The sequence below is a fragment of the Oreochromis niloticus genome, linkage group LG17 (genome assembly GCF_001858045.2).
Source record: "Oreochromis niloticus isolate F11D_XX linkage group LG17, O_niloticus_UMD_NMBU, whole genome shotgun sequence".
NCBI classification, from domain to species: Eukaryota; Metazoa; Chordata; class Actinopteri; order Cichliformes; family Cichlidae; genus Oreochromis; species Oreochromis niloticus.
The window spans coordinates 27,222,191-27,510,548 of NC_031981.2; the positions used below are offsets into that span (position 1 = coordinate 27,222,191).

Below are 288,358 nucleotides of genomic sequence, written 5' to 3' on the forward strand. Positions count from 1 at the left end.
CTGTAAATTATAGCCTAATATAGTAATTTATTTTTTAGGAAAAGGGAGTGGTTGGATATTGAGGACCAAACACTTTTTTCCTCTCCGCAGTTTTCTTATTGCTGCATTTTAATTGTCCCAGTTCTTGTATAGAAATAGAGGGACTGTGTAGCCTATACTGACTTATTCTATTCATTTTGTGTTATTTGTTTAAAAAAATATTTTGAAGGCATTACATTTTGTTTTGTTTAATAAAGTGCCGTTTATTTGAATTTGAGTGATTTATTAGTAACGCTAGAGCCAAAGTAAAGGGACATTTCTTGAATTTAGAAATAGCTGCACAGTAGTTAAAATATATTTCAATTCAAAACATTTAAAATGTATTATAAAGCGCTAAATTCACCTAAACGTTCTGATTTTTTAAAGAGAGAAAGAGAAAGAAACAAGCAAACAAAAACCAATTTACGCGTATTAAAGTATTTAAGTGAATACATAAATTTTCCAACTTGAGGGAAAAGCTTTTATAACTCGGTGGAACTGTGAAGGCTTTATATTTAGTTAAATTCAGACTGTGGCCCTGCACAGGCGAGCCGAGGTTACCTTTCAAAGTGAAAGCAGCCTAACAGATGCCATTTTCTTTTTTTAATGCGAGGCTCCAGCCTCACCTGCGCGCTGTATATGTTCAGTCCTGGAGTGTAAACGCCGGCGGTAAATAAATGCACGTGTGGCAGCAGCTCACCAACGCGGTCTGAACTCACTGAAGGCCTTGACAGCAAAACAAATCAGTCATTACAAAGTGAGCAGGCTTCCGTCTGACTGCTGTTTGGGAATGATGATAGGAGCTTTTTGGATGCAGTTGTTTTTGGATTTGTCTTCAGAGTTCATTTTGCTGCTGGAGCAGACCCCCGCGTGGGGTGGGGGTGGTGGGGGGTCCTTGTTGATGCACGAGGATGAAGGCCTGATGGATACGATCTGTGACAGAGGGATGTACTGCAGCCAGCTTTGCTTTATTTTTAAATGTTTGTTTGGTTCCTGGAGGCTCGAGATTTACCGCAGCACTGGCTGATTGAAATATTGCTGCTGTGTCACGTGTTTATTCCAGTAATTCCCCAATGACGTGGGGACACCCCCCCACCACCACCTCCCTTATAAAAGCAACAAAAAAACAAGGTTGCTATTAAAACTTTACAGCGGCCTTTCAAATTTCATTCTTATGCGCGTAGGCAGTTTTACACGGAGACACGCATGCTCAGTGTCAATTAGATATGGTCTCTGTGGTTGTTTTAAAAAACTGACTTTAAAAAAAAACTATATATATACATATATATAAAGTTAGAAGAAAATAATCAGGAAAAATATCCGTTATATATAACATCATGGCGGGAACCCCTTAATTACCCCTTAAACAATTATTATATTATTATTATTTATTATTATTATAATCTTATTAGCGAGTACATATACGCCACACAATGATAATAACAACAATAATAATAATAATAACAATAATTCTTTTAATGGCGCCTTCTAACCTCTGCAATCATCCAGCTGCAGGACTTGAAAGCTGAAAACAAAACAGAGTAGTGTGTGTGTGTGTGTGTGTGTGTTAAATAGCTGGTAGTTGAAGCTTAAACGTGACTGTTAGTTTTCGGCCCGTGTGGATTGGTTTTTAATGAGTCAGTAAAAGTTAAAAAAAAAAAAAAAGAAAAGAAAGAAAGAAAGAAAACAATCCAGCACACAAACGCTCCCCAGGGCCAGCAGTCAGATGAGTCAAGCTCATTAAAGCTAACATAAACAATGTGCCGTTTCTCCTCTGCTACAAACCACGCAGGTGAGGTTAAGACTGCGGTTCAAATGCAATCTGCACTACATACAAATCAAATAAATAAATGTGGAAATAACCACCAGTTGCACGCAGAGCGCAGGCTAATACGAGAAACGCGTTATTCCCTCCAAACAAACGTCTTTGTGATTGATCAGCACTCAAGAGTCAGGAAGGAAAAGCCAATCGTTTTTCATTGCAAGTACAAGACAGGAGGAGGTGATGGAGGTCAGTGGAGAGGATGTCAACAATGCACTTTAGGGAAGGACGGTGAGCAGCCTGCGTTAAAGCCCGTCCCTGCTTTATCTAAAGCAGCTTCACATGCAGTGCACATCGCAGGCTGGCCGTGGCAGCTTCACGGCCTGCAGTGTATCAAACAATAACAAACAGTCAAACTAAAGGGAGTCCCGGAAGAGAAGGGGAGCTTTTAGGCGCGCACTGAAGTGCTCACAGAAGCCCCGGTTAAGGAATTATTGTTTAATGCCGCATTCGGGATACTTTAATGTTCACATTAGTATGACTGTAGCCTCGAGGGATCACACGTGCGTAGGTGTAGTTTACGGCCCCGGCAGTCTGCAGATGTTCTACACGGGGAATTCATCCCAGTGTCTGATTAGCGTTGAAGGCCAGATCTTTGCACAAGTGCCGTAGTCACGAGTGACAAAGCAACCCGATAGCCCACAGCATGCGCCCTAAAGGTTTGGCAGGTATCAGAGCGCTTATGGGGAAACATATGAAGCTCCTGGAAACGTGGGTGCCCCACACATTTGAAGGGGGCTTTTTAAAAAAATAATAAGGAGGCTCTATTTTCTACTGACTGCTTAAAAAGCTTTCTGTTTCACACAGAAAAAACAACATAGAATAAAAGTCTCTACAGAGTTTAACGCATTTTCACGGGTGTTATGCATTTTGTTCTAGTTTAAACTTTTATTATTTCTGAAGGTTGAGCCTGAAATTAAATAGGAACAGTTTCCACACTGACACTCGCTGCGCGTTTTGCGTCCAAACTACCAACCAGATTCTCCCATCATTACAGACCTTTTGTATCCACAGCTTAATTTTTTTGTTATTGTTTTTATTTTTTTAATACTTCAAATTTGCATTTTATATGCATATAAGTTCTGGCAACTGCGGCCATCTCACAGTTAAACTGTAAGCCCGTACCCCCCTGACACACTCCTCACCTCTGCTGTTTGAGGTGTGTGTGTGTGTGTGTGTTCGCGGGAGCAGAGCTAAATCCCAGCAGTGATTGAAATCGCGTCTGTATTTAACCCTGCACGAATCTGGCCTCCTGCGTTTTTTTCCTCGATGTATTATTTTTCTTAAAAGAAAAAGAAAGAAAGGCGTCCATGGCGTCCTAATGACTTCAGTCCTTCGCCCAGCTTACGTATCAAACCAATTAAAGAAGTGAGGATTCACCGTTTAGCCTATAGCGGGCTGAAATCGAGGCTTCAGTGTAAACTGTTTATTTTGCGTCTTGTTTTGTGCCTGCTGTCTGCGTGGATTTTTGGTGAAGGCTCTAGTCACGTAGTTTGCCAGTTTCGCACTATGAATTTTCAGATTTTTTAAATTCCAGCATTTGTTTAATTTTTTATGTGTATTTACACTGTTTTCATGTTTTTTTAATCGTAATATTTTAAGGCATCTGCACTATAGACCAGCAGTAATAATAAAGAATGGGATCTCTTTTATGTCCTTGATATCTCAGTAACACGACAAGCAGGTGACCTCCCCTGTCCCGGGATAGTGCTCAGATTCGTGTTAATTTAATTGAACTTGATCTTCGGTGAGGCCCTGTGATGGGCTGGCGACCTGTCCGTACCTCTCATATGTCAGCTGGGATAGGCTCACTCCATAAGAGGTTTAAAAAATGGATGGACGGATAATATTCAGGGGCGAGATCAGTATTTTCTCTTCCTAATAACAAATGATAGAGGGCACTGGTCGGATCCTTTTCTCCGTCTTCCACTCTGTGGCCGTCTGTCCAAATGTGCTCAGTAAAGTTGGAGCTTTGAAAGAAAAGAGCAGCTTCTCCCTCCTGCAGCTTTCACTCGAGGGATTATCTCCCCCTACAATATCTCTCGTGCGTTTGATTTGACAGAAAATTATTATATTCGCGTTTTTCAGGAATTCTGAAAATCGTGACTTTAGAGCCGTTTAATCTCCTTAAAAACGTTTATTTAGCTGCACAAGTCTGCTCCCCTCCTCCTTCCGAGACTCCTTCTCGGTTCAAATCTCAGTCATCTTTTCTTTGTTTGTGCGCCAACAGCAGACCCGATCACAAAACGTGCCTAAGTGTTATTAAAGGGGAATACTCGGTGCACCTGTGTGAGGCCGCGGGCTCAGTGTGTTGTGTGCTCTCAGCGCGCTTTCGGGGGCCCAAACAACCTCAGAGCAACATCTGTTTCCAATCTGGCGTCCGCACAGACTCAGCGCTGTCCAGGACGATCACAGAGACTTTTAAATGTCCTGTAGGTGCCGTCCAGAAAAACACACAGGCGATCCCACCTCCACAGACCGCTCAGGGAGACCTTCAGGGTCCGCGCAAGTTGAATGTCAAAACCTGACAGCAGCAGTGTGCTCTGAGGAGGGACCGACATTTACCCGAGTGCTGCATTTAAATCGGAGATACTTCATTTAGCATTCCACGTGGAAATAAGATGCTGCACTTAAAAAAACAACCAAAAAAACTCAAACAAAACAAAAAACTTATTTCACAACTTTAATGACTTTCGGGAAATTGAGAAAAGGCGCATTACATTAGAGTGATTCCAGTTAGGTCCGGTTTAAAAAATATTTGTAATAATACTTTAATAAAATATCCTATACTACATCTGAGAGAGGCCATCCTGGTGCACGTGCACTTTCATTTGTGATAAAGTAGATTTTGGCTACACGCACATACTGTATTTTTTGAAGATATAAATGCAGAGTTACTGTTCGACTGTTTTTAAAAAGAGATAAATTTCCACAAATACTGTAAACACACTAGATTGCGTCTGCATTCATATTTATTAATAGTGTGATACAGGAGGGCAGGATGTAAGATAGTAAGGCCCATCATTAAACACAACAAATAATATCATGTAATCTATAGAGAGCGTCAGGTCTCCTATACAGTCAATAACAGCAGAGGATGGATGACTAGGCTGTTAGACACATGACAGCACTGCAGCACTTCCAGTCGCACCATTTTAATCAAATATACTCTTTTTCTTAAACAAGTATGATTGACGTGCCCTCGTGAAAACGACCCTTTTGGATTCAATACCTCGATTTAAACAATAAAGACGAGCAAAGAGAAAGCAGTGTGGCTGTTAAGGAAGAAGAAGTCATCCAACTTCTGCAAAGTGGGAACAGTTACGAGTGTCCAACACACCCAGCAACCGTCACCGTCAGGGTCACACCAAGTCAGGGCCAACAGTTTAAATGCGGGCATTCATTTTAGGCCACAAGGCCGCTCACGATCCAGATCTAGATGTTTCCAGGTAGATGAGTGCAGGAGAAAAACGCATTTCCCTCAGAATAAAGGAGCGCAGTGTTCTGGTAAATTCTAAAGAAAAACTTGGAATTAGGAGCAAACAGAGAGGAAAGAAACAACACGAGAAGAGCCAGACCTCTGCACAGACTGGGGATCCCATGCGCGTGCACATGCACACTCCGCGCACGCAACCTGCGGTTCAAACCTGGATTTGCAGCTTTTATTTCCCACATTTCCTTAGAATTAAAAAAATAAAAAAAAATAAGGCCTTGTATAGAATTTATTGTGTTTCATGAGAAAACAAACAGACACGATGTTAAAGACTTTTTTATTGTACCAAATGGATCACCTGCTCATATTAATAAAAGATAAAAATCTCCATTCATTTCTATTCATTTATAACTTTTTCCATGTCACACTTCAGGGGAAAAGATTTCAGCGTTGACAGTCCCAAAACAATGAAAAAAACAAACAAACAATAAAAACCCCTCAGTAATAAAAATATCAAATAATCAGTGTTAAAATGTAAAAGGCATTTAATCAATCAAAACAGACACCAGATACAACATCACCCGTGATTCACTCGAACACCCGCAACAAGACAATCAATTCATTTGGAAGAGTCATACAAGTAAAAAGGAAACGTGGGTCTTCCACTGTGGATCTCAGTGGCAGAACACAGGAGTGCTGAAACATGCCCGTCCTATAAGGACTGACTCATTTGGCCTCAGGCATTTGGATTTTTCTCCATGAGCTCGATGTCTGCATCCACCATCTCCTTCACCAGATCCTGCAAGAGGACAGGATCACATTTATATATTTGGAAAGGTTGATATCTCTAAAGGTAAAGACAAAAACATAAAATACATCTCTACATGAAGTAAGGCTCGTTTACACCCGCGGTTTAAACTCGGCCTACGTGAAGACCTCCCTTCCACACACAGTTATATTGCAGCTGGATAAACATAATAAATACATCGAGTTTATCAGTATTAGGACCTGACAATGATCCATAACCTGCTTCGTGTCGTTGGGTCATATTGTACTGATAAGAGCGCAGAGCTTTGGAGTGTCTGCAGCGACAGATAGGAGATAAGATTGTTTTTTGTTTATCAGAAGATTCAGAATTTATATTTTTATAGTTCAGCCAAACTTCCCGAGCCGGTAAAGTTGAGAAAATATGAAACGTTGAACCGCTGTTTTCTTTTTTTTTTTTCTTTCTCCAAAATAAATAAGGTTTAACCGAAAAACACAGTTGTGTTTTCTCAACACTGGCTGCATTATTAATATATTATTTAGCCTTAGAAACTATTTAATCAAAGCGTGGAAGCACTTCAAAAAATTCAGTTTTCTAAAATATGTATAATATTTATTTGAAGTACATTTCATTATATTTCAATATATATATATATTTTTAGAAGTGCTTTTCTCATTATATAATTACAAAAAATATATATTGAGAAATATTTGCTTAATTTACAGTAGTCTTTGCTTAATAATCTTTTATTAAAAGGCTGATTTCTAAACAACATACAAAATGTTATAAAGCAAGTAATTATATATATAGCACTATTCACAGAAAGGAATAAACAAAGAGCTTTGGTACCAAAGAGCTTTATAATAATCTGATGCAGTATAAAATCAAAAGTAGATAAAATATACAACAGTATAAAATTCTAATCTAAAAGCTAAAAGACATAAAACTCGTGTGCTGGTTGGTTTTCTGTTGCTTTGTGTGGATCTGATGCAGTGAACCTTTGTGCATTTTCTACGTTAAACATTTTAACGGTTCGCTGAAAGAAGGCTGGTTTCTAGAAATCGTTACAGGCTTTCAAAGCCATTCTTTCATTTGTCATTGAAATGTTTTGAGTTGGTGTTTTTTTCAGTCACCTTTGATTTCATCACGTCATTCCATTGTCTGTACATGCGTGGAAAACTACTCCCATTACATTTATATGTGTGCTAATGCTATCCAGCAGGACCAACCGGCTGTGTTCTCAAACCAACCTACCTCAAAAGTCACCTTTGGCTTCCAACCCAACTTCTGATAGGCTTTGGTGCTGTCACCTTGTAGGTAGTCCTAGTAAAAAGACAGAGAGGAGCCAGAGAAAAGGAGAAAGAAGGGAAAGGAGAGAGGGGGAGAAAGAAAAACAAATGATCTGTCATGACTGATCTGACGCCTGTGAGGAGGAGACTCCTGCAGCCCAGCTGATGTGTCACTCCGATATGAAGACGTACTGGATCAAACTCAATATCCAAACTTGATGTCTTCAACAGGATGTAAGGGATGGAGGGTGATGATAACTTTCTCTCTCTCCCACATACATGCACACATTATCTCCCCTCTTGGGGGAAAAAGGAGGTCACAGAGTCTCCCCGGCCATCAATCCCCCCCTCTCGGCTCCCCACCTCCGATCTGTCCAGACAGCCCCCGTTGGTGCCAGAGCATGATGAATTGTGGGACTCTGGTGGCGTAACCCCTAGCTCAGGACCCCCCACTCACCCTCTCCCCCTCAACCCCTTACTCATTCTCCCCCCCGCTGGGTTTTGCACCGGGTTCAAGATCCAATGAGACCCTGCTTCAGACCACCAAAGCGAGTCCAAATAAAAAAAGAAAAAAAGAGAGAGAAGCCTCTTCTTTGTGTGTCTTTTTTAAGCTTCAGTCCTTTCTCTGACTTCTATTCCCTCTATTCTATTTCCCATATTTACAAAGATTCTCACTCATAGACAACTGCGTCGAACACACAGACGAAGAAAGGCTGATTCTGTGATTTTAATACTTTTATACTGGACGGCTCGTGCTAAACACAGTTATTGCTGCAGTGGTGGTTTCTCAAGAAGTGCTCAAAGTGCAGTGCTGGGTTTCCCCTGTGCTTCTCTCTCTTCTTTTCTCTCTGCGCTACACGGGCCTTCTAATGCTACAAGGCCAAAAGTCCGAGGACAACGAAAGAAAATAGCCTCTGAAACTCACTGTGGCAGCAGTCTGTACCATCAGTGGTGCAATCTGTCATTGCTTCAATGGATTACATGCATGCATAGTGTGGCTGCTAAAGGGTGTTATTATTTGTTTTTAACTAACCTGGCATCTGTGTTTTCAGGCTAATCGTGTTTCTGCTGATCTTCGCTGTTAGCTGCGGCACACATATGCACATACATTGATAAGTAATAAACATGCCATGTGCACAGAGAGGTATACAGAAAATGATGCATGCGCATACTGGATGGAATTCAGTGGACAAGATCCTGCATGTGTGAACATCACATGTAGTGACGTAACCTGAAAGAGAGGAAGAGCTAAAGAGCTGGTCTCTGGAATTTGAAAGAGGATACGTATACAGTAAGTGTTAGTGTAAGGATACTGCAATCCATGAAGAAAAACAAGTTTTACTTAAAAAAAAAAACAGCACAAGACAAATAACCAAGGGAACTGTAAACCCAATCGCGGTTTTAAAATACTCGCTAAACTTTCAGTTCAAAAGGGAATTTCATGGTCGATCCGCTCTTAGTGTTGCCAGCTTAAACAACCTGAAGTGTCACCGTGTCAACCAGAACTACCATTTTAAGACTTAACTGACTTTGCTGCTGCGTGCAGATGCCGCTCTTCTAGTTTCAGTCTTTCCACAAGATTTTGGAACGTGCAGGGGATTTGCTTTCATTCAGCCACATGAGCATCAGTGAGGTCCAACACTCAGGCTGAACGACGAGGCCCGACTCACAGCCGGTGTACCCGCTTCTCGCGCAAACGTTGGAAGTGGGGTGCAGTCGGTAAAGTTCCTCCACATCCAAACCGTTTCTTTTACGGACCTGGCTTTGTCCTTTAAACACAGTAGGCTCTTTTTCAAACTGTTGTTGCAAAGTTGAAATGAATATCGCTTTATAGCACACACTGTTAGCCGGAAGTGGGATGCCAAACCCCACCTATGAACAGCAGCCCAGGGTAAAGTGCACCGAGCAGAGCAGTGTTACCATCTGACACTAAACCTCTTGAAAACGTCTTTTCTGGGTGATCTTATTACAGAGGAACGCACACGGCAGCGCTGGCATAGTTCAGCCTTTTAGAGAGCAGGGACCCACATCTCAGAGAGGCTCCACAGCGCTTAATCACACTCTTCTGATTACACACAAAGGCAAGAACACTGAACACACACGGAGGGAACAAGTACAGGCTGATTCAGGTTTCTGACAGCGTTCAGTTTGATATTATTCGGCCCGAGTTGAAAACTTGGTTCAATTCTGGGTGAGCGGTCTTTTTATTTTTAACTCTGCATGGTCTATATACAGCCGAGCAGATGAAAGCTTCAGCCCATTTTCTCCTCCGTCTGTAACAGCAGGACAAACAGTTCTTTCTCATGTGAGCAGCTCTGTACATTACTCACAAACGTTTTTGGCACTCAAAGCCATAACTGGAAACATTTTCAGACTAATTACCTGCAGCAATGAGACATAATTTATCATGAGGCTGAATGTAATTATTATAGGGCGACTTACTCCACAATTATATTAAATAATCCACTTGCTTCATAATTATATTGATTAGGGTTTGTAATGGAGAACATTTCATAGCTGGCATAAAAGAAACATCGACTGGTCTAGTCACGAACTGGTTTAGAGAAAAGCGGTAAGCTGACATTAACAAGTAGCAACTACAACTCCTTTATAATTTCTATACATCAGAGACAGTCACGTGGTTTATACCTTCGTTAGTGATGGTTTGCTAAACAGCAGGATAGTTAAGTCTAATCTGATGTGAGTGTATCAGAGACAGATGCTCGAAAAGGGAAAGTAAACAAATGCAGGAAGTTTGACCTGCAGGGAAAAAAATCCTGAAGTTGCCTTTTGTTTAGATTCTGTCTGCATGCATACGTAGTTCAAATGAAGTGAAATAAATATGAAGCTGCAACACCTGCTGCCAATGGCAAGACCCTTATCTGAACTCAATGGACTGAACCTGGAGCGCAGACTCCATCTTTAAAGAGTCACTGCGTCTGCGTTCTGTTAAACGAGACCAACACAAGTGACAAATTCATCCATGCACCTGCAGTTTAGAGGCGAGCTCCCAAAGCCTGCGACTGCCTTACAGGTACAGGTTTGACCAGCAGCTTTGACCAGCAAATTTACCCGAAAGTCCAAAACAGATGGTGTTTTCTTAACGTAATGTCACATCTGGAGGAGATGGAGAGGTCTTTGTACTTTAACCTGAGCTTCTTCTTATCTGGTAAATCACAGCACTCTTAGAAACACTGTAGAAACAGTAATGCAGGCTAGCAACAACACAAAGTTAACTGTGAGGGAAACTGAGGAGGGTGATGGAAATGCAGAGCAGCGAGACTCCAAACTTCCAGCTGCAGCGTTTTGCATAAGGAGCTTAATACAAGCTCCTTTACTGCCATTCAGTGTGACTGATAGATGGCCTGACAGTGCTGTTAATGGTCAGGAGAGGCAATTTTATAAGTGAACCTTGACCACACATGGCACACTTTTTACTTCTTTGACTTTGTTTTCCTTTCAAAGGGTAACACGCATGACGGACATCTCCCTCATACCCTATTTACAGTCCACGGTGGTGGTGCTTAATAGGTATTACGCATCAAAAGATCACATCGTTTTGTGGTTTTATATGACTGGAAGCTAAAGTAACCGTAAGGTTGTGAGTTTAAATAATTTATCTAAATATTAAAGAAGAAATTCTTGCAGAATCTGTGCCAAAACAGACAACATAAATCCTTACTTGCTGCTAATGGAAAGGACCTATTAAAGCATATTACAAGTTTATGTGATGTCAAAAATGGTTGGATTCCAGTTGATGTGTTAACCAGCTACACATCTAAAAAGATGAATGTATCTTTAGAGCAAGTATTCGTACTCTTGTTTTATCTCCGCCTGTATATTTTCTGTAGAATAGTAACGTCACTAAGACAGTGAAAGCTCTAAAGCACTGAGCAGATTGGGATTTAAATGATGGGTGTGCACTATCCACGATAATACAGGTGAAATTATTCTTTTTTTGGCAATATTAAAGTGTTATATTGCAATATCACTGCTACTGCAGTGACAGCCACGATGACCACAGCCTCCAATGAGGATTTAATAAAGTAAAACTACTGTAACAACCTCGGAGAACGGTTCCTGCTAAAGGTGGAGGCACTTTTTTGACCACTTGAGGCAAAAACACATCATCGAGTACAGCCAGGCTACGAGGAAGGAGAGACTATTCAGTTTAGAGACTGCTCAGTATTTTGTTTTTTCAGAAATATCATTTTGTGAATTTTCTTGAAATATCATGATATATTTTTAAGGCTATACAGCCCACCACATAATATACATGTAAATCCAACAACACATGAAGCTGGGAGGAAGAAGGCAGAGCCATTCCTTGTATTTAAATCAGCATTTTTGTCACCACCACTGTTAGGCCTGAAATCTCCATCGGAGTTTGGCAGGAAAACATCTGCTGAAATCAGACTCTTGTCTGCTAAGTCTGCCTTCTTAGCACGTAACCACACGGTTCAGCATCCAGGAAGTTAATCCAGCGTCTGGTCTTTGTCAACCAGGATTTCTACAGGTGACAGACAACCTCACCCTCAGAGCTCATACTGCAGAGTACCAGTCAGTGAAATAAAAGCTGAGTCCAAACTGCTAACAAGAGCGTTCTGCGGCCAAGTGAATTCACCCAAACAGAGCATGTAGCGAATAATTCAACATGAACTACTAACAGATGGGGGCACAATATAATCTTCATATGGATCCGATTTGGAACCAAACCCAACAGCTTGGTACGTCCTGTTTAACTCAGCGTTCTGTCCATGTCTGCAAATATGTAGCAGTCATAATAACAAAATTAAGCAGCACAAATCTAACAAAAAAAAAAATTTAGCAGTGACAAAATGTGGCTCTCACAAGTTGAATGACAATATGATCTACACCCGATCATCAACCGAGACTAAGTTAAAGCCTATGAAGGGGCACTGAGGTCTCTGAGGTGAGTAGCATCAAAGAATTAGGAAAGAAGTTCATTTTGTCAGACAGAATAAAAAGAGGGTGTTCGCATTTATTATTTATAATGCGCTGCACAAATAAGGCAGCATCATTTCGGTCAATTCTGATCGTAAACTCATGGCTGTAAAGTTATTTCTACAAGTTTCTGAATTAAAAACCTTAACTTAGCATTAAAAAACACATCTTTGTTTCTGAGACGATTTTCTGTCCTGTTTATGCGATGAATACTGCCACAAGTAATTGGTATGTGGAACACACCAGCCAGAAACTTTCCTCAGGAACAAATGGAGTCATTGTAGTGGCTGAACCGATCCCAGATTGATCCAAAATTTGAAAGAGAAAAAGAACAGACTCAAATTGCAGATTGAAATAAAACCACAACATCCCCAGTTTTATCTAATATTAGCTCCAAAGCAATAGTTATGAGACTGGGATGTAAAAGGATTTTCATCACATGCCTGCCTAGGATTCAATGCCCAGCTGTATTGTAATATGCTTTGGTAATGCATATAAGTTGGTCCCTAGGTGGTCCTTTCCTTTCCTTTCCTTTCCTTTCCTTTCCTTTCCTGATCAGCTCAGTTTATTTGATCAGCTGTACTGGTAATGACTGGAAATAAATGGAATTTCACTGGACAATCTAAAAGCCACAACATCTTCCTACAGTTTTCTGTTCATTAAAAAAGTACTTTTGGACTAGAAAGAAACATCAGATAAAACAAAAGCAGTATGACTATTGAAAAGACTCAAAATATAACTGTAACCTATACAGTCAAACAATCTAATAATCACTCGTAGTACAAAAAGCCTGACATGCCCTCAAGTATGCGGCCTGACCTTCCCTTGCTCATTCTGCTCTTTTGCCCTTTTTCTTACACTATCCAGTCTAATAAAGATGAGAAGCCGTAAAATTAATCCTTAGAAATGTAAAAGTGAGAGACAAATAGGGTGTGATCATGGTCCATAAAGCACACAGCCAGTAAGAGGCCCTCAGAGCAGGCATTTAACGCAAAGGAATCTGGTATCACTACAAGGCCTTTCAATAAATCACACAGCACACGGGCTGACCCCCACATAAGGGCACATACACACTAACAGGCAGCGATGTGTGAACACACACACACACACACACACACACACACACACACACACACCAAGTACAATTGTCAGGATAGATTAAAAAAATGCTAAATGTCCCTAAGCTGCATTTATTTTTCTTCCGACTGCAAACCTACCCAGATCAAACATTTTCAAGAAACTGATTCTCTTTCCTCTCTCTCGCTCTGAGGATTGCATGCTGGGAGACTATGATGTGGTTTTGGAAGTCCAGTAGTGTCTCTGGTATTTGTACAGTAGTGGACATGAGGCTGCAAATACTTCAAAGGAAATCAGATAAAGGGCCGAGAACGCTGTGAGAGTCTGGAGCCCACGGTCTCCATGTCCCCAGCAGACCCAGATGTTCCAACCAGACCCAGATGTTCTGATCTTTGACCTCGGTGGGATTTTGATGGAAGAAGTCATCCCTGATCCAGGGCTTTTAAACCCGGGATGAATTACTGCGCGGACAATGACAGGGACATGAAGGCGGGACAATGAGGAAGGAGCAGACTGATACCTAGCCTGCCTGCAGAAACATGAAAGTTAATGCATACACAATGTGCACAGGTGTGTGAGTCGCTGTCTGTGTTTGTGTGTGTGTGTGTCTGTGCAGGTGGGGACATACTTGTAGCAAAAACAGTGAGTTTCATCGTTTCAGTGCAGCTTGGACCTACAGTCACAAATCTGTCACTGGTCAATTTCTAACGCACCTCCGCCAGCATCGCCTCAACTTATCACTTCCTTTAAAGCACAAAAGACCCTCAGTTTCAAGTAAAGGGAAGGGAAGGAGGAGGGAGGGATGAAATCGGAGACCGATGCAGTAATTTGTACAACAGCAGTTGTCTCTGTTTTAATGGCTCAGGTGTGAGAGCAAGCTGTCCACAAATCACATGGCTGAGAGTTTGATCCATGGCCCTTCCACATGCCAAGGCATCTCTGAACATCTTACTGAATTCTAAGATGTTACTGATGATTGGCCTGCTCTATTGTCACTGGGTTGTGTTTGTGCATTAACAGGTGAATGTTAAAAAGGTGCTCTTTAAGTGCTTTACATTCACCATTTCTTTTTCTAATTAAATTCACAGTACATCATAATCTTGTAATAACTTAAAACTTAATTCTAGTGATACAAAAATTTGACTCTGACATGAAGTATCTGTCGCGCAGTAGATTGTGCTTCTCAGCCTGGGGCTGAGGCTCAGGATCGCTAAGGTGGGGTTCAAGTGATTAATAAGACAAGTTAAACACACACAGATCTTACATTAGCAGATATAACTGTGACTGAAATGAAAAGAGAATGTAATAAAGTGACGGAAATTCAGGCCAACAGGTTCGATTATACAGAATATTTTAAGTTATTACTTTATTGCTTTAAATAAACTAAAAATAGTATTACGAGGAATTTACTATTATATGGTAGGGGGTTAAACATTTTGAACAACTTAAAATCTAAAAATTTTCCTCATATATTTTCCTTTCAGTTACTTTTGAAGAAAAAATATTGTCTGCACGACTGCACCCGCTTATTTTAGCTCTTTTTGACACAATATGTTGTTTACACTGGAACAAAATATGGAAACCAGAGTCATAAAAAACGTAGGTTACCTCTGTCTGCACTACTCCTTCAAACTGACATACTTTCTATTTAGTGTAATTTATCTGGCATCTTATGAAATCCTGGAATCTTGAGCAGAAGAAACGAAGACCTGTGGGTTTCATTTGTGCCACTCTGTGGCAACACAAATCAGTGATTTCATATTTATTGTTTCCTCAAGTCAATAAAGCATCACTGCAGTAAATTTCAATGAACTCCAAGCTGCTGCGTCTTTAGGAATCCAAGACAGTTATTAGCCGCTCCCAGCCAGATGTCAAAGGCCAGGTCCAGCGTGTCTCATTGTATGTATGCGCTTGTGTCTACGGGGGAGAGAGAGCGAGCTGTGTGAGTTACAGCTCAGGTTTCCTTCCCTCACTCCCCATGCAGCTTGGCCTGCACACAATGTGTTAAGTGACCTCTAAGGGGTGGCCCTGTCACCTTGATGAGTATGTACAATACTACACTGCACATGTGAACACACACACACACACACACACGTATAGTGGGAAATACACAGGTATACACAGTAATGACAAATTTAGTGCAGAAAGCCAAACACAAAAACTCTTAAAAAACTAAATGAGTAGAAAAACAGGAGTGTGTGAATCTCCTCAGGAAAACAGTGAAAGTCATGTTAATATTTAAAAGCTAAAATATCACAAACTCTCACTTCATGTCATCTTCTCGCCTCTCTCTCTCTCTCTCTCTCTCTCTACTGGCTCTACTGTGTTGATTGCTCTCCATCAGTGCTCATTAAAATTCCTGGGGTAGCCGTGTGATAAATATTTATGCGGCTGAGGACACACTCCACACACACTCCAAACACACTGGAGTGGCTGGATCTGACTGCTGATAGTGTTAAGTGCCTGGAGGCTCTGGTAGAGAGTGGAGACCCACTGCCTGCCGCGTGGTTGTATACATGAGGCGTTTACTGTCAAGATAATGGGAGGAGGGTTAAGATTTATGAGCATTAATGGAGTTTAAGTTCTGTTTCTATGTGTGTGTTCGTGTCCGAGGATAATCTTTTAATGTGTGAAGTTTATGGAAATGAAGAGGAAAACATCGCACATTAGCACATCTGGATATGAACGCATTTGCAGACACACACACACACACACACATACAAACAGAATGTAACCACAGTGGAGCTGGACTCCTCACTACTGTTCCACAGAGCTGCTGCCGACCCCCCTCTTCCTCCTGTATTCTATTATTCCTGTGGACGGGAAACAGATCATAATTCCAGGAGTCAGCAGAAAGCAGCAGAGGGAGAGAGGGAGAGAGTGAGAGGTGGAGGGAGGGAAAAGACTATGGGAGGCGAGGGTGAGGGGGTGGGGGTGGCTCAGGTGACTGCTCACTTCCACTGAGGTCAAACTGAAACTGTGCAGTTAAGTAATTTCCAGTGAAAAGTAAGTAAGTGTTTAGTCTGTTTGGGCATTTGTATAATAAAGTTTGGGTGAAGCAGCGGCTTCCAGTGAAATCAGCTGGTGTGTGTCAGTGTGAGTGTGTGTGTGGTGAGTGTTTAACATTTCTATAAGCGTCTGGCTGTTTCATATTTCAGAAGACATCAAAGGCAAACTTAATTTCCCTTCTTTAAACAACATTCTTTACAATCATACTTAAAAAAGGAGAGAGAGAGAGCGAGATTGAGTGAGAGAGGGTGAGAGACTGAGGGGAGAGGAAAATCTCATCCTCTCTTATCTTAATTGTTGTGTAATCTCAGTTAAGCATCGAGGGGTTTGTCTAGGCTTTGACACCCAGCCTCAGTGTTTTGGTACAGATGATGACTGTTAAGTAGTTTCTATATTCTCCATGCTGAAGGAAAGTCTGGGTCCAATTTATATGATTAATATGGCAACAATTGAAATGGATTAAAGTAACAGCTACACTGCTAACATTAGATGCAGCTTTGATGTGTATAGAGGACATTGGTAACAGGCAGATTAACATTAAGACCTCAAGCCTACACATTAAAATTGAAGACTATATATAAAAGATGGACACAAGCACTGTGACGTTACTACAGCTGGGTACCTTTCATACATTAAAACACACTGGTATCAGTACAGGTACCTGTATTTGGTACCAGAAGTGAATGACAGCTGTTTTTCTGGACTTTGCTCAAAACGAAATAATAAATTAACATTTTTCTCTTGAGTCTATACTTCTCCACTGAAACATTTTATTTCTTTGAAACACTACACACAACACAAAACCAAATCTCTCTGTTTTGACCAGATTTTTTCTCTGATTAGATGTGGTTTGCATGGCCAGCTTTGCATTTTGCACACCAACAATTATGTGTAACTTTTGGCACACACCAACATTTACACGGGTGACAAGAACAGGTGGGAACAGCTAAACTCAGATATGAACTGATATCAAAAGTGGCACCCAGTGATTTGGTGCAAATCTGTACTCAGTATTACCAAAGTAAGTTCAGTTGGCACCCTTACAAATGCTGAATTTGGTACCCCACCCCTACATGTCCCCCACTGGTTTTTGAAGGTTCAACGTAATGATTACTGATGTTTTGGAGGCTGAAATGAAAATATTTGGAGTTTTAAATAATGAGCAAGCTATCTCCATAAACCGTATGGCACTAATGAGACATGCTACAGTAAGAAAACGGCTAAAGGCCCTTTCACTCAGGAAGCAGAATGGACTGAGCCAACTGCTATGTGTTGCAAATGACAACATGCTTTTTTCTTCCTGCGCACTTGTAACACAATGAGCCGATTTCTGATGGTGTGCGGGAGGAGGAAACTGGTGGAGCAGCCTACAGCAGAGACGTGGACATTGCTTTTTATAATTTTTTATTGCACAACAGGACAAGAGCGTGATGGTTAATTGCAATCTGCACCCAGGATAGAAACAATTATGCTACTAATACATCTTTGGCTCTTTGGAAGCCCCTGCACAGACAGAATACTAGTACAAAGCTAGCCAAGAACGCAGGCTGATGATAAAGCTGAGTATATGCAGACCCCAGCCCAGCAGCCAGAGCCTGAGTTTCAGCAGGTAACAACGTGATGAACAGTCAGGCTTGCAGCATTTTAGCCTCCAGTTCTACTACATGTACATGTTTCTACAGCAGAATCACTGTGGCAATCCAATTCAAATCTCTGTGGGCTGGTTGTCATCTTTGCTTTTTGTAGACGGCTTTGTTTTCATACATAACACTAAAAGAAAGCTCTTATGTGTGTGCTCATTAGGGATTTCTGTTCATGTGGTGAACTGTAGCCAGTGTTTTATATAGTTAACTGGTAAATATGTGACAATACACGGTTATTTTATGGAGTAATGAGAAATAATGTAACAAATTAGATTGTCTGGCATCTAATTAAGTAACTTACTGTATAACTTTTAAGAAGCATAACGTGTAATGTGTAACACTACTTTTTTTGAGAAACAACCCCAATTATTGATATTCTAAAACATAATAAGACTACATGCAATATAAAATTAGTATTGGAATAATATATAGAGAAAGATTTGTGTTTGGCTTACTGGATTTTGCCTGCATTCCCGGACTGTGCAGGCATTGTCTTCTAGCTGCACAATCAGCATTCTTATCTATGATTATAACATCACAGCCTCAACTGATTAAATGTGGGAGTCTTGGGCACGGTGGTTTACTTGTTTTCTTGCACAACTTCACATAAGTGTTGCTGTTGTCTTTTTTTCCCCCCAAAACACACACCAAATTATAACCTTGGTCTTATTTTGGAAGGCTTTTGCAATTGCTTAACACTGTGCATAGCAAAATAATTGCTGAGAGCATAGCAGCGTCATTTCTACTAATTTCTACAAAAACCCACAAGTCAGACATTCAGGCAGATTTTCAACCAACCAAGAGTTTAGGCGGATTATGTAACCCAACATATTTTGAGGTAAAGCCGAAAGTCAGTACACCTGAAATGATGGCGTAATCCCTCATTGTACGGGAGGACTTACTGGTAGGTCACAGTTGAACCAAGAAGTCAGCCAGTTTTTGTGTGATCGTTTCACTGTTCAATGCTGGGAACAAGTGATGTTGGCAAACATGTGGGTTTGAAACCTGTCTGACAGTCTAACTTGTATTTCTTGCCCTGTTTGACTTTGTTCTAGATCTTAGCTTTTAGCGTGAGTACAATTTTGTTATTACTGATGTCCAGATCTGTTATTATATGCCCAGTGGTAACAAAATTAAATTATGGTTTGACGAGCCAAAACCAAAAAAGTCTAACTTCTCTCCTGCCTTGGCCTCTATCACACAAACAATCTACTTTTAGTTCGGCCTCACAGCATACAAACACACACATCAAGCGTGTATAGGTTACATGTCTGCCCTCGTTTTGGGAGCTGTTTTAGTACGGGTGGCATAGACGTCAGCTATATGGGATGAAGATCAACAGGTGAGTTTTGGCTGAAGGATGTGGTACACACACACTTTAGCATACACATGCACACAGAGTGAGATGATCCCTTGATGTGATCTAATTCAGGCCCTGGCTGAGCTTTCAGTGGCGTTGGGGTTAAGCGAGGCAGTCGCACACAAAAACTTCTGTCTGCAGTTTTCAACTCCCAGCACACTATTTATTAGTCTCTTGCCCTTTCCTTCTCCCCTTCTCCGTTTTTCACCTCAGCCGCTCTCTGAACCTGCTAACATACAACCTTGTCTCTCCTCCGTGACTCTCACCAGCCATTGCTCATTTTCTGGATGTAGTCAGGTTTGCTCTGGTTCAAGAGGAATGCTGGGCTTTTCTTTGTATCATACATGTGTGCAAGTGGACAATTTCAATCAAAGAATGTAATAAAATGTGATCAAAGACAGTAACATATTATGTACTTTTCATTTTTGATCACAAACTGCCATTTCACTGCTTTAGGTAGATCAGTGGTCCTAAGAAAATCCTGAGAGACTAATAAACAATAGTTTTTCTTTCGGACTCTTCTAGTATTCTTTTTGTTTTTATGTGAACATTAAACACATGGAGGAAGAAACATTTCCACATTGGAATATTGGTTATTGAACAATTTTTTAAAAATGTAGGATAAGCACCACGATAAGGAATCTACAAGGGTTTAAAACTTCAACAAGTGGCTACAACTCACAACTCAGATTCTGCAAAATGCAGCAGCTAAATGTTTTACTGGGGTGAAGTAGAGAACACTGGCAAGACAGCTGAAGTATTTATACCTGCTTCTAGAAAAAAATTATTTTAATTTAATTTCATAAGTTTAGTATAGATAATATGTTACAGCCATGTAAGATATTATCTATTATCTGTCTTATCTGTCTTATAAAGTACGCAATTACTAATTCCATAGGATTAAGTGGGCAACTCAAATGTTAAATCAAACATAATCAAATCAAATACAGGTTATAAATGTATAACATTTATCATATCATATAAATATATGATATGATAAATACATTAATCAGAATTACTTGATTAACTGATGAGCAGTAAGTGTGAACACTTTGATTTAAGCAGATGTTTTGGCAGGTTGCTGGTCTGGAGTATCCAAGTATGTCTTAGTGCAATGCCAAGGAAAGACATCAATCATTTTAGCGAAACAATTGTTGCTGCAAAGGTGTTATAAGGCCATTTTAAAAACAATTTAAAGTCTATTATTCTACAGTGAGAAAATGATTCACAAGCAGAAAATGTTAAATACACCTGTCAGTCTTCCCAGGAATAAATGTCCCACTAAATTCAGCCCAAAGTCAGCACGTGGAACGCTCAGATAAAGTGCAAATAATCCAAGCTGTACATCTCAGACTTTACAGGACTCAGTAGGAATGTTAAATGCTAGAGTTCATAACAGTACAATTAGAAAAAGACTGACCATTATGAGCTGTTAGGAAGGGTTTCCAAGAGAAAGCCTCTTCTCTCATGGCAGCACAGCTTAGGTCTACAAAGTTGCATCTGAACAAACCACAACATTTCCACCTTCACTCCCTTTGAGATGAATTTTAAAGACTTTTTTTCATTTCTTAAATAAGCACATATACAGTAAAAAACTGAATAACATTTGACAAAAGTATCTCTCTAGATACTCCACATACTGCTTCATTAGCACATTTTCCAGTGACATTTTCTCAGTACAAACTTGTTCTAATGACAACAGTTTACTGATATTTTTGAGGCCACTGGTGCGCACTTCTGAATTTATTATTATTCAAGAGAAATGAAGTCAAAACAACAGGAGCAGACAGAGGCAGAAAGAGGGCAAGCAGGAGGAAAAGGGTGGCTTGAATGGACATGCTCATCTGCTTTGGGTCAATGGATTTCAATCCCGGCTCACTTCCCTTATATCTATCCTGCCTCTATAACACGAAGGATAGGAAAAGGCCAGTGGCGGTGTTGGATGACATGTCGTGGACAGGGGAACAGTCTTCTATAGGCTACATCTCATCCAGAATGGCGTTTCCTCTCTAAGCAGCATTCCTCATCTTATCAGCTCCAATAATCTGCCGTTCTCATCGTGCCCAAACAGGGAGAGCCAAACCTGAAAGAGTGCACAGGAGAGAGAAAGAGAGAGAGCAAAAAGCAGCTACTTTGCTTGCTCTCTCGTCCTCTGACTCTCTCTTTCTGTGTCTGTTAGCTGGTGATAGAGTGATAAGGTGGGGAAGAAAACAGTGAGCTGTCTGCCACTTAGAGGAAGTGGTCGCTCAGTCCTGAAGACTGAGCATGCTCCAAAAAACTATGGATTCAGAAAGAGGGGAGGAAGTGCAAGCTTCCTCAAAGTAACTAAAATCATTTACAGTCTGAAATCTTCACTCTAATCGAAAAACAAGAGAAAGTGATGTTTACCCTTTAAAATTTACTCAAAAACATAAACAACACAGGCTGTCGGCTATAAATTGCTACGCAGTCATATGCAAAGTGTTAAGGCTAATGTGTGAGCCACTGGGACACAAACTTCAATACAAGAGCAGTAAACACTGTAAGCAAGTAACCACCTCTTGTTATCAGTTTTAATTTAACTGTCATATAAATAAATACATTCATATAAATGTGCCGCTGTACACACTTTGAGTAATTTCTAATTGAATTCGTGGTATCTACCTGCAGTACCTTCAGCAGGTGGTCTCGGCTCACACTTTGAGAATCACTGGTGTAATGCAATCCAGAAACGGAGACCGTTCACTCTCAAGGTAAAAATTGCACCTTTTAATACAAGTTGGTTTTAGCAGTAAGGAAAAATCTTTACTTTGAAAACACTGGCTGCTTCTCTGTTGCATCATACCTTTTTAATTTTCAGCACCGCTCAGTTGGTGTCTTCCTTTAAACTATGGATAACCTCACCAATCTGCTAGCAACCGGTGAGGTTTTCGGTACAGCACCCTCTTTGCAACTGATTTCACCTGAACCAGCAGCCTCCCACAACCTCTCGCCAATGGGCTGGGGAAAACACACTTTTCCCTAGTGACCAGACCGGGGGCTTGCTAACCGTTCACTAGGCCTGTGTGACTGAGGCCTAAGCAAGTATCAAATCTGAAGCAGACACAACTACTTGTTTGGAGCTAGAGCTGGGCGATATGACCCAAAATTCATATCTCGATATTTTTTAGCTGGATGGCGATATACGATATATATCTCGATATATATTTTTTAAGCCATAAGGTAAGAACAAAAAGAGAGTTCTTAGTCAAAGCTGTGTCCCAGATGTCACACAGGCACTTTTATTAACATACAGCATAGATGTACATGAAGACATTACTCAAAAATAAATTATGAGCATTTATTAAATAATAATGCTCCATAAATAAAAGAAAACAATGATGTTTTTGTGCATAATAAAGAGCTCACAATTGTGCAGTCAAAATGTAAACTAAAAGACGCTGAGCATAATAACATAGAAAGATTTCGCAGCTGCTCTGTTCCCGAGTTCTACTGCCTGACTGACAGCCTGGAGTTTGAAATCCGCTTCGTAACCATGTCTCTTAACAGGTGCCATTTATGGTCCTTATACACACACAATACGGTAATATTACGTTGAAGCACAGTACGTATTACTCCGCGAGGCTCCGGACTACGGTAGCCGTAATGCTCCGACAATCCATCAAGCAGTGCAGCCCCGTAGCTTACCAGAGTCGAACTAAAACATTTATTGACAGATTGCTGAGCGCCATGTACCACATAAAATTGGTTCGCGGTCAGTAAGCACAACCAGAATTCATACATAAGGCGCACTGTCGACTTTTGAGAAAATGAAAGGATTTTAGGCCATGCATGTCGTTAGCGCGGTTAGCTCGTTAGCGCGATTAGCTCGCTAACACGTTGACGCCGTCCAGCCCCACGCACGGGGCGATCCGCGGTAAGTCGTTAACGGAGATTTGCTGTGTCCATCTTGTCGTTGCCTGCAGGTGAAGCGATGGGGGAGGAGGGGGAGTTGTGTTCAGTGAAGGAGAGAGGCGAAGCCCAGTATCGTTGCACAGAGACTAAAGTGGACGAAAGAGAGGCAAACCTGCGGCTCCAGTATAATTATAACGTAACATATACTATATCGATATAAACGATATTGCCACATCTTATATCTCGTATGAAAATATATCGATATTTTTTAAAAAACTCGATATATCGCCCAGCCCTATTTGGAGCTACAACAGTAAAGCCTATATTGCAACTTTTTGCAGTAAATTTTGCTGTATTGATACTGTGCAGCTACTTTAACTTCAGTCAGTTCTCCTAAGGTTCAAGCTGTGAGGAAGGATTGAGAATAAAATATCAGATGAGCCAGCTCTGAGAATGACTGAATGAAAAAGAGAAAGACATTGAGCGTGAGTGAGAGAACGAGTAAGGGAGGAAATAAAGAGAAAAGGTAACAGTAATGCAATAGAACAGCCTTAGGGTTACAGGAATGTGTGGTGCTGGAGTTCAGGAGAGTTTGAAAAAAGTGTGTGTATGAGAAAGAGAGACTTGTGAGTGTGTGAATACTGGGTCGCCTGAAGAGAGCGGCCCCAGAATTAATTACCCAATCAAGATAACCAGCCAGGGAAAGACATTAGGGAGGTCACACTACAATTAACCTCTTAGTCTAAACTCTCTCTCACTCACACACACACACACGCACACACACACAATAAAGAAGTCATAGGTTCACTGCAAACACAGTGAATAAAAGTTTAATATCACTTTTCAGGGGTGACTTTCGCTGACTGCAGGGCCCAATATGCTCTTATTTTGAAGCATTTCCTGCACTCTGTTATTTTTGGGAGATATAGCGACTCTACCTGTCCTGTTCAAGAATCCCTGGCAAAGCCATGTTGTTTACAGTGGGATATTGAGTGAGTCGGGGGCTTGAGTGGAGTGGAGTCGGATGTGGTTCACACATTCCACCAGAGACTCAGATTACACTGCAGGAAACACCGGCCCTGCAAGACACACACTGCCTGACTCTGTGATTTATAAACATACTGCTCTATGGGACATACACACTCTCAGAGACACATTAAAAATCTCAGCGGCTTCGCTCTGAGCCAATGCTGCACCTACATCTCTCATTCACTTTCTTCCTTTCCTTCCTTCCTGCTTCTCCCGTAATTCCCAGACTCTTAGCTGGGCTCCAGTTTTCACCTCCTGTCGCGGTTAATAGTAAAGACAACTCATGGGTGTTAGCGCCGGTTTGACATCATTGCATATTCATGAGCTGGTGGGTGAACATTCAGTCTGGCATTCATTAGTAAACACAACTTCAATCACTATAAAGTGGCCCTTTGTGAAAGGTTTATGAAAGAAACACACATGAAATAGGTCTCTGGGGAGACTCTCCTCATCACAAAACCAAAAGAAAGGACAAACAGAGACACTGAAGACGGGCCACCAGTCAACCACAGATTGAAATGTAATATGTTCAGTATTAATATTATATTATTAATAGTGCCCAAAATTGGAGCAATAACGTAAGTGTCAAAGATTCAAATATTCCAGGTGAAGCAGATGCTTTACACAAAATGTCACTTTTAGGAACAACCAACAAAATATAACACCATTTTGTCAGATGCTGCTTGTGCATATGAGCCTTACGCACAAGGTGTCCTTTGGTGTCAGAAAATTACTCACACCAGCAGCTTTGGCAAAGAATCACTGACTGTCTCCCAAAGGATGGTAATGGTTTGGATCTACAATTCAGTCAGAAGACTGAGTTTTATTTTTTCTTGCTCTTATTATGTCCACATTACCAGCCTAATGCTCGAAAGTGAATTTATAAAACCATTTAGGAAAATGTAACACAGGTCAACGGTTACCCTGGGGTGCCTAGATCTTTCACGCCTCTCCCGAAAAAGGTCAGCGCATCTTACAATCCAGTATCCACGTTCCCTGAAGCTGCTCAGCGGAGAACGCTGGGTAATCAAGCCCAGCTGTGACAAGGGGGCAAAGACAAGGGCTGACAAAACTCACTCTTCCCTCTGTAACTCTTTCAACAATACCCTCTTACTCTCTTCCCCCCTCCCCTCAGCCTTTTCTCCTCATCTGCCAGGTTTCTCTTGTCAGGCCTTTGGATGAGTAATGCTGGCTAATAGCTCAGGAATCCCAGCCCACGATCCTCCTTGGTGCTTCCTCGCTATCTCTGGGGAACACTGTGGCCAACAAATTGCTGTAAGGTGCTGAGGATACACCTCTTCATCAAGCCACAGGCATTATGACACAAATGACAGACCAAATATGGATGATAAGGAACGTTAGACTAACAGAATGTGTAGGTGTCTGTAGCCTGAGGCAGAACTGGGGAGACGAGAACAAGTCTTCTAATCTTAATAACAATCTGGTTCTCTGTGTGCAACAACTTTATCAATGCTTCTTTATACTTGTACACCTTCACATCCAATGAGACTCCATACTGTTGCCATGTCTCTCTCTTTCTCTCTGGGAGCAGTACCGGGTCAGTCTGTGGGTTGGACTGCTGAGGGGCCCAGGGTGGTTCCGCTCTGACGGTAGGAGGAAACTCCTTCAGGAAATACCAAACTGCCAGACATACACACTCACACACACAATCTCCCTTTCTTTTTCAAGTACTAGCAGACTAAAGCGCTGCACAAACTGCCCCAGTTAAAAGTCCATTACTGCCTTATTTCACTTTCAGCTCCGTCACACTGAGACAAGCAGACGATCTGAAAATACAGTTCTGTTTGGTGCAGTCGAATATCCACAGGTATGTCGGGTTGCATGTTAACCTGCAGTGTTACACAACCCAGAAGCTGGCAGACGGCCAGGGGTTTTATGGCATCAATTACAGGTAACTTTAACGAGTCGGCTCAATTAAACAATAAATCACAGCAGAGCCAAGTTTCTGCCCCTGAGAGCCCTACCTCTCCACACACACCATTAAAAGTTGACTGAGGTGTTTCCTTCCAGAAGAACGAGGAATTAGATTCACTAACATGCAAGAAAACAGGCATCTTTACCTCACAAAAATAAGTATGAGCTCTAGTTTACCAAAACAGAGAGACAGAGTCATCTTATTTAAAGACTTGATTCATCCCAAATATATATTTATATTTTTCAACATAAATAAATAAAACCTTCCTAGCTGCAGTTTGACTTTCTCACAGCTACCATCAATGACAGAAAACAGAATTTCACAGAGAGCTTCCCCAGCTCTACAAAAAAACAGTCCAGAACATTTTTGCAGAGCTGGGGAAGACGGAAACAAAAGAGATTTGCCTCTGAAAATTAATCACTGCGGTCTGCCCTGACACCATTCAAATCGTTATAGGTTAGTGGTGACGCAACTGTCCCGCGCTGTTTTGCATGCTTTTGACCGCTGACATCACTGATGCTTTGCTTCACTCCAGAACACTTGTTCTCTATAGATAAACTGTCCCTCATTTTCATATTTTCTTGAAATCTTATTGTGCTAAAACAATAAAGGTCCCGATAGAAAGCGAGCTATTTATAGAGACAATATGCTACTGAAACCTTGGAAGATAAAGAACAGAGTGTATTATCTGCCACATTGGTCTCTCACTGATGTGACTGCACAGACTCAGATTTGATGATAAAACCTGTGTGACTGCAATAGAGTCAGTCAGTCACAGAAGCATGTGTCATAAGGTTGGTGAAAAATCCCCAACAAGTTCAATAATACCATTTTAAATGATGTCTTCCATGGTACTTAAAGGGGAACTCTGATTTTACCCATGAATGTTAGTGTCCGTGCCTTCCGGAGTGGCACTCAGCCTCTGAAAACAATAGTGGGAAATGTAGGATATAATGTATTTGGAGCTTGACCCACAGAGTGTGAAATGTCAGAGTATCTGGAAGTCTCTGAAATTTGGCCTCTTTGGAACGATAATTACACAGAAGTGAAACACAAACTCATGTCTGTGCCTGAATACAACGTCAATAAAAGCAGTCCTAAACAGCACACCTCTTCCAAGGCTGTCTGACTCTAATTGTATATTTCTACTGTATATTCCACTAAAAGTGACAGAGCATCGTACATTCACTGAACTAATGCTAAGGTTATTTCAGGCATCCGATCCATCTTCGTAAAAAAAAGAGCCTATCTCAGCTAAGGTGACAGCCTGGATAGAGTGCCAGTTTAGCAGCAAACGCATGTAACATATTTCAAAGCTAGTTAGGCTTGAGGGAAGCTGCTGATTCACCAGGAGGAAAATGTCATTTGACACTAAAAATCACTTCAAACAAGCTATTTGATGCAACTGAATTCTAAAAATTGTGATTCCAAATGAATCTAATGGCGGACCTCCTTATTTTATTTTTTTTTAACTATTTTAAACACTAGTCTTTGCCTTAGCTTAGTCATTTAGTTAACTCAGCTGACATTGTCAAGTTTAAAGAGTCATTTTTTGTGTCCGAAAGTGCAAAGTTTACATGAATGTCTTAGTTATCTTTGTCTGAAGTGTGTGTGCGCCTACTTTTGTGTGTTTTCAAGCTGGAACACTGTGGCTGACCACAGGAAGTTCTAATCAGCAGTACGGCGTGGCTACTACCTTCTCTTTTCCCTGGTGACCTCCTCCTCCCCACCTCCCTCCCTCCACAATAGAGATACCAGGATCACATTACCGACTCTGAGGGTTAAGGGTCAATCCCATTTTTCAGCTCTCTCTGTCCCCCTTTTCCCCTTACAGATTCTTTCCCAGAGGTTACAGGCTTCTGTCACCTAAATTCACATCAGTTCACGCGTGGCAAAGGAGTGGTATCCATCGGAAGCCCTCCATCTCATCTCCCACACATACACCCACACCTCCCCCTTGTCCTCGCCCACATAGCCATTTTAGTGTCCCCTTGACAGACAGTCCTCTCATCTCAGGGAGCACTCACACAAAGGATTGGACATGGTTAAAAACATGTTAAAAACACCGCTGGCCTCTTTGTGTCATTGAGTTGGTGTGTCTCTGTTAAAGTCTGCATTTTCATGCTGTGGAGGATTGGGTTACCGGGAGGTAACACTGAACCTGGGCTGACCTTGTGCATTGAAAGCCAACCTCTTTGCTATAAAAAAAGTATTAAAAGAAATCAGTGGACATGCACGTCCAGAAGTAAAAATCTTGCTTTGAACATACAGCATGAGTTTGTACTCCTTTGCAAAACCTAAATTATTCCGAAGTGAATTCCAAGCTCACCAGTGGAGTTTCTGCACTGTAGATTTACTATATTAAAAATGCACGTTCCACAGCAGTAGGCATCTCATGCTACCAGAAGTGACGAGGACACTGCAAAGAGCAAAACTAAAGAGAAACCAGTCAGGAATTATAAGGACAGAGCAATAAGAATAGCGGTCTGTGACCACTACTTGCAAAACCAGTCCATTCTTGGCGAATGTTCTGTTGTTGCCTCTCCAGAGAACTTTTTGCCATTTTCATTTGCACCAAAGCAGGTTTAAACTTCCGAATTGGACAGATTGACATCCCTGAAGTTTAACTGACCATGAGTATTTATCAAGTGTTCCTTTATTATAACAGTTTTTGAACAGTAGAGTTTTGGTATAAAATATCTAAGGTGTGCCAACATAAAAGTTTAACTATCAAGTGAACGACCACATCAAACAAGAATTTTTATGAGGATCATTTGGTCTTAAAACTTGAAATCCTGTGTTCCAATAGCTGAAGATCACAGATCATCAAATGAAAATACTAAAATGTTAATATAAGAAGTAAAATGCTGTCTTCTACCACGTAACTATTCAGTACATGTGGGCGATCACAAGAAAACAAAGAAAGTCAACCAAGCCACTTGGTACGATATACCAATGGCAGACAGCAGCCCTTAAATCATAGCTTGTATAGTAAAGCAAACCACAGTCAAAGCTAACATGTGTATATTGGTAAACAGTGCATAAATGCACTCTCTCCAAGCATAAACCAGCTTTTGATGATGTTGCGGTCTCTGAACTACATACTACAGTTTAATTATGGTTTGTCTGTCAGTCAAACATGGGAACAAACGCAAAGAGTCACTGAAACTGACAAGTCATCATTTTCTCATAAACCTCTACATAAGCACATACACTTTAGCATTTTTTAAATTTCTGCACATCAGTAATATTTTAACACTCATATATATATATATATATATATATATATATTATAGAACTAATTTATGGACAATTAATTAATTCATGTGTTTTTTTACAAATTCAAATTGTGTCAAGAAAAAGAGACATTCTCCTGGGTTGAGCGGAGGGAGAAGGAAACAGAGAATGGCTTTATAAAGTTGGTTAAGTGATCCGAGAGGAAGTTAAGATCTGATTGCCAGTCATCAGATAAGCACATCTATGGAAATATGAGTATAGAGATGACGAACATACTGCAGTAGAGAAAAGCTGTTCAGTTGCCCTTCTATTCATTTAATCACCTGTGGGTCAGTGGCTGATTGGATAAAAGAACTTTTCCTTTTTCAGCTTGATACACTGTCACATCAAATAAGAACAAATGACAACTGTTACATAATGAATGAACTGACGCAATGAATTTTGACAAAGTTGTGGACAATCTACTGTCATACAAACAAGATCCTTTGGTGACGATAGCTTTCTGGTTTAGCTGTGTAATCTAAGTAGTGATGAACAACAACTTAAGCGAGCTACAAAGAACAAGAGGAAGGTGCAATTAGCAAACCCACGTGGTGATTATTTAGATGTTACAAAGCTTTTTAAAACTCCTTGCATTCAAAGTTCGACTGTAAAGAATGGTATGCATATGGAGCAGAAAGTCTTGGCTTGGGGATCAATTATACATTTTCAGATTTCTCAGGTTACTCTATGGATGCTGAGACATTAGCTATTGGCCCAGAAGCTTCGCCGTAAGACAATAGCTGATGAGTTGGGGGAAAACAGCAACGTTACTACTGAAGTTATTAATTTCCGTGTTCTAACAAATTAGTAACTTGGCACAGAATAACTCAGCATTAAAAAACTAGGGGCATTTTTCAACATTTCTGAGCCTCAGTTCATTAAAACTCATATTTGAATGTTTAAATATCTATGAAAACTGACTGACAACTTGACAACTGACCACTGACAATTTTCAGCTCCAAGTGAAAATCTACAACCACTTCTGGAACCTTGTCTTATATCATTCTCAATCGTTTTCCATCCAGACCTGGCTGTCAGTGATCTTTCCAGACAGTAAATGGCTTTACTGTGAACCATCTTGGAAAAGAACACCCAATTCCTCCCTAATATACGGAAACCTTTTAAAATAATGCTAATATTTCATGCTTCCATTGTGTGAAAGTACGGTGGGCGTCTGCCAAACATCCAAAAGCAGCACTGATAGCCCGTTTCGTGTGTCAAGTGCCATAAATTCAGCCAGCAGAGCTCGACAAAGCTTGTTCAACGGATAAATCACGCTGCTCATAAAAGCCATTTGCTTCTTTTTGTCTGTCTGGTGTTCAAACATTCACCTCAATCCATCAATGAGGCAAACTGCTGTCAGAACACTAAGGCCTCTCTTTACTTCGCATTTCCCCTTATCATTGGCTTCTACTAAGAGGAATCTCAGGAATCTTAGAGTTTGTTTGCCAAGAGCCAATATGACAAGGTGAAACACAGACACATGTGGCTTTTAAAACACAGACTCATTTCTGGTATATAAATCACACAAATTGATCACAGATGCTGGTGGTAACTACTGGTGGTGAGAAACAAGTGTGGAATAAAACAACATAATTGACAATGATGTGTGAATCTGAGCACGGGAACAATGTTTGCATGATAATAAAGTCATAAACTGGCTCTCAGCCAAACGCCACATCTTAGCAGTACAGTATAAGAACTCCACCCAGTGAAACGGCCCAAGCTTGCTGCCTCAGCACTTTTCCATCCAAATGGCTGCGGTTCAGTTAGAGGTCTCGCTGCCTTGGTCCCAAGATGAAGCACCTCAGAGAGCCAGCAGTCCTAACCGGCCCCCTGGCTTCCACCGCCAGCCCCTGACTGACACCGCTACACTGCCAGAGACGTAAAGCAGGATAATAATAGCTGCTCATTCCTCTCTGTCCCCGCCGACCAGACAGGGTCAAATTGTCCAAAACTATATTTTATTGAATGATAAGTGACAAATGCAGGGGAATACCTCACCTTATAGCCTCAGTGAAATCAGATCTATGAATCCAGTCCAACATATTTAGTAGGTCATAATTTTGGCAGGTCACTGACTCTGACTGATGGGTTTTGTGACAGTGTTGTAGCAAAAGTAGAGAGGTCCTTTGAAAGGAATACTGTATTATGATGTACTTAGTAACCTGCGAGATTCTTTTCAGAATTTAAAACCGACTGCATAAAGCATTGGCAAACAGCTAGAAGTGAAAAAGTAGTGAAAAACAAGTGCTGCATATAGAACTCAAGGAATCTTAAAAGTTTTTAACTATTCTTCTATATTAAAAAACTGTGTGCAAACCACCAGAAGGTATAGTCTGTTAACCTATATGTCATTAAAAATGTGCAAGAAAATACACAACACAATGAAATGTTAAATTTCAGTGTATTAACAGGTGTGACAGTACAAACACTCTCACTGGGACGAAGACTTTAAGAGTTAAATTTAGTTGGTCCTTCAAATGTAGCAGTTTAACATTACGTATTGTTAAATTTGACAACTGGTTCCAATCAATTAGGGCAACACTACAGAAAGTAGTGCAAATCTGGTTTGGATAAGCAGTAAAACAGCTGGTTAAATCAGAAGTGTGAATAAAAAGACCAGTAAACAGATATGAACGCAGGTCCTTATTACATTGTGGATTGCTGGAGATGGATTCCAACAAGTTTTCCCTTTATTATTCCATGGAGAAATGCGCTTTGAATGAGAACCAACAGTTCCAGTCAGGGGCTATTTAATGTATAACTCATGTAATCGACTTTTAGAAATTCTTCATTGTAGATAAATTGCTCTACAATGAAGAATTCAGTGCTGCAGTGTCATATAGCGCTCTAATTAAAATAGTTATTAAAATGCTGTAATGGATCAATTTGTAAAGAGAATTCCAACCTAATACTGGGAAACTGAAATGGCGACCATATTTCAGGCTTCATTAAATAGCAGATATTACACCACAGAACAGGCCAACTGTTAAACTCTTCTCTGGGGCATAGGGACAGTGTATGAGTTACTGCCTGCCAGGAGCCATTATGTTAACAGCACATATGTTTGTGGGGCTATACCTGTTTTTCTCATTGTTACGATGAAGAATTTCCTCCATAGTGGGTTTTGACTGTGTGCTTTCTGCAATCTTACCATCTCTCCTTACTGCATCTTTGCATGGATTGTCTAGCACTAACACTATTGTGCACTGATCAGATCAGAAAGTAAAAACAGTACTTGATGTGGAGATAAAGTGGGAACAAAGAGAAGAGTGTCAGTAACATTTGTATGTCATTCTCTTCAAATCAGAAAAAGTGTAGTACTAATTTTGTGTGCTGGAGACAGAACAACACTAGCCCTGGGAGTGGATTTATGAGGTCTGGAATGCCTGCATGGAGTAAAATGAAACCCCAAACCAGTTCTGCTTCTTCAACAAGGCCTAACAACCAAGTCCCTGTGTCTACAGCTACAAAATATACCATATTCCCTCTAAAGGTCAGTATGCGTCAACCAAAGGTTAAACAGTCTTGACATCCCTCTCCGCCTTTAAAACCTGCTATTTCTGCCATCTTTCATCTGTACAAATGAGTGCAACACCATGAAAGGCTTTGAGAAAAGGTTGATAGCATGCCCTGTTATCCAAATTTGACTTTTCATCCACTCAAAGTGTTTCCATTTGCAGCTATAAAATATCTTTGGACTTAATTGGTAACAAATCATACAAAGCAGTTTGTTAGGCTAGTTCTCCATTATTTAATATACATTGTGGACTCTTTTTGTCTTATATGAGACAAATGAAAATGCCTTGAACAAAGTGGTATCTTGAAAAGTGGAATAAAAAGGTTTTTAAATAATATATAAATAATATATAAGTATATAATATATAATATATAAATATTTAAATAATATATAATATAACGCTGGACGCTGGACAGACCCGGTGCACCTAAACGTGTAGTGAGGGTGTGCTGGGAACGTCTAGCAGAGGCCCCAGTCCGCGGGATCTTCAACGCACACCTCCGGCAGAGCTTCAACAGCATTCCGAGGGAGACTGGGGACATTGAGTCCGAATGGACCGTGTTCAGCGTCTCCATCGCCGAAGCTGCTGCAGTGAGCTGCGGCCGCAAGGTGGTTGGTGCCTGCCGTGGTGGTAACCCCCGAACCAAATGGTGGACACCAGAGGTGAAGGGAGCCACCAGGCTGAAGAAGGAGTCCTATCGGGCTTGGTTAGCCTGTGGGACTCCGGAGGCAGCCGACAGGTATCGACAGGCCAAGCGGAATGCGGCTCGGGCAGTGGCTGAAGCAAAAACTCGGGTGTGGGAGGAGTTCGGAGAGGCCATGGAAAAAGACTTTCGGACTGCCTCGAAGAGATTCTGGCAAACCGTCAGGCATCTCGGGAAGGGAAAGCGGTGCTCTACCTGCACTGTGTATAGTGCTGGCGGAGCGCTGCTGACGTCGACTGAGAAAATTGTCAGGCGGTGGAAGGAATACTTTGAGGACCTCCTTAATCCCACTGACACGTCTTCCGAGGAGGAAGCAGAGTCTGGGGATGAGGGGAATGACCCGCCAATTTCCGGGGGCGCGGTCACTGAGGCAGTTAAACAACTCCTTGGTGGCAGAGCCCCTGGTGTTGATGAGGTCCGCCCCGAGTTCCTGAAGGCTCTGGACGTTGTAGGGCTGTCCTGGTTGACACGCCTCTACAATGTTGCGTGGAGATCAGGGGCAGTACCCCTGGACTGGCAGACCGGGGTGGTGGTCCCCATCTTTAAGAAGGGAGACCGGAGGGTGTGTTCCAACTACAGGGGGATCACACTCCTCAGCCTCCCTGGGAAAGTCTATGCCAGGGTGCTGGAAAGGAGAGTTCGTCCGCTAGTCGAACCTCGGATGCAGGAGGAACAATGCGGTTTTCGTCCTGGTCGCGGAACACTGGACCAGCTCTTTATCCTCTCGAGGATACTTGAGGGTGCATGGGAGTTTGCCCAACCAGTCTACATGTGTTTTGTGGATCTGGAGAAGGCATTCGACCGTGTCCCTCGGGGTGTCCTGTGGGAGGTGTTGCGGGAGTATGGGGTGTCTGGCCCATTGCTACGGGCCATTCGATCCCTATACAACCGTTGCAAGAGTTTGGTTCGCATTGCCGGCAATAAGTCGGACTCGTTCCCGATTGGTGATGGGCTCCGCCAGGGCTGCCCTTTGTCACCGGTTCTGTTCATAATTTTTATGGACAGGATTTCTAGGCGCAGCCAAGTGGCGGAGGGCTTTCGCTTCGGTGGCCTCAGAATCTCATCTCTGCTTTTTGCGGATGATGTGGTTCTGTTGGCTTCATCAGGTGAGGGCCTCCAGCTCACACTGGAACGGTTCGTAACAGCCGAGTGTGAAGCAGCGGGAATGAGGATCAGCACCTCCAAATCTGAGGCCATGGTTCTCAGCCGGAAAAGGGTGGAGTGCCCACTCCGGGTCGGGGATGAGTTCCTGCCCCAAGTGGAGGAGTTCAAGTATCTCGGGATCTTGTTCGCGAGTGATGGGAGAAGGGAGCCGGAGATCGACAGACTGATTGGTGCTGCGGCTGCAGTGATGCGGACGCTGCACCGGTCCGTCGTGGTGAAGAGGGAGCTGAGTGTAAAAGCGAAGCTCTCAATTTACCGGTCGATCTAGGTCCCTACCCTCACCTATGGCCACGAGCTGTGGGTAGTGACCGAAAGAACGAGATCGCGGATACAAGCGGCAGAAATGAGCTTCCTCCGAAGGGTGGCTGGCCTCTCCCTTAGAGATAGGGTGAGAAGTTCGGCCATCCGGGAGGGGCTCAGAGTAGAGCCGCTGCTCCTCCACATCGAAAGGAGCCAGTTGAGGTGGTTCGGGCATCTGACAAGGATGCCTCCTGGGCGCCTCCTGGGTGAGGTGTTCCGGGCATGTCCCACCGGGAGGAGGCCCCGGGGCAGACCCAGGACACGCTGGAGAGATTATATCTCTCGGCTGGCCTGGGAACGCCTTGGTGTTCCCCCGGATAAGCTGGAGGAGGTGGCTGGGGAGAGGGAGGTCTGGGCTTCTCTGCTTAGGCTGCTGCCCCCGCGACCCGGCCTCGGATAAAGTGGATGAAGATGGATGGATGGATGGATGGATGGATGGATGGATATAATATAATATTAAGAAATATAACTTAAAGATGGCTCAATCTTTTTAAGCAGTCCTCAAGTTACAAAAATATTCACTAAATTTCCAGTTGACAACATTTTGACATATATTACCTTTCTGCTCAAACTATATGATGCTTACACTGAGTACAGCCATGATGTTTTTATGGCAGCACTATAAAAGATTGGAATGTTTTGATTATATTGGCACTTGTCAATATATCCATATTTCACTATGGTTTGACATGAAAATAAAATATACTACTCAAAAAAACAAAAACAAAACACTTTGAAAACACATCAAATCTCAATGAGAAAAACAAATCATGCTGCATATGTATACTAAAATGGACTGTGTATGTGTTAGGAATGAAAGGGTGCCACATTGTTTGATGGAAATAAAAATGATCAACCTACAGAGGGCTGAATTTTAAAGACAGCCCAAAAAGTGAAAAAAAATTATGAAGCAGGTTAGTGTATTTTGCCGAAATTTCATTGGTGCAACTCTAAATGGTATTAAATAGTTTGTATGGCCCCCATGTGTGCTTGTATGCATGCCTGACAATGTCAGGGCATACTTCGAATGACTGCTTCTAACCCAAACCCTCAGGGATCTCCTCCCAGAGCTGGACCAGGGCATCACTGAGCTCCTGGACAGTCTGAATGTACTGAAACATAACGTCACAGAGGTGTTCTATTGGAGTGAGGTAGAGCAAGCATGGGGGGCAGTCATTGGTATCGACTCCTCCATACTATTGCCACATAAGGCCGGGCACCAGGAGGAACCAGGATCCACTGCATGAGTTTAGGGTCTGAAAATGCATCCAAGGATTTCATCCCGATACCTAATGGCAGTCATGCCATTACTTAGCCTGCAGAGGTCTGTTCATCCCTCCGTGGAAATGCCTCCCCGGACCATTATGGACCTGCCACCAAACTGGACGTGCTAAGTGATGTTCTCCACGTCTTCTTCAGACCCTTTCACATCTGTCACATGTGCTTAGTATGAAACTGCTCTTATCTGTGAAAAGCACAGGGTGCCATAGTGGACTTGCCATTTCTGGTATTCTGGTAATGGCAAATGCCACTTGGGCTCCACTGTGCTTGGGACCCACTCTTCTAACCTTCATGCCACTCTCATGAAGTCTGCTTCTGATTGTTTGGTCAGAGACATTCACAACAGTGGCCTCTCGGGGGTCATTTTGTAGCTTTGGCATTGCTCATCCTGTTTCTTCTTGCACAAAGGCAAATATGCTGCTGTTGTTGAGAGTATGCAAGGAGACACAGAAAAACTTCTGGTAATGGCACATATTGATGTGCCATCCTGGAGGAGGTGGACTATTGGTGCAACCTCTGTAGGGTCCAGGCATTGCCTGGTGCTACCAGTAGTGCCTGGGACCCTAGAGAAATGTTAAACTAGTGAAAAACCAGTCAGAAAAGATCATGGGGGGAAAAAAGTCAGCAGCCTCCACATGTAAAACCATTCCTGTTTTGTGGGTTGTCTCACCGTTGCCCCTCGAGTGCATCTCTTGTTCATTTCATTAACACCAAAGTAGTTGAAACTAATTAACAACAGATTTGATTTCTGGAAAAAAAAAAAACACTAAACAAGATTATAATAATATTGCCCTGCAAGGCCATGACTGGTTGCACGTTAGTCATCTAACTCATCAAACTGAATGTTTACTGAAAGTATTTATGGCACAATAGTGCCAGAATATGTTGCATCATCATTTTCAGTAAAAAGGTTGTGGGACACATGCTTGATGTATTTAAAGATATTACTGCATTGCCCAGTTTTCTCCTAAGAAGTGAGTTTAAGTTTGCTGGTAATATTAGTAAGTGAGTGCCAAAGTAAAAGTTCACTATCTGATTTAGGTTGCTCACAATCCTATTTTAGGCATCTGTATTTCTGTCTGGGTGTGTAATACAGACACGGGTACTTTCCATCTTCCAGTCTTGGTTGGTAAAGCTGGTAAATGTTATGCATGGCGTTTGCAACTTCATATGTGACTTTTATCACAGAGGACAGAATGCTTTAAATTAAATTAACTAATAGCATGATGGTGTGACTTTGTATACACTATGGTTTAGGGCCTAGCATTCACACTGCTTTGATGTAAAACCTGTGCTGGTTTGTCCCTATTCACACAGCTGACTAAGAAAGGTTCAGGTCAGGTCTGTGAGAGAAGTCAAAAGACTCTCTGTGAGACTCATGAGATCACTAATGAAAGTAACGAAGGCAGGTTGCAACACTTCATTACAAAGACGTGAGGAATGCATTCAAGATCAACGATAATATCCAACTGTATCGAAGTATCCAAGAGTGGAAATGTCCTTTGAGCTCAATAAAGCTTCACAATACCAAACATTATTTAGAAACTACATAAGGCAGGTGTGTCTCACACTAATTACCTCAACAGGTGGGTTGACTCCCTTGCCAACAGTTATAAAAGGTAACCACAACACCCAGCATCATTATTACTGCGGATAACTAGATCCATTGTCTAGGTTTCTCATCCAGTGACGACAGGATCGATGACGTATGAGAACATGCAACCAAGCGTGGTTCTCGTGAATTCGTTACGCACGTTTCAAAGCTGGAATGCCATCTGAAGTAAGAAGGAAGTTCAGACTTTTGCCCAGGCACTTGCGGACAAGCACTTGACAGATACTGAGGTGTGGTATGTGAAGAGGGCTATTTTTAGGGGTTGATGTGGGAGTTTTCGATTCATACCTGCAGATGGGAGAAGAGGAAAACAGGCAGAACAACTACTCTGTCAAAATCTCATAGGCGAATGCAACACACATTCTTTTATTTCATGCAAGCATTACAGAACTCTTTTGTTTCTGCATTTGGTGCAGGCTATCTTACTGGATGTTGAATGCTTTTCCCTAGCACTCCCTGCAACCATTACTTGCTACCAATAAGCAATGAACAACTGCACCACTACCCAGCTAACATGTGATCTGATGCAGCAGAAGGAAGCGTCACAGGATCAAAGTTGAGATAAGAGCAGGATTTATTTGATCAGTGTCTTTCCTCTCTTTGCATGGACACACAGATAAACTGCAGTAACAAACTGTGGATTTTACTTTGTTTATACATAAGCAACACAAGCTTGACACTATCACAAAATTCTTGCTGTAGCAGCGATATGGAGCACTCCTGCTTTTCACACTTGTCTGTAGTGCGCAAGAATAAACTTGCAAATTTAAAACAAAAGGACAATCGGTCATGTATTGACAGTACATGACTGCACTGCAGGGAATGCTGCTACGTGACTGCAACAAAGCCTAATTTACATCTGTTCTTCTTGATACATGGGAACCTCAGTTGGTGATTCCTTTCCATCAATCAAAGCACACAACGGTGATAAATAGTCATGCCACTGAATTGCTCTCCTGTCAGCAAAATGATCATGCAACGTTTTGGTGTTTTCATTAGAGGATTAATGACTGGTGGAAAATTAAACAACAATAAGTCTTAGCTATTAATTAAACCTAAATGACAGATCTACATTTGTTGATTCCAGCTTCTTGTTTCGAGATGTGCTGGATTTCTCTGTGACATTATAAAATCTTGTTTTTTGGTGCACAACCATATTACAGACATCCATTGCCTTTGACATCATACAGATTCAAGAGTATAAAAAAACTGTGCAAAACTGAATGTCTACTATAGTGTAAAGCCTGAGGATTTGGCTGACAGGGATTACCTGTCCATACTTTGAACTCATTTAAACTCATTGGCCATCTACAATACAAATAAAAGCTACCACTCAACCAGAGGTGCCCTAGGCAAGCAACTCCTCAACTGCCAAGAAACTGATAGCTCATAGATGGAAATCATCCTAATCTATCAATAAACAAAGAGGACTTCAAGATTTTATCAATACAGATTGCAAGGAACAGTGAGGAGCTACTATGCACCATGCTAAAACATTTCATGCTGAGAGCATGCTACACACAAAAAAAACAAAATAACACGCAACACAATGGAGTCCTGCAAAATAAACAATTCACTTCTGTCGAACAGCTGGATTAACGAATTCATAATTATATTTTTTTGCATTTTACATGCCATTTTATAGTCATTAACAGCCACATAACGAAAAGTAAAGAAATACTTCAAAAAGGGGAAAAATAAAAGCCGGTTAGAGATTAATTTTAGAAGACAAGCTTCCACCTCACAGCAAGAAGCTCCTGGGTTCAAATCCACCATTGGCCTTTCTGTGTGAAGTTTGCATTCAGCCTCACAAGGTGCTGAGCTGAGGTCTCACTGGAGTGGCTGTGGGACGAAACAGACTGTCCCTAGTTTGCCTCCTCTAAAATCACAGTCTGTAGAGAAAACTGGGGATTAGAATGGAATGGACTGGATCTGTGTAGCACCCATATACTCAAAGATAGCCTTTGTCTATATATTTAAGCGTTTATCTACCTTACATCCGTGGCCAATTTAGCCAATGAACCCATCATGCATGCCTTAGGGTTGCAGGAGGAAATTGGAATACCCGATGGAAACCCATGAGCTCACAATAGGAACACGTAAAATCCACACATAAAGGCCCCAGCCAACCCAAAGACTCAAACCTTTCCTTACACCAAGACATTTCAATCTAATCTAGATACATCAATCTAACAAAAACTGAGAAGATCTACAAATAGGATCAGATAAACCACCTTAATCCAGGTGTGCAGTGTTAGCTGAGATACATATATATATATATAAAATATACACACAATGATAGATGTTCATATTAAATGTGGCCTAACTTTTAAGCAATGTGAACAGTGCATGGACTCGTAGAAGGTAATTCATCTGAGCCAAGATCACAGGTATCAGACTGTAAATGCTCCATTTCAGACATTTTTTGTACTCTTGGACATGTATGACATCCAGGAGAGTGCATATCCTTAATCTGGTCACCTCAGCCATAAAGCTTTGGCTATGAGCACAAAAGCCCCATTCACCTTCTATTCATAACTTTGGTAGCAGCCAGTCGGAAAAAGTTGGCTTAAAGGGAGAGAAGCTAAAATAGCTTATTTCTGACTGGGAATGAACCGAGGGGCTGAACCAAGGCCCAGTAAAAAGATAAATGGGGATTACTTTGAATTACTTAAAAATATAAGCTGGAAATTAGAATAATCATCGGGTCTGGTGATTGGGTTCAATCATTGGGATTACTATGATTTAGAAAGAGATCTAAGTGTGTACTTACAATGTATAAAATTGATAGTGGAAGAATTACAGTGGCCATCCCATCATGCACACACTGACGGGTTACAGAAATATAAGAACAGACTGAGAGACAACTTCCCATTTATCATCACTTCTCCTTCTCTGCATGAGAGGTAGAAGAAAAACCACCAAGCTGTCAATCAACTCACAGCAGTTTAAACCCTCCAGCAGCACATGAACTTGGAAGTATGACAGCCAGGGTGCATTAGTATGAACATGCACAAGCATCTACATGCATGCGGTTGAACGCCAAGTCAGTGACATGCACACTTGTCTCTGCACAGACAAATACAGCCGTCTTGGCCCAAAACTTTGTTAAGAGAGACAAATTGTGATCTGCAATAAATACTTCATGCTGAAGTTTAAATGAGGCAAGGAGGCAAACTGAATTAAAAAAATTCCCCACATTTACTGTCAACTGTATGATGCATGTTGTTAGGTAATATGCGCTCAAAAGCAAACTACCGTACTGTATACATTGTGCTTTGGAGGTTTAAGCGGAAAAACTAAACTTCTCTAATGTGAAACTCAAGGGACTAACATCAAACTTAGTTTTCCAGATGCTGTATCATGAATGTCAATCAAGTTCAACTTCCTGGGGCCACTGAACAACCTACAGTGGTGACCTGTGCATAAGACATTATTTGAAATAACAGAGTTCATGAACCTCTTAAAACTTTTAATCACAACTGCTCCATGGTGACATTATGCACAGGACAAAAGTATTCCCATCAGCAGCTGGAGCAGCAGATGACACAGCTCATAGAGGAAATTTACAAATTAAAATAGCAAAGTTGAGGATTTTTGAAAGCATTTGAAGTGCTGAAACCCAAAACTAAAGAACATGGAGCTGGAAACCAGAACAATGGAAGAGTTTTAGGATGAACTGTGACATTGTAACATCTTTCAGCATGTTGAAACCTTAGTAAACACACGCACACATGTTGTGCAGTAAACCTTAACATACAGTAAAGACGTATGTTAAAAAGTAATAGTGTAATGATATTGGGAGAGGTTTTAGTGTAAGGTGGGGATTGGGGAAGGCTTAATTCAAGGTATGTGAAAGTATGTGATTATATTTTTGGAGGGTATGTAAAATGAGATACAAATATGTGGCCTTTTTTTAAAAAAAAATCCATCTTTTTAAATCTATTAAATTACAGCAATAGATCTTAACTGCTTCTACTATTACTTTTGGTTTTGCATGACAGTAAAGTGGAAGGTTTTTTTTCCAGAATGATGTGACTTTTTATTGTCACTTGCATGCCAGGCATATTCTGTACTCAACTTCCCATGTCAGAAAAATACAATGTCAAGGCTTCCACTCACGGCACTCATTTATAGACCAGTTTTTCCTCTACCTGTGCTCTTGTGTGCCCTTTATGTGAGTGTGTGCGGCTCTTTAACAAATCACATAGAACAAATACACATTTACAGTTAACATCATAAGTCTTGAAAAACAATCGGGTACAAAAGAAACTCAGAAAGCAAGACAGAAGAACCCATGTGATCACACCTTGATATATGTATTTCGCCTGGCAACCAAAACTAATCAGAACCATTAGAGAGTAGTGCACAGACAAACCTCTGTAAAGCTAAGGCAAAGGCGGCTCACCTGAGCCAAACTTCAGGAGCGTTGACAGAAGCCCACATGGTGCCAAGAGTGACTGACAGCCCTGCAAAGCCGTGACAGTTGGAGCGATGTGAAACTTACTTGTAGCTGTCTTCAAAACAGCCCTGACAGCTTGCACTGCATGTCTTTCGATTTCACGTGTTAACTATTGGTGTAAAATGCTGGTAGCTTTATTTTGTCCTCATTTTAACCAGCACGCATCACATCAGGTAAACTGCTTCTACAATCGGAGACAAACGGGCTGTCAAGCCGGTAGCCCTGCAGGGTTCACACATGTGCACAAAAGACACATTCACACTCACGCACTGCACCACATGTGAAGCACACCTGCTGGGGCTCCTGTCCCAGGGGATTGAAGCTCATGTCAGACACACACTCTGACAGAATTAATGATGAATTACACAGATATTAGCACACAGCCTGAGGTAACACTCCTTCCGTGCGCCACACACACAACTCATTTTGCATTTGGGCCCCACACGGACACACATTCAAACTTTTGTACTGCTAAACAGCAAACATGACACTAAAAGAGTCTGAGTCAGCTGAAGTCTTAGGATATACACACACACACTTGATGACAGGTATTTCCACTTGAGGTGAGGCACAATGCTGAGCTATGAGCCCAGTGTCAGTCACTTCCTGTCTGCAGGGGTCAGAGGTTAAACATCCTTCAGTCTCTTTAAGCCGTATAGAAGGGACAAAGGGAAAAAGCAGAGAAATTGCCCGCTCTTACTGAACCGTCCTCCCCTTGTTATCTATGCAAGCTTAACCTACAGTTCCCTCTGAGCTGCTCGGCAAGGTACACAAATAAATAATTATTTCCACCCTTAATGTGATCAATGACAGCTGTGGAGTTTATTTAAATTGCACATTCATGATTAATCTTTAGATATGTGTCATATGTATACGCAGGAATACAGACACAGGGAGCCAGAACACCTTTAATTCTTTGTTGTTGCTCTGTGTTTATAACACCACACGTCAGGAGCAGTGCTTCCTTTGCTAGTGCTAATAACATGGAGCACCACAGCAATATACCATGGAAGCAGCAACGGGTCAGCAGTTTGGAGTTATTCCACACTTGCTACATGAACAGTCTTTCTTTGAATGTTTACGATAATTTTCCATTTAACTGCAAATTGTGGTCAAGTGAGGTGACTCGGCTGAAAAGCAGCAACAATAATGCTTTCACTGCTGGCTTCTCTTTTTCTTGTTTTCAAACACTTGTTAGGAAGCTGTCAGTTTGATAAATTTTATAGTGCTGGGTAGCGTAAGGACATACGGTCATGCGAAAAAGAAGGTTTTCACAGAAAGGATGCAGCACAGCACACCCTTGCTGCTTCCACAGGTATTAAGAGGGTAACTAGCAGCCAGGTGCTGAAAATCAAATACACTGACTGATCATCAGCAAGTGAAAGCACTTCTATAAAAGTTGAAGTTTTGGAAGTTTGCTGTCTGGAGCATTCACATGTGTGTTAACACAATGCCACAATATTCCCAGGAGTGGATGCCCCAGAAAATTTACCCCAAGGTCAGACTGTGCAATGCTCAGAGAAATTAGCCGGTTATCACTAATGGACCTGTAGGCTGATTTGATCATATTTTAGAGTAGTTGTCCATGTGGATACAGGGTTAGGACCTTGAGCGAATAAGCTGACACGAACAGAGAATAGAGGCCCAGGTGTGTAACCAGTGCTGCCGTACCTTCAGCTGTCAGTCACCAGGGGCTCCTTACTAATCCTCTGCCATCACTCAACTGCATCTCAACTCTAATCTCACCAGGTCAAAGCCCAGGAGAGAGGAGCTCCTGCTTTAAACTGAGAGGATGATGGCTAATCTCAGCCACAACACCCCAGGGTAACCATAGAATGTCCACAGGGAGTAACTGCAATAACCCTTGACCAGGGTGATGAGAGAAAGACCTCCCAAATTCAGCAGACACCTTTCCAGAGATGGAGGAGTAATACACTGGCTAACATTATGAGTTTGATTTTTTGAACTATTATCTCAGCAAGCACAATCTCACGAAAGAGGCACCAATATCTCTCCTGTGCTATCAAACTAGCCTCTCATTCAGCAGAATTGCCTCACTAACCCTTGGACCCAAACTAACAAGTTGTTAGTATTAAAAATTTCCAGGTTGGACGCACTTAGCATAAACTGGCAGGATATGGCCTTCAGTACTCTTAAAGAGATCGTCTGGCTTGTTTCCAGCTGTTTAAAAAAGCATACAATAAGATGCCTGAGGCTGTCAAATGACTGCATCCACTGTAGCTGATAAGTGTATAGTCCCAGACACAATTACCGGCAATCACATACACAAAGAAAAATCATGAAACATCCTTATATAGAACAATAAATATGTGCCGTGATGCGTTATAAATTATATGCAACTATATAGATTGCACCACTATAGTAAATGTGTATTATAGACTTTATATAGACCATTATAGCAAGCATCTCCAGGCTCCCAGACCACAGAGGGAGGGGCAAACAGACCAAAGGTGTTGTATTTGTTACGCCTCATGAAGCCAGAAAACCTTTATGACATTTTAGTCTGTATGTGATGTACGACTTAAGAGACAAATAAAAAAAGGGAATGCAAATGTGTATAGACACAAATGGTAGGAGAAACTTGACTTACCACTTCAGTGGGACGGAAGTATTTTGGGTCCACCTTCACATGTACCACCCCTGTCTCCTGGCAACGGCCAACCTCCTTCTCATCCTTTCCCTCCCACCTGGAAAGAAAGAAATCTTAGCAGGAACTAAGAGTTTCCCACACCTGCTCCAAGATTCAAGCGCCGTGATTACTTCTTGTGTAGTTTGTTTCCTTATAGTCTCATCCAGACAAAACATGTCACCTGCCTTTTTTCCCCCTCAAACCCACACATCCTTCACCACATGTCAGTATCTCACAGGACATAAGAGGGGAGGTGAATGACAGGTTAAACACGGGAGGAATCTTTCCAAGTCCAGAGACATAGGGTTGGGGGTGTCTTATATTGAGGCCTCTCAGCCAAATCTGTGATTTTGACTGCAAAAAGAATACTGACATGTTGACTTACACAATGGTCTTTCCCACATGTCTAAAGGCCCTCTCCACAAACTCCCTCACACTGTGCACCTCCCCTGTTGCTATGATGAAATCCTCGGGCTCCTCCTGTTGCAGCATCAGCCACATAGCCTGAAAGAGACAGACACAGAGACAAAGACAGAGAGGTCAAACTACTGAGAGATCATAAAGACAGTTCGGTGATCTACACTGGACCGTGCCAAACTCAGCCCTGACAGACAGGAAGTGAACCTGCGACCTCTGAGCGAGGCATTCGCCCATACCTCTGCCCTGACGTCACTACAAGGGCTCAGGGGACACATACTGTGGGAAAGGAGGACAGAGCACTCCCACAGGCCCACTGTGTTGCTGGCACACAAAAATGCACACGTGGCCATGAATACACGTGCATTCAGGCCAACAGCTTTGCGCAACTGACATACTCTAACAACTCAAAGATATTTTAAGACACACATAAAGTGAAAGTAAAGAAGCTGATGAAATTCCACAAATACAAATGAATTTTCCAAAATCTTAAATCCTGACTCGTGTTTACTATTTCTAATTACACTGTGCAGGCAACGTTATTATTAGCTTAGATACCCCAGCGTAACCCATTACTTTAGGTCCCTTAACGGACACGGTGCTATATTAAACAGCTAGCGAAGGCGTGGTTCCATAATATTTATGGTGAACTGGAGCCAGCAGGTCAGAGCTGCTGACCCCTGGCACATCCAGCATGATTAGAAGAAACTCGCCAGGGACACAAAGACAGACCAACAGACGCTCATGTCTCCACTCTTTAAAATCACAGAAGACAGAACGAGAATGACAGAGAAGGCCTAGTCTTAAGTTTTTAATGTTAAATGCAATTTCTATATAAACAAGTCTAAAATCAGTGTGTAATTGAGACTCTATTGTTTCAGATTGTGCTAACTCATTTCAGTTTTTTTATTTATTTGCTTCAGATTCTGAACTATTTGAAGAAGAAAAAAATACTGTGAAATTAAACCCAGCTGTTATATTAAGTTGCTACAAACAGTCATGAATGTCAGCGTATTCTCTGACTCTTCATTATTTCCCCTTCAATATCTCAACAACTAGGCTTGTAAATATAAAATATATCAGCAGATTAAAATCTCTGACATCTCATCATTTTTTCTCAATGTTATGGGTAAAAGGTCAAATTTAACACTTAGAACTTCCTGTCAGTGGGTCGGCAGTTTGTTGGAAACTTTTTGGTTTTGCAGTAAAACTTGCACAGAAAGATACAAACATTTCTGTGCATTAAAGTTTAAAAGATTGCAAACAGTGCAAAAACAAAGGTTAAACTGCTCGATACGATGCTTTGATGAAACAACAAATGAAACGTGCCTTGAGACATTTGGGTGATCACTAAAACCCCTTACATCTCGTGAAGGTACCTTTTAGTACATCTGTGAAAAGGTTCAAGCTTCAGTGTTCAGTACCCGATTGATTCCAACATGCACTGATATAGCCCCAAAAGTACCCCGAAAACCAGTTCGGGGTACTTTTTACACACAACAGTTTAAAAACTGACAGTCAAAAGAAAGTCAGTTGTGATACGGAATAGTAATCTTTGCATCAGATTTTCATATCAAGTAATGTCACCAGTAGTGAAAAAAAAACAGTCACGTTTCTCTTACTATAAATGCTGCGTAATGCTGTAAGCTTGCATGCTGAACTACTGTATGCACACATTTCTGTGCACTGTTGTGGCATTGTTTAAGCACATGCCTTCTCGCAAACACACCAGCAGTGATGGAATGAACTTCCTCAGGGAGGCGAGGGCCATTCTACCTCAGGATCGTTCAGGGTCACCTGAGCGCTCAACAGTGATGACTCCCCTGAGCCTGACCTCCGACCTCTCACCCTCTGGCCTCTGATGAACAAACCAGACTCTCACACGGCTACACAAGCCAAAAATTGCAACTCGGCATGCAACTGACAGCAAAACAAAGCAACCAGGGCGTCATCAGAATATGTTATTCAATCTGCTACCACATTTTGGGTCTGTGAAGTTTACAGGAAAATTAAATTCTCTTACAAACGGCTGCTTCTGACAAATCATAAGTAACAAACAAGCAGAAGAGATAACAGGATATTTCATTAGCAGTCCGACAGTTTAAGCCCTTTATGTTAACCATCCTGGGCCAAGTGAGAACTGCTATGTTTTTCCAGGGCTTTGACCACGATTATGAATTATTTGAAAGCAGAAAGCCCCGTGGGTCAAATGGTGTAAAACACTTTAATCTTTTATTACTACAGCAACACCTGCAGATGCAGAGGACCCCAATGTTTTAACAGGAGTCCATAAAGATCAAAACTGTAGTTTTCTAAACTTTCCCCGTCTTTACAGGCGCATTTATATTCAATAATCAAACAATAAAAAGTTTCCATTCCATATTTTTTATCTTTTTGAGTTAAAACTAAACTGTTCCATGGATAATGGCATAAATATTGATCATGGATATAAAGTGAGCTATGACATTTTTGTGCAATATTCCTGCAGTCTTATTTTAGCTCCAGCTCCAAAGTGCTCGACGGCATGTTCATAAACATGAAGCACACGAGTCTCGAGTGAAGACGAGTGAAGTGTTTGCTTTTATCCATTATATCAGTGTATATTGAAGCTGTTTAGACAGCAAAGGCAAACTTAGATGTCAATTTCATTCAGATCTTTCTTTTCTTGTTGTTTTTGCTACGTTAAACAGTTTATACAAAATAATTGAGTGTTACCACAAAAGGAGCCCGCATATTACACTACAATATTTTAAATTGATATCAACAATAGAGACATGACATCAATCCTGAGAATTTAATCAGAGGTGAGTTCCCAGTCTGCCATTTCCAAAATATGTCAGCGCTTTCCTTTTCGACGTGAGCAGGAATAAGTATCACTGGAAACAGTGGAATATCAAACACTGACATCTACACTGTAATACTGTTTTGATCATCTGACTGGCTGATTATTTGAACTTGTAATGAAGCAGGCTCATTCCCTTTTCCTGCAAACCACACTGATGGATGTGTAGCCTGCAGTAAACTGGATGGCTGTGATGATGGGAATTGGAAACGTAGGTCTGCTTCTCTTGCAGCCAGAGAAAATGTTTACGGCAGGAGCTGAGTGATATGGCCTCTGCTGATTTTTTTTAACAAGGATATGTAATAAATATTCTGATGTGTATTTTTCTATGTATTGTAGTGGGAATAAAGAAGAATGAAACGGAAGATTGGTTTATTCATCTCAGCCCGTTCAGCGATAACTTCTCCGCGGATACGCCAACATTTCCATCTCGTTCTCGGCCTCTTTACAACACCCCGCTTTCCTTCTTTTACCTTTTACCCTCTTTTTCCCCTTCTCCCGCTCCTCCTCCCTCAGGATCGCTCTGCTTCATTAGCTATCTGATAAACAGCTCAGAGGTTTAGCCCTTCACACTGAACCCGCACCTTCCTGTTCACATGGCCACAGGATGACCCCCATCACACACTCCACACTTGACTGCAGCTCAGAAACAGCCACCGACCCCAGCGAGCACCGCGGACCCCTTCACCTGAAACATATTCTGACACACACGAGGGGAAACCGAGCTGACCAACGTTTCAATGTTTTTTTCTATTGTCTGTGAAGTTATACATTTCTGTTGGAAGTGATATGAAATGTGGATTTCAGTACAGTTCTTGTTGTTATTGTTACTCAATTTGACATCTGTAATTATAAAAAAAAAAAGATCTGATCAGATCTGCTTTTCAAGTTATTAAAATACTTTACAAAATTTTCAAACAAACTGGATAATATAGAGTTCTGGAGAGTAACTTTGCTTATATATTAAGCAATGTAATTAGTGGACTAAATGTAATGAGATAATTACTCATTTTAAAAAAACTCAACACAAATTATTTCATTTTTTATCTGTTGTTGTTGTATTTTATTTGTTTTCTTTATCTTGTAAAACAGAGTTCTGTCTACATATAATTCGGGAATCAGTAAATCTATTAAATTTTATTTATAATTTTATTTTACTTTTTTCTTTTTCTTTTTATTAAAGACTTAAAACCAAACCAGTACTCAGTGTTCAAGATGATTGATAGACTGAAGAGACGTTTTTCTAACATAGTCCCAACAGTAAAAGATGTACCAAAAATTATACATGCAATGATTTAAAATTGAATTCAAAGTTTAATATTACATGTTATAATAAAATGCCATCCTTCTGTAGCTGACAGGGAAACACTGAAACATAAAGCCTGCTTCAAAACACTTTGATTTGGAAATGACCATGAATGCCAAAATAAAATCGGATGAAAAATGTTACACCAATAAAAAAGGTTAACAAGCAAAATATAAATGTATGGAGTTAGTCTATGATATATTTAAAACAAATCACAAAATATCTGTGTGCAGATTCAGGCAACTTCAGACAAAAATAACTGATTCAGTAATAACCGACTCAGCAGTGACCTCAGCAGGGCAGCGTCCCCTTAATACGGTAGAAGTTTCATGGCTTCAGCATTCAACTGCCGTGGCTGCGACTTTCTTTCTTTTTTTTCTTCTTACAGTGTGTTATATTTAATCTTTTCCATATGCTCCTGTGAGATAGAACACAGATAGAACACAACCAAAGGGACTGAGCTGCGGGAAAATCCCTGGTTTAAACCAAAGGCAGCCTGCTGACTCAGAGTACTGAGCACAGGTCACAAAGTGCAATCTCACCACTATGACACCAACTCTCTGCTACTGCTGACTGTCTTTCAATAATATATATGTAGTAATTTGCAATACTGTCAAAGTCTCTGTCGATAAAATATTCTCCGATAGAGAATATCATCTCCAAAGCTGGCAGAGAATAAAAGGTAAAACCTTTTGTTTTGTTTTGCTAAACAAGTGTTAAATCAGTCCTCAGGCAGAAAACAGATCTTATACTTGATTCCTTGTTTTCCAAAAGTGCCTAAAAAGCATCTTACAACAAACAGAGCACCCAAACAGCAACTTAAGTGATGACTTATCTGGACCTCCCTCCTCTGCTGACCCCTCCCTCCTCCCTTCTCCCACTCTGCGTCTCGCCTCTCTCCCAGGCTGTTATAGCCACTCCATCTTCCCTCTCTAGCTGCTTGACTCTAGCTGACATGTGTAATGGCTCACAGTGAACACTTAATAGAGCTGCGATTATGCCTGCACAAAGCCATCGGCCCCAGTCGCAGCCAGCTAATGTCCAGAACATGCACACACTTTCCTCCTCATTCACACATGCAAATGTAAAGCAAAGCCACTTTTCACATGAAAAGCACAAATACATTCATGCGGGCATTTATTCAAATTATTCCAGAAACACATACAGAGCTTTATAAACGGACTGGTCACGCCAGTTTCAGTTAGAATATAACATGTTGCTCACTCTGCTGTGCTGCAGAGTGTTTTGAGAAGCTGCAACTTCATGTCTTCTCAGCTATAGAGCTCGACCAGAGCTGGCTTTTCCAGCTCATTTGGAGCTTAAGAGGTTCTCAGCCCTGTTCCACAACATGCTTGCACAGCTGCCAGACAAGAATGTTACAGCCTGAAAAGTTAAAAGAAACGCTTTCTTTTCTGGCGTGGACCAAAGTGAAGCCTTGAATTCGAGCAGACACAGCTCCAGTCTGCCGGGCCCACCGCTCACCACTGATAATGAGATTAATGACCTGCACTTACTACTATGTTATGATACTATGATACGTCACATTTGAGCTCAAACATGGCCACGTACGTCATAAGTGTGTGTTATCGGCTGGTCTTTTCGGACCCACATCCATCAAGGGCCAGTACTTCCCGGATACAGTGGCAATCATCTACAGCCATCTTGTACTGAGATTAGGCAAATAGTATTGAAATGACGACTTCAGAATGACCTAGGGGCCACTGCTGATACCAGACTGAGGGCAGTTAACCTCTTACTACTGTGGATGTTTATATATGATTATATTTAACATCAAATTCATCATATTTTTCAAAACAATTAAAAAAATAATCTTATTTTGTGTTAAGAACCGTCTTTACTTCACAACAATTCAGAGTATGACAAATACCAGGGGTTACTTTCTTTAGATTTTCTACACAGTTCTTCATCAGTAAAATTTAAGTCTTCAAGACTTATCAAACAAGTCCACTGGTGCTTGTCCTTGCTATGTTCATGGTTTTCATATACTTTTTCATAAAGCTGTCATGAAAAGATGCTGCAAATGATAAGAACTTTCTCCCAGTTTCTGCCTTCCATCATCACTAAACCAGAAATTTTCATAGCCCATGCAGTTTTTCTGCCAGCATTTCAGAAAGTGAATAGAAAAACAGAGATGTTTGTTTGCCACTCGTCAGCCCCCACCCCCACTGAGGTGCGAATGCTGCGATGTTGGCTCGTTCACTTCTGCCTAAAATCCAGAATAGTCTAGAGTGGTTCAGATGTCAATAGTAAAATGTTTTGATTTCACTCTGATTTTTTTCCATTCTTCTCTGACCCCAGAAGGGATTTAACATCATTTTTCTAAGACATTATACATGTCAGAAAATAACTAGAGGAAAGTCTGTGAACAATAGTTTATTGAACTGTTTTTCCATCAGTTTGTGTTCAGAATTGTCTGGTGGCTTTCGGAATCGCAGCACAATGATGCACAGCCTACACTTACGTAAACGGATACACAGACAATTCACTGTTATTGGTGAACTTCATTCTTTTGTTCCACCGACAACAATTGCAAATAGTCTTGTGCTCCAAGACCTCAGTCACATAGGCTTAGAGACCAGTTGGCAACTACCTGGCAACCACTGGTTGCAAGGGAAAAATTTGTATTGCCCATCTGGCTAGTGAGTGGTTGGTTGCTGGAGGTACGGTGAAAACTGTGAAACAGGCATGCAGGATTAGAAACTAGTCAGTGACCCCACGGTAATCCCAGGTCTCCAAGACAAATGTGTATTCCCCAACTAGTTTGCATCATTTGCATTTAAAGTGAAAGTTGCAACTTCTGAAACATTCATTTTAGTGGTAAGGCACAACTTTTATTTTAAAGGTGAACTAATACTTTTTTTTTGAGATTCACTGCTGTTTGGTGGTTAGTTACAAAGTCTTTGCCCACAAATCGGTATCTTTAATGCAAACTACAAGTGATAAAAGCAATCATTGGGAGGTTTTTTGGGCAGCAATCTTTCTAAGACCAACTTCACCCAACTACAGCTAGAAGCCTCGAGCAACCAGCTGCCAATTGGTTGGGAAATACACATTTTTCTAGAATCCAGACATGTCAGGAGGTCTCTAGGCTCGGGTGACTGAGGCCTAATTTAATCCAAACTGATCTTACATGTAAGATTTCAATCAGACCCCTCAGTGGACACCCCCCAGTATTCAATTTCCTTTTATATAGTTATTCAACATTATGATGATTCAAATATATTTCGTAATGCTCAAGAACATACAAATATACATATAAGGTATTTGTAACTAAACCACAACCACTAACTCATTTGACAAGTGTGTATATGTTTGTCTATTAAATAAAACATTCTTGTGAATGTGTTTTACAGCATTCATTCCAGCATGGTGTAGATGATTCCAACTGCGGCTTCCTCTGAAAGATACACCCAAGATCACCCTTTTATTCTTTGTGCATCACTGCTGTAAAACACATTACCTTACATGTTTACACCCTCCCCAACGGCCCCGACAAAGTGTTTAGAGCTGTCAATATGCAAGTGACTCATAAACCAAGAGCCCTCCTTGCCTCTCTAAACGGCGTATCACATAACAATTCCTGACGGCACAGCAATGACACACAGTCCATGCCTGTACAAACATTTTAAAAGCCAAATAAGCAATGCAAGGAAGAGAAGCAGATACAACTCTGCAGGATTATGTGTCACCTTTAGGAATTTTGATTAGAGTCGGGTTTTGGCTGAAACACGTCTGCAGCATTAACTACAGGTAGCATTTGTGGAAATGCTGTGGAAAGCAGGTCAGACTCACTGACTTATACTTTGATCAGATAAATTTCATGATCAATATTGGGAAGTGTTTTTTTTATTTATTTGTTTAATACCTTTACTAAAAACTTGTACTCATAAACCAAGGTCCACCTGATAAATTCAAATAACACCTAGCTCTGCTTTAGAAAAGGGACAGAGTGGTTTGTGAAAATTAAAACCGTTTTTTAAATTAACAACTTAACAACTGAATATTGAAAATGAATCAATTATATACATAACTGAAACTAGATAAAGCATCGAGCTCTCTCAGCTTAGCCTGCAACTGTCGATGGACGACCATTGTTGGGTCTCCCAGAGAGGTCTAAATAGGTTCAGGTTCAACTCATGACTTTCACTGGGTCACTTGAAGGACTTGACAGAGTCGTCCCCAGTAAATTTCACTGTTGTCTTGGCCTTGTGTTTTGGGCCCTTGTCTGTGTCAATGTCTGAGGTTCTGAGGACTATGCAGCAAGTTTTTATTAAAACATCTCTGTACCTGACTATTCTCTCTTTCCCGGTCACAGAAAAAGAAATCCAAAGCATGATGCTGCCAATGCCACATTTCTTCAGGAAGGGCTTCTGTCAGGGCACTAAGCCCAGACCAGTGGGAAATAAATCTTTCATTTTTGAAAGATAGCAGACTAAGAATCCTGGGTATTCTCCATTTGCACTTGTTTCATATCATGTAATGTTCAACATAAGTAGCCCATGTGTAGCTTAATGATTTTTCTATACGTGGCAGAATTTGGTTCGAGTCAGCTCTAAATATGAAATGAAGAACTTGAGTGTAGTGTATATAAATAACGAAACCTTAACAGTAGCTAACAAACTATATATAAAATTTATGTCCTTTTGATGACTGTGAAAGTCAGGATTATTTCATGCAATTATGTTGAATGAAACAGTGTTTCCTTTGCCACCACTTAGTTACAACACTACTCACAACAGAATTACTTTGCACACTGGCAACTGGTAATCATCCTTAACAACATAACACAAAAAACTCACAAGGCTCTGAAGCTGGGCATGAAGAGACATTCAGTCTGCGACTCTGTGACTAAGTCCTGCCGTCCGCTGTAGAACAAGTACAGATAAACCAGCTGGTAAAAATAACATTTAAATGAATGTCTTTTTAGCAAATTGGACGTGCTCTTTCTAGACAGCCATGGACCAGATATCAAACTGGAATGCAGACTAAATGCACTGAAATGGAGACTGGTGGGCTAACATTCCACACGTTCCTGAGCAGAGTTCCATCGCAGTTTCATCTAACTTGTTTTCATTTCCAACATATTTTATGTGACTTAACTTAGATATGTTTCACTTTTCTCTCTCATTCTGTCTTTATCTGAAAATCCCCAAATGTCTTCTCGTGAGTCAGTAAAGGGCAGGGGAGGATTTGACAGAACCGTGAACCAGTCCAGACCATACTTGGCTGAACCAAACGAATTTAGGTTAGACCCGGACAGGCCGAATGAGGTAAACGCAGGGACAGACCAGGCATTAGCAGCCTCAACATAACTGCTTTCCAACCGTTTTGTGCCTAAATGCAAGTAAGAACTTCAATCATTCAATTTAGGGCTACATTTTCACACATACACTGATACACACACAGACATGCTAGTACACACAACTTTCCCAGGCTCCACCTCAGGGAGTACACATCGTCCAAATGGCTGCTATGGAGCTGTGATTTTTAGCAGAGCAGCTTCTTTTATTTTTTTAAAAATGGTTCTATTTTTTTTTTTAAATCCAAGATTACTATTTTTAGAGATGGCTGAAATTATTAACCCTCCTACCCCCTTTACACACACTCTCATTCTTCATTCTCCTCCCCTTTCCCCCCTCCTTCCCACTCGTCTCTCCTGTTGTATTTTGACCAAAAAAGTCAGAGACTTTAGTGTTTTTCCCTGTCAGACACAGGCTGTCTGGATGTTAAGTTGAAGACAGAAGAGGCTATATTTACAGTCTGACCTCACTCTGAACGCAAGCACACAGACACCCACACACACACACACGTGCACACAGACACGCACACACAAAAACACACAGAGTTTTAACATGGTCAGGGATGACGCAGGGACAACCGCACCTCTGCGTTGTCAGTTTAATTCTGACCATGTTGCTGGTGGACGGGCCTCGCATCAGTGGTCAGCCTCAGTGGATACTCTTTCACAGACAACAGCCTGTTAACCCAGAGGCCACAAAATTTCAGTTGATCAAAAAAAGTTTAAACATTTTATTTTATTGATTTCTGGGTGTTTCTTCTGGAAGGTCCACAAGTTCTCGAGCCTACGTCTGAGATTAACAGAACTCGTAGGGAATACGTTTACTCTATGTCCCCCCCGCATTCAAAAGCTGTTGTAACTTAAATTTGTGAAAAGATGAGTGGCATTGCCCAAATATCCTTCACTTGATGGAAAATGAAGAAAAAAGTGAGGAAATACAAACCTACTCACTGTGCCACATGTCCATACGCTACAATTAAAGACATAAAAACTCAAAATTCCATTCATGGTTGAAGGATGTTATTCTTGGAAAATGATACAAGATGTAATTTTCCAGATTCCTGTCATCACACTGAGGCTGCTGGGGGTCGCATCATTGTGTTGTACAGACAATAATGCTCCTTTTGCTTTTCACTTGACTTTTTAACCCTTTTTTGACCACTATAATAAGTTAATCACATTAACTTAAACATGTGCATTTACTCTTATTCTGTGAGCTTATGACTGTAACTAAATCTTTACGAAGTAAAGAAAGCTGAACATCTGAAGTCTCTCAAAACTTTTTAGTGCACTCAATTGTTACTGAGGACTCTAAATGTTTTTTTAGCCTATAAATAGTAGATTTAATCCACCGGCACCAATAAAGACTTGTATTCATTCACATGTGGCATTAACGCTTTCTCCTTATGGTGACATATGACTTTATTTAGATAAAAAACTGAATCACTGATGATGCCAACAGTGACAATGGACATTTGTGTGTGTGTGTGTGTGTGTGTGTGTGTGTGTGTGTGTGTGTGTGAGTGTGAGTGTGAGTGTGTGAGAGAGAGAGAGAGAGAGAGAGAGAGATCTACTCTTCTGTGTGAAAGGACGTTGTATGTTGCAAATATATCAAAAGATTATTTTATTGTAATCAAACAGCGAGGCTGCCTTCTAGGAAAATGAAATTCCTTCAGCCATCTCATATTGATAAACCAATCCATCAATCAAACCGGCACCCATTCCTTTGATATTATCAGTGGGTTTGTATATCTAAAGATAGACACAAGCATGGGGAAGTCCACACACACACCCACACACACACTTGAACTTGGCTATGACCTCTGGCTGTATGAGCAGTTAAACAGTCTTTCCATGTTTTCACCACAGGAATGGACAGGGGTCTCATAAAGAGTGTCATTCACTATTAAGTCTCAAATTCACACACATATACTTAGCAAACTAAATTATCCATGCATGCACACACACACACACACACACACACACACACACACACACACAGGTTGGGCAAAGCACCATGTAATGCAGACAGAGCTGCTGATTCTCGGAGTTTAGCGATAGCATAATTTTTACACCGTGAGAACCCGAGAAACACATTTCTCAAAGGAGCTCTCTCATTCGATGTGGGTGTGTTACCATTTTTGGGGAGAAAAAGGGGGATAGCAACACAGACACGCATATCCACACAGACATGAGTTAAGTAATGATAAATATAGTAGCTGAATGCTAATCTGTTATAGCTGGGTTATGAATAGGCAGCGTGCAGAGGCTACAGAGGATGTGAACCGTGTTTAAAATAGTTAAAAGGTTTAAAATAGTTGCTTCAGATTTTCTGCTCTTTATTTAACTTACTTTAACCCAGAATTGCACACAGTAAAAAAGATGCATGTGAATGTGGATCCTGTAAGAGAAGGCATCAGCAGCTAGAGGCGGAGTGATGTTAGGCCAGAAAAGTTCTCTCTTTATTGAGCACCCTCTGACGAGGCAGGAAGAAAAACAAACATAAGCATGGGTAGGATGACCGCTGCCTCACAGGGTAACAAACAAACTTATTCTTTATATTTATTTCTATATCTCTCACCATACACCGCAATATCCAGGCAGAATGTCACAGCAGATTCTTGGGGGCGAGGGTAAAATCTACTGTGACAGAATAAAGTGGACGCATGGTGGCTTACGATGATGCTGCAAAGTTAACAAGTTCTTGTTTTTCAGGATTTAAATGTCAAATATTCCCATTCAGTTTCTGAAAAGTGAGGCTTTGTCTCTTTTATATATTTGAAGAAAACAGAATTTCTAAACATCACATGACTACTCTTTCAGTATCTGTTAAGAAAAACAGGAAAAAGAAATGAGAGCATGATAATAACAAAAAACGTTTAGTTCCATCCATAAATTCTAAGAACTGCATTGTTTTTAGTTTTTGAGACCTATTTTGAAAAGGGGGGTAAGGGCCTGAGAGTATGTGAAGTGGAGATAAACGTGACACAGGAAGCAAATTTTGTGTATTTCGTGTTATCAGGAATTGTGGGATGTCACTGGCTGCAACAGTCTGATCGTAGGCGGTAGATGCAATTTATGGTAGTTGGAATATTTTTAGTCTTTCCATGAAATCTGAAAAGAGATAATTCCATGGGAATTTGGACTCAGACGGATCAGTTAAAAATGAGAGACGTTTGTCAACCTAAATGACAAGAAGGAAGGAGTGAGGCAGAAATTTAATGAAAGCTATTAAAAAGCATGAGGAGATATCCTTTAACCTTCCTGCAATGTTTAAGGCAGAAATCAGAAGACGAGAGGTTAGTAAGTGGGCGGTGAGGAAACTGTACGGGTGTTTGTGAATTGAATTGCCAGACTTCCTCGACTGTTTCAATTTGAACTCGTGACCCCCGACCTTGGGGGGCTGAAAACAGAAGCTGCACTGCAAGAAAGAGACTGTTTACAGTGTAAACAGGCCTGAACACAGATTGTGCTCCTACATGCTGCCCTGCTTTTAATCTGTCACTTGGAACAATGGTCACTTTCCCCTTCAAAGCTGTTATGTGTGTGAAGGCATGTGTCAATGCTGGACCACGTCTCTGTGCCTAAAATGCATTTCAAGCTACAGTGATCTCATCGGAGATACTATCAGCCTGTTTATCGTTTCTACACTCCTCTGTGGCCACTACACTTGTACAAATTGGACAATGAAGAGCAGGTGTGTGGATGAGATACCAAACTCTGTGTGTTTGAGACAAAGGTATGCAAATCCCTACTGCAGGTGGAAGAGTAACTCCCCTGCTGAAAAGCAGGCAACAGACAGAAATACAGAGTGAACAATTTAACGGCGTTTTGTCACATGTTTAAAAATGTTGTTAAGGGCAGGGGCCACACGTCATGTTGGATTAATTAGGCATCAAGTTTTTTTTAAAGGCAGTTCTTTTAGAGAAACATTTTTCATAATGTTACGTGAACACCATTAAATAGTTTTCCTTTTTTTCTCAACAGTAGAAAGTAGTGACACACACCACCCATACATTATTGTGTTTCATGCCTTCTTTCTGCACTGCAGCAACCTGTGCAGTCATATTGAATCATCCACCTAATTATCTGTGCAGTGGGTTATTGAGTGTGTATTGACAGCCACTGATATTTTCCATCAGCAGTATTGATTATAATGATTGCTGTAAAAATAACAATTTGTAAAAGTAACAAACATTTTGGATGGAAGCAATGCAGGACCCATGTGCATTTGTCAGGGGCTTTTAGTCTTGTCATTTTGGAATTTTTGTGCAGTTCTGCCATACCCAACAAAAAATTCACTAGTCACATTTGTGTAGAAACTATGGGTTGACCGTGGTTATGTCCTGGTGACCAATGCAATCACAAGGACGTTTTTGGTGCACCACCCTTTGTGCGACCAGCTTCACTCAGGAACCTGCAGTGAGCTCCTGTTAACTGAAGGGGAATACACATTTTTGCCAAGTGACAGGAGATTGCAGGGGGTTGCTGACCGGTCTCTAGGCCCATGTCAGTGAGGCCTAATCCCTGAATTATGCTCCAGCGGGAAATCTATGTTGTAACCAGAAACCTTCCCTAACCCTACTCCCTAACCTTCCACGTCAGTCAGACTCATTGTGGGCTGAATCTTTAGTTACATTTCTCATGTTATGCAATGAGTCTGATTGGCATGGAAGGTTACGGAGAAGGGTTAACAAGGGCTCTGGTTACATGGTGAGTTACAACATAGATTTCCCATTGAAGCATAATTCAGGCATAAGACATGTAGAAAGTTTAAAAGTTAGATTTAACCATGACCACACACTTTATGTAAAACTAAGCAAGTAGTTTTTAGAGCTTCCAAATAATGACACCATAGTTATCCTGCAAAATAGAGAATGTGCCAAATGAAAGAATAATAATTAAAGAATATCACTGAAGCTAATCTGTGATTTTGGAAAAATAAAAATCTGTGTTCTGTCAAATGAGTAGTTTGTCTTATCTGCATGAACTGAGACAACACTGATAAGGGAGTGGGTGACAGAGAAATTCAGCTAAAGATCTTTGGGGGGGGGGGGGTCTTCGGGGACAGCTGGGAAACTGCACATTCATCATTTTTGCAAAACACAAAATGGGCACAACATAATATTTTAAAAACAGATAAAATCCCCTTCCATCCTCCACGCTCTTTATCTCTCTTTTAAGTGCCTGTTGATTCATTAATGTTATCTGACCGCCACAGCAGGGGTGAAGGGAGGGAGGGAGGCCCGAAACGCACACACAAAAACACATTCACTATTTCCTGAAGCACAGTGGCACACACCGCAGTTTCCTGTGGGAATTTTTCAAATCGGCTATCTACTTTCACCTGCTGCTACTGACAGACTCATCGTCCGGCTAACGTCATCAGAACATGAGTATTTTACACAGAAATATGTAACACAATAAAACTGACACACAGTTAAACTTGATCAGTTACATTCTGATACCACCTGTGAATTGGTCTCTCAGACACTTGCTAAGAGAGTAATCACAACTGCTTTGCACAACAGCTTGGTGCTGCGCTCTCTAGCTTGTATGGGTTTTCATCGTGAACTCACATGCTGTGTTACTGCTGCCTATCTTGATGCTTAACATGCTGACAAAAGAGACTGTTCCCAAAAAATTGGCATGCTCTGTACAGTGTAAATAAAACAACAATGCAGTGATCAACAAATCTCATAGATGCATAGTTTATTCAACTGTTTGCTGAGACATTTTAATATTTACTGAAAACTATTAGAAGATTTAGAATTTTTGATTATTCTAACTTCAAAAACAAGACAATAAAAGGCTGTAAAGTAAGTGGAACATAAAGGATAGCTGGAGGGACAATAACAGGATTGGAGATAAAAAGATGATCCTAAAGAGTTTTTGTCAGAAGTAAAGACAGGCAGAGGCTCCACAATGTGCAAAAAACTGCATCTATAAATTGTGGAACAATTTCAGAATAATGTTCCTCAAAGTTAAATTTTAAAACTTTAATTATCTCATCATCAACAGTACATAATACCATCAAAGGATTCAGGGAATCTGGAGAAATCTCTGTGTGCAGGGGATAAGGCGGAAAGTCAGTATTGCCCGTGATCATCAGGCCTTCAGGCGACACTAAATTAAAAACAGACTTGATTCTGTCTTTGAAATCACTCCATCAGAAACTTCCAGAAATCATTAGCTGTGAACACAGTTCTTTATGCTTTCCACAAATGCAGGTTAAAGATCTATTGTGCAAAGAAGAAGCATACCAGCAAATCTATAAAAGAAAATAGTCAAAGTATCAAAGTGCAAACCACAACAGGATTGAAATTCTGTGGCAGGACGTTAAGAGAGCTGTGCATAAATGAATGCCGGTGAACCTCAAATATCTGGAGCAATGCTGTAAAGCAGAGTGGGCAAAAATTCCTCCATGACGATGTGAGAGACAAATAAAATGTTCATGTCGAAAATGATTCATTTAGATTAGTGCAGCTAAACATATTTCTATAAGCTACTGAATCATGTACTTAGTTTTTCACAGTACTGCACAGAGTCCTGTGAAAACTCTCTTTTTTCACATGACTGTAATCCTTGCTTGTAAACTGAATTTCATCATAATTTTGTTGAAGCAATCACACACATATGGCCACCAGACACTGCACTATTCCCACAACCACAAAGCACAGTAAACATAACTCCAGTGCTTCCTACAGTATCCCCCAAACACACACACGCACACACACACACACACACACACACACACGCACACGCACAAGCACAAGCACCAGTTATCAGCAGGGAGAGCAGATCAGATGAGAGCGGCGTCCCTGTTGATACTAAGGTGATAACATCAGAACATTAACACAAACCCAAAGCCAAACGACACTGAAAAGGACACGCGATTAACAGTCAGTGTCATCAAAACAAACCGCACGGTCACTCCACAGTTACACACATACGAACCATAGACTGACATACACACACAAGCTTTGAACCTACTAGAGGTGTGTGCTTTTGAAATGTTCCTCTAATGTGTCCAGTGAGTAAGATAAGACAAGAGTAGTGTAAACAGTAGTGTGTGTGTTTGTATTATATGCAGTGCCTCCACATGTTGAGCATAGGAAACAGATGCCTCACCCCTGGCTATGGGAGAGGGAGAACGAGAGAATGAAAAGAAGAGAGAGAGGGAGAGCAAGAGAGGCTGTGTTTGTATTGGAGCTTGTCAGCAGGGACTGCACAGTCTTGTGGTTGTTGGTCCACATTGTTCCACAGTCAGACACCCAGAGGGGTACACGGATAATAAAGCAGCGGCTAAGTTTGGTCAGATTCAGTGGGTCATGCTGACCTTTGCAAATTCCTTACATATGGCAATGTGTGTGTGAAAGGTTCTCAAGAGAGCTCCTTATACCCTTGCATTTCTTTGCTATGAAATTAAAGTTTAAAATGTACAGTACAATTACAGCTGACAAAGAGGGCAAACTACTGTAAAATATTAACTGCCCTATGCTCTAATACAGATTTATAGCATAAAAAGTGGCATTTTACCTAAGGTTGAAACCAGTGTTGAATAACTGTGTTGCATGCAACTGCAAAACATAAATCTTTAATTTTATATGCAGGAAAAAATTCTACTGTTAAAGCCAAAACCAAAATTCCTGCCTTAAATATAGGAAACCCATAATCCCAATGAAAATCTAATCAAATCAAAATGAAATATTTTAAGCATTTTTTTTAAATTTCAATAATCATGGCTGACATCTAATGAAAGAAAGAACTCCAATATAAAACTGTTTAAAATACTGTATATCTGGGGTGGCTGTGGCTCAGGAGGTAGAGCAGGTCACCTACTAGTCAGAAGGTTAGTGGTTAGATCTCAGTTTGCTCAAGCCTGCGTGCCAAATATCGTTGAGCAAGATTAACAGCAAGTTGTTCTTATGTATGAATGAGTGTGAATATTAGATAGAAAGCACTTACGTAGAAAAAGGACACAAATGCAAATGTATGAATGGGTGTTAATAGGTGAATGAGGCAAGTTGTATAAACCGCTTTGAATACTCAGAGTAGAAAAGTGCTATGCAAGAACCAGCCCATTTACCATTTATCTCTCATCCTAGTTCAGTACACACTACTGATTTGACTGATGTTAAGATCGTCAACTTGCTGTACTCCACAAGGAGGATAACCTATTGGTGGTCATTGCATAATAGTAAAAAGCTACGTGGAAGGTGTGGCACAAAAAGTTGCACAAGCAAAAGGGATGACTGCAGCCTTGAGAGGACTGTCAAAAAAGTTTATTAAAGAACCATCAAGAACCACCAGGTACACACTTTTCCTGTAATAGGAGCTACAATATCACACCGAAGCCACTCCTGAACGAGAGAAAACATCAGCCGCATCTCATTTAGGCTAAAGAGAACAAGAACTGGACTGTTGCTCAGTGAACCTTCTCAGATAAAAGTAAATTTTGCATTTTAATTGGAAATCAACGTTTCTGTTGATTCTGTTGACCTCAGCCAAACTAAATGGGTCCATCCCAGTGCCGTTGCCTGAGGGTGGACTCATTCTGCTCTTACACTCCTGCTCCAACCCTTCCTGTGGAGCTGCAGTGGGAGTCACTACAGGAAGACTTCATCTCAGCGGACAGCCCACTTCCTCCACAAAGAAAGAGGAATTAAGCTGAGGGCTGGAAGTAAAGGAATTACACTACTGACTGGAAAGTATTTAAATGATTTTTTTAAAAGAAAGAAAATGTGTGTAACAAGCTTAAAATGAGAATAGATTTGTAAAAGAGAAAGCAACAACTCAATCCCCACATACTGATGATGGATGCTAAAAAAAGAGAGTGGAAGTGGACATGGACAGCTGGAGATGTCACGAGTAAGCAGTCATTCCTGTTATGCTTCTTTGAAGCCTGCTTGAAGTTCCCCGCTTGGGGCACATACATACCTGATGCATTGTAATGCAAATTCTCCCCAGACCAGTCTGCGCAGTCAAAAAATTAACGACAACAAAAACCCCCAAAAACAAAAAAAAGAGGCAGGCACACAGATTTGCACAAACCCGTATGCTCTATGTTTAATGATGAAATTTATATCACTTGGACTCATTCCTAGTGTACTTATCGACCCAGAAAGTATAATCAAGTCTTAATTTTATAAACTCAGACAGATTGCCAACATGTTGCAATCAATCTGCGCTGATAAGCATAACTCGTTGGCAATGCATCTCGGCGATGGGAATCAACGTTTTTCCACTGTTCTGGTTATATTCCTATATAAAAATAAATGTTGTCGAGTGCCTACATTATTTTGCAGTCCTGCAGCAACCTGAATGTGGAGTGATTTCTGAATTTCTTTGTCAGTCTATGAGGTTGTGGTTTAAGCAGTTAAATCTGTAAGTTGCTCTCTTTATATTTAAATAGGAAAAAAATGTCAGGTTCCATGAAAATGATAGCTCCACCCTATTCAATTGCAAACTGATAGCAGACAGTCTGTCTTATTGCCGTTTTATTGCTGTTTTATTGCTGATTTGACCAATGTTGCTTTGAAGACAGCGAATGACTGTAAAACTTGGTCCTCCTCTTCAAAGCAACAATATCAAAGGCACAAAGATCACAAGTTTATTGCTTAGGTTTTCAATAATTTTGGTCGTGTTGTCATGGTCGTGTTGTCATGGTCCCCAGCCACTGGTTTCCCTAGTGTGATTGTGGCATAAAGCCATTCAAACTTTTGGCATTGACCAAAATGCACTTTTCATGCAAAGCAAAGCAGTAACAGGCCAAAAAAAACTCAACCAAAGCTTTTTGGATTTACAGATTCCATGCTCAAACCGAGATTGAACCACTTTTCTAACAAATTGCATATTTTATGTATTTGTGTATTTAAGACACACTTGTAAGCTTTGCAACTAACGCTGTTGCTTGATCTTATTATGTTCTGCTTTACATTGCTTCTGCTGTCTTTATTTGTTCACACCCTTTTTAAAGATTCCTACTGAGAGACCGTAACTACTGGAAGATTCCAATTTCACCCGAGGTGAAAGTTTACTACTTGGTGAAACCCTACAACTGGAAAGTTCCTACTGCATTGTTACAACACTAGTAGTGTGTCTATATGAAATGCATTGCATGCTTTTGCTGAAATGTGGTTTTAAAAAAAAACAAAAAAACAAAGTATGACCATGCCCTGAGGATAAGGGCATTTTATTGCTATTTAACAGAGAGTACCTTGGAGTTTTCCAATTTTTAAAGTCTTCCAAAGAGGACCTAAAAGAAAAAACTACTTAAATACTGGGCCTGTTCCTACTCAAATATTTCATATTTATGTAGATTTTGTGAAAATAAGAATTGGTGTTAAATTGCTATATGTTTTACATCCCTCTCATCACATAGAACACCAACACGCCCTGGTCCTTCAAAGGGTTTTACAATTTATTTCCACAACTGACTTACATGGAAAATACTAGAGCTGATATTTTAATGAGTGAGCAGAATTTAGGAGCCGGAGGACAGTCGGGACTGTTCTAAGGGAAACTCCTGATGAGGGCAGTGGTTTAGGTTAGGGAACAGGATCAAAGTATTAAAAGGTTTGATTTTAAATTCAGTGTAACACACTCAAAAGAAAGGTGAGCTGCTGGGCGGTAAACGTGGGTGGTCATGTCTTCAGTGCACGAGGGCATGTGTATACAAGCAAATTTTATCCAGAAACCTCATTGTTTCCTCGTCACGGTCAAGCAGAAATTCTGTCAGATTCTTTGTAATGCAGCATAAATCAGTGGAACCACTTAATACTTCATCTGCAAAGCTGCTGGCCTTGGCATTCACAGGCATGGATTTCCACATTTTTAGTTGTATGAGCATGCATAAACATTCCAAGTAATGAAAATGTGCACCTGCACACACACGCAGCTTATAAACATGGACATACATTAAAAATTACAGTAGACCAAACTACAACATCAATCCAACTGTGTAGCAGGACAGGGTTAAACAATTCCTCTCTACAACAAGTCTCTGAACAATGGAGCCAGTGTGATCAGAAGTATGTATAATGTAGAGAAAAAAAAAATCAGTCATTCTCATTCACTTTCTCTCCCCTAACGGAAAACGCAATCCTTGTGTCTCGACACTGCACATTATTGTACCAAAACCTCAAAACGTTAAAAAACAAAACAAAACCGACATCCACACACAAATTGAAATCCACCTTTTTGTGCACACAAATACAATCAAAATTCACAAGAAACAAAAGCAGTTTCTGTATGATAGTGATAGTTGGCAGGGAGCACAATGTAGACCAAACGGCAGGAGTGTTTTGAATTTCCCCCAGGCACACTCGCTCAGACTTAGTGGGAAATATTTTCCTTCCTATCACACACACAATTGCTTGAGGGTGTTTCCCTGAATCTAAATATTCAAAGAATCCCTTGTTTTGATTAGATAACAGTTTAGACTCAGAGGAAAGCGGCAGCTTAAGTGAGGCACTAATGCAACAACAACAATAATAATTCTTAGAAACCGACAAATGAATCGCTCATCTGTATGTGTTGTATTGAGTCTATTATACACAGAGACATGTGAGAAAGCCAATGTTACAATCATTATTCTCTTCCCTTCAGTAAATCATCCTAAACTTTTCCATTATAACCTTTGATTGGCACTTGCAGCCTGCATTACCCTCACAATCAGGATCTCGCTGTCATGTAAAGTAAACTCTCAAAACCTCAAATAATCTGTGGAAGCACATCAAAGATGTTGGGATGCCTCCGTGTTAAAACTGTGAACATTTCTGCTAATCCTTGTATAACAAAATGATGTCTGGTATATTTATAATAACTCAAGGTCTGCGTGCCATTTAAAGCATAATGTGCACACTACAATAATTAGTGTGTCATTGTTTCCGACTGACAATATGATCAATTCACTGCTGAAAACAATATCCCCCAGTTAATCTTTAAAGAGAGTATTTGTTTTACTCAGTCTAACATAGAAAAGTATACATAGCACTTTTAAGATGTTAATACCACTTTAAATGATATTTAAGGCCCCAGTCACACAGGCCTAGAGACCAGTTGGCAACTGCTTGGCAAATGGTTGCAGGAAGTTGCTGGCTGCCTCTGCTGCACTAAAAAAAAAAAAACAAAACAAAACAAAACAAAAAAAACAAAACAAAAAACTCCTAGCAGATTGCTTATAGGTTACCCGTGTCTGTAAACACTCACCAACTGCATATCTGTAAAGAGTGTTCACCTTCAAAGTAAAAGTACCCTGTGAAACTCTTAAATGTTCCAGCTAATCACTGTACAGAAACTAAGACACTAAAATATGCACAATAGTTGCTAATTTGGTAAATATAATAGAGTTGAGTTTATAAGTAGATGCACTTCTGTAGTAGCCAAAAACATTTAAATACAAGCACACTACAGTATTGTCAGCAAAAGCTAATACTACACTGGCCCCTGTTACAGTATTTTATTGCTAAATGTGAACTGCAGTTTAAATATACTTCATTTGCAATTAAGAAGTTTAATCTTATATTTGAAAAAAACATCAATACATTTAATGCCGTAAAAAATGACAATGCATAAGTTAACAGTGCAAATGTACTCAGACAAAATATGATTCTATTACAGGCTATATAGGCAATCTTAAGCAAGCTTAAAAGGGAGAGAAATGGAAGGAGAACAGGAAAGCAAAGATGCAGATCTGTATGGGGTTAACCTTGAGTGGACCTTGTGGGTGGGTGGTACAGAACCAGACCAGCTTCTTCACATACTTCAGTCAAAATCTCGTTAAAAGCCAATTAGACAAAATAATAATCCACGCCAAATTAAACAGAAACTCAAAATCTGCAGCTCTGCCTTCTACCAAAATAAAAATGAAAGGGGATCTTTTTGAACAAAGGAAATATGATCTCAACTACATTTTTTCCCCCCCGTCAGCGTGTATGTCTGAACGGAGAAACTGTTTCCCAGGCTCGTGGACCACCGGAGTGAGTGAATTGAGCTCAGGGGTAGTAAAAGCCTCTAGACACTGTAAAAGAGACAAGCTGAGAGCCCAGAACTAGACCAGGTCTTCCTTCAGTGGGACAGTTTATATGACGAACACACTGGCCATGTGTGAAATTTAAGGGAGACTAATTGCTGGGATTCCAACAGCCCCAATAAAAAAGGCAAGTGGTCATAAAGCACATGGTAGTGATTAGACCTGCTGATAAGCATCTACTGTAAGTTGCTCTCTTTCTCTTACTTGAGCGCACACTCACAGAGCCGTTTGGAAAAAATTATGCAAAACTAGCATCTACAGATAGCAATCTAATAAACATTTACTATGAAAAGAACTGAGAAAGACCTGTGGGCATGACATCATACAGGTGTGGTTACAACTAAAAGCTAGATCCTTGGGAGTTTGGTCGTTGGGCTAAACAATTGTGAATGCAACCACAGAAAGACCCTATGGGTGAAACTATTGTATGGCTTGATTGACAATGTCAGCAACAAATTACTGAAAAACAATTTAATAATTCTCTGTTGTTGACTTTACAGTTGATTTGTGGGCTTGTCCTTGACAGCAGATCCTCATGACAGCTTAGACAGCTCCAAAATGATTGGTATTGGCATTTAAAAAAAAAATAAATAAAATCACATGTTACAACAACGTCCTTAATGCCTGGAGCTGATACTGGTGCTGCAGTGGAATCTATCACCATATGCAGTATTCCACAGTTTTCACTCGGACAGACTGGGACAGTTTTCTGGGTGTCCCCCCGCCCCCTGTTTTTTACTGATGGGTAAAAACAAACAATACATATAATGTCCCTGTAAGCCAGGAGTAAGATAATGACATGGTGCATTGCATCAGTTATTTCTTTCAACCTCAAAATTTAGCAAAGTAAAAGCAGAAGTATTAACATCTTATCTTTTGCTATTATCCTAGCTCTAAAAGTAAAACAAGACAAACAGGTTCACTGTTTCCATAACCACAGTTTAAACTTGGCACACAGCAAAGCCTGAGCAATACCTTACATACCGAAAAAACCTCCAAATACTTATCCTTTAATTAATGGATGATCATATGTGCTTGACAGTCTTTGTGTACTTTAAAAGACAAATCCGTGTTACAATATACTGCTAGTTTAATTTTTGACTGCTGAGCAATTCATATTCTTACCGTTTTTCCTATTACTCTGTTCTTCTGTTGCACTCGCTCCTTTTTTATTCATTCATCCCTTTATTTGTCAGAACTGACACAAAGTTTAATCGACTTCTAACACTGCTTCAGTCTTTTAGCTACATCCAGAATTTAAATGTTATTTAAGTGAGGAAAATGATTAGATTGTTTAAGTGTCCTGTAAACAGTAAATAGTGTGCACACTGCACCTTTTAACGCTAGTGGCACTGTGGCACACATTCACATTCCTGTGGAAGAGAGAGGCCATGCGAGGTAGTAGGTGCACATTCTGAGACAAAAGGACAACCGGCTCTATCACTTACGTTACTGGAAAGGGGAGGGTGCTACTGATGTGCTTAAGACAGGTAAAGGAATTTTATATTTTACCAAGCAAATGTGAAATAGGTGCAGGAATTTAGTGAAACATCAGAAAACACACATGGAAATACAGCATGTATATTTGCACTGTTTTAATGAGCTTGAAAGTCAAAGTTTGTAGAAATTTGGCTCAAAAATGAAAGGACTCTGTTTTTAATAGTTTTTCTTCATTTATATTTAAAGTAACTGCTGCCTAGTAATACTAATACTTCTAGCTTAACTGGACATTTTGCAGTTTTCTGATCACAACTATTCCACAAACACATAAAATATAAGTGAAATGTTTTATTTTTTTATGCACCTTTAATCTACAAAAAATTATTCAATGGTCTACAATAACTTAATGTAGTTTCAATTCAAGTCTTTTTAATAGCCTGAAATTATTACATTTTAGATGACTTATTTTATAACCAAATTAAAGGGGGTTCTTTTTTAAAGGCCATGACTGTCTAACCAAATTGTGGTCATAAAACAACATCCATGGACAGGAGCTTAAGCAGGTTTGCCTGCTGTGTGGGTACTGCTCATCTCTAAATTTGCACAATTCTCTGCTGCCGCTTTATTGGAAATGTAAAAATATACACTCCTGTCCACAATCCCTGCCCTCAAATCCACATGCAGATTCTCAAACAACCTCAAGGGATAAAACCTCTCCACTGTGACACACAAAAAAAGTTACACAAGAAGAAACACTACAACCTGCCTGTTCATTAAAGAAGAGACTGACACTAACAGCTAAATCAGTACCACGTGGCACACAGGGAGCCTCCCTGCCCTCTGCTCTTTCAATATAATGGGATGAACATCAGAAAGGATGGGTTGACGAGACACACATGTCCAACACTACATTACCACATGTCAGTTCACAGCAACTTCTTTGGGTCACTGGTCTATAAGATTTCAGGCTAAGATTATGTCTGATACCCTAAAATCAGGAAACGTAAAATATGTAAGATTCTTCCACCAAAAGCAGGGCAACCTAGAAGAAGAACTATTATATGAAATTAATAATCTGATTCTTTTTTTATGTAGAAATTTATAGACTATCATGATGCTTGTAAATTTTTTATTCTTATCTGTGGCCAGTTCCAGGTCAGTTTGGTCAATGGTCTCTTGGTATCCCTTGTCCTGAGATTTGAGATATTCTGTGTTCTGCGCTTTTCCCAGCAATCCTCCTTTCTCCAGGTGGCTGAGTGGGATCTGAAGGCAGAGTGCATGCTGGGAAATACTCCCAAAGAATGCAGTCACAGTCATCCTCAAACTCACATTCATGCAACTGGTTCAGTATGTTTTACATTCATTCATTCAATCAACAGGGTTGAGCTGTGAGTGGGCACCCTGTCTGAACAAAACATCTTTGTAAAACTGCATTATAGCAAAAACAAAGGCGATATTTGAAGACTTGAAAGGGTTAGATAAGCACATACACAAAATTTGTAAAGACTGCTCAAATAAAGGAAATTCAAAAGCGTTGGTAACCTCCCAAGGAGTGCCCAACTAACAAATATGAACTAAAGCCTCCTTGTGCATTAACTAATATTCATGTTTGTGAGTTCCTCTGTCTGAAGAACATAAACCAACAACGTTGTGCACGGCAGGACTGCTCATAGGCCACAAGACTCTCCGAACACTGTTTTATGGATGGATAAGAGTACTTTTTAGTGTAAAAGAGAAGCATTATTTAGATTAGATTTGATTTAGTATTGTCCTTTCGCAAAGTCCATTTGTGTCTTGAAGTGACTGTCAGAAAAATCTGACCACAGTAAAGAAGTTGCAGTTACAGACATTAATGACACAAAACAAGAAAGTGCTGCAGTAACATCATCAAATTTAAATACAACTATGCGCGATTGACACGCATATCATACCAGATCGTATCATATGTCAGCTGGATTGGTCCAACAGAGCTATACTAAAAGTTATAAAAGACTTCTGGGCAGGAAATATTTGCAAAGGCTGTCCTGATCAAAGCAACGTGTATTCACCTTGACAGGGGTGGATGAGGATGTTTGTGCTTTCATTATGTTTCGAGACAGGGCAAAACTGCATTCCAGCATAAGAACCGTATCCAATCTGTGAAACACAGTAGTTGTAGTATCATGGCTTATTCAAAGTTTTCCAATGCCAAAGAGATGGTGGGTCTTAGAGCAGGAAAACAGAAAGAACCCAAGTTGCACACATTGCCACAGAACGGATTAAAATCCTCCCGAGGCCGGTGTGGAGAACCGCTTGACATTTGCTGAATATGTTCAGTTTTTTGTTCATGCTCAACAAGGACATCCCAACAGATACTAAACGGTCATATTCATGAAAAATAAAGGAGAAATACTAAATACCACTGTATCTTAAATTATTTGCTGCTAAGACCAGCAAGATCTACAGGTGCTGTAGTTTAGTCTACGTGGCCAGAGTTTTAAGCACACATCTATGCTGTGTAGGCACTTGAGCCATTTCTCCTTGGAATGTCTTTGTGTGTTTTCCAGAGGGAAACCGTATCCCTGGTGTCCCTGCCTCCGTTAGGCCATGACAGAACTCCAGAGAGGGAGGCCAGCCCAGCTTGTGCATACCTTCGGCCTGCCTCTTATTGGAAAACCAGGGTAGCATAAGGAGGAAATGCCTGGCATATTCCCAGAATAAAAGAAGCGATCTGGACATTGGGGGCAAAGAGGAAAATATATGAACTTAAAATTAAAGACATTTTTGTCATACTCAATCTCCAAAGTCAAAAATCAGAATCAGATGAGGTTATTCAGGCAGCAGAACGATGAGGCTCTTGGTGATAGAGCAGCAACCACACAAAGCTAAGCATTTCAGAAATATACATGAGTGTGTGTGTGTGAGTGTGTGTGTGTATAAGCTTGAAGTGTGTTGTGACTCATGAGTTGTGTAGACATTAAGTGGCTGACATTAGATCCAGTCTTTGCTGGCTGGTCCACTCGCGTGCCTCCTAATATGTGTGTGTTTGTGCACGTGTACAGAAGTGTGCACCTGTGTCAAATAAATCCGCCATGAGCTTGCTCCCATTGCTGTGCTACATTTCCAATAACAGTTACAGAGAAGGCTGGAGGCGAGGGGTGGAGAGATGGCTACTGTACATTGTTGTAATAGAGTACAGCTGTGCGTGCATGTGTGTGCAAGTGCGTGAGTGTGCATGCATGTGTGTTAAGCTCGTCAGAGAGGTTGTGCAGACTAACATGTTTCTATGGGAGGAAGACAGGTTTTAGGCTCCTTGTAAATGTAAGAAATTGGTTTCTGATTGCATCTGGCTGCAGTTGCAGCTCTATTTTTGATGGAAAACTAAAACAACTAAAGACCTCTTACTGTCCTTCGGTCTTTATTGGCTACAAACTGTTAGAGAAATTGTGATTATTCTAGCACAAGCGGACATAACACCTTCATTTATGTGCTTGAAAAAGGCCACCTGTTGCTCCTCTAGGCTTTTTAGTTTCTCCACCTACTCCAATTTGTGATCCATGGGTAAAAAAGAAAAGCGCGCATAAAATAATGAGCAAAAATTGTGAATTCTTTTACAAAACGTCTAAATCAAATAGAATTTTTAACCTTTACATTTGCCTCGATAAACAAACAGATAAGAAAGACATGGTGCTCAAAGAAAGTTACAAAACGTACAAGAGAATTCTGGAAAGATGGCAGGTGCTTAAGAGCCAATCAACAGCTAAATTGGGGAACATAATAGCCAACCACACTCTTGCAATCGCTTCGCTGCTATGAGGAAAGATGCTGACCTTCACATGCAATCCAATCACATCCAATCCATCACAAAGGACAAAGAACCTTTCACATCTACACCCAATTTATACTCATAAACTAACTTAACATGCATGTCTTTGGACAGTGGGAGGAAGCCAGAGTACCTGCAGAAAACCCATATAAACATGATGAGAACATACAAACTCCACACAGAAAGGCTCCGCCAGCTGATGGATTCAAACCCAGGACTTTCTTGCTGTGATGTAACAGTCCTAACCACCGCACCACCATGCTACACACCGCAAATAAAAACTATACCTGCTTTTACAATAAAAAATTAATACTGTCTAAAAACCAAACTAAAATAAAATAAAAAATAAAATAAAATATTTTTCTCAATTTATACTGAGCACTCTTTAAAGGAATTTGTAGACACTGGGTTCTGTGTTTTATGATTTTTTTTAGTTTGAATGTATCTGAAATTAAAAAACAAAACAAAACATAGTTGCAGGTGCTTGCAGGGGAATGGGTGGGTACTTACAAAGCTGTATTTGAATTCTTTGACACATATACAAAACAAAAAAAACAAAAAAAAAAAACAATGAGACCTGCTGCTGCCATTTTTACATCACTTTAAATGATACGCACCCTTTCCTTCCCAGTTCTAAAATGCAGTACAGAAGCAAGACATAACAATATACCCCTACCCTAAAAGTTTACATATAGTTAAGGTTAAGGAAAGCTCCTAGATAAGGCCCATTAAGTTCCCTTAATGAAATAATGGAAACATACGGCAACTGTAACTAACTGTTAATTAACTTTCTTATCAGACATTATATAGATTATTATAAGATTAAAATATCTAAAAAGGAAGCATTTAAAGAAATAAGTTGACTTTCATATGAAATATGAGAAAAGAAAATGCATGAATAAAAAGAAAGAAACAATGAGAAGCTAATGAAAGATAACAGGGAGAGTATGAGACAGAGAGGAGAAACTCTTCACCATCACATCCTAGCAACAGGCTGTGTGAGGGCCCGGGATGCCTCTCTGTGTTTTAACTCTGAGGTTCTTCTACTCTCTTGGGAAATAAAAACATTCTTGTTTTCCCTCCAAATGAGCGCTCTGGGGGCAGCCAGATGTGCAGGACAGGAGGGGGAGGAGGAGGGGGAGGAGGAGGATTGTCTCTTCTCAGACTAAACTGAAAAGCTGGGAGGGGAGCTCGAACACCAGCTCATCTCCTCCAGGAGAAGCTGCCGACAACCTCGCCTTTCACCTCTGACTCCTCACCCCTGACCTGTGGGGATGCAGGGAGGGGGGACTGTGAAAAACATACAAAATGTAAACAACCAATCGCCACATACTGACTGATTTTCTGGATTAATTTATTTAGAGCGTGCTGGGAAAAAACAACAGAGTGACTGATGCAGATAGAGCTTAATTTAGTTAAATGTGATTTACACATACTGTATGAATACATGTGTCATGTGTGGGCTTCTTAGGGTGGCCACCCTTTCTTCTTCTTTTGGCTTTGTTCATTCCCCGAGGTAATTGAGAGAATTGCGTCAGACATCTATTCCAGCACACTGAATGTTAAGGAGGAGAATGTATCAATTCTTCGGGGACCTTCCAAGAGACCACCGGCTAACACAGAGAAGCTGTCAGGGAACAGGAGTAGGAGGAGGACATGGGTTCGAGCCCTGAACCATGGGTGGAGAGACAAAGATGTAGGCAGATAAGGTGGTGAGAGAGTAGGATGGAAAGGAAGAAAGGAGGGAGGAGAAGATGTGAGGTGTTAAGAAATGCTGGAGATACAAGGGTACAAGGGGAGTTGAGAGAAGGCTATGAGGTAAAGAGAGCAGGGAGGGGCAAAAAGGAGGAAAGGACGAATGGAAGAGGCCCTAAGGGAACAAACTGAGTACACAATGTACTGATGTAGTGGAATGCTACTCTGATTTCTTTGTCTCCAACTGTAACTAAGTGCACTCTGGCTTTTTCAGGCTATGAACCACCATTTAACAATTTCAAGCATCTAGCACATTCTAAAACAAGGAGACTCGTGAGGACATTACAGGACAGGAGATAACATACCTTTCAAGTCTTGGTTCCCATGTGTGTTCACATGACTAGTAGAAATTCTGAAGTATGATCAAAGCCAGCCAGCAGTTGCTAATGTAATGCACTTCTGGGAACTGTTCAAAATCCAAATGTACTTTGTAACAATCATGCATGCTGAACCCCTGCTGATATGGCTTACATGACTTTTACTATTTAAGAGCTCTGGACTGTAAAAAGTGTGAATTAAAATGTTCTGGAAACAGAGACACAATAGAAAAAATGCCAATTTAAAATACAATATTTAAAACGCACAAACAAGAAAAACTGCTGCTATTTTTGGCTGAAACCGAATGGATCAACTTGAAGAGGGTTAATGGGATTTTGGGGGTGAATGCGTTACTTTTAGATTGTTCCACTGGAGTCCTGTTCTGAACATTTAAACTGCTTTCCAGATTTGGCTTGCTGTTATTTCATCCACTGCCAAATGAAAAATAACACAAAGGATCACCATTTTGACAGTGGAGGAGATCCATCACACATCAAGAGTCAAAAGTACAAGAAGACATTAAGGAAGGTTCAACTTTTTAATCAGGTAATGCTTTTAATTTCTAAAGGTCCATTCATGAAAATTTTGGAACAGATCTTGTATATTTAGTTAGTGTGATATTGAGTGTTGGCTTAGAAAGGAGCTGATTTTGAAATGTGGAGCAGATCCGACCGGTGGACACTGCCTCCTCAGTTGAGAATCATCAATACTAGGTGGACATTACAGTGCATGCAATAAAACTTAAAAGGTAAGGTAAGGTAAGTTTCATTTATTATATAAGAGAGGAGCTAAAGGTTTTCATAGTTTCAAGGTTTTCAACTATGAACAGGTTAATGCACTTAAGCACTATATGGATGAGCAAATGAGCAAAGATAGGCTGAGAAAAGCCTGTATTTTCCTAAAGTTTGATTTTCTGCAAGAAATATGATAAAGAATACATGTGGGTCAAAATTAATGCAAAAGGTCTCAAGTCACATCTCTCTGTACAATTTAGACTATAATAGGCCACTTTGATCATCTACTAGCTGCAGTTTTTTCAATAAAGCATTCAACTGACTATTGTAAGTGTAGTAAAACAGATGACATAAAAACAAAGTGTAGCCACAGCACCTCATACTCAATTCACCCAATGGCCTGTCTGTGCTATCTCAAGGTGCAGGTCGATAAAAAATGAAAGCAGCTCAGAAGGCAACCGTCCAAAGATTATTTTGTTTATAACCTCTCACACTAACAGAGTAAGATTGTTCAGAGTTAGATAGCTGGCATTGCATTCTTCTCAAGAGGAAGTGGCTCTTTTCTCTGCACTCCCAGACCTGGTATGCAAGGAAATCAATGCACTGCCCTCATAAAAGCCCTCACTTCCTGTCTATACAGGAAACAGTCACTCACTTGCTTGCTCCTGATATCCTGCAGGTTTCAGTCTGTCTGTGAAATTGTTCTGCCAATCAAAACATGTTTATCAATGAAAAGAATGTAGGTCTTATCAGTACGTCATTTGTTGTCTGAGAGCGAGTGCTGAAATTGAATCGTGTTTTGCGATGAATGTTGTGCAAGGCAATAAAACCAATGATACATAAACTGTCCAGTTACACACATGTCAGTCCATAAGGGCTGGGCTGGTTGCAAAACATGGCTGCACTGAGTGTGCACAAAGTTCAAATCAAATATCTTTTTCCTTTTCTACAGTTTCTGTTTGGCTCTGTAGCTCGCCTTTCCTCCTTTCATACTGTGGTCTTCAGTAGACCTAAACCTTCTTTTTCTATTGCTGCAAAAAAAAAAAAAAACTTCATCTGTCCATTTTTCCCAGCAAGACTCCAGCGAGACAGAGTCTCATGTTACCAGGAGCAGAAAAGATATTAGCTGACGTAAAAAGAAATGGAGCGTTACCAATAAAGTCTACTTCTGCCTTCTGCAAACAATCAGCACCTGGGGCTCGAGTTTGAAGGTCTGCATTAAACCAAGAAATTACACAGTTAAGACAGAGAGACAGAATCCTCTGTTGCAACTCTTGCGGGAATCGTTTTATACCGCCCAACTTCATTAATCTCTGAAAATTTTCTATGTTATATCCAGCCCACCGGCTCCCACGCCACAGGTGCTAATCCAACGATGGTTACAAACCAGGATGGCTGTCAGTTCGGCTTCCTTCTCAGGTGAAATATGCCCCCCTCTCACCAAATCAATTATCCCCTCCTCCTTCTCAGCTGCTGAGCTTTATTTATAGGCTGAACCTGGAGCCTGGGATTATGGCAACATTTGACCCCCCCCACTCCACCTTCGACCCTCCAAGATGACCTTGTATGCCATTAAACTGCCTCTCTCCTCCTATTACCCAATCTGATGGCTCACTTAAGAGGGGGGATCCTGGGTAATATGAGAACAAGATGGCAGATCTACCTGCTATAATAGCAGCTGGGGTATTGGCCACCAATTAGTAAAGAGAGAGGGGGTCGGAGAACATCAACAGCTCTTGGGTGCCAACGCAGGTATCATTTTCCATCACTGAAGTTTGCCACCCAGTGGAACCTCATGCAACACGTTTTATGAAAAAGATCACTTAAATGCCTTAAAACAATATGTAGCCTAAGGTAAAGTCAGATTAAGTGTTATCCATTAAAACAAATAGATATCTACTTTCCCATCAATCAAAACATTAAGAACATTTCCAAATGAAAAAAATGATGTTCAGCTAATAAAATTACATTTTGGGTTTAGCGCTCCATAGGGCCCCATTCTTTTCATCAGAAAGTCCAAAGAATCAGAACTCTAGAGTGCTAACTCTTTAAAGACATGACAGAAACACATTGAAGAAGAGCAGAAACCCCCAGGAATAGGGAGACAGCCTCAGCCACAGCCAACACCCCACCTGGCCTTGGCATGTTTATTATTACCATTATCCAGTGGTAATGGGGAGAAGTTGAAACAAACACTGGTGCACCTGTTAATTCCACCCCTGGGGAAGCGGGCCCACAATCGCTCCAGCTATTTCCTGTGGCCTTAGGGAGGTTGCGGGATGGGCAAGCAGAACCAGATGATGGCCTGTTTGGAGGTTGTGTCACGGGGTTTCAGTGGCCATTGGGGCGATAGAGTTGGGGAGGGGGGTAAAGGTCAGGGTGAGGGTGCAGCACCACACCCAGTAGGACAAGAGAAGGCTGGGAAGGGGGAGTGGAGGGGAGGACCTGAACCCTTCATGTGAATCTGTTCCAGACCCACAGTTAAATTGACAGTATATTGAATCCAGACACGAGGAGCTGTGAGAGAATGTATCTTTTACTGTATATGTATTAAATTATGGCCCTCACAGCCTCATTAATTTTCTGTGATTATAGCTGTCATTCTGGTCTCGGGAGTGATCAGAGCAAGCTGGTGCCAGGTGGTGCTGAAAGTTTGACGACAGAATTATGCAGTATGGAATTAAAAAGATTCAAACTGTTTGCCCTCTGATCCAATTTTGCCCATTTTTCTCATTAGCACGATTTTAAACATTTGGAAATGCAGCTGTCATCATCACGTTTCAACACCAGAAACAGTCATTCAAAAGCTGTTGGGAAATAGCAAACAAATCGTGCCATGACTGAGAGGGTATTATTTTATTATGCAACGGGATGATTAATCCTGTTTCACTAGGAAGCCAGCAAAAGTTCACACAACTCTTACGTTTGAGCTTGAAATGTCCAAAGTTTAGAATTCGTTATGCCAAGACCATCCATCATCAGATTCAAATGAAGCATTTTTCCTCAATTTATTTACTTTTTCGGCACAAATTACAATGCAAATTAGCAAGGTAAACCGTTTTTTGTATTGGCATTGATCAATTTTCTACAATAAAGACGAAGAATTTGTAATCCTGCAGGATTTGAAGGTTTACTGGCAATGCAACTCTGAATTATCATAACTTGTACTTTGCATTTACTAAAACTGAGAATTCATCCCAGCACTTTCTACTGAGTGTAGCAACTCTCTACGTGTTGCTTGTGACTTCTGCTTAGCAACGCCAACATTTTCCCAGGGCTTTGAAAATAAAGGCCAATTCATGGTTTCCACATCCATGAACAGCTGTGGACTTGCACACGCTTCTATGGATACTCTACGCATGTGGACACATTCCACACGTGTGCGGCTCATTTGCTTAACAACAAGGCTGAAAAACAAACAATGCAAGCAACCTCTTTTAGGGAATATTCCAAACTTGCAGGATACAAGAAATACATACATGCATACAATTAGTGTCCAGTTTACTATTCAAGCCAGCATGCAGGAGGTATGATTAATGCGCAGACAGGCCGAGCACTCTGAGATCGGGCTGCATTCTTGAGACCAAAGCCACAGAGATAACACTAAAAACAAAAAGTCATTCATAAACTATAAACTCAAAGTAAATGCTAAATTAATATTAACGTCCTATTATGATTCATCTTTTTTATCTTATTAGTTTATGTACACCAAAGTGTAATGAATGGATTTTATTCTATATCATTTACTACAAGTTTTAATTTGCATACATAACATTTTATATAGCATGTTGGCATTTCAGAGACAGTCACAAGGTGCCTCGTGCACACAGCGGTGATACTGGCCCCCACTCCAAACTCTTCCCAAACTAAAGTCATATTATAATGAACTAGTTACCCTTGAAGGTATATTTTAAATGTGCAGGATCAACGTTGTGAAGAGGTATACTTTTCTAAATCCTGAAAGTATTTTCTTTTCCTAAAAGTATTTTTTAGTGCCTAAATCTAACCCAAGAGCCAGTGAAAGCAAAAGTTTACACTGAGTGACAGTAAAAATAAACAGTGAGAGAAATCGGACAAACTGCAGTCTCCACACCATTTCTTCTCCACCTGCTCATTTTATGTGCATTAAAAATGTCGATTTGAGCATCACTGTACCACAGCCACTTAATGTTCAGAAATACAGTGCATAGTATTTGCTATAAGCATGTATGTGCAACTTTCAGATAACAATTTAATAAGGTTTACGGTGGGTGCATGCAAAAGCTCAGAAAATGATAATCTATTCATTGTTTGTGTTATGAACAATAAATAACATTAACTTAAGTTTAGGTTACCGTGTATTTACAATGGCTATTAGAAAATGTTAAAGCTGCTCAGCTGTGATGCGAGTTGAGCATTTGCATCACCATCTTAGCTGCATAAAAATCTAAATGTGATGAAGGGTGGGTCAGACTGTGAAACAACTTGCTCGCTGGCAAAAAACTTGTCAAGTCCTTAGCCAATGAACATGCAGTAAATACTCATCTTGGTTTCAAAAAGGAGTAAGATTTACAAAACAGATTCACGTTTTTACTCTGCATGACCCGAAATGAGTAGGAAACTAATTTTCAGGTAAATTCAGAAATACATTCCCAATAATTTCTATGGGATCAGAAATCTGTTTGCAACCACAACTATCACCATCTGGTGGCCTTCAGATACAAGGCAGGTTTAAGGAACTTCCGCATTAGCTTCCTTTTTTCCAACTAGGAAAATACATCCATCTTTTTTACTGAGTACGACTATATTACAGTTTTTCAAGCATCTTATTCTTCACAATGTTATGTTCAAAACAAAAAGCACTGATGTCATAATGTGAATAACAGCTGACAGATATATTTAACAGTGTTTAGTCTCTCAACAGACTCTTGTTAACTTGGACAAATGATACAGTTTATGTGACACAGACATACGTGGGGTCCTGCAATGAGGGAAACCACTGATTGTTCTTGACTTGATGAACACTCAATCAATTAAATTAGGAGGAAAGTCACTATAAACTAAAATTACTGAGGATTAATTTCCAATATGTTGGCCTTAACTTTGGGCACCACTTACTTCAGGGCCCTCAGGCTTGGAACAGAAGTAAAACCTTTGGCCTACACTGATATCCACTCTCCTTCAGCCCACCCGCCTGCTCCCCTTTGGTGTGAAAACATGATTCCTTCACTCTCATCATCCTCCACCCCCTTCTCCTCCTTCTTTTCTCTCAGTCTCCATGCTGTTCTGAGCTGAAGGGAATTAGAAAGCATAACAGCCAAGAGGTCCACTATCATGGAACACCCAGGTCGCTCTCCTCTTCCCTCCCCTTTCCTCTGTTCCACGTCCTTGGAGCTTCCTGCTCACACAGCAGGCCCTTTCTTTTCCCAGGACCATGTTTCAGGAGGAGCCAGTTCACCAGTGCACTACACCGGTGTAGCTGGGACATAAGTGAAGGGTTCTGAGCTGATGGGGACGCAGCTATTGGTCAAATTGAGCATGGCAGCACTAAATCCATGACTGTGAATAGGAAATGTCAATAAACAAAGTTTTTCAAAAAAACAAACAAAAAAAAAAACCAGGTAGAAGGCAAAAATGGAGTGCGAGAAGAAGGATTTATTTTATTTATGAGTTTAGGATTCAGAAGTCACTTTTACAGCAATTCCTGGCGTGTTTCTCTTTCAGAATTTGGACTTAAGTACAGTTTAAAGTCTCAATTTTAGCCTTTAGGCTGCTGCCTTGTTTCTTTTGAAGCCAAGATGTGCAACTTTTACTCTGAAAGCAAATCATCTCCTTTTCTTGTTTGTGTCACACTTTTCACAGCTACTTACTTAGTTACCTTTATTCGACCGCAGTAATATGCTAGTGATAAAGAAATCACAAGGAGGTTGTGCCAACCAGTTGGAGAATACACATTTCCCACTCATGACCAGTGGTTGCCACTGGGGCTCGATTCACTAAATCCTACATGGCCGACATAATCGTCATACATCCAAAATGTCAGACAAGTTAACATTATGTGGTTAGTGATCTCAGAAAAACATTTTTACTAATAACAAATGTTAGCTGGTGTTTGAGAGCATAGTGTGCATTGACCTAAATAAGGTTGATGAGACACAAATGAGACTATCCTGCACACTTATGTTGCACTATTCCATAAAATGTATTTCATGTATGTTAGACAACTGAGAGAACGAAATATTTACTGTATACCTGCACATCAGTATAACAATAACAAAGTTGCGCTAGCAGGCATGCTAGCATTAGCTAATATTAGTGTTAAGAAAGACAGCTCTGTATCAGAGATTAAAACTTACAGCCAGATGATCCTTCCACAAATTGAATTCCTGATTTTTCTCACAGTGAATAAGTTTTTCCTTGACCACACAAGCTCTTTAGATAAACCTCCTTTTCTCTGGCTAATGTTAGTTTACACTAGCTTTACTAAGCTAATCAGCAAATTGCTTGATATAAAACTTAGCTCATTAGCTAACCTTGGCTTACTTGTTTGGTAGCCTTAGCCCTAGCAAAATGCTAGGTTATCTAAGGAAACAATAGTGTTTGACATGTTGTCTTTAAGTTATCTTTGTGTTAGAGCCTCTGCTGTGCTGGAACAAACCAAAATAGAAAACTGACTCAAAGTAAATAATAAGTAAGTAAACATGAACATAACAGGCAAAATATAAATAAATAAAAACCTACGCATCACTGAGGACTACTTGAGCATGCTGAAGGAGGAGGACCTTGAAGAAGTCCCTCAGAACTCAGTGGATGAGTGTGCAAGGAATCTCATTAAGTTGTTTATCAGCTCATCGGTGTGGGAGAAGGGGCCACTGTGAGCCACTGGGCCCTGTGACAGAGCTGCTGTCATGGGCTCTCTGTCTGTCAGTGAGTGTGGGGCCCCAACACTGACAGAAAGGTTGGAGAGGAGGGTGCACTGACAGACGGGATAGAGAGAAAGCAGCAGGCGAAACAGTCCATATGGATATGCAGACAATAAAAAGGACAGGCTGAAGAAGAGAGATCAGAGAATAAGCCAGAGACAAATTGGGAAAAGAGAGAATGGCATGTTGTTTTATTTAAGGAGGAGGGCAGCAGATGATTTAGAGGAGCTGTTAGCATCCCTCGAAACTTGATCTGCCCAGACGAGCACAAATCAGTGCTCAGTGGGCCGCTGCCATCACCGCAATGAATTACACCTCCGCTGTCAGATCCATAAAGTGTACTGAAGCTGATATTCTGAAATTAGTTAAAGTTCATTCCATGCAATTTCCCTTTCTGGATCTTCAACCTTATTCATTTTAACTTGTTAGCAAGTGGCTTTAAGATGACTAGGATTTCTTTTTTCTCCCACCTGTTGAAGAAACTCTTCTCCCGACCTGATCTCTTTTAACATGTTGCATCAGATTCCATGACCCTTCAGCTCCTGCTGAGTGTGTTTTGTGTGTGGGAATGTAGAAAGGTTAGTCAGTGGACAGTCCTGAGAAACATTATTCTTAAAAGGTGGATACCAGCTCCACGACCCTGGCACAAACTTCACTGCTATGCTGATTACCAGCACTGATTTATGACTTCAACCCCGAGCCAGAAGTCTTGCTGGTAACATCACTCACACACACCGACAGACACACGCACACCTGTCCCTCTCCGGCTGTGAAAAAATTACTTTTACAAATGGTCTCATTCCCCCACAGCCACTCTTAGATGTGTGTGGAACTCCTCTTTCCATCTGGCTCTTTCACAGGGAGTTGCCAAGCAGTACTTCATATGCAAAGTTAATGAAACCGGTCTAACCATTTGATATGGGAGACTGACTATGGGAATTTACAGTATGCTGGCAGCTGATCAGTTAGTGGGAGGATAAGGTATATTAGCTGGAAGATAAATGACTTCTTTTTTTAAGCCTGACACAAGCTTTTGAAGCACATTGTAAAGACATGGTGCAGTTGCAAGTTGTTACGTTTTGAATGTCGGGTTTTTGTTAAACATCAAGGAATGAATTCTGTGTCAACTAAACCTGGAATGAATGAACTTAACATCAACCTCTCCATTGCTTTTTAGTTTTGCCTTACCAGTTAAACAATACATTTCACAAAGCATAACTTTTACTTTGAAGGCAAATGGGAAATGTTTCCATTTCTTGCTTTGTGTTAGACTCTTTACAGTTTCAATAGTGCTTAGGCAGTAGCTGTCAGTGCTTTCAAACAATCTGTGGGTGACCTCAAAAATTTGTTAGCACCCGAACCAATCTCAATGCGGCACATCACTGTACTTTTTTGCAACCAATTGTACCTACAAATGATGCTACAGGGAACCTAGTGTGTTAAATTGCAAGTTTCATTTTGTAAACAGTTAGCAGTGACAACATGTTGTTTTTTCCCCCTGTAATTTTCCTCTTGTTTTCTTATATTTTTTGATGATGGGTTGATCCCCTTTATTGATATGATCACTATTTTGGACATACAACTGTATAAAGTATAAACCTATTTGAAATACTGACTAATGTGAATTATCTTTTATAATGTGGACTCACGCTTAGCCACCCTCCTCCGTGAAACAAGGAGTCAACCAAACAGACCACTGTCCCTTTAAAAATGTGAGTGTGACCTTTTAACCTTGGAGTTTGATGGGGTGGGGTGTCACAGCAACCCCAACGCTCCTGCTGGAGCCAGGATTTCACACTGAGGATAAAGTCAGCACATGCAACACCAAATGGTAGCCACGATGGCCTCTCAGGCTATCGACACGTCTTCACCTCAGACAGGAGGACAGCCAGAAAAGACAGGCGGGGAGTAGGAGAGGTTATGTGTAACACAATGTCCACCATCATCAAATGCTTTTACAGCAAGTAACAGAGATGACAAATGGTGGTTTCTGCTACACGTGCATGCTAGCACGGATCTGGATCTGTGGATTCACATGGGAGCAACAAACACATCGGACACACTTCATGAGTGTGTCATACGCGAGACCAAAAACCGCAAAGATCCGGTTACGCAGTAAAATTCACAGTACAACACACTGTCTATATAGTTAGTCTTCATAGTCTTCAACAAATAACACGAGAATGAAAATGTGCCACATGACAGATGTCACAGACAGGGCGTAATCACTATAACTGCATTTTTGCCTGTTATATTCATCATTGTAGATTAAGCAGATATTAACTAATTAAATCTCGCTTGTCTGTGATTGAGACCAATGACAGGCTTACTTGGTATCTTTCACATGTATAAAGTCATTGGCAGAAGCAATCCCAGGATAAGAATGTAAAAAGACAGAATCACACTATCTACTTTCACTGAATGGTGGAGCAGTCTGTGTTTCTATTGGTCAACCTCAAAAAAACCATCACAGGAGACAAAAAAAAGAAAAAAAGTGACGTCTTCCAGATGCAGCATCAATTATCACATTCTAGGAGTAAAACAACTTCATTTGTTTGTTAAGCCAATTAACACTGACCTATAAATCATTAAAGCATAAAAAAGGCAGCTAACTCAAGGGAGGACTTGTCTACATGTGAAAGACAATGAATACATTTTATGCATTTTGCATTTTGGAAGCCTGTTACAAAAGCATATCATTTCTTTCTATTTCTTCAGTTGAATGTATTTACATTGTGATTTCCAAACAGACATTATCCCACAACTTGCCATATGTCAGCATAATGTGCAGTGACCCATAAAAGGTTTGAGGAAACGGGACCAAGCAAAGCAGCAGGCCTAAAAGAAATCACAGGGGATGAACAGTATCTGAAAGTCATGTCCTTAAGAAAGAAGAAAAAATTCCAGCAAAGACCTGAAACAAGTCCTCAGAAATGCATTTGGGCCTTCAGTCGATCCACCTACTGTTGACTGATGATTCATCTGAAAGGGTGTCAGTGGGTGTTAAGGAGGCATTCTTAACTCTTTTAAGCCTAAACCGTGATGTAACTGCAAGGTTTATTTTTATTTTTGTAAATGGAGTGTTTACTGAACCTGACAAATTTGTAAAAAACCTAAATATTAATTTGCATACACATGAGTTTTAATTTAACTGATCCCACATTTTTCTTCAGTTTAATGCCTAAACATATATTGCGCAATTTCTTTAGGTTTTTCAGGGACAAAACAATCACAGCGATGACGCAGAAGTCTCAAAAACTCATTAATCAAGTATGATACACTAGGTGTTAAGGGGTTAAAGAAGGCAATGGGGGAAAAAGCTGAGGTATGCCAAATAGCAAAAGAACTGGGCTGAAATTCAACGGCAGCAGGTCTTTGTGGAGTGATGAATCCAAATTCAAGTGTGGGATCATCCTGACAGAGAACAGATCAAAAAGCAGCCAGCATCCAAAGAAGAGGCTTGAATATCCTTCAAGAACCTGGAGAACTACTCCTGAAGACTGCTTAAAGAAATTCCAAGAAAGCTTTCCTAAGAGAGATCAGGCTGCGTTGAAGAATAAAGCTGGTCATATGAATCATCGACTTTCAAGCTCTTTAATATTTCACATTTCCCTAGCAAAATATAAAATAAGGTGTGGCTCAAGGCTTTTTTTCACAGTATGTTACATTAATTTAATAATGATTTGTCAACATTAGGTAGGCTATTATTATTATTGTTAGTATTATAGAATTTCTTTCCACTTTCCTGAGGAGTGGCCTGAATACAAAAAACAAGTAGCTAAGTGTCTGCTGGGTATGTGAAGTCCTAAAAAAGGACCATCAGGGCTGTTTGTGCGCTCTCAGGTAATTGTTGAATGTGTGTGTCGACATGTTCTGCTGCAGGCAGCTTGTCATCAGCAAAGTGGAGTGTAGCAGAGTAGACAGAGAGGTGCTAATACTTGGACAGACAGACACAAGACTCCTAGTAAAAGATAGGGTGCAAACCCGTCACAATTCACTGCTCTGCTTTCAGCACTCTAGGATTCTGCTGGAGGCTTCTAACACGCCACTCATCACTGCTCTACACTGCAACAGGCACAAACGCAGTGACGAGTATTTTTATTGTGCACGAGGTCAGTGACAAAGGCTGCGTGTGCCTCCCTCTTTTCCTCACACACGCATACACACCTGTCTTCACCTAAACAGCCTGTGTATCAGCAAAAGACAATTGCATTTCAGTGCGAAGAAGTCCTTTCGAGACTGTATTTAAATAGAAGATACTCATATTTCACAAAGAAAAAAGAAGCAACACGTTGGATAGTGTGTAGGGAGGAGTTCAGAAGGTCAGCTCTCAACACCCACACCACACTTAAATAATGGAAAGTCACATCTTACCTGATGATGGACGGGAGACGTAGGGAGGACGGACAGCAGGAGAAAAAGAAAAAGAAAAAGTGACCATCAGCATTCACGAATCAATCTCCTACATTTCATACAAAACTATACAAAATGAATAAAATGTGTAATGTAGGAGAACAGAATTTAACTGTGAGTGCTTGGTGGATTCATTAGAAATCAGCTTATTTCATCAATAGGTCAACAGTAAAGGAAACACAAATGAAGCTAATGCAGTCTTATACTGCGACGCGACTCTAAAACCATCACTTATAAAAATGAGGGCGATAATAACACTCTGTAGTACAGTACAGTTACACAGCACTGCTACGGCTGAATCAACAAAGTTTTAATACAGTTCCAACAAAAACTGAAAACTGTCGTAAACATACTGTAGGATTCACTACTGGGCTTTTATACTTCACTGGACGCATTTTACTTAGATGTTTCTAATAAATAGAAAAATTGAGTGAAATGTGTGTCTCACCCTCCTGGTGAGACCTGAAGGTACTGCAGTTGAGCAGAAAGACTAATTTTGAATAAATTTTTAAACAAAAAATCTGTTTGAGGTGAAGAGGTGATTGTCCGAAAAGCGGTCTATGGATAATCAACAGTACACTGCAATAAAACCACAAACAGGAACTACATAATCTTAGTTTTGCGTGTTGATCAGAGCTTTTTCAGATTTAGTAACACCTGGTGTACTGTAGGTACCTTATTTAAAGCTCTTTGGAGTTGCCCAGTGTTGGCTTTTAAAATATGAAGAAAAAAAAAGGGTAACTCAAGATTTTACTTTTGTTTGATAAATTTTCATTTACTTTAAACATAAAAGTCTTCACATGTACTGAAACCCTTACAGTAGAAAGACTATTATAACCATGCACCATGCTGCAAAACATTTGATATTTTGCTCTGACTGTCTGTACTGTAAAATGAGCTGAGCAGAGGAATGCTAACAGACAGCGGGATTATGAATGATGTCACTGTTCGTCACATGGTAAAGTGAGCAATTCAAAAAGTGAAAGGCTAAATGGCAGCACACGTTTCAGTCAGCGTGATGTCAGTGACAAAAACAGCTTGCACACAGACAGAATCACATAGCTTCACCGCAAGCATCCACACTGCCGCTCATACACACATCAATAATCTCTGTCAACTCTGTCTCAAGCAGGCTAGTTCCACCTCATTGGCTGTGATTTATTGTCTACCATTGCTTTCCCATGATTCTCAGCGTGGCTGACTCCAGTTAGGCATTTTGGGAGATGACTCTGGCAGTGCTTCTCACCAGAGCCGCGACCTCTCCTTCCATCCCTCACTGCCCGCCACCCTTTAACCTTTCCACTCTGGCCTTGGTGGTTTCAGGATGGGCTGGCAGGACCCGGGTGAGGAGGCCACGGTGATGAGTTATGGTCCTAGCCGGGACGTGGTCAACATGCCAAGATTTCTCATGCAGACTGAGAAGCATGGCAATTACAATTATAGCCAATAATTGAAGTCTAATGAAGATGGATGGGGTCAGCGGAGAATGCGGCGAGGTCACATCATTGAGCAAATTCGCAACATTTATTTCAGAGCATAGCATGCTAATAGCTGAGAGAGAGCAGGTGAATGGGACTAAATAGAGGAAGCCCATCCTGCATCTGTGAAACACACCAGCAGTCAGCAAGTGCCATCAAAGAATATGTGGAGCAAAAACACAGAGTTTACACATTTTTCACAGATGGCAAGGGAAAAGAGAAGCTAATTAGGATCATTAGGCTGCAATTAATGATTCATTTTCTAGTGCAATATATGTGATTTGGACTCTTTAGTCCATCTTTATTTCCTTCCAACTCACCCATCTTGATTACCTCTGTATGCCTGTGTGAAGTCTACTCCAGTGCCGTGATAAGGTACATGGAGTAGATTAGGGCAGTATAAACGATGGCTATGGGTTTGAAAACTGAAGCCAACTCGGAAATGCTTTAGGCCTGCATTGTTTAGAATGGCCAGCAGGGGGGTGACTCCTCTGGTAATAAATAAATAAAGAGAACCCAAGTCTGTGGGGAAATGTTCTGCTCACATAATTTATGATATCAATAAACACTTTCTTGGTGGCTTCATGGGCTCGGTTGTTAGTTTCAAGTCTTACTGAATCTAACAAAGTTCAAATGGAATTTATGGTCACAGTTAGAGTTAAAAAGGACGATCAAACAGCACATGCTTTAGGGTGGCCCAACTTTGTGATTTCTGCACCATATGTGTGTGCAGTGTCCCTGTGCTTCACAGGCAGATCGTTACCTCACCCGTGATATCCTTTTTTGAAACACCAAGATGGCAAGAGCAAACACTCAGTACTTCACAAAATAACAGTTCTGTCTTGGTTTGATTCCCAACTGGCTCTTTGCTGGGGAGCCCCTACCCTCCGTCCCTTTAAGTTACTTTGAGTTTCAGTGGTTGTGGAAGATCTTTGGACTGATGATGGTTTGAAAATCCTTAACAATGGATGTCAAAGTGTCATTCAGACATAGATCTCACCAAACTGGCAGTACTTTTTAAAACGTACTGTTGTATAACTTATAAAAAAAATTCAATCAAGTACTGAAACTCATGCAACTGAGAAATTTTAATTTCCAACATGTGGCAATGGAGCCAATCAAGAAGGGCGAGTTGGAAGGAAATAAAGATGGACTAAAGAGTCCAAAAAGAATCAAATATATTGCACTTGAAAAAGAATCATTAATTGCAGCCTAATGATCCTAATTAGCTTCTCTTTTCCCTTGCCAAAACATGAAAAAATAACCCCACAAAAATGTATTTCTCTCTTTTGTGTTTTTAGCGAATGGCTTTAGATGGAGCATTTTACCTCAATTATTACAGATGAAAACTTTTCCTTTAAAGAATTTTTTTCCTCAAAGTTTAATATTGAGAACATATACATAGTCGTTTATTTTAAAATACATGAATGGCAGCAATTGGTGTAGCAAACTCAACCGCCAACAAGATCTCTGTTCAAACCAGCTTAGTTGGGGTCATTCTACGTGGATTATGTATTTTCTCCTGGTGCTTCTACAGTTTAAACCGACCATAAGTATAAGAATCGTCACTGTCTGTGTCCTATCAAGATAGAACTGTGCCTCTAATCTAATGTCATTATGACTGTCTAAATAACAAGTCAATCTAAAGATAAGCAGGTGTAGACAAGTGTCTACGGCATAACCAGGCATAATCAGGCTCAGGGAGGGGCAGCCATCTGCTGCGATTTCTTGGAGGTAAAGGGAAGGTGAAAGACAAAGACACGCTGTGGAATTAAATGCAGAGTAGTGCATAAACATCCATCCATCCTCTTCCACTTATCCTTAATGAGGCTGGAGTTTATCCAAGCTACCACAGTGCGAAAAGTAGGATACACCTTGGACAGGACGCCAGTCTGTCAATGGCTAACATTCACACTGGTATTTTGCTGCTTTGTCAGAGTCACAGCTCTGCCAACTGCAAACAGCCACGTTAAGTTTGTTTAGCCACATGACAGGGGCATTGCACTACCTAATCACCACTGACTATAAACCAAGCCAAAACCCCTTTCACAACTGAGGAAAGTAGGAAAATAGACGAGAACAAGATGGATAACATGTTCATATACTCTAGCCTGCTCATGGTGAGCAACATGAAACACAATATTCCAGAAATGTATCCATAATCTCTATTTAATCAGACATAATCTCTTTATATCTCAGAGTAATGCCTAGTAATATGAACAATGGACAAGTCTTGAAGTCTCTCCCCTGTGAGTAAATATACAACAACCTGGTTCTCATACTTGACCCATCTGAACAGACTAACAGTCAAACATAGGACCATCTGTGGATCTTTGGATGCCTTATTGGCTTCCTGTGAGTGTGTGTGTTAGCCGCAGTAATCTTTAGCCATGCCCTGCCCAGAGGAAGGAGTGGAGTGGGCGGGTTGGGAATAAAACAGCGTCAAGAGGATCTGGTTCAGTCTAAAACCACTGGTGGTCTCACAGAAAGTTCATTACAGACGACCGTGTACACACAGAGCTAACTTAGAACTACCGTTTAATCCGTTTTTACTTAAATTCAAGATAAAAACCCCAAAGTTTGGATAAACAAAATGTACAGACTTGTGCACACAGTCCGAACTGAACCTGAACCCAGCTCAGTGTCTGTTTAAACTAAACGTTCCAAGCTAATGCGAACAAATATCTACTGAGCTGCCCAGAGGTTTCCTCATATCCTGCCCTAGCCCACACACACACATACATACACAATATTCCCCACCCCAAGAAGGGGCCCCATGGCTACTGTAACGCTGTGTAAAACCATTCCTGTAGCCGTTGTGAGAGCCAGTCAAATCCCTCCATTAACAATGCCTTTTGTTTCTGTGTCCAGGGTGTATTTTTAAAAATGGCGTCGAGGCTCGTTTGTCCCAAAAAAAAAAAAAAAATCAGTATTTTTGTGGCACCATAAGCCCCCAGCTTTCCCTCCCCACTAAAAACTCTGGGCGTACCTCAGCGTGACTTTGCCAAAGCTTGTACGACTGCTTGGTAAAACGTTCCAAAATGCAGTCTGAGTAACTCGCCAGCGCGTTTTTGTTTAATGCTGCCAGCATGTTTCTCCGACAGTGACCCACTGTGTTAAACACGCCGCAGCCTGCCAGGGGTCACTTTCCATTTGGCTTCAGCGCCCTGAGCCTTAAACTGAGAAAGACGTGGAGGGAGTGAAAGAGAGAGGAGATGCAGGCAGACGAAGCGGCCGTACAGGCATCTGCTGCCGTTTAAGCGGGAAACACCCTTCCTCTTTGACAAACACACGAACGCCCCCGCCTCACACTTTTCCCCTAATCAATAATTCATCAGTGACCTCATATGAATATATACAAACTCTGAAAATTTAATAAGCCCAACTTTGTCAAGCTCTGCCAAACAGATGTCATGCATCAACAGTTTGTACACAACGTTTTCAAATCCTATTATAAATGCTGCGCCGTTAATTCAAAGAAGATACGACAATGGAGCAGTCCAGGTTGTCAGTAGCCAGACACTAACTGCTATGACTGTTTACAAAAGCTAATTCTCATGTCAAACCCAGCTTGTTCTCACAGCTCCCGTCTGCTTTATTGCCTCTGTCTTCCACTGGCAGTGCTAGTTGTTTTGAGCACAGCAGGACATCAATAACAACTTGTTCACTGAGGCCCGATTTCAGTTGCTTCAGCTTTGGACTGACGTCTGTGAATGAAAACAGAGGGGACAGAGACTCTGCTCTGTGGTCTGAGAATGTCAGGACATGCGATGAGGACGTCAGAAGAAAACAGCGGACTGGAAACTGCTCATTTTGGGCTCCGTAGAGAGTGAGACAATACCAGCTTAGACTGAAGGAGAGGGAGAGAGTGAGAGGCTGACAGGGGTAAAGAATGATAAATAGCTTTCCATACACGGCGCGTACATTTTCCGAAGGCTATAAACAGACATGGCAGTGAATCGGACTTGCTTTCAAATATCTGAGTTGAATGTGTGCTAAGCCCTAAAGCCGGACACAGCAGTAAATATGTCAGGTAATTACAGCACAACACATCTCAGTTTTAAGAATTATTAGGCAACATGGCAAAAAGACCCACTTTATGTAGCAGATAAATGGAACTGAACGCACCTGTAATGCCAGTAATAGCTGGGAAATTAAAAATAAGACAAACCAAGTTAAAGCAGAAACATTACCTTCAAACTGATGATGGTAACACTGGGACCTAATGCAGGTAGTGAACACTAGTTTTCAGTTCAGTTCTTACTTCATATAACCAAGAGTTTACACATTAGATTATGTTTTTGTACTTGTAGTGCATCTGAGCTATCTCTGAAACTACACAGCAATTCAATCATGCTGGCAAGTGATGGCAGACAATAAACATACTGATGGCCGTCAGTGCTACCCCTCAGCATCCTTGTAGATACATACTTCCGTTGCCTCCACAAGATTTTCAGGAAACTTGACTGTGACCTCTGACCTTTGACCTTGAGGTTGAAACAGAGTTTTAGTAGATGCCCCAGTGGTGTGTCCCCCCTTTCTTCAGTTGTCCTGTTCACATGGGTGTCCAAGTTCCACTCCTACTCTTGAATTAAATATAGCCCATCTGTGCTTTCTTTCTTTCTTGTGCACCTCTGGACTTAAGCTGGTTTGTAAACTAAAGTCCAGCCTATCTAAAAATAGCAAAAACACCGGACGTGGTCCAGACCTGCACGGGGAGAAAACCTTGAAAGGGAAATTTATTATTTATTATACAGTTTTGTTTGTCTTTTGATTGCAGACTGTAATTATCATTTACGGTCATAATTAGTTTTTGTATTTTGCTGTTAATAAATTCTTGTGACAGCCTTGCTAACAGTCTTGTCTTCTTCATGTCTCTTGATTATGAATACATTTTAATTGATGTCTTCTCCCCAAGAACTTAAAATCTCATTAGCTACATCATGATTGTGTGTGTACTTGCAATAGACAGAAAATCCCATACATCTCCACAACTCCACCTTTGTTTCTAACCTACTCAGGGTAAATGAAGTCAGACCCCCCAACGGCAGCACGAACCCGCCCTGTTTTACTTCTGCTGCCAATGGGAGATACAAGGAGCAAAAACTCCAGAGCTTAAAGATGAGAGTGTGTGTTTAAGTGTGTGTGTCTGGGTTATGAATAATGTATAAGTGGCAGGTCTGATTGATGTGGGGTATAAGGTTTCCAGCCAGCCAACGGAGGGGCTGTGTGTCCGTGCCCAAACCCCAACGCACTGTGCAGCCGACTTCAAAAGGTGTGGTCTGGACTCGCTCATATACAAACACAAACTCTCTCTCATTCAGTCACTCACAGACACACACTTTCGCTTTTAAACACACACATGCACAGATGAACCATGAATATGCACGCTCTCTTTTCACACACATTTACACACTTGCACATGCAAACACACTCACTCTCTCACACACACTCACACACACACACACACACACACACACAGAGTCTGGACTTCCTGTCCTCTCAAACTGGAACACACAGGGTGTTGTGTGCTAGATGGCTGGTTTGGGATGGGTGGAGGGAGGCCTTGCTTTCCACACCTGTGTTTGCAGCAGTAATTAGGGGCACATGCTATTTTGGGGCGGCAGGAGTCCATGCACTCACACACACACACACACACACACGCCGTGAAGAACACAGAGAGCGCTCTCAGTGGCGGAGGCATACAGTAAACGTAGGCTGGTGTTTGCTGTACAGCGGCTCGTGTTTTCACTGGTTGGAGAGTGTGAATGCCAGTGGAAAGCTCTAAATGGCCTGTAAATACAAACAGTCATATTTCCAGTTCCAGGCCATTAATATACTCATCATGGTCTGCCCACGCAAGCCTTTATGACATGACGGACAGCAGGCAGGGAGGATTTCAAGGATATTAGCTCAGCTAAGATGTTAATAAAAGTCTGTCGCATCTCACATAATAATGGATAAGGCTGGTATTATTGTACCTTCTGTTATTATGAAATGCAGTAGTGTAAATAGTCACAGCTGGGCATTACTCGTGGCTCCATGCTACAGAAGCCCATGTCACCCAATTTGTATTTATTAAATGATCAACTGTGTCGTTAAAAGTGAAAAGGTCTCCTGTGACTTTGCACCAGCAGAGAAGAAGGAGAGCTTTGCAGCTCTTCAAAGCTTTCTGGCTATTTTTGATAATTCCTTTGGTTTGACTATTTTGGTGAGGTCTCAGTTCTCTAAATGACTTGTGCCAGGCTCCTCAGCAGATAATCACACACCTTTCTTAGCATCTATTCTTCTCAGAACTTCTAAATCCGTATGCTGTGTATTTTTGAATGCTCCGGGCCACGTGGCCTGCACATGAGAAACCAAGCTCCCCACCTCACAGTATGTCACACCAGCCTGAAGCTTAAAATCTCGAGGAATAAAACAAGCATGACAGGCCGTGACAGTCACCAATCTGTGAAGTCTATACTTTGAGGTTGCGCTGGTTTAGAGGGCAACGAGGCAAGCTATTGCGCTGTGAAAAACGAACGTATTTGTGAAGACGGGGAGTAAACACAGGCGGGGAGAAACGTGCTTATTCATTCTCTTTCCTCCTCGCTCCCTCGCAATCTTGTAAACACACGCGCATGGTAATTACAGCTCATTAGAGCACTCGGGGCCTTTCATGTAGCTGCTGAACATGGCCACCGTCTCTCCCCTCTGGCCCACAGACATAAACAAACACTTGAGCTGGCCATTCCCCTGGAGCCATGGAGCCTCCGCTCCAGTGTGAAGCGCTAGGGATTCCCCTTTGCTGTGACGCATGTCTCTACCGCTTGCTCCGTACGCCACCCACACCATTTTATTTTTCCTCAACTGCTGCTCTTTTCTTTCTTCTTTGCTCTGTTTTTAAAAATGAGAGATAAGCAAAAAGAGGCGAGAGAGAGAGCTGAAATCACAGAAATAAAGAGGAAGGCAGAAGACAGAGCACAGCATGTCTGCCTGCTGTGGGTCTGTGACGGTATAATGAGAGGACTGCAGCGTTTAGTGGGCGGCTCTTTTTATAGTGACTGTCAAGACAAATGTGCAATCATTCAATCTGATTGAGTGCACGCGCACGCACGTACATGTGAGCCTGTCTGACAAGGAGCTGCCTAAGAAACTGAAATACAGCCGTTGAGGAAGCGGATTCCTCGACTGTATTTTAGAGGCTGGCTCTGAACACAACGCTCGCACTCCAATCAACAAATCGGACCTAGGGATGAGGGCAATTAATCGACTAGCTGTTTAAATGTGGCTGTGCTAGTTGGCACCAGAAATACTAGTCTGTATTATTCTTATTTCATTAATGCACAATAGCAGTTTAATTTACCAGTCAGGCTACCCCCGGAACAGCTTGAAGAGGTGGCCTGAGTGAGAGAAGTTGAGGCTTTCTGCTCAGATTCTTGGCAAGATAAGTGATAGATGGATGTTACTGGTTGAAAGATACTTTGATGGCACTGGCTGCTAACCTGCTAACTTAGGATGACATCCTCAGTTTTAGGGAGAAACCAGCTGATGGGAGGGAAAGTTTAAAGATATGAATAACAGGAACAGAAGAAGTAAAAAAGTAATCAGACAGGTGTCACCGTAAAATCACATTTTTTAAAAATGGTGCGGAGCAAAGGTTCAATGAGAGGTGAAGCCAGTTCAAGCCGAGGTCAAATAAGGTGCAAAACCAGTAACTCTAGGGCAAGTTTAGAATGAAAACAAACCACCACTATCACTGGAGGTCACAGACAGGGCCTCCCCTCAGGTCACACTGACACACACACACACACACACACACACACACTCCTATTACTAGGCTTTCTTAATTAAAAAAAGAGATCGTTGGCACCCCCTTAGAAAGTCCCACCTTCTAAAAGCAAATACACAGCTCTCCATCGTGGCTGTTTTAATAAGGATAAAGTTCAATATGAGCAGCGTCGAGTGAAAGCCTCATTGTGGTACACAGAGAGAGGCTCTGAATGCCATGTCAGTTCTCTCCTCATCCATCAGACCAACACCTCTGCACAGCATTTCTTCACCAATTATGTGCTGGTCTGGAACCCTGTTGTACTCGGACACACGTTTCTTTATACAACGTATGTGGTCATTTACACATAGCATGCATGTGTTTGCATATGTGTAGGGCAATATTAACATAATTACAGTATATTTTTTAGTGGCACGGCCCTGGTAGTCAAATTCCCACCATGGTGGGAATTTGACTATATGTATATATGTATGAAATATGTATGAAATGTTCCATGCATGGAACATTTCATATACATGCTTGTGCATTCCTGCATGATTTTAAGTGTGAAATATCTGTGTGTGGGTCTGCATGGCGTACGGGGACGTACGCTGGTTTAATATCACAGGCTCGTGTGAACGCTGATCTACTTTAAGTCTAATAAAAAACAGACAACATCAGGAAGCCATCTGGCATTGTGTGAGGAGGGAAGACAAGCTTTCAGTGCTGTGACCCAACAAATGTTTCCATTTCATTCTAGCCACCAGGCCTGTTTGAAGTGGAATGATTGGGATGCTGTCTCTGCCACGCTCGATACACTACAGCCAACTCTCAGCGGGCTTGCATCTAAATTCCCCTCCAGCCTCAGTACCTGTGTTGAAAGCTCAGACAGACATACACACCCACAGTAAAAGTTTGGTTAAGAGGTCCTATCTAGCATTTTCTTATTTTCCTTCATACATATATACACATGTATACTGTTATACCAGATATGAGCCCTGTGATGCAAAACTCCGGCTTTAGACACTCTGTTTCACAGAGTTTTTTCTATTCTGAGTGCCATTGATGAGTGGGAATATCCCTAATACGGTCATTTCAGGCTGTTAATATCAGGCGTCCGATGAGGGGAATCTGAAAAAAAAAAATTAATCAGGAAACAACTAGCTTTGCCAGATATAAAGTTCCACATACAAAACTCTGGAGCTCCACTCTTAGCACTTTTGTTTAAACCATACAAAAAAAGGAAAAGCTTTAGCTTTCATGGGTAGGTGTGTATCTTTACAGTAATGTGGCAACTGAAGAGCATTTTCTAACACTGGAGAATTTGAACTAATGGTCTCCCAGCATTGGCTTTAATATCTAAAGTAATATGTACTGATATCCTGGAAAAAAAAATAAGAATATTAAACTGAAATTTAAGACAGAGTACATACAAACTGTTGAACTTTGACAGTTTTCACTATTTTAAATCCATGTGCAAAGAAACACAGCATCACACAGAAAGCTGAGAATCAGTCACACAAAAAAACACCACGGAAAGAGTGGGACACAGAGTGGGAGAGCTGTGAGATAAAGAGAAGCGCCGAGACTGTGACTGAGCTCTTGCAATATTTGGCCCGGTTTCGAAAAATCCGGAGCGAGAATCTTCCCACGAGCTGCTCGACTGAGGGCGACGCGCACAGAGTGCGAGCGCGGGAGTGTGAAGGGGAGAGAGGAGAGGTCACACACATTCCAGCCCCAAAGAGTTGGCCAGACTCCTCAGACAATTAAAACAAGATGACCCTCCCACCCCCACTCCCAGCCCTCTAAACATCCCTCTACTCCATCAGGCCTGTCTGCTGGACGAGCGACAGCTTCAATTCACTCCCCACGCTACACTGATACTCCCTAAAATGTCACTACAGAGACTTAGCCTTTTCTGTATGACAACATTTAAACGCACACAGACACACACAGGCCTGGGAGGGATTATTGCATTAAAGTGCCTCTCACACTTGTCCGTCCCAATCAGGGAGTGTCTCAGTTTCACAGGCCAGCTGTGGACTCCCTAACTACTGCTTCTCTCTCTCTCCCTCTCTCTGTGAAGTGGATTTAAAAAAAGGGTTTAAAGTGAATCTAACCAAAGTTTACTGATTAGTAAACAAGAAAAAAGTCAGTTCAAAGTACTAAGTAAATAGAAACGGTCCTGAAACATGATTCCTTGTTTAAACAAGTACTTTTTTTTCATACCACTTCTGCTTTGTGAACAGCTCCTTTAAATGAAAAATTGCTAAAAATGTAATCTTTCGTGTGGAAAATATTTGACAGATATTATGTTTTCTATTAAAGACATAATTTTTCCATAAGACAGCTGGGACATCAACAGACTGCATGCAACTGATTTTGATGACGGTGTTAAAGAGCGTCACATACAGTGAAATTAAACACACACACAACAAAAATAGGATAGTAACTCCCTTGCAACTAGAAAGAGTCATTGGTTGCATTTGGTGACTCATTGGAAGTAGATGCAGCTGAACGTGTAAACCCCCGTCAACCTCCGAGTGACCATTTCTGACTGCAAGGCACCTGCACTGGTCACCTGGTGGGAGGGAACTTGTCTCCAGACAATCGTTGTCTGACTCGGACTGACTGCCATCAATCTCAAACAGATTGGTGAACGTTTGCAAATAACTTTCACTCAGTGGAAGCCAGTCTGCACCACGGAGTGCAACTTGCCTGCAACGAGTCTCTTTGCAATTGGGGACTCAACTCAACTGGTTGCCAACTGGTTGCATTTTGGTATATTCCTCTAAAAAAACAGCATATTGAGCCCTTATGTCGCTTAGCAGTTAAATTACCATTCTGCAGCGACTACGTTACTATTTGTGGAGGAATTTCTGAATTTTTTGTTTCAAAATCAGATTCTGGCTAGACTGAATATCCGCAGCATGACTTTCTGTTTGATCTGAATATCTGTGTATTAAGCTGGCAATAGATTTGCAAATTCTGCATATTTATCACATACAATCGCCGTATACTCACAAACAGGAAGCATGCAATTGCTAACTTGACCCCAGAAATGTGACCTCAACAGACTGCATGCCTCTGATTGGCCAGGGAGTGATGTCACTGGAATAGTCACGAGCACAATGCCTTCACTTAAAACAAACCCTCCATTTTTGAAACACGGCAACAAGGGAAATAGTTACACACAAACCAACACCACGGTCCAACAACGAGGTGCAGACATACTCCATTGTTGTGTTTGTGTCACATACAAACGACGTCATGGAACTTGCTATAATGACTCCACCCACACTGTGCTGGTACTGAGTTGTAATGGGAAACGACCAAATTTGAGCAGAGTCAGCCAAGCTGAGTAGCTGCTAGTAGAAAAGAGTCATTAGGCTTCAGCCTTCTCTCACACACACACTCTTTCTCGTCATCACCAGCTGACTCCCTCCCTCCTGTGCTGGTCTGTTAAATCCCCAGCGGGGTGCCCTGCCTGACCACTGACAACCCCCCCTCTAGAGACGTCAGTCCATCCATTATTTCCTGCCCCCTCTCCTCCTGTCCTGCTCCCTGCTTTCAAGGTGGGAGGTATATTTGTCTTTTGCATGTGTTTAGGTGTCACCTCACCCACAAATTTGTCTTCAACCAAACCTGCTGAAATCCTGCACTGACCCTAAGAGCAAACAGGTGAGGACACACTGAAAGAAGCACACTCTGTGGCCTTTGTTTTCCATTTTTAATTAAGAGAAGTCCTGATCTACTTTAATTAGTACATTAAGTTGTGTAGCATGTTAGCATCAATAATCAGTGGTTGCGCCAAAGTCCATCTATTGAAAACTAAAAAGCTGACTGCAATTTTTAAGTGCAGAATATGGAAAACATAAATACTGAATGCTGTCGTTGAATGTTTACGCAAACTCTATGCCGTTTATCGCTTCTTTTATCAGGTATTTCCTGATTCACATGATAATTTGTGCGAATTTCCACTGGTATGCACTTGGGTTCTCATACAATGGCACTGTGTTAAGACAGCAATAAACACTGATCCATATCAGCAGTTTGGCTTATTTTGCAATCACAGAAAAATCTGCTTAGATTTTTCAAAGTACAGCATCAAATATTTCAGTCACTTGGTGTATGTGTGTCTCTGCTTTCTGCAGGACTCCAGGGTGCAAACTATCCCACAGGCTCCGTATGAAAGCTGAGGATTCTGGTTACACAAGGCCGCAAAGAGAAAGGAGAGAAAAACAGAGCGGGAAAGGAAGGAGGAGAGCATCTGCTTTCATCCTCAGCCCAGCAGGGGTGAGCTTAGGCCTGTCAGTCTGAGAGAGATGGCCAGCTGCTGCGGCCTGCGCACACAGACACAGGCACAGAACTTTTCTGAAGTACCGCTAGAGCTCAGCAGTAGCAGTACAGCCATTTCTCTTTTCTTCTTATTACAAAGACTTATTCCTAAGGTCCAGGCTACAAAAACACAAGTGCATGTTCCATGCTGGTAAGCAAAGATTCGATTTTGTCCAAAAGGTTTCCTGAAACATTTCTTCTCTATTTTAAAAATGACCTACAGCAAGACAATCTTCATACCAGAGTCTTCCCGCCACCCAGCTGGGCAGGCAGTGGTTTCTTCTAAAAGGCAAACTCAAGCAACAACTGGCTGTTTTTGAATCCTTCAGTCAGGGAAAAAAAGTGTTGGCAGTTCTACTGTAAATGTATCATTTAGCTTTGATTTAAAAATGATTTGCTCTAACAATCAATACTGCAAAAAACAACCCTCAGTAAATCTAACATTACAACTTCCAAAAGCTGTTCTTACAAAACTGGTGATGGTAGATGGTTTTGATACTGTATTCCTGAAGACTCTACATTTCCAGACTTTTATTGACTGAAACGGCCTTGAAACAGGAAAATAAAGTCGTTACTTGTGTCAGAGTTAATTATTTTCATTGCCTACTCCCACAGCAGGGGATAATGAGTGCTTTTCGCCTTATTTTTAAGAGATGGTAAGCCCAAAAAGATCAGAAACGCTGACTAATAAGCAAGAAAAACAAAGCTAATTTAGTTCGAGAGACAGGGTCTGAGGAGTTTAATGATATTTAAGGACCCAAACACAGAGCAACTGCACATCAAAAACAGCACATCTAACCACACACTCCGTTTAGCAGCTGTCCTGGAGCTTTTCATTCTATCAGTCTTTACTAAATCAAGTTTGCACCGTCTTGTAATTGTTCATATTTCCAGTTACTTTTCCAGCTCAAGTGTTTCCAATTTATGTTGGTCCAAAAGTTACAGTTAAAACTGATGTGACTGAAGAGATTTCACTATGCAAGTCTAGGCGCTACTTTATTTTCCAGATACATTTCCTTTTCAGCAAATCCATTTTCTCAGATCAGTCAGTCGGTTCATCTCGTTTCTGCATGTCAGAAGATGGAGTTTGTGGGTTTTGATGCAAACGACACAACAAAACTTTGCAAAACTACTCACTTTAACAACATTTGAATTGATTAGAGTCAAATTTTCTGTTCTATGGTTCATTGAGGAACAATGATATTATCCCATCACCCTCTCCTTACTGTCTGAACAGGACAGTATGGCCTCTTTAGCTGTTAAACATGGAAAGCAGCAGGTTTGCCTTTTGAAGTTAAAAAGGCTGCTACATTTTCTTTATGTATAAAACATGTGATTTTAAGGTTTGGCCTCATTTACCAAAGATTTTCATAGCTTTGTTTCTTTTTATTTTAATGACACAAAGCACTTTACTTCCAGGTACATGTAATATAACTTCTAAAAGTGCAGTCATCATTTATTACTCTTTACCTACATAAATCTAACAGTCAAACTGATTACCTGCTTTATATTCACTTCCAAGGTCTGACTTTTTTACAATGAGCAGAGCAGGCCAAAAAGAAGTGAACAGTACAGGAGAATGGGCAAGAAAAGGAAGTCATTCTCTGAAAACCCTGAAAATCTCCCTAAAAACAAGGACACTTACTGGGGTTTCGTGGCAGTGGTCCCAGCTGAAATACATATCACATGTAGAAACACATACAACCTTCACGCACTTAAAGCGACCCTAACAAGGTCTCCTCACTTCTATCACGGATCTGTTATCTGTTCTTCTATTGTTAGAGCAGCAGGGGGAGTAGATTTTACCCAATCTTTCCTCAATTAATCATCCCGCTGAATTATCTGTGCTGTGAACATATTCAACATTTCGCCTCTCTAAGACTCCCACTGCCCCTCGCTCTCCCTGTCCCTCTGGTGCAATGCCACAGTAAACATGTTCAGTGATTTAGGATCTGGACAGATGGGGCAAGAGTGCCTCCCTGGACATCTATCTCAAGAATCTCACCCAATTCATTATTTCTATCAAAGCTCAACTCCTACACTGTTTCACTCAGTGATTATGCAGAGCCAGCTCTCGTCTTCCTACCTGGCTATGGCCAAGTAAGTTTAGGTATGATGGTCAAAAAAAAATAGAAAAAACATTTGCAACTTATGGTAATTATATTGGCAGACATGAGATTTGTGTCGCAGTAAACTTTCAAAACATACATGTTAAAACTGCACATCATCAGTAAGAAAACAAAGATATTATAACCCAATAATTTGTATTCCGAACTGCTTTTTTTTGCAGCTTTCTTTTTGTCAAATTAGTACGCAAGCACTGAAAGGTGTGAACGTGCTATGGAACTGCTCTTTTTATTATTGTTCTCACAAATAAACTGCTTTTTCAGCTCTAAACAGGCTTAAAATGTTGTGAAACCATGCACACGTCAAAAGCGGTTTTCCACACGGATAGTGGAAAATGGCTCCATATGACCCCTACATATATCATACATCTATGTTATCTGGTACACACATAGAGCTCCAAGGAGATTTTTGGATGCTAAGTTTCTCTCAGTCTAAGAGGAATTTCAACATTTGAAACCTGAAGTAATTATTTTCTCTGTGACTTTATCAGTGGCTCAGCCTTGTAGAAGACTTTTGCCCCTACTCTCCTTTACAACTTCATTGAGGTTGCATGAGCAAATGCCTGCTAAAGGTCTATTAGGGTTCAAAGACTGAGGTCTAGACTTCTAGATTTTTTTGCAACACTTTGATCCTTTTTCAACCATTCATGGTTCCTATTATGCTTAGGATCATTGTCATGTTAAATAACCTAATTTTGACCTAGCTTTAGCTGTTGGACTAATGAACTCACATTTGACTAGCATACTGTGGGATACACACGAGCAAAACAAACCAAAATCACAAGCCTTCTACCACCGTGCTTGACAGCTGGTTTTCACCAAACATGGCAGTATGTATAACGACCAAACATCTCCATTTTGATCTTGTCTAACATTGTTTCAAAAGTCTTGTGGTTTGGTCAGATGCAACTTTGAAAACCTAAACCATGTGGTTATGTTCTTTTAAAGAGAAGAAGCTTTCTCCTGGCGACTTTTCCAAACATGCCATATAGGTTCAGTCTTTTTCCAATTTTTCTGTCATGAACTTTAACATGAAAGTCTTAAATGAAGTCTGTAGTGTGAGACATGTGGCAATTGGGTTTTTGCAGTTTCTCTAAGCACTGCAACATCTGACCTTGGGATGAATTTGCTGAGACTTCTTAATTCCTGTGGAAGCAGTAAGTGGTGTTTCACAGGTCTGCATATAGTACAGTCCTGTGGAAACTTTCTTTTTCACATGGCCACATTTGTCAAAACTCATTTGGATGTTCTCTCATGCCCCATAGTAGGCAGAGCAAGTGATAAGTAACTTCTTTGTGCAGCATGGCTCAGTGGCAGCACAGGAGCAAGTGCGTGCACAGCGCTGTTGTTCTTTTTTTCATACAAAATTGCTAGACCTGTTACTAGAGGATTTCTTTTAGGCGAACTGAACTAAAAAAGTTGGTGTCATTTCAGGTAACTTTAGTGTGCATATATAAAACTACAACTCTGACAAGATGAGTATTTAAACTGCAATGGAAAAAAAACATTTACCCTCAAGAGCCTCCCTGGATAGAAAGTCTGGAGTTAGGCCCATTATTCCCCCCCCCCCCAAAAAAAAGATTTTAAAGGCTCTTTGGGGGCAACCTGGGGCTCACATATCCTCACCAGTCCTTTATAAGGGATAAAGTGCTGTATTTGTTTCAGTCATCATGCTGTGTGAATGTACTTGTAGGTGAAATAAGCCCCATGGGTTAGTGTGTGTATGTATGCATTCATGCATGAAGAGGTGGCTGGAGGATTGGTGAGGTTTCACTGCTTTTCCCCAGAGAGGGGGCAAACTCTTGTTTACTGAGCTACTACTAAAGCTACGGTTCACATTTCACCTGCAATGAACACAAGAGAGCGTGCACATACACAATCACATATACATCAGTGTGTGCACAGCTGCTGTGTGGGACAGTAGCTTCAGTCACAGCATCTTTCTCACTTTATTGCTCAGCACTTGTATAGGCATGAGTAGGTGGGTGTTCTCAACAAGTAGGCGTAGAGGTTTCAGGAAGCTGCTGTTGTAGTCAGACGGTCTTGGTGGTGAAATCTAATGCTCCTTCTCCTCTCCCCTATTAGCTCCCATTGTGGGTCTTTATTACTCCAGCTATGTTGTGAGTGTTGTGTGTGTTTTGAGCAGGCAAAGACGTTTATCAGCTCTCTGAATAACCGCTGTGCTCTGCGGGCGTTCATTTATGCACGGCTCTCGGGGTTTTTAAGGTTTCACTGAACATTGCACAGTCTGACGTTGGGTTGAATTTGCTGGCACATCCGCTCGCAGGAATGCTCCAAACCAGCAAACTGTCAAAACATCTGCTTTTACAGAAGTGTTCGAACTTGCTGATCATCAGTTATTCAAGTTCATTTGATTAGAAGCACCCGATTGCTGCTTATCCTCTTAATTCCTGTGGACGTAGGAAAGGAGTACTCAGTACTTTCACGGGACTGCATGTAGACATGTGAAAACATTCTTTGCCAAATCATCATAGGTGAACACCACCAGAAATAAACATCTTGTCCTGTCACTGTATGCCGTTCTGATGCATAAGATAACAATTAGACTTTTGGGTATGTGTGCAGAAATGAATTACTGAGTCCTACTACTTAAACATCAATTCTTTATGCTCTTAAAAAGTGAAGTGTTGTGGATACAGAAAAATGTCGTGTGCACCGTTTCATATTTCCACATGACTGATGGCAAATCACAACTGAGAGACTTCACTCGCAGACTGCTGGGATACTTGTGGTTCTTAGGATATTTAAAATTAGAATGGGAGACAGAGCCTTCGGGCCCCTTTTCCACTGAACAATGTCTCTACATTAAGTTTAGACCTAAATCTTTCCTTTTTGATAAAGCTTAAGGTCAGGTTTCCCCTAATAGGCCTAGGCTGCCGTGGGCTTTGATGAGTTATTCTTCACTCTTCACTTTTCACTCTTTCTGTATTTAATCATTAGTTATCATTCATCCCTGGGTCTCTTCCACAGCATGTCTTTTCTCCCGTCTTCCTCCCTTCACCTCCAACAAGTTGCAGTAGATGGCCGCCCCTCCCTGAGCCTGGTTCTGCTGGAGGTTTCTTCCTTGTTCATAGGGGGTCGTCTGACTGTTGGGGTGTTCTTTGTTTTCTCTGCATTATTGTAGGGTCTTTCACTCACTATAAAGTGCCTTAAGGTGACTGTTTTTGTGATTTGGTGCCATATAAATTAAATTTGATTGAATAATTTATCATGGTCATGCTGTATTAGTCAGAAGTTTGAAGAAGAGTGGTTGCTGAATATGTTACTGTTATTTCTTTATCCAGTACCCATGCATTTAAATGCAAAGCTGTTTTTTTCCACTTTCTTCCATGCTCAGTTCCAGACATCCACGTTTACATCAAGCCTACAGTCTTGACAAAACAACAGATGATGACGAGGTACTGAGTCACTCTGGATAACTAAAAGTTCAAAATGTTGATGTAAATGTCTGTCTTACTGTACGAACACCCCTAGCCTGCCCTCACTGTCACCTCCCAGGCCAAAAACATGTGATGGATGGCCTGCTGCTCTCATCAATCATCTTTGATTGGCCCTGATCTGCTTTGTGATTGGTTAATTAGCCTCATCTGTAACCATTACTGCACGGACAGGCAGCTGCAGCAGAAAAAAAAACGGATAAGAAAAATAAACGAGGTGAAAAATGACACCCTCAAGGCTGTCCTGTCACCCTGCTGCCTTCACACAATGCCAGGAATCAGAGGGCTACTGCCATACAGGTGCAACCACACAGATTTAGGACAGCGATGAAATGCCTTCCAACGACGGGAGTTTCACAAGTAATTATATTTTGAAAATAAATACTCAAAGAAGACAAGAGCGGGAAAGAGGGGTGTGCCATCGGGTCAACCACATCTCATCTGGCAACAGTTTGTAGGCCGAGACATACAGCAGGGAGAAGAGGAAAGCCAGCTCAAGGCAGGAGAAAAATAGGAGCTGCTTATTAGATGTCAGAGGGAAATATCTAGTAACTGGGTGGTAGCTGCTCACCAAGAGGGAGCAAGAGTTTGGTGGAGTTGTGACGCGGTTCTTTGACCGTACAAAGAATAAAAGGTTAAGAGGTAGGAAGGACATAAAGAATAAAACACAAGAGGGAGGGAAACGGACAAAAAGACAGCGAGAAACTAAAGCAGGATGGAGCCCGAGGGGGAGAAAAGGCCAAAACCACTAGGCTGCTCCGGCTCCCTCCCCATCAGCCTGCTTCTCCACACAGGAAATGGCTCTCTGCAGCCAGAAGGGGAGGGTGATAGAGGGGGTGAGGAGGTGGTAGGGGCTCCAAACAGCTGTACCCACCATGAGCCTACTCAGGATGGCGGCATAGGGTGAGAGGAGAGGGGGAGAGTAGGGAGGAGGGCAGTCCTGGCGAAAGGTGGCTGACTATTACATCTTTATCTTCTCAGATAGCACAGTGACTGATTGCTGTGGGTTTGCTTTTCACTCGGGAAGGCTCAGAGTCAGAAATTTGTTCTGCATCGCCAAATCGCAGAAAACCGCAATCAAAAAAAAAAGAGAAAAAAAAAGGCCAGCCAAATGTTTCAAACACAGTCACAAAAGTGAAAAAGTCCAAAGCTTAACCTCTTTCATGAAAATGAGATCAAGAGGATTTAAATTATTTTATCTGCCGATTTTATGCTGAAGCTTCTTAATACTATAATGATAATAAAGGCCTCCATTGAGGGTAGCTGGGAAGTTCTAGGCCTGTCTGTCTGTCTGCCTGCCTGCCTGGGATGGACACCCGATACCAGGCTGAGACGATGCCCAGCCAGCTGCACGCTTTCAGACGTCGTTAGAGCAGACACACAGCACACCCCTCCTGCCACCCGCAATCCATCCACAGCCAATTACAAGCAATTTCCCTGTCCTGGGTGGGGTGAAGAGAGGGAAAGAGAGTCCAGGAGGAAAAGCAGTTGTCAGCCTAAAGCAGACACACATGGTTCTGTTTACAGGTTGCCAGTTGTTTGGCTTTGCCATGGTAACATAGTGCTGATGCTGACTGGATGGATATTTCAAAGTAAAACCGAGGGAGGCAGACGGAGGGGGGGGGGCGGCGTGGTGACAGTCGCAGCCTTTGATGGTCTTCTGGGTGGGGTGAACTCTCAGCAGAAGGGACGGGTTACTTATGCATAATGCACAAACGTCCCACAAACACGCGTCTGTTTCACCTCTTCTTTCAAATCTCATCCCCCTCACGCCCTCCCTTCTTCGCCTCCACCTCAGTTCCCCTCAGCACCTCCAGCTTCTGTTTGGCTTCCCGAAATCCGCCTTTCCGAAACAGGAGAAGCAGAACGAGGAGGTGCCTGATTCACCAGAGCTGGAATGTCGGCAGTTCCCACAGGAAACCTGGAGCTTCTCATGGCAGGGTGCCCTGGACAGGCAAGCGCACGCACACATAAACACGGCTGCACGTATTGGCATTAAGCACAGAAATGGTCAGTCAGACTAACATAACAAGATCAAGAAATGCGCTCAGTGAGACCCAACAACCAGCATTTTTCTAGCGCAAGAATAAAAGCTAGCCTTGTTTCATATATACATATACATATTATATTATATTATATTACATTATATTACATTATATTATATTACATTATATTATATTATATTATATAGATCATGTAATAACATCGTATTGTTATCTGGTACTGTACAAATCAGAGTTTGGCATGCTACGCGGCTGTTAATAATAAAGTATTAATGGGATCAGTCACACGTGAAAACACTTCACACCTCAGCTGCAATCAAGGAATAAAAAACCTGCACTGGACTCTCGAAATTCACTCTAAATTGCCACAGAGTGGAAAACAAACTCATTCATCGGATCTTCAAACCCCATAGTTAACACTCCTAATTTATTAAAGGTCTCAAGCCAGTCAGTCACAGATACTGTTGTCTCACATGAGAGCTGGAACATACATGCGGGATCAGGTGACTCTGAACCCTCTCTTAGTAATGCTGCAATGGTCTGAGGCTTGCTGGGGACTTCCCATGATGCACTCAGTGTTTCTTCTTCAGGCACCTCTTGTTTGTTTGTTTTATACACCACTTTTAATTTAATCATTAGTTATTATTAATCTCTGACGGAGCTGCCCCTCCTCCAGTCTGGTTCTTCTTGTTAAAAAGGGAGTTTTTCCTTCCCACTGTCTCCAAGTGCTCGCTCAAAGGGGTCGTTTGATAGTTGGGTTTTTCTCTATCATTGTAGGGTCTTTACCTTAGAATATAAAATGCCTTGAAGTGACTGTTGTTGTGATTTGGCACTATATAAATAAAACTGAATTTAAATTTAAGTGAATTATAATTTAAGTACACCATCCTTTATTTCATCCCCTGTGAACCATGTGCATGACATCAGAATACAATCACAGTCTCTTTTTGAAAAACTAACATTATATGCTTCCATTTTATCATCGCAAACCAAGTCAGACTTCCTGTGACAGGAGCCAAAAATGACCCTGTGCTTACGTTGGACATGACTGATGAGCAGTCTTCCTGTAACCATGCAGTGACTGATGCTTCGCTGACGCCACCGAGGGCTCCCTGCCCCGCCTTAACAGCACGAACCACCACACTCTGCTCTGACGCCTTGACTCCCTCACTGCGCTCTCCTGTTAAACTGAAGTTCCCCGCTGTAACCTCCTTACCTCCACACCCATCTCAAAGAGCACCCCCCACTACCACCACCACCATCACCTCCTAATAATAACACAGCCTGCTGCAAGAGGTCTGCTGTCAGACATGGCAACCCGTCGAGTCTTTCATCTCAACATACACACACATACACACACATTCACACACGTTCTTCAACCTTAACCTATCACACACTTTCACACACGCAGGAATGTGTGCTTCCTCACACACACATGTACTGGAGTGAAGCAAAAAACCCCACAAAAAAACCCCAAATACACACAATTTCAGAGCTCCGTCTCCTTCTCAACGTGGCGACCCCACTGTTCGTTTCACCTCCCCACCCCTCCTTCTCTGCTTGCTGCTGGCACCGTTACATTAACACAAACACAGTATTTCTGTCATCGTCCCCAGGACGCAGCGTTCCCTTAATATCTCTCTTTCTTCTGCAGGCGTTCAGGGAATGGCAAACGAGGGCCTGAAGGGATCTGGGACATGGGTGAGTTGTGGGAAACCAGAGTGCATTCTGTGGCCTCTCAGCATGCGGCACTCTCCCTCTCCTCCCGCTGCCCTTCTCTTTCTCTATCTCTGTTTCGCTTTTGGCAGACAATCATAGGAGGCTTCATGCAGATCGCATATTGGGGCCTCGATTGAGCTGGGAAAACATGCCCCGCTAATACTATGTGCACATCTGAACCCGGTTCAACTCAGAGGCAGAGATAGTGTGTGTGTGATGGTGCGTGTATGTTTGTGTGTGTGTGTGTGTGTGTGTGTGTGTGTGTGTGTGTGTGTGTGTGTGTGTGTGTGTGTATATATTCCTCTGAGCTTGTGTGTGGTAATGGCGGTGTTTGTTTTACCTCCACGTAGTCATTGGCATGGCCCCAGTCCCTTTTGGAGTCCAGGTTGCCCAGGCTGAAGCATTCCAGTTGGCCAAGGTGAATCTTTGCCACAGAACGGCTGATCTTACGCGTCACAAAGTTTGCACCTAAAACACACACGTTAATAATGCTTTGTTAGCATCTTTTGAATTCAATTATGCTCTGCGAAGGATATAAATATAACAGAGGTTCAGTTTGGCCCAGTGCACACAAAACTGGAAGAAATAGAAATAGAAAAAAACTGGAGCAGATAAGTGAAGTCAGGGCCTCCTTATTGAAAATAGAATTTAGAGATCCTAGGCAAACTTCTTCAAAACAGTCGACCCCACACACACAAAAGCACACGCGGCAACAGCCTTCCAAACCTCCGCTTCTCTTCCAAACCCCTTATAGCCAAAACAAGAAAAAAAAAAGAGAAAGTTAAAAAGTAACCCAGAGTCAAATCAGGTCTTTACCAACTCACATGACAGCCATTAGAGCCTTTAGAATCCTCCTTTGATTTTCCTTGCTAATTCACTTTTGGTGACAAATCTGGGCTGGAATCCAAGACAAATCGCACACACACACGCAACAGGGAAGTTCCACAGAAATTGACAACCAAACAGGACCACCCTGGCTCTGCTGCTTGCAGTGTCCAGTAAAGGAACACCACACTGACAGCTGATCCATATGCCAGATCACCTGGCGATGCTCCTCATCTGAGCTGACACACATGGCGATATGATCTGTGGCAAAACAAATGAGCTTCTAATGACTGTTTCTGTGCGGCGCGAACGGTTAGAAGCACTTTTGGGTGTTCTGGCGGGACACCGTGGGCCGGTGTCAGGTTCTCTGCTCACGCTGTGGGGAAAAAGATGCTGCAGGGAGCCAGCCCTCCAACCCAAATACAGTATTATATCAATAGAAATCAACACTAAATATTAGGGTGTCATGTCTAATAATACCACCATCTTAGTTGAAGCAGCACATTAGTCCTTAAGGAGTTTCACTCTGGCTAGTCTTTCCTATCTAATGTTTAAAATGGAAGATATGTAGAATCTGTGAAAACAATTTCAAAGAAAAGCTTCAAACTTGCATCAAAGTGTTGGTTATTTTTAGCTCATTCAACATTTCTGCTGTACATAAATCTCCCACAACCCTGGTGGACCTCTCGGAGCCCTCTTAAAAGCCCCTCCATGCTGTTTTTGAACTCATCATGCTTAAGATGAATGTTGCCTTTTAGGTCAGCGCCCGTCCCTGGCTGTAATAGAACAGCTCTGTCTCGACACTGTATCACTGTTCCCCTGACATGGAGCAGAGCCTCCATTTAGACACAGGAAAATCCCATGAACCCAATCATGCGAACGCACAAAATTTGTAGTAATTATTTCATAGGAAAGCGACAGCCCTGGGCGGCCTGAGCAGAAACAGACCTGGGAAGGTTAGACACGCTTATTTAAGAAAATACAGCGTACTTGTGTGCTGGTAGCAGGTCACATGGCCCCCTGTGTCAGTGCTGCTTAGCCGCCATGTTGAGCTGGAGTTTAATAAAGTGCAAATGAGGATTTGTACATTCACTCGGCTTCCTCTGGATCACACTACAAAACAGAGATCAAGTCTAAAAGCCACCTATTGTTCTCAAGTCTATGAATCAAAATTATTGACACGCAGATTTTGAAATGGCGTGTGTTGATTTTGAAATAGCATGTGTCCACAGAGCATGCATAAACTGTCAGTGGAAACCCCCGTCGATGTCAGGCCTGTCCCGTCTTTGCATGATCATCTCTCCTGGCCTCAGGGGCTATTCTCAAAGCTGGCAGGTCATCTGTTCTGGCAGATACCGCCGCTCCCGCTAACTCTGTAATCATATTCACCAACAATTATTCATCTGCCACTGACATATTCATGATTGTCAGCTTTGCTCTCATCTGTATCAGCCAGACAGGTTCTTATCCCATCACTGCCACGTGGATGTATTAACCACAAAGCCTATACACAATGTTGCTGTATGAGCTGTTTTACACAACCTATACTTCTGGACTTTGTTCGATGTTTGAGGCTGGTGCTGCTGCTCTGATTTGGAACAGTTTCTCTCCCCTAATGTAAAAAAATGCTTTGGAAAACTGTTTAATTTTTGTAATATTTTAGCTTTACTCAATGATAAAGCAACAGGGCTCTTACCCGTCATCTAGCCATCACAATTTGGCCCTTGTAAAACTCACTCTAATCCTTATGCTCGCCCCTTTTGCCTCCACGTTCACCTATTCCTTCATGGCAACTAACAGATCAAATGCCTTGATTAAAGACAAGAAGGTTAATACAGAGGAAGACTGATCACAAGCTAATGATAAAACCACAAAGAACAACAAGTGTAGCAAGTCCACCATATAAAAAACACACTGGTTCAGCTTTTGCTTTCAGCTGGACTAGACATGTCATCAGCCTTTAGCTCCAGTCATCTGTCAGAAGCTGCTAATGCTAACATGGTGCCACAAGCTAAAAGGGGCCCTTCAAAACCAAACATGCCTTCTAAGAGAAACTTGGCAAACTTCAAACGAGCTCTGGATCTGAACCAGAGGCAACAAGGCTGTAAAGGAAACTATCTAATAAGGCAATGAAGACATGGGTATGTAAAGAATAGCAGAGAATAGCCTGCAAAAAACAAAAACAAAAATAAATAAATAACAATGCAGGTGTCATGATTGGTCAAGGTGCTGAAAGATGATATGATAGATTTTCACAGATATAGACAGGACACAGTTTTCAAAAGATTGCAAGATATTTTCTACATCGAGAATTTTCATTAGCTGAAGCCCTTTATATAGTGTATGTTAGGACCTGGCAATGTGCAAGGGAATGTACTGTAACAAGAGCCCAGACTGGTAACTGCAGTAAACTGGAAGGCAGGGGTTTGATTTGATCCAACATCCAAGGGAAACTCAAGTTTGCAGGTTAAACACAGGTTGTCAAAACTCTGCAGAGCCAAGTTGGCTCTTAAAAAGGTGGCAGAGATATACAGTATAGCACAGTACCCCAATCAGTAATAAAGTCTATTATTTCCCCCTGAGCACACCTGTAGTCTCCTTGTAAAGCTCACACCTCTGTTTGGAGTGGCTCTGCTCCCTGCCTTCTCTAATTGGTCCAGTGTGGAGCAGAGCATGGACCTAATGGACCGGCCTGCCTGGCCATGGACAAAGCCTGCTCTGTTACTGGCCCGGGTGTTAATGTGTTTCCTTTACTGGCAGCGGCACTGCAGGGCAGCCAGGAGGAGGGGTAGAGGCAAGCAAAGGGGGATCTGGGGGGGCTAACAGGAGGTTCTGAGCCCAAAAGGGGCAGTGGTGGCCGTTTAACCTTAGACCGGCGGAAAGTCTAATAAAACCACGGGCCGTGAAAACTGAGCAGACAGCAAAACCCGAGCCAGAAACTGACACTCGCGCTCTCGTTCTCTCTCTCTCTCAGCCTCAGTCTTACTTAAGTGCTTTTCTTTTTTTTTTCCACCATTCTTTTTCATTTTTTGGCCAGAGAAGCAACAGGAAAAACGTAACACACAGGCTTCGCTGGCACAGCTGGGACCAAGTACAGGGAGGAAAAGGAGGAGGCGGCTGAGGAGAAATGTATGGAGATGTCTCCAATGCAGAGCCAGGCCACGTGGGCCCAGACAGGATAGGGCAGGAGCTGTCAGCTGGGGGCTTCGTTTTGGGGAACTCGGGGAGTGGACTGTGGGTTTGAGGAAATTTTAGCTCGACCCAGGTTACTCAACAGATTCTGTTGTTAGAATTGTGCTGCTAAAGAAAGGTGAATTGTGAAGTCTCACAGTGTGTGACGGTCCAGACCTTACACACCCTGACCTCAAAATGTCTGAGTCACACTCATTTATATTACTGTCTGCGAGCGTATTTATGTGCATTTACTGTTCGGAAATCAACCGCAGTGTGATTTATTCAAATCTCTCCTCTGTAACATTTATTCTGAAGACACATTGTGTGGTTGTGGCAAGGCAAAAAAATGGTACATTAGCTCTGGAAAAACTGAAAAGCTGAGTAAACTCAAGTCCTGAATTAGGCCAAACATTTATCAAGTTGATCTTTAATGTTATATTTGCACAGGTAAAAAACACCTACTTCCTTCCTTCATTCCAAGTTTCCTCTTCCACCTTCAGACCTGGTGTATGTGTTCATCACCTTCTAAGTATATTCCAAGATTACTCACAGGATGTTATCGGGTTCTCTATTTTCTTAATGAAAACTGTGGAATGGCTTGGTACCCATACTCTTAATGAACCACATTGTAAAACGAGTACTGTTTATAGGTCATATTTCTCTAAAGGTGACCTATAATGATCATTTCCAGTTCTACATTTGTATTTTTTGACTCTACTAGAGTAGCTCTGCATGAGTCACTGTCCAAAATAATCCTCATTCACCTCACTGGATCTTAGTTCAGCTTTTGGGTTCATTCTAATATGAAAGATACAGTTTTAGCTCCCTTCCCCTCCCTTTAAGATTAGGCTTAAAACCTTTCCTTTTTGAAAAAGCGTATAGTTAGGGCTGGATCATGTGACCCTGAACCCTCTTTAATAGCACTTTTCCACTAGTACCTACTAGGCTCGACTTAATGCAGCACTACTCAACTCTGTTTCGGATGTTTTCAGTTACAATCAACCTAATGTGTGTGGGTTCACTATATCAACATGGGCGAAAGTCTCACACAAAATACGTGGCCGAAAGTCACAGGACTTTCAGCAGCATAATGGAGGACACCTAGGAGATGGTATAACAGATGCTCAATGAATGGCTTTTTGTCAGACTCCATTGTTAGTCAGTTCCTTTATTGCCGGGTTTCAACAATTGCGGTTTTGATTTTTCGTAAGGGAGATGCTCTCATGACTCATGAGTTGATGCCACATCTCTTGGAACTCCGGCCAAGAAGGTGCTTAAATATGCCTTGAACCAGGTACTTTCAGCTAATGGAAAGCCATAAAAACCGAGTCAAGTCGAGCTGAGCCGACAAGAGTAGGGACTAGTGGAAAAGAGCTATTAGTTACATTCAATAGGCGTAGGCTGCTGGTGGCTTCCCATGATGATCCCATGATGAGTGTTTCTTCTTCAGCCACATCTTTTCACTCTCTATGTGTTTATACTCCACTCTGTATTTATTACATGGTTATTATTAATCTCTGGCTCTCTTCTACAGTGTGTCTTTTGTCCTGTCTCCTCCCCTCACCCACAACTGGTTGTGGCAGACGGCCGGACCTCCATGAGTCTTGTTCTGCTGGAGGTTTCTTCCTGTCAAAAGGGAGTTTTTCCTTCTCACTGTCGCCAAGTGCTTGTTCATAGGAAGTGATCTGATTGTTGGGGGAAAAAAAACTGTCTGAAACTGCCTGCACGCTTCGCTCAGAGTAATTAGTACACATGCCGAACTCACTTTTGTCATGTTTAATGAAAGTATCCACCACAGTAACAGTGTATAAAAGACAGAAATGATAAAAAAAAAAAAAAAAAAAACTATTTCCCCCTCAAAAACTTAAAGCACAAACTCATTCCAGCTATTTCCTAGGTGTTTGACAGGTGAGTCATTTCTGTCATGAGCCTGTCTGAACTGGCCACGTTTCGGAGGTGGAAAAAGAAAAAATAGCCGAAACCTAATTCGGATTGCCACAGCGTTGTCATAGAAACTCTTCAGTTACCTCAACACAGGGTTTACACACCTGTTTTGGAATTCAACCAGAACTGCAAATCCCATAATCCCACTCCGTCTTTGAGAAATGGCCTTGGGGAGTCAAAGGATTTCTGGTAGATTTCAAGTGAAAAATGTAACCCTTAATATCTATCTCCACTCCCAGACATTTTCGGATTTAGATCAACTCACTAGCCGTATTTACTTCAAAACGAATGCCTACTCATTCCATACCCATCTCTTTATCTCTGCTGAGTTATGAACAAAATACCTGACTTGCACGAGCACTGAGTGATTTCGCAGGAGGAATCTTCCCTGGGTCGGGAGGGTTGGCCAAATTCCACCCAGACCAAAGACCTGTCAGTGTCTGCCATCACTGTTATTGCACAATTCACATTCTGACTGATCTCTGGAGCCTCAGCCGAGGGAGAATATTTGCATTACATCCAAGACAGGTCATGAGCTCAGCTCCGCCAACATAGCGTCTATTCACACCTGACAGACTGCTGCCCTCGTTCTGGGCTGACTCAACTGACAGGGAGGGTGCAGAGAGAAAGAAATGTGGTGCAAGAAGATTTGGGAATGGAGCTGGAGGATTGAGAAGTCAAAGACAACGAGCAAAAAAGGCACAATTTTTTTTTTTAAACTGGGTGTAATGCAACTAAATAAATGGAGTGTGAAAAATTGTGTGGAGAAAGAAAAGGAGAAAATGAGAGAGGAGTTTATGATACATGTTGTCCTTGAGTTTTAACACTAAGAGCACCGCCTCCACACTGTGGAACCCAGGGTCTAAAATAAAGATGGCGGCATCCAGTAGTTTGACTAAATTAAAATAGTGCAGACTGACATCTTGAGGTTTGCTCGTCCTGCTGCAGGGCCTTGATGGGCCTTGGCAAAGGTTGGGAGAGCAGTGGCGGTGCCCTCGACTTGTGGTGCAATTATGCCACTCAAAGCAAGCACCTCAGTCAACAAGATTCTTGGCTACCATGGTGATCTGGGATAACAAATAGCGATTTGAAGGCGGCAATGGGGATGAGTGACGGTAGAAACCTCTATGACCACGTGACACATCTGAAACCAACTGAGGCAATAGGGGAAGCACCTTTGTGGCTAAACAGCACAGGCCTGTAGAAGGTGTGAAGGCTAGAGACGAGTCTGTCATCAGTTTTGCTTCGAAGATTTAAACATTGATCCTCACCTGGCCATAGTTCAGCTGATGTTTAGGCTGCTTTCATTCAGCCTACTCTCAACACTACCAATGAAATCAAAGACCCTAAACTGAAAAGTGGCTGCTCCGGCTCAAAAGATACTGCCTAATCCCCTTGATGTCCACTGACCCAGTCGTTCCCATCTTAAGATTTTCTTTGAAAACAACCTTTCCAATAAACGGAAAACATATCGTCTTACAAACCTATTATGCGATCTGACCTTTTGAGCTCAATCTCAACGAAAGGGGGAAAGATGAATCCGTGGCATGTAGGGGCTGAGCCGTTGTATGTGTATGTTTTTAAGGGGTAGCATTGACTTTGGCAGTACCATTTCAACTTCCCAAATGCTAACTGCTGTTCTCGCCTAACATAACAGTATATTATTCTATACTGCCAAGCATGAACCACAGAGCACTGAGGGAGGAGAGATGGATGGGACTTCCCCAAATAAACCAAAGGATCAGCCTCCAACTGTTGCTGGCCAGTAGTATGAACTGTGTACATACACACACAAAGCAATAATACTATAGTGATTTACTGCACAGCCTTACACCAACACACTATTAATAACTAAAAACCAAACAAAGGTTTCGCCTGCTGCTGTCAAAATTGGATTCTGAGGGATTCTGTGTTTGTTGAATACGCTGAACAAATAAGCATGCGATTGGCTGTTTGCACAGGTTTCACTGCTGATCGTGCTGTTCAAGAGATTGAAGTACTTCGCAGTCTCACATGTCAAACTATCTATGGAATCTATTTAGCATCCCTGTGAGCGTTAATTCCCTCTCTTCAGAGGCAGTATGCTGATTGTTTGTTATGGCTAATAACTAGGATAACCAGAAAGGGGCAAGCTGCGGTGAGAACCGCCTGGCAGATGCAGACCTCTGTTTGCTTTGTTTCACGCTGGATTTCCATCAGGTTATTTTTTCTTCCCCGACTGTCCGATTCCAGCCTTTTGCTGCAGGACAATGGTAAGTGTCTGTTTGTTGGCAGAACAGTTTGGTGTTTACAGGAATGGTAAGAGAAACCAGAAACACATTCCTGCAGGGATTAAGTCATTCTGAGCGTCATAAGACACAGAACTCCTTTGCCGAGTGCTCCGGAGAGGCAGGGCATCTGATCAAAACTCTCCAGCCACTCCCAGCATTCGTTGTCCCGTGTGACACACAACACCGCAGCACACTGTCCAGTGAACAAGACAGGACACTGTTGGGTCAGACGCCTTTAAAGGGAGACTCGGTAAAGGTTGTTAAAAGGAAAAAAATCCTCATAAAAGCAAACATCTATTTGTTTCTCAAACGCAAATGCACACAGATGCACTAGTAATCCAGGACAATGACCTCACAGTGTTTCCTGTGTGTGGGAGGTGAGGTGGGGTAGTGGTGATGTCAGAGCCAGTGAAATTGACATCCTTGACCTCATTAGTGAGAAATTTATTCAGACATGCAAGTTGTTTGTAAAGAACAGGAGGAGCTACGTGCAAATAATGAGCAATCTTTTTTCCCCCTTTCTCCCACGAGTGAATTAACAAGTAAAGGCAGTGCTATAAAATTCTATAGATGTTTTCAGAAGGGTGTGCCTGCAAGCAAGAGAGTGATGCAAAATTCCTCTGGCTCTGGTGATCTGTGTCTTTGGTGGTGCAATTTTACAAATCACTGGGAAATCCAATTGACATGCACTGATTTCAGTGGATTTTATTCAGTTCAATTTTATTTATATAGTGCAACTCACAACAGCAGTGGTGTCAAGGTATTTCACATTGTAAGGTAAAGACCCTACAATAATACAGAGAAAGTCCAAACAATCACACGGCTCCCTATGAAGAAGCACTTGGCAACAGTTGGAATGAAAAACTCCCTTTTAACAGGAAGAAACCTCCAGCAGAAACAGGCCCAGGGAGGGGAGACAGAATAAAAGACACACTGTGGAAGAGAGATTAATAATAACTAATGATTAACATACAGAGTGGAGTATGAACACATAGTGAAAAGAGGTGAGTAAAGAACTATATGCTTTATCAAAAAGTTTTAAGCCTAATCTTAAAAACAGTGCGAATGTCTGTTTCTCAAATCTCAACTTGGAGCTGGTTTCACAGGAGAGGGGCCTGAAAGCTGAAACATCTGCTGGTTTTATGTTTTAATTGTCAGCCTAACTGTCAAGAAGTTTTCTCTTATATCTTTCTCTGGACTGTCATTTGTATATTTATCCATTAACTATAATACAGTAAAAATATCTATATTATGCCTCACACTGCAGTGTTCGCTGTAGCGTGACACAAAGTAGTGCCTTACAATGCTCAGATTATTGTTTCTGTGATGAGTAATATGATATTCTGCAACAAAGTCATCAGGTACTTAGATACTTTTTTAAACAACCAGTCCATTAATGTTAAACAGGTCAGCACATTCTGCTGTTCCTTTTGTTGTGGTAAAAGGAAAAAAGAATTTCCTGCCACATCGGCATCATTGCTGTCTCCCTCTGACTCCTTGGCCCACAGTTTCACAGTGGAAAGTATAACTTTAAGTGAGCATGTTAAGGTCACCTAGTGTGATGAGAGAAAAGACGGCTATTAGATTGTAGAAATATTTGCATTATTTTTTCTGGAGTCATACTAATGGTCTGGCTTCTTTTGGTAAAGCTGTTGCTTGAAGGTAAATGATAAAACTTATTGCTCATGTTGTGGAGGGAATGCCACCAATGTGAACTCACAATGCAATAATATAGTGGGCTACACAACTCCAGGATAAGCTGACTTCAAAAAGGTAACACTGTAATGGAACTAGTTACTTTTGCACTATGGTTAATTCCCTGAACCCTACATTCTGGCTACATTTACTTTCTCAGTTCCCATTTAATCAGTATAGTAGTCAGGTATTTCACACCAGTGACTGACAGTACAGCCTTACCCTTGGACAGTGATAAAATATGCCAGGGGGGTGTTTTGCAGCTCAAAGCACCAGTTTCCCCCAAACAGCAGCCCTCCTGTGAGTGACACAGTGCACAGCCAAACGCCCCCTCAATGTGGCAGCGGCAGGGTCATGGCGGGCCCCGGGGCCTGGGTAAACACTGGCCGATCCAGCCAACACATGCTCCACACTGGGTTGTGCAAGGCAGCCGTGGGACATCTGGCCACATCACAGCACTGCGTTCCTGCTTTATGAGCAACAACAGCCATAAGTTTGACTAGAATAGAAGTGGCAAAAGTAAACCCAGTGGCCTGCTGTAGAAATGCTGACTGTGGGGAAGGGAGGAGAACGGCATGGGATGAAGCAAGACGGAGGAAGACAGGGGAAAGGAGTGTGTGTGGAAAGAATGGGAAGATAGAGGCAGAGTGAGCAAAGCAGGCGAGAAAGCTGACCAAGAACAAAAAGGCTCACAGTGTGTTCACCAGGAGGGCACCGAGTTTTGTCCTTATAAGGTTATTATGCACGTGTGCAAGAAAGAACGCGGCACAGGATGTTCACATAAATGTCTTTGATTTCACAATTCAAAAGTTTCCATATTTTAGGCTTTAACAGATGGTTATGTTTGTCACCCGGAACTGTATTTTAAAATGATGTCCATGGAATATCAGAAAGCGATTTTCAGAGGCGATTTTTTTGTTTTTTGCTTCATTAATAACATTTTTTTTCAGCACTATTTATCCATCCCTCTTGCTCTCATTCGGCCAGTTCCTTCTACTCACACAACACACAGTTTCAGTTTCAACAATATCAACTAATTCACCATTACAAGACCTCAGTGGTGAGCACACCATCTTTGCTGAACTGGCTGTAACCTACACCAGTTCCCACACCTATCTATCTGCGGTAACCCATTAGGGTTTACTGGATGACCCCCGACCTCGGTTGAGGTCGTGGCCAGGGCCTTCATTAGGGAATAAATCATAAACACCTGAGCAGCTGACCTGGGCATGGCGCTGGGGCTGCAGTCATGTGGTATTAATTTGGAGTCGCAGTGGCGTGTAAATCGCGTTAAACCAGTGCCTGCGACCCTCAGGGCTCAGAGCACATATTAAAAATGCAACTACAACCCACTCACTATGTGTCAGAATGTGTGCGACAGTTTGTGTCAAGTGGTTACGAAACCTGGCTGCACGGTGAATGAATATGGCTTTATACAGAGCATGTAATTCAATCTTTTTACACAATCCAACAATGGCTCACCATCGGTTCTGCTGCCTTTTTGTGGGCCCAACATCTTACCCGAGTAAGATGAGTGACGTCATGTTTTTTTGATATGACAATTGCTGTTAATCAATCGGCTAGCCCAGGGGTCTGCAACCTTTTACACCCAAAGAGCCATTTGGACCCGGTTTCCACGCAAAAGAAAACACTGGGAGCCGCAAATACTTTTTGACATCTAAAATGAAGATAACACTGTATATATTGTTTTTTATCTTTATGCTTTGTGTGAACAACTAAGGTGTGCTGCTTATGAATTCCATGAAGTGCTACAGAGAAAATTAAATTATATTTATGTAATCAACACATTTTGAACTCTTAAAGAAATATAACAAAAGGAAAGACACCCAGCTGAACTAAAATGATCCATGTAGCAAACAAAAACTGTTGTCAGCCGCCACCCTTATATCTCCTTTGGGCTGTTGGAGCCTTGACCTGACTCTTAAAAAATAATTGGAAAAAAGCACTGTGCTGCTAAAAGATGAAAAATAGATATTTGCAAAATTCTGCCTAAATATGTATTTTACCTGGTTAATGCGTGCGGCGGGGCGTGGTTTGCAGCGCCGCTGCAGGGGAGGCGGACGCACCTGAGCGACACCTGCAATCACGCCTTGCTGCCTGCGCTATCCTTGCTGTTGTGTTGTTGGTGGTGTATGTCTGGCTGTGAGCTGAAAAGCTACAGCCGGCTGTATGCGCACAGCAACCGTGTGTGAAAAGTGCTCAATAAAGAGATGCTCAAAAGCATGCTCATGGAAACATCGTCGGGTCTGCCGTGATATGTTTACAATGGGACTTCTGCTCCTGAACCTCTGCGCACAGAGTCCGCAAATCGGGGCTATACGAAGTCAGTTTACGCACGGTGTTTGTCTTTAACATAGTTCACGGTGGAGAACAGCTGCTGACATAATGTGGATCCGAAGATCCATAATTGGCCTATCTGGGGTTGAAAGTCTCGATAAATCCACGGCGTTTCGGCGGGTACACCGGCTTCCCCGAGTGTGACTCTTATTTTGAGCGATGAAAAAATAATAGAATATAATTTTATTTTTATATTTCAATATCACAATAATCTTCCAATTTAGAACTACGAGTTAAAAAGAACTAACATAAATAAAATACACTTCAGCTAAATACTTCTAATTTATTTGCCCAAACCAGGCGGAGCCGCACTACAAGGACTAAAGAGCCGCATGCGGCTCCGGAGCCGCAGGTTGCCGACCCCTAGGCTAGCCATTTACTATAATACTGTTCTATATAAACTCAAGATCACTCTTTCAATAAAAAGAAGGTAAACTATTAAAGTACAACTTTACTTTATGCCTATATTTTTTTGGGACTGAACATTGTTCATAGAAAACGCTACAAGGGATGCTGTACTGTGTTGTGCAAAAGTCTTGAGCCAAATGTTATTTCCTTATGTTTTGTTTTTCACTCAGACTTTCTTGTCCTATTTTGTTTGAAACACATAACAGACAACTTAGCAAGCAAACACATTTAAATTGAATCTTTAGCCACTTTGTCACTTGTCACAAAAACACAAATTCCAATTTCTTTAGCTGAATCTGAAGAAAAACTGACAGGCATAAAATAGTATTTTTCCACCAATAGAGATCCTAAACAGCCATTACTCTGAAGTGTGTGCAGGGTGTCCTTAACAATTTGATAAAGCTGGGAAGCTGGAGGTCAAAAGAAGGACTTGTCAGCAGGGTGGCTGTGAATAAGCCACTCTTAAGGAATAGAAACGTGAAAAGGCTGAGGTTTGCCAAAAATTACACAAGAAATGGCCTGAAAATCAGCAGCAACAGGTCTGATGGAGTGATGAATGTGAAATCTCTGATTGAAATCTAAAGCAGGAAGTCAAGAGACATCCAACAGTGAGTGCCTAGAGCCATCTGTAAAACACGGCAGAGGCTTGTTTTCACCCACCGGTGTTGGGGAAATTGTCAAAATTGAATTATGTCCCAGGAAAAGTACCAACAACTTTGATCCACGGAGCAGTATCATCCATGAACGCATATGATTAGCAACAACTTCAGATTTTCAGCATGACAATGATGCCAAACTCATTACCAATCCAGTTAAAGCTTACCTAGTTAGAAAAAACACACAATGTGACACCCAAAAGGTTGATTCTGTTCATTTGGACATAGCGTTTTCAGTGGGAGAAATGAAGAGTTTAAATTAGAATTTTAATATAAATATTTATAGCAAGGCTACAAACTGTTTTTACCTCATACATTGCATTTCTGCACATTTTAATAAAACACTGGACCCATTTCCCACTTTTTGAGCAAAAATATAAAGAAAACTCAAAGCTTTTGCACTGTAGTGGTGGATTGTGGTGCTTGTCACTTACCTCTCCTCGGACTTTCATGGTTAAAGAGGATCCCGTTGACAGCAAACATGTTGTAGGCCTCTCGGAAGTTCACCACAATCCAGTAGGCATAGAGTTTAGCAGCTCCTGAAGGCAGAGGGAAAACGGAAGAACAGAGATAATCAGTACTAATTTTATATCAATTGTAACTTAAATTTATGGAAGGAAATATCGCTTCAGGAAAAAACAAAGCAATTTTTATTCTTTGGAGACTTTTTCACACTTTATTTGCATAACAAGTCAGAATAAAAACTGCTTGTAACAATGCACAGTCTATAGAGTGAATCATATAAACAGAGAGGAAACCACTGATCTCCTTCTCTAAAAGACAAGCTACATTTCATGGAATACAACACGCATGGATCATATTTTGAAATCAAGAGCTTAAAGTGCAGATTCCTGCTGATTGACTTAAAGCAGGCTTGTACAGAAAGTTCTCCCCATTCTCCTCCTCCCTTCTCCTACGACGAGGAGAAAAAACAAAGCAAATGAAGGGAGGAGCCTGTTGATTAAGCCATAGGTCAGGATGTACAACTGGAGGTGAAGGGAGGTCACCATGGCGACCACCGCCTCCCCTTCCTTGAGTCTAATTAATAAAGGTGCAGCCCTTTTTGAGATGGTATGCACCTCCCATGCAGCTTCAGATTGAGTGCTGACAGATGGGGAAAGTGTCAGTGAAGAGAGCATTTAGACAACATAGAATATGAAAGACATACGTACGGCCTGTGTGTGTGTGTGTGTACGTTGCATGCATTGAAAGTCAGTGTTGAGTGCTGTGGATATAAAGGTGTCTTTGTTAAAACGAGAGCTACTCCAAGTCAGACGGCTGGCCTCGGGGTGTGTGGAGAGCTCAAACGCAGTCTAAGAACTGAAGCCCCCCTCTATTCATTCACTCACACACATGCACTCCCATGCACACACATGCACACACATACACGGAGAAAGAGACACATCCCAGAGAAAGAGAGCGAGAGAGAGAGTTCAAGAAAAAGTGGAGAAAAGGCATCAAGCAATCTCCGTTTGTATGCCCTTACAAGGCCAAGTACAAGTGTCTGACAAATGGTGAGAGGTAGAGAAAGTAAGGAAATCCTGGTGTGTGTTACTGTGGATGTCCATGTGGATCTCATACAGCACATGCATCTTACCGTAAGGTGAGCGGGGGTAAAAGGGAGTGGTCTCCTTCTGAGGGATCTCCTGGACTTTGCCATACAGCTCACTAGTGGATGCCTGGTAGAATTTGACACTGTTGGTGAGACCACACGTCTTTATGGCATCCAGGAGGCGCAGAGTGCCTACGCCGTCCACATTAGCTGTGTACTCAGCCAAGTCAAAGGAGATCTTGAAAAGACAGAGAAAGAGAAAGGACAGATGACACGTCATTAAAGCAACTTAATGGAAAAACTGCTTCTAATAGAAACTGATTTGCATTTTTGGTTGACTGTACAAAGGAGCTGTCAAGTTTGGATATACTATTTGGGATCAAGTCTTTTTTTCTTTTTTTTCGCCAGCGTGACCTTAGATTTATAACCGGACAGATTTTTTTGTTTTTTTAATCAGTCAAACTTTCAAAAAAAAAAAAAAAATTACCAGAGAAATACTTTTGTAACTCAGGTATAAAACCAAAAAGGAAATTGTGACATAAAAATACACAACATCATATCACAGGTCACCCTTCATACACCATGACACCCATGCAGTGCTGTACTCCATCTCCCAGAATTCCTGTTTCCAATGTGAAAAGCCAAAAGCAGGGGACTTAACGAAGACTTGGGGGGAAATTAAGTTTAAATTAGAAATGGCTGTGCGCATGCATGTTTCTGTGTATGTGTGTCTGTGTGTGTGTGTGTCTGTGTGAGTGTGTGTGAGAGAAAGAGAGAGAGAGAGAGAGAGAGAGAGAGGGAGAGAGAGAGAGAGAGAGAGAGAGAGAGAGAGAGAGAGAGAGGGAGAGAGGGAGAGAGAGAGAGAGAGAGAGAGAGACTGTGTATGCTTGGACTGTGTGTGCTTGTGTGTGTGCCAGGTTGGCCTCAGGCTCCAAATCAAGCGTGATGGTTAAAAGCTGTGCCGGTTAGTGGTCACCACACCTGGAGTGAGCGGCATGAGCCAGGTCTGTATGGAGGAAACGCTTTGGCCCTTTAGTGCTTTCACACCAGTGCTGCACACACGGCCAGATAAAGACCCCTTATTTAAAACTGGACTTCGGAACACTGGGCCTCTATTCCACTCATAGGGCATACACACTTCCATATAGACACACTCGCAGACACACACGCAGTGAGCAGGTTTGATCAGGTTCAATTACACTCCACAACTCAGTGTAATTACCTGTGACGCTCCACTCATTGCTTTGACTTTGCATTCTGGCATTCGGTTATATTTACATCATTTACAAGAAAAAAAATGAGAGGACACATACGCACACACATACTGTACATTGTATAATGACATTTTCAGCTACCCTCGTTGACAAGGACGTCAAGTGGACAAAATAATAAAAATTTCCCGACAAATGAATCGAGTCCAAAAACAGCACAAACTGAAGCGTCAGATGGTCCCGTTCAATACTTTTCTCTTTGACACTGACAAAAAAAGATGAGTTTCATGATCATAACAACTTTAAGCCACTGTATGATATCCACTTTGCTCAGAGGGATGTTTGACTAAATACTGCAGTGTTTTTGTAGCCAACTACAGCTTGACCTTTATCAGTCTACAAATTTAACAAAAGCAGCCAGTGCTCAAAGCACTGGAAATTTAAAAGCCTGGAAAAGTGTTACTCACAAGCCCTTTAAGAAATTACAAAAAAAAGCTCAACTCCTCAAAGCAACAGACAAAGAACTGAGTTTGCACAGTAGTATAAAAGAGCACAAAAAGACAGGGACATTATAAGAAAAAACATCTATATGAGATATATAAGATTTAAGAGGGAAAAGCTTTTTTTGGGACAAAGTTTTGAAACATTTTAAGCACTTTTCATCAGATCAGATTGGTGATTCCATGCATACAATTCCTATGTCCCAATGACAACTAAAATTAAATGAAATTCGTAGAGTTTTCATTCTCCCACTGAAAACTCTACGTCCAGATGGACAGAATCGACCTTTTGGGGGTTGCTTCCAAATAATTGCCCAGAGGCACTTTAAGATGGCTGCTGAACAGCGAGACTTGGAACTAAAAGGACGTTCTGTGTTCAGACTCAGATTTGGATATGCAAAGCTCCCAGAAGAGCTGCTATAGTGCAGAGAAAGAGTAAACTTTATGAAGAGCAATAGAGGGGCTTTCCTTGTAAATCTGGACAATCATAATGACGAGACAGACAAATATACTGAAAATATGAATCAGGAGCAAATCCAAGAAGATATCAAGACACTTTTAGGGGGCTTCCCCTCCACCATGGAGACCTGGAAAGTCGACTACACAAACACACAAAAAGTAAAACTTAAGCACAACAATAATAAAAATGCAAAAGGGTAAATGAGGTTAACGTGCACACCATAGAGAAGTACCTGCTCACATTACTTCAACCTTGTAAACCATATTTTCTAAGACCTACTTTGTGTGCAACGTTGTGGCGAGTGTGCACACACACACACACACACACACACACACACACACACACACACACACACACACACACACACATATACACAAACCTGGTATCAAAACCAGCTGAGAGGGGCAGGGTCCAGGATGCCTTGACAGCTTAAATCAAACAAATTGCCCTAATGCCTCCATTCTCTGTCATTATGTAAGGCACAGCCTGAGCGCTGATGCTTTAAAGGCCAGACGTTTGTGTACATTGGTGTATGTGTGTGTGTTCGTGTGTTCTGTTGGGGTGGAGGGGGTTGCTCCTGGGCCCCTCTGTCGACCTGGCAGATATTGTTCTTTCTGGGAAGCGAGCCAGGCTCTGTCAGCATTGGGGGTCCACAGCCAAGCAAATATCCCGTTTAAAAAGCTTCTAACTGTCCAGGATATATTTGCAGTATTTGGTGGTTTCATTTCTTTCCTGCTCATACAAAGTTTGTTGAAATGCATGCTTCAGACTCGGGAATGTGACTCCAGACGTGTAGGTGTGTGCGCACTCACATATAACAGAGTGTTGGCGTGTGTCTTGACAGATGTATATGTATATGTATTTATATATATGAGCTACATTTATTCAGCCGTGGCCTTTCTGCATACCTGCAAGACCTTATATACATACATACAACAGTGGAGGAAGCATGTAAAGTTCCATTGTGCATTTACAAATCCAGGAACACATCCATCACTGAACAATTAAAAAAAGAAAAAACAAAAAATCAATAACTTTGTATCATTTACTTAATTTTTTACACACATGGAGAACACAGATTTAAAATGTTAGCAGTTTTATATCATCACAATATTGTTCATTATTAGTACAGTAGAATAAAAAAGAAAAAGAAAGCAAACCACACTAAAGACCAAACCAATTTGACATCCACTGGATAATTATATCAGGTTCAGAGTCACCTGATCCAGGCCTAACTATAAGAAGAAGTAGTAGTAGTAGTAGTGGTGGTGGTGGTGGTGTTGTTTCTGTGTGTGTATTTAAATAAAATGTAGGACATGGGGAGATTCACACATACTGTGTTTGGGTGGGAGATCTGTGCTGGCATGTTCGTCATGCAAGCAATCACAAGGCTAACTGACAGAGCTTTGATTAGCCCTTAGCATAAACTAGGCATGTTAGCAACTTTGTCAATATTCAATAATTAACTTCTTCGTGACTTGACAAATGGCAGCCTTTCTAGCATAATGCAAGTAATGTAATATACTGGAATTTACATAAGGCTTTGTTCACTCAAAAGTGCTTTAACCACAACTTACATTTTAACCATACATTTATGCAGCACTCTAGTCTGTATACTTTAAAGACTTAATTTACCTCACCTCCATGATCACTTTAGAATCACCAATTAACCTCATATGAATATCTTTGGAAGCCGGATTATCTGGAGGAAACCCACATTGGAATAAAGAGAATAGACCAGGATTTGAACCAGGAACCTTCATGCTGTAAGGCGACAGAGCTACAAAGTTTAAAACCAACTTTGCAAATTCATCCACCGCAAATACACTATATTCCAGAGAAAACAGTAAAAATAAGTGAAAGTCACAATGAGTGGACAGCATTCTCACACACTGACAGTGTGATACATCGCTTCTAACTGCAAACACCCAAATAAAGAAAATCACTGAGATGCCTTGGAGGGGGAGAGAACACAGAGAAGGAGAGGTCGGTATGAAACATGAGTGGAAAGAAGGTTAAACAGTAGAGAGAGAAAGTGTGTGTGTGCGTGTGTATGTGTGTGTACATGGTGATAAACATGGGTGGGGGTTTGTGGAGAGAAACCGCAGTCAATTACACCTTTACTCATCACATTACAGGCCAACTGAAATTAGAGCAGTCGTGTGTTAACAGAGCAAAGACAAACAGGCTAAATTCCCTCCAGCAGAGGGAGAGGGAGCGAGAGAGGGAGAGAGAGAGAGGTTTAGATCAGACCTGGAGACCCATGTTCTGACAAACAGATCAATTACCGTGCTTTCATCTACCGTCATCAGCTTTACGAAGCCACTACTCCATAAAAACATCCTTTTGCACGAAAACACAAAGTCTCGGTGGAGTGCTTTTTCCTCTCAGTGTTTATAATAATATCTGGTGGCTAATTTTAGCATTTTTTTTCCCTCCATCCACAATCATTTTACATGTAAACAGTCCCCTCATTCTTATATTCAAGGCTCAGTTGCTGCTTACTAGCCAGTCTCAGTCCCCCTCTTTTTCCCCATTATTAGCTGGATTATAGACCAGGCTGTTTGATATCATTCAGCTGCTTCTCCATAGAGGAACTGCAGTCGAATATACTCCAGTTGCACCATCTTGGACTGCTGCTGAAGGTAATTCTTTACCTAATGTGAAGATCCACTGTAACCTGAACCTGTAACCGGTAAAAAACTGATTCATGTGCTTCTGCACTAAGCTCAGTGAGGCCGCTGAGCCCTATGCAGTCCAAGACAGCAGAGTTGGAGTTCATCCACAGGATAAGAAACTCTCTGGAGAAGCATGACATGTATTGTACTCCCACAAAGTGCTAGGTAGATTAAATATTTAAACAGTGGCTATGGCTCAGGATGCAAAGCGGGTCATCTAGTAGTCAGAAGCTTGGTTCGATCCCTGACTGCTCCAGTCTGGTCACTCTTTTTATAGCGCAAATGTGTGCACACATACACCTATATAACAAAAAGTACTCACCCTGCACACTATGTTTAAACAGCAGCATTTGTCCAATGGTCAAATTAGCTTCAAAGACACTTCATGACATGGATGAGTAAAGGTAGGAGCCAAAGTCTGGCTTTATCTTGAGCAGTTTGTTTCAGCTCTTAACACAGTTTCATCACCATTTCATTTGATTGTTTATTTCATTACTTATACTTACATCCTTAGAAATAAATACAGCAATATCGAAACTTTCTATGAGCCAAGCAAAACTATGAATGGTTGTGACATTGTGTGTAAAGAGAAGAAAGCATGACAGATGAAGAACTGCAGTGGAACAAAATCCTGGGGAGAAAAAAAGTGTTGGAGATATAAATCACTACCTCTGGTCAAAACTCCAGACTCCAGAAATTTATGATAATGATGGTGAAAAATCAACACTAATCCTCACAATAAATTGTTTAGTTGTCATTCAGACAGCACTGAAGTGGTGTTGTTGTATCATAAAATTATTTTAAATTACTGCACAGTTTTCCATGGTTGCGTAATCTTGTGACGGTAGCCTAAGCTACTGTTGCTGTATGCGGCCCCACACGCTCTCCAAACAGAGCCCTACCTCCCTCATCATGTGTTGCTGTGTTGTAATAAAACTTGAGAGAAACGTCTCCACCTCTAGTCCTGTCTTTTTGTGCGACTCTGTCTGTGTATAAACACACACACCTGCTAGAAAAACAAAAGTGCTATTTTTTTCCCCCTTTCTCTGTGCCAATTTACCTTTCCCCACAACGTAGACACAATAGAGGTGAAAAACGCCGGGAGAGTAAGACACACAAAGTGAACAGCGAGAGACAGAGACGCGGATGTATGGCATTGCATCATCAGGCTGGAACGTGTTCGTTCTTTGCTCTGCTGTTTTCTCTCAGGGAGATGATCACAACGATCTCGCCCGCCATCCGATGCAGGTAAAACTACAGGTACGAGAACCTGTTACGGGAACCTCCAAAAGTAACATGCTCACCGCTTGCAAACATGAGAATGTTAGTAATCCTCAAATAACACAGTATAGACAAACATACCCATATCCACTTTGTGCCAAGAATTCCCTTGTGACCAACATTTACGGGTTTAAGACTTAATATAGACACACAGACAAGCGGAAAGCTTTAATCTAAGTGCACCTGAAGGAAATACAAATAGTGTACCTATTAATAGGGCCTTAGTTCAGCATGAGCTCCTAAAAAAAGCATAGTTTGAATGCTTCAAGTTGTTTACACAAGTTTTTTTTAAGAAACGTTAAGAGGGAATTGAAGACAGAATAGAAAACATTTTAAAAGGTGACGTTATTTAATACAAAACTGCAAAACTGAAATCAACATCCAATCTATAGGGGCATCTGCATATTAAATGGACTGGTTCTTATATAGTTTTTTTTTCTACTCTACCTGAGCACTCACAGCACGCCTCCTTCATGCAAGCACGTTTTTTCTATGCTTAAGTGCTTTCTTTCTAATATTCACACTCTGATGGAAGCATCATAGAGCAACTTGGGGCTCAGCATCTTGCTCAAGGATCTTTGGCATACAGACTGGAACAGCCAGGGAACAAACCATCAACCTTTCGATTAGTACATGACCTGCTCTGCCTCCTGAGCGCCAGCCACCCCAAATACTACTTTACATTTACTAGTATTTCAATATTTTTTAGTACAAAAGCTCAAATGTTACTTCCATACCTGCAAAGACAGCTAATTAGTTTGCAAACACTCAGTATTTTACAAACCAGCCATGGAGACCATTCATCTTCAGAATAAAAGTTGTTCCGTACAAGCAAAACCAACAGAAACACACAGCACTTGTAAACTATGGGGGGGAATATGCATTTTTCTCTCAAAGACCAGTCTGTGACTAATATACAGGTGAAGTCCCTGAACTCCTAAATTAGTATCAAGCTTCTGGGGAAAAACGGAACGCACTCCAAAAACAACTCTGCATGACAGCTGCTCTAAAGTAGCAGTATCACAAGCTGAAGAGCATAAAGAACGTTCATCAGGTTGAAAATGGCAGCATTGTCCAGTAAAGATGGAAAGAAAAGAGTTGGTGAAACTCATTTGATGTTTTATGACAGCTTCCTTTCATGTGGAGAATGAATTGCAGCAGCATGCTCTCAAAATAGATTTTATACCTCATTTACTCAGGTCCTTCTTTTATAGAACATGAGGCGTAGCACTGAAGTGTTGATCTACTTTACGAGTACTTAAGACATAATGGTAAGTACTTTAAAGAAAAAGCAATGTTCATATTAATTTTTCGAATCAGGTATCCGTACATGGCACGACATGCATTTACCCACTAATCCCCCACCCCACTGATGTTCACTCATCATTATGATCATATCTCAATCTCTGCATTTTTCTGTCTAATTACAGGCGTCTTCTATTGAGTCGGTGCAAGTGTTGCTGCAGCTATGGCAATGAACAAATACAAGTACACAGATCAGGTGGATGTGAAAGAGACAGATGGAGATGTGGGAGGGTGGCTAGAGCACGTGTGGACAGATACGTGCTGTGACAGCGTGTGTCAGGGCAGGTAGACTCGGAGTTGACGATTGACTGTCAAATTCAGGATTTATGCAGACGAGTCTGGAAAGTCCCAGTCTGCCTCGTGGCACTCCCATCTGCCTCTCTCTCGCTCCCCTTTCTCTCTGCATCGTTTTGTTTCGAAGATATTGTTGCGAACAGGTGGTGGCCAGTTTAACTCCGGCCTTCCGCCATCTTTCAAGGCATTAAAATACTGGAAATCTGAAGTTTATCGACACCAGAGCAATCAGCTTATGGTTTTATTAAGCTAGCTTTCACAAAACAGGTACGACTGCCAAGACAAGAATCACGTGGCGAAAATTTTCTCTGCATGTTATATAACTACTGTAGTAGCACTTGCAAGAATGTATCAGATGGCCTTTTACGATGCTGCACAGTGCTTTCTCAAAAGAAGAACACATCGATCGATTCAGAAAAGTATTAAGTAGCTCATTCAATCATGTAACCAGCCTAAAAATTTCCATAAGATAAAATTTAACTTCAAGTGGACCTAATACCCTCATTTGCTGCTATATATTGTTTTTTGGAGGCTCTGGAGTAGCATTCGATGACAGCCAATGCAAAATTATCCTTTATTTCCCTCTTCCTTTTTTTTAAGCTTACGCTAGATCTTACAGCCCCTCAGTTCATCTAGTTTGGGCACTACACCAACCTAAATTTTTGGCCACCGTCCAGCCATACAGCTTTAGACAAGATTTCTTGGTTCACTTTTCGCACCCACATTCAGTTAGGGTTGAACACTCAGAGTTGGCCTTCGATGGCTTTGCTGTCAACAGAACGGTTTGAAAGTTCTGGAATAGAGCCACGAAGTTCCAGTTCCACCTTGGCTGTCTGTGAATAAGTAACAAGAGTGATGCCAGTGATACTGGCATAAAAATTCGCTTCTATTTGACTACCAGTATTCAGACAGGTGTATTTGCATACCCCATTCTTTTAGCATTGGATATGAGTACATGTACAAGCAATGATAAAAAGCACTTCATTCTACTTTTCCCCGAATATCTTGCTCTGCCCTGCAGACATTTACCACCAATCAGTCACTCCTACCTTGCAAACATAAACATGCTCGTAAACATGGCAACAGACCTTACCACGGTGATGCCTGCGGGGCTTTGTGGAGTAATCACGACACACCGACACAAGAATACACAGGTCGAAACCATTTTGTCATAAGTGACAAACTTTTGCCGATGATTTCACTAGAAGATACTGCAGGTGTAAGATCACATCTATACTCCTACCAAGTACAGAAAATGAATTGACTGTGTGGGGGGAAAAAAATAAGTGAACACCAGGCTACTGCACTGACAACATTGGGTTTGAAAAGTTCCTGGCCTAACTGAGCAACAACACCAAACCACCATTTAGTGATAATGTACATTGAGACATGGTGAGGAAATTGAAGGTGACAGAGAAATTGTTTCATTGTTTAAATCCATTTACCAACTCTTTCCATGCAATAGTATTGCTTTGGAAAGTTCTGGAGCTCCAAACTGATCTTCAGTGTCTTTGGGGGATTGCAGCAAAAAATTATACATTAATAGCAGCTGTTAAAATGGTTTTCTCTTTGTGCTGAAAAATTATCAGCAAGGTGTGAGCCCCTCTATATAAGCATGTATAAAGCATACAGGTGTATGCTATATAATCTTCACTCTAAACTCACTCAAAGTCAGACCATGCAATGCTCAGGAAAGCTGAAAAAAAACCAAAAAAAAAAAACCCCGAAGACCTACATCTCAAACTCTACAGGTCTCTATATCTTAAATGTTAAAGTTGATGACAGTAAAATTACTAAAAGACTGAACGGGGACTGAATGGGATATTTGGAAGGGTTGCCAGGAGAAAGCCTCAAGTTGCACATGAACAAACCACAAGACTTCTGGAATGATGTTTGCTGGACACAAGGCCAAATTGGAGATGTTCAGCCACAATTCAAAGCACCACATTTGGTGAAAACCAAACACACGACATAAATGCAAATACCACCTGTCAAACACAGTGATGGAGGCAGTGATGATTTGGCCTTGTCATTGAACTCCTCTGTATTGTATAACAAACTATTCTAGAGTGAAATGTCAGGCCGTCTGTTTGAGAGCGTGGTTTGATTGAAATCGGCTAATGCAAAACAATCCCGAGTCAAAGTTAAGACCTCAACTCAACTGAGATGGTGTCATGCGACCTGAAGGGAGCTGTGCATCAAAAAAGTCCCTCCAAACCTTAAAAAAGTTAAACAATGCTGCGTAGACATGCCAGACTGATAAAGTCATGGAGAAAAAATTATTTAAGGTTAATGCTGCTAAAGAAAGCTGTACAAACTCCTGAATCATGTGGTGCATTTTTCCACACGACTATGTAGTTCTGTGTAAACATTTGTTTCTTTTGCGCTCTAACTACATTTTTTGTCAAATAACACTAAAACTACATGCACCACAGAAAAAATAAAACTCCCAGTTGCCATGGGCAAATGTAATTACATGCAATTATAAAACAGCATTTTACAACTTACTTTTTATTTTGCTGTGTGAACAATATATTAGTGGCTGAGCTGCAGTTGGGTGTTGCACACTGTGTTCAGACAAAACCTTCTAATTGAAATTGTATAGTATTACAGGGATACTTTTACTACATTTGGATATAAAGTTTAAAATTAAGGCTTCTTTAGAGAGAAGGGGTTTTCCCTACATTTGATTATAACTGAGTATCTTTTCTGAAATAACTTGTGATGGTTTTCTAGCATCTTCCATAAGTGGAGAGAAATGACTGATCACAAGTGCTTGAAGGCAGTTACCATTACACATGTACTTCTGTTATATGTCTACTTGTATTACACATATTCCTTACTCCAAGTAAGACAGCTAAAAATGAATCACAACTATATCCTAAATAACAGATAACACCTCTCTTCCCTCCCCCTCTCTCTGTTACTCCTCACACTTTTTTATCAGCTGGCCAAGAGCAGATAACTTCAAAGTGAGCGGTCAGAAGAGAGGTGATGAAGGACCTCCCACATGTGAGACCCCCTGTCAGGACCAAACTGATCCTCTTTACACCTCCACCCTCAACCATTTCCCACTCCTGTATCCCCCTCGAACTCTACCCTCCACCGATCAAGCTGCTGGGGCTGCTCCATTTGGCTGTAATCAGCACCCAGCATCTTCTCTGATTAGAGAAAGAAGGGGTGGCGGGAAGTAAAACTTGACAAATCGGCACATTCTTCTGCAACTACTCTCCTTTTTCACCCCTCTTCATCCCCCCTCAATCCTCCTTTGCCCCTCTCATAGACCCCACTTAAATATGGCACCGCCCCCAGCCACCCCCGCCCATTCTGCACCACTAGCACGATGAATGCTATCCTTGTGAAGAGAGGAAGACACGTAGACACACACTTCTTACCTGGTGTTGCTTGCATGATCCTGAAACAGAAGTGAAGTTTGGGGAGCACCCCCGCCCCCACCCTGCAGGTGCTACCTCTCTTGGTTGCACACACAGACACACACTAACACATCAATTTGAATGCATTCGCCACCATAACGGCACATTCCCATAAATACACTCCACAGCTGGCCACAATAACGCAGGCCAACACACTTTGGCTGCCCGTGGTAGCTGTCACAGTGCCATGTGACCAAAATGGAGCCCAGATTCTCATTCCACATTACGCCTGGTTTAAACGACCTCCCCTCTCTCTCATTCTGTCTCTTTACAGTCCTGCCCCACCTCAAACCCCAGTCAGTCTATCCTGGCCCACCCGGGACCCCCTGGACAGAAGCAGCACAACAGCTGTGTGTGTGTTCCTGTGTGCGTGTGTGTGATTGTGTCACAGAGACAGGAAAAAAAGCAGGACCCCAGCATTACATGGTGCCTACTGGTTATAAATAACTTCTTGTCTGTCTAGCAGACTCACTCAAAGTGGCACTTGAGAGAGTTCTATGAGCTGTATGTTGTCCTGTCAGGTTTTATTGGCACTTGAGATGAGCACTAAAGTATGACTAAGGAGATTAAACAGAGGAAGGCTGGAAACAATTAGCATGTTTACAGACACCTTGGTTACAAGTAACTGAGTAACTATGCACTTTTGAAAATAATTTCTCCTGAAGGAAGTCAGTTTCTTGGCCAGGTCTATTCATTTTCACTAAAGCAGCCTCAAGTTTATTATTAAGAAGGAAAAAAAAAAAGACTGACTGCAAGACATTAGGATAAGATGCTGTATTTTTACAATTGAACTTTAACTACATCTCCCAGAAAAATAAAGGCTCAACTGCACATCCAAAACAAAACAAAGGATTTGATTTTTCTCATAGCTACTGTGCTTTACACTGATGCCGAATATCATTATAACCACTAGGGCTGGGCCATTTTATACCTTTCATGATAATACCGGTACAATCTTAGGCAATGATAAGAAAATGAAATAAGACACGCATGTGCAGTGCCTTTGTTTTCATACGCACATGGCAGAAAAAGCATGGCGGCGACGGAGAATGAGAAGGGCGAAAGCGGATTGTTGAATGAAACAGATGAACCAGAATTGGTTTCTAAAATTGTGCAATTTCAGTGGTGTGGAACTGGTTTGGTTTTCGTCCGTCAGATACCCACCAAAGCACAATTTTTTGTAGAACATGCAAGCGGGCCGTCGTGGCGAAGGGAGGAAACACGACAAAGCTATTTCACCATTTGAAGCAGAAGCACTTGTTGGAGTACAACAACTAATAAAGTTGTGGAGTTGTAAAGTATTTTGTCTCTGGTCAATTACATCGTCAGTTATATCATTACATTTTCAAATATATATTGTGATAAATACTTTTGGCCATATTGCCCTGCCCTAATGACCACTAACAGGTGACATGAATAACACTGATCATCTCTTTGTGATGGCATCAGGACCACGGAGCAATGGCAGAAAATGGCCTGGTCTGATCAATCACGGCCCGGTTCGTATCTCTCACTTACCTGGGAAACACCTGTCACCAGGATGCACTATGGAAAGAAGGCATGCCAGTGGTGGCAGTGTGATGCTTCGAGCAAATGTTCTGCTGGGAAACTTTGGGTCTCGCCATCCATGCGGATGTTACTTTGACACGTACCACCTACTTAAGCGTTGTTGCACACCATGTGCACCCTTTAATAGAAATGGTACTCCCTGATGCCTGTAGCCTCTTTCAGCAGGACAATGTCTTCTGCCACAAAGCAAAAACAAAAGCAAGGAAGAGCTGAAGGAGCACAACGACTTTGAGGTGTTGACTTTGCATTTAAATTCCCCAGATCTCAGTCCAATCGATTGCTACTTAATTAAAGAATATAAATTAAAAATGAATTCATTTGGCAGTTTAGCTCAGTGGGTGAGCAGGCGACCGCATAGCCCGAAAGCAGCAGTCCAGGTTTGAGTCTTCACGTCTTCCCCGCTCTCTCTCGTCATTGTTACCATCTAATAAAAAGGCAAAATGCCAAAAAAAAAAATCATATTAAAAGAAGAATTAATTTAGCATTAAAACTATGCCAACGTGTGGATCTCACTGGGCTCAGGCTTGATTACTAACTCACTTGGTACTAACTACAAAAAAATATCAACATCAAAATTTTTCCACCGAATTTTTCCAATTATGTAATCAATTTCTTCAAGTACGACATCTTCCTTATGCATCAATTTGTTGAGAGAGAGATGGTGATGACATCAGTGATGTCACTAAAACCTGCAGGGCCTTCATTGTTCTGGCACACTGCTAAACCAAAGAAGAACAGGGATGGGTAAACGAAATTTCACACACACACACGACGTCACAGTGGCGCACATTTGTAACCATGTGAGTGTTTTTGTCTCCATTTCTATGGTGACGTCTAGCCTCTACACATCAGGACACTCCTCAAAGATGGTGTGAGGAGGAGTGGCCAGCCTTTCCCAACTCCGTCACACCAACGGCTTTCATCTGGAGCGTATTAGAGACATTAACACTTTCTTATCTCAACGCCTCCCTCCATGTCTTTCACCAGCTCCCCCCATTCCTGTCTCTTTCCTCCCACACAATACCTGTTCGTTTTATTTTTCTTCAACTGGGTACCGGTGTGTTCTTCAAATACTCTGAAAGGTGCTACAGAACAAGGAAACAGTACAGAGGTGGACACAAAAGAAGGGGACATTACATTACACTGCCACACTGTTAAGTGAAGTCTGTTAAACTATTATACTTGTATTAAGAAATAACTGGCTCAGATTCAAGTATATAAATCAGCACACATGCTCATATTTTTATATGAGCGCAAGCCAAGTCCACTCTGTTCTGTTTGAACGCAGTTCAGTTAAGGGAAGCAAAGATAATCAATCAAAACCCTGACACAGATGCACACACGCACACACGCACAGCTATGGTGAATTATAATCACAAATTACACTAAAATATCTATTTTTTTAAAAAAAACTGTGTTTGTCTGCGTTTTTTGTGGGATGTGAAGTAGGCTTATAGATATTAGCTGAATGCTTCAACAAATAATACAATTAAGCAAACACTTATTAACACACACACAGACAAACACACACACATTTGTACTGGTCATCCATCTTGAGATGATGGCACTTAAGGCAGTCCTTACTGGGAAGAGGTATCATGCCGTGCTTAATGGGAGTACGTGCTGCAGCGCCTGGGCCTTGATAGGAATTTAATCTCTGCCATCTATCTCTATTAAAATGGCTCCGAATAGCTGAAGAGTTTGACACTGGTCTGAGAGAAGTGCAATGATGTTGACTCCAAAGATTTTAATGGATGGACAATTTTGAGGTAATGAGCATGACCAATGAGGTCAGTGTGCGCTAAGTTGTGGCCACCCAGTTGGCTTACTACATTTTGCTGGGTTCTCTTGAACTCTGTCCACCATCCTTCATTATCAAGTTTAGCTTCTTTTGCAATCAAAGAGATCAATATACAACGTTTTTTAAGGTTAAACCCGCAACTTGATAAGGTCATTATCTGGGGAGGCCTCAGCGAAGTCTCAGTGAAGTTTTTAGGAGTATAACGGTCTATTTTTGGTCACATGATATCACCACAGTCCTGGCAACTGACGTTTGAAGTCCACAGACAGGCTGCAGTATTCTCCTTAAAGGTAGGTGTCGCCACTCAGAAAAAAAGCTCTGAATTATCTTTGGTGTAACAGTAAAAGAAATTAAAACAGGAATCAAAGCAATCACAGAGTTTTCCAGAACTCCTTCTCTTCCTCTGTTCTTGGAACCTCTGAGGCCCGATATCGACATATACACAATCATACACTTGTGTCTTGAACCTGGCTGGTCTAGACACAAGTGTATGATTGTGTATATACAAAGGTGCACAACCAGCCAAAACAATGCCAAAGGGTGGCCCCACAGTTATTTTTGGCATGCACTGCCATTCATTGGTGAGTAAAAAACATGTCATTAATATCTGGTGATAATGTTTTGGCTCTAATGACCCATAAGAACATATTGTGTTTCTGTATCTGAAGAGCTGCTAAAAGGACCTTTAGATTTAAGATGATCATGCCCGTGGGCTGAAGTCACAGTTTGTTTGCTGTATATTTACTATTTATGAAGACTAGTCTTTATACATGTTAGCAATATTGCCAAAATGCTAATAAGAAACAGCGTCTAATGCCAGCCAGGATTTTTGGTTTGGGGAATGGTATGTTTTAAATATGTTTTTCTTTTTTGATTTAATTGTATTTTATCCTATTTGCCTGACACTTATGTGAGACTAACATGAGCCACTGACCCTAATACTAGCATGTACTCTTACCAAGAAAAAAACAGTTTCCATCTGTGTGGCTCTCAGTGTTATATCTGTGCATGTCACCTGACCCTGAATACATCAACATGTCATCAGAAGAAAGTCATGATTCACACTTTTGCAGACCCACGTGCGCACACAAAAATGTAGACAAACCACACAAAGTCACGTATACACACAAAGAGAAAGGTTAGCAGAAGACAATTGCCTGGGTTCAGGCAAGTCCAACCCAGCTCCACCCGCCTCTCTCACCAGGGCGGGAACATCGGAGCAGGGGTCGGCATGCCGGGTCGGATCATTGCGGAGTGGCCTGTCTTTGAAGGAGGCCTGTGGCAGGGAAGGGTTTTCGGGAAGGGGAAGTGCTCTGTTGGAAGTTTTCGATATCAATGGAAAGGCTTTTTCTGCTAAGCGGGGCAGCAGAATGGCTTTCCTTTTACTTTCCGTCATGGTGGGATAAGGATTGGAAGATAATGTCAAAGAAACATGTGACAGGAATATTTCCAGGAAAGAAAAGCTAAACAATGCAATCCAATCCCAGAAGGGGAAGAAGCTTGTGGAATACATTGTTTGAAACCAAGTTATAAAAGCTTTGTACTGACTTCAAACTTTAGTAAAGTGGTTTGTGTGACTAAAACAGTGTGCTCACATGAAAAGAAGACAGTGGCTGAAGAATAAATCCTGATCAGCCCACAGAAGCACATGTACTGTAGGAACAAGGTCTCCTGACCCGAACTATCTCACGATCCACCAGCAACCTGGCTAAACCACAAGTGCAACCTCTGGCTACCCAGATGTTTGCTCGAGAAAATAATCATATTCACGCAAGACCAGCAGGGTGAAGTTTCAGACTTAGGCTAAAAATAAGGCTTAAATGTAGTGATTTTAGAAGCTGTTAGTGTCATTATCACATCAGCAGTGCTGAAACACATTTTAAAAGTATTTAGCTACTTTAAAGTTCAAATCAGCATTGTCTATTGGTCATACTGTCATTTTAAACATCAGTATTAGCTCAATCCCTAATCACAGTCTCTTCAATTAATTATTGTTGTCCATAATAAGAAATAGTATAGACACGGCAGACTTAAAGCAAAAACAGTAAAGATCTGCAATCCTGACAACTACACTTTAATGAAAATGTATTCATTTTAATTATTTATAATTTATTCTAATTTAATTCAATCATTAGAACTGAGAGTTAAATACAACTGTAAAGTCTAATCATGTGGATAGAAGCAACAGCTGAAATGGAAGCTAAACAAACCTTAAACATTTTTTTTTACTTTATATTATATGTTACAATTTGTAGTAGACTGTCAGCATTGTGCATCCTGTTAGTACATGCTAGTTTTTTACCTTGTTATCTACCTTGAGGAGACTTTGCACTCAGCTCTGGCTTAAGGCCTTTCAGAAGTGTAGGGAAAATGCCTTGAAATAATTTTTTTTTATTCCTGCAGTAAAGACTAATATTCCTCCAAGTAGTTAGATCAGTATGGGTTCATTTAGTCCAAAGCTCTTCCATTTAATTGTGATCATGACTTCATTACTCTCCAAGAAAGCAGACCAAAATGTCTGTTTTATCTAGACATTTAAAGAACACATCACTGTCATTACTCAGAGCGAACCCAAGGAAAGTACATGAATGAAAGGACGGATTTTGTCAGTGGCTGTCCGTGTCAACTGTTTGAACAGACTGTGAATGAATGCACTGATTTATATTCCAGCGGCTGCAGATATTTTCTACGTGCATACAGGAACAGAAAAAAACTAAAAACCCATCACCTTCAATGAGACCACGATTAGCTGAGAGTATCGGCTGCCAGGGCTCTGCTGGCAGAGCACCAGGAGTGTCACTGTGGTATGTTGTTGTTTGCTTACAAGTCTAACCGCACTAGAAGATTGTCACAGACACAATAGAATCTCTCATTTCTACGTGTGTGCGTCTGTTGATACCTGCTGTCGGACTGAGAGATGATCCATGACGGCTATGTGATGGGCACGTCTCAGCTGAATTCCTCAAATGGCAGTTAAGGTGGCAATTGCTTAGAATTATCAGCCTTTTTGTTGTAACTGAATTTCTTTTATATAAGTCAGATTCATGCCAAGATATGTAAATCTCACCGCTGGTGTCTGCCTACTCTGAGGAGCTTTGTGAGGAACACTGCGCTGCCGTTTCTTGTTTGGTTTCCAAAATGCAATGACAAAAACCCTTTGATAACTAATGAAAACACATCAGCTCTGACTATGCCCCGTGCTCCCTCTATCTCATATAGACAGGAAGCCAGCTCCGGGTTCTGAATATGTGAATATGCAGATGAAGTGTAAGGTATCACTGCAGAGGAAGAGGTTTCATATGCAAGGCTTTGAATGGGTCTCTGTGAGCTCAACTCGGTATCCGCTCCCACGCGGTAAATGGGTAAGGCGACCCTGGATGGACAGGTTGTGGTCAACCGTACCGGGAAAGCGGACGTCTGAGAGCTGAGAGCTTTGTTGCTTTGGCTGCTGTAGCAAAGGAGTGGAGTAGAGGCGAGGACAGAGAACTCGTAAAAACATAAAGAAAGTAGACACCAGATATCAGTGTGGACTTGTGTCTGAATCACTCAGCAGCTCACTTTTGAGGGTTGTGCAGTAAATCATGCTGGGGCTAGTTACTGATGTATTTATGGATGGTGAAGTCTGCCATCTTATAAAGACTTCAACAGTGCCATGGTGCAGGTAATGTCTTTATGAGTTAAATGGAATTAAAAGGATTTTAAAAGCCTTTTTAAGATTTTAGAAATGTTTCCAGCCACAGTAAATCGTTTGGAACAGGAAACTCATCACCAGTATTGTTCTCTCCAGAGATTTTGTTTTCAAGTGGGATAGGATACAGCTTATTTTTACTTGGATTTTAATTGTGCGAAAAATTGTCCCTGTCATAACTGTTATAAAAGACACAATTTATACATTTAAAACTTTTTAATTTCCTACCACCTCAGGCAAAATTATCTGTCCATAGGCCCAGCTAAAAACTAAATTTCCTTTGAACTGTCTTTTAATCTGTAAATTTTACTATAGTTCAGTCATGTTCATATGTTTTTTCCCTCATTTGATTTTATTGCACAAGATAAAAATGTCCCAGAAAGTTTTGCCTCTTTTAGAAACTTTCAAAGACACAAAAATGTCCTTCCAAACCCAGCTGCTCTGATTGTTACTGTGCTGCATGAAGTCGTCTTATGTATTGACATTTTCATCAACAAATGTCCAAGTTTTTCCAAGTGCAATGACAGAATCAGTGCCATAATGCTGATACCTGTTAAGTAGCAAGGCTTTAACAGTAAGGGCTTTTTGAATTACTGTACTGAACTACAGTAACAACCCCAATATGATGTGTAAATCTGCAAAAACAAGTAACAGTAGCATTGAGATTTTACATGTGGTTATGATGGACTATATTTTCTCACTTAACCCACAAGTCAAAGTCAATCAACGAGAAGGGAACCAAGTCTTTCCATAAAACAGGGCTGCAACACTACAGTTACCCATAAGTAACTATGTGTAACTGTGCGTGTGCATGTGTGTGTGTGCGTGTGTGTGTGTGTGTGTTGTGGTTCTCCCCAGGGCAGAGAGGTGCTGACTGACACTCTGGTAATGCCTCCACTTCTCTTAAACCCGAGCAGGGTCTACACACCCTGAATGAAGACATGTCGCTGAGCAGCAAAGAAAGAGAGAAACATCTGGCTCTGAGATGTTGTCTCGCTCGCTCTCTGAGAGCTCCACTGGCAGAAGGATACAAGTTTAGACACAATCCAGAGAAACAAAAGACGGCTGAGCAGAGTCCAAAACTATTCAGCACCAGCCAGCATCACCAGCTGTGAAGGCTGGAGCTTCATGCTGCATCTCAGATATTTACATTCAATAGACAATGCTTTTTTCCCCTTTATTTTTTAATTAAAATTGAACATTTATGAATTGTTTTATTTCGTTAAGAAATTACATTTTTTATTAATTAATTTTTAAACTTTTAAAATATATTTTTAAAATGTTTTAATCATTTTGCAAGCAAACTAAAAATGTAAATTCATAAATAAACATAAAAAGAACTTCAACATAATTTTCTTTGAATTGCAGTAAGTTGAAACTTGTTGAAACTGCTTACAATTTCAGAGACATTCGCTCCTCTGTGGTATTTTAAAGTTGTGCAAAAGTGGACTACTATGTTAGTTTTATTTAAATTATTGCTCCTGTGGTGTGAATAACAGTGCACTAATGACACAATTAACATTATTTTCTTAGAAATACATTTAGATAACATCATTTTAAAACAGTACTGTAAAAAAATATTAGTTTTGCTTTACTGCCAATCAATCAACCAACCAATCAAACATGTATGTGATTTATTAGAATGCATTTTTAAGCTAGAAAAAAACAACTGAGTTGAGTTTCTATTTTTGGTTTTACCTTGATTTTTACACCAATGTTATATTTTTACATAAAAAGTATTGCAACAATGTATAGTGAAAAGATGTGGATTCACACAACAAGGTGTAAAAAACAACAACAACAACAACAACAACAACAACAAAAAACAACTCATGTTTGAGAAAAATTGAACCATTTCACGTGCCATGATTTGTCATTTATATTAATATACATGTTTTTCAAATAATGTTTTAATGGCATGAATCAACTTGACTGGACCACAGAAAACAAAGTTTTATCATATCAGTTCTTCTACTTTGTAATCTCATTGTCTCTGATAGCAACATAAAGATCCAGAAATAACTCTTTACACAGAATAACGTACCGTGTGAGCAGCAGCATGTTCATTTCACATAAACCATAATCTGACATCCGCTTTTATTTAGACATCAACACAACAGAGAGCAAAGTAACTGCTAACTAGTAAACGTGTGTTTATAAGCGTCAGCAGAGTTGCTTGAAATAACTGAATATTCCCACCAGTGTCTGGGCATGCTGTTTATCAAGTACAGACACCTGTGCACGATGACGGCGGAGGCTGAGGCGAGGACGAGTGTGTTTTTATTCAAGTTATACACTTTACGGCCTCTCTGCCCCGGGCACGACAGTTTAATTTGACCATAATAAGATCAGGACGACAGATTGGTTTCACTGGACCGGGCAGGGTGTTTGACTTTTATTACAACAGGCATCACTTGGAGACTATTACTGTAAACGGTTAGCCGTGGTGGTGGCCTGCTTCGGCCACACATGTGTAAACACTGTGAGCTTAGATTAGCAAGCCAGCTCCATGCCAGAGTAGATATTACCATTCCACTGGCATGTGGATATAGGAAAGATTTAGCATGGGAAGATCAAATTCCCAGGTGTGTGTGTGTAATGGCTGTCAGCATCAAAATGACTGGCCAGTCAGGGGAAAGTGTGAATGCTCCCCTTAACAGTGTTTGTGTATCCATGGCTTTTTTCCCCCCTTCCCATCATTATATTAATAATTGAGGGAAGAAACGCATAGAGGACTCTGAAGCTTTGCCGCTCTGCGTCTGTTACACCCCAAGAAGCCGAATGTGACGAGGTCACCTACAGCAGAGTGTGTGAGCAAAACCCGGATATGGCGGAGAGATACGCAGCCATACAAGTAGTGCAAACTAACGCGCACACACTCATAAAAAAAAAGAAAGGAAAAAAAAACAAACCAACTCTTCCCTGTGTAATTTCTTGCTTAACTCTCAGTAATCATTTTGTGTGCGTGTGTGTGTAAGAGACTGTGCAAAGTAAAGAAAACAGCCGAGTGTTTTCTTTGGAGTTTGCCCACACTGCACACAGACTGAGGAAAGCAGAGATTATCTCCTGACTAATCGTGTTCACTTCTCTCTTAGATGGTACTTATCGTCGCCCACTCGCAACCCCTCCCCATGCCTCCTCCTTGACTTCATCATCACCATCACACACGCATGTCAACTCACACCCACACATACGCACGCGAGGACGCAAACATACACACGTAAACGCAGACATAAGCGTGCTTTTTCTGATATGTTTAGCTGAACAAACACATGCGTGAGTATCACACACATCTCAGGGTCACTTACTTCAGTTTAGGCATGTCTATGACGCCCTACCTGTTAAGAGGGCACTTTTCAGAGCGATTTATACACCTCAGAAGGGGCCTGCCACGGCTCTGTCCTAAAGAAAACAGCCTGGAGATATTTTTGAATTCAACGGTTTTGTGCACATCACTGAGTCGGCGTCATGGTTTGCTTTAGCTCACTGTTTAGTGGAGTCATTAAAAATTTATTGACAGCACTTAACCATTAGAAAAGTCAGTGGTTCCAGCTTTTCAAAAAGGTGTGGTTTTGCTGTTATTATTCAGCACTAAACAAAAACAAGTATCCAGCCTTTAATGTGGGAAAACAAACTACTACTGCCTACTATTTTCTTACATTTTACTAATTCAATTACCCAGTCCAAATTCATCGGTCACATGTATCATCAGCTTACAGGCATGGATCCTGACAAATATGTCTTGGTAACAATTCAAGAGCAACAAAACGTATTCTTATATTAATTTAACATAGGATTTATTTGGATTTTTTTCCACTATCAGAACATATAAACACTAAAATCCAAGTTTTGCGCTGGTTCAGATAAAAACAATCAAGAGAATAATTAATTTTAAAACGAGCGTTGACTGGAGCCCAACAGATAACCTCAGTGCAGTTTCTCTTGATGATAAATGATTACACCACCGTTGGCTGATTTATGTGATAATGATGAAACCAGCTTGGACTGAAACAAAAACAATTACAGAACCCTCTCTGTGCTCCGAGAGACGAGCTCGGGGAGGCTGAGAAGTAACAAGTCAACAGTTGGAAGCTGGCGGCCTCCCGATACCCCAGAACACATCTGCGTCACCCCGTCTGTCCGTCGGCCTAACCTGCCCCGTCGGACGCCAGTGCGCATGATTGATGGCGTTGTGGAAAAACCAAACGCGATTCTATTCAGTGACAATGGGCAATCATGAAGAACATTTATCACGCCGTGATACCAGATTCTCACACTGTCAGACATTTACCAGCACTAATGATGATTATAAAGTCGAGTAATCTTGATCTTAACTGCAATCCTAGAGCAGCCTGAAGGCAAGGAGCAGCAAAGAATGAGTTTCTTAGGAACACTGGGTGACAAAAGGAGGCAGTGACAAAAACTAATTTCTCACATCTCTTTCCTTTTGTGAGGGCAAGTAACTCTGAATAGACGCTCATGTGTGTGTGAGACCATGATTCAACAGGCTACATGGATTGAAACGAGACACTGAAGCATTTACGGGCAACTTCTGAAGCGTATTTACTTCTATAACATTGTTAGGAGTGTGTGAAAATAATCCATTTTGCTTTCCTTCCCATATACTTTTAAGATTCAGAGACACTTTTCTACATTTTCCACTGCGTCAAAGACGGAAAAAGCTAAAAGCAAACAGCAGAGGCAGTAAGGCCGAGAGAAACAATGAACTAGGGCTGATAGTTTGATTAATGATCTTTTTTCTATTTGCCACTCACATGTCTGGCAGCACCAAAGTGCTCGACAGAATGTACCAGTCGATGGGCCGTGTGTGGTCATACACTCAGCTCAGGATTCACACACAGTAACAGAGTATTTGTGAATTTAATACTTGGACGTCTTTTTTTTTTTTTTTTTTTTTTTTAAATGGCAACAGTTTAGTGCAGGCCTTTATATTATGACAGGACAATCCCCCAAAACAAAGCCACACCCATCGAGATATATCCTCACGCTGGTGTGGAAGAACTAGAGTGTCCATCTGCTAGGAACCCATCATGTCAAAGCTTCGCCACATATGCAGAAAAACTACTAAACAGCTAAGTCTGATCAGTTTGATCAAATTTGCGTGCACAGTTATAATAATTGAAGCATCGCACTTTAATCCTCTCACCCTTCAACCGAAGAATGGACTGGTGTTTATACAGCCCTTTTTTACTTGAGTAACACAACATGTCTCAATCACACATAAGCACTCTTTTCTGTGTCTAAAGTGCTTTCTTTCTAAAATTTACACTCTGATGAATGCATCAGGTCCCAAGGACACTTTGGTATGCAGACTGAAGAAGCCAGGAATCGAACCGACCTGATTAGTAGATGGCGTGCTCTTCCTCCTGAAGCCACAGCCTTCTCACAATGTGCCCGTTTGACAGTTTGCTTCCTTACAAGCTGTTAACCTCTAAAACTTGACAAGTATTAAAAGCATTTCCAACTGTCACAGAAAATTACTGTAACTCACTAAAGAATGGCACGTGAAAAACAAACAAAAGAATTTGTCCATCTCTTAAAGCTTAAACATCTGTTATTGTCTGGTGAGTGACTGTTTACTGTGCTTGAGCATTTTACTCTCTCTGAGAATAAAGGCCTGTTTGTTTAGTTGATGGGAACACGTTAAGAGAAGCCCAACCCTTCATTAAGGTTTGACAGCCTGATTTAAAGCTTCAATTAAAACACACAGGCAAAGACAGCACCCAACACACAACACAGGTACTGAAATGTTAAAAAAAAAATCAAAAAAAAAAAAAAATCATGCTGTACAATAAGACTTTCAGTACGTCAACAAGAAAGTAAAACAATTACACTCATATAGATTAGCATCTAATGTTGTAACTTCTTGCCTACTTATCACATCTGCACTAATTTCAAACCCTGCCTCACCTCTTCTTGTTTTTGTTCCACGGTCCACAGTGTGATCCAAACATGTGAGATCATAGCTCATTACAGCAGGCTTTTGTAAATACATTGCAATCCTCAAATTGCACAACAGACACATATTTGTACACGGGGAACCATAGAGAACACCCAAACACATTCTTAGACAAAACTAATAAAGGGAACAGTGTCTTTTGGAACAATTACAGGTTATGACACTCTTAAAAAAGGAATTTACAGGTTATGATACAATTACGCCGCCATTTTTTTCTTCTTCTTCTAGGAGCGCCTGCCTTTTATTCCTAGTGGTACTTGAAACATCAGCTTCTGTACAGTCTGCAGTGGCACAGATTACAATTGCAGGACACGCTGGGAAGAGAAACTCCAAACACACGGCAGAATTACACAAACATGCAATTAGCAGAGGAAGCGTGTGTGTTTGTGTGTGTGTGCGTGTGTTGTATCTATTAGGGTGTGATCATGCAGCACAGAGTGGGCAGCAGCAGTCGGGACTTGTGTTCACAGATTAGCAACAATGTTTACTGTGAGTAATGAGCTTATGTCACTTATGGAAGGATTGAGCGAGCTGCATCTTCTCACTGTGTGTCACAGCCAGTGTGGGTGTTTGGGGATATAGTGTAATTAGGAGGCGGCAGTGATGACAGAAGAAGATATTAAGACTAATTTTCATAATGAAAAAATAATAAAGCCTAGCTGCTGTTTGACAGCTGCTTTTGAAACAAACAAGCTGAAACAGACTTTTTTCCTCTTTGCTAAGCCTTACTGCTTCGAGTCAGTGAGTCTGCTCATTGAAATCCCTTTGTACACACACTATAATTCTACCACTATGTATGCACACTAGAGAAAGATACCAATAAAACCAAATCTCTCTGTCAACTGAGCTGTGTGTCTCTGCGCTCTTTGTGTAAACTCAAGTTGTTATACTAGTTTCACACATGTTTTGTTTTTTTAATCACAGACACTGTGATACACTACGGCAATACAAACTTAAACCAACACCTATTTGCATGGCAAACAGCTCCATGTGATTCGAGTCTACCTTATCGGCAACTTAAACTGGAAATCTGTTATTTCTGGGTGCAGCGCCCTCGATATTATTGCTGCACATGGAGCATGAAAACCCCAGAAGCAGCCACAAAGTCAATACTCAAACCAAATCCTGACAAAGCATAGCAGCGATATAAAAAAAGAAACTTGTAACGATTATTGCAAATGTGCTGACAGTTATGCAAATAGGAACCAATTAAGCTGTTTTCAGGTGTGAAAAAGGGTCTATGATGACCTCCTTTGGCCTATGAAAGTTTTTTCGTTGGTTCGTTTGTTCTTCATTCTAGAATAAATGTTTTTAAAAAAAAGCACATTAATAGAACATAATGGTTATTATTGTATCCAGTTTGTTTTATGTATTATTTTCGTTGTATGTAATTTGATTCAGTAAAAAAAGTTTGAAATTGATTGAAGAGAAATGAGTGGGAACGCACAGTGGTTCCCAAACTTTCCCAAAGCCCCTCCAACAATGCCCCCCCATAAACACACTCTCACACAGTCTCCTACAGAAATGTAACAACGGTGTGTTACATTACTAAAAAAAATTAATATACTAATGATTCTGAGTGCTGTCAATAATTATAGGCAAAAAAATATTACTCAGTTTTTTTTTTGTGACTTGCTTTGCTAGCGCTGTAGAAGTTCAAATTTAGCCATCCACCTCCTTTAGGTTAAATATAACCATATTTTGAGAATAAAGGCATTTTAGTCTTATATGAAAAAAGAATGCCTTGGAGGTTCTCAATATTTTATCTTCCTGGTTTAGTAACTTTTTCAGTTTTTTGTCCAAATGTGCATTAGTTTAAGAGAAGCAGCGTTCTCCCTGAGGCTACTGTAGTTACCAACTTAACTAGCTCTCTATGACTGCATTGTAAAAGAGTCTTTACATTTGTTTTTCAGCAAGCATACAATAACTTGTGCATTAGGTGAAATATTTAAAAAATGTTTATTTCTTTAGCTGTTCCTTTTTAAAATCTGCTGACTCTGATGAACTGATCGTTTACTTAACTAATCAAATAACAACTTTATTATACAGGAGAATAGGCACTCTAGACAGAGCAAACAGACAAAACAAGACTTGTTGGTTCAAACCTACCCTTTCTATATGAGCAAATATTTACATTTGCATTAAGCTATTTATAGCTGTAATAATAAGCTACACACCACAAACTCTAAGCCTCTAATTGTAGGCTGGGTCTAATTATCAGGGGGAAAAAAATAGCTTTTCGTGCAGCAATAAATCCTCACAAAAGCAGATTACCTGGAATTAGATGAGCACTCTTCTCAGGTATGACTTCTTTGTTCGCTGCTACAAACAACCAGCACAGCTTCAGATAAATCATTACAGAATATCCAGTATGAAGCTATGAAGCTTACTGCCATTACTGCCAAATGTGTCCCTGGAGGACATAGCAACAGCAACAGGAAGATTGATGAGTTTAATAAATATTTAGCGTAATCCCTGGTTACCATCTTTTCTCCTCGGCCATCTTCTCTTACCAACTACACCAAACTCATTAAACAAACGAACCCTGCTTTGTGTGTTCATTGTGGTAATCGTCTCGTATCGTAACAACAAACATGCTATGGGCTATTGTCAATCACTCGTCAAAGAACTAAAAATGGAAGGAAGAATGTTAGAGGAGGAAAGGATCCAGGCATGATGGAGCTGTTCAGGAAAACAGTATTACAGCTTTAATCCGGCAGTTATGTAAAATACCTTTTCTTCATTGCCAACATTGTACCTGGTTTGATCCCTTTCCTGTCTTTTGTTTTTCCTCACTTGATTTATTGGCTTGTCTTTTTTTTTTTCTTGATTTGTCTGACTGAAAATTGGATACCAACAAACCCAGAGAAGCCTAAACTTGCTATCAAATTTGGTTACCTGTAGAACACCTGTAATGACCCACGCTAACCTGCAGGGGGCAACGTCCTATGTAAGCTTCGAGTAAAATTAAAACTTAAAAAGTTAAAAAAATTTTATGTGCATGCATTTTGTGAATTGTGGATCCAGGAAGATTGTTCATCATTATTATGTGGCTATAATGACCATATTCTTTATGGCTTAGTCTCTGTCCTAGTCAAGTTTTTCAAATTCCCCATATAAAAATGATACCTAATGACCAAACATCTACATTAATTACCAGTTTGTTTGTTTTTCCACAATTCTTTGTTTCTCAATTCTTCAGAAACTAGATTACTCTTAACTATAAAGTATTTTGATTCAATTTATTTATTGTAACAAATTAAAATGAGGGTTCTTATAGAATTATCAGTGTTAGATCAATCAACTTATCAATTACTCTAGAAATTAGTGGGAAAATACCAAAATAGCCTCCGTATTTTTCAACAGCTTGTTTTATCTTATGAATATAAAATAAAAAAATATTTAGTTTAATTTTAACTGACAAATGATCCAAATGATTACATAATACTGGACAAAACTGTTTTTTTCCACATTGATTTCATTAACAAATTATCAACAACGATGTAAATTAAAGTCCAGCTAAGAAAACTGTGACTTTTAAAAAATTCCCACTGAATAAATAAATTAATGGATCATTTCTGTTATTTTTTCCCCATTATTTAATCATGTTTTTTTGTTAAAAAAATAAAGTAAAATAAAATTCTAATGTGAAAAATTACTGTGGAGATTAGGTTGGATACAGAAGCCCACTGGTGCAGAATGTGGCTTACTTCTGCACACCTTCTGTTTATGTGCTACAGCCCTGACACAAACTACCAGGGGAATCGTCCACAGCGGCTCACTACTGCCACCTATAAATCACAAGAGAAACTACATCTCCAGAGTTTACTTTGGCTTCTGTTTGTCGAATGAACTGCACAGTTGATGTGAAATATTTGGGCCTTGATTTAAGATACAGACTTAGATGAAATCATATTTAGCTTTATGATACTATTTATTGACTGAGTGTATTTACTTTACTTCTTAACTAACCTCAAAAAGCTGCCCCCTCCCTCCCCACTTTCCTGCTCTCTCCTTCCTTCTATCTTTTCCCAAAATGCATGTTTCCATGTGTTACAACTGTGCTGGAAAACAGAAAAAAAAGAAAGAAAGAAAAAAAAAAGGCCTGAGTCATGAGTGGAGCAACAAAGCTGACCCACAAGGAACAACCACAAAACATTCCCTGACTCTGAACGAGGAAAGTGCAGACTTGTTTCTCTTGGCACAGAAGCATCTATTCTTGAGCTAAAGTTCACTTTTCAAAACCATCTAGGCCAGGCAGCCTGCCTTGCATGAAGGCCTAACCTTTCAAAACAGGAATCGGTCTGTTCAGGGAGCTATTCTGACCGCTGACTACCAGGCCACCAACGCAACACAGTCCTGCTTTTCCTCATTCAACAGGTGGCAGGCATGAGAAAATGTGGGCACGGAGATTACACTCCATAACCATTTGGCCAAAACTGCAAGTATTCTGATGTTGAAAAGCAATTTTAAAACAATGGAAAGCACGGCACCTTAAATACTCGCAATCCGCACACACGCAGCTAATGAGTCCTTTGAGACAGAAAACACACACTTCAGCAGGGAATGCGCAAATATGGTTCCAGGCGAGCCTTGATCCCAGTGAGATACACACACCACTGCAAGCGTGCCACTGAGGGCTGATTGGACGGTGTTAATGTAAACACCAATCAGAGAGTGAGTAAACCCAGCCAGTGGGCTATTACCAAGGCAAGACCGCTCATCATTCACAGAGTTTACAAAATGATAGTCACTGTCCTCTGAATGACTGTTTTCTCCTATGCTTTGTATGGACTCGGGACATTAAACAGATGCAGAACTTGTGTTTCACGCTCACGCAAAAAAAAAACAACCCTACAAACGAGAAGCAAATTCTGTAATATAAAGGGTTGCAAAGTGAACTAATTACAAGTTTACTTATTCTCTCTTGTGTTACAGCAGTCAGTGCTCATATTAAACATGCTGACAGGGTTTGTAGAAGTGCAGTGTACAAGAGTCAAAAGTTCAGGCTTCATTATGCTCCAAATGCTGGGTGACAGACAAAGGTTCTGCATGATATGATGGATAGTCCATCTTAGACTTACTGCTCTGTCTCTAAGCACAGAAGCTCCACCCACCTGCTTTAAAACATCCTTATTTCTGAGGGGCAGCCAATCAGAACAAAGGTGGTTTAAAGCCAGTGCCAAAAAAAAAGGATTACTTTGAACTGTGATAGTGCAACAATATGTTAGTTGCTTCCCAAAATAAAAATATGGTCTGGAAAAGTATCATATTAGGTGCCCTTAAAATATACATTTTGCCTTAGGGGCAGTCAAAATGACAGTCATGTTTCTCCAAAACAAATGTAAACAAACTGTTTTACCTTTTTACAACACTGGGTATTATTTGCTGAGTTGTATAAATCCCAGTCTGTCCTCACTGTTCGACCAAACTGTTCTTAAAGAACAGTTGTGTTTTGAAATTAGCTATCGGGTAATAATAATAGGAAGAATAAGAGGAATAACTACAATAAGTAGAAGAAGACCACTTTAAATTTAATACCACGAGAAAAAATATTAACATTTCGCACAGCAATTCTAACTGTTCATAACTGCATGAGAATAATTTGCATCTTTAAAAAAAGATTAACCTCTAATGAATTTTAAGCCTCATGACAATGCATTGTTGACAATCTAAAAGGTTTTTAAAGAGAGTTTTATTATCCTCAGATGAATAATTTCAACCCCAAAAGGAGCATGATTGCTTCAGTTCATCTAAAATACAAAACTCACCACCAAATTTGGAAACGAAGGGCTTTCACTGCAAAGCTAGGTTAGGCTTTTTTGGAGCAGAATTGGCACGTGAGGACAACATAGATCCCCAACAGTCAAGAGGGCCAATAATGCAGGAAATTGTAGCTCCAAACAATGTAACATCCACTACCCACAAATGCTGCTGGATGATACACAAGGAGTCAAAACAACCGCATCACATTACTTACCAGTTAAACAAATTGCATAACAAGCCCACAGACTGTAATAAGTAGTATTACTGCCTGAGAGTAAACTGCTGGCAGGCTGCACAATAGCCACTTTAGGCCTATAAACGCATCAACACACCGAACAAACAGTGCAGAGCTTTGTGGGGAAACAGGCGTGTTAAATCCTGTGTGTATCTCTGGCGTGGGAGCCTCTGCAAACCCGGATGGGGGAGAGACCAAAGGGTAATGGAGAGATAGAGTGAGCTGTAAGAAGATAATGGGATGATGGTAATTCTTTCTGAGGATGGAATTCAGATATGGATAATAAAGGATATACAAGGAGGAAGTTTGTCTCCAGAGTGCAATCTGCACTTATGTTTTCAAAAGCCGTCAAAAACAAAACCTTCTGCTTCACTTTATACACTCTCTCACCTCCCCAAACTCTTTCCATCTTCTCTTCATCCCCCATTCTTCCCGTCATGTCATTTTCCCCTGTCATGACTGAGGTGTGTTAATAATTCAGCCCATCTCCCTGTGTGTCTGCTGTGACAGCTGCAGGTGGGAAACCTCGCACAGAGAGCAGAGTTAAGGGGTTTTGTTCATGCCCTTCCTGTGAAGCGCTTCAGTGGGAGAACACAATGGGATCATACTGAACTACTCAGATGCAGAACAGATTAGTGTGAGCACTTCCCCATTTAAGCTCGTTGTTAATGCATATTTCACAAGTGTGTTTCCGTACTACAAATGTTTCAGTACTTATTGTCACAAAGATGAATAATTTATCAAACATGGCTACTGTTTATTGTTTTTGTTTTTATACATTTAAAAAAAAATGTAAATATTCCCATTAAATATTCCCAGCTGTCCAGTTTTTCTGATCTCTAAATCTTGTTTGATCACACTAGACAGCAGCCTGTCCAAGGTATATTCCATCTCCTGCCAAATTCTAACAACCCTTGATCCTAGTTGGATAAATAATAGGAAAACAGATGGAGTGATGGTTGCTTCTCTTCAGCTACTCTGGCTTCCTCCCACATGTCAAAGACATGCATGTTAAGTTAGCTGGTGATTCTAAATTGGCTGTAGCTGTGAATGTAAAGGCTGTCTGTGTTTGCACTGGCCCTGGCTCTGAACCTGTCCAGGGTTTAGCCTGCCTCTTGACTGACCTGTGACAGCTGGCATGGGTCATTGAGATTTGTGTCGACTTTGAGGTGTAAAGTAAAAGTTATGAAAATCTGAAGTTGCTTACTACTAGCATCCTACTAGAACCTTGGCAATCATGTCCCAGTCCTCTGCAGTCCACAGTCCCATCCCTTCACTGTTCAATTCTTCTGCGGTAAGTACAAAGCAGGAAACCATAGCATGGTTCTAACACAAAAGCTAAATGTAATGTGAATGGTGTTAGATGCCAAATGTGCTGTAGCCAAATAAAAATTCAATCAAGTTTGGTTAACTTGTTTTTGGCACTTAGGTCGGTATCAGAAAGCTCGTTTTCTGGTGAAGGACTATAGCTACCGTCACAGTAGGGCTGTGCAATACGGCCAAAAATCCATATCGCGGTATAACTTGAAGCATGTGCGGTAACAATATATATCGCGATATATTATTTTCTTCTGTACAGTATACAGTATGTTCCACATTATAAGACAAACTTAAAATCCTTTAATTTTCTCAAAAATCGACAGTGTTCATTATAATCCGGTGCACCCTATGTATGAATTCCGGTTGTGCTCACTGACCTCAAACCGATTTTATGTGGTACACAGCGCTCAAAAATGTGTCAAAAAATGTTTTACTACGACTTTGGTAAGCTACGAAGCCGCACTGCTTGATGGATTGTGGGAGCATTACGGCTACCGCAGCCAGGAGTCTTGTGGGGTAATCTGGGTCCAAAACTCAGTCCGCTGCAGGTCCCAAAGTCAAACGAACACTGCAGCATCACAGAGTTAAAAACTGTCTAAACTCTTTAATAAAATGATCAGCATTTCTGCTTCATCAGGTGTAACAATCAAGTTTAACATCCAGGCATCCATGAAAACAGAATTGATTAAAACGAAGTTAGCAGGAAGTTAGCTCGCTAGTTTCCACCTAAACATGATACAGCATGTTCTGACTGAGAGATTTCCGGCAACATTAAAACGTACAGCTCTGCTAGCACTTCCAACATAAATGAAGACAGAAAACTAAACAGCAGTGACTTTTGTAGGGTTACTGAAGTTGGGCTAGCTGGTATATAATGATGTGCTACGTGATCGCTAGCAACACAGCTATGTTAGCATAACATAAATAGTGAAGCTAGAGGATGAACGCTAACTTTTTTCCACTCGATAAAAATAACGGGAGGGTTTTGACGGTTAGGGACAAATGCAATCGCATGGCAGGATGCTGTAAACGGACCAAGCTTCAGTCAGGAGAACAACTGAGGTAATCCATCCACAATAACAGGTTAGTCATTAATATACTGCAACAACATGGGAATAGAGCAGCTGTGAGAGAATTCAACATTAATAATTCAATGGTACGGAAGTGACCGTTGGCCAAATTTATTTCGTTTCTACCGTATACCGTTTCTACCGCCCACCCCTACGTCACAGCCTCCTCAAATCCACCAGACTTTGCTGGGTGTGGAAAAATACAAACAAACAAACAAAAAGTAAAACATAATTTTACCAGTTAGAACGCACATCCCATTGGCTTAGCGCTGTCTTGTTTAGTTAGTTTAGTTTGTTCCAATTTGTGACTCTGGTGTTTTAACATGTCAGACCTGAGGAAAGCTAATATGTTAAAGCTTTAACATGACAGTTCACAAACCAATTGACACCACCATGGTTGTCATGGTTATGTTTTTACCCCTCTTTTTTATGTACAGTCTGTTTAACATGCTAACTCTATAAATTAAACTTTTACACCAAGAATATTAAGACTGTTAAATGATAACATAGTTGGCGAAAAAGAACCAAAGTTTTGTTGACAATATAGACTCTGAGGTTCATGACCATGATTCTGAATTTGATTATCGTGTTAATATTTACAGTTGGCAAATACTGTGCAGAAATCACTATTTCCAGAAGGAACTGATGTATTCAGCTGTACTTGAGTGTAGCTAACCATCTCCCTTTCCTTTTCAAATAGTAAGGTACTCTACTAATTCTACTCTTCAAGGATCAAAGTACAGCTTGAAGATGTTACTTGGCAATGCTCCATAACCAGAGGATATTTTATTAGCGTGGGGTTCTGTAATAAACAATCCACCATGGGCTGACACTAAGAATATTGTTTTTACAAGCTCTTTTTACAAATTCTTTGGCCATCTTTCCTGCAGGCGGTGAAAACATATTTGAAATATTACTTCAGGAAAGAAGCCTAAGCACAAAGATCAAACTGATCAGTTAGAGTCAAAGAAGGTCCCTTCTGCTTTGTTTGCATGCTGATCTTTTGATATTGCAGCTGGCTGCCTTAGGCCCTCCAGTGCCGGTTGACTTTTCCCTGTCCACCTCCACCCCTGCAGCATTAGAAAATAGCCTCGACTCTGTTCTCACTGATGACTCTCTGCAGCGGAAACCAGCACCCACACATCCCATTTTAAACCCATACTACAAATTAAGCTGCCTGGATGAGTCTCATGAAGGGAGAAGGGCTAGTGGGAAGCAAGAGAGACACGCTGAGTAAGTGGTCAGTATGAGAGATCTTTTCCTCTGTGGCAGGGCAGACTGGAGACTGCTCCACACCACTACTGCCAGTAGGCTTAGCTGTTGGGAGCGTGTAGCACGTGGTTGAGGAGGTACCCAGCTGGGTTTATTGGTGTGGAAACAAACAGAGCGGACCCTCGCCTCATTCATATACATGGATGTTCTGTTGCTGAAAATGTGTGTGGCAGTAGGGTGATCTTCCATGTGGGCGATGGGAGGACAGTCACAGCCTCTAACCACAAAGGATGTGGATAGACAAGTCATGATTCTCACTCTCCCCTTCTCTTCTTTTCCTTTGTGTCATTCATTCATTCAGGCCTCACTTACTTTGTACAAATACCAGAACGTCAGGAAACTGTTGTCTTGGCCAGTCAACAAATTTTTAATAATAAAATGAGACACAGTTACAAACCTACAAAGAATTTCCTCGGTTCCATGTGGCTTATTAGTCTGTTTTACTTTATCGTTGTTTCAGAACTAAAAGTAAGCTGGAATCAGCAAAAAAAAAAACAGCAAACAGCTGAAACATCTTTTGTTGATTGTTTGCAATTAAATGAGAGCTAAAAAAAAAAAAAAAAAAAAAAAAAAAAAAAAAAATTAAATTTTTGTAAAGTCAATTTTATACTTTAATTTTAGTGGCCAGACTTACACCTCCCAATGAATAATGCTACTCTCCTCTGGGCTGACCACTGACTTATTTACTGACGACAACTTTATAAGGTAAACATCTGTGTTTTTGAGCATCTTCTGTCCACAAGTGGCCAAACGATGATTAAAGAAGCTTTAACTTCCAGTTTAACTATTTATTTTTATTTTTGTTATTTACTTCATTTCATTTCATTTAAAAAAAATGAAACCATCATAGTGAAAATCAGAAAGGCAAATATAGTCATACACCCAAGTCATACACATCTGCAGTCTGACTGGACTCTTTCAGCTTTAACAAGAAATTCAAAGACTACATTGAAAATAATTTGAACAGTGGGCGGATTTCATTTAAGAACTGCTATAACTGAAACGTAATCTCCCACGCAGTCACATGAGACATTGGTTATTGCCGGCTATCTATGATCTGACTAAGCTCTTGGCTCTATATCCCATCAAAACCCTGATGATGAAGGAGGATCAGTCCTGCCTGGAGACTGTGTGTCAGATCCCAGGGCAGAGGGGGATGGGGGTGGGGGTGAGATCTCCTGGGATCACCGTGGAGCTCCGAGACAAAAGGGACATTGTGGCACAGACTGACCCATCCAAGAAAACATTACTTCCTGTCCCACCAGCTCCAGCAAATGAACAGCTCACTTCCCAGAACTAAGTTTCTTTTTAACATCATCTGCTGTTAACCGTTTCCAGCAGCAGTCATTCCTGACCATATGCAGACACAGTAACTATTTGCAGAAGAACTAAATTTGAAACTGGCTTGAAAAATACAAACAGACAAAAAAGAATTTTTCAATGTGATAAGTCATTACCCATTTATTGGTAGGGAAAAAGCCAAGGAGGTGGCAGACAAAACATGAGCTGAGAGTTGAAAAACATCAACCTGAAAATGTCACTAGTGAGCGGCACTTGTCTAAGATTTAGACTGTGTTAAAAAGATTTCTTGTAAGGATGAAACCATTTTTTGCAGACAAGCTCTGATTAGGAACAAACTGCCCTTCATCAAGCAGACATAATTAGAAACTTGCTGGCAGAGAAAGTTGACCTCCTAGTAGCAAAGTATTTTTCTTACAGGTTGGTGAGGAGCTAAAAGCATGAACTTAACTCCAGTGTCCAAACAGATTTTTGTTTGCAGGCAAATAAATAGGCTGTTTTATTGCCAAGTATTGGATTTTTATTGTAGTTTTAAACATACCCAGCCAATTCAGCTCTTTTAATGAAATCCAATAAGATTTGTAATTAGAGGAAAAAGGAATACAGTCGACACCCAGAATTTGCACCTCATTTGGTGAACATTATGTAAGAACAAAAAGAGAGTTTTTATTGCAATTTTGCTGTTTTTACATTAATATTTGAAAATTAATAAATTTAGTCACAAAAGTGAAAATAATTAGCGAATATTTTAGATATGCTCTACGGAAAAAAAATCCATGAATAAGCACATTTTCCATGAATAATTTGGAGTTCGGTTCCACAGAAAGATCCACAAATACTGATCCGCGAATACACAGGGGTCGACTGTATCATCACTGATATTCATTTATCTGCGTGTCAGCAAGACTACGCAGAAAATACTAAGCCAAATTTGTCAGTAAGTAAAGGAGTAAAGGTAAGTAAAGTTGTCAGTAACCCATAATATTGGTGATCTTTATAACTCAAAACTCTTTTCGTATGATAAAGCATCTGTACTTTAGTTAGGATTACAAACCAATGAAACCAGAATCCAGAGTCTAACATTGTCAGATTTCACTGGAAAATTTTTATTATAATGGCACAAAAGAGAAACCAGATCGACTTTGGAAATAATTTTATTCGTACTTATCTGGTCTAACGTCATGGTTTCAAGGTTCATCATCATTAGACTGCTGCTGGAATGCAAATTCATTGTTATCAAGTCTCTTTATCAGGTTTTTTTCCTGTATCCTTCTTCAAACCAAATCCATGAGCAGTCGTTCCAGGGAATGGGAAAACGATGAGGAATGTTTATAGGAAAAACACTCTTACACTCCATCCAAAATCCCACAACTGCGTACTACCTACTCACTATGGTTCCCTTTGTTCAGGATACTTTTGTGTAAATAAAACAGGACTAGGTATCTTTGCAGACTTCCTGAGATTGTGTGTTACCATGGTAACAATCTGTTTGAGATGACACTACTAGAGACTAACATGTTAAAAATGACATAGTTATCAAAATGAAACTATAGATTTGAATATTTCTTTTTTTCTTTTTTCTTTTTTTAAGTAAGATCCAGTCCATGTCTCATTTGTGTCACCACTGCATTGCACTTTGGTAGAAATATGTAGCCACTGCTTATAGTAGTAGTACATAGTACACACATGTAGTACCACTGGGTAACACGCTACTAACTCTCACTTATCATTTTGACGTATTAAATACAAATGATGTAGTATGCAGCATTACTGTGAGGCTCCATAGTGTAGTATTTTTTACACATTTGCTTGGTAAGCGAAAGGTTACTGGTTCAATTCCAGTCCGAGTCACAAATCCTCTTTGGGGTTGTATAAGCAATTTAAAACATACAGCATTGATCCACAGTGACAAAGGAACAGCTGAAAGTAGCTTTTCAAATACTGTAGTGTGTTAATATGGGATTTGAAAGTACACTGCACAAACTAAAGAATCGCGAGTGTTGTGGCTTTGGGATCACACTACCTTGACGTGACTCTGAGCACCCAGGTTGTAGATTTCTGTAGGCTTCACCTGGTTTATGATCTTCACCAGACATGTGCTGTCAGTCAGGTCACCATAATGCAACTTCAAGTCTGATAGAGAGTGGGACAGCAAAACACATTTTGTTATCTCAACACCAAAAGACAAAAAAAAATCACACTTGTTGCTCCTTCATGTATTCACTCCTGATGACCTGATGGAAGTCTAAGGCTACGTTCACACTGCAGGCGAAAGCGCATCAAATCCGACTTTTTTGACCCTATGCGACCCATATCCGATCACGGTATGACAGTTTGAACGGCACAAATCCGATATTTTCAAATCCGACCTGGGTCACTTTCGTATGTGGTACTGAATCCGATACATATCTGATGTTTTAGAAAGCGACTGCTGTTTGAACGGTCATGTCACATTAAATCCGTCTTTTACGTCACTGACACAAGACAGACGCCAATTATCAGCGCCGGAGAAGACATCGTGAACGCATCCTGGCCATCCCATGTAGATGTCAGTGAAACTGTTGGGAGGACAGCGTTGGAGAAACGTGAACATTTTATTTGTACTGTATAATCTGCAGATTCTGACAGAAATCTGCAACTATCCTTTGAAGCACCGCTCCTCTCTAAAACAGCAATAAGGATCATTATTAGGCCATATGTAAATAACAAAATAACTTTACAACTTAAAGCAAAATTGGGAAACGTAAAGTCCGAAACAAGTCTTTATATTAAGGCCATCAGTCAAACAATACTGTTTGGTCTGGGTCTAAACAGAGCGCGTTGTGTGTGACGTCTTCTTTTGCGCATGTTGGCCGCTTTGAGGGCCGTGAACGGTTCACACTAGAGCGCGTTTGCTGTCACATTTTATTTGTAGAGTGAACAACCAGACAAAAAAAATCAAATTTGATCAAAAAATCGGAATTGAGCATTAAGACCTGCAGTGTGAACATAGCCTATGTCCTAATATCGGGATCAAGACCAAAACAACAACAAAAAAATGGTTGTGTTTCTCCTTTCCCTCATCCTCAACCGGTCATAGCAGATGGCTGTCGCTCCCTGAGCCTGGTTCTGACGGATATTTCTTCCTGTTAAAAGGGAATTTTTCCTTCCTACTGTCACCAAGTGCTTGCTCATGGGGGGTTGTCTGATTGTTGGGGTTTTCTCTGTATTAATATAGGTGGCGTTTTTACCTTACAATGTGATTTGGTGCTATATAAATAAAACTGAACTGAATGCAGAGTATAAAAGATGGATATAGCAACTGTAACATGACCCACTGGTTTCTGAAGTCATGTTTTGAAGCCTCAAACAATTCTGTATCAACATCTCGGTTGCAAAAAGCTGGACCTGGTAACGAAGAGGGGGCTCTGACTGTAAATCTGCATGCTGATTGGCTAAAAGCTTTCCCTCATCCTCAACCGGTCATAGCAGATGGCTGTCGCTCCCTGAGCCTGGTTCTGACGGATATTTCTTCCTGTTTCTTCCCACTGTCCCCACTGTCAAGCACTTGCTTAATAAAAAGCACCTTGGGGAGAGTTGTAATTTGGCGCTATATACATAAAATTGAATTGAATTTAAAAAGTCAAAATTCCAAAATATCTGCCATTATTATTTTCTCCTTTCAGACACACATATCATAAACAGATTTCCCTGACATTTTTTATACATTTATTCACTTCTTTATGCTCTCTAGTTGTGTTTGTAGCTTTCCAAACAGGTGTGTTTCCAACAGGTAAGTTACAGATTGCCTTCTGGTGGACAAACTGCGCAACATCATCACACATAAAATGAAAGGGTGTTTCTCCCCTCTCGTCTTTACCTTTTAAATGCATCAGCTGCTATGAATGGCAGTACTGACAGATTGGATAATAGGAAATATCAGCTGATATTTTTATTTGGTTAAATAAACTCTTTTTCCTCCGTAAATAAATGAGATACTTACTGCCCTCGGTATGAGTCTGTGGATTCTGGTAAAGATGCTCAATGCGACCTGTGTTGAAGGAGCTGGAACGCCGCAAAATACCATGAACCTGAGAGAAAAAGGGGGAAGAAGAATTGTTACATTTTTAAAAAAAATCTAGTATCTTAAAACATAACACACACAAAAAAATTAAACTAAAATTTACACCATTCATGTCAGTTAATTTGTCATTGTTATTACGATTTTAACATGGGTAAACAGACAAAACATATTCTGAGGCATGCTGCAGTTTAAACAAAGTTTGCTTACAGGATTTCTGCAACGATTACTCCAATCAAGTTTTAATTAGGGCAAACAAATCGTACTAAACTAATAACACACTAATAGAATTATTTTTATTATTATTTTATTTACTTTTCATTGAGTAATTACACAGCTGAAAAAAGTGGTTTCTGCCATATCTCAGGCCTGCTCTTACAGTAAAACGACTGTGTGTTCAGCAGAAGTCAGCAAGAGGTGAACTCTGCCTATATAGTCAAACTACATCTTTAATTATATACACTGAGGTGTCAAAACTCATTAAGGGTACTGGGGAGGTCATCAAATATCGTCTCTATGGGGAAAGAGTTAAATTTAGGAGTTCTTAGAACTTCCTTTAGCTGCAACAACCTCCATCAGACACTTCCTCTAGCTGCTTGTGAGACTTCCAAAACAATGAGGAGGAATTTTGGTACATTCCTTCTACAAACAAAAGAGATCCAGTTCATTTGTATTTCTGGGATTTTCATTTTCAGTCATTCTGTCCGTGTGTGCGCTGGGTCATTGCCTTCCTGCATCAGTCCTAAATTTCACCTGACTCACTGCTGCCATAGAGTTCTTCTGTAAAAATGCCTGGATATCATTTTCATTTCTTTAATCTCTCAGTGACCCATAGGCATCCACACCCTTACAAATCATGATGGCCCCTCCGCTAAGCATCACAGATTTTTGCAGATTTCTTTGTGACTTGCTGTTGCCTTTGGTTTCTTTTTACATTTGTTAGAACTAAACACTGACCTGTCGGTGCAATCTTTGCTGGATGCCCGCTGGTAGAAAAAGTCAAAACAGACTGGACTTGCCTGTAATTTACAATTTGCTGAAAAAGTGTTTTAACGTCTCCCAGCTATTTCTCTATTGCTACATCTAAGTTCCAGTAGTCAAAGTCTAATAATAAGGAAACTGGCTCTTATCTTTGACAGATCACTGGAACTAGTGCAATCTGTTTCACTGCATATGTCGATATAATAGCATTATGTTTAATGGCTCCACCTCAACATTTTTTTTTGTTCTCTCGCTGCCTGTGATCTGTGATCTGTACTCCACATTCTTAGAGGGAATGCATGAGGAAGGTCTGCTCAGGGAAGATAACAGGACCTGATCCAAGGGGAGTCCATTAGTGGGACGCTGTTCCCTGACCTCACTTCCTTTATTCACTGTGCACTTCCTGCCTGCCCGTGCACTCCTCTTTAATGCCACTCCTCACAGCACCTCCAACCCTTCCACATCAGCATCCCCAACCTGGAGCCTGCGTCTACTTTTCCTGTCTGATGTCTGTGAGGCAAGCAGCAGATGGCAGAGCTGACCAGAGAGTCTTAGATGAAGCTAGGTGTTTCTCCTGCACATCAGAGGGGAAGTGAAGTCATGCTGTGACTGTCAGGAGATGTAATGAAAACTCCTGAAATATGCATGTTAACGTACCTTCTGTAGCCACGACTACATTACAAATGCAGATTACAGCATACGCCTTCACTCTTTGCTCTCCACATAAACTCTTTACCTGAATGCAGTTCACATATGCTTCAAGGTCTCTGGGCAATGGACTGCATAGAGAAACCAATAACTTCTGATTACATGAGATGCAAAGGTTTTGTTCAGATTACACCAGTATTAGTTTGGCCACTATGGAAAAGTCTCAGCATAAGCCTGCTCCTTTTCTAGATCTGCAATAAGCCAGCGTCCTCTTCCCACTTTGGGCACAGCTCAAAGCACTGCCAGTGGAAAACTGAAGTTTAGCAAGAGACCAGGGAGCAATACAACCAGTTTCTTAACTTCCAGTGCTTCTTCTTGTCTTGTTGGGCCACAAAGGTAATATTACTCTAGTTTTTGCTACTTTTTCTCTATGAGAATAACATTATTTCTCTATCCTGTCCATTCCATTTTTTAGAATTCACCCATCCAATCTCACCCAGCAACACAGACATATTACTGCCTCCCACACACAACTTTAAACAACTTAAAAAGAAAGAAAGAAAAAGAAATCATTGTTAGCCTCTGAGTTCACTGACAGACTGTTGACTTTGCGTGTTCCTGAGCACACTGAACAGCAGGTGAAAGCTAGTGACCTCACTCGTATGGCTGTCTAATAACAACCATTTCCCTGTTAATGGTTTGACCTGGGGTAAAAGGACAGGGGTTAAAAAGCTCATGCAGCACCAGGGGCCTTATCAGGGTGAGGTGTGAGTCAGCCAGTGTAAGTAGCTGACTGTCAAGATACGTCACACTCCCTCAGGAATACCCACAGACTGCGGCTGGGTGCAGCTTATCAAGGGGAATGTCGTTCTGTGTGTATGTTGGCATTCGCGAGTGTCTGCGTACATGTATGCATCTATGTATGTGTGCGTGCGTGCGTGTATATGTGTACAGAGGGGATTTTTTTTTTTTCCCCCCTCACCTCATAGCCTTTAGCGAGCAGGAACTCCGCCAGGTAGGAACCATCCTGAAAAAGCACAAGACAACACCAGTTAAGACCTGTCAAATAACACTGCAAAGACAAAGAGTGTGATTCACACATACACAACAAATCACAGCAACACAACCAAAACACGATAAAACATTCACCGCCCATTTCGGCTGAATTAATTTTATCACCAAGTTTAAATGATTACAGGATGAGAACATGTTTGACGTGTTAGAGCACCTTTTTTTCCCCTCTACAGACTCAAGAGATTCAAATTCAATCCTCCAACTAAAACTGGGGATTTAGGAATATGATTAAAGGACACAAGTGATCTATTAGAGAAAAAAAAAGAAATACATTCTTGTGGCATGATAAATAAAATAGTATTTTCTCTTGTTCAGTCCAATAAGAGTTACATTTCTGGCAATGTGTCTGTGACCTAAGCTAACACATTAAGTAACAATTAAGCTTGAGGTCAACTTCGGATTTAAATTTGTGGTATGTTGTTGAGGGAAGAAAAATAAAATTAGCAGTCAAGTAATAAATAAATAAATAAAATAAAAATTCCAGAGCCTCTACTATGGTGTTGAAATTAAATACTTCAGCACTGGCTAACACTGGATCCTGGGATCATCAGGCTTGACGTCCACATGGATCAGGATCGCTGGGCACACACTGGACCTACTTTGAGACGTGTGTGTGTTTGTGTACGTGTGCTGGTGATGTGAGAGCACGATCACTGTCAATAAGGTCTTGTTCCCCTCACCCATGTTACTCCATGTCTTTTTCCTTGCTCAGATTTTCCGACCACACGTTCTGGAACACTGTGGAACATTCCGACCCAGTCATGGCATTCATCCCTCAATCCCCCTCACACGCATACACACACACACACACACACACACACACACACACACACACACACACACACACACACACACGTATGGCTACACTGCCAAGATGCCAGCCTGAGGCTTCCTCCTCATGTCTGGGGGAAACGGTGAAGGTGGGGGTAAAGGATCGCAGAAGGAAAGGCTACTAGAGGTTGGGGAGCATGCAGGAACCTGCTCTCAGCACCAGGATGGTGGTGTCTCGGGCTACACGCACTTTTAAGTGACAGTAATAATAATTATAATTATAACAACAACAGTGTAAAGTCATTAAATCTGTTCCTTTTTCTTGGTTCTTGTAATCAGACTTGCTGTAGCATTTTGTACGATCTGAAGCCGTTTTAATGCTTTCTGACTGACGCCCATAGAAAGACCATTTCAATAATTTAAACGTGAGGAAACAAAAGCATAAATGACAGTACGAGTGTCACAGTATTGATCAGATTCTTGCAACATATCTAAGTTAGTCGTAGTAAGCCTGGGTGACCTTGTTTATGTGCTTTTCAAAGGTGACATCAGAGTCGAAAAACACCCCCGGGTTTCTGACGGCTGATTTTACACAGTGAAACCAGATGAAGGCGTCGTCTCATATCAAACCAGTTTGTGAAACAATGCAATTTGACCACAGCTCAAGGCAAACGTGGCGAACGGTAAAAGACGGCGTGAAAAGCAAACACACAGAGACCTGAGAGATGACGGATCACTGAAGAGAGGATAATGGCACAAATACTGGATGTGACAGAAAAAAAAAGGTGAATTTAAGTTCAAAGTCTGCTTGTTTTCTCACTTACACTCACTCGTGCCTGATTTCTGGATGTCAGCAATGGCAAAGGCCCCAACCAAACAAATAATCCAAAACATTACTTTATAAATTAAAATTATAACGATGTTTTTTTTTTTCCCGTTGACAAACCCAAATGTTAAGCTGAATCTGTAGTATCGTCTTACTGAATACAACCCTTTGTTGATTTTGGTCCCCTTTGCGGTCAAAAAGGCGGATGAAGCAGTGTATGCTTTAGGGTGGAGTTACCTTGAAAAGTTGCTCTCTTTTTGCAGTCAGGCCCACCTCGCTAGTTCCTTTTGGTTTTTAAACCACAATTACGTAATGTCCATTCTGGTGCAGGATGGCATACAATAACTGCACCAATAACTGCTGTAGGTTAATTAAAACCAACAGCTATTTTGTTTGTATCAATAATTATACAATATTTCTTCGCCTCATTAGTAAAAACTGGTGAAACTGGTGTTTCAAACACAGTGAGATAAATACATTGTGGCTTTTTGCAAAGGTTTGCTCGACATATAGACCAGATGATGAATTAACAGATTATAGCTGCAGCCCTCTGTACTACACTACATGCCTTTTTAGAGATCCAGTATCTGCAGGTTGAGCAACCTGGCAGTAAGTTGGCACTGATGCCCAACCTGTTTCTGGCTAAATCCGAGTGGGAGACGGGCACGGACGCTGGCAGCCCCTCGCCCGTCCCCACGGCGTTCAAAGCTCCGGCCGGTGTCATGTTTTCCTGCCCGTGTGCCAGGGTCAATGCGTTCCATGCCAGACCAATATGGAAAACAAGTCTGAAGAGCTACAGCTCTGTTTCAAAACAAGAGACTCCTTTGAGGCCATATTAGCCCATAAACCCTGGCCTCACCTCGCCGTTTCCTGTTATGGGGAGCCTGGCGCTTGCTGCGAGCGAGGGGGGCAAGCACACGCACGTTCACCTGCCAGGTCAATGCCACACCACAAAGATTCATTTACACCTATGACACAATATGATCACTCTTCTCCAAAGCTATAGTGCGTGTATTGTATTACAAAGGTGCTGCTCAGTGACAGGCGTGCGAAGGTTAAGCCAAGCACAGGACAGTGACTGTCTCACATCTGAAAGCTAATTCTGAGTCTGACCTCAGAATCTCAATGAGTATCTGGAGTAAGTAATTCTGCAGGAGGAGCACAAATGTCAACACATGCACAGGTGTGACCACCGTATTAATCACCTGACAGGGTGGTGTTACCTCAGGATTTTTCATTTGCAATCTAATGCCAAACACTTTGAAGTTTAAGTCTCCACCTGGTTAAATCTTCGAAGTACAGTTTAGTCCAACAATGTGACAAATGTTTATTTATGTGTAAATGCATATTGTATATATGCATACCCGTGGAGATATTTGGTGTAAGCAAAGATGCTGCAAGTAGTAAATCAAATAACATAAGGGCATGTTCAGCATATTAGTATTACACAAATACTGTGCATAATTACGTGATACAATAATAATAGTAACAATCATTTTTATGCGTTCTTTGTTCTTTTTTTAACTGAACCTTTTATCTAGATTCACTGGAAATCCATACACTTAAAATTCTATCCTAATGAAATGTCAGTGAACGTAATGGAAAATAACGCAAAACAAAGATTAAGGCAAAATACATTCAGTGATAAAAAGATCAGGAAAGAAGCAAATGTCAATGCTTAACGGCTGAATCCATCCATGTGTTTAAAATGTAGCATGAGTGCTATCATTATCCCCAATCAGCATTAATATTACGATTGTTAACAGATCATCATCGTGTGGTTTCATTAAGAGGCCTGATGTGTGCGTACATGAGTCTAAGATTAGAGGAAAGTAATTCAGTTTTTGCTTTTTCACTTTAAATACACTTAAAAACATGATGTGCTCCTTCTGTAGTGCAGAGACGTACGGGACTGTATTTCCCTCAGACACTAAAGCAAAGTAGCAACATAAATTTGAATCCAAGTAACTCAGATTAGACTTTAGATAGCTTTGCTACTTAAGCATTAAAGAATAAAACATTAATTTGCACACACAAATATTAAAACCCAAAATTTTAGGATTAAACTTCTGATTTGAGTCACAATATACAGTTCAAAATGAAGAATGAGGTGAAATGAAAGTATTAAAAAATAAAATGCATTTATTATGATACTGTGAACTGTTTCACACTTATAAACAGCCTGAAAGTGTTATTTACACTGTAATACACATTAAAAATACATTATGAACTAAATGTGTAGAAGGGGCAAAAACAGAGGCACTGTTTTGAACAGGTTTAAGGCATCCAATAAAAATTACAAGTCAAAATAAAAAATTAAAAAAAAATTTTTTTTTATATCTATCTATCTATCTATCTATCTATCTATCTATCTATCTCTCTCTCTCTCTCTCTCTCTCTCTCTCTCTCTCATCCAGTGATTTTAACCCAGTTAAAAAATCCAAGGTTTTTCCAACCTGGTTTTGACCAAACAGTTCTTCTGATGTCTTCAAGCATTACTTAGAACAACACAGTCATGCTCATGGCTTTAACTAAAGAGCCTGATGTTTTTGGACAAACACGAACACTGTGAGTTTGGTACCCCCTGCTGGTGAAGTGAAATTTTGTATCCAGTTGTTTCACTGGGTCAGCTCTGTGACCTAAAATACCAAAGTAAGTTGATATCACCTGTCCAACATTAGGCAGAAAAAGCCCAAATGGAAAACATTTTGATTCCCAGTCTGAAATTTTAAGGGCTTAGCCTGTGTGCTTACCGACATGATTTATGTAAACACAGAGGCCATACATGGATTTATTTGTCATTGTGCATAAGCTACAAATGAATCACTGTAATGTGTTTTCTTTAGACCACAGGCAGAAGCTGCCAAGCACGCCACTAGTCTGCAATTAGGCCTGATATGGTATAATGAAGCTGTAATCACAGACCACAATACACAAAACCCTGTGCACACACAGACTCACACACTGCATTAAGTAGGAACATTCAGTGTGCTACGTGAAGAGCAGCCTGAATCTCTTTCCTCTACTTTAGGACCATTCAGCCATATCACTGAAATAATGAGTGAACAGCACTCGCAGAAGCAATTAAGAAGCTGCACAAAGACCTACTGCCATAATATCTGCAGACATTATTTTTAATTTAGAACAGTAAAATATCAAAGACTAAAGTCAAAAAGTCTTTTTTGTGTGACTTAAATCTAAATATACTGCAGAATAGCTAAAAACAGAAAAAAACCTTATGCAAACCTTATGTTTAAGTGAGTTTAAGATTTTCAGTTAACTGTCAAAACTGTCCCTTTTAATTTTCTGTCACTCAGTTTGTTTCCCTGCTCTTGCACATATTTAGGACACCCTCGCAGCCACTTTTCTATTTTTGAAAAAGAAAACCACAGCAGGCCGTGTTTGACCACCTGACCTGACAAGTCATTTCAGACTGATTTATTTTACCAGTGTGTGTTAAGTACTAACATACCACATACAGGAGTATGTTTGTGTGCACTTACATGCAGTTTCACATTTCTTGCACACTAATTAGTGGTTGGACTTTCAGCTGGAAGCATGTGGTATGTGTATACAGTTACATTAGAAACAAGGACTTTCCATGCCCATACTATAACTGAGGTCACTTAACTCTTCTAGCCCTCAGGACACAAGCTGTATCCAAAAACTAAAGTATGTGCTGTGCAGTCCCTCTAACATGCCAATGAAACTTGAAATGAAATAGTGGCATGACGGTTAATATATCACAAGGCTCATCAGAGAGCTAAAATGTCCTCGTGTTCAAAGGGATAATGATGCAGAGCTGCAAAATATACAATATACCTGCCTTCTACTTAGAAGTAAGGATCACTGAATAACTGCTAACTGTCAGCTGCTAGCTGGCAGCTAGATAGACGTAGATGTACCTGTGGTATCAACGTGAACATCCTAGTTAATTTTAAAAAACATAAACTGATCTTGTCCAACCTTTGACCTTCAAACTCATCCGAGATTTTTAGCAAAGCATTTTTCTTCGAATCGACTTTCAGGGTTTTCCATTAAGCAGTATTACTTGGTACTGGTACTCCAAGTACAGCTGAGTCAATCAGAAAATGTGATGTCGCGCTGCATGCCGGTTAATGGTGTCACTCGACGAGTAATGAGAGGAACTCCTTCACAAAGGTTAAAGCTAGAATTTTTGAAACCCAGCAATCAGGGAAACGGTGACGCAAAAACCAACACTGAGGACCCCGAGTTAAGCTGTAGACCAAGCAGCAGGTATACCATTGCCTTGACATCCTCCATTGTTGAGCTGTGTTTATGTCGCATGTAAATGACATCATCTCAGGACTTTCAGACGCATTGCTATAACAACCCCACGCACATTAGGCGCTACTCTATTGTAAGGGGAAAAGACCAAAAATGAGTAGAGTCGAGCTGAGCTGAGCCGAGTGGGTACTAGTGGAAAAGAGGCTGTAGCTACACCTGTGGTATCAATTTCAAAAGCCTACGTCGCCTCATTCTCCGGTTATCGCATTCGCAGGATTTTTGGAAAACTTGACCTCTGACATTGAGAACTCGTGAGAATTTGTAGTAGATGCACCTATGCTTTTTACTTTTTACAACTAACTGCAGCTGGACTTAGCCTACATCTCTTTTCCTGAATAAATAGAAGCTGACAGACTTCATTCAGAGGAGGACTCGGCCTTTAAGGAGCCATCAGCAGCAGTTATGAGCAACAGTGGAGATGTGTGCACGGATTCTTAGCTTTATGATTATTATTACTGGCACACGCAAACACTCTATCCAGTGTTGCTAACAGTGGAGTCTAGGGAAGGAGGCAAGGGAGGAATGAGAGAGTATAAAACGCCAACAAAGGATGAAGAAAAGAGGCCTGTAGGTTGAACATCAAAAAGCTTGCGGGGTCATACTGCAATGTAGTGCTGTTTTCCCAACCAGAGGGGTTGAAGAAAGAAGTGCTGGTCTCAAAGCCAAAGTAAAGTTTTACTGTGGAACAGAGAGGGTGAACCTGTCCTCTTTGTAACCCCAGCTAATAAAAAAACCACACTATCAAGCAGAACCCCTGCCCAGCTCCACAGCTTTGCCTTGGCACTCAGGTGGTCTCCCATACCTCACACTCTCTCAACCCAATACTTCACACCAAGACAGCAGTCAAAAGTATTCAGACCGAGCAGCGTGTTGCCCTGAAATTTATGAACAGTAGTTAGCCAACAGATTTACAGCATCGCAGTGACCCCAGTGGCCCGACAAGTGACTTCTGAGATGGTGTATCCAGATGCCTGCCTGCTTGCCTCCTGCATAGGCGCTCAGTAGTCAGTAACAGTAAAGCCATGACTGGTGAAATAAAAATGAATTAACACTGTTATTCTTTTTTCCTGTTAAAGAGGGTGAGGGGAGATGGACCTTTGCTTGTTAAAGGAATGTGAGATGTTGAAAATGACTTTCCAAGGCCGCTGAAAGTTGTCTCTCCAGGGCTGGATTCTGCTAAAGGTCAACGGACTACTTTTATTCCCTACCATGAAATATTTCTCAGGTTTCTGCTTAAGTTTGCTTCAGTGCAAATCATCACATGCAACGGAAATTCCTCTTATATCTGCACGCTACATATGACATACACACACACACTGACATCTAAGTCATGGACAGGTTATATTATTTCCACTTCTTTAGATAACGCAAAACAAATACATGGAAGAGTGGGACGTAAAAAAAATCTTCTCGTGTCATATCGATATAACATTTATAATACATATGAAAATGTTGAAAGTTTGACACAAATTCCATTTCCTTTAATATTAAATTGACTACATTAGAATATCTTGGAAATAGTAGTTAAAAATCCAAGAGTGCTGTATCGTTAAAAAATAAAATTCCCAGATTACATCTGTATTCCTTTTATCTGCAGGCAATAACTTTACAGTCTATGCGCTTTATACCAGAGTACTAACAAATTCCATCTGTATGATCTTCAGTACAGTCAGAAAACAGGAGCTGTTCTTTATACTAAACTAATCCAGTGATGCTGTATGTTAGACACTCTTTGCATCTAGAATGCTGGTTGGAGGCTAACACTTGAAACTGCTAGTGTGACATCGCCATCAGCATCTCAGCACAATGCAAACAGATCTAACCAATTCCAGCCACTGCATTTGGAAACAAGCGCGCTGTAACACAAAACACGCACTGGTACTGAATACACAAATAGCAAAATAACACTATAACATCAGGACCAGCTCGCTGTCGCTTGATGTTGACCTGTTCTCACAATAATCAACTAGCGGAAAACTAAGAAAACACTACGTCCTTCCTTCCATGTAGGTATTTGCTTTATCCTCATACAGAGTCCAATGGTGTGCACCATCTTTATTTCGTTATCCCTGTAAGAAACACTTAACAATAAATGTGAAGTACTGTGCAACCATCTGGAGCCACCCCCCATTCCTTAATATTTTTCTAAGAAAATGGCAAACAAATGCAGTGATTTGTTAAAAGTGTGCAAATGATGCAAATACTTAAGTTGTTACTTTGTAATCATTTTACATTTTACTAATAAACTGCCAAAATTGATTACAGCAAACAACACAATACTTAACATCTAAATAATTTCATGTAAAAAAAAAAAAAAAAGGGAACCATCATTGAAACATTAAAAATGAACTTTGGTTAAATTGTGGTATTAGTTATGCTAAAATAAGGGGCATACAAAATAAATGGCTCACTGTCTACGTTGGGCTACAGCGTAATTTTCCCACTGGTAGGATAAATCAGGTGTAAGACTGCAGCTCTTCACGTTTTCAGACTTAACAACACAAATCCAAACAAATATTGTAAATACACTATATAAAAAACAAACAGTCCTTAAACAGAGTTTGCACAAATCTAATAAGCTTGAAAGTCGTGATTTGGTATGAACACTTTTCCTCTCTATACAGCATGATCTCTCTTAGTATTTTTAATTAGTATCCATTAATAACAGTCAACAAAACCTTTTAAAAGTGGACACAATTGCCAAAATTTGTCAGTTTGTCCCGGGAGCTAATCATTTGAAAAATCCCATTAGGGTTGTGTCTTGCGCAGGGCGCTTCAACGTACAGATACAGGAGCTGGGGATCAAACTACCAACCTTCTGAATAGCTGACAAAACAACTGTTAGATACAGATATTTCTCTAATGAGTTGGTGAAGATCAAAGAAGAGCTCAAAGGAAATGAAAATTTCATTTAAACCTGCACATAAAAACATCTGTTTGATCATTTTTTATTTCCTTCAGTGTTTAAGCTTCTTTGTGTGTTCACAATCCTGTTATGAAACGCCTTGCTGAAAGCACAAAATTGATGTGAACAAAAGAGTGTAAAGCAAGTATTAATACACCCTAACAATACACCCTGTACTATATTGCTAATGGCAATGAAAAAATTCTGTAGAACACATGTGAGTCATCTGAATGTGCTTTCTGCACTAGTAAACCTGCAGTCTCAGGATTTTTACAGCTGTCACATGCAAAGTTCGTACAGGTGTTGTTTTTTGTTTGTTTGTTTTTTTACACATCAACAGCAAATGGATCATGTACCAGTTCAAAATTATATTTCTGCACTGCAATGTTACCAAAGCACTGTGTGATCTCAGTGCAAAGCGTGTTCACTTTATCAGCAAAATGCATATTTGGGAACACCGTAGTGGTGACTTGGCTTGACACTGTTTGGTAATAGGGAAAGTGAGCAAAGTTCCCTTGCTGCATTTGAGTCACTTGAAAAGACTTTATACATACGCATCATACATATCCATGATCACACAGCCTCGTCCCCCAAGCTGAAGGTTTAGTGCTATAAGAGGCTTAGTTATGTCGCACAGACACACCAACTTACACCTCCACTTTTCGTCCCATTGCACTATAGTGTTCTGTTCACCCCTTGCATCTTCTCCTACATCATTCCCCCTAATCTACTTTTTTCGCAGCGACTCCATCTGTTTTTCACTCCCATAAATTTGTTCCAAGCAGTTTCATATCACTTACACATTTAGATACTTTATTAAAGATTCCTTTTGCCCTGGTTGTAGTATGCAATGATTTAAAGCCCCAAAGTTCCTCTATGACACATAAACTGCAGCCCCACAGATGAAGGTGGCCAGCTGTGCAGTGTCAGTAGTGTCAGTGCTCTCATCCACAGCCACAGAGTATTCAGGGAAATCCTTTCCCTTTTCCATCAACTGTGCTTGTAAATCAGAGACAAGATCACATATCCAATCAGCAACAGTATTTGTGGTTAAGCCAACATTTGAAAATGCTTGTGTTTTTCTCTGGACACAAGATGCCGCACACTTGAATCATGGAGTATTTCAAAAGCTCTTCCTCTGTCTTCTCTAATACTACAAAACCTGCTTTCACAGCAGCTTTGTGGCTTTGCTTTGATGTGACATCAGATTATCAGATTCTTCTCACACCTAAAACCATTCTTCTAAGGTTTTAGGTGTGTGTGTGTGTGTGTGTGTGTGTGTGTGTGTGTGTGTGTGTGTGTGTGTGTGTGTGTGTGTGTGTGTGTGTGTAGGGGGGGGGGGAGGCACACGGAAGTTGTTGTGGCTTCTTTGACACGCATCAACAGAGAGCAAGGGAACTACACCCTAAAAAGTTATGCTTTAAGTGTGTATGCATGCCAAGAGATGCAAGATTCAAACTGAAAACTGAAATACAAAATTTACTATAATTTAAAATACAAAAGAAATGAATTACAGTACGCAATTAAATGTTACATAACATAAATAATATACAGTGTATGTTTGCAGTGAAAAAGATGCAGAAATGTGTGCACGTATCACAGAAAAATGGCTCTGAGTCACACAAGCCTGAATGTGAGCTTGAAGCCATTTATAATTATTAACACGTTTGATGAGCAGGTGATCCCCATAAACAGAGTGTGAGAAAATGTCAGCGAACATAGCAGCAGTAGTAACTAAAAATAAAGTGACCATTCTTATATATTGAATGAAGAGTGATGTTACAGAAGCTCTGGCATCACCTGTTATTTTAGATGCGTAATGTTAAAATATGTCACGGTGTTACTTCTTGCACAAATCAGCAGGTAAGCAGCAATCCTAAGTAATGAATACATTATTTTATGGAAAATGCATGTACTTTCCAGACTAACACTAGTAATTATGATGAAGTTTAGTCCGTAAATCAGTACTTTTAGTCAGAAGACCGAATGTACTGAACCTTAATGGACCTTTAGACAATGGAAACACTGGCTGCAAAACACAGAACCATTAATTCTATTGATCTCTTAGCTTTGGCCATATAAGGCAGTTGAACAGGTCAGGGAGTGTCTTCGAGTTGCATGCTTTAAAATAGGCTGTAATAAACTGGCTGGGCTTCAGCATCCTATTTGGACCTTCATGTTTTGCACTTCACTCAGTGATTCATTTCATTTTCATTTGTTTTTTTACTTTAACTTCTACTTACTGTTAGCTGTTGGCATAAAAAAAATTACACTGTTAGGTTTGTAAGAAATAAGGAAAATTTGAATTTAATTTTACATAATCTTCCATTAGGACTGCTAAAGGTTCTACGATGAAGCAGTAGCTACATTTGTCATATGTAGTACAACACTGAAGCATCTCTTTTATTAGTTTGGACAGTACATGCATTTTCCATGGAACTGTCTTATTTCTATTACTTAGGAATGCTGCACCACCTGCTGACTTAGGGTGTTTCCACACCTCTTGTTCTGTTTACTGTGGTCCACGTCAGTTGATGACTTTGTAAACTTGTAACTTTTCAATGTCCATTGTTGTTCACGCAGTGGAAAGATTCAAGTTAACTCCAAGTAAATGCGTCACTACAAACCATGTGACAATATTTGGTCCACTTTTATTTATTCATTTATGTATACAGACGTATTGACTGCCTATGTGTGCTTCCACTGCTGGCCGAACCACCATAATTTCCCTATTAGTTAATTAGGAAACATGCGTGAGTTAGCTGGTTATCATCACAGCTCAACACCTGCATGTGTGAAGCTGTGTCATGGTGACATTGCTTTGTACAAAAAGAGCAAATGTGCTTCAACTTCAATCAATGCTGACAGTTAAACTGATAGATTTGTATCACTCTGAGAATAGGAAACATCTGGCTTCCACAGTAAAGAACCTGTTTAATGGGCTGTTGCAACCCGGAGCTTATCTTTCCAGGAAATGATGTATAATTAAACAGTGGTAAGTTCAGAGGATTTGCAGCTGACCAGTAATGGAAATAATTTATAGTAATTGACAGTTTCGTCCAGACTAGTCTACACATTGATGATGTGGCACGATGATTTGTGTTTCTAGAGTAGTGTCAACACTGCCTTTGGTTATGGTTTGCTGTGTGTCATTCACTCTGCCATTCACGGTCTGCTCTCTGGAAACAGTTCTTTCAGTTCTTTAAGCTCTGTTTACAGAAACGTTTATTGTACTGTATTGTATTGTACCGTTTATTGTGTTGTAATCATAAACTTGTACATACGGGTTACTGTGTAGCATGGTTTGCAGGATTGCTGGTGGCTACTTTCAAGTCTTAGGCAACTTTTCTGTTTACTTTTTTTTTTTTTTCATCTCAGCTGATGGTTTAAAGACTTTAAAATTAAGGTTACTTCTACACAGAGACACCTAAACATTCATGGTTTGTAATTTTTAATTTAAATGTTCACATCACCACATTGTCTGTGACCAGAACAGGTTGGAAAGCTGACAAACCAGAAAGCATGACGAGTTACACCTGAACTACCTGTTCGACTCACTTTATCTGATACCAGCGCACTGTCACTGGCTGGGTGTGAACTCACAGAGCCAAAAACGTGTACTCTGACGACATCTTGAAAACTTGGAAGTATAGTACAAAGACAACTGAATAGAAAGAGCAGAAGTTATTTTCCCTTAAGGCATGCATGACAAGCAAAAGTAATTCGCTTTCTGGGAGAATTTCAGTGCGACATAAATTGGCACGTGTTAACAATCATATGCAAAATACACAAAGAGCACATTTGAATGGGATGGTGAATTAGCTCCTGGCAGGTGTAAGTGACACCGGCAGCTTTAACCACACGTTTCCTCTCAAAATTAACCACGAACAAGGAGGTATTGAACCTTTCACCAGCAGTGACCAACTAAAGTGCGCCATTGGAAAGATGGTTTTATAAACTGGGGTTTGTCCATGCCATCCTACAGTGCAGATAGCTGCCCAATAGTACTTCAGTGACGTTACCTGCCCGGTGATGCCGGTGATGACAGCTACTTTCCTCTCCTTCTTCGGCTCGCCATTAACATCGGAGCTAACGGTGGCAGTCTCGAAGCACTGAGCCATCTCTGACAGGGTGAATGTTTACAGTTTGCTGCCTCGCTGACCAGTCGGACACAGCAAAACGCTTCCGTCAGTTTACCGTCTGAGTACCAACGAGCCTCCGTTGCATCCGTAAACCAAGCTGGAAACCGCTGCACGCTGTTACGTATGCGGAAGCGTGATGAAGTTGGCCAATGGGAACCGAGAGAAGAAGCAGTAAAGGACGCTTCCCTAAAGAGAGGAAAGCCTGTGAGCGCTAAATGTTTTTTTCTTGCCACAGCGCCACTAGAAGGACGGAGGGAGAAATGCAACCAATAGCTGTTGTTTCTAACAGCTATGAAAAATACTTTTGAAGACTTCACAAGTATTTGTTTACAACATAACTCACAAACCTGAGCACAACTGAAACTTTTAAATGTAGTTTAAAAATAAAACATTTTAGTGTTGTGATCCTGATTATTTTATGTTTTGTTTATATTGTAGGCAGCACAGTGTGATTAGCATTGTTGCCTCACAGCAAGAAGGTCCTGAGTCTACGGTGGTCCTTAGAGGTCAAATGCACTTCACCTGAAGAAAATACCAACAAATAGAAAAACTCTTCAAACACCCACAAAATAAACATTGGAACTTGAATACAACACAATGGAAATAAAGAAAGCGAGGGTGAATATTTATGGCCTGGCACAAAAGTGAGGAAAAACCTCCACAATAAACTGTGGAAGTGTTTTTAGGGCGACAATAGCATGACACAACAAGCTAAAAGGAAATGACTAAAAGAAAACACCCATCTACAGTAATGTATGAATCATGTCAATGAAATACACATTAATTTGGATCACTGTAGTAAACAACATCATCAAAGCCAAGAAAAACCACACCTTAATTGAATTTTATTCACTTATTTATTCATCACTTAATCATACTGACTAATGTGTGGGCAATGGTTATAGAAGTCAAAAACCCTGTCAGTATGATTTCAGTCAACGTTTAAATAAATATAATCGGACATGAAATGCTTACATTAAAAATGTTGCAGTGTTTTCAAAAGACAGGAGTCATTGTGCTCATAAATACTGGGGCAATGGTGACTTTATTCATTTTTTATTAAGAAATAATGTTTATTCCACTGTGTTTGGACTCTCACAGGAGGCCCACAAAAATTGATTAAATAAATACACCAATAAATAATAAATTAAATGACTAAAATGAGAATGAATAAATACATTCATTAATATATCAATGAATTATTACAATTCAATTAAGATGTTATTATACATTTATATTTATTAATTACATGTTTTAAATGTTTTCATTTAATACATGCAATACATGAGTCATTTATTTTCAGTTTAAATTGTAAAACATGTAAATAATTATTTCATGATGTGTTTAATGATTAGTTCATTCATTTCGGCACTCTTGGCCCTTCATAAAACTCCATCTGTTTTTTTGGTGGTACCCACTTCTGGTTTGAAGAAAACCCCTTTACATGGAAGCAGGGGTGCACAAGTAACCCCCAGCAAGCCTCTATGGGCTTGGATATATGCACCCTTGTCTAGATGATACCTGTAGATGAGGTTTGTTGTTGTTGTACCCAAGTTGCTTGGCATACACCTTGTAATGAAAATAAAAATGACTTGTGAACATTATAGTAATAACATTTAATTATTTTTAGGCATAGTATGTCTAATACTTTATTAAGAGAGATCGGCTCAAAGTGTCGCCATGACTGAGTGACCTCATCACCCAGATGGTTTATGTGAAAACTCTGCTGAGATGCTGTTTTTCAGATTCTAGTCATTTAAGCCAGTAAATGACACCAAAAAAGAATCAACAGCACAATAAGCTCTTTGGCCTTGGCAGAAAAGATTTGGCACATTTTTCGCATACTTAGTTCTACTGCTCAACCCACAAATGCATTGTCCTTAAAATGTGGCCTCATTTATGGGAAATAAACAGGCTTTCCAATAGTACAACATATATTACCAAACACAAATTTCCTTACTCTTGCTTTAAAAAAAAATGTAAAAAAATAAAAAAAATTTATTTGAGCCAAAATTACAAATTTGTACCAAGGATGTATAACGAAGTGAATTGAGTAGGTTTCCATTTGATGCAAAGCAGATGCTGCCAAAAGCCTGGCATCTTAATCTTAGGAAAACCATCATGCAAATATCATAACTTCAATGAAGCAACCAAATATGCTCAAATATTCCTTGCAAAGCCCAACGGAAAGTAGAAAGTGATCCAGATCCACATCAAAATGTAATGGCTTTTATTTTTTGCTCACACTTAATCACCAAATTTCTTCATATTTAGCTAGAAAATTAGACAAACAGATACAGAAAGAAACAGAAATGGCCACATATCTGTCCCCACATAGCAACTTGGCTGAAGTTTGATTGTCTCCAAATCTGGAAAAATATGTTTTTCTAACTCAAAAGACATTTCAGAGAAATTTCAGCGGAAAGTCTATGTGTGGGCAGTTACATCTGTCACAAAAATGGTCTCTCCAGGGGCCAAAATAAATACAATTCACGAGCAGAACTTGATATGTTGACCCAGAGAGGGGAGTCATTTGAAAAGATGATCCACAATGACTTGAGACAGTATCTTAACAGAAGCAATCAGAGCTGTTCTCCATCTCTTATTGTTCTTGTACATTTGATCATGTATGACAACATCTGCTCCAGCTGAGAGTGTCAGTAGCCTTGAGAAAGTGCTCTCTTTCTGCTCAGCTTTTCTGGGAGCACAGCATGGTGGGAGGTGTGATTTCATTAGAGTGTAAAGTAAACATGACCATGAAAAAAGGAAAAAAGAAAAGAAATGTGCCCTGGGTCCTGAGAAGCACAGCAGTCTGATGATCCACCCAGCCTGATCAAACAAGAACAACACACAGCTCTGTTACAGCCCGAGGCTCCTCACTTGTTTGGGCAGCAGGTGTCTTGCTGTGAGTTTCCAGATATTTGAGTGACTGTGTGTGCACTGCTGTGCAGAGCGCTTCATTCACACGTGTGTCGAGTGTGCAGAAACACCACAGAGTGCAGGTCTGAGTTCAACTGAAAGAACTTGAGATCAGATGGTCACTTTGATAGAATATCTAGCAATACCTTCTTGGCAACTGAGAAGAACATTTCTCGGGAGTTTAAGTCGTTAATAGTGGGCTCTTTCAGGATGACAAGGCCTCCAGAGATCTTTTTGAAAATAAAGAAAAGTTGTAAATTAGGACAGCGCCTGTATTTTGAATAAAGAAAATGAGCACAGAGAAAGAAGTCCTTTGCCAAGGTCAGTATTTGTCTTATCTTACAATGGTATCAAAAGTAAACAAAAATTCCAGGAAGTACCCTTTGACTTTATAACAGTGGGTGTGGCAGCCATTATAAAGTTACATCCACAAACACCGTGCGACTGACAGAGAAACTGGGAGACACGTCACACTCAAACAGTAGCAACTTGTCACACAGTAGGCTTATCCAGAAGTATACGCCGCTTTATCTTCTTTCTGAGACCAGTGGATCCTCAGTTTACTAAATAAATATTATGTTATATTTAATAAGACTTAAAATGAACGCGATCATAAACTTCTCAGGAAAGTGTTTACTGAGATCAAAGGTCAGTCCATCCTTCTAAAACTCCCTCCTACTGCTCCTACAATTTTGGTCATATTTTAATGAAACTTGTATCAGGTAATAACTTCCAAGGTTAAATGTGGTTTACTGTGGTATTCCACATAAATACAATTGTTGATGTACCAAAGAAGTTTTTTTTAGCCAACTGGATCAGTGGGACCAGTGGGAGTCATGACAAAATGACCATTTGTATTAAATGGAAACAGAATTATTAATGAATGCAAGTGTGTTGCCTGGCTTAGAGGAAACATTTGCATCTGGTCTCTAGGAATCTTCTCACAATAAGATGTTCTAAGTGACTGAGTCATCAATGAATTTACAGGATCTTAGTTGCCTTTGTAACTTCATTCATTCCTTTCTTACTGCCAGTGAACAGTGGTGTCACAAAGAACAACTTACTGGTCAGTCAGAGGTAGTACAGGAGAGGCTAGCGTGGAGCCTGAGGCCACGCTAAGTCCATAGAAACTAGCAAGTATGCACGATGTTGCCCAGGTTGCTCCTGCACATTTGCTAGATTCTCCACCAGTGGAACATCTCTTACTCCCAGATGTGGTGGCAGTGCAACATGTCATGCATGGATTGGAGACTGGGTCCAAACCGTTGTCCCATGCATTAACCCCAACAACTCTTATACACCGTTCATTTTAAAAGAGTAAGGTATCGTTAACAGAAGGTTCAAAATCAGCGAAGAATGACAGATCCCCTTGTGGCCATGCATCCCAGCCGGGACAAAAGCGCCAACCTCCTTGAAAGATCCTGTGTGTCCCTGCTCAGCAGACTGAGGAGTGTCAGGAACTAGATGTCAGAAACCACCAAGAGAACCCTGTGGTCGAATGCATCACACTGTTAAGCAAGCACATTAAGGGAATCAAAGGGAAAGCATAAAGGAGACTCCCTGGCTAGGCATTGGTTAGAGCATCTACCCTTAGTGGGGTGCTGGCCTATGCCAAGAAAAACCATAGATGGCAGAGTTGTGCGCTTGGACAGAAAAAAAGATGTCCAACCGGGCTATGCTGTACTGATTCCAAATCATTTGCACTACCTGTGGGTGCAACTTACACTCCCCTTAGGGGACTCTGAGGCAAGAGTGTCAGTCTGCCCCGGTTTTTGGTCTGCCCGGGAGATGCATGGTTCTCAGGAAGTAAACTGTGAACGCACTCATGTTAGAAACCTCTGGGCTAAGTGACTGAGTGACCTTGTCACCCAGATGGTTTATGTGAAACTCTGCTGAGGTGCTATCTGTTCAAATGAGGACTTGGTTGCCCTAGATGTCGGGAACTCTTCTCCCTGGGGTGGCTGTAGAGCAGGAGGTAGAGCTTCTACTGAGGTAGTATTTACTGATTGGAAGGTTAGTGGTTTGATTCCTTGGCTCCCCCAGTCTGCATGCCAAGTGTCCTTGGGCAAGATACTAACCCCAATTTGCCCTCCCAGGAACTCTCCCTATCTACTGTTAAAATCTTCTGTTTATAGGTGCCACCAATTGGTAGGTGGCTGATTGGAAATTTGCAGGCTGCACCAAGGTCCAGTATTAAAACTATTTGGAACTGTAAAATGTAAATAATAATAATAATAATAATGGATTGGATTTATATAGTGCTTTTCAAGGCACCCAAAGCGCTTTACAATGCCATTATTCATTCACGCTCACATTCATACACTGGTGGAGGCAAGCTATGGTTGTAGCCACAGCTGCCCTGGGGCAGACTGACAGAGGTGAGGCTGCCATATCGCGCCATCGGCCCCTCTGGCCATCGGCCCCTACTCCAAGAAGGATTTAGGTCTCTTTGCTGCTGTCTCACAGTTTATTCATCTTTAAGTATATACGCTCTTACATTTTTCATGTCCTTGTGTTGCATTATCTGCCCCTCCCTCTCCCATTACTGCTTTGTGTATTTTCTCAAGTCTTCAGGCACTAATAAACATTTCAGATTTCATTGAGATGAGGCTGGGGAATGAGCAAGTGAATTTTCGTTGGACTTGGATGTCATCTTCCTTTCCTTTTCCCAGAGCCTTGCTCGCACTTCAGAGTTTTGATTTACGCTGATAAAAAGGGTCTCGTTCTGGTACAGCAATCAGATATTTTGATGGATGTGAAAAGATCCCCGAGTTGATGGCAATACAAATTTCAGCAGGTCACAGGGTGGTTTTATGTGACAATGTAAACTCACAACCCCAGCCTGTTATCTGGTGGATTTATGAGAAAAATGTAATTCTCAGCTGGAAAACTCACTGGAGCTGTCTGCTAACTCAGCATATCAACTAATCAGTGAATTGCCGTCATTCTCATACTGTTTTTTTTCCTCTCTTTTTTTGTTTTTAACTTTGACCCATAAAATTGGTTATCTTCTCTTTGCTGGACTGTCATTTTTCTCTTGCAAATAGCCAAAAATCCCTCGCTGTGCACAGGGACATGTTTGTTATTGCTGGAGAATGAGACTGAGGGGGACTCAGTTGGAACTCAGTTGTTAAATGAGGTTTGGATTCTCAGCAGCTGACTGTGTGAAGTAATGATGCTTCCAGCCGCTGATCTCCCGCAATGCTGCATTAATCACTGGACATACAATCCTTAGTAGGGATTCAAGCACAGAATCTCATGAGTCATATCAAATATTTAAATACAGTTACATCCTTTCAATCGTTTGCTATTGTGCAGTCCTCCTTTGGCTTGGGTTAAATATTTTGACAGTTTTTTAAAGTGGGATTTTGTAGATAAGTGGATTAAAACGGCTACTAAAACTAGGAGACACGGAGCAACGGGAAAACTAGTAACTTAAAAAAAAATATTAAACACTACATGTGGTCTGTGCATAGTGAAATTAAAATAATGGGGATCACATCTGAAACAGTCAAAGAGGCCTTCATACAAATCTACACACGGCCAAGTTTAGCAACCTACAGCTACTTTTGGTCTTAAGAATTGCAGATACACTATAGATTACAAGGATTAAATGTGACCTTAGGCATGTTTTTATGATTTTAGGTACATTTCTCTTTCTTCGAGGCTGTAGAATGCCGATTTCTAGCAATTGAGTGATATGAAATTTAAGTAGTTAATATACCTCAAATACAAATAATCCTTTATGTTTCTCTCCGTACCCTATTTTGTATCTGGTTCAGATTCTGAGATGAAAGGGTCAAATATCTGCTGACTTTCTTTTGGTTTGGTTTGTTTTTTGGAAACAAAGAGTCAGGATGCATTTACAAACTTATGAAAACATAAGAAATTATAACATGTTAAATTAAGAAGATTTTGTAGCAGGACAATCGTCCCAAACGAACTTTAAAACGCATTTAAAAGGAATGCATTTTCATGGACTTCGGTGAGTCCATCCATGCAGCTTGTTTGAAATTGTTAAGCAGATAAGGGCGCAAGGGCAAGAAGTAAATCATGGATGGAAATAAGCCACCCCCCATATATCTTATTTCATTTTAATGATCAGATTGTTCAAATATGTTATGTTTTTAGTTGTCGAAAATAATGTGTCCCAGTCTCCAGTGAGACATGGAGGGACTATTCCTCCGTTTCACCACACGAGGGATTTTCCTCTCAACTGAGCAACTCTAGTTGAGGTAAACAGGCGAGATAACTCACTGCACTTCTGCAGTGGGGCAGAAAAGGATACACACCATGTGTGAATGTGATTGCAAATTGTTCTCTGTCTCTCTGTGTTATCCCTGCGATAAACTGGCGACCTGTCCAGGGTGTACCCCGCCTCTCGACAGCTGGGATAGGCTCCAGGCCACCCGTAAGTGCAAGAGGATGGATGAAGTAGAAGCGGCTGTATGTGAAATTTGTTATAAGTCCATAAAATTGAAAGATGCGCATGACAAGTTTGATGTTAATCAGACTCTAGACTTTGTTGAACACTCCTAAAAATAACTCTTTAAGTCAGTGGTCTCCTAACAACCCCCCAACCCCCACGCACAATCACATCCCCCAACCACACACAAACATATTTTGTTTTCTAGTAAACAATTAAACAAATAAAAGTAAACTGCAATAAATTACATGCAGCAATAAAATAAACTACTAACTCTTTTACGCTGCGTCCACACCTACAAGGGTATTTTTTGAAAATGCAGCTTTTTCTATGCGTTTGGGCCATTGACTGTTTGGGCCTTTCGTCCACACGTAAATGGCGTTTCGAATCACCGAAAATTGAGATTTTTTTTAAACTCCTGTCAGGTTGGAGATTTTCAAAAACTCAGTTTTTGCGTTTACGTGTGGACGAGGAATACGGAGTTCGTCACGCAATGTCAAAGGTATGTGCCTTTTTTCACGTCACGCTGTGCGTCACGTTATTGTTTACATGAGATGAATTTCTACAATGGCAGATAGAGACAAAATACTGTTACTGTTAATCTGACTATCTGCAGTTTTTACACGCTTACATATACACACGCAGTTACTGTCCCTCCATTTAGAAAGACAGAGGCGTCGTGGTGTAATTATTTTACGTGTAGTTGTTTTTTTTCTGTGTAATAATATTCAACATTGCTGTCAATACATTTTTCAAAAATGCCTCTCTGTGCAAAATGGGTTCAAAAACATAAACAACTGTGGGATACTGTTAGTCCGTCATTTGGACAGGGGGAACAAACTGTGGCAGGATCAGCCTGACATTATTTGTATCCCACTGTAACTTTACTGTATAAAGAGCCAACATCTCCGAAATGTCAGGAGTAGTTAGTCATTATAAGAAGTGTCTGTGAACTAAAATTTCAGAATGTTGGATACTGTTTCTCCGTAATTGGACAGCCGAACGCGTGCTCCCTACGCAGGGGAAACTAATTCTGTCGGGGATACCTACAGAATCAGAATCAGAATCAGAAAGGGTTTTATTGCCAAATGTTGAGCAGGTTTACAACATTAGGAAATTGCTGCGGTACTTAGTGCAAACATACTGTCGGATAACGCTTAAATAAACATAAAAATAAGAATTAAAAGTGCTAAGTAGATACCTTGGCACTTGTGCAGGTGAAGCCAAAGGCAGGATACGCTTCATCATATTTTCTAGCCTTTGGCTTGGAAGGAAGTTGGTTTGGAAACATATTTGGCGATGCTTCATCCTCTGCTTTGCGTTTGTGTGGGAGCCCCATGAAAAACCTGTCCATTATGCTGCAGTGTCCAAGCCTTCTTTTTTAAAAAAAATCCATACCGCGCCCCCCTCCCGCCCTCCACTTTGCGAACCTTTGCTTTAAGTGAACAGAATAATCGTGGAAAAGATTTCCACATTAATAAATGCTTTCACACTTCTATTAGTACTTTTGTTGGCCTAACAAATTTGCATGAGTTGGATCAACTCAAGTGCAGTAAATAAGTTGATTCATCATTAATTAATTAAGTTGGTCCAACTCAAGTACATTAAGCTGGAATAACTGAATTGCATAATGCTTAAATAAAGCAAACTCTAACTGGGTCTTGAGATACCAGATTATGTACAGAACCAGTGCCAAGGCTTTTGACTTTGACCTACCTGAGACAAGTCACACAGTGGCTTCAGTGCTTGCTGTACCTTCTTTGTCTTTATAAATAGGACAACGTACATAAGACAGGAAAGGGGGGACCGGTGTGGCAGCAATTTTTCACACCAGCCTATTAATTAACGAAAGACCAAGACAGACTTTTAATTCATTTGAAAGCCTGATGCTTAGCCTCGTCCACCCCAGCTGTAAAACTCAGAAACCAGTCTTACTTGTTATCATCTATCGTCCACCTGGGCCTTACACAGAGTTTCTCTCTGATTTCTCAGACTTTTTATCTGATTTAGTGCTCAGCTCAGATAAAATAATTATTGTGGGTGATTTTAACATCCATGTAGATGCTAAAAATGACAGCCTCAACATCGCATTTAATCTGTTATTAGACTCAATTGGCTTCTCTCAAAATGTAAAAGAACCCACCCACCACTTTAATCACACTCTAGATCTTGTTTTAACATATGGCATGGAAACTGAATATTTAACAGTGTTTCCTGAAAACCCTCTGCTGTCTGATCATTTCCTGATAACATTTACATTTACAATAATTGATTACACAGCAGTGGAGAGTAGACTTTATCAAAGTAGATGTCTTTCTGAAAGTGCTGTAACTAAGTTTAAGAATATAATCCACCCACTGTTATCATCTTCAATGCCCTGTACCAACATAGAGCAGAGCAGCTATCTGAACGCTACTCCAACAGAGGTCGATTATCTTGTTAATAATTTTACCTCCTCACTACGTACGACTCTGGATACTGTAGCTCCTGTGAAAACTAAGGCCTCAAATCCAAAGTCCCTGACTCCGTGGTATAATTCTCAAACACGTAGCCTAAAGCAGATAACTCGTAAGCTGGAGAGGAAATGGCGTGTCACAAATTTAGAGGATCATCATTTAGCCTGGAGAAATAGTTTGCTGCTTTATAAGAAAGCCCTCCGCAAAGCCAGAACATCTTACTATTCGTCACTGATTGAAGAAAATAAGAACAACCCCAGGTTTCTCTTCAGCACTGTAGCCAGGCTGACAAAAAGTCAGAGCTCTACTGAGCCAACCATCCCTTTAACGTTAACTAGTAATGACTTCATGAACTTCTTCACAAATAAAATTTTTATCATTAGAGAAAAAATTACCAATAATCATCCCACAGATGTAATATTATCTACAGCTACTCTTAGTACCATCAATGTTAAGTTAGACTCTTTTTCTCCAATTGATCTTTCTGAGTTAACTTCAATAATTACTTCCTCCAAACCATCAACGTGTCTTTTAGACCCCATTCCTACAAAACTGCTCAAAGAAGTCCTGCCATTAATTAATGCTTCAATCTTAAATATGATCAACCTATCTCTAATAATCGGCTATGTACCACAGGCCTTCAAGGTGGCTGTAGTTAAACCTTTACTTAAAAAGCCATCTCTAGACCCAGCTGTCTTAGCTAATTATAGGCCAATCTCCAACCTTCCTTTCATATCAAAAATCCTTGAAAGAGTAGTTGTCAAACAGCTAACAGATCATCTGCAGAGGAATGGCTTATTTGAAGCGTTTCAGTCAGGTTTCAGAGCTCATCACAGCACAGAAACAGCTTTAGTGAAGGTTACAAATGATCTTCTTATGGCCTCTGACAGTGGACTCATCTCTGTGCTTGTCCTGCTAGACCTCAGTGCTGCGTTCGATACTGTTGACCATAATATCCTATTAGAGCGATTAGAACATGCTGTAGGTATTACAGGTACTGCACTGCAGTGGTTTGTATCATATCTATCTAATAGACTCCAGTTTGTACATGTAAATGGAGAGTCCTCTTCAGACACTAAGGTCAATTATGGTGTTCCACAGGGTTCAGTGCTAGGACCAATTCTATTTACATTGTACATGCTTCCCTTAGGCAACATCATTAGAAGACATAGCATAAATTTTCACTGCTATGCAGATGACACGCAGCTCTATCTATCCATGAAGCCAGGTAACACACACCAATTAGTTAAACTGCAGGAATGTCTTAAAGACATAAAGACCTGGATGGGCGCTAACTTTCTGCTTCTTAATTCAGATAAAACTGAGGTTATTGTACTCGGCCCTGAAAATCTTAGAAATATGGTATCTAAGCAGATTCTTACTCTGGATGGCATTACCTCGGCCTCCAGTAACACTGTGAGGAACCTTGGAGTCATTTTTGACCAGGACATGTCCTTCAATGCACATATTAAACAAATATGTAAGACTGCTTTCTTCCATTTGCGCAACATCTCTAAAATTAGAAATATCCTGTCTCAGAGTGATGCTGAAAAACTAGTTCATGCATTTATTACTTCCAGGCTGGACTACTGTAATTCACTATTATCAGGAAGTCCTAAAAACTCGCTGAGAAGCCTTCAGCTAATCCAAAATGCTGCAGCAAGAGTACTGACAGGGACTAGAAAGAGAGAGCATATTTCTCCTGTTTTGGCTTCCCTTCATTGGCTTCCTGTTAAATCCAGAATTGAATTCAAAATCCTGCTCCTCACATACAAGGTCTTAAATAATCAGGCCCCATCTTATCTTAATGACCTTGTAGTACCATATCACCCTATTAGAGCACTTCGCTCTCGCACTGCAGGCTTACTTGTTGTTCCTAGAGTATTTAAAAGTAGAATGGGAGGCAGAGCCTTCAGTTTTCAGGCCCCTCTTCTGTGGAACCAACTTCCAGTTTGGATTCGGGAGACAGACACTATCTCTACTTTCAAGATTAGGCTTAAAACTTTCCTTTTTGCTAAAGCATATAGTTAGGGCTGGACCAGGTGACCCTGAATCCTCCCTTAGTTATGCTGCAATAGACGTAGGCTGCCGGGGATTCCCATGATGCATTGAGTTTTTCCCTTCCAGTCACCTTTCTCACTCACTATGTGCTAATAGACCTCTCTGCATCGAATCATATCTGTTATTAATCTCTGTCTCTCTTCCACAGCATGTCTTTCATCCTGTTTTCCTTCTTTCACCCCAACCGGTCGCAGCAGATGGCCGCCCCTCCCTGAGCCTGGTTCTGCCGGAGGTTTCTTCCTGTTAAAAGGGAGTTTTTCCTTCCCACTGTCGCCAAAGTGCTTGCTCATAGGGGGTCATATGATTGTTGGGTTTTTCTCTGTATTTATTATTGTGCTATCTACTGTACAATATAAAGCGCCTTGAGGCGACTTTTGTTGTGATTTGGCGCTATATAAATAAAATTGAATTGAATTGAATTGAATTGAATAGACCACTGCACTGAGGACTAGAGGCTTTGTTACATGGGTTGCCTGCTCTGCTGTGAACAATAGGGGTGCCCTGCTTTAGAACCTTTTAAAAAATCAAAGCAAATTCCAAAGTAGAAGTATCTTTGCTGTCATATTTCTTTTTCAATTTCCAAAAATACCCAGTAAGAGGCACTACAAATGTCTGGTGTGATTTATTTATTAACATATTAATATTTCATAATTACTGATCTCTCATCATTGCACAAGAAAATCTGAAAAAGAAATAATAAATTCAAATGCACAAGTATTGAATTCACAGAGCTTTTCTGCTTCCAAATGGAAAACCAAACAACTGAGCGTTGAATTCACATTCAGTTCTCATCACCTTGAAAGGGATGACAAAGCAATGGCTGGTGTCTTCTCTGCTCTGTTGTTGGTTCTCCATCAAACTGAGCTGCACAGATGCACTTACCACGTGTGCATAACTACATTTAATCCTGCTCATCTCCCTTGAAAAACATCACTTCTTGAATAAAAGCTCTTCAAGTACATTCTGGTGTTGAACCAGTAAATAAATGAACATAAGAATCCACTTCAGTCATGAAAATATATATATCTATATTATTCACAGGTAGTATTCTGTTGTTCGTTATGCCTTCATGGAAGGTGAAAGGGCTACTCCAAACTGCCGAAGCAAGACAAGGTGGTGGCATAAATGCATACAGAAGGTGATGCGGGCTTAAAAGTTAGGGTGAACGATGGCACAAACCAAGATATATTCACTGGTTCATTGATCACTGATATTTTGTCACTCCTCAAGGGGAAATGAGGGTATGCAGTGCTGTGCTGTACACAAAATAAATTAATCAGCTATGACTTCAAATTCAATCAAATTCTAAATATAATTAAACTTATGTTCAAGAAAAAAAACATTTAGTTTTTATAAGACTTGTAAATTAAAAGAAAAAAATCTCAAAAATATATTATTCAAATAAGAGAATTCAGTCTATATTGTGTTTAAAAATGTTTTCTGACTCTTGGAGAAAATAAATGAAGAAAGTGCAAAGCATGCAAGAAAACAGGACAATATGACAAACTGTGGATGAATAACAATGATGGTTTGATGCTATACACAGCTGATCTGTGATATATGTGGAAGCAGACAGGTCACGTGGCCTTTATGTGTCCAACAGTTTGGGTTCTTCATCGTCAGTGTTTTCAGACACTACAGAATAGGAGTGTCTATTATTACCGTGCATCACACTATCCGGAGTCAGAACTGCAAGATATGGAGCTAAGCAGAAGACGGATGGAGGAGAGTAGTTATCAAGTTCATATACAGGTACAGCAGCATTGGTCCAGTGTTGGGCTCCAGCTCCTTTCATTATCAAAAGGCATGCCGAGGATCTCACATAGTTTCTAAGAGGAAAGCAAACAACATGTTTGGCTTAATAGGAGAAAAGTCGAGAAACTGTCCAAGAATAGGCTCTTTGGGTTGAAAATTAATTAAACAATATATATAAGCTAACAGGAAAATGAAAAAAAAATCTCTTACTTGTCTTGCTCTCTGAAGGAGGACCATGTGTGGAGTGGCACTTAGTTTTCTGCAGTAAGAGGATCCAGCAAAACCTTTTGTTATTACACTCTTTGAATTAGCAAACAGGTTTCAAAGATGCATAACACAAACATTTTTTTAAGTCTTCCTTTGATGTTTACAATAGATATTACACACATATTAGTTAATTTGCTTACATGCAAAATGTACATGTGATGTTGTTACATAAGTACAATGTACAAATTCAAATCTAATCAAGTGAAATTTACTTGAATGGTACACAGTCATATTTGAATTAATACAGTTTTGATTTTATATATTTCAGGTGCATTTTACTAAAAAATGAAGCATTTTTAAAATTGTATCTCGCATTGTTCACTGTTTACTATGAAGTACATTTTGCTGTAAGGTGAATTTCGTATTTACCTTGCGATTTAGTTGATAGTGCAGACTCCGGTCTGACAGCCAGGGATGTTTGAGGGACTCTGTTGCACTCATCCTCCAGCTCTTGCTTTTCACCAGAAGACGTGTGATAAAGTCTTTAGCTTCATCTGAGACATCTTTAAACTCCTCTTCCTCAAAGTTCCACTCACAGGCCAGGATGTTGTTCAGCGTCTCATTGTCATCATCCCCCAGAAACGGAGACAAGCCGCTGAGCCTGGACATTAAGAACAATACAGATGTCAGGAACTGTACAGGTTGTGTCTCTGTGTGTGCACTGAATGAACTCCTTGACTCACAGCATATAGGTGATGACTCCAAGACTCCACATGTCCGTGGGGAATGACACAAACTCATAGTTGATGACTTCAGGAGCTAAAAACTCAGGCGTTCCAAAGTTGACCTTTAGCTTCTCCCTGGGCTTATACCTGTCAGAGGAACCAGAACCATAAGAGAAAAGCATAGGACTCAAATAAACCAGTGCATGAAAGATGAGGTGACTATAAATCTTACCTCCTGGCAAGGCCAAAGTCAATGATTTTAATCTTGTTAGTAGCTCTGCTGACACAAAGAATGTTCTCAGGCTGAAAAAGAACACAGATTCTGCTGTCACATATACTGTGTTTTAGAGGCCGTTCTTTTTTTTTGGCATATGTGCAAAAGATAAAGAAAAGAACACAGACAACACCTTAAATTTTATTTCATTAACAGAAATGGCAGCTTTTATTTTGAAACTTTATAAACTGGTCTTTTCATTAGGCTGTTTACGCTCCAAATGAATGTTGTTACATACTGAAAAGTAAATAAAAATATTGAAAGAGATTATTCCTACTGTCATGTGAAGACTCAAGTAGGTTTACCTTGAGGTCGAGATGTAAGATGTACATTTTATGCATGTACTGCAGCCCTTCACAGATTTGCCGTATAAACAGCACCGTGTCCAACTCTGTGAGGTTGTAGTTCTCGTCAATGATGCGGTCAAACAGCTCCCCTCCTTCCACACTACCACACAAAGAGAGACACTGTTACAGCCAAGCCGAGTTTGTAGAGGCTCTTTTTGTATTGTCACAGACACCTTGAGACAAACTTACTATTCCATGACCAGGATGATGTCGTTACGCGACTCAAATGCAGCGTATAGCTGAATGAGGTTGGCGTGGTTCAGCTGGTTCATCACCTGGATCTCATTCCTCACCACCTCCTGATAGATGGAAATGAAATGTAAATCAAATTTAAAATCACATATAGGAAAATGACACGTAAATATGGAAGTTAATGAATGACAAAACTATATTAATTTTGATTCAGTTGTATTTTTTAGAGCCAAATCACAACAACAGTTGCCTCAAGGAGCTTTATATTGTAAGTTAAAGACTCTACAATAATACAGAGAAAACCCCAACAAACGGAAAATCAGCCATGAGCAGCACTTGGTGGTAGTGAAAAGGAAAAACTCCCTTTTAACAGGAAGAAACCTCTAGCAGAACCAGGCTCAGGGAGGGGCGGGGCCATCTGCTGTGACCAATTGGGGGTAAGGAAAGGAAGACAAGAAAAAGGCCACCTTGCAAGATTTTTAAAGCTTGCAAGGAATAAGTTATGAACACAAATAAGTAGTGCTTGTCTGGAGGATTTTCAGTGTGTAAAATATCAGCTTTTGAATTTGTAAAAAAAAGACCTTAAAAGCCAAGTGCTGGTTATATTTTGCCTTATTGAAGCATGTCAAAAACAGCAAGAGTGCCTTTTGCTTCACTGCACGGACAAAATCACAATTATTCCTCTTTGGTCCCTTGTACCATAAAACTGGAGCGATCAAACAGGCAGGGTACTTTCTATGATTTAAGCCGACGGCTATAGAAAGGTTGGTTTGGTCAAGATGGTATGTTAGGGACGAGGTAGATCAAATCCTTCATGGCAGTTTTTGCTTGTGGTTCAGTTTAAAATGTTCTATGGAAACAGAAGTTACAGACATAAGGGACGTGATTAAAAAGTAAATATTTGTATTAGCAGCATGCAACTCATAGCAGCCTGTACTGCAGCCACTCGGGGGCATAGTTAGATACAAATAAGATAAAACAGAGGTACAGTCAGACACAAAGTGCCAGCTGTTTGATTGTGGATCATCAGCGGCAGCCATGTGGGCCATTTGAGGATCTGGCTACAAGTTTAATGAGCTTTTTAAATACTTCAGATTATAATCTAACCACACAGCTATACTCTGACATCTGACCTCCCCCACATCATATCTGGTTGACTGAGAGAAATAAAGACACAATGGGGCTGACAAATGCCCATTACCTCAGCGTGTCTATTTTAAAAATCTAATCCATTATAGTGCAATGATAAAAGTGAGCATGTATTAGACTGTCTGAGAAAACTGGCATCTCAGCAGCATCGCTAAACCTGGATTCTGTTTCGTATTCAGCATTAACCAGCCAATCATTACTGCACCTTCTCTTTCTGGCTCCTGGCTTTGATGATCTTGGCAGCCAGAGTCAGACCAGACGAGTTCTCTACGCACTTGTGGACTTGTCCAAAACGTCCCCTAATGAAAGAAAAGCAAACACACGGATGAGTTAGAGGTGTGGACAGATGGGATGCAGAGCCGGAGAACAACCATTCTGTAAATTGGATTTTATTATTAAAAACGAATATTTCTGGCGCTGAAATATGATGTTTCACGTTTGCTGGTGTTTGCTGCTCAAGCGTATTTGGATACAGTTTTGATTGGTTTTGCTCAGGATCTCTTTAATGTTTATGTCGGACCAATTAAACAAACAGGTTTTACAAATCAGCTGCCATTAAAAAGCTGAAAATTCATTTAAATATGAAAATAACAATTTGTTTGCGACTCTTACTTATGTCTATACATTATAATAGTTTATTGACTCGTTTAGAAATTCAGGCTATGCTCTTGTGTAATTTGAGAAATGTGTTTGCGTGCTGAGGAGTAATCTTCTATTTGAGAGGCAGGATTTAGCGCTGGTCTGTTACATCAGAGAGCCCCCTGAGGGTCAGCACCATTTGCCCTTTGGGGGGGCAGCTAAAAGGTCTTGGAAAAAACTATTAGTGCAGGGTGTGAGATCGTCTGTTATTTCATTATTGAGGGCCAGTGGACACTAAGCATCTGTGCCTGTAACTGAGCGAAATGAAAATAAAGTGCTGTAATGAGAGATGAATGTTCTGAGTGTTTCACTCACCCTCCCAGGACCTCCTCTCTGTTGATAGTGTAATAGGTGGCGATCTGGTGGGGTTTGGGAGTGACGATGCGGTGGTCGAAAGGCGCTAGCGGTGGAGGACTTGAGTCTAAAGAAAAAATGAAAAAGAAAGGCAAAGTGAAGACAAGTTACTGTTACTGAGTGCATAGAGGGAACGAAAGGCTGAGGAAGAGGTCTCAGCACCCAGAAACAAAGTAGTTTAAAATAGCAGCATGCCGGCATCTCATTATGTGCTCCGCCAGCTGTGCTCGCTGACATGTTAGTGACGCTCGCACAGGCATGCTGTTATGACACTGAAGCTGCTTTAAAGTCTGAGGAACGCAGAGGCAAATGTCATAAAGTAACTCATCAAGCTGAGTCTACACGGAGAGCCTATAGGATACATGGATACTGCACTGAGCAGTCCAGGATTTTGAAACACCAGGTCATGAAGCCTACATGCATCTTTTATGGATAGAATTGGAAATGAAAAAAATTTTACCTCAAACATTCACTATGAAAACTGTCTGACCTTCTTCTTTTTGCTGACTGTCACATTTCTTTTATTTGTAGCTTATAGCACATTCAAACAACAGAGGTTGACCTAAAGTGCTTTTTTACATCTCCAAAAAAATACGTTAAAGCTGAAAGGTGTGTTTTGTTGTGATAAGTGAAAATCACCGTGGTTTAGTCATCATTAAAATGTGTTTTGAGATTTCAGATTGACGATGATTCATCTCATTCATCATGACACACTGATGTCATGATGAATGACATCCAGTGGGACTGGATCGATGTTGAAATTTGCAGTATTGCATAGCACTACTTCTTGGTCTTTTTCAGTGTGTGGTCTCTACTCCCTCACATACACGTTGATAAGATATTGCATGTATACAATACATTGACTGACACTGACTGTGATTCAGAGGACTACATTTCAAAATAAAAGTTCCTGAAATCTTTCCTTACCTGATTTCTACAAACTCTCCCATTTACATGTTGTAGCATTAGTTGTAGAAAGCGACAGTCTACATCCCAACTTCCCTGGACACTTCAGAAAAGAAGCACTCACACACTGTCTTACCAATAATAAACTCCTTTATTTCCTCCGTCGTCTCGCCTTCGTCTTCTGTCTTTGCTTGTTCAGATATGGAGACCTGTGGCTCGGCTCCCTCTACGACCTGTCCATCAGCCCTTTCCACTTTACTGTCCTCCACCCGGCTCTTTTTGAGGTCGTCTTTTCCTAGGTCTTCTTCTGGGACATGGCGTTTGCTACAAGTGGCCACATCGCCAGCCTCCTCAGAGCTTCAGAAAGGAAGGTACAGAATATGAATGTTTGATGTGATTTGAAGTTTCCCTTTTCCTCCCCCAACAAAGGAATTTGCTCTTAGCTGACTTACACAATCCCAGGAAGTAAAAGTAAAGAAAATAATGAATTAAATATTTACATCAGTGAATTTAATCGCACGTAGCATAAAGATATATGGTAGCTTTGCTAAGACACACCTGTCATACTGAAGCACAGAGGCCCTGCAGATCCAGGCTTTTTCTGATTTTGATGACTCTTCTCTATGCGTTGTCTTCACATCATCTTTCACTTTTCCGTGATTTTCAAGACTAACATCTTCTCCATTTTGCTTTTCTTCTTCTTCTTCTTGTTCTTCTGGCTCAGAGTCTTCAAATATACCCCCCTCTCCTTCCTCATCCTGTCTTTCCTCAGCCTCCTTCTGCCTTTCGTCTGACTGGGCAACAGAGGTGTGTGGTTCTTCCAGGATCAGCTTTTCCTGATCCTGTCTTCCACTTCTTCCATCCTCCTCAGCCTCTATGTTTATGTGGGAATGCTCGGCGTTCTGCCTGTTGAGCTTTTCCACCTGTTCCTGGAGCACAGGCTCATTCAGGGAGGAGGTGTCTGTAGTGAAGAAAATGCACGGATACAACCAGATGTTTGGTGAAAATGCTGTATTATATTTACTAAAAATGAATGTAATCAGATGATTGATCATCCTCAGATTGAATTCACTGATCATATATTTACATTTTATGCTAGTCTGCGTGGTCACTTGCTTGATAGGTTTGGCCCAATTCAGATAAACATCTCACATCATCCTCTGGATAGTTTGCCACAGAGTGTGGTAAAGGCACGAGTGCAGATCTGGTTTTCAGATCCATATTAAAGCTGTCAAGCTAAGACCTCAATTCTGATCAGTCATCTGTGTTTCAGATTTTGCTCATATATAAATTGATTATGCAAGCTTGACATGTAAACATGGGGGATTATTGCAGACAAATACTGTTTAAATAGTAGTTTTGACTGTTTTATTCACTTTGCCTTTTGTGTTCTCACTGTTTACATGTTGGTCAATGTGAATGTATCCTATTTATTTAGATATGGTTTCATTCTCCTACTTGGGTCTCTTATACTGTCTTCCCTCACTTTGTCAGATTGCTATGTCTTCAGTGCCTTTTTACATTTCTTTCTCCTCATTGCCTGAATTTGTAGTGTTTTGTTTGATTTCTGATATATTTAAATAAAGGCTGAACTGCCTCTTGTCTCCCATTTGTGCTGTTATCCTTTAAACATGATGAAAACTGTATTTATGTCTGCCAAAACATCAGGAGATGTGGCAGTGCAGCCATGCCAGACTTCCAGTGATCATTACATAGTTTGTCTACATATAAGATTTACATTTTTAAAGGCCTTTTTAATATGTTTCCCATCATTTACTTATATTTTATGTTTTTATGCTAAACAAAACACATTTCATATTACAAAAACAATTCTCAGAAATCCTGAACTGGTCTCCCTGTTATATTAAAGTCTGTTATATTCCACGATGTACATATATTTCAGATTTATGATGTATTATATGCAGATAACAAGTTTAGAAATTTTGTGCTGGGCTCTGCATAAACTTGTGATTGTAGATTGTGTAATATCTTGTTCGAGTTTACCTGACGTTTCTTGCGGTTTTCTCTTTTTCTGGGCCTTTAAACCTTTCAGGCTCAGCTTGGCTTTTTCCTTATCATCCTTTGCCTGGATGGTAACAGAGGAAAGAAAGATCAGGTTTTAGACATTGTGTGTAACATTCAAAAGTGGGACAAAACCTGCACTAGGTGGAAACTTCTCATAGAAAGGAAAATTGCTGATAGATGTAGATATTTCCATTCGTGCAATAATGTGACAACAAGCTTCAAAGCAGTCTCAGTTTCTATTGCAAAGGTTTTCCCTCATAACTCAAGTGTATTGATGTCTTGCTCAGCAGATGCCTCCTTCTGGGCAAAGAGGAAATGTGTGGCATTTCCAATATAGCAGTTGAACACATCACTCGAATCAGTTCCACACTTTAAAAGAGAAATATTCACTTTATCCCTACATACAGTATATCTGACAGTCGCCATATGGTGCAATAAATCTGTCTCCTTAACCCTGTATCTAAAAAAAGCTTCTGAATCAGCAGTTTAACTATAGATTATATGAATGCATGAACTATACAATATATGTTACATGTGTTACACATCTGTAACATGTATTCATATTTGGTTACAGCACTGGGACGTGAGTCTCTCTAATAAATCATGACATTAAGAACTATTAAGAACTTGATGACTGTTGGACTGAAGCTGTGCAGCTGCAGTGCGAGCTGATAAAGACGTGGTCTGGGAAAGATAACCACTGCGACATTAATCATTTACACCTCGGAGGCCGATCACAGTCTCAATGGAAAATCACTTAACATTGCAGCAGGTACAGCAGAGCCAAGACCAGCCACATAGGAGTCATATCTAAATTCACAGGACTTAAACGGCAGAGTTTTAAAAACCGTTGCCATTTAAAAGCTCTTTTAGCTGTCACATATACACAATATGAATACATTCAGTCAAGAGGATACCAATGCAACCATGCTCACTATACAGTAAGACCGTTTATTTTCACTGCCATGTTCAACAGCGCAGATAAAAATGATGGAAAAGAACTTTAAAAGTGCTTTTGCTAGATTCTAGTGGAAAACTTGCTCATGGTGTTTTTTAAACCTCTCACCTTCCTGTTGGCTTTCCGTCCAGGCTGTTTGAACAGAAACTCCACCAACCTGGAGCTCTTTACCACCTCACCGATGAAGCTTATCACCTGCTGGGTGCCCTCCACCAGTTTCTCCACCCCTTCCAACCTGTGTCCCTGACTCTCCATGTGCTCGCTGGCCCTCTCCACGGCCCCATGCAGCTGCCTGCATACTGATTCTACCCCAGACCCACGTCTTTTTCCATGACTTTCTTCACGTATTGAAGCTAGATCCAAACCCATACCCCTGACATCCTGCGACAGGCCATCCAGCTTGATCAACACGGTCTGCTGCATGTTGAGCAAACGCTCCATCTGAGAGTTCAGGAAGTCCATTCGACTTTCCACAGCTCGCAGGGCAACATCATGAGGAGAGCAAGAGGATGATGATGAAGAAGAGGAAGAAGCAGCCTGAGACTTGTCTGATCCATTTAGAGAAAGCTTCCTTCCACCTGGCTTCTGCCCGTGAAGAGGGTTTGGATCATAAACCTTGGCTAAAGAGTTAACAAGGCTGGAGCTCATGATTGACCTAAATGTGGCATCTAATAAAAAGCGTTTACTTAATCTAAATTCCAGTTACTCTCACAAAGTCTCAACTAGCACAAAAAACATAGTGCCAGACAAAGCTGCAGGCAAGTTAAAAGGACTGGAGGGACAACAGATAGCTCTCTCCCAATCCTTCACCACCGAGCTGAGTTTTAAGAATAGCAAATGGCTGTTCTCCCAATTACAGTGCAACACCCCCGTGGACGTAAGGGACTCGGTGGCCAGTGAAAAGAGCTGAGGGCTCGAGTGTACAGTGGGGGATGCTGGGGAGGGTCACTATGTGACATTTGAGATACTTCAAAAGCCCTACAGTCGGGTGTTAGAATCCCAAGAATGCCGAACTAAATATGATGCTGTAAAAAGCAAGATAAACAAATATATTTTAGGGCCAATAAAGAAAAACATAAGATCTCTAAATCTGAAGAGCCCGTGCCATTTTTCAGCAGGTTTAGTCACATTACACCATTAATCACATTTTCATTTTGTTTTTCACATTGTAACAAGATTGAAGGAGAGATGCCAGCATGTGCAAAGTGGTAAAAAAGTTACAAATTAAAGAGGATTGAGATTATTTCTGAACACTGCAAAATACTATCTGTTTATCGCTTTTTATAACTAACTTGTTTCACTCAGAGGAGCAGAGAGGAGCCATTTAAATTTTACCAAATTACCCCCATTCTGAATATTTAGCAGACTGTTTTCTATCTTTCTGCAGTGTATTGATGCATTTTTGTATTTATGGTTAAATATTTTACTTATGGTTAAATATGAATATTAAAGATTTTTATATTTGCTGTTCATTGAGTTTAAAAGTCATCATTTATTTTACAGCTCACTAATTCTGAGCCAACACTGGTCAAAGACAGAAGTTGAGTAAAAGTTAAAAGGGTTTGGTTTCATCTGGAGGCCACCGAGTGGAAAGAACTTCAGAGGTTCCCAATATAAGCCTGCTGTCCACGCACCGTGAGGGACACAAAGACAACGGGAGGAAAACAGGAAACAGGTGATCCAACTGACACCTAAGATCTGTTGATGCAGAGGAGAAGGGGATTGTGGGAGAGGAAACTTCCTGCACATGTTGCTGTACAGAATTGTGTTGCTGTACAGAATTAAAGAGGACAGACATGCACACTGTCGCTGACACATGAGTTCATATTCATGAACAGGCCCACCTACTGAGACGTGACTCTGCACATTGACCTCAAACTTTTCCACATCTCAGTACAGTCTATCTGGAGTGGGCTGAGCGACAAAGCGCTGGCGCCTATATACTGGCACCCATTTGTCAACAACGGAAAAACCTGACCTATACTCTGCTCCTCACGCTGTTTCCAAGTACGGACAGCTCATCAGCTGTCAAGGTTAACACTTGTATCCCCAGTGGCTATTTACTATTGAAGGTGAGAATGATAAAGGACACGGTGCAAGTGCAGACAGAATGCAAAACATTTGGTTGAAATACATGTTTCCTTACTGAAGGAGATCAGTAATCAGGGAAAGAGTTTTCACACTACACTGCTTTATAAAGATTATTTCAAAGCCTCTGTTTGACGTTAATCAAAGATAAAATACTGTAATTATTCAGGGTCTAAAATGATATTCAGTGAAACTTCAGAAACAGTTCTCATGCTAAAGTGGATTATTGCAAGTAAACATATAGAAAAATCTGTTTTTTATAGCAATTGCTTTGTACGGTGGCCCTAAGAGGTCAAACAGTTTAAGAAAACTCTGAAATTATAAGAAAAACAACTGCAAAAGCACATAAAACACAACAGAAGTTGTATAAAACACAAAGGACATAGAAAAAAATGGAGCCTGAACTCACAAAAAACATAATCACAAAACACGACAAAAATATTATATGAGGGAGAAAAAGATGCATGCACAATACTTTCCATCTTTTTCTCCTTCACAGCACTGGTGAATCCTCTCCTTCATACTTTCACTATCTCAGTGCAGTGTTTTGGTTTCTGTCACTTCAGGAGCTGGTCCGTCACACCTTTGTGTCCCCCAAAACACTTCTGTTGTGCTTTTTGAGATTTTTTTAATAATTTGATTCTATTTTATTCAACTTTTGATGTATGCTTTATGTGCTTTTGCAACATTTTCCCATTTGGTGGTGCTTTCTGAAGGTGCAGTACATTTGGCCTCACAGGGCCACCATAGTTTTGCACTTGAAACACCACAAACTAAACACCACAGATTCAACCACTAAGAGGTTTTTATGTCTCTGTATCAACGGCCTGTTCCATAAAGGTATTTCTCAGGAGTTCTGCTGATAACTTGGACTCAGGGAAGAACTTGGTGATCAAAAGTCACTGTGTGAAAACAATTTCGAAAATATCTAGTTAAAGAAAATCCAGTCAGGATTCCTTCATGAATGAGTTCATTTTTAATGAACTCATTCATGAATGACACTATAGTTAATATGCCAGATGGCAAGGCCACCATTCTTTCACTTGCTCTTTTTATTTTTGTTGTCTTTAATTAATTAAAACATGTTCTGTTTTTACTGGGTGTTCATTTTAAAGTAAGATGCTCTGACTATATGAGTACTTTCGTTAAACTTCAGTACTATATATGTTACAGCAAGTGAGCACCGATCTAAAGCATCTCTTTTGAAAAACGTCAGAAAGTTTTGCACTTAGCCATAGCTACTAAACAATGAACTATAGCAAACACACACAGACAGACAAACACACACATGTCCTGACTCAAAAGAATTGTTGCCATTAAAATGCCACATACGCACAAAAACGCTGCATCTCAGGAAAAATGATTATTTTCAGGAGCGGTCTCTTTCGGTTCCTCCATCTCTCCTTCCAAGATCCTTGCCTCACCCAAGCTCAGCGAGTTGCTGCCATGCCACCATGGAGAATGTTGACAGTGTTTATTGTTTCTAAAGGAATATGAGGTTACACAGACATTTCCTGCCACTGCGGTCTTTTTGATTTACATTTGAGAATACTCAAATAGGAATGCCATGACATTTTATATGAAATAAAAATCAAATGTGATATGCTGCTCTGTGGTCATAATTGCATTGTGTGAAACCTTTATCTTTTTCAAAGCTACTATTTGTGTAACAAAAAAACCCAGACCAGATACATTTTAACAGCACTAAACATTTTTTACACAGGCAACAACAACAACATTTTTGCAGATCAAAACAATACTGCTACAACAAAAAATGAAAAAAAATTTTTTTCTTTCCATCAGAAGTCAGATTATATTATACTGTCATATACTCAGCAGTATCTTGTGCTGGTTTTAGAAATATATAAGTATAAAGGGAGTAAACAGTACACTATTTTATATGAATGTATCTTCCTTTTCCCTATTTCCTGATTTCCTTATATCGGTCAGCTCTGAATCACTGCATACTCCATAACAACTACCTTTTGTGGGGACAAATTGTGAGACAGTAGATGGCTAAATAAATCTCCACACAGACTCAGTAGGGAGAGCAGAGCCAGTAGGGTAGGAGCAGAGTGCTGGTAGATTGGTCTGGTGGAAGGTTTAACTGTACCCTGTCAGACAAGCTCTGAAATCCCTAGTCAGAAAAGGTTACATGGTAACAGGAGAGGCTGTGTGGTATAGGAGCACAGTTTGGGAATGAGGCTGACGCAGCCTAGCCACTCTCACCGCATATAGAATTACTCAGCAGGAAGACACAGACAATTTATAATGCTTATTCTACTGCCGTGGGCTTTCCAGTAATCCATTATCACTCCCAGAGCCACAATTATAGACTGTGTCACACACAACAAATGCACGCCTTGGGATGGCTGCTGTTGTGGTAAACCTGGTCCATATTTAACAATGCTGTAGCTTGGCGAGGGAAAGCTGAAACTAAGCGGGACATGGTAAGTAGGTAATTTACTTAAGTGATGCATTTTTTCATATTTTTGAGACAAACATTTTTTCTGAGCCTGCTTATTTATAAACTAGAACACAAAAAAAGGTCTAAAATGTGTTTTCAGTTTCTCAAAATGACAGCAAAATATAAATGTGCATGTGTCAGTAGATTCATGCATGCCTTTTCTATATTTTGTTTCAAATTGTTTCCATACTGATGTCCTTGAAAAGCAGTTTGGGTCAGGTAGACGAGTGTTTTAAAGGAGATGGGAAGAATTAGAACTTGTGGATTAAACTGGTGCCTCCTATCTAAATAGACTAGGAAGGGTGGATGGGATATAGACGAGACATTTTGGACCCACCAACAGCAGCTCAGTGACGGCTCTTTGAGCTTTGGCATGTTCCAGGGCGCTGGTCCAGCTCCGGGACCCCTGCATCATCCAGGGTTTCCCTCCCAAATGGCATCCCTAACCACATAAGATTCACCATACCATCAATATGACTCATACCACGCTGCCTTACTGAGACCAAAGACAGTTGCATTCAGAGAGGGGGTGCTCATCAACCCAGCAGTGTGCCTGACCTGAACAACAACGAACCACATGCACACTCTTCACACAAATTTCATTTTTACCTTTCATTAGATCTCTGGAGAGAGAGAGAGTACATATGATGGCTGCCCAACTGTGTGGAAAAAATGCTTGACTAAATTAAAAAAAGTATGAATGAATGGATTTTGACCAATTAGAAAGTGCAAAAGAAACCTATTGCACACAACTTTTGTGAGTTAGCCTTACAGTACAGGAATTTAAAAGTTTTATTATCTTAGAGGTTTTACTTTGAAATTCTGGAAAAACCTTCATACAGGCTATTTCAGCCCTGCATACAAGCTAAAGTATGCCAACCCCAGATACCGTCTCTTTATAGTTGTACATTTGAAAAAGAAAATTTCAACATATTTTGCACAATCTACACTTTTCCTTACAGTTTCCTATTAGAGATTTAGTCATTGGGAGCAACATGACTCAATTTGAAACTAAAGTTTTGCTAAACCTGCACCATGCAAAGCTGTAGTGATCTGTTCAGCAGAGGTGAGGAGGTTATGTAACATTTTGCGTTTAATGACACAATTTTTCCATTGTTGATAGACCTTATAAGTCTGGCGAGTAGATGCCAATAGGAACAAGTACACATATTATCTCCGCAGCTCCACCTGCTGCTTTTCTATCTGTCAAACCTTCATGTGTCACCACTGGCCGATGACAGTCTGTTCTTTCCACAGTTTAGCTGCCATGATAACCAGATGGTAGATTTAGCTCTCAGCAGCCTGAGACCTCAGCGGGACAGGAAAAAATTCTCTTCATAGAACAGAGGTGCTTTATTACGTCAGAAAAGTTTGTGTGTACGTGAAGCGTGTTTGTGGTGCAGGGGGTAGCGAGGATCAGCATGCGGATGTGTTACATACTAAACAGAATGTATAACCCTGAGTGATATCGCACAAATGTCAAATATTAAAACTGTATCACATTCCATTTTATGCAAAACTAAAAACTAATGGTTTAGATTTATTATATCAAAACTTTTCTCGTACAGAAATCACACTTACTGAAGTGCTGGCAATGGGCTCGGGCTCATTTCCATGATGCAAACATGCAGATAGACACAGTCCACAGGCACGAACCAGAGACACTTCTGGTATTTACAGGTAATTCTATAACCATATTGATGCAATTAGGATATCTGGAGACCACTAGAGTATCCTCCGCAATACTTTTTGGGCTACTTCTTACTTTGGGATACTTTCAGTGTTTATAGAAGGAAATATTCTACATATAAAATTGAAACAAAATAATTGGATATTTAAGGCTTATTGCACATCACATACACTAACTGTTAGCTTTGGGCCACGCAGAGACAATTTTGTAAGATAGGATCTAAAAAGTTAAGCCAACACATATTTTAGTTTCAATGCCCCAAAACATGCTGCACACAGACACACAAACCCCAAAACCAGCACGGATTAGTAGTAGACCATTAAAGCAGCAAATCTGATACGTCATACGTCCAGAGATGGTGTCATACAAATGGGTAAGGTAGACTTGTGTCTTAATTTTATTTATTTTTTTAAAGTCAGTTCAACATTTTTGGAAGAAAACTTTTTAAACTTTATGCTTTTTATTCTAAACAATTTGCTAAAAATTCTCTTTTCCACAACTTTGAATGTGTTTGATTATGTTTGTTATTCTTTGCTTATTTTGTGTGTCTTTGATCTTGTGTCTGTGCTGCCCTTTAGAAATGACCACGTGTAGCTGGGTTGTTTGACACAGTCCCAAGTGAAGTGACAAGTCATATCGTGCATTATCACCACGATAATGCACGATATTTTGCTTTTCATGTGTTTTTTCATAACAATCCAGGAAAAGGTCACCAACGTGTAGCCACACATCTGAAAGCATATTGATTTGCTCTCCTGATATTTAGACTGTAGTATTGATATTTTAACCCTACTTGTGACCCTCACCCTAAATGTGAGAAGTTGTAAATGTATAGACGTGCACATTCCTGAAGTGATGTCCAAACCTATTTATGTCCAAACCAATCTCATCACATTGTCACATCTGGGAAATGTTACGATGCCACACCATCATTTTCAGATAGACCTCCACAATCCCTAACTCTTTAACAGAACTGAACAGAGTAGAAGCTGCATGTTTGCACTGGTGCATAAATACGTCTGACATTAATCAAAGTAAGTGCTGAGATAAAAAAAAAAATGGTGAAAGAGAAACACAAATACTTCTTCCTAAATCTGTTGCTGTAGATATATGTTAGTGGATTTCTATAATCTGTAGTGATCTGGTCAGGATGTGCAACACTATCATTCTATAATCTTTTAGGTACTAGTATAAAGTAACATATAACAATGTAACAAGATGCACTGCACACAGACGTCCACCAAATCAGCTCACTCTCTGGGCAGTATTTCCTTTTAAGAGAACAGTATTGTAGTTTGTGTCTATTCATTTTGCTTTCTTTGTTCTTTTTTCCTAGCGCGGTAAAAATTAGTACAAAGTGAGGATTTTGTTATTTGCTCTGTTGAAACCTATTTTAATATATGTGACATAATTTTTTGACATAATTCCCTACACAAAACAAGGGCAGTAACATACTTTTAAATAGTACTGAAGGACCTTCAGATGAATCTATTGACCTAGAAGGAGAGGTCAGAGGTTATTCACAACTCGATAAATCTTTATATGATACTTAATTACAGTATCTTTATCATATAATTACAGTTTGTAAAAGTAAGTCTGGTGGCTGTATTTTTAAATCAAGTATTTTGCACTTCAGTCTTCTTGCCACTAGATGGAAGTCTATGACCACAGACCCATCATGGATGGCTTTGCCATAGACTGTCTCTGGTCTATGCACACAACTGTTGACTACTTGGGAATCTGGAAACAAAAGCATGTTGTCAGAGTGTAGCACCCAGCTGTTCCCTGGTTACTGTGATCCCCGACCTAATGCCCCTGTACAAACATTTAATCGCACAAATCCAAATAGTCAGTGCTTGCCATGGAAGATCTGCTGTACATGGTGACAGATCATAAACACAGCGTCCAATCGCATATCTGTTTTACTGAGAGATGAAATTCCATGCTGGCTGGCACTCTCTTACTAACATTAGCTATTTTTTTTTCCTTTTTTTTTTTTTTGCCTCTTTCAGCATATTTTACATGCATAACATTTTCCATTAAAGTGCTTAGCATATTGATTAGTTGATTTAATTAAATAGCTATAATGAGCCCATGAACACTCATTTTACTTGTCCGTTCATTACATGCTGCTCTTTACATCCCAATGCATCCTTTATAAAGCAGTCTAATTAAGATGATGCTTCTCTCTCTGCTGTGTATTTTGTTAATGCTGGTGCTCTGCTGCAAACTCAGGTGAAATCTTATAATCTGGATTAAAATCGGATACTTTTTAAACAGACTCATTTGCTATTTTAAGAAGAGCAGCACACCTACTGTTAATCAGTCTAAAAGCTCAGCAAAATGTCCAGTTTTGACTGAAGATATAGAGATAGATATAGAATAATTGTTGTATATGTCATTTATATTGTAGGCACCACAGGCCATTACTTTCCTTGAGATTAGTTCGCTGCACTCTGTTGATCTCAATAATGACTGCCTCAGTGTGACTACTCAAACTGTTTTGACTCTCAGGTAAAGAAAAAATAGAAAAAATAAACATATGTTGTGTCCTTTTCATAATCGGGTTATGTGGGATAACAAATGAAGATTTTTGTGTTTTTTGGACAGGTTTCAGTGGTTGTTCTAAATCTGCCTGCTTTAAAGACTGCTGGGAAGCTGTCTTGTTTGCTGTTGTTTTAACTACTGTTCTTTAATCTGCTAATGTGTCGACAAATCCAAATGATCCCAAAGACAATAATGAAAATTGACTTGAATGTTTGAGTAGTATTTTCTCTCATTCAAAGTATTTTTTCGCTTCAGGCCTGGTCAAGCAAGTTTTCCAAATGAATTGGTGCCAAATACCTGAGTCAGAGCCTACGCACAAAGAAAAATCCACTGAAGCTCACACAACAAATTAGGCTATTATGTGATTTTGTTCCCGACTGTGTGTGGTGTGCCTCAAGCCTTTTGTTCAGTACTGTATATTTTTGGCATGAATCAATGAAAGTTTTCTGCACACTGTACAACACATATCATTGATATTTACTGGAGAGTTGCAAACCCATGCAGGCACAGAAAAGCTTTCTTAATGAGACTGCAGTGCTAACAGTCTACCAGTGATTACATCGAGTCACTGTACTGAACCTCTTTGCTAAAATTTTAATGGTGGTGCATTTCGAAGCTTTTTGTGGCATTATTTTAGAAATAAAACAGCCTGTTGTCGTATACAGATCACTGAGGACGTCTGGGGTTCAGTTCTGGGGAGTGAAAGTCTGTATTTTATTAGTCTGTCACTTAGCATCAATAATACACACTCTATGAGAACACTTGCCAAAGATCTTTCAGATGGCTCTGGTAGTTGTGACTGTGCCAAATATGAACTAGTGAGTGTTTCCAACAAAATAAACATGTGGGTCAGCCCACATAAATACATAGTACTGAAACAATTTGATTACTTAAAGGCCTTCATTGAGAAAACTCTTTTTGATAACCAGATGAAGAATAATTCGATTTCTCCAGTCCAAACTTCAAATTACAAAGAGCAGTGGCATAATAAACTCACACTTCTATGTATATGCCAATAATATTACCATCTACTGATAGTGACACTAAAGAAATTTAAACCTAAAATAGTTTAACACGTCTGCACCATATTTTGATGATAACAACCCTGAAATCTCTCAATATTTAAATGTAAAAGGTAAAAGAAATAAAAAAAAGAAATACAGTGATCATCATTGTGTTAGAGCGATACAACAGGAAAGAAAAAGGATACAGAAATTACTCCTTTTGGAGCTCTGCATGGACACAAAGCTTTGCCCGTAGTAATGTCTATTTATTTATGTTTGTTGACAATGAAAAGTAAACAACTGGGAAAAAAAAGTCTACTTCTGAGTAGAAAATAAGAATTAAAAGGACGGGTATGTTTCACCAAAACCCATTTTATACCCAGCACTTGTTTAACTGAAAACTGTTTTTTAAACAGCCTATTTTTGGTTTTAGGATACAGTGCAATAGTGTAGTAAAAGAAAAACATGTGACTATGTATCCACCAAATATGACTGTTTCCCAACTTGCACATGGCATAATGTCAAAATATATTTTTCAATATAAAAGACAGTAGTTTAAAAAAATGAATTTACATTATTTCTAAAAGTAGTTTTGCTCAGTTTAGTCAATTAAGCCTATAAAACAAGGCGGCTCTGGGTTCTGAATGTCTTTGTGTTTTTTCATTGTGTCATGTGATGACTGTGAGACTCAAACCATTATGGGCTCTTCTCTATCCCTCATGTATTTGCATGTGTGCTAATTTTATCTGAGCTATGTGAGTGTGAGAATCTGAAGCTGGAGAAGCCCTTCTCACATTAGTCATACTCACATGTATTAACACAAGCTGCAGTTTACTCTTCACAAGCCTCATACAAAAACCCACGGTTCAAATTATCTTATCAAATTCAGTTGACTGGTTTTGATTGTAAACTTACAATACTGGATTTGATTGGCTGCAGCCTCCCCGGTGACCCTGAATTGGATAACCAGAAGAGGATGGAGGGATGAATGCATGAAAGTCATGGTAATTATTTAACTTGCCTGTTATATCAGCTAAAACTGACCTGTCACACCAATATTTATACAAATTCATTTGGAATTTCATAATTGCATTAGCCAAGCATATTGTAGCTGAAATTTGCTTTTGTAAAAGTCTTTTAAGACATTAAACCCATAAAAGCTGATCCCTGGACTCTTCACGGTTTGAGAGAATGTGGCTTGTAGTGTAAAAACACATTGAGTCTTTGGGGGAGTCAGTATGATAAAAGAGCTGAGTTACATAAACATGAACACTTTGACTTCATTAAAACAATTAAATGCCTCCCTGCTGAGGCAATTTTGTATTGTTAATGATGCAAAAGAAGAGAAAAAAACCCATCACCAGTGTTGCGACTCTTCAGTTTATGGTGTGTGACAAAGCCTTCCTCTTTGTGTCTCATGCTCTCACACTGTTGTTTAATAGAAAATTTAAAAAGTTATGTTAAACAGGCTTTTTTCCACACTCCAGTTGAAGACTAGATGAAGGCTTTATCCACATTTCAGTCCCAACACTAGTCCTTTAATGTTAAAGAGAATGCAAAAGACTGTACGTGCATCTCTTGCTTAGTTATGCACACCTGTCTGTAAGTGACAGCAAGATCTGACAATGAGGTGACAAAATGTTAACAGGATGAGAAATGGTTGAGTCCTGAGTACTATCACAGCTGTCCTGGTGTCATATGTCTCATAAGTTACTTTTAATTTAAAGACCACAGATTGCACTTCCAAACTAAACTATATATATCCTGATTGAACATGTGTACATGTATATTTTCATCATCTCTTTCTCATTCTGTCTTTCTCCTCCTCCACCATTGCTCTGTCTCCTCTCTCATTTCCACCCATCTTCTTAACTAAAGACATGAAAATGTGCATAAACATGTTTATTTTTTCCCTATATTGTCACAATTATCTGTTCCCACCACATCAGACATGTGACCCTCCCATCTTCAAATATTTTTCAATGAGCTGGATAATCAAGAACAGCAGGTGTTAGAAGCTAACAGTGGGTCAGCTAATGTTAAGATTGAATACAAAAAAAAATCACACAGTTTGATTACATTCTTACATCATACAAGAGTTTATTCTTGGACTAAGTGACCACTTAAAACACAGCAGCAAAAATAGAAGTGCTTACCAACAGAAAGGTTCTCGATGTCCTTAGTATCAGTGTTATTTGACAAAGGTGAAATTCACTGACTCGTTTACTTGTATCAAACTCCAAAAGTAAATAGATGTGGACATATGTTGACAGCTGAGACAAACAGAAGACTGACAGCCTGCACTCACTAAAGAAGCCTACATAGCTGGGATTATGCACTTGAATTGGGTAAGTGTGGCGGGGCGTGGTCTGCGGTGCCTGCAGGTGAGGCGGACGCACCTGCACGGCATCCGCAATCACGCCTAGCCGGCTTAACGTCTGTGCTGACTGACTGTTGTGGTTGTTTTTGGTATGTGTCCGGCAGTGATCTGCAGGGCTATAGCCGTGTGTAACAGCAACTGTAGTTAATAAACGTATGCTGAAAAGCATGAACGAGTGGTCGAGTCTGTCGTGGATCTTTCACAGTAAGAAAACAACTTACTGCAGTCAGCAATCTACTGACATTGGGTGGTGATATTTTACATACTGTACCATAATACAGAGTCTATGAAAAAGAATCATCCAACTTCAAAGTACTTTAATTGGGTTGGCTGGGTGTTCGGTAACGATCGAATCACGCACCACGAGAAAGGAGCGAGTTCATGAGTTTCACGTGGTTGTCGGTAAGTATCATAACAGCAGTGGCTCCAGTGGCTCCAGACTTGCTTGCAAAAGTATGGGATGAGGTTGACCATAGTAGGGACAAATGCCGTGCATCCAGAGCGGGACACGATGACTTGAGAACAGAGTAAGTTTTGTATGTAAAACGTCACATTCAGCCATTTGTTTTCAAATTTACTGCAAGCTTCTGTCCATTACTTTAGAAAGTTTTGCCTTTTGAAATCAGATGGTTCTTTTTGATACACCCTGTGTCTGTAGCTATTATTTTATTACTTATTATTTTGTTCTGCTGGCTGGCTTTTTTGTGCAAACACAAGGTTAAAGAAAAGCTGTTCTCACATGCATTTAAATTAGTGAGCTTTGACATGAATAGACCATTGCAACAGTTTAGAAAAACAATGAAGTGGAGTTTGTTTTAACAAAGGATTTTCCTCCAGCTTGAATATCAGTCAGGTGTGCAGTGATATTTTCTATTCTGCAGAGGGCTGTCTTGCTTTAACACCACGGACAGATTTCTTTTAAACAGGATTAACCTGCTACACCTACATGCTATGAAACGCTTTAAAAACCTTGAATGTTGCTGTGACAGTAGTAGAAATGATAAGCAGAGCTATAAATCTAACAGTGATCGGTCGGTGTGAGGAGAAGAAGACAGAGCAATAAAAATATTAAGCTGACACTGACAGACATTAACTGCCGAAGCACCACAGCACCCAGCTTTATGGGGAGTGGGTCACATTTAATTCCTGCTGGATTATGTTAACATAATAAACTGGCTTACAGGACACAGTATGCTTAAGTGTGGAGGGCACAGGCTTGTCTGCATGGAGTGGTGGAGTTAAGTGCAGTTGGATATCAATTTAGATGTCACTCCTGGTGACATGTGTTTGACGCATGTATGATGACGTTATGTTTTCCACTGACACTCACACGTTGCCTTCAGAGGCATGAAATGTGGCTTCACATGCCTCCATACTATTGTTGTTGTTGGATTTCATTAAAGCAGCATGTTGACTGGGCGTCAGCAGTTCAAGCTCAGTGCAGATGAAAAATGTCAGTGATGCCAGAGATAACTGAGCTGATTAGTCTTACTGCCACTTTACAGTTACCGTCTATAAAACGGTCGGTTTTATAGACAGTCAAGTCAGCAGACCACGTTCACATGTTCAGAAGCGCAACTCTTCTTCTTGGAGTGAAATCAGACACTACCAACAGATAACACCAGCATAGCTGAGCTGAGATATTTTAGGATCTTCTTTGCAAAGATATGATAATCAAAATACCTGCATGCAGTGCCAATGGCTACTGCTATCACAAGCCACCAAAGTGTGTGCCTTTTAGGATGGAGGCCTTTCTCACTTAAGATAATCCATACAGGTGCCAGTGCTGCACATTATTAAACAGAATCTGTTATTTTATTACTAACAGAAATTGTGCCAGTCATCTGAAAGTCCAGAAAATCAGTTTGTGCAAATTAAAAGTTAACTAATGCACATTAATTACTGTGGTATTTATTCAAACCATCATTAAAACTAATTTGTTTCTCTTTTCATTTCACTTTTATTTTACATGGAGGTTAATTGATATAAGAATTTCTTTTACAGGAGAGACGTGGTCAAAGTAACAATCACCACTAACAGTTTCAAACAGAATCTGTTCAGATTGCATCACTCTGGCTTCTAGACAGCATCACTCTGAGTGATAATGTGACAACATCCGTTACTTAATTTCTGCTTAATAGAGAGCTGCAGCTTGTCAGGCTCTAACATATTCCACAACATGACCGGTGCCAGATTTCCCCATTTCTATATTTCTTACTGTTTACACTTGTGCTGTTTAGATTGAGTGACCCTCATGCATGCTCCCATATTCACCTGTGCAGATGTAGCACAGCTGCATTGACCTAAACTACTGTCTCACTCTGTTACCTCTGCATCTGAAGATGATGTAGTCTTTCTTCTCTTCTTCGTGGAGAATAATTTCCACAGCCGTCGCCACAGAAAAGTGGCCACCAGACACACACTGCCTAAGATCCAAAGATCTTTATCCCTTAGGAAGTTATCCATGATGGAAGCCTTCCTCTTCCTCTTTCTGTCCCCACTGTCTGCCTGCACGGGCTGTCCGTCTTATTTCAGGCTCTTTGCCGCCTTGGGTTGCTGGCAACAAGATGTTGACAAGGGAAGAGGCAGCAGGCCTTATTCATGAAATAGCTAGGCTCCTGTATCATGTAATGCTAAATCGTTTGCTTGCAGCGGTATCAGAAGAGGACAGGGTTTCTGTGGAGTCGAGCCACCCGCCCACCCAGCCACCCATTCACCCTCCACCCGGCTTCCTCCCTACCTCCCACCACAGGACCTAAAAGGAGAGAACACGCTGTCTCTGAGACGAGAAGGGGACAGGTGGTGTAGGGTTCAGGGTGTCGTTGCTGTACGCAGAATCAGATGCCTGCTGCTGTCCCTGCTGCTGCTGCAGGCATGTCAGTGAGACCCCTGTGGTATCCTTTAACTTCAGACACAGCACTTCATGCATGTTTGAGCCCCCTTTAGTCTGCCTCCCAGGCAGCCGCTTTTTCCTACTTAAGCCTCACATATAGGCAAAGACAAGTGCATGCATCACTGCAGACGCACCTTATTGCAAACAGTTACACAAGCATGCATGACTGGAAACAAACACCTGCAACTGAGTGGTGCTAAATTTGCGTTCTCGTCAACAGCACAGGTGACATTAAAACAAGAGCTGAAGCTGAAGTCTTTATAAGTGCATTATGGTCTCAATAGTGAGTCAAAGACAGGGGAAAAGGGGACCATCTTTATTATTGTGTATTGTTTATTGGAGGTCACGTAAAAAGGAATATTTGTATGGAACTCTACATAGTCCTATGAAAAATGTGTTCAGTAGCTTGGATAACCACATTTAGCAGCAATAACTTCTCAGTATCACTTTATTATTTCTTTATGCATATATGCACAGCTCCCTTAAGGTTCAACTACACCGTTTCAGTCAGATTGAGGTCTGGACTTTGACCAGGCCATCACAACACCTTGAGTTTTTCCTTTTTCAGCCCTTCTGCTGCTGATTTGCTACCGTTCATAGGAACCTTGTTCTGTCGTGTGACCAGTTGTGACCAAGTTTCAGTTGTCAGAAAAGCAACACCTCACAACTGACTCTAGAATACTTTGGTATACAGATGAGTTTATGGTCATTTTCTTGACTACAAGGTGCTCTGGTCCTGTTACTGCAAAAAAGCTCCATCATTAAGGCTTGACAGTTAGCATGAGGTGTTTGTGCTGCTGTTTGGTGTCCCTCTGCATTACGGTCAGACATTTCTACTTTGGTCTTATTTGTCCAAAGGACATTGTTCCAGAAGTCTTGTGGTTTGTTCAGATACAACTTTGCAAACCTAGGCCATGTTACCATGTTCTTTTTAGAGAGAAGAGGCTTTCTCCAGGCAACCCTTCCAAACAAACCATGCATGTTTGTACCCTGCAATAATATCTCTCTGTATAATTTTAGGGTCTTTACCTTACCGTGTAAAGCACTTTGAGGTGACTGTTGTTGTGATTTGCCGTTATAAATAAAAATGGGAAGGAACTGAATTGTTCTGACTCTTTCTTATCTTACTGTCATGAACTTTAACATAACACGCTAAAGGTGGTTTTATGGTGCAGCAGAGTTTGCTGCTCGCTCCAGTCGGGGGATTGAACATCCGCCTGCAGAGAGATTTTCAGATTTAGCTCCTGTGTTTTTTGCAGAGTCTGACTTTGGGTGAAGTTGCTGGGATGTGAACTCCTGCAAAGACTGTAGCATTGTGTTAACACACCTGAATGCTTCAGCAAACTGCCAAGAATTTTATAGAGCTGCTCACACTCAGTGTTGATCAGTCAACCGTGTGTATTGTATTATCATGCTCATGCTTGCCTATCTTTATAGATTTGTGATAGTGGAACATATTAATGTTTGTTTTTTTTGTGTAAAGTTTTATTTTGCTGTTTTCACTGTTTTCAGCTTTTTCTGTTTTTAGCTCCAGCGTTAAAACTCCAGACTTAAGAATATTTTACTTTGGTGCTTCTAAATGTTTCTTTAAGAAATATTGAGACTTTTTCTTGTCCTCTTTGTCAAAATCTTTAATTTTCTTCAGCAGTGTGACAAAAGCGTAGAATGAACCTTTTCAGAAAGACAAAGGACTTTACAGGTGTTCACATAATATTGAAGATTCTTCACTGCAGCACTCTAAGGCAAGCTTGATTTAACAAGCAACAACAGCTGGGGGGGTTAAGGGGTCATAGATGTTGCTCAGCAGGAACCCTGGGAGGACAAATATTCCCCAGTGGGATTATGAGGAGAACCTCTGCACAAAGAGATCAGGGGCAGAAGGGTCAGCATTTGGTAATGATGCCGGTCAATCTGGAAACTAGCCTGCAATATTACAACAACATACAGTTGTTCCTAAGAGACAGCTTTTTGTGGAGCATTGTTGTGTATAGATTTTATCCCATCACAGGTATAGTGTATTCTTAATTTGCCTTTTATTACCTTTAAACTGGCTCAAAAAGTACGCTGGTACAAACATAAAAGTCATTTTAGGCCTGTGTGTGTGTGTGTGTGTGTGTGTGTGTGTGTGTGTGTGTGTGTGTGTGTGTGTGTAATAATATTCTCCTGAGAAAAGCAAAAACTGGCAGAAATAATGTTGCCATTACCACCAAATCTCCAACTAAGATTTAAAATGTAACATATAAAATATAACAGGCATCATTAGGTAGTGCACATTATCAGACTCTCTATACTCTGTTAGTCTTGCCAAAAATTGCCATGCAGTTCTCACAGTCTGGGGTTCTGTCATAAAGTCTTAGTTCTTTGTTTCTTACTCTCTTTTTTGTCGTGCCTACTGTGTTCCTTCTATATTTGCCTCACCTTACACTGAAAAAAAAGGGATTGGCCAACTCTTGGATTTACGTAAACATCTTGCGTGTATTTAACATAAGTGCCTCATGCTTTAAAGTTAAGTGTAACTATATAGTGTAGAAACTACATGATATGCAGAGAGGCTAGATTAAATTGTTCATATCATGTTCGAGTGAAGTAAGTCAATAACTTTCAGTCTCGTACGCTTTGGATCGTGGTTTCAGGAAGGCATCCATCTCAGTCAAATCGAGCAAATTGGGTGGTTGTTACATTAAAAAAGTCTAACTTGTAATTTAAACACAATAATATCATGTTTCTATAAACGTAATTAAATCATGAAGGATCTGTATGAAATTCAACAACTTAATTTGTTCTTGTTGAGATGACATGATACAATCTATTAAGAGTGGTTAGTTGCTGATCTCATGAAATTCACAAGATCGAACGAGATGTCAAACTGCAGGAAAATCACTGGAGTTATAAGAGGCAGACGATTACACACACACCACGTGTATGCTATCGCTATTTATTGTGGTTTAACCTGTCAAGGACAAAAACGTACAAAAAAATTCTGCATCAAGCCTTGAAATCATAGCTTTCCTGCTTTTGTTAAGTCTGGATTGGTGGCATGGTGGTTAGTGCTGCTGCTTCACAGTAAGAAGATCCTGGGTTCAAATCCACAGTCTGGCTAGTTTGCACTGGTTTCTCTCTGGGTATTCTGGTTTCTTCCCACAGTTAAAAGTCATGCAGTTGTTAGAGTTAGGTTAATTGGTGATTCTAAATTACCTGTCAATGTAAGTGCAAATGGTTGTTTGTGATAGACTTATGAGTTGGCCAGGGTGTACCCTGCCTTGTAACCTATCACTTCAGGGTTATTTCCCAGCCCCCCTGCAACCAGGATAAAGATAGGAGGATGGTAGTTGTTGTACATCCTTTCAATTTTTATGGTAACCAGGATCTAGACTTTGTTGAACATTACATAATAAGAAGAGAACATGTAGTATTTAAGTGACCAAGTAGTATTGGGGTAAAAGTTATTGAATAGTGTTGAAATAAAATGACAAAATTGTGAAGGATTAAAATATTCCAAGAGTTCAACTTACTTCATCTAAACATGTTTCAATCGCGTTTTATGAACACAAAATGCACAGGTTTATTGAATATGAAAAAGTTGTGTTGATTGAACTCAATTGTTTAAGTTTCTGCCAAAGCAAAACATTTGTGTGCAACCGGTGTCCACTATTGAATCAAGTAAATCGAACATGGCCTTTTTTTCAGTGTACTTCTGTATTTTTATTGTTTTCCCTCATTTTTTTTGATGCCCCTGTTAGAGTCTTATTGAGTTCACCTGTACCTCATGATCCTTTTCTCTTATTATTCTTTTACATTTTTATTAGTTATAAGTTGTCCTGGCACACTAATTTTTCACATTTTATCCCTTGTTTGTGTTCTCTGTCCTCTTGCTTGTGTAATGCACTGGTGTAGCCTCTTTTCAGCATCTAAAAGAGTTTAGCAAACAGCTGGAATAGACAAATAATGGAGGGAGGAGGACGTTTGCATTTTAGTGCTGTACAATGTAAATAAACACAAATAATTTCTTTACATGTGGACTTTAACCAGTTGCCTCTGTGGCACACACAACAGTCTGCCGCTTTTTAAAAAGGCTGCTTTGTAAATACTGAATGAAGCATTTACTAATACGTTACTAATGCTTTATAGTGTGTAGTTATTATAAAGTGTTACCATAACTAGTTATTAAAGTTAAAAAAGAATTTTGACAAACTAAGATTGACTCAGAGGCAAGCATATGGATACTGACATTGATGGTAGCTCATATCCATAAAGCGATCAAACCTAGAAGTATGTATTCACTTTCTAAATAAGCAGAGCAAAGTAGTCCAGGGTTGCCATCTTGTGGCAACTGGAGCTGTATCCTGTCAAGAGCCAGATTCATTTCAGTGTGTGGTTTTATGTACTGTATGTGTGAGAGACGGGCAGAGTTGAGGAGGTTCAAGTGAGCAATAAAAAATTAAATAGACCTGCAGCGCCCTCTAGTGAGCTTGCTGTACTCCACCTGTCAAGGCCTCTTGCATGCGAACCCCAGTCAATGCATGCTACGCCTTCTACGCGGCGCTGTGAACTAGAATAGTGTCTGAGAAGCTGATATTTAATTGTCAGTTGAATCAGGAGTGAATAGAGAACCTTTTACCTAAGCCGATTAGATTAAATGTGTCCACATGAATACAACAACACTAAGTGATCCAAATCCAGATCAGTGATTCACCCGATTACAAACCTCAGTGTTATGTGTGAACAATAACAGCGAGGAGTGTAAAACGAGTGGATATTACCTGTTGGTTTCTTCCCTCCAGCTCCACATGTTTGAGCTCCCAGAAACAGCGCATGGTCTCCACCTTCTCCAGGTGTCGGTAGAAGGCCAGGCGGCCCAGGCGGAGGCTGTTGCTGCGGTTGCGGATGGCCTTCAGTCCCTCCATCTTTTCAACAATGGGAGACATGGGTATCGGTGGCGGTACAGCTGATGGAGGAGGTTTTCCATTTTTCTTAGCAGAAAGGGACTCGTTACAGGGAGTCTTCTTGTCCGACCTGAAATTATGACAACCAATCACGAACCCACTCGATAAAATCTGCTGTTAAAATTATTAGTCTTAGCGATCAACACAAAAAGATTCAGTTCAGTTTATATTTGTGTAGCTTTAAATCACAATGGCAGTCATCTTAGGGTTCATTCTATTGTAAAGTAAAGACAATAATAACCTGGGTCTCATTCCTCACCACCTCCTGAGAGACTAACATCAATGAAAATCAAATTTGAAACCACATACAGGTATAGGTAATTATTTTTTTGGTAAAATTATAGTTCGATTAAATTAAATTGTATTTATATAGGTCCAAACCACAACAACAGTCACCTCAAGCTAACTTATAATGCAAGAATAAGACCACAGAATAATGCAGAGAAAACCCCAACACACGACCCCCTTTGAGCAAGCACTTGGCAACAGTGGGAAGGAAAAACTCCCTTTTAACAGGAAGAAACCTTTGGCAGAACCATGCAAGCAGGGGCGGGGCTTTCATGACTAGTTTGCTAATGGAGGCTCTGAGAAATGTAAAATATTTAAATGCCTGTTCTTCCTGATGTCCCCTGATATGAGATACTGGATCCGCAAATCATTCATCAACAGGCAAAGGGGGTTTTTGTTTGTTTTTTTCCTGAAGGGCAGCTGACAGACAGAAGCACATAAAACACATGCGCAAATGCACAATCACACAGCTGAAATCTAGGCTACGTTTAGGATATCATGTTAAAATCATCCATCACGGAATATGATTAAAAAAGAAATTTCGAATTAGAACTGAGCCAAGGTGGACACAAAACGCCACCACTGTGACTCTAGATACCTGAAAACTTATGATGCAAAGATCATGTAAATATAAACCGACAGACAGCAGTTCTGTTCAATGAATTGATTTTTCTGTAGTAATGTCACAAGTATTATCAAAAGGATTGATACCTCAGTTTTAACAATATACTCTTGCTCGCTCTAATCTACACTGTTGAAATAGCTGTACATCCCATACGCTTTGATCCAGGCCTGCAGTGGGAAGCAGTATGTCAGATCCAAATGAGATGACTGATGATGTGGTGGAGAAATCCACTCTGACGCCTGCTAGCGACAGCTGGCTTTCTGCTGTGCTCTACCTGTTGAGCCTCTAGGGGAGTCATGGAAGATCACTGGGGATATTTATACCTCTAGAGTGTAAATGTTCCAGCTCCTCTTGACAATTACAGAGGCCAGAGAGTGGCTGTAGTTTCAGCATGGTGCATAAACCTCTAATGCAACCTGTGTGTAACAGCCAGAGTTGTTCCTCAGCATCAGAGGCTTTCTCAGGATAGGATTTCAGCTTCAGTGAACCAAAAGAGTGGCCATGGATGCACCTGTCACTGCTTCTTATATTGGCCTTTTTTTTTTTTTTTTTTTTACATTTGGTGATTTGTTAATAGCGGAGATATATTTAAACTGTATAATTCTTTTCTTTTATTTCTGTGTTCACCTTTGAATTAGTTTGTGGTAAATCGATCATTTAAACTTAGAGGTAGATGAAAGTGTGAAAATGTTTGAACAAAGTTTGCATATGTAGCATGGAATTGCAGGAAATAACATGTCACTTTTAAAGTGCACTTGTAAGTTGTACTCCCTTCTCCTAGAACTTTCTATGAGACACGAGCTTGAACATTTGTGTGGACACTAATTTGCAAACAATCGTTAACAGTTAGAGGCAAAATATATCAACATCACTATAAAAAAAAAACCCCCAAATAACTTCATTGCACTTGATTTTTTATTCGCTGAAATCTACATTTCAGCACTAAATGACTATTTATACTCGTGATGAGGACGGCAGTTAGCAGTGGAGCACAAAGAACAAAGAACAACTGCATAACTGCAGTTCATGCAAACAATGGACAACATCCTGTACCTGCAGCCTTTTGCTGAGGCGCTTCTCAAAATTAACGTCCTATAAAGTGCAATTTTTTACAAGCTATGCCTCTGAAAGATAGCCGCAATGCATATCTGGCTTCATTGTCTTTTGTAGCTCACTCTATTTATAGGCAGCAAAGTATTTGAATCGTCAAAATGTCCTGCGACCTGACATTGTTAGTACTTTACTTAAACTCAGTCAAGGAGAAAGAAAGAAAAGAGTCACCTGTGATGAATCAATGGAAACATAGTATGTAAATAAAGATGTCTGCACCTCTTTTTAAAAAAATAAATTGTATTTAAAACATCCTGAAAGGAAGGAAAGGGAGACTTTGTTCCTGCTTAGCTGAATGCAGAAAAAATCCTCATGTTCCTCATAATACTGATTCATGGAACCAGCTTTCACAATGACTTTTTAATCAGGTGTGACCACACATAGCAGTAATTTTGGTCAGTGCATATGGTAAAAGTGCATATGGTTTATTTGTCAGTGAACCATGACTTCCTTTTACACATTTGCTTAAAAACAAGTTTTGTTGGGGAGTCTATGTAGCTAAATCCATAAATGTATTAGGATTTTAGTCCCTATGAACAGAACATTGTGAAATTTACATATTACTAATTGTATGCAAGCCTAAGAGCTAAGAACTATTTCTGCCACTCACTGTGAGACACACTGCCAACTGCCCTTCCTGTGGCTTCAAATTTATCTTGAAGAGGGCCTGTTTTGACTGTCAGCTGGTGCTGAGATGGCCAACAGCCCTTGCCTGTCCTGTTTGCTCTGCCAGACAGGCTGACCCTTCGGTCGTTTATTTTATAGGGCTTTATTTTGGGTTCGCTGTAGTGCAGGGTGAAGGTCAAGGGGCGCACTATCACCAGATATGGAAAAAACCTCCCTTGGTAAAACCATTAGGAGGCATGAGCTATCAACAGGCTTGTTGCCAGGTGGACAGGAATTAAAACTGATTAGTTTGCTTTCCATTGTGGTCGCTTTGACTCATTCCAGTTGTTGTTTCAGCCGCCCATTACATAAAGGCATTGGGGATGGGGATGCGGCTGTGTTTCATGTACCCTCTGGCAGTGAGCATGTCCAAGCACTGCTGTAGTTTGTGTATGTTTGCTTAGCTTGGCGGCATTTAGTAATCCCTTTCTATAACATGGCAGGGAGGTTCCTATCTGTCTTCTCCATCCTAATCCTTCCATGTAACCGACAGGACGAACTGCATGTGTCTCATAACTCTTAAAGTAGCAATGAATCATGAAGACCCTTGGGACTGTTTGAAGCCTCAAGTGTATGTTAAGATCAGCACCAGAAAACTGTTGGCATCTTTCAAAACCCCCTATGATGCCAAGTTGGCCACAAGGGTACAGTAATAACAGGACACATCAGTGTCCAAACCTGCCTTTGAAACCCAAGCTATAGATCTGAAAAATCTATTCAGATTAACTGTCCATAGTGGCTGAAAGAAATTTTAAGAAGTTTTAATATATGTATGATATCAATACTAGCAGGAGGAGACAGAAATGAGGTATTTTTCAGGTGAAACTATATCTTTGTGTTAGGGATTGTTGCCAAACTCTGTGTCTATACACAGCTGTAGGTTTATTGTCACAGGTTAATTTGACAAAGTACAAGCTGGAGACGCTGGAAAGAATCAAAGTGAGGGACAGTAGCAACAGGTGACAATAAAACATTCCTCCCTGTCTTTTATGCCTTCTCAAATGATTGCCACAGCACAAATGCTCCCGGAGTAATAAAGTTTCCCATCACTGTAAACCACTAACAGGGCCATTCATAAATAACCTTAGTGGAACAACATACTCTAGGATATCTATATATAGCCGCTTTTACAATCAGGTAAAATGTGTTTAGCAGTGAAGTGTAGATCTGACATGGACGCCTTTAAAAAACATGGATGCCTTTCTTTTTATAGTGTCCAATACAAACATAGGTTTGGGTTCCTTTCAGCTCAAAGACTGGAGCACAGGAAGGAGAATTAATCGACTTTTTCCAAATAAAGCACCGTGTGCAGATTTGAGTCACAGTGAACTAATTCTGCACAATCAGTGTTTCTTGTGGCAAATTTTCAAATGCAGACCTAGAAATTATCTGCTGCTAGGTACACACACTTTGTAGTCGCACTTAACTAAGATAACATTAAGTGGGGCGAGGAGACACAAAGTCGGCCGCACTTCCGTTTGCTTGCATTGTGTCCACATGTGGATGCATATGTGTATGCAGGAAATACCCATGCATCCATGTGGAGGTAACCTAAGGCCTAGCTCTGTTGGGCTGTGTTTTTATCATGCAGGCATGACACAGAAACACCAATAGGGCAAATTAGGGACCTGTTTTAAGTGTTAGGCCAGAATAGAAGGCCTTGTGCCAGTTGACTCAAATGGGGGTGGGGTGGTGGCTTGGAATGGTCAGTCTTCAATCCCAGGTTGCTATCTTTCTCTCTGGGGCCTCTGCTGTCCTGGTTTAGTAGCTGCATGGAAACAGCCATCAAAGCCTATAAACCATAGGAATGTGGGGGAGGTGTCTGTATGTGTCTATGGAGAATAGAATATTACCGAATATTGTCATCCATAATCACCATATTTGTGCCTTCTCTCACACCAAATGAATGAACAAAAATATGTATGTATATGTATATATAATTGTTTTTTTTTTAAAAAAACATACAGTATTTAAAAAAGCATAGCTTTTTAAATTTCCTCAGTTAAAGGACATGCTACTCAACAACAGTGCTGATCACTAATAAAATGAAACAGCAATGCTGAACCTGAATCCCAGTCCACACTGCTTAATTAGAGGGGACACGCAAGGGACAGCGGTCATTACAAATGAACAGGCATCAAATTAAAAGAGTTGACCGCCCGACACTATAATATCAAGTGATCAGCAGGTTTATTTTTCTCCATCTAAACTCGACATTCTCTCCTTTTCAGCTTGCCAGCACGCTTTCATCACCGCTAAAGCCAAGGTGTGATCTGCCATTGGACTGTGGAGGTTCTCTGAGGTTGAAGCCAATTTGTTACTGAGCCTAGGCAACCCCAACATTCCATTGCAAGTGCCATACACAATATGCATGCATGTATATATAAATGCGTTTTAGGTGCATGGAGTTCATATGAGCACTGCCTTCTCAAAAAATGCACAAACTATTTGCGGCCATCGCATTAGACTTTGTGCAATCAAACAGCAGTTTCTCATGTATACATGCCTAGTATGTATGCAGACTCTAATCTGATACCCATTAGGCATATTCAGTGCCCACAGCCCCTCCAATCCTTCCTGCTGACAACTACTCAGCAACCCAGGCAGTAACAGAGTGTAACCGTAGAACTTCCACACAGTGTACTTTCCAGTTTCGCCAAGAACAAAGCAGTGCTCTCGTTTTAGTCCACAGCAAGAACACCTGCTTTCTGCTTTGCAACAAAGTTAAGTAGACTTCATTAATCAAATGTCCCCAATTTACTGCATTGTTACACATAAATACAGTCATGGGAACCCTTTAACTGTGTAAGAAAGAGATTTGGGATAAAGACTTGTTATACTTTACATTTAAAATATATGTTTTGTTTTTTATTTTTTCAAATAGTTTTTAAGCCAAAGCTTCCCAGAGAGTAAATCTGTTGCACATGCATACAGCATATGGGTAACTGGACAAGCGGCATCTTGCACTTGGTGCAAACGATCCCACAGGAGAAGAGGTGTTAGAATTCAAAACATGGTCATCATGCAAGTTTAATGTTGCTTTGCATTTCTTGTCATTAACAAAAATAGTCACTATCAAAAATGTGTCTTTTACTATTTAAGTCAGGGATTAGAATATGACAGTGGTGAAGGATTTTCCACCTTTCTCCACGAAAATCCTGCAGTGATAAGGAAACAACACTCACCCTGGGTGCACATTTGCAATCACCAAAATCTTCTTTTCCTTTCCTCCCATGTCTTTCATGGGTGTGATGGAGTCCGTGTCTCCAGGTTGCCTCTGTTCCTCCACTGGTTTTTGTTTTCTTCACCAGATGCTGGATGTGTTGCTTTTATTTTTTTACTTCTCTACATACACGGAGCAACTAGGACAGAGTGACCAAATGTGACTGACAGACCGACAGATGAGGACAGATAACTCAATGGGAAGCACTGGCTGCTTGTGGCTATCTGCGCCGGGAGCCACAGCCGCCCCGGGATAAGCACCAGAGGAGGGTGGGTGAGGGAAAAAGAGGGTGTGAGGGAGGAGGGTGGGCGGGGGGGGGGGGGGGTGTCTGCTCTGGGACTCAGGGACCACAAGCAGTGAGAGAGTGGAGGAAGTGTTCCAGGGAATGTGGCTTATTATAATGGAATGAGCGGAATGCCAGAGTGCCATGTGTGTCTGCAAGAGGAGGGATGATAGACTGAGAGAGACAGAGTGGGGGGAAGCAAGAGGTCAAAAGAGGGAGGGAGCAAGGATACGGACTGAGGTTTTAAAAATGTCTACCTGGTTTATTGTTTACTTTTATGTTTAGAGCAACATTACTATTCAATAGGAGTCACAAGTCTGTCCTCTGATAAATTCACTCTCGTTTTAACTCTGTTTTGGTCTCTACCACCTATTTGATTTTTTTCTTTGTGTTGATGATGTCCTTTTTATCTGATGACGTATATGACATCATCAACAAAACAGTAAAATGTCAAAGAGATGGAATATTCTAAAAAATAAAATCCCTCTAGACCTGGGGGTTATATTGTGTATCTGTATAACTGGCATGGAAGGTCAAGCATTGTGAGTTAGGTTGTGCTAATTTCTATGATACATAAGATAGACCTGTTTGAGTAAAAGAAACCAACACCAAAATTCATTAAGAGTAATATAGGACAATAGAGAAGGGAGATATATGGGGCGTAATGAAACACAATAAGCACTTGTGCCCCTTGATTTCCATCTGTTAAACCCATCTACTGCTGCCTGAGACACAACATGAAAGTGAACCACTTTCCCCAAGTCCCAAGCAGTCGCAAAACCAGACTGTTGACATTTGATCATTGCCGTCTTTATTTACATATCTAATGAGTTGGGATTTGGCATCTATGGGTGGGAGAGGGCCAAAGTGAAAAACAAACAAATCTAACATAACCGAGAAAACCTCGCATGCCTAAAACTACTGGCAGACATACTTGTTACAAGAGACGCTGGTTGGGAGAGGAAGGAGACAAGTGATTCCCCCTCTGCCGTGGCCCTGCCGTTAGGCGCCTTATGTTGTGGACTATCAGAAGCCGGTTGAAGAAGCGGCCACCTGTTCCACCAGTCATCACCTCACCCCTGTTCCCTCTGATTAACACACACATACATTCACACCTGCACTTCCTTCAGTTTCCACATTATACAGATTTTCGCATGACTGAGAAAACAACTTTGTACTGGACTTTAATCCATTTCAGCTGAAGTCACAAGTGCAGAAGCTGCTGAAGGGGAAGGGTGTAAATAAAGCCAAAAGCTTTGGGGAAAGAGTTCTTGCCTTTCTCCAACAGAAACAGGAACTTCCTGACAGTATCAGGATCAACTTATACTGCTGGCTGGGTTAGATTCATCTCCATCACTTGAACTGTTTACCATTCCACATTGCTCCCACATGTCTTCATTCTTTTCTTCTACTTGTTTGTATCAGCGGCATTTATAACTGATGAACATTTGAATTATGAGCCACCTTTAATAAACACACTGTACAAAAAGAGGCTTTTTAAATTTTATTTCTGAGACATTCCAAAAATAATTGCTTGGAAATCATATTTGTAGTAATTAAAGGTGGTGATCAGCACCTGTTTTTGGACTGGGATAATAATAGTTTACTTGACGCAGGAGCAGTTGCAGAGATAAACTGAAGTAAAACCATCTTTGTATTGGTTGGCAGAGTCTCCAAAAACCCCTCCTTCTATTCAATTGGGCCCGCAACTTTTCTTGCATTCGCATCAATGGGAAGACATTTCACATCTGACATTTGCATCTGCTCTTTCAGGTCATCCAGTGGGACACCAAGACATTCCCAAGCCAGCTAAGACATATGCTACGTCCACACTAGCCCAGATGAATTTGAAAACAGCGTAAACGTCTGAAAACGCTCCACGTCCACACTATTGTTTTCAGTCGTTTTCACAGAGTTGTTCATCCACATGAAACGGCCGAAAACGCTTACGTTCCAGTACTTCACATGCTTGAAACACAAGACGATTCGACCTGCCTCATTTCTGTCTGCCGTTAATTTACTTTCCAGCTTATTGAAACATCGCGGCAAAATGTTGAGGAGAAGCATCGAGTTTTTTAAATGGACTAACAATGAGGTGGAGTTGTTGCTGCAAGTAACACAAAAGTACAAAGTTGCAAAAGCGAGTGAGAATCAAAGAATTTGAAGAAAAGCTATCTGGAGCATGTACAGACTGATATTAATCTTTAATAGGGCTGTCAAAATTGAGAGCAAACAAAACAACTGCTGTGTAATGCCCTCCTATCTTAGTTTAATTGGTCACATGACTGCATCACATGACTAAAATGTGCCATCGTTTTCGAAAAGGCTCCGTTTTCGCTGTCCACACTGTGACACGAAAACGACGTTTTCAAATGTATCCGCTTTGGAGAGTGTTTTCAAAACGCTCCATTGTCCTTGACTGAAAATGCCATCTCAGTGTGGACGGAAGGCCAAAACGGAGAGAAAAAGATGTGTTTTCAAACAAAAACATATTAGTGTGGACATGGCCATAATCTCTCCAGCGAATCCTGGGTTAGCACCGAGGCCTCCTCTTGGTGATGTTCAAAACACCTCACCTATGAGGTGTCGAGGAGGTATCCTAGGCTACGTCCACACGAATGTGCTTTTGTTTGAAAACACATCGTTTTCTCTCCATTTTGGCCTCCCGTCCACACTGAGACGGCGTTTTCCCTGAAGGAAAAACGCAGCATTTTGAAAACGCTCTCGAAAATGCATACATTTCAAAACGGAGCTGTCCGGTCGCAGTGTGGACACTCGAAAACGCAGACTTTTGAAAACGATGACGCATATTGGTCATATGATGCAGTCATGTGACCACTTAAACCAAGATGGCGGACGGCATCGGACAGCAGTTATTTTGTTTGCTCACAATTTTGGTAGTCGAGTCGTCTTGCGTTTCACGCATGCGCGGAACTGCAACGTCAGTGTTTTCGGCCGTTTTAGTGTGGACGCGCAACTCTCATTTTCAGACGAAAACGCCATTTTCAAATCTATCCGGGCTAGTGTGGAAGTAGCCGTAGTTGGATGCCCAAACCCAAACGCCTCACTTGGCTCCATTTAATGTGGAGGAGCAACGGCTCTAATCCGAGCCCCTTTCAAAAGACCGAGCGCCCTGCCCTATAGCTTGTGACCATGGGTTTGAGGGCCAGTTGACCAATAAATTGAGGGCTTCACTTTTATGCTTAGCTCTCTCTTCACCACAACAGGTTGTTACAGTCTATTTGTCATTCTCATGCTTCACTCCTTCCTCAGTACTGAACAAGACCCTCAGATACTTAAACTCCTCCACTTTGGGCAACAGCTCATCCCAGCTTAGGGTTGTCATCTCACCATTTTCTGGTTGAGAACCATGGTCTTGGACTTGGAGGTGACGATTCTCATTTCTGCCTTTTCTGCCTTCACACTCATCCAAAAACTGCTCCAGTGCAAGCTTGAGGTCATCACCTGATGCACCCAACAGAACTACATTATCTACACACCACATGTTCAAACATGGTGTTTGCTATGGACAAACTTTGGTTAGCATAAGTCCAATTTACAGAACACCCCTCTGTTTCAGATTGGGTAGGCCATCTCTCCCAATCACACCCTTTCAGGTCACATTGTTGTTGCCCATGTGAGCAATGAAGTCCCCCAGCAGAATGATGGAGTCCCCAGATGGAGCACTCTACAGCACCCCACCCAGTGACTCCAAGGCCTAAAACCAGCCCAAGTACCAGAGCAGTGCTCAAAGTTAGGACTGAGTTTAGTTCCACTTTAGAAATCGAACCTTGAGCTTGGGTTGGCTCAGCATTTTTTTAACCAACATTACTTAGTTATGGCTGGCAGCTTATTTCTTTTAGAAATCTGAAATAATCGATTAGTAACATATAACTTTAATTAAGTTAACATGCAGTCAGATGGATAAATAAGGATAAATAAGAGGATAGTCAACTAGTAAATTTAGCTCAGTGATAAATGTGGCCTGCTTAGCACATTGCTCAGATGGTGACGTACATGCTTATCTTGTCAAGAGACCAAGACAACAGCAGCTGAATTGAGGTTGTGCTTGCTGGCAAACTCTCTCAGTTCCAGTCAGTGATTCAAAAGTGTTAACAGGTGGACGACCTAGCAAACACAATTATTGCTAAAAGGCTTAACTGAGAAACTGAGAAGATATAGAAAGCTCTGAATTTTACAAGCCTTACAGATTTTCTAATGCCTAATAATATTTATAGTGTACTTTCCTGATGCATCCATTATATTTACCTATGTTCTTTTCAATATGGGTTCATTTTCGTACCAAGCTTCAGACGGCTGCAAATATTATTTGACAGCCTGGTCTCGTAGCAAAATAGATTACTGAAAAGTAATCTATTTGTTTTTGCATGAAGACACAAATTGTGATGTTTTTTCATGACTGTCCGAATGACATTGAATCTACAATATACTTCAATGGAAGAACATTTTCTGTCTGAAAGCCATGTTGATATGCCCACACTTCAACTAGGATTCATCACCATTGCAATCAAGAAAAGCAGACATTTGAAACAGTTACAACCCAAACAATTATCTTTCTTTAACCTGGTTGTTTTTCATGCAACCCAACCAAGTAATTTTGAATGATTTAAAACTTTCCCATTTTAACCTTAGCGACAGCTCGCTTGTGATACCTTTCATCTAAAGTTTGTGACCAACAATGTAACGGTGTGTTCACACCGTTACAAAACTGTTACATTGTAACAGTTTTAGTCTGTCATTGCTGGTGTCAAGTTAGATTTTGTGTTTATCTTTGCTGTTCTAGTGAAAACAGACAAACATTTTATTTAGTTGTTTCATTTAAAGAAGTTGTTGGACACATGGACACATACAAATAATTAATAGTTATAGAACACGTTGTTTGCCTAAACACAGTTTTATTAAAAATTGTACAATCTCATTTTAAGGGAAAAAAAAAAGAAACACACCTACCACACACAAAGACAACTTTTGTATGCAGCAATTTCAGCTTCTTAATGTGCTTCAGCACATCTGAAATGTGCACCAGGCTTACACTGGATTGTCTCATTGTCATCTGTTCTGTTGATTATCATCATCTATTGTTCTCTTGACCTCCCAATCAGTGGGCTCAAACTCTAAACATGACATTTAGACTTCCAGCTCTGAGTCCTTCCTCATGTCCTCCTTTCCCTCCACCTTCTTCCTCTGTGATAATTGGGCACACTGGTGCTTGTTGCTGTAGGGTTTAGTAGTACTTTTCATCTGTCCAACAGTGTCACCCAGGGCCAAATGTTTGCATTCCACTTATGATATATATAGCACACACTCAATTAAATTATCTTGGGACAATAGTAGTGTATGCCACAGGAAATAGGACAGAGTATTGTCACACTCTTTGTACATCACAGTAATCCAGTACAAGAAAGGTTGTGAACCTGTCTTGTCCTGGAAAATGTCAACAAGACAAGTTAAATCTAAATTTAAAGTTGCTTTTTACAAAGGACAAATGGTCAGCTGCTAGCTGTCGTCTCTGCTCCTGCATTTGTTTTTAAAAGGCCTTTCAAGAGCCAACATGGTAGCTTTTACAACATAGCCACAAAACACCTGTTTTTCATTTGTACATACAGTAAATCTGTTCCTCGGGCAGCAGAAACCCAAGCAAGAGGAGGAACCATCATGGAAGGACAAGCCCCTGCACGGTATGTAGCACTGGCAAATAGAGGAAGGTCCACAAAGCTGGACTGAAAGACAGGACAGTGGCACAGAGACACTAATCATGGATGCACAGGAACAAGCTCTGAGCACAAGAGCCATAGAGGCTGGGGTCTATCACACCAGGCAAGACCCCGGGTCTAGATGCTAGCTGGCAGGGCATACATGGAACGCCATAACCAAGTTGCCAGCATAGTATATAGGAACATCTGTGCCGAGTATAACCTGGAAGTCCTGAGGTCAAAATGGGAGATGCCCCCAAGGGTGGTGGGGAATGACTGACCTAAGATCCAGATACAGATGGCTAACCAACCGAACATAGTAGCGGCAGACAAGTAAAGGAAGATGGCTGTAATGATAGACGTAGCGATACTGAATGACAGCAACAACAGGAAGAAGGAACATGAGAAGCTGAAGAAGTACCAAGGGCTCAGAAAAGAGCTTGAGAAGATGTGGAGGAGGAAGGTAACAGTGGTCCCAGTATTAATCGGAGCGCTCAGTGAAGTGGCCCCCAAGCTGGATGAGTGGCTCCAGCAGATCCCAGGAACAACATCTGAGATCTCTGTCCAGAAGAGTGCAGTCCTAGGAACAGCTAACATACTGCGCAGGACCCTTGGAAGCCCTTTAGTGCCAATTTCAGCATTGCTGACAACATCCATCCTTTTATTATGACAGAAATCTTTTGATGGCTTCTTCCAGCAGGAAAACTCACAATGTCACAAAGTTTAAATCATCTCAAGCTGCCTTCTAAAAATCAGAAAAAGTTCACTGTACTGAAATGGCTTCCACAGTCACCAAATCACAATCCAACAAAGCACCTTTGGGATGTGGAGGACGTGCAGCAACTGTATGATGCTATCATGTCAGTGTGGACCAAAATCTCTGATGAATGTTTCCAGCTTTTTAAATCTATGCCACGAAAAATCAAAACACAACGAGGTCCTACCCGGTAAGGGCAAGGTCTCAGACAGGAGTTTATTAAAAGCCCTAAAAAGAACAGCTAACAAATTTTTACAATTACACATAGCATAGTACAGTTTTTGAGACATATCATGTTTTCGACAAGGGCACTGATATCACAGAAAGTGCAAATCTTTCTGCCACTGACTGCACGTGAGCTGCAACATACACAACACATACTTTAAAGGCTGATGGTTGACACACAGAACACTTGACATAGATTTCCAGGGGCCTTGCTTAATCTTACGTGGAATCTCAATCAGAAGTGTGGATTCCTTAGTGATCCCTGAGAAGGTCACAGTTGTGTGGGCACACAATGAGCCTGGCATAGCAGCTGACCACAGTGGTCGGCTGCAGAGGTTGCTTCCCCTGAATGACAGAATTAAGGGCACCTGGGTTGGCTTTGCTCTGAAATGCATTTGAGGAGGATGGGGTTGGTCAGTGGAGTACATAGCATGATCTCATATCTACAAATTTGCAGCATGTTTTTGATCCTGCTGCCTAGTTGCCATTTTTAAATGGAAAATAAATAGGCATAAACAAGGATTATAATACAAACACCATCCCAGCACAAGGACATGAGGCTGTCTGCACAGGGATTTTTTAATGTTATGTTAAGACCCTGAATGCATGTTCCACAAATATTACAACTGTTGATATCAATTCCTAATGCTGTCAGTAATTTGGACTGACAACATAAAAAAGATTAAAAAAAAATAAGAGTATATAAAACAAACAGGTATAAATTCTATGGGGAAAACACATTTTAAGTGATGAGCTAAATAGCTTGGAAAATCAGGGTAACACAGAAAGAGATGGGACACAGTGTTCATTCTCTGTTGGTAGTTTCATACGTGGCAGCTGCAGAATCTGTATCAAATATGTAACACCTTATTTAATTGCATCTAGGGAACATTAATGCTAGGGTTATAAGGTCAGTATTGTAAACATGCAGCTAACTAAGGTATCAGTGATATGTCATTTGCCAGGGTGTGTTCAGCATGTGTTCAGGCTGATATACACACACTCGCACAAACTTCACTCACAAACTTCAACCCACTAACCTGCCATGCATGAACTTGTACCCTCAGTCATTAATGGACCAGTGGAGTGGTGGGTGATGAAGTAGCAGAGAATTAGCACCTAGCTCTGCATCTCCACTGGGCATTTTAGCTCCTTTTGTCACTTGTGTTTGGATTTTCAGAAGCTACACTTTAAAAATGTCTTTATGTTAAAAAGAATCAAACTTGTTGATGTAAAAGAAAAGCATAGTTATTCCAACTTAGGAGGTAAAGTCATACAAGTTTGTATAAACTGTATAACTTGAGTGTTATGTATTTAACAACACTCATGAACTATACAGAATATATTGAAGTAACTCATTTAATTTTAAGTGAAATACAGTGTTTTTCTAACTAAGAGCAGTAAATAGCTTTAGCTATTAACAGGTCATCTAGCTATCAACCTTGTTATAGGAACACAGTTTTTTTTAAATCAGCATAGCCGTGAGTCTGTTGGCCTGTTAATAACTAAAGCTATATACTGTACTTAATTACAGAAACACTAAAAATCACATCACACATTCACAAGAATCAAAGGCTAAACATAGCACATCTTACATAATGTTCACAACGATAACAAAATAAAGATTGGTAAAACATGAACAGTCCCAGGAGTGTTCTGTCTTAACAAAACTAAAGCACAGCTCATGCAAACAAACAAGCATGTGCAAACTTTTCAGTGTACCGAAACACAAAGAGAACTAAATGTAGTAGTTGACAAATAGAAAAGTCACATATAGAATCTTCAGTTCTATATACCAACTAAATTAGAACCAAAAGTATGATGAATATTCAAACCAATGTTAAATGAATGCTAATGTTCTGTGCTTTGAGGATGGACCCGGTGGCAGTGGGCGTTTTCCTTAGCTTAACAGTGATTCTGGAGGATGGAGGAAATACACATGTTTAGGACAAGGGTTAGGGTAAACGAAAAGCACACATTAACATGATAACGCATTTCATGATCAGCATGTTCCATTTCCACGTCTTTGATTTAACCTCACAGGACAAAGTATGGCCAGAGTCAAACCTGTTGCTGACTAAGAACTCCAAACTCCAAAGAGAATAGTTCAGCATTTAACTTGTTATTGGGTTATATTTATGTACATGTATATACAATAGTTCCATAACTTCATGTAGTTGTAGCTGAAAGCCCTTGGCTGACATCAGACATTGCTGTGGAACATCATCATTATGTCTTTTTATATTCTACAATGGGTTTTTCCTGTTGTGGCTTAGTAGGCTGGCTTAGGGGACACTAGCCTCAATTTGTGTTGTAATTTGTGCCCCAGGAGAACCTGATCATTTAAGCCATACTGTCTGAGAGTTTAGAGCTGTATAACTGTGCTTCTGGGATATTAGTGTGCCCTAAATGTGCAGGCTGAAGGACAAAGGTAGTAAGTAAGTTAAACACCCCTCACATACACACACTCCTCGCCCCTGCCTTTGCCTCCTGCTGCTGGTGGAAAGCTGGTCTGCTTTCATCTCACTCTCGTAAATAAGTCAAAATAACAATGATGAGATTTATGAAAGGTCAGGCGCTCTTCCAACATGCCCTCCCTGTTGCTGACAAGTGCAACATATTGAAGAGAGAAGTGTAACACCATCAAATACTGGGTCAGGGAAAGGCACAGAACATACAGTTCAAAATACCAAAGGAACTATCAGACTGTCTCCAATGAAAATCAGCTTTTTAATCTTGCTCACATATCCATATGCTAAATGAACTGTCTATTACATAGAGCTTCATTCACACAAGCACTTTATCTATCTAACATTCACACCCCGATGAAAGGATCGGAGAGCAACTTGGGGTTCAGTATCTTAAAGCCACCCACTCTCTCTTTTTTCACGCTAGAAGAATATCATGAAAATAACAAGCTACCAGTATCAAATTCAGGCATTTTAATTTGGAATTGACTCAGCAGACTCAGAAAACTGGGGTTATGTAGCAAACCTGAGGAACCAATCCTGTCACTTTGGTATGGCTAACCTGTCAGAACTTCCAATAAGGTAAAAACGTTTCTGTAAAACTAGAAAGACATTCACATAGATGTTGCAGTACAGACTGCAGCAGTTTTACAGTGTTTGAACAGAGTCGGCTGCAGATAAAGCAGGAGACCGAAATAGAAATCAGTGTCTATGTTTATAGATCCACCCAGAGGCAGGAAATGTGTAGAGTTATATCTCAGCCACTTTGAGCCTTGAAAGGATTTTAAGACTGTATGACAAAGGCACAAAAGTTTGTTATCAATACACAAATAAACTATGTATCTTATTATTATTAAAAGTTTAGTTTAACCCCAGTATGTTTATCATTATGTCCACGTTGTAACACATAAAAATGTTTGGTTAACATTTGCAGACATTTTCCCTGTAACTGTGTCTTTGCTCTAACATTTGTTGAAAATGTGATTTATGTAATGCTGAGCAGTTCATTTAGAGAATGAGCCAGCTCCCCCGCTGACCCTGGTAGGTACCCCTGTTCCCTGGAATCCACCAATGGCAGGGGGACAGGGCCCATCTGGACCGGGGGCCACAGGTGCAGCAGCACCTCCAAGCCCCACAGAGCCTGGGGCAGCCCACCCGACCCCACCGCAGAGGAAAACTACACCCACACCAGCATTTAATGGACTCCCAGACTACATAAGACAATAGAAACACAAGTTGAGTTCATCCTCCACTTCTGCTATATCCCTCCCCCACCTGCAGAGGGGGCAGTGATTCTAGCTTAAAGGTACTCTGCAGGTTGTTAAATGTCATGTTTGTTGGTGTTTGTTAGGTGTTCAGGGGCCTGTTCTTCGTACCTCGCTTACTACATCCAAGATCAAATGACACATCCAAGATCAAATCATCGCGCTAACTTTGAGCTCGCTAATCCGGTTCTCCGAACGCACCTGTTGTTGACGATTAGTATAGCTGGATGAAGTAATCTGAGATCACTGGGTGGCTTAAAAGGGGCTACGCATCGATAGTAGAAACATTGATCGGCAACCCTGTGATTGGTTGGCGAAGATGTCGAAGGAGCGCGCGCAGTATCTCACGGCAGCAGAGCAAGAACTCTTGATTGAGGGATAGCAGGAGTTTCAGAGTTTAATTAAAACGCAGGGGAACACTGCAAAGGCTGCAAAAGCAAGGAGAGAGGGCTGGCAGAAAGTTGCTGACAAATTAAACTCGTAAGTGATCCGTGATATTACATTATATCATGTGATATTATATTATACCACAGTATATTATATTACATCATATCCTCTTTCACATTAGAGCCACAACAGGACCCACTAGAACATGGGAAAAAGTAAAAGTGAAATATAAGAATATTCTACAGAATGGTAATATTTATCACTTATATTGCTTTTAGTCTATGACAAGAGACCCTGGAATAATCTGTTTGTTTGTTTATAACAGCAACCAAGAAAAGGGCAGAGCAAATAAAGACAGGTGGTGGTCCTGCACCCCCTCGTCACACCCCTTTTTGTACTGTGACATTTATTGACATTGTGGGGTTTTTTGTGTGTAGTTTGACATAACACTCCATCACTTTTACCTGTTCCCATGCAAGGGGTGACTGAAGCATGCACAGTAAGTCGGGAGTAAGTATATACAGTACAGTAAGTATATATATATATATATATATATATATAGAAAGAGAGAGAGAGAGAGAGAGAGAGAGTAAATAATACCCTCACGGGAGAATCGATATCTCTCTATGAGCACACCGTCGCGCCGAGCTAAAGGATCCTGTCTATCCCGCAATATACGCTAAATTCTGTAAACTCTCCTTATCAATCTTGCACCTTCCTTGCTCGCGTACAAACGGACAGGACATGGCTGCGACAGACTTCCCAAATCCACCTTCGCTTTTATAGTCGTGGTCTCTCATCTTGATTGCACGTAGTAATTTACTATTACTACCCTAAAATATGAATTACATCTGACATGATCTACTACATGTAATAGAATGATTAATAGTACATTTCCCTTTTTTTCGGAAATGACCTGTATGTATCTGTATGAAATCAATAAAAGAATCAAATACATTGTCTTTAGTTACATTGATAATATTTATTTATGGTAAAACAGTGGCGAAATATCGCTCTTGCTTTCATATAACTGCAGCGGACATACCTGAGAGGCCGCGATCTAATCCTGTTTACATAAAGTAAACCTGCTCCCGAGCAGGTTTACGCTTACGGATCTGTTGCTATGACAGCAAGTCCCAGATGAGCTTCGGAGAACCGAACGATCCAAGATCACGCGAAATCGTCAACATTCAAATCCGGCTAATTTACTTAGCGAGGTACGAAGAACGGGCCCCTGTTTAAAGAAAACACTTTGGAGGAAAATAAAAATGCTCAAATTTTAAAGATTGTGAGTTATTTTGTTCATGTGTTTGATGAAATATAATGACATGCTGTCATTATATTTTAGTAAAGTTTTTGAGTTGAAGAGAGTACAAGGATATTTATTGAGTTACAGTGAAAGGAAGTGCCTGTAATGTAAATAGAATTTTCCATTTTACTATTAACGGAAATGTTCGTTAATGGCACAGAAAACTTACTGTGAGAAAACGGAATTTTCCGTTGTATAGTTAAAGGACATGTCTGTAAATGGTACAGAGGACATAGTGTAAATCTACAGAATTTTCCATGTTTTACCATGTACAGAAAAGTCCATGAACTTAAATGAAAAACAGAAAATCTCATTGTAGAAAATTACAAGGAATTTTTTTGTTGAATATTTTTTACAGTGCATTGCCTTTTGATAACGGAGCATGCTGACAGGACACAAAGATTATTCTGCTGTTAACAGAAATGCCAGTGCAGGAAAACAACACATCAGAGATGGGTGTTAGGAGAGGTAAAATTTTAATGGAGATCCTCAGAGTACTAAAACGAAAAACATCTGTAAGACTTGTGTTTTCTGAAACAACCTCTGGATACTCTGCCTCTTTGATTTATTGCACAGAATAAATGTTTGTTTTTATCAGTCTTTACATCATACACACATACTCTATTCAGGTTTCTGCAGTAATGAACATGGAGAAAAACACAAAACAAAAAAGCCTCCCTCAAAAGCAGTAGTATGTGACTCTGGCTCCCTCTTGTGGTCTAACACATGGAAATGTTTTGTTTTAAACCATTCCATTGTTGCCCTGGCTTTATGTTTAGGGTCGTTGTCCTGCTGGAAGGTGAACCTCCACCCCAGTCTCAAGTCTTTTGCAGACTCCAAGAGGTTTTCTTCCAAGATTGCTCTGTATTTGGCTCCATCCATCTTCCCATCAACTCTGACCAGCTTCCCTGTCCCTGCTGAAGAGAAGCACCCCCAGAGCATGATGCTGCCACCACCATATTTGACAGTGGGGATGGTGTGTTCAGAGTGATGTGCAGTGTTAGTTTTCCACCACACATAGCGTTTTGCATTTTGGCCAAAAAGTTCCATTTTGGTCTCATCTGACCAGAGCACCTTCTTCCACATGTTTGCTGTGTCCCCCACATGGCTTGTGGCAAACTGCAAACGGGACTTCTTATGGTTTTCTGTTAACAATGGCTTTCTTCTTGCCACTCTTCCATAAAGGCCAACTTTGTGCAGTGCACGACTAATAGTTGTCCTATGGACAGATTCCCCCACCTGAGCTGTAGATCTCTGCAGCTCGTCCAGAGTCACCATGGGCCTCTTGGCTGCATTTCTGATCAGCGCTCTCCTTGTTCGGCCTGTGAGTTTAGGTGGACGGCCTTGTCTTGGTAGGTTTACAGTCGTGCCATACTCCTTCCATTTCTGAATGATGGCTTGAACAGTGCTCCGTGGGATGTTCAAGGCTTGGGAAATCTTTTTGTAGCCTAAGCCTGCTTTAAATTTCTCAATAACTTTATCCCTGACCTGTCTGGTGTGTTCTTTGGACTTCATGGTGTTGTTGCTCCCAATATTCTCTTAGACAACCTCTGAGGCCGTCACAGAGCAGCTGTATTTGTACTGACATTAGATTACACACAGGTGCACTCGATTTAGTCATTAGCACTCATCAGGCAATGTCTATGGGCAACTGACTGCACTCAGACCAAAGGGGGCTGAATAATTACGCACACCCCACTTTGCAGTTATTTATTTGTAAAAAATGTTTGGAATCATGTATGATTTTCGTTCCACTTCTCACGTGTACACCACTTTGTATTGGTCTTTCACCTGGAATTCCAATAAAATTGATTCATGTTTGTGGCTGTGATGTGACAAAATGTGGAGAAGTTCAAGGGGGCCGAATACTTTTGCAAGCCACTGTATTTATTCATACTATTTGTATTTATCTGTTCTAGTTCTGTTTGTACATATTAACCGGCATCTGTGTGTGGACAGCAGAGAAAGAATTTCATTGTACAGAGAAATGCTTTTCTTTGTTTAGTTTAGTTAGTTTTCGTGTCCAAAAAATAAAGCTGTTTTTGAGTGCATCTTTGCCTGCCATGAGTCTGCACCATTCCTGCCTGCACACAGCCTTCACTTGACATGCAAACCCTCTGCATATGATGTTGCGGGCCAAGACCTTGCTCAAAATCCCACACTTTGGTAATGCATTCATCTCCTATGTCTGTTTACTTTATTGTCCTTTTAAAACACTGTATCGGGGTGTATTACATCAAGTTTTTTTTAAAAAAAAGAACAGCAAATTGAGATCAAATGTTGGGGATATTTTGTAGATGTCTTTACTTTATCCTTGATTTGATAATGATGAATACTTTATTGATCACCGTGGGGAAATTCCTCCCTGCATTTAATCCATTCACTCAGTGAAGCAGTGGGCAGCCACCAATTCGTCTCTTGCTCTTGACGAAGGCGGTCGCACTTTTCTCCTCTCCTCCTCCTCTCCTCTCCCTTAGCTTCCCTGCTTAGCCTCTTGTGTCCTTGTCTAGTCTCGTGTTTTTTGTATTACTTTTCCCTGGAACACTCTCTCACAGTCTGTTCTCTAAAGCCTAAAAGAGGAATTATGGATTTGATCAACTGGTCCCTGAATGCAATTGACACCCTTTTCTCAACGAGAAGTCTGGGCTTGGGTGAGCCTGAGTGCTGAAGATATCTACCTATTCGGAAACATGATAACAGGGTTCTTGCTGATCGGAGCTGGCTTGGCCCTGACTTATCGAAGAATTAAGAAAGCAGAACCGGCTGTTCAAACCCCCACAAGGCTGCCCGCTGGGATTGAAACGATGGGACGAGGCGTGAGTTTCTCAAAATGGGCTCATTGAGTGCAGCATGGATAAGATCTTGGAGAAGGTTACGGCTGCCATGAATACTCAGAATAAGACCTCTGAGTGCAAACTGGATTACATCATGGAGAAGCTCACAGCGGTCATGAGTTCTCAGAACCGGCTCTTTGAGCACAAGAATGACAACATCACGGAGCGTAAGTCTGATAACATCATGGAGAAGCTCACGGCTCTCCAACGGGAGATTGAGAGACCAGTGTCGGACTGTTAGAACAGCTTTGAAATTCATATGAGTTGTTCGCACTAAAGTAAAAAACACCATCACTCATGCGGAGACCCCTTCAGCGCCAGCTGCGGTCTCAAGGCTGGAGCTGAACAACAACACCCTGATAACGACTGTGTTTAGACTGTTCTTCCCATTCTATGCAAGGCCACCTGGGTTGGCTGGAAGACTGTTTACTTAGCCTGGCAGGGCGAAGGACACTGTCTCAGCTGAACTCTGGACACATACACGCACACAGACATATATACACATGCAGATATACACTCATCCCCCCTCCCCCTCCAAACGCCTTCGATGCTTATTCCCTTCCGATGCTGACGGTGGATCATGGAGACCAGCGCTTATGCTGCAGGCCCGGATGTACTGTCTACATTGGCTGTCTCTCACCCTTTACCCATCCCTGTTGCTTGTCATGTTTCTTTGGTGTTTTAAGAGTTTTTTCATGTGCTATGTGCAGACGTGTTTTTTTCTGTTCTCAAACTGATCTCCCTGTTGGAGCTCAGTCTGGGGGGAGGTTTTTTTTTTCTCCTTATCTTTCCTCATGTTGTGCTTTTTCCATGTTATACCTCTCTGACCTGTCTTCCCCATGTGATGTTTGTGTAATGTATGTATGGTCGGAAGGGTAAGACGGCGCTGGCACGGCTGGCAGCCTTAACCCAATTTCCCTCAGGATGAATAAAGTATGATCAATCAATCAATCAATCAATCAGTCTAGCGCCCAGCAATGTGTAGGGATGGTACATTGCTCAGGGTGGCCGTTCAGTGAACCACTTGAACTCCCGACCATGGGCCCACCACTCTACCTACTGAGCTATCCCTGCCTCCCCTATTTACCTGCTATAGCTCAAGAACTGTTTCAGCCAAAATCTGTATTTTTTTGGTAAACGAAAAGAAAAAAAAATGATTTAAAAAAGCAACAAAAAAAAAAACCCATTAGAATTTCTGGTAAAGACCAGCTTTTGAATCAATAGTTAAACATTGCAGTGGAAGGAGAGTTAGAAGAGAAATGGTAACATAACAGAGAGACTTGGAGTCTAACAGTTATCATTAATCAGGGAGGTTTATCATGTGTCTGTTAACAAAGCTTTAGCATACAGTAAGCCTTTGTGTAAGTCACTCTACACAGTGAATCACACAGACACACCTGTGTGACCTCTGCTCCACCCTGCCTGCCTACGCATACTGTTTATAAAAAAATAATAATAATTAGCCATTGCAGGCTATAAAACCGTATTATACAAAAAGTTGTGACATAAAGACAAAAGTAAGAGCTTCATTCAGTTTCACTGCAGTCAATACGGTATACACAGACAGCTTTCAGAAAGGCACGTTTTTTAATAAAGTAAACTTCACATTTAATGCTTTGCAACTTCAAAACCCCCTCTATCTGGAATCCTGAAAAACAAACTTAAATAAATATTCATACTAAAAAAAGTGGTAGTTTTCACATCTGAGTTAGTAGTAGTAGTATGTACTTAATGAATCTTTACTTATATGCTATATAGCAAATATTTGGACTGTAATCAGTGATTACAGGACATTATTTAAATGTAGTAAATGTACTGAATGTAATATCCACTACTGAATCTGCACACCAGAGAAAGTAAAATAACCACATCATCAACAAAGGTTACTAAACCAGGCTGAACCAGGCTCAGGGAGGGGCGGCCCTCTGGTCTGACCAGTTGGGAGTGAGGGGAGGAAGATAGGACATTGGACACAATGTGTAGGAGAGCCAGAGATTAAGAATACTAATGACAGGGAGTGAAAAGAGGTGAATGAGCTTTGTCAAAATGACAAGTTTTAAGGCAAATCTTAAAAGTAGAGAGGGTGTCTGTCTTCTGAACTCTAAACTGGAAGCTGGTTCCATAGAAGAGAGGCCTGAAAGCTGAAGAGTCTTCCTTCCATTCTGCATTTAAATATCCTAGGAAGTACCTACTAGTGCTCTGCTGTTTAGCTTTCGTACAGTGCTCAGTGGCTGCCAGCTAACCTACTGCTTCTGCATAAACAGAGACTGATATGTACAATATGTGTTCTGCACAGCCTCCCCTAGCACTGCACCCTAAACCACCTGCCCTGTCTCTCCTCCCACAGTTGAGCTGAGCCAAGAACCACATCCCGTATTCACAAACTGGCTTTTTATTGAGAGATTTAGCAAGTTTGCACCGAAGAAAGAAACAAAGAGAGAGGAAACAAACAGTCATGCATTCGATGTGGAAAGCTGCTGGGAATAGGAGTTATTCTTCCTGTGTATTCACAGCACAATACAGAATGACCACACTACCAAAATGTGCAAACTCAAAGTTAAAACACGTTAAAACATGATTCACTTTCCAGCACACCAACCACACACATTCTGGATTCATACCAATTAAAATACTAATTTAAAGGTCTACTTAATCCGCAGCTAGCTGTACCATGAACATTTTCTTTAACATGTCTTTATTTTTTTCTACCTACGATAAAGATAATGGCAATCCCACAAAAGTACTACTGATTCGTCACTTCTCTGGGAAATATTGTCACCATTCCCAGAAAGCCCCTCTGACATCAGGGTGTGAACAGGATAAAGGTTTAAAGTTCGTGGAGCTTGTCTAAACTCTTTTTCATTCTCGATGAAATGAGCATAATTAAGAAATATATTTAGATGTTTTCTCCTTCTTCTTCTGGCCACAAGCAATTTAAAGCTATTTTATCATTCTACATGTCTTGATGATGATATAACAGTAAAACAGGGAAACTTAACCTTTTGCTTGTTGTCATTGAATATAATTTACAAGTACCCACACTTACTGGTTTAAGCTACAAATTTATATCTGTATTTCATTTGAATGTGCTTTCTATCTTACATTCCCACACATTTACACACCGATTAACACATCAAGAGTAACTCAAGGTTCGCTATCTTTCCCAAGGATACTTTGGTACACAGACTGGAGCAGCCAGGGATTGGACCATCAACCTCTAGATTAGTAGATGACTTGTTTTGGCTGTAGCATTATAGTTTGCCCTTATTTTGTAAAATACTCTCTCGTGCTGCTAGTTCACCCAGTCCATATTTGTGATTGGTAACACCTTCCCTCTCACATGAATGTGCTCATAACTGGAATGGGTAAGCCTGACTTTATGACCACCATCTCGTGATTGCTTAGCCTGAATGATGCAAGTGTATAAGTGAAAAAAGATAAGGAAAAGATATTGTGAAATATCCTGGATAGTGGTAAGAGCCATGGGTCTTACTCACATTCTTCCCATATTAGCCTGTTGAAATTAAGCTGCATTAAGCATGAATATTTTTTTTTAATTGGGACAAAAGAGGGGCAGCACGGTGGCATGGTGGTTAGCACTGTGGCCTCACAGGACGAAGTGCTGAGTTCAATTCCACCATCAGGCCAGGTTCTTTCTGTGTGGAGTTTGCATGTTCTCCCCGTGTTTGCTTGGGTTCTCCCCAGTTACTCCGGCTTCCTCCCAGAGTCCAAAGACATGCACTTGGTGGGGACAGGTTAATTGGAAACAGTAAACTGCCCATAGGTAGAATAGGGGAGTGAATGTGAGTGCGACTGGTCGTCTAACAGGGTGTACCCTGCCTCTCGCCCTTAGACGGAGGTAGCGTAACATACGTAATAGAGACTTATGAACATGAAATGTAAATATTAAACCAGCTTGATAGCAGAGGCAACAGGGCCACAAGTGTGTCACAAAATCTGATCCACATGGTAAGAGTACGCAGAGCACAGGCTCCATCTGCACACCTGGTGGCTGCTAACCTCTCTTCAGACTGGTTATTGCATCCTGTCTGATTCCCAGTGTTTCTATGCTGCAGACAAAGATGTTCAAGGATAATTCTGATACTAAAATATTGTGAAAGAACATTGCATTCTCCACCAAGCTGAAAATCTACCTGGCAGTGTATATAAGACTAAACCAGGGGGGTCAGACTCTTTTTGCATCGTTGGCCATATACAGCCCACTTTGATCTTAGTGGACCAGACCAGTAAAAGTGTCCTTTCTGTGACTGTACAGAAGTTTATTTCCACATTTAATCCTGGCGATATCCTAAGATAAGAAAAAGGTGCAATTAAATCTGTATGTTGTTTTGTACTTGACAGAGAAATGCTGCAGCACTAAATGAAAGAAATCCGCATGATTCGTTGGTTTTAAATTGTAAGAAATAAATGTGTAAAACTGCAGAAAAAGTTCTGGTAGCTCATTGTCCAGACTGCCCTGTAATTATATAACTGTTATTAATGAGTTTTTTCGTCTTTTACCTATAGTTGCAATAATCACGCAGTAATTTCTATAATAGAAAAAACCCCCCAGAAACTTAGTCCAGTGGGCCTGATTGGAGTGTTTGTTCGCCCGATTCTGGCCCCCGACCCTTATTTTTGACACCCCTGATTTAGACTATAGTTTGAAGAGATATTACACAGATTTACATTTTAAAAAAAATGTGAACTCTGCTTTGTCAGCAAGTGTTACGCTAGTTGCCACTCAGGTAGGTGGGTGGGGTTTTGTCTTGGTAAGATCACCATGCAATCTTTGAACAGCATAAAAAAAACATAAATTAAATAAACACACGTGAAAAACTTGGATGGGAGTTTTGTGTGGCACCGACAGCACAGTGTGGTGTTCTACAGGTTGTACAAACACGTCCACAGCTCTGTCCAGCTGCATTTTTGTTTCTTCCTCAGTATAATACCGTGTTTTGTCACCGTCAGTGACTTATCGCCCATTCACGCGTTCCACCCACCCACACTGAAGCCTGTCCTGTCACACCACACTGTGCGCTCTGTATAAATGAGCAGTGGTCAGTCTGCGGATCCCCACACCGTTTCTAGGGTATTTTGGGGGAATTTTGCCTTCCTTTACGTTTTGCTTTCACTTTTACATTCCCTGTTTTTGTGCGAGCAACTCGTGCTTCAGTCGCAGGAACATCCGGTAATGTAAAAAATAACTCCTGCTTTCATAACAGCAACGCACATCGAGCGACAAGCTGTATTTGTATTTGAGATGTGTGTTTACGCCTGCTAAAGTTGACGTGTGACGGTTTAAATCCCGGTAACTTGCCTTATATTTTTATCCCGTGTTTTACATTTAGCTGCTTCTTGAATTTGCTCTGTTTCTGTAGGGACGGTTTAGTGTGTTTAAAATGTAAAGGTTCATATGCATTGCGCATTGTGTTACATGACAAAATGCGTATAGTGCATTATTTATTTTTAGTATTGTTGCACTTTACAGGAAAACCGTACGTCGTCAGCCATGTCCGCCGTCAGCAGCTCAAACACGGCCTTTGCCTTGGAGCTGTTCCGCACTCTGAGCCAGGCAAACCCTGCCGGGAACATCTTTGTCTCTCCTCTGAGCATCAGTTCAGCCCTGGCCATGGTCTACCTGGGAGCTAAAGGAGACACTGCAGCTCAGATGGCTCAGGTCAGCACACTGTCACTTGTTACCTGCACTGCATTTTTGCACAACTTTTAGTAGTCCTAAATAAAGTAGTGATACATTATGAGAGTTTTTAATAAAAATATCTTGTGACTTCTGCACTTAGTCTATCAGTATTGGCCCAAATACCCGCCTAACCATAAACTGAAAGGTGTGTCCTGGGAGAGGCACTGAAACAGCTTCTGGACTTTGACCTCAATAAACGCCTCTCAACAAGATATCTATTGTTTGCTTAAAAAACAGAACACTGTAAAAGAAAAACTGGCAGGTGAACATTAATTTCAGTTTAAAAAAACAGTTTGGTTTTGACAGCTTTAATCCATAGTTATAAATCCTTGCTTGTCCTTTATTTAGAATAATGACTTTTATACTGGGAGAGTTTCATCTAATATAGTTTAATCTCCAGTGTGATAGGCAGCAGGCTAATGAATGAATGATATTAGTATCAGTTTCACAATTTGGATTAGAAACCTCAATTTAAAAAAATTGCAAAGGAGATGATTAACTTCCAAATGAGACTAATGTCTGTAACAACAGCACAAACAAATCATGGGTTATTTTTGGAGACTCTTCCTGCATTGAAGTACTCCCCGAATAGAATGGAGTACATGGATACACATTTTGGAAGATTGACGTACATATTCGGGTACGTCAATCACCAAGGGATGTCGCATAAAAATAGATAGAAGCGTCAAAAGTATGTGCCATACTCAGTGGTTAAAATGGGTCAGTGTTTTTTGTTTATCTATGTTTTTATTTATTTATTTATTTGGCCACAACTGTGGAATGAGAGCAGATCTGCATAAGTTGTGGTTGCGGTACTTCGCCATCTAGCTAGCAATACTGGAAAGGAGCAAGCATCGAGGGAGTGATGTTTTTTGAGTGGCAGGTAATCTTAAAGGCAAGGTTTCTATCAGCTCAATAAATATCAGCAAACACACAAACTGTTTGTGTGCAGTTTGTCTCACAGTGTGTTGCAGCTAAAGGTCCAGCTGCTGAATTTCACAGAGGGAGAAAAGAAAGAGAGCTTTTGTTTTGTTTTGATGATATTGTGAAACATGCTGCTGATCAAACTGAGATAGATGAACTGTGTTATTTAAAGGCTACATTACAATGCTCTGCAGTTTAGTGCAGGATAAACAGGTTAGATTGCAGTACAGCATTGTGTTTGACTAGTGCACAGTGACAGTGGTGCAGAGTATAGCAGAGATCAATTTGAAGTTCAGCTGATGATGCTTACGTTTTTCTAACTGAACTCCATCTTCATTCCAGTTTTTTACTGTCTAGTATAAAGACAACATAAACAGTGTACTGCCAGTGTAGAGGATGGAAGTCAGCCAGGACAACTTCTGCTGACATGTTGTTGAATGTAGTTGTGTAAATCCACAACGAGCAGTAAACCTCAGAGCAACAGGAGCCCAGATCAGCTGATCACAGCCCGATTTTTAGAAAATCTAAAACTCACAATAGAAATTATTATGAGTTGAGATTCTTTTCCCCACGCTGAGCTACTGTGACCAATTTTAGGGTTCCCTCATCTTTCTGTATCCCACTTTTCTCATTCTTCTTTCAAAAGTCTTGTTTCTGTTTTTATTTTGGTTAAATAAAATGTTTTTTCAAGGTGCACCATGTGAACATTAATTTTTATCACTTGGTTGAAGGCTGAGTGTAGGGTGTCCTGCCAAGACTGCTCCAGTAGAAACTCTTCCAGGAGTGAATAACTCAAGCCGGCAGCGCCACACGACCCCGCATCACCACTTAGCGCAGCACACACGCTACAGGTTATTATACCCCGGCCAATCTGTCCCCAGAATTAAGGGATGTATCAGCTGTGGCTCCAGCCTTTACTCTGTGTGTTCTGCCCTCGTATTTAATTTGCAGCTGCACTATGGGATGTTCATGTATGTCCCCATGCACACAGCTAACCTCCACCCACTCCAACAATTCCCTAGTTCGAATCAGTGTTTGGTGAACCAGGGTCTGCGTGCAGCCCGTGTCCACCAAGGCCTGGTGTATACCCCCTTGACACCTTACTGGTACGCTGTATGCCCCTGTCAGATCAAGGGGAAGGTGTGTAGCCACCAGGACCTGTGGAGAAGAAGCAGAGGGAAGCGGGTTAGTGCCTCTCGCAGCCGCTGCTCCATGGCAGTGGGCCATGGTGGTGAAGAACTCCTCCAGTCAATGGGACGCTTCCGCTGTGGCCCAAAAGACCTCCAGGAAGGCATGGGGGCCATCTCCCTTCCCCGTGTGGTAGAGGGACACAGCTGGGAGCGGCAGATGTGTCAGCAAATAGCCAGCCCGAGCAACCTGATGCTCGACTACATTCATCCAGCACTCAGACTGGTCCTGCAGCTGTTCCAACTGGCGGTGAAACACTAAAGCCTTCTCCTGCTGCATAGCTGCAAGCTAGCCCACTTCCCGGGCCTGCCCCCGCAAAGGTGTTGGACGTTTATAGGTGTTTTATTGAGATGGGGTTTTGGGTTTTTTGACCCACTTTGTTCGCGCAGCTTTTCAGATGCCTTCTCCATTCAGCACTCCACATGGCTTCCTACTCCGGTCCCAACAACATCCTTAAAAGGAGAGACATGATTTGATGATGGAGGTCAGGTGCGTGAGTCAGCCTCTCCTGACACTACACCCTGAACCCACTGCTCCACCCCTCCCCTGCAGCTAAACCACAAAAATTTAGCTGCAATAAGAATTTTTGGAAACTGGGACAGTGGTCAAGCACATGAATAATAAACTCTAGCATAACACATCATACTAGCCACTTATAGACATGAAAAGTAAATATTAAATATATTAACAGCATATAAGAGATTCACAGTAAGGGTTATTATTAAACATGATACTGAAAGAATAAAGTTGTCCAGTTTCTGCCTTTGGACCATAAATTGTTACATTAGGGTCGCTCAGGCTCAGTGTCACATCCTTTCAGTATTTGTCTTCAATATCACACAGGCCCTCTCATTCAGCTCAGGTGAAGGCGTCCATGCAGACTTCCAGAAACTGAACGCTGACATCAACTCACCGTCTGCATCCTACATCCTGAAACTAGCCAACCGTCTTTATGGAGAAAACACTGCCCACTTCCTCCCAGTGAGTGTCCACATCAATGATTCTCTTCATAAAGTTCTTCATTACAAAGACTGGATTAATAAACAGATGTCTGCTCTCTGCAGGACTTCCTTGAAGCCACACAGAAGTACTACCAGGCAGACCTGAAGACTGTGGACTTCATCGGAGCTCCAGAGGCGTGCAGAGCAGAGATCAACAGCTGGGTCGAGCAGCAGACAGAAAGTGAGACTGTGCATCTTCCACAGCCTGAACAGCAGGGAATCATTTTAGCATCCTCTGTGGATTATAATGAAATATTGTTGTTTCTGTATTTCCTGTCAGATAAGATAAAAGACCTTCTGAAGCCAGGAACAGTACGCTCAAATACCAGACTGGCCCTAGTTAATGCTGTCTACTTCAAGGGCAACTGGAGGAACCCATTTGATGAGGCAAACACCAAAGAGATGCCATTTAAAGTCAAACAGGTAAACATTAAATGTAATTCTGTTCCAAGTATGGAGACATACAGTTTAAACAGAGAAAGCAATTTAACTCAAGTAAGATGGATTTCCTGTGTGTCAGAATGAGACCGTACCAGTCCAGATGATGTACCAGATGAAGAAGCTGCCCTACAACTACATTCATGACCATGGTCTGCAGATTCTAGAGTTGCCCTACGTGAATGAGGAGCTCAGCATGTTTGTTCTTCTACCTGCAGAGTCCTCAGATGGCTCAGACCCTCTGCTGAAGGTAAAGAACTTAGTAATAAATACCTGTAAAGAAAAGTCAGCATTTTGCTTTATTATCAAAGTTTAATGACTATAGAGTTTACCAAGTAGCTCTCAGGTGATGCATACAATATTAAAATTAAACAACAAAGATGCCATAAAATGTATTAACTGTGTTCCAGCTGGAGAATGAGCTAACACAGGAGAGGCTGAATGAATGGACCGACAGGAAAAACATGGACGTTGATTCAGAAGTTGTCCTTCACCTGCCAAAGTTCAAGCTGGAGGAAGACTACGAGCTAAATGAACCTCTGGCTAAACTGGGTATGAAGAACGTGTTCTGTGCAGGAAGCGCTGACCTCTCTGGCATGAACGGTGAAGGGGGGCTCTTCCTGTCTACGGTGGCCCACAAGGCCTTTGTGGAGGTGAACGAGGAGGGCACGGAGGCCGCTGCAGCCACAGCTGGCATGGTAGCATTCTGCATGTTGAGGGAGGAACACTTCAGAGCAGATCACCCCTTCCTCTTCTTCATCAGACACAATAAGACCAAGTCCATCCTGTTCTTTGGCAGATTCTCATCTCCTCAGTAGAGGAAAAGGATGGTTCAAATTAAAATAAAATATCTTAAAAACAATAGAAATGAAGCCTTTATTTTGTGATGTTGAGTTAATTAAGGAATTGTATTTTGCTTTATTTGTGAATAAAGTTTGATTATTTTACATTAATTCATTCTTAATTAAGTTGGGTTTTTGTTGGGGGGGTTAATATTGCAAACAATGGCTATAGAAATGAATGTAGAAATTAAGGCTTTTAATCAGTCTGGCTCTTTTTTTTACTTTTTTTACTACAAGGACACTATAGAATACACTAAAGATCAGTACGGGATTAAAACTACTTGTAAAATGAACAGAATTGTCTGTGTTGTCCCCTAGACCAGAACACATAACCTTTTTCATATTTTTGTTGCTCACAGCATTTCTGCTGAAAATCATGAACCTTATGACTTTCTGGTCACCCTTTTTTGTCCCTAAAAGCCCAGTTTTTGCTGAGTGTCCATCATGGAGTGGCGCTTTAGCTAAAAGGTGTGGACCATGTCAGGTCCTGGTGTTTTTAGCTTTTTATGCCTCAAACTCCTTGTTGAAGTCTCGATATGTGATATAGATTAGTTTTGTTCAGCTATTAAAGCCATTAGCCATTTGATGCTGGTGCTGTGTGATGCTTCTTTCTAACAGACATCTCTCCAGTTTTGCTTAGTCTCAGCTTTGGGTGGGTCTTCCCTTGTGCCATTGCTCCCTCGTAGCTGGGAATTCATCCTTGACAAGTCTTCGAAAAACATATCATTTATTCTCTAAAAAAAAGAAGAAGAAAAGGTCATAAAGGTCATAAGAACTTTATTTATCCCAAACGGAAATGTAATGTCTGACATAGCTCATCTGCTAGTTTCATGAAAAGTAAAATGCCTGATGGCTGTGGGTGTGAATGATTTTAGAGAGAGAGGAGTCTTCCAGTACTGATGTTTTTTGTTTGATGAAGTGGCTGATCAGAGTTGTTAAGGATGGCTCTTTAGTGTGCATATTCTATTGTTCTAGATCAGCAGCCAGAGTTCTGACTCTTTTTGTTTATTATTAGATTATAAACCCTCACTTATGGACATATTGCACTTCTTTTTTTAACCCAGGACCTGACGGAATTACGACCATAGCCAACTAACTCTTAATAACAAGCTGCCAACAAGCCAGCTCCCTCTGGGCTTTTAGATCTGGCTTCAAACCTTCCATCACATATAAAACAGTCTTTGCGCTTTGTATTCTGAATCTTATAGCAAAGTATCTCCAGGGCTAAAGACTAATGGGATAATGTTGCAGTGACATATAAGGTTTATTGGTTTCTGAGGCTGGTAGTGGCAATCTTATCTCAAGACCTCACAGTAGAGCACTTCACTTCCAGACTGCAGGCTTACTTGTGGTTCCTAGGATATTTAGAAGTAGAATTGGACGCAGGGCCTCCCGCTTCCAGGCTCCTCCTCTGTGAATCCAGCTTCTAACTTGGATTCAGGAGACAGACACCCTTTCTACTTTTGCGTTTATGTTTAAAACTTTACTGTTTGACAAAGCATATTGTTAAGGCTGGATCAGGTGACCCTGAATCCTCCCTTGGTTATGCAGCAGTTAGCCCTAGGCTGCTGCGGGCTTCCGATAACGCACTGAATTTTTCTTCACTAACACTATGTGTTAATTAATTTAATCAATTAATTATGTTTTAATTAACTACTTTTTATGGGTTGTGGGGATGTCTCTGCATTCAGTTATGCAGGCACACGTGTTCTTAAAGCAATTCTTTGTCTTGCGTGAATGAGCCGAAGTGTTTTGTTTTCACCTTTGCCACAACAACCCTGAAAGCCTGAAATCACGCACTGGCTTTTTGTATTTACATCTAGCCTGAAAAAGTGTTACAAATTGTGTTTCTGTTTTTAACGATGTTTCACTAGTCATTTTGTTTAAAAAAAAACGGCGCACATTGGGATTTGTTCTGTACGGGAAAATTCATGACTGTTCATAAGAGTTTTAACCAGGCCTTAACGGATCTATGGGGCTTCTTATCACTAGCCGATTCATCATTTTATTTAAATATCTGAATTTTGGGAATAGTGATCCAAGAGGCTGCTGGTTTTTAACGAGCCAATTTGCCACAAATATATATAAAAGCCCGACCATCCAGATAGTCCCAGCAGCGACGCCTTTCTTTCTTTCTTTCTTTCTTTCTTTCTTTCTTTCTTTTAACCCATGGTTTATGTGATTTTAATTCCCACGAGCGCAAAAGTCCCCAAGGCGCATAGTTAGTTATTTATTTACTGTTGCGCCCTTCTTTTTGTCTTAAGTATCCAGCAACAGGCGGACTCTTAGGCCTATCTTGGCAAGTCACACCGGAGCTCAGCAACTGCGTGCCCCACCATCATAGCTGGACTGGCCATCGGGCATACCAGGCATTTGCCCAGTGGGCCGATGGTGATTTTTCATTTTTATGGGCCGATGGGTTTTTTTTTTTTCTTTTTTTTGTTTCGTAACGGTATAAACACTGAAAGGTGGTGGATTGGCCAGATGCTGGGAGATGTGTAAAAATAACTCAATTGTTTGGTGGTGGCTATTGCGGAGCCTTCACAGCTTGAGTAACATTAGCAAGTGGTGAAGGCCAGCAGATGCAACACGCTGGCAGGTGGATGACAGAAAGGTGAGGCAGGAGGAGGAGAGACCCGAGGCGGTGTCGGTCCGAGTGTCAGGGGAACTGAACTTCAGGTGAGAACTTATGACCTGCAGTCTATCTGGGTCAGATATAAACCAAGTTTATGTGGAGTTTATTTTCGTTGTGCTGACTTTTTACAGTCAGTTACAATAACTCGTACTGTGTGGTGGACCACTAGAGGGCTCCACTCACACCCAGTGTTGAGGAAGTGTGTTCCTCTGTTTTGTGGCGCTATATGAGCAGTTGATGTGAGAGATGAATAAAGAAGGAGTGAGAACTGAGAGCTCTGTGTCGTTGATGCTTACCTCCACATTGGTGACCCCTGACTCGAGCATGCAACGGGCCGCAGATAACGCAGACTCCGCTATGGAGGCATCAGCGGCCGCCGGTCCTCCGCCTCCTGTTGCAGCTACGTTCCCTGTGGCACTGAAACTGCCGGACTTTTGGCTCCATGACCCCCCGTCATGGTTCGTACACGTGGAGGCTCAGTTCGCCCTTCGCGGCATCTTGGCTGACGGCACGAAGTATCACCATGTGGTAGCCTCGCTCGACCCGCTGGCCACCCGTCGCGCGATGACGCTCCTCCGGGACCCACCCGCCCAAGGGAAATGCGCCGCCCTTAAAGAGCTGCTTCTTCGGCGCTATGCCCTCTCCGACGCTGAACGAGCCGAAAAGCTCCTCAACCTGTCAGGCTTGGGTGGCGGTACCGCGCTCGAGCTCATGGAGAACATGCTATCGTTGCTCGGGCCGGATGACGGGGATTCCTCTTCGCCCACCTCTTCCTCTGCCAGCTACCGGCCGCCGTGAGAGCTGTCCTCGCAAACTCCCCACTTCTGCCTGCGAAGGATTATCGCTCCCTGGCTGAAGAAGCGGATCGCATTCTCCTGGCTAGCCGCACTTTCAACATTCACACCCTGGCTACGGACTCGCCGGCGGCGCCTTCCACGCCTCCACCTGCCTCCCCCGGAGCATCCGCCCCCTTGCTGACGGCAGGGATTGCTACACGCCGGCACCGCGGAAAGAACATCTGTTTCTACCATCAGCGTTTTGGCGACAGAGCGCGTCGCTGCCTGCCGCCTTACACTTTCACGGCCCAGGGAAACGGACCCGCCAGGGCACTGTAGCAGCCGCGACCACTGGCAATACAGAAAGGCTGCTCTTCATAGAGGACTCGCGCTCCGGGAGACGTTTTTTCGTGGACTCCGGCTCCCAGAAGAGCCTACTTCCCCCTACCGCTGCTGACGGACTAGCAGCGAACTGTGGGCCGCAGCTCCTGGCAGCTAATGGCTCTCCCATCAAAACGTTTGGGGAAAGGTTGGTGACTGTTTGTTTTCATGGCCGGGATTTCCAGTGGGACTTTGTTGTTGCCGCTAGCTCTGTACCTATTTTAGGTGCTGATTTTCTGTGCGCTCATGGACTGCTTGTCGATGTTGCTAACAGATGTTTAATTGATGCTTTCTCGTTTTCTTCGCTACCCTGTTTTACTCAGGCCGCCGAACCCCTGATTCGGGCTAATGTAGTGACCTCTGGGGATGCTTTTCAGCGTTTGCTTTCAGAGTTTCCATCGCTGTCTGTCCCTGATTTCTCTGGCACGGTAACGAAGCATGGGGTTGAGCATTATATTCCCACGGCCGGGCCCCCGGTGTTCGTGCGCATGCGCCGCCTCGACCCCGCGACACTGTCCGTCGCTCGGGAAGAGTTTGCAGCCATGGAGCGCCTTGGCATTGTACAGCGTTCAAACAGTGCATGGGCCTCTCCGCTTCACATGGTGCCCAAATCGGACGGTCGGTGGCGGCCATGCGGAGATTTCCGCCGTTTAAATAATGCCACGGAGAATGACCGTTACCCCATCCCCCACATTCAGGATTTTTCTGCCAATCTCGCCGGAACGTCGATTTTTTCTAAAATTGACTTGGTGCGGGGGTATCACCAAGTTCCCGTGCGCGCCGAAGACGTTCCTAAGACCGCTGTCATTACCCCCTTCGGCTTGTTCGAGTTTTTGCGCATGCCGTTTGGCCTGAAAGGTGCCGCCCAGACCTTTCAGCGGCTGATGGACTCAGTCTTGCGTGGGCTGCCGTTCGTTTTTGTTTATCTGGACGATATATTGGTGGCCAGCTGCTCAGCGAGCCAGCACGAGTCCCATCTGCGCCAGGTTTTCCAGCGTTTGGCAGCGCACGGCCTGATCATCAACCCTTCCAAGTGCCAGTTTGGGTTGCCTGTTCTGGATTTCCTCGGGCACCGCATTTCCGCTGAAGGTGTGGTTCCGTTGCCCAACAGAGTCCAGGCCGTTTCAGCTTTTCCGCGCCCCACGTCGGTTAAAGCGTTGCAGGAGTTCTTGGGGATGATAAATTTTACAACCGCTTTCTCCCCAGAGCTGCCCACCTGCTACAGCCACTCTATGCTGCCTTAAAAGGTAAAACAGCCAAAGATCCGGTTGACTGGCTGCCGGAACGCGTCCATGCGTTTTCCACAGCCAAGTCTGCGCTGGCTGACGCCGGCCTGCTGGCACACCCGCTTCCGTTGGCGGAGATTGCGTTGACCACCGACGCGTCCGACGTGGCAGTGGGTGGGGTGTTGGAACAGCGGGTTTCAGGTCTCTGGCAACCGCTCGCCTTTTTCAGTCGTACGCTCCGGGATGCCGAACGCAAGTACAGTGTTTTTGACAGGGAGTTGCTGGCCCTGCACCTCGCCACACGACATTTTCGTTTTTTCCTCGAGGGTCGCAACTTTACTGCGTGCGTTGACCACAAACCTTTGACGTTTGCGATGTCCAAGGTCTCTGACCCATGGAGCGCACGCCAGCAGCGCCAGTTGGCGGCCATTTCAGAGTTTACCACAGACATTCAGCACGTGGCTGGTAAGTCCAATCATGTCGCTGACTGTCTGTCACGTGTGTTGGTTTCTCCGGTGTATGTCGGCATCGACTACGCTGCCATGGCCGCCGAGCAACGTGCTGACCCGGACATCCTGGCCCTTCAGTCAACGAAAACGGGCCTCGTGCTGGAGGACACAGCGCCAGGTTCATTTGGCCGGGCCTTCGCAAGACGGTGAAAGAATGGGCGGCGGTTTGTATCCCATGCCAACGCTCGAAAATCCACCGGCACACACAGGCACCCCTCGAACCTTTCCGTATCCCCGGTAGGCGTTTCGATCACGTTCACGTGGACCTGGTTGGTCCCTTGCCGCAGTCACAGGGTTTCATGCACCTTTTGACTGTGGTGGACCACACGACCAGGTGGCCGGAGGCGGTACCCCTGGCGTCCACAACAGCGGCGACGGTGGCCAGAGCATTTTTGTCGACATGGGTTTCACGTTTCGGTCCCCTGCTGACATTACCTCAGACAGGGGCCCCCAGTTTGTTTCTGAGCTTTGGTCTGCCATGGCTGACGGCCTGGGGTCAAGGTCCACGGCACCACAGCATACCACCCGCAAGCTAACGGGATGTGCGAACGGTTTCACCGGTCTCTTAAGGCTGCGCTCCGGGCTTCCTTGACAGGTGGCGACTGGGTCGACCGTCTTCCGTGGGTTTTGCTAGGATTGCGTAGCATGGTTAAAGAAGACCTCTGGGTTTCCCCGGCTGAACTGGTCCTCGGCCAGCCCCTCCGGGTCCCCGGGGAATTCTTGCCTGAGAGCCCTCCCCCATGTTTTGATACCTCTTTGTTGCCTTTTCGCCCCCCATGAGACTCATTTCCTGTTCCTGGTCCTGTGCACCACTGCCTGCCTGACACTTTTGTTCCGAGTTCGTTGGACTCTGCTCGTTTTGTTTTCGTCAGGCACGATGCCCATAGGACTCCGCTGCGTCCCCCATATGACGGGCCATACAGGGTTCTTAAACCAGGCAATAAACATTTCATTTTGGACTTTGGCGGTCGGCAGGAGGTTGTCTCTGTTGACAGACTTAAGCCTGCACATGTTATGCATGAGGATCAGGTGGTCCCGGCCCAGGCCCCTCGCCGCGGCCGCCCACCTGCCACCGGGCTGATGGATTCTGTTTTTTCCCCCAGGAGCGGCCCACAATCAACGGAGTCCGAGTCGTCTGCAGCTTTTTCTGACCGCCAGTGCCAGCCTCGCTTCCGGGCTGGGTTGCCCTCTGTCAGTTCCCCACCCCCCGGTTCAGCCGTTCCGGCCGTTTGCTTAAGCCCCGGGTCCTGGACTAGTTCTGCTGGGTGTTCGGGGGGGCATGTGTGGTGGACCACTAGAGGGCTCCACTCACACCCAGTGTTGAGGAAGTGTGTTCCTCTGTTTTGTGGCGCGATATGAGCAGTTGATGTGAGAGATGAATAAAGAAGGAGTGAGAACTGAGAGCTCTGTGTCGTTGATGCTTACCTCCACAACTGCGTACTAGCTAGCATGACAGAGTTTATATACAGCTCAGCTGTATTTCTGCACCTGCCCAGCTATGATGTTACTGATGTTGAACTTTATTTTATTAAGGTTTATTAAGGTTAATTAGTTTCCAACCGTAAAAAACGGAATCATCTTGTATTCAGAGAAAATATTCGTGTTGAGCTGAAAAGGAACGCGATTTGTCCCGTACTTCAGCTAGAATGAAAAAGACACAAAGCTGGATTTATTCTGTGTCTTTATGCTGCAGCTGCCTCTTCTTCTCTCATTCTCTCCCCCTCTCTCCCCTGTTGTTATTTCAATCATGAAACTGATCAATGATCAGCTGATCAGCTTTTCTCTCTTGTTTGTTTATCGCCCACTTTGCGCCAGAAAGAAGAAAGCAGCGGAGGTTAAACAACAGCAGCACCTTTAAGCTTGATCAGCTGTTGTTAGAATTTATTTAATATTAATTTCTAGTATCAGCTGATGTTTGCTGGAGCCACAGCTGTAAAAGCTGCTGGTCATGATATCGGTTTGGTTATCTGGTGAGAGGGAAACATGCAGATGAAACCAGGAGATGTCCTTACTGAATCATCAGAGCTGAACAGGTGATGGAGAAACAGGTTTACCTTTTAGGTGACATGAATGAGTTGAAGGGAAGTTATGAACTGTTTCTGAGAGACAAATAACACCAGGATCCTTTTCTAAGTAGCTGACTGCTGGTAACTGTGCAGGGGCGGGTCTAGCAAAGTTTTGCCAGGGGGGCCAGGTAGGGCATTAACAGGGAAAGGTGGACACTAGTGATGGACCGATCCGATATCAGGTATCGGTCTGATACTGACCTAAATTACTGGATCGGATATCGTCCAGAAATAAAAAATGTAATCCGATCCATTAAATATAAAAAAAACACCTCACAAAACTTGCGACATGGCGTAACTCGGCTCATAGCAGTAGCATATGCGTCACCTGATAGAGCGGCTGTGTGTATTTGGAGCCTCGCTACCAAACCAGCATTTCATCTCCGAGGAAGTTATCCCAGAGAAAAGTAAAGCAAGTCTGTAAGTTCATCTCTGAATGTTTATAAGCGTTCCCATGTTAAGCTTAACAACGATATATGGAGCGACTGCCTCTCTCTCCCTCCCTCTCTCCCTGCTGCGCTTCAGTCGTGAAACTGCTTAATGATCAGCTGATCGGCTTTTCTGTCGCGAGTCCGTCTCTCTTCTTTGTTTTTGGCCCACTTTGCACCAGAAAGAGGAAACCTGCGGATAAACAACAGCAGCACGTTTAACCTTGATAAGCTGTCATTAGAATTTATTTAATATTACTTTCTACACCAGGATCCTTTTCTACATAGCTGATGGCTGGTAACTGTGCAGGGGCGGATCTAGCAAAGTTTAGCCAGGGGGGCCGACAGGGCATAAACAGGGAAAAGGGGGCACAAAGACATACTTTTCTTTCTTATTATCATTTAAAATGTCTCGCTTTTAATAAATAATTATCTGAATCTTACACCCAAAGTTTTAATCTGATGTAAAATGTATAGAAGTCCATTACTGTATATAGTAACTGTTAAGTCTAATATACCCTAGTAAGCTATACTACTTTTTCCTTGGGGAAGGTACCATCTGTGCAGTCTGCAATTCTGTTGAAGAAAGATGTTGAATCTGTTTAATTATTCTTGAAAAATAATTTATTTCTGTGCATTTTATTTCACCCTGCATCAAATTAAAGTTAATTACATCGAAGCATCATGAGGTGGAGGGTGGTTCCCTTTTTTTTTTTTTTTTTTTTTTTTTGCTGGGAGTTTGCAACCCTATTAGTTAGGTTGCTTAATATTTCTGCTAAGTACTCTTTAAAATACCAGAATAGGGAGAATGGAGCAGGTTTAAGTTTATTAGATTGATCAGTGTTGGTGAACTATGAAATATTTTGGGTGCAGTGTATTTTTTTTACATACAGGTATAACAGAATAGCTTTAGTGTTGCTGTTTGTTTAAACTTGAGTATGAACTTATACAAAATGCAGCAAGATATTTAAAAAACTTTTTATTGATAAAAACACACTATATCGGATTCATATCGGTATCGGCAGATATCCAAATTTATGATATCGGTATCGGTATCGGACATAAAAAAGTGGTATCGTGCCATCTCTAGTGGACACAAAGATATACTTTTCTTTCTTACTCTCATATAAAATGTCTTGCTTTTAATAAATAATTATCTGAATCTTACAACAAACGTTTTCATCTGATGTAAAATGTATAGAAATCATTATTGTACATAGTAATTTTTTTCAGGGTCCCATCTTAATTTCTTCAGAAGTAAGTACTGTATATGATGCCAGTATTTTCCCACATTTTCTAGATACTGTACCAGTACTGTGTAGAATGCCATCAAAAAGTCAATTAAGTTTTATTCTTTCTCACCTGTCTTTCTGTCTCCTTTCACTTTTTAAAGGTTGCCATGTTGGAAAAAATATTTTGCCCTGCCATGCTGTTTATTGATGTGGTAAATGAATAGTTTATGAAAATATATCTAAATCTGTCATTTATTATTTTTTAATATTCAGTAATGATAATGTCTCACCTCTAGTCTTCTCTATCTTAATTTCAGGTTTCCACCATGTGTTGTAGATAGTTCAGGAGGTTAACTCGACCAAGCAGTCTTTGGGTTTCGGCTAAGTACTGTTTAGAATACCAGAATAGGGAGGATGGTGTAGTTTATTACATTGATACATATATACCAACAGGACAGTGTATATCACTGTGACAACAGCGTTTGTTTTCATCCAAAGGCTTTATGGTGTTTCCTGTAATACCTGGTGGGCCAGTCTCTAGTCAAAATGCCCGGGCCGATTTTTTGTCCCAGTCCAGCCCTGTATGTAGCTCAAACACAGCTTTTACCTTGGAGCTGTTAAAAACCAAAAGAGACTTTTGCTGAAACACAGAGATGATAATATATGGACATGGAAAGAAAGATCTGAAAAGAGAACCCAGTGCAGTCCAAGTTTCTTAAACCTGCATTCTTTATAATGGACAGCAATCAGCATTACCTATGGTTGCATAGAGTTCCACTTCTACAGAAGTCAGGCCGGGCCCTCTCACAAGCTCTCTATCGCCATCTGCTGACACTCTACAAACTCCTTCACTCCTACACTGTATACAGCTGTGTGTGCTGCTGTTCTTTCATGGAAGGGGGAATCTCTGGCTGTTTTACAGTTTTTAGATTATTCTAGTCATTTTTATTGTGACATTTTCATCTTTTAATAATTCAAGTTGAACATTTTTAAGGAGTCAGGAGTAGGTTTCCCAGCTTCAAGCAAGAAGAAGAACATCTGGGTGAGAGAGGCATCACACAACACCAAGAGTAGACCACAGCAAGCTCCAGAATGAGAACCAGCTTGTGGAATTCTCCCTTATGAATCTATAAAGTGTCGTTGTCTCTGTTATAATGTCTGTAGTAGCATTCAGTCACTTTTTATTTTTTGTTGTGGACCTCTGAGCATGTATTTAAATGACTGTAAGTGTAAGTCATGACTGAAAAATTATGAAAAACAAGACGTGCTCACTTTTTTCCCCCAGTGGCCCAAATCCTCTTCCGTAAGACCGCCCTCCTTCATTCCACCAACCTTATTTACGCCCAACAAAGGGCTGCAGTTTGACTCATGTCTCACTGTGTAAATCAGGTAGTCCTCGTTTTACGTGTGTGCGAATAAAGTAGCTTGTACTCTCATATAAGTGAGCAGAGAGTCGCTGCTAACAAGTTTAAACGGACTGCACCGTGTCCGGTGTCTTAGCTTCAGTGGGTGGGAAAGCTCGGCGGCGGTTTCTGTCTGTATGCGCTCTCCTAAAAAAAGTCACTTTTCTCGATGCTTTAATATAAAGTCTCTTGTTGTGTTTCCTGTATGTAATGCTGTAGCAGTTTAAACGGTTGTTTGCACTTTACAGGAAAACACCATCAGCCATGTCCGCCGTCAGCAGCTCAAACACAGTCTTTGCCTTGGAGCTGTTCCGCACTCTGAGCCAGACAAACCCTGCCCGGAACATCTTTGTCTCTCCTCTGAGCATCAGCTCAGCCCTGGCCATGGTCTACCTGGGAGCTAAAGGAGACACTGCAGCTCAGATGGCTCAGGTCAGCTCACTGTCACTTGTTACCTGCACCACGCCATCATTTGATCAGCTAGCATGACTGTGCAACTTCAAGCCCTCGTTGCATTTTAAAAACAGTCACTCTGACCCGTTTCCACAAAACGTCTTGTCACATGAGGCTTTCTGTGTTTTTCCATACAGAATAAAATAATTTCTTTTTTACTTTTTGTATTTATCTTTTTAATAAAATCTGAACCTTTTTGATAGAAGAGTGCTGTTTACAGACAAACTGAACAAAATTCAACTTTTGGGGTTTCGTTAAATGTGTTTGAAAATCTTAATTTTCTATGTAGCCATAACACTGAACCCCAAGATGTTCCCAGCAGGACGTCAGCAATTTGTGTCTAACATATGAAGCTAGAATGTGTTATATAAATGGCATGAAAGTCCATAAAACCCAGAAACAGAGTAAGTTAATGGTCATTATTAAACCTGATGCTGAAAGAATAAAGTTGTCCAGTTTCTGCCTTTGGACCATAAATTGTTACATCACGGTCGCTCAGGCTCAGTGTCACATCCTTTCAGTCTTTGTCTTCAATGCCACACAGGCCCTCTCATTCAGCTCAGGTGAAGGCGTCCATGCAGACTTCCAGAAACTGAACGCTGACATCAACTCACCATCTGCATCCTACATCCTGAAACTAGCCAACCGTCTTTATGGAGAAAACACTGCCCACTTCCTCCCAGTGAGTGTCCACATCAATTATTCTCTTCATTACAACTACTAGATTAATAAACACATGTCTGCTTTCTGCAGGACTTCCTTGAAGCCACACAGAAGTACTACCAGGCAGACCTGAAGGCTGTGGACTTCGTCGGAGCTCCAGAGGCGTGCAGAGCAGAGATCAACAGCTGGGTCAAGCAGCAGACAGCAAGTGAGACTGTGCATCTTTTACATCCTGAACAGTAGGGAATTATTTTAGCATCCTCTGTGGATTATAATGAAATATTGTTCTATTCCTGTATTTCCTGTCAGATAAGATAAAAGACCTTCTGAAGCCAGGAACAGTCAATGCAAATACCAGACTGGCTCTGGTCAATGCTGTCTACTTCAAGGGCAACTGGATGAACCCATTTGATGAGGCAAACACCAAAGAGATGCCCTTTAAAATCAAATGGGTAGAAATTTAACTGAAGGTTACAAAATTTGGACAAAAAGTCTTAATACAGGAAACAGTTTAAAAGGTAAAGGTAAGCAGAAGCTTTATAGTAACATGATCCGATCGCCTGGATTTCCTGTGTGTCAGAATGAGACCGTACCAGTCCAGATGATGTACCAGAGGAAGAAGCTTCCCTACAACTACATTGCTGACCATGATTTGCAGATCCTGGAGCTGCCCTATGTGGGTGAGGAGCTCAGCATGTTCATTCTGCTGCCTAAGGAGTCCTCAGATGGCTCAGACCCTCTGCTGAAGGTACACAGCCTAGAAACAAGTTCCTGTAAAGAAAAGCCACAAAAACTCTTCTGCTTCACTTTAGTTTACTTTATTAAACTGGATCATTTAAGAATTAAACAGTCAGCTCCTGATTTCATGTATAAAATTAATTTAAATCTGAACAAAAGAAATATGACAAAATATATTAACTGTGTTCCAGCTGGAGAAGGAGCTAACACAGGAGAGGCTGAATGAATCGACCGACAGGAAAAACATGAGGACCCATTTAAAAATTCGCGTTTATCTGCCAAAATTCAAGCTGGAGGAAAACTACGTTCTGAATGAACCTCTGGCTAAACTGGGTATGAAGGACGTGTTCTGTGCAGAAAGGGCTGACCTGTCTGGCATGAACGGTGAAGAGGGGCTCTTCCTGTCTACGGTGGCCCACAAGGCCTTTGTGGAGGTGAACGAGGAGGGCACGGAGGCCGCAGCAGCCACAGGTGCTGCGATCAACGCTTGTTGTTATATACCAGACACACACTTCAGAGCAGATCACCCCTTCCTCTTCTTCATCAGACACAATAAGACCAAGTCCATCCTGTTCTTTGGCAGATTCTCATCTCCTCAGTAGACAGAAGCAGCAAAGGAAGATGATGTTGCAATTCAAATAAAAATATTTCTGAAATAAAGTAAATGGAGTTTTTTGTGTTGTGATGTTTTGCTAATTATACAACTGATAAAAATAATTTTTCTATTTTTTATAAATGGTACTTGTATAAAAGCACAAGTTCTTGCAGCTTTGGAGAATGTTGTAAAGCCTCACCTTTCAGCACACTCACTTCACCAGGTGCACCTTCTTCTTCTTCTTCTTCTTCCATTTTAACGGCAGCTTGCATCCATAGAAGTTGCATTACTGCCACCCTCTGGTGTTACTTAGACTGCATCTAGCTCTTTAAATCCTCTTAAATGATCCCGTACTTCTCAGAAACCGAAGAACCACTCCTTGCTTTTCATGACAGCCATTCAACCACCTTTTCAAACCGGAGTTCCCCCGTACTCCCCATTTCTACCCTCATCATTCTCCTACAGTTACCATACCTCCTGCAGTTAATAAATACATGCTCAATTGTTTCCATAACACCACACCAATTACATAGCCCCGTTAAATGTTTCCCCATCCTAAAAGGAGTGCCATTCAGGTATCAATGCCCTGTTCTTATTCTACACATAACAATCTCCTCCCGCCTATTCATTCCTTTATTTCTTTTAACTTCTACTGTATTTTGTAACCTATACAATTGTCTCCCTCTAGATTCATTTTCCGCCATTTTCCATAACTTGTTACTTTCACTCCAAACTATACACTTCCCTTCAGATTTAGATAATGGTATCTGTACCTCTATGTCTACTCTTTTAATAACTTTCTTAGCCATTCTATCTGCTCTTTCATTACCCATAATGCCTATATGAGCTGGTGTCCACATTATTACTACACGTTTGCCCTGTTTACACACTGTATGGTGAGCAAATATAACTTCATACAGAATATTCTGATGATTACTTGTATTCCCATTTTCTATGCTTAACACCGCTGACAATGAATCAGTGCATATTATTACTTTTGGAACTCTGCTGTCTTCCACCTATTCTAAGTCCATCAATATGGCATACTTCTCTACTGCATAAACACTCATTAAGTTTTATGTTCTTTTCCCAAACTTGATATTTAATTCCAGAACTACCAACACCAAACCAGTTGCTTCACTATCCGGATCTTTCGATCCATCTATGTACACCTGCACATAGCCACTGTACTCACCTGAGGGCGGCAGCTGAGGTGAGTTTCTGTTTGAGTTTCCTGAGTTCATGTATTATTTTGAGTTCCTGAGTGACTTAAATCACACTTTCAGAGTTAGCAGTCCATGTGTGTCTTTCCTTACTGATTATTCAAATAAAAGGAGAAACCTGTGATTGATAACGGTTCATTCTCATTCTGATGGGATGAGGCCATGATGGTAGCAATCTCCAACCTCCTCTAAGCCTTCATTCAAAACAGAGAACATAGATACTGTGTCCTCCAGACTGATGAGGAAAGTCTAACTTATTATCAGGAGTCTGCATCTCTGATGGTATATTAGTCTCTATGGAGCTGGCAGCTTGCTCTAGAAAGGCTCCAGCAATGCTGAAAGGTATATACAGGTGTTAGACCAACATGTGTTTCAGGGAAGGCCTTGTATGTTACAGTATACTAAACTGCATACTGCAGCTATTACAATAGCAATGAAAAATGAGCAGCTAGCCTGTCACAAACTGGTTGTGTGCAGGCAGGAAAAGGACCCAAATGCAAACTCAGAGGTGAGTAGTCAACTAAAAAAAACACTGCTTTATTGCAGGCGTGGAGGTGATACAAAATGGAGCTAAACTAAACTGGGATTCTGAAACCTAGAGAAACACACAAACAGCTATGAGGGAGGATGCGACACGGAACTGAGTGATACGTGGACATAAATGCAGAGAAGGATCATGAGGGAAGCGAGAGCACAGCTGACAGGAATAACCATAACGAGACAGGGCAGAAGCAAACACCATGACGTACACTGATGGGAGACTATCAAAGTAAAACAGGAAGTACACAGAGACACAGACTGGAGGGGGAGAGAGAACACGAGGGAGAGCACAGACATGACAGGCTGGGGAAACATGATGGAATAAAACACAGGGAGAGGAAACAAGGCACAAGAACTCACAATTAAATAAACAGACATACAGAGGGAGACCGGGGGCAAAGACACAAGGGGGAATCTAATAAACTAAACAGAACAACCTAGGAACCAAAGAATAAATCCTTAAAGTAATAAATGAACTTAACATAATACAAAAACACAAGAAAACTGAGAACGCTGGATTAAAATGACCCAGTACCATGACATAGAATCTGAGATCACACAAAAATCTTGTAGCTGCTCTCAACGCATGTTTACAGACTGTTGTTAAAAGAAGAGGGAATGCTACAGAGTGGCAAACACGACTCTGTGCCAGCTTTTTTGAGAGATGTTGCCATCATATTTGAAAAGACTTTTCTTGCTTAAAATGATCAATTTTACACATCTGATATGTTTTCTGTGTTTTATTGAGAATAAAATGTGGGAAAATCACTGCAGTCTGTTTTTATTTTCATAGCCTCTCAACATTTTTTGAAATTGGGATTATATATTACACAAAGGGTTCAGCACCATTTCTCCTGATCTGTGTTTAACAACAGAGCATCACAGACTGATAACAACCAAGCTGCTTTTGCATATGTAGATCCTAGAGCTGCCCAATGTGGGTGAGGAGCTAAGCTTTATACATACAGCTTTGAAATGAGAAGAGTCAGCTGCAGATGAAGGAGAGACATAACTGGTTATCAGTTTGTATATAATAATAGATCCATGTGCACCGAGAGAGGTAAAGAAGCAGCAATATCAAGGAGGAATTTTGATACAGAGAGCAGGGCATCTCAACAAAATGGAAATTATGATTTTGATCTTATGATCAATTTCAATGGGCACTCCACTAAATAGTTGACTCCTCATGGGAGACACAAATATGTAAAAAAACAAACAAACTGTAAAATCGTTTTTGCCGTTGAAAGAAATGGAGTCACACTAATTCCCTAGTCTCAAACTGGCAATAAAATATTTGCTGGAACTCAGACATTGTAAAATATATGGACATGGATACAGAGGTGTGAAAAACAGAAGCCAGTGCACTGCAAGGTCCTTAAACCTGCATTCTTTTTAATGAACAGCAATCAGCATTACCTATGGTTGCAAAAAGGTCCACTTCTACAGAAGTCGTTGAGGTCAAAAAGATTACGGTTCCACAGTCAGGCCGGGCCCTCTCACAAGCTCTCTATCGCCATCTGCTGACACTCTAAAAACTCAATCACTCCAACACTGTATGTAGCTGTGTGTGCTGCTGTTCTTTCATGGAAAGGAAATTTGTAGGTTATTAGATGTTTCAGTTTTCAACATATAACATTTTCATCTCTTAATAATTAAAGTTGAAGGCTTTTTTTTTTACCATCACTTCAACATGCTTCCCATTAGCAATAAAGAAAAAAATTAGTGTTGTTGTTTCTTTGTTATTGTTTCTTTGTTTTTACATTTTACATACTCATTGCTTGAAAAAAAAAAACAAGATCAAAAAGGCCCATCATGGAGAAGAAGAAAGCTGGATACCAAAATCCCCCAGTGGCCCAAATCCTCTTCCGTAGGACCGCCCTTCCTTATTCCACCAACCTTATTTACACCCAGCAAAAGAATGCAGTTAGACTCATGTCCCACCGTGTAAATCAGGTAGTCCTCTGGATTTGTCCTCGTTTTATTTTGTGTGTGTGTATGTATAGTTTTACTTTCCTTTGTCTTCGCGTCTTGCTTTGACTTTCTTGCACACAGCAAGTAAAGCGTTTTATGTGTGTATCACTTTTGAATAAAGTAGCTTGTAGTCTCATTTAAGTGAGCAGAGAGTCGCTGCTAACAAGTTTCTCAAACGGGCTGCACCGTGTCCGGTGTCTTAGCTTCAGTGGGTGGGGGCAGCTCCGACGGTGATTTCTGTCTGTATGCGCTCTCCTCAAAAACTCTTTTTCTCGATGCTTTAATATAAAGTCTCTTGTTATGTTTTCAGTATGTAATGCTGTAGCAGTTTAAACGGTTGTTTGCATGTTACAGGAAAACACCATCAGCCATGTCCGCCGTCAGCAGCTCAAACACAGCCTTTGCCTTGGAGCTGTTCCGCACTCTGAGCCAGGCAAACCCTGCTGGGAACATCTTTGTCTCTCCTCTGAGCATTAGCTCAGCCCTGGCCATGGTCTACCTGGGAGCTAAAGGAGACACTGCAGCTCAGATGGCTCAGGTCAGCTCACTGTCACTTGTTACCTGCACCACGCTGTCAGTTTATCAGCTAGCATGACTGTGCAACTTCAAACTCTCCTTGCATTTAAAAGCAGTCACTCAAGTAAGTTGTAGTAACAATTTTTTAAAGGATATTTCCCTCTTTTATTGTTGTGTTTTTTTTTTTTTTTTTTTTTTTTTTTTTTTTTTTTTTTTTAAATTGTAGTTAGTTTTCCAATTCTAATGTCATTTCAGTTAATTTAAGATTTTATTTCAAAAGTCTTGTTTCTATTTTTATTTTGGTTAACTAAGATGTTTTGGTGCTAAACCAAATACTTTACACTTGCAGCTTTTCTAGTGTTGATGTTAATGGGCAAATAAGAACCACTGTAAAACACGTAGTGCCCCTGAGCCTTAACTCTATGTGCAAATAACATATATCAAACTGGCTTTACACACAGTAGAAAAAGAAGTAGATCTTCCACATGTTCATCCCACGTTAGTGTGTCGAAAACAAGTCATTATTTAAGATTGTGACAAGAATAAGCACCCATCCACACTGTAGACTATATTCATACAGGCATTCATACATACAGACATAGATGAATGCTGGGTATACGAGTCTGGACTAAGCCTTCTGTCAGAAAGACCGCAGGAGTTGGGTTAACTGTCTTTAACTAAGTTCCACAGAAGAATTGTTTACCTCAGAGATCTTTCCAGGCTCAATCCAAATTTGGAGCAGCCATACTTGAACTTCTTGTTGTGGAGTATACAGCAGGTGTGACTTATGAGCATGGTTTTCTGAAAACAGAAACAGGCGATTCCGTAATTAGTAGAGTCACAGATAACTACAAAAACAATCATATCTACTCAACACCGCAATATCTCACAGTGTCCACAAGGGGTCACTGTAGACCAGTGTTTCCCAACCACTGTGCCGCTGCGCATCGGTGTGCAGTGAGAGATGATCAGGTGTTAGCTGGTTCCACCTGATTAGCACTCACTCGTGTGAGTAACGTGCAGAACAATTACATTCTCTTCCACTAGAGGACAGTACAACTACCTGCTCTAATTAAATAAGTTGCAAACTGCCAGTAAAGCAGAAGAAAACGAAGCAGAAATTACATAATGGTCATGCTGTGAGACGACACAGTGCGTAATAGCAACAGAAAAGAAAAAATAGTCAATCTGACCCGGGCCCTGGAGAAAATTCTCACCCGGATGAAGGCCCTAGCATGAATAGTGGCCAGAAGAAAGCAAAAAGAGTTACACTGGGGATAACCTGAGCTAATTCTTCTATACCTGAGCTAATTCTTCTATACCTGGTGCGCGGGGAAAAACTGTCAATATGCTTTTTGTGTCATTTTGTTTGGTGGTGGGCCATGTGATATTTTTCTTATTATTATTTTTATATTTATTTAAGTAAGTAAGTAAAGTTTATTAAGCGCTTTTCATAGACCGTCACAAAGCGCTGTACACAAAGATTAAAATAAACAGAAAGTTAAGTAACAAAATAGACAATATACACAATATAAAAGGTTAATAGTAAATAAAAAATTTAAAAAGCATTGATCAACAGAAGGTTGTTTAAAAAGAAAAGTTTTTAACTGCTTTTTAAAGGATTCCACAGAGTCAGCCAAACGTAGTTGTGGTGGCAAACTATTCCACAGCCTTGGTGCCACAGACTGAAAGGCTCTGTCCCCTTTGGTCTTCAGTCGTGTATGGGTAACAACCAACAAACTCTGAGTCTGTGAGCGGAGACAAGGAGCAGCAATATATCATATAAGAAGCTTGGATAAATAATCTGGGGCCTGGCCATTTAGTGTTAAATAGGGATGGGTACCAGTATCCGGTGCCATAACAGCACCGGATACAACATAAACGGTAGTAACCAGACCAAAAAGCAGCGCACATTTCGGTGCTTTATTTCGGTGCTTTTTTTTTTCTGGAGATGTCATACACTTTGGATTCTAGCCAATCATTTTACCTTTCCAAGGATAGTAGGAGGACCCAGGTACGTACGTTCTTTTAGAGCAGAGCTACAAAAATGCCCAAGGCGAAGCGCTCAAAAGTCTGGCTGTACTTCACAGCAAAAGATGCAAACTCAGCAGCCTGCAACAAGTGCTTTAAGGTGATACTGTGCAAAGGAGGTAACTCCTCGAATCTGATGAAACACCTGGCGACGCATAGCGTTTTTTTGTTTTTTAAAGCCGAGAAATGCACCGTATTTGATAGCTTGCTGCAAGACCTCACACCGAGCACATCTACTGCGGGTGTGGTGCCTGTTATCGGACGCAGAGTTAGCAACATCCCCCAAGAACCCGAAGAGTAGAGTCCTGGCCCCTAGCCCTGCCAGTGTAGCAGAAATGATGACGGATGATGATGGTGGCAGCAGCAGCCGTTCTTCTCTGCATGAGTAGCTTAATGTTGTTCGTGTGTAATTTACATTGAGTAGGCTAACCACGTTATTACATTAATGCACGTAAGGTGAACTAGCAAACACCGTCGTAGTTACATGCGGCTGTCTTCTTGTTTGATAGAGTGATACCATACAGTGGCTTGCAAAAGTATTCGGCCCCCTTGAACTTCTCCACATTTTGTCACATTACAGCCACAAACATGAATCAATTTTATTGGAATTCCATGTGAAAGACCAATACAAAGTGGTGTACACGTGAGAAGTGGAACGAAAATCATACATGATTCCAAACATTTTTTACAAATAAATAACTGCAAAGTGGGGTGTGCGTAATTATTCAGCTCCCTTTGGTCTGAGTGCAGTCAGTTGCCCATAGACATTGCCTGATGAGTGCTAATGACTAAATCGAGTGCACCTGTGTGTAATCTAATGTCAGTACAAATACAGCTGCTCTGTGACGGCCTCAAAGTTTGAAGAGGAAATTGAAAGGAAAAGTCGATCTTGTGTCAGCATTTCATTTTCACAGCTCGACTGAATACCCTGGGTATATTCATGTGTTCACGGATGGTGCTAAAAGTCCAGATACTGGGATTACAGGGTTTGGAATAGCAGTTCCATCCAAAAATATTGAAATAAACAGACGCACTTCGGATGGCCTTTCAGTGTACACAGTTGAAATGGTAGCAATTTTGGTAGCATTGAAATGGATAGAGTGTTCAAAACTCAGGCAGGTAGTAGTATGCTCTGACTCAGCAGCTGTTCTTTCAAGTCTACAATCATTTTGTTCGAAGACAAGGCAGGGTATGCTGTTTACTATTCTGGAGACTATAAGCAGAATAAGGTGTTGTGGTGGCAATATTCACTTTCTTTGGGTGCCAGCTCATGTAGGAATCAGTGGAAATGAAAAGGTGGATAGGTTGGCAAAAGGAGCATTGACTAAACATAGGACTGAGATGGAAATTAAAAGTAGCGGATCTGAAGCAAAGGGTATTGTTTGGAGGCAGGTTGTTCGGGAGTGGCAGGAGCGGTGGGATTCAGGGAGTAAGGGCAGGCACTTGTATCATTTTAAGAAGGAGGTGGCAGGGTGTAGGTTGTATGGGGGTGATAGGAGAGAAGAGGTGGTCATTACCAGGCTTAGACTGGGACATTGTGCGTTAAATAAAACACTACAGATGATAGGAGAACATGAGACGGGGCTTTGTGGGGTGTGCCAGGAGGAGGAGGAGACGGTAGAGCATGTAATACTGCGGTGCAAGGGTTATGATGTGGAGAGAAAAGTTCTGCAGAATAGATTGAGGGAGCGGGGAATCGGGGAATTTAATCTGAAGAGTGTGTTGGAGGGTAGTAGGGCACAGGTGAGGGACTTGGTGGGGTTTTTGAAGGCTATAGGTGTGTATGAAAGAGTGTGAGGGTTTTTGTTTGTTTGTTTTTTGTTTTTTGATACAGATTGTAAGCTCACTGTCTGATCCATACTCCGGAACAGTAGGAGGCGGTAATGCTCCTTTTACGTTGGTTGCCAACCGCCGTTAAAACAAAGAAGAAGAAGAAGAAGAAGGCCTCAAAAGTTGTCTAAGAGAATATTGGGAGCAACAACACCATGAAGTCCAAAGAACACACCAGACAGGTCAGGGATAAAGTTATTGAGAAATTTAAAACAGGCTTAGGCTACAAAAAGATTTCCCAAGCCTTGAACATCCCACGGAGCACTGTTCAAGCCATCATTCAGAAATGGAAGGAGTATGGCACAACTGTAAACCTACCAAGACAAGGCCGTCCACCTAAACTCACAGGCCGAACAAGGAGAGCGCTGATCAGAAATGCAGCCAAGAGGCCCATGGTGACTGTGGACGAGCTGCAGAGATCTACAGCTCAGGTGGGGGAATCTGTCCATAGGACAACTATTAGTCGTGCACTGCACAAAGTTGGCCTTTATGGAAGAGTGGCAAGAAGAAAGCCATTGTTAACAGAAAACCATAAGAAGTCCGTTTGCAGTTTGCCACAAGCCATGTGGGGGACACAGCAAACGTGGAAGAAGGTGCTCTGGTCAGATGAGACCAAAATGGAACTTTTTGGCCAAAATGCAAAATGCTATGTGTGGCGGAAAACTAACACTGCACATCACTCTGAACACACCATCCCCACTGTCAAATATGGTGGTGGCAGCATCATGCTCTGGGGGTGCTTCTCTTCAGCAGGGACAGGGAAGCTGGTCAGACTTGATGGGAAGATGGATGGAGCCAAATACAGGGCAATCTTGGAAGAAAACCTCTTGGAGTCTGCAAAAGACTTGAGACTGGGGTGGAGGTTCACCTTCCAGCAGGACAACGACCCTAAACATAAAGCCAGGGCAACAATGGAATGGTTTAAAACAAAACATGTGTGTTAGAATGGCCCAGTCAAAGTCCAGATCTAAATCCAATCGAGAATCTGTGGTAAGATCTGAAAACTGCTGTTCACAGACGCTGTCCATCTAATCTGAGTGAGCTGGAGCTGTTTTGCAAAGAAGAATGGGCAAGAATTTCAGTCTCTAGATGTGCAAAGCTGGTAGAGACATACCCTAAAAGACTGGCAGCTGTAATTGCAGCAAAAGGTGGTTCTACAAAGTGTTGACTCAGGGGGCTGAATAATTACGCACACCCCACTTTGCAGTTATTTATTTGTAAAAAATGTTTGGAATCATGTATGATTTTCGTTCCACTTCTCACATGTACACCACTTTGTATTGGTCTTTCACGTGGAATTCAATAAAATTGATTCATGTTTGTGGCTGTAATGTGACAAAATGTGGAGAAGTTCAAGGGGGCCGAATACTTTTGCAAGCCACTGTATATGCCCTATAGCTGCACAAAAGGCTAACATTGTTATCTTTTTACAAACAAAACAGCTAAACATGAGAAGTTTTAGGACAAAGTTTGTGTTTTCCGTTGTTTAAGCACCGGTTCCAACCAAAGGAGGTATGTTGTATCAATAGAAAAGGCTAACTTGGTTATCGTCTTGATGCATTCTCAATCATCCAGGAAAGTAAATCTCCAAAAGTTGAATCTGTTCATCTGGACGTAGCGTTTTGTGGGAGAAACGTTTCGTCACTCATCCAAGTGACTTCTTCAGTCTCAGCTGACTGCAGGTTTCTCCAAACCTTATAAAAACAGTACATTTGCATAATGACTGAAACCAGCCCACTGAAGGAACAATGGGCTGTGAGGTCAGTTCCTTAATCATAATTATGCAAATTCCCCTTACCATTGATCAACAATCACTGACCAAAACCCACTGATCAAAGAACACTGATCAATGGCCATGAGTACCATTCACAGAGAGTTGGGGAATGGCTGCAGTTGAGACGCATTTTTTCTAAACACCGGGTCTCTGTGGCTCTTAAACCCCAAAATACGCTGCGCCAAAAACTGGTCCACCCCAAGGATCGGGTCCCCCGACACAAACAGAGTAACATAGTGTACGCTGTTAAGTGCCAGGAGGATTGCCAGGATTTATACATCGGGGAAACCAAACAACCTCTAGCGAAGCGGATGGCACAACACAGAAGAGCAACCTCATCAGGCCAGGACTCTGCAGTCTATTTACACCTACAGGCCAGTGGACACTCTTTCAACGATGAGGATGTACACATCCTGGACAGGGAAGAATGCTGGTTTGAGCGCGGAGTCAAGGAGGCCATTTACGTGAAAAGGGAAAGACCATCTCTGAATCGAGGAGGGGGCCTAAGGTTACATCTTTCGCCATCTTACAATGCTGTGATTGCAGCCATTCCCCAACTCTCTGTGAATGGTACTCATAGCCATTGATCAGTGGGTTTTGGTCAGTGATTGTTGATCAATGGTCATGGGAATTTGCATAATTATGATTAAGGAACTGACCTCACAGCCCATTGTTCCTTCAGTGGGCTGGTTTCAGTCATTATGCAAATGTACTGTTTTTATAAGGTTTGGAGAAACCTGCAGTCAGCTGAGACTGAAGAAGTCACTTGGATGAGTGACGAAACGTTTCTCCTACAAAACGCTATGTCCAGATGAACAGATTCAACTTTTGGAGAATAACTTGGTTATCATTTTGCAGAAAAAAAGAGACTGCTAAAAATAAAAACATAAGAGGTTTTTGGACAAAGTTTGTGTTCTCCATTCTTTAAGCACCGGTTCGAGCACCAGTTTAAGCACCGGCACTGTTTCAAAAGTACCGGTTTGGCACCGGTATCGGATAAAACCTAAACGATACCCATCCCTAGTGTTAAAACAAGAATTTTAAAACTAATTCTAAAATAATTTGGGAGCCAATGTAAGGAATGTAAAATAGGAGTAATGTGAACACGCTTGCTAGAACGTGTTAGTAGTCTGGCCGCTGCATTTTGTATAGCTTGGAGGCGAGAAAGAGATGAGTTGTCCAAGCTGGTAAACAGAGCATTACAATAATCTAAACGCGATGACACAAATGCATGAACAATTTTTTCCAGTTCAGCGCAGGAGACCATTTTTCACAGTTTAGAAATGTTCCTTAAATGAAAGAAACAGGAACGAGACAGAGGTTTTACATGTGAGTCCAGGCCCAGAGAAGAATCAAATATTACTTCCAGATTTAGAATATTTGACTTAGGAGAAGAACAGAAAGGGGCAATAACCTGACTCATTTTAGAATGTAGTTCAGGAGGAGCTATGATCATGGTCTGTCTTCTCCATGTTTAATACAAGGTAGCTGCTAGAATGCCAATCAGAGACCTGAGTTAAGCACTGGACTAGGGTGGACAGCCGATCCAGCTGATGAGGCTTAAAGGACATATGCAGCTGAATGTCATCGGCATAGAAATTATAAGAAATGTCACTAAACGATTGAATAATGCCAGCTGAAGGAAGCATGTAAAAAGAAAATAATAATGGACCCAAAACTGAACCCTGTGGAACTCCGCAGGTTAGGGGGGCAATGTTGTTTTTTTGCTGAAAGAATAAAGTTGTCCACTTTCTGCCTATTGGACCATAAATGGTTAAATTAGGGTCACTCAGGCTCAGTGTCACATCCTTTCAGTCTTTGTCTTCAATGCCACACAGGCCCTCTCATTCAGCTCAGGTGAAGGCGTCCATGCAGACTTCCAGAAACTGAACGCTGACATCAACTCACCGTCTGCATCCTACATCCTGAAACTAGCCAACCGTCTTTATGGAGAAAACACTGCCCACTTCCTCCCAGTGAGTGTCCACATCAATGATTCTCTTCATAAAGTTCTTCATTACAAAGACTGGATTAATAAACAGATGTCTGCTCTCTGCAGGACTTCCTTGAAGCCACACAGAAGTACTACCAGGCAGACCTGAAGACTGTGGACTTCATCGGAGCTCCAGAGGTGTGCAGAGCAGAGATCAACAGCTGGGTCGAGCAGCAGACAGAAAGTGAGAATGTGCATCTTCCACAGCCTGAACAGCAGGGAATCATTTTAGCATCCTCTGTGGATTATAACGAAATATTGTTGTGTTTCTGTATTTCCTGTCAGATAAGATAAAAGACCTTCTGAAGCCAGGAACAGTCAATGCGGATACCAGACTGGCTCTGGTCAATGCTGTCTACTTCAAGGGCAACTGGAGGAACCCATTTGATGAGGCAAACACCAAAGAGATGCCCTTTAAAGTCAAACGGGTAGAAAGTTAACTGAAGGTTACAAAATCTGGACACAAAGTCTGAATACAGAAAACTGTTTAAAATGTTTAAGGTAAGCACCATCAGAAGCTTTATAGTAACATGATCTGATCGCCTGGATTTCCTGTGTGTCAGAATGAGACCGTACCAGTCCAGATGATGCACCAGAGGAAGAAGCTTCCCTACAACTACATTCCTGACCATGATTTGCAGATCCTGGAGCTGCCCTATGTGGGTGAGGAGCTCAGCATGTTCATTCTGCTGCCTAAGGAGTCCTCAGATGGCTCAGACCCTCTGCTGAAGGTACACAGCCTAGAAACAAGTTCCTGTAAAGAAAAGCCACAAAAACTCTTCTGCTTCACTTTAGTTTACTTTATTAAATTTCATCATTCAAGAATTTAAGTCAGCTCCTGATTTCATGTATAAAATGAATGTAAATGGGAGCAAAAGAAATATGACAACATGTATTAACTGTGTTCCAGCTGGAGAAGGAGCTAACACAGGAGAGGCTGAATGAATGGACCGACAGGAAAAACATGGAAGTTGATTCAGAAGTTATCCTTCACCTGCCAAAGTTCAAGCTGGAGGAAGACTACGAGCTGAATGAAGCTCTGGCTAAACTGGGTATGAAGGACGTGTTCTGTGGAAGAAGGGCTGACCTGTCTGGCATGAATGGGAAAAGGGGGCTCTTCCTGTCTACGGTGGCCCACAAGGCCTTTGTGGAGGTTAATGAGGAGGGCACGGAGGCCGCTGCAGCCACAGGTGTTGTGATCAGGCTTCTTTGTTATATACCAGACACACACTTCAGAGCAGATCACCCCTTCCTCTTCTTCATCAGACACAATAAGACCAAGTCCATCCTGTTCTTTGGCAGATTCTCATCTCCTCAGTAGACAGAAGCAGCAGAGGAAGATGATGTTGCAATTCAAATAAAAATATTTCTGAAATAAAGTAAATGGAGTTTTTGTGTTGTGATGTTTTGCTAATTATGAAACTATTTTTCATGTAAAAAATTAATATTTTTTCCATTTTTTATAAAATAGGTGGTACTTGTATGGAAGCACAAGTTCTAGCAGACACTAATGATGTAAGTCAACTGAAATCTGAAAATGCACTTCCACTAGACAAGTTAGCTAGCTTGGAATTTAGAAATAAATGTTCCTCTGCGCAGTTTAGATATTCACCTGTGAAAAGTTTCTGATAAGTCAAGCAGCAAGACTACAAAACAAACGAGGACACAGATCTAATCAGAAAAGTATAAAACACATATGTGATGCCAATTATGAGATATTGGCCTTAAAATAAAAAATAAATCCCAACATCATATAAAACTTTGAACAGCTGGGTGGAGGAGAGAAAAACTCTCCTAGACAGTTGGAGAGTAGTGTGGAGCAAATGTTATTTTTATGTTCCCCAGGCTGAGAGCAACAGTTATTAGATGCTTCTGGTCATTTACAAATGACATTTTCATTTCTTAATAATTAAAGTTGAAGGATTTTTACCGTAACTTCAACCAGCGTCCCATTACAAATGAATCTATAAAGTGTCATTAACTCTGTTATAATGTCTGTGGTATCATTCCATCACTTTTTATTTTGTGCACATCAGAGCATAGTGTAATTCAAGTCGTTATGAGAAGCCCCTCCTTGAGGTTCCTTTTCAGCCTTCTAAAAATTCTTACAATTAAGAAACTTTTCAGGCCAGATCAGAGAGTAAAGTATTTTATAGAGGAAAGCACATATGCATGTCACGGATGTATACTAGAAGGGAACTAAAACGGAAATAGAGCAGGGGATGATCACGGGAACAGAAAGATGTGTAAACCCGGTTAAAATAGTCAATAAAAATACACTTTACTTACAGCATTAAAAAATACTCTGATCAGGGAAGAGAATAATCGAAACAACGTAAAACTCAGCACAATTTTAAAAAAAAAAGAAAAAAAAAAAGTGTTCCTCAGTCAGCGAGCCAAAGTCCCAAGGGTCCAAATCGGAATCCGCCACACTTCTTGTGTCCACCAGTAGGGCCAGGCCGCCAGCGTCCTTCGTCGGGCCACCCCGCTCCCGCTTCTGCTAAGCACAGGAGAGCAGCGACAGTCACTCTTCTTAATTTACCGGGGCGTCTTTATGAATCTTAACAGTCGGAACTTACCCCGGGAGGGCAGAGCTCCAAACTGCGGCCGCCACCGTGGAAGAAGTCTGCCATGAACTTACCAAGGGCCCGCTCTCTTCTCCTGCGGCCGCGCCCTGCCGCCAATTGGCGCTCCATGGCTCTCCCTGCCTTTGGCTGCGCCTGCCGCCACGCTACTCAATGGCTCTCTCCTCCTGCCCTCCGTCCGGCCACGTCCCCTTTTCCGACCTGACAGGCCCTCTTTTTGGCCTCTCGCTGCCAACAAAGGAGGCCTGATTGATTGCTGTCCCCTGTGCCCTCCAGGTTATCTAATTAGTTAGGGAAAGCAGGGGGGAGGAGTCTCTCCGGAGGACGTCGCAATAAATACAGTAAAAGCATGCAAAAAAGGAAAAATACACTCAATATCAACCACAACAAAGAATAGAATAGTATAGAATTCAACTTTATTGCCATTGCTCACACAAGGCAACGAAATGCAGTTTGCATTCATCCAGAAAGTGCTTTAGTGCTTTAGCAATAATATATTCCTTTATTTCTTTTAACTTCTACTGTATTTTGTAACCTATACAATTGTCTCCCTCTAGATTCATTATCCCACGCCATTTTCCATAACTTGTTACTTTCACTCCAAACTATACACTTCCCTTCAGATTTAGATAATGGTATCTGTACCTCTATGTCTACTCTTTTAATAACTTTCTTAGCCATTCTATCTGCTCTTTCATTACCCATAATGCCTATATGAGCTGGTGTCCACATTATTACTACACGTTTGCCCTGTTTACACACTGTATGGTGAGCAAATATAACTTCATACAGAATATTCTGATGATTACTTGTATTCCCATTTTCTATGCTTAACACCGCTGACAATGAATCAGTGCATATGTCACACAGTGGAAAATTGTGTTTTTATATTTTGTTTTGAATGGTAAATGGTAAATGGCCTGTATTTATATAGCGCCTTACTAGTCCCTAAGGACCCCAAAGCGCTTTACATATCCAGACATCCACCCATTCACACACACATTCACACACTGGTGATGGCAAGCTACATAGTAGCCACAGCCACCCTGGGGCGCACTGACAGAGGCGAGGCTGCCGAACACTGGCGCCACCGGGCCCTGTGATCAGACTGTGTATTGCTACATAGTGATTTTATTTGCATGTTTTATTGTTATAGTGCTATTGCATGATTGTTTATCGATATTCTTATTGCATGATTTTATCCCCATATTTATACTGTGTTTTGTGTCGCTGTATAGTATTTTTTATTCCACTGTGGATTGGACAAACAATTGTGTGCACCTGTGAGGTTGGGGCGTGCCCCCGAGGTGGCCTATTGGCCGCCAAACGGACTTAAGAGAGATGGTGAGCGCAAAGGGAGAAGAGAGAGGAGAGACACACGGGGACAAAGCGGGGAGCAGGAAACCGAACGTGTGTAGACGGGCACATGTATAGGAGGACCGGCCTGCCTGTGAGGCGTCACGAGACTTCCGGCGAGCGGCCAGCATAACCCGGCGATTCAGAATAGCAACAGTGGGAGGCGACGTGTGAAATTCACAGTAGGGCAGAGGGGACGCCTCTGCCTGCATCCGTGAGTATCGCTTTCCCACTGTTGGGCGCTAGGTGTGGCCGGGGAAGGGTGACAGTGGCTGTGCCGACAACGTTGCTGGCCCGTGTTTTATTGTTTCAGGGCCGGGCTACGAGGGAAGCCGTGTGCGGGTGCGGAGAGTGCTGCACCGCACGGTCACGCGCTGCCAGGTGGGGATAGGAGCCTCCTCCCTGGCTTTTCGTTGGCGAGATCTCTCCATCCTGGAAGAGGAGCTCCCCTTCGGTCACTTTCAGTTAAGGAACATTTGCCCGAGTGCGTGTGGTTGGACACTGAGAATAGAGGACTTTGGGGGGGAAGTTTTTATCATATAAAAAGGACATTCATTTAGCCTTGACCTTTTTCTTTCTTATTGTATCTTCATCTCTGCCGGCAGGGCTTTTAGCGGGTTGTGAACATTTATTTTTCATTGTATAGTGGGGATTTTAACTCATCCTTGTGATTCTGACTGTTCTTTTAAAAAATAAATTGTGTGGTTAAAGCCGGCCCAGTGTCCGTACTCCGAGCGCTGATTCACTCTCTCCCCGCACGCTTGTATGTATATAGACGTGGTGACGAAGATTTAGGTCACCAGTTTAGCGGCTACATAATTTTGGCGTTTGTCGACAGGATACAAGTTTGGGGAGCAGTGTTCAGCACCTGGAGTGCAGATATAGACATGATGATGCCAGTGTATCCGGGTGCCCCTTGGGTACCAAAATATAAGGGTTCTGAAGCAGATGTTTCATATGGAGACTGGAAAGAACAAATACAAGGTTTATTGAATGTTCAAGAAATAGCTGAGGCCCGAAAAGTAGAAATTTTAATTGGGGCTTTAGGCGGCGAGGCAAAGCGTCAAGTAAGTGTGTTAGAAGAAAAAGATAGAGACCAGATTAGGAAAATATTCACATATCTAGATGCTTTATATGGTGACAATACCTCCCTAGCAGTTTTGAGGTCGCAGTTTTTTAGCTGTATACAAAAACCTAATGAGTCGGTAAAATCTTTTACCTTAAGGTTGAGGGAGTTGTACTGCAGGCTACAACAGCGCAACCCAAATCATGCACCTACTGAAAAGTGTTTACAGGAACAGATGCTGTTGGGCCTGCGGGAGGGCCCATTGTCGCAAACCCTGCGAGCCTACGTGCGTCACCATCCAGAAGAGGACTTTGCAACAGTCCATCAGGAGGCGTTGCTCCTAGAGGAGGAACAGTTGGGACACCAGGGATTGCAAACTAATTGCTTGGCAGTGGGTGAGTCCAGGTGTGTTAAGCCACCTTATGAACCCGACTGGAAAGAGACATTTAAAAAAGAAATTATGGAGGATGTCAAGGGTCAAATGCGAGATCTTGTTAAAGATGTTGTTAATGAGATTAAACCGCTCTTGCCACAGCAAAGCCCAGCCGGCTCAGCTTTTAATAAATCACGGTTTAAGCCAAAGCGTTCGGGGTATGGTAATAACTGGACCCGAGAGGGAGAACCCATTTGCCATCGTTGTAAACAAGCTGGGCATATTGCCAGATTCTGTCCAAGCACCCTAGACCAGCAACCACCTTTAAACTAATAAACCCCACTGCAGAGGCCCAGGCGGTGGGGACAAGGGACATTTCAAACAATCAGGGGGCCAGTACAGCTTTTGTGGGAGAATGTCCACTTATTGAGGTGTGTATGGGAGGAGTTAAAATGACTGGATTATTAGACACAGGCTCTCAGGTTACACTGGTGCAACAGCAGGTAATGGATCTCCATTTCCCTGAAGTGAATAAAACTGACACACCCCTGTTGTTCGCCTTAAAGGCTGCCAATGGACTTGAGATACCATACTCAGGCTATGCAGTTATGGATTTTGAGGTAGAAGGAGTGGAGATACCAGGAAAAGGGGTTGTGGTTGTGAGAAATGACTGTTCCACGCACCCTTTAATTATTGGGATGAATGTTATTAGTGCATGCTGGAATGATGTTTTTGCCAAAGGCAAGTCTGCTTTTCACCCTCAAAAGCTGAAGTCCCGCAGAGCATGGAAAGAGGCGTTTGCTGTCTGTCAACAGACTGCTACCACCAAGACTGATGGCTTTCTAGGCTATGTTCGACCTGCTAGCCGCAGAGGAGTCAAGGTGCCCCCAAACTGTGAGGTAATGGTCTGGGGCCGGACGTGTAAAGGTAAGGGTGGGACAGAATGTTTGGCACTAGTGGAAGCATTACCTGATGCTGGACCCTGGGGGGTAGCCCGAACCCTGTCAGTAGTCAAAGGAGGGAGGCTCCCCATCCGGGTCTGTAACCCTAATCCATATGAAGTGACTATAGGACGCTACCAGAAAATGGAACAGTTGTATCAGGTAGAGGAGTCGGATGTGGAGGGGGACAGTGATCTTAGCCTGACAGTGGGATCCGATGGTGTGATCGAGGTGGGCGTAGTTGAAGCAGCTGGGCCCGAAGAGCCTGTGATCCCTGAAGAGGAGGTGAGTCAACTGATTAATGGCATAGACTTGACCCCCCAGCAGAAGGCCGAGCTCCAGACCCTGCTGCAGAGGTGGCGAAAGGTGTTTGCTGTGAAAGAAGAGGATTACGGAAGAACGGATTTGGTCCAACACCAGATCCACACAGGTGATGCACCACCCATTAAACAAAAATATCACCCCTTACCACCACTGATGTACAAGGAGATTAAGATACTCCTAGCAGATATGCTGAAAAAAGGTGTCATTCGGGAGAGCAGCAGTCCCTGGGCAGCCCCCATTGTGTTGGTGAGGAAAAAGGATGGCAGTTGGCGATTTTGTGTAGACTACAGAAAATTAAACACAGTAACTCATAAAGATGCGTTCCCACTCCCCCGAATTGAAGAGACTTTAACATGTCTGACTAGAGCTGAGTGGTTTTCCACACTGGATCTTGCCAGTGGATACTGGCAGGTGGAAATGGATCCTAAGGATCGGGAGAAAACTGCATTTACCACTCCGTTGGGGTTGTTTGAGTTTGATCGCATGCCTTTTGGACTCTGTAATGCCCCTGCCACCTTCCAGCGCCTGATGCAGCGGTGTCTAAGTAGTCACCTCTCTGACTCTGTTTTGGTATATCTGGATGATATAATAATCTACTCACCTGACTTCACTACTCACCTACAGCAGTTGGAGAACGTCCTGCAGAAGCTGTGGCAACATGGACTGAAGCTGAGGCTGGACAAATGTAAGCTGTTTCACCGTCAGGTGAAGTTCCTGGGGCATCTTGTCGACCAACAAGGGGTAAGACCGGACCCTGAGAAAATCCAAGCTGTTCAGAACTGGCCTGTTCCCTCTACCACCCGTCAGGTCAGAGCCTTCCTGGGCCTGGCAGGTTACTACAGGCGGTTCGTCCCAGGGTTTGCTAGGCTGGCTAGACCTTTAAATGCTCTGCTTGTGGGAATTTCTAGCAGGTCGAGCATGCAGGTCCAGTGGTCTGCTGAATGTCAGGAAGCCTTTGACAGTTTGAAACGTGCTCTTACCGGGCCTCCTATTCTGGCTTATGCGGATTTCGTGGAGCCCTTTGTACTTTATACGGATGCCAGCAATCAAGGCCTAGGTGCTGTGTTAGCTCAGGTGCAAGATGGCAAGGAACGGGTGATTGCATATGCCAGCAGGAGCCTACACCCTACCGAGCGAAACGACAAAAACTATAGTTCCTTCAAATTGGAACTTTTAGCCCTGAAATGGGCCATTACTGAGAAGTTCAAAGATTACTTGACAGGTGCCAAGTTTGTCGTGTATACTGACAACAATCCCGTGGCCCACCTGCAGAATGCTAGACTTGGGGCAACAGAGCAACGCTGGGTGGCGCAGCTGGCATCCTTTGACTTCGAGGTTAAGTACAGGGCCGGAAAAGAGAATGCTAATGCTGATGCTCTCTCTAGGTTTCCCACAGACTGCCAAACAGCCTATATAAACACAACGAGTGTGCCATGTCAGGATCCACAGGGGCTGGTGCCACAGATGAATGACTGGAAGGAGGCGCAGGAAAAGGACATGGATCTGCGCATCCTGAGGGAGTATGTGGAACGGGGAGTCCCCCCGGATGCACCAACGAGGAGATCCCTGCCTAGCCCTGTACAGAAGTTATTACACCAATGGAGAAGGCTGCAGGTTTGTGAGGGTACGCTGTGCAGAGAGGTAAGGGACTCTAACACTAACGAAATGTACCTTCAGATCCTATGTCCTGCAGAGAGACACAAGGAGGTGTGGGAGAAGTATCATGAGGCAGCGGCGCATGCAGGAGTGGAAAAGACATTGTCCAGGATACGTCGCTTCTTTTATTGGCCCAGCATGGAAGAGGAGGTACGCGAATTCCAGCTAGGGTGCTGTCAGGGGAAAATTCCCAAATAGAAGGCTGCCAAAGTAAAACAGAGACACAATGAGACAATATAAAAATCACATGTACATGGGGTGAGCGTCTGAAGAGACAGTCACACCAGTACTCTTCTTTATTGCAGTTTATATAGGCATGTAGGTTACACAGCAGACGGAGGCAGTCTCCGCCTGTTCTCAGAATATAGATTGCTTAACTGACAAATGCATATCTTACTAAACATTCTGTCCGTACTATACTAAACGTCTGCTTAAGTGTCATTTTCCGTTGCTCTTTGCACAGGAACTTGTCTTCACAGGCATTTGATAAGCATAGGCAAGGTTTCATGTTTTATCAGGGTGAATCATCATTCAGAGTTTACACAGTTACAAGCAAAGCATATTTGAATAATAAACAAAATCTTTTCACATTTCCCTCCTGTTGTTTAACTTTCACACTAGTTAAAACACCATTGGTTTATTATCTGTGCATGATTTCTTGCAGCGCATTTTTAATCAGCACGTCATACATTGGTGTTATTACAGTATTTCAGTGTCAGGGGGATTATCATCATCTTCGTCCATGGGCAGTGTTAGGTATGCCTGCACATGGACTGCAACAACTTTATTAATCATTGATTGTGCACATGGCAAAATACAAGAAGTAAAACAACAGAGTAGGAGTAGAAGAACTCCTGCAAAAACCAGTCCTTTTATTAAAAGAGATTTCCAGGAACCACTCAACAGCCAGGTAAGCCAATCTTCAGTGTTCGTGACATAGTCCTGTTGCTGAGCGTCCCTGAGTTGTTTCAGCGTGCGTAAGGCGTCGGTCATGTTGGAAGAGTGAACATTATCTGGAATGTATGTACAGCATGTGTTGTTAAAGAGTATACAGAGTCCTCCTTTCTCAGCCAGAATCATGTCCAGTGCGACTCGGTGTTGCATCACAGTTATGCGCAGGGCATCAATCTCTTCATTTTGTTGATTGTTGATTTTGCACGAGGCATTCAGGAACAGTCCAAAGCGGTAATCCAAAGTTTCAATCCTTAACATGTTCTTTCCGGTGCCCACCCATGGAAACAGTGAGTGGAGGACCTTTTGTCCGGTGGTCCAAAGCTTAAATTCCTCTGGCACATCACTGCCATAGATGGGGTCATGTGGTTGCACTGCGGAGACGTCTCGTCGTCGTCTTGTAGTCTGAGAGCTATTTACAGCTGACATCCTGAAGGTGTGGTCTGAAATGAAGATTGGGGCACAGGTGCCCGTCCATCCGGGTGGCAGTATGAAGTAGGCACGTTGTCCACACGGCCAGGCCATTCCCTGCACCCAGTAGGTGCCGTTGCTGGGCACGGACGTGTTTACAGGTGCGCCCTCTCCGTTGGCTGTGGTTTGGTTACAGTTGGTGGTGTCGCCTAGGGGTCTGTTACCGTTGTCTTGTCGGTAACACATGGAGTGGTTCTTCCCTGGGGTTTGGTCCAAGAACACTGGGAAGTGAATGGACGTGTTCCGATTCGTCACGTTGAAGTTGATCCAGAAGAGTTGGTCACACGTTCCGTTGTCAAGTCCAGCGTTTTTGACGGTGGTTACCTCGTGTCGGGGTGGTCCCTGAAAGATACTAAGAAGGTTAAGCGCATAGATGACAGAGCTTGTCTCATCAATGATGATTTTCTTATGTTGATAGCCAATGCCCGCGAAGCTGGCAGCGCACTTGGCTTGTGTTTTATTCATGTAGTTTCCATAAAAAGTGGGATGTGTTGAAGTGCATGGCATGTGGGAGCGGACGTAACATGCAGTGTTATTAGGCTCTCCCTTAGTTCTGTCATGTACGTAGCGGTACCATGCGTTATTCATCCATGGGTGGATGTGGTCTTGTGTCATGTCACGGAGGTGTGAATTGTCATGCGTCCATCTCGTCCGTAGATGGTGCTGTTCGTCTTCTGTACCATCCTCTAGAAACATGAGGAGTCCTGCTGAGAGTAGGAGGACAGCCACGAGGACAACAGGAGTCTTCATGGCGACCAAACACACCTAGGTCCTCAGGTGAGTAGACTACTGGCAAGAAGCAGAGGGCGGGATATACCCGATCAGCCCTCCCTTCACCAGTCAGATCACCTGAGGGTAGGGGTGCCGGCGTCTATGAGTCT

The 288,358-nt window shown here is 41.2% G+C and overlaps 6 protein-coding genes and 1 long non-coding RNA gene across 15 annotated transcripts in view; 4 read left to right on the forward strand and 3 right to left on the reverse strand.

The window, feature by feature from the left end:
• LOC100699873 (forkhead box C1-A) overlaps positions 1 to 1,683 on the forward strand; it is a 3,678-nt gene extending 1,995 nt beyond the window's left edge. The window contains exon 1 of the mRNA XM_005462044.4: positions 1 to 1,683. This exon is cut by the window's left edge and continues 1,995 nt beyond it. The gene's annotated coding sequence lies outside the window, so the exon portion shown is untranslated.
• A 3,908-nt stretch (positions 1,684 to 5,591) lies between these two features.
• gmds (GDP-mannose 4,6-dehydratase) lies at positions 5,592 to 180,261 on the reverse strand. Its single transcript, XM_003457295.5, has 11 exons — positions 179,999 to 180,261; positions 167,075 to 167,119; positions 164,386 to 164,473; positions 162,427 to 162,536; positions 125,286 to 125,478; positions 124,123 to 124,227; positions 110,699 to 110,826; positions 45,581 to 45,699; positions 45,157 to 45,253; positions 7,294 to 7,362; positions 5,592 to 6,072 (listed from the first exon to the last, which is right to left on the reverse strand). Exons 1-11 carry the CDS (start codon positions 180,095 to 180,097, stop codon positions 6,010 to 6,012), a joined length of 1,116 nt encoding a protein of 371 aa, XP_003457343.1. The 5' UTR covers positions 180,098 to 180,261; the 3' UTR covers positions 5,592 to 6,009.
• Positions 180,262 to 192,591: 12,330 nt separating this feature from the next.
• On the reverse strand, positions 192,592 to 227,668 carry mylk4b (myosin light chain kinase family, member 4b). 3 transcript variants are annotated; one of them, XM_005462046.2, is made up of 14 exons: positions 227,398 to 227,668; positions 221,341 to 221,593; positions 200,533 to 200,614; positions 199,087 to 199,489; positions 198,665 to 198,885; positions 197,584 to 197,689; positions 196,835 to 196,928; positions 195,478 to 195,587; positions 195,247 to 195,388; positions 194,900 to 194,970; positions 194,686 to 194,814; positions 194,372 to 194,603; positions 193,946 to 193,994; positions 192,592 to 193,809 (listed from the first exon to the last, which is right to left on the reverse strand). In XM_005462046.2, exons 1-14 carry the CDS (start codon positions 227,454 to 227,456, stop codon positions 193,799 to 193,801), a joined length of 1,962 nt encoding a protein of 653 aa, XP_005462103.1. In that variant the 5' UTR covers positions 227,457 to 227,668; the 3' UTR covers positions 192,592 to 193,798. The 3 variants fall into 3 exon arrangements, with proteins under 3 accessions (XP_005462103.1, XP_013120824.1, XP_005462102.1); XM_013265370.3 differs by lacking the exons at positions 221,341 to 221,593; positions 227,398 to 227,668 and adding an exon at positions 216,016 to 216,318; XM_005462045.4 differs by lacking the exons at positions 221,341 to 221,593; positions 227,398 to 227,668 and adding an exon at positions 201,620 to 202,863.
• A 20,015-nt stretch (positions 227,669 to 247,683) lies between these two features.
• Positions 247,684 to 252,882, forward strand: LOC112841673 (leukocyte elastase inhibitor). The gene is made up of 7 exons (XM_025899472.1): positions 247,684 to 247,868; positions 248,169 to 248,357; positions 251,334 to 251,471; positions 251,555 to 251,672; positions 251,772 to 251,914; positions 252,012 to 252,179; positions 252,340 to 252,882. The coding sequence occupies exons 1-7, from the start codon at positions 247,728 to 247,730 to the stop codon at positions 252,745 to 252,747; spliced, it is 1,305 nt and encodes a 434-aa protein (XP_025755257.1). The 5' UTR covers positions 247,684 to 247,727; the 3' UTR covers positions 252,748 to 252,882.
• A 10,007-nt stretch (positions 252,883 to 262,889) lies between these two features.
• Positions 262,890 to 265,946, forward strand: LOC100701226 (leukocyte elastase inhibitor). Of its 3 annotated transcripts, none has more exons than XM_019346579.2 (7): positions 262,890 to 263,066; positions 263,676 to 263,859; positions 264,425 to 264,562; positions 264,634 to 264,751; positions 264,853 to 264,995; positions 265,124 to 265,291; positions 265,473 to 265,946. In XM_019346579.2, the coding sequence occupies exons 2-7, from the start codon at positions 263,692 to 263,694 to the stop codon at positions 265,881 to 265,883; spliced, it is 1,146 nt and encodes a 381-aa protein (XP_019202124.1). In that variant the 5' UTR covers positions 262,890 to 263,066; positions 263,676 to 263,691; the 3' UTR covers positions 265,884 to 265,946. The 3 variants fall into 3 exon arrangements, with proteins under 3 accessions (XP_019202124.1, XP_005462107.2, XP_019202123.1); XM_005462050.3 differs by lacking the exon at positions 262,890 to 263,066 and adding an exon at positions 263,304 to 263,413; XM_019346578.2 differs by lacking the exon at positions 262,890 to 263,066 and adding an exon at positions 263,423 to 263,562.
• Positions 265,947 to 269,450: 3,504 nt separating this feature from the next.
• LOC109195106 (leukocyte elastase inhibitor) lies at positions 269,451 to 279,138 on the forward strand. Of its 5 annotated transcripts, none has more exons than XM_019346584.2 (7): positions 269,451 to 269,592; positions 269,965 to 270,148; positions 277,600 to 277,737; positions 277,821 to 277,938; positions 278,040 to 278,182; positions 278,318 to 278,485; positions 278,665 to 279,138. In XM_019346584.2, exons 2-7 carry the CDS (start codon positions 269,981 to 269,983, stop codon positions 279,073 to 279,075), a joined length of 1,146 nt encoding a protein of 381 aa, XP_019202129.1. In that variant the 5' UTR covers positions 269,451 to 269,592; positions 269,965 to 269,980; the 3' UTR covers positions 279,076 to 279,138. The 5 variants fall into 5 exon arrangements, with proteins under 5 accessions (XP_019202129.1, XP_019202132.1, XP_019202130.1 ...); XM_019346587.2 differs by having other exon boundaries at positions 269,499 to 269,634; XM_019346585.2 differs by having other exon boundaries at positions 269,499 to 269,628.
• A 150-nt stretch (positions 279,139 to 279,288) lies between these two features.
• LOC102078352 (uncharacterized) lies at positions 279,289 to 280,821 on the reverse strand. Its single transcript, XR_001223112.3, has 2 exons — positions 280,396 to 280,821; positions 279,289 to 280,254 (listed from the first exon to the last, which is right to left on the reverse strand). It is a non-coding gene; the product is annotated as an uncharacterized LOC102078352 (long non-coding RNA).
• Positions 280,822 to 288,358: the final 7,537 nt, after the last annotated feature.

What these genes read in the sequence shown, in the direction of transcription:
- gmds (XM_003457295.5), bottom strand. Translation starts at nt 180,097, where the DNA reads ATGGCTCAGTGCTTCGAGACTGCCACCGTTAGCTCCGATGTTAATGGC. An exon ending in GTGCTCAGAGTCACGTCAAG is followed by an intron (nt 125,479 to 162,426) that starts GTAGTGTGATCC and finishes TGTCTTTTCAAG; the next exon opens with ATCTCCTTTGACTTGGCTGA. An exon ending in AGCCAAAGGTGACTTTTGAG is followed by an intron (nt 6,073 to 7,293) that starts GTAGGTTGGTTT and finishes GTCCTCTTGCAG; the next exon opens with GATCTGGTGAAGGAGATGGT.
- mylk4b (XM_005462045.4), bottom strand. Translation starts at nt 202,159, where the DNA reads ATGAGCTCCAGCCTTGTTAACTCTTTAGCCAAGGTTTATGATCCAAAC. An exon ending in GGAGTCATCACCTATATGCT is followed by an intron (nt 194,604 to 194,685) that starts GTGAGTCAAGGA and finishes CTTAATGTCCAG; the next exon opens with GCTCAGCGGCTTGTCTCCGT. An exon ending in ACTATCAACTAAATCGCAAG is followed by an intron (nt 193,995 to 194,371) that starts GTAAATACGAAA and finishes CTCTTACTGCAG; the next exon opens with AAAACTAAGTGCCACTCCAC.
- LOC112841673 (XM_025899472.1), top strand. Translation starts at nt 247,728, where the DNA reads ATGAGCAGTGGTCAGTCTGCGGATCCCCACACCGTTTCTAGGGTATTT. An exon ending in CTGCAGCTCAGATGGCTCAG is followed by an intron (nt 248,358 to 251,333) that starts GTCAGCACACTG and finishes AATATCACACAG; the next exon opens with GCCCTCTCATTCAGCTCAGG. An exon ending in GGTCGAGCAGCAGACAGAAA is followed by an intron (nt 251,673 to 251,771) that starts GTGAGACTGTGC and finishes ATTTCCTGTCAG; the next exon opens with ATAAGATAAAAGACCTTCTG.
- LOC100701226 (XM_019346579.2), top strand. Translation starts at nt 263,692, where the DNA reads ATGTCCGCCGTCAGCAGCTCAAACACAGTCTTTGCCTTGGAGCTGTTC. An exon ending in CTGCAGCTCAGATGGCTCAG is followed by an intron (nt 263,860 to 264,424) that starts GTCAGCTCACTG and finishes AATGCCACACAG; the next exon opens with GCCCTCTCATTCAGCTCAGG. An exon ending in ACACTGCCCACTTCCTCCCA is followed by an intron (nt 264,563 to 264,633) that starts GTGAGTGTCCAC and finishes TGCTTTCTGCAG; the next exon opens with GACTTCCTTGAAGCCACACA.
- LOC109195106 (XM_019346584.2), top strand. Translation starts at nt 269,981, where the DNA reads ATGTCCGCCGTCAGCAGCTCAAACACAGCCTTTGCCTTGGAGCTGTTC. An exon ending in GGTCGAGCAGCAGACAGAAA is followed by an intron (nt 277,939 to 278,039) that starts GTGAGAATGTGC and finishes ATTTCCTGTCAG; the next exon opens with ATAAGATAAAAGACCTTCTG. An exon ending in TGCCCTTTAAAGTCAAACGG is followed by an intron (nt 278,183 to 278,317) that starts GTAGAAAGTTAA and finishes CCTGTGTGTCAG; the next exon opens with AATGAGACCGTACCAGTCCA.